The 288,358-nt window shown below is 37.7% G+C and overlaps 1 protein-coding gene across 1 annotated transcript; it reads left to right on the top strand.

Annotated features, from left to right (window-relative positions):
* Window positions 1-48,976: 48,976 nt before the first annotated feature.
* Window positions 48,977-184,723, top strand: Mei4 (meiotic double-stranded break formation protein 4). The gene is made up of 4 exons (XM_052189310.1): window positions 48,977-49,208; window positions 75,555-76,090; window positions 130,260-130,391; window positions 184,428-184,723. Exons 1-4 carry the CDS (start codon window positions 48,977-48,979, stop codon window positions 184,695-184,697), a joined length of 1,170 nt encoding a protein of 389 aa, XP_052045270.1. The 3' UTR covers window positions 184,698-184,723.
* Window positions 184,724-288,358: the final 103,635 nt, after the last annotated feature.

Below are 288,358 nucleotides of genomic sequence, written 5' to 3'. Positions count from 1 at the left end.
GGTTTAAATTTTGATTCATCAATAATATTTATAAAGGTATCAAGAAACAAGTGAGGAAAAGATAACAAACTTTGGCCAAGTAGATTTCTCATTTTCATAATCATGACACTAAGAAATGTGTTTGTGTGAAGTCTTTTAAAAATTTATCAATAGCTTAATGGAGAATTGAAATTGCTGATAATTGCATTAAAGATTCATAAAAGGAAGAAAATAAAAAGTGGCCACACCCAATCTTCTCAACTGCTTATGCTCTGTATTCAAAGAAATCACTAAATTAAAATGAACTTAGACATTTTCAAAATTGCTCTCTAATTGGATTGAAAAACTGCTTAAAATAAAAATCATACCTGGGACTGGAAATCTACCAGCAGTCCAGTCTAATAGCAAAGAGCAAACACTAATCAGTAGCCACAGCTTGATCCAGCAGAAACTGCAAGGTTCCACCAAATTGGCACAAATCAGTCCAAATACCATGAGAATTTCTTTGGTGCATTTTTATCTACAAAGTGACAACTAGCAAAGACCAGCAAAGCATTGCAATTCAAGAGTGTTCTTTCACTGTCTCTGAGATCATCTTATACCTGTTCCAAATACCACATTCCCTTTCAATCATCTGATTCAACAAAACAGCCTTTCAAGTGTCCATTTCAGCAAAACATCCTTTCATAGGACACCTTCCAGAAAAAATATAGCAACGAAATTAGAAATTTCCACTCTACTACACAGTCCTAGTGAATTCGTAATTTTGGAGGACAACACACAGCCACTACTTTATTATATCTGCATAATAGCTAACTACATTTAAAATTTGTATTTATACCCACAGATAAGTAGAATTCTCATTTATCAAATAAACTTCTCTTGGTAACTGATGAAGACCATTACAGAAAACCACAAGCAATCAAAATGTAGAATTATAGACGCCAGTTCCAAAGGATGCATCTACAACACAACTCTTTTACCTAAGTCTCAGGGATCATTGCAGAAGAGTGATCAGTTTCTAAGTTTCTACATAAGCCATAGAATCAGGGGGTTTACTGTTAAAGTCTGTTTATTAGTATTAAATGTCAGAAGCTACACCCTCAAAGTCTCACTAACATGACTGCACAAACATGAACAGAATAAGGACATAAAAAATAGACATTCTAATGAATATGGTGGGTAGGGAAGGCAGGAATCCCAGAAGGCCTCAACACTACACAAAAATCTACTAAGGTAATTAAGTAATATTAAGAGCAAGAGAATTAGTCTACCCTGACAACAATAATATAAGTAACATTCTACAGACTGAGCACATTGTATGTCCTTCAATGGAGGAATGGATAGAGAAAATGTGGTGTATTTATACAATGGAATACTACTCAGCAATTAAAAACAATGAATACATGAAATTCTTAGGCAAATGGCTGGAACTGGAAAATATCGTCCTAAGTGAGGTAACTCAATCACAAAAGAGCACACATGGAATGCAGTCACTGATAAGTGGATATTAGCCCAGAAGCTCAGAATATCCAAGACACAATTCACATATCAATCATTCCCAAGAAGAAGGAAGGAGAGGGCCCTGGTCCTAGAAAGGCTTGATGTAGCAATGCAGGAGATTACCAGGACAGAGAAGTGGGAGGGGATTGATTGGGGAATGAGCAGAGGGAAGAGGGCTTATGGGACTTATGGAGAGAGGGGACTTGGGAAAGGGGAAATCATTTGGAATGTAAACAAAGAATATAGAAAATAAAAAAATAAATGTGTGGTGGATCGTAGGTATGGCACCCATAGATTCATGTGTTTGAATGCTTGGGAATGGGGACTATTAGGAAGTATGTCCTTGTTGGTGTAAGTGTGTCACTGTGTAAGTGAGCTTTGATGTCTCACCTGTAAGCTCAAGCTGCACCCAGTGCAGTATAGAGCCTCTTCTTGGTTGCCTTTGGGTAAAGATGTAGAAGTTTAGGCTCCTCCAGCACCATGTCTTTGTCTGCATGCTTTCATGATAATGAGATAATGGACTGAACCTTTGAAACTGTAAACCAGCCCCAATTAAATGTTTTCCTTTATAAGAGTTGCCTTGGTCACATTGTCTCTTCACATCAATGAAATTCTAATTAAGACATATTCATAAACATATGCATACAACAAGTTAGGATATATGGGATGATTTGGAGGAAAGAAATGAAAGGTTAACATGATATAATTATATTATAATCTTAAAAGTTTAAGAACTACTAAAAAAAGAAAATTTCTCAAATATTAATCATCCAGATTCTAAGTCACAAAACAAAGTTTGTAGTGTTTCTGATCAGCTATGCACACATGTTCTTACACACTTACACTTTAGTAGATTAAATTTGTATTTGATTTCACATGGAAAAATGATTTTCACATTCACTAAATAGCTACTGAGGAAAATAGCTTTTTAGCAAGTATAGACTGAATAATTTTACTATTGTGTATAGGCATGAAGATTTGAAACTTTTAGACACTCTTAACACTTTACCACCTTTGAACCCACAGAATAACATAAAATTGTTGACATAGATAAATGATGTGAATTGTAACAAAATATCCATAGAAAGTGGGGCAGAAAAATTGTAAGACCCAGAGGTGGTGGATGACTACAGCAAGGCAGTTGCACATATGAACTCAGAGCAGTGTGACAGCATTCATCTAACCTATGAAAGCAAAAGTCATACAAAGTCCTCTTGCAGAAAGGGAAGTTTCAAGGAGCTCAGTCACTAGCCAGGAGCCACTGGCAATTTATTGCTGCTCAGAGAAGTAGGTTATATTTTCTTTAAAAGTATAGTTCTTATTAAGTCAACCAAGCTTCAGTGGAAGGCCACATGCTTAGCATATGTAGACAGAATTAATAGCACTTTTTGGGTTAAAAATGCTAAAAGAAGACAGAGTTTGGTGGGTATGGAAGGGAAGGTGGTTCTGGGATGAATTGGGAGATGGAATTTATATAATCAAAATATGTTACATGACGTTCTCCAAGAATTCAGAGAATAAAGCAAGTCCAACTTCATGAGAGTGTGCTTCAGGAAATCAGTTGCAAGTATAGAAGTGCTTACAAGGTTCCACATGAGGAACATGGACTAGTCTTGAGAAACATTTTTCCTCTGCCCAAAGAGTTGTGATTTTTTCATGAAGTAATGAACATGGGTATGAATACATAGGCATAGTTATATATGAGATTAGTGGTAGGAAGAAAAGTCTACACTAGAATTAGATATCTTCTACCTGGAACTTGACCAGAATTTTACTTTAGATAAAACTATTCCCAAAGTGTGTGATGCATTGAGAATTCAGTTGTTTAGTTTTTTGTTTCACTTTGTGACATACAAGCATATAACTATGCTTACAACTACTTTATAAACTGATATACAAAGGGTATCTCAACCTGAGACTTATAAAGTGAGCAGACTTCTAGGGAAGTAGAATTGGCACAAACACTAAATGAAACAAAAACTCAGGAAAGTCTTCGCTTTAGACTCTGACTTGTAGCATGTATTTCAATATTAAGAGCAGCTTACAAGTGTTTCTTTGGTAAACATGCATACATTGATGCTCTAAAAAATAAACCATTTCACTTTTGAGAGACAGAAAGGCAGATCAGTGGAATAGAATCGAAAACCCAGAAATGAACCCATACACCCATGGTCACTTGATCTTTGACAAAGGAGCTAAAACTATCCAGTAGAAAAAAGACAGCATTTTTAACAAATGGTGCTGGTTCAATTGGCAGCCAGCATGTAGAAAAATGCAAATCAACCCATTCTTATCTTCCTGTACAAAGCTCAAGTCCAAGTAGATCAAAGACCTCCATATAAAACAAGATACATTAAAAATAATAGAAGAGAAAGTGGGGGAGATCCTCAAATACATGGGCAAAGGGGAAATTTCCTGAACAGAACACCAATAGCTTATGCTCTAAGACCAACAACAGACAAATGGGACCTCATAAAATTGCAAAGCAAAGGACATGGTCAATAGGACAAAACAGCAACTGAAAGATTGGGAAAGATCTTTATCAATCCTATGTCCAATAGAGGGCTAATATCCAATATTTACAAAGAACTCAAGAAGTTAGACTCCAGAGAATCAAATGGGGTATAGAGCTAAACAAAGAATTTTTACGTGAGAAATATCCAATGTCTGAGAAGCACCTAAAGAAATATTCAACATCCTTATTAATCAGGAAAATGCAAATCAGAACAACCCTAAGATTCTACCTCACACCAGTCAGAATGGCTAAGATCAAATACTCAGATCTATAATAAATCAAATACTAAGATCAAATACTGGGAGCAGATGCTAAAGAGGAAGTGAAGAAAGAACACTCCTCCATTGTTGGTGGGATTGTAAGTTGGTACACCCACTCTGGAAATCAGTCTGGTGGTTCTTCAGAAAATTGGACATATTATTACCTGAGGACCCAGCTATACTACTTCTGGGCATATACCCAAAAGATGCACCACATATAACAAGCACACATTCTCCACTATGTTCATAGCAGCCTTACTTATAATAACCAGTAGCTGGAAAGAACACAGATGTCCAGAGGAATGAATATAGAAAATAAGGTACATTTATACAATGGAGTACTATTCTGCTACAAAAAACAATGAGCTCATGAAATTTTCAGGCAAATGGATGGAATTAGAAAATATCATATTGAGTGATGTAACCCAATCACAAAAGAACACATGGTATATACTCACTGATAAGTGAATATTAACCCAAAAGCTCAGAACACCCAAGATACAATTCACTGACCACATGAAGCTCAAGAAGAAGGAAGACCAAAGTGTGGATACTTCGGTCCTTAGAAGGGAGAACAAAATACTCATGGGAGGAAACAGGAAGACAAAGTGTGAAGCAGAGACTGAAGGAAAGGCCATCTAGAGACTGCCCCACCTGGTTATCTATCCTATATACAGTCACCAAACCCAGACACTATTGTGGATCCTAAGAAGTGCATGCTGACAGGAGCCTGATATAGCTGTCCTCTGAAAGGTTCTGCCACAGCCTGACAAATACAGAGACAGATGCTCATAGCCAACCATTGGATTGAGTGTAGGGTCCCCAATGGAGGAGTTAGAAAAAGGACTGAAGGAGCTGAAGGGATTTGCAAACCTATAGGATCTCCCAACTGCTCATCTATCTCATATAGCCTTGTGATGTGTCATTTTTCTGTTTCCAAGTCCCTTCCTCTTTGTGCTTCGCTCAAAAGTAGTAAGACTCAATAAAAAGTGTGCACTACTATTGGGAACTATTTATGGCCTTGGCTAACTGGATTCTTACTTACCATATTAGGAGCTGAATCAGCAACAATAACATGTTCTGGTCTGCAGAGAAAAAAATCGAGATATATTTGGGTACTTATTATTTATACAATTTACTATTGAAAATTCAGAATGTTAATCTGGCTTGGCATTTTTAAAATTTCTAGAAACTGTGTTTTGAGTTGAATACCTTCTCAATTACTTTTCTCTTGTATCTTTGGCTTCTTTTTCTACATAATAGATACATTTTTGTGTGAGCCTTTTCAATTTTATTCTAAAAAGCAGCAAAGTGGCCAAATAGAATTGTATCACACAGAACTGCACTCGTTTGTGGGTTTTCAAAGGGGATGCTGGGTAAAGAAAGTACATTTTCTGTTAATTCTTTTGATAAGTCAATATGCATGTGTGTTAGGAATGCAAACTCATATAATATAAGGAAAGTATTATGTTTGCATAATTATTAACTTTATTAAAATATTTAAAGTGCCTACAATGTCGGGCTATAAACTGTGCTTTTTACCATTTTGAAAACTATGAATGAAGGCATAATTACAAAGTATGGATGTTTGGGATTGACAGAACTGAAGAATGAGCATAGATTTTTATGTCTTTCATATGTTAATCATTTGAGGAAGCATTATTCATTATTTGATTTTACTCATTTCTCTAAGGGCTAAATAAAAATGCACTATACTATATCACATACTACCTGTTTTTATTCCATTTAAATAACTTTTAAGTCCTTACATATTACAATTTTTCAAAACTGTTTCATTTCTAAATTCTTATCCCAACACATATTGGCTTCATTAATCTGGATTTATGCCTACAAGCAGCTCCCCTGTTTAACCTGTCAGTTATTATATTCTAGAATCTATTGTTTGCTATAGTCTAACCTCCCAGTGTTTTATTGAATGAGCGATGAGGAGAACTCTTATTGAGGCTTTGATAAACCCAACATGTTCAGTGTTTACACCATTACAGGGCACTATTTTTATCATCTTTGTACTCATTAATCATTATGGGAACTGAGAGGTTAAACTGCATGGCTAAAGGCAGCACATTAAATTGTTTAAGAGCTAAAACTGGCTTCTTTGAGGCAGCTACATTTATTTTAAAAGTGAAATTTAACTAAAATTACAATTTTATGAAATTTCTTGGGAAGACAGATGTTGATATGTGTCTAGTTCTTGAAATTTCCTAAGCATATTTTACTATTTATAATGCTGTGTGCAGTACTCTTGCCACGAGGCATTTGTGGACATCAGAGAATAACCTTTGGGAGTCAGTTCTGTTCTTCTATAAGTTATAGGAATTTAACTCAGGCCCTTAAGCTTGTAGCATGGGGTTTTGCCTATCTCTCTCCTTTAAATGAGCCACTCTGTCTTTTGTCTTTTATTCATTTTTCTGTCCATTCTAGTGATATAGCACTTCATTTTCATAGCATAAATCAATTCAACAAATATCTGTTGTCAACAATGAGTTATCTAGAAAATTAAGATGTATACTTATTTCTTTTTATATTTTAACAGAAACATTTTTCTTTGACTCTACTTTGTATTAATTTATTGCTCAAAATAAATGAATTATATCTCATCAAACTTGATATTAAAAATAGATGATGGATCATTTTTCATATTCAATAATTTTATATTTTTGATTTACTTGGTAAATTAATTAGCTATTTAAGCTATATAAAGCTTTCATGTGTTGAGTTATGAATTTTTAATACAGCAAGTTTTCTGTTCAATTTTAATATGCTTCTGGCAATAATTTTGAAGGTGTATTATATATATATATACTTTTATATATTTATTAAATATTATATATACATTTATATGTACTTTTCCCCCCTAGTTGACCTGTTTTAATTTTAGAAATAATACCAGAGATTATAACTTCTAAAATAAGTTTTTCTCATGGACAAAAACAAAGAATTCTACTAGGTGCATTTGTCAGGAAAAGTACAGATAAATAATCACACAGAATCCACAAAAAGAAATGATTCTATGGGCTTTCTCCTTTAATGCTTGTATCCATTCTTCAATCCATGTTCATGCAATGCTGGCAGATTCACTGAATAACTACCACAGCCATTCTACTGAGACTTCTAAGTAGCAAGAGGACACTATGTCTGACTGATCTTTCAGTAACAATGAATATTTTCCCATGTGCCAGATTCTATGTTATGAGCTCTTTGGGACTATCCTTATTTAATTTTCATACCAACCCTATTATATTCTTTATCTTTTATACATGAACCCTAAAACTTGGAGACACTAATTTACTTTCCCAAGGTGACTTGGTCAGGAGTGCACAAAGCTAATACTTGAAGAGAATTCACTGGATTTTAGAATATGCAGTCTTAAACACCATGCTGAACTGACTGTTGAGTATAGGCCACAGCACCTTCCTAAATCTTAAATAATGCATGTACAGAAATGAATAGTTAATCGGGTAGAAGACATGTATGCCTGAAGCTTAAGGGAGTATTGGATTTCAGAAACATTTGCTCTTCTCATAAAGAATTTGTGTCTTATTACTAATGTTCTAAAGACTTCTGGCCAAGAATTAATATAATCAACTCAGGTATAAAACTGTCCTTAACATGGTTAGTATTTTACCAGCCTCTTTAATCTCCAAATCTATGTCTAATAACTCACCACCAACAAAACAAGTAACTTTCTTTAGTTTATTTGAAAAAATAAATTTACATAAACTAAATAGCAGAGATAGATATTACATATTTTAAAAGGGAAAAATATCAACTTGTAGCAATATATTCAAATATTAAAAATTTCACAGATAATTAGAATGGCAGTTTTCCAAATATTCTTAGGCATTTTTTTCTGAAAATACCTGCATAAATTTTGCCATCTCACAGTCAAAACTCTGACCCAGAATTGTTCCTGTCTAAAAGAACTGCAGGGGCAAAAGTAGAGAAGAGACTCAAGGAAAGGAGATCCAGTGACTGGCTCAATTTGGGATCCATCTTTATTGGAGCCTACAAGCCTGACCCTATTACCATTACTATGATTTGCCTTCAGACAGGAGCTTAGAGCATGGCTGCCCTCTGAGAGGCCCAACAAGCACCTGAAAGAACCAGATACTTACATTCAACCAATGGACTGAAATCGGGGACAGGTCAGAAGAAGCTGAGGAGGAGGGTGACCCCAGAGGAAGACCAGGAGTCTCAAGAAATCTGAGATCTCTCAGGTACTGAGCCACCAGGCAGCGTACACTAGCTGGTCTGAGGCCCCTGCCATGTATACAGCAGAGGACTGCCTGACTGGCCTTAGTGAGAGAAGATGTGACTAACCCCAAAGAGACTTGAGGCCCCAGGGAGTGGGGAGGCCTGGTGGGCAGGTGGGGGGATCCTCTTGGAGTCAGGGGAGGAGGAATGGGATGAGGAACTGTGGGAGAGTGTACCAGGAGTGGGGGTAATGACTGGACTATAAAAAATAATCATAATAAAAATATTATAATTTATAGCTTCCTGCTATTTCCTTTGTAGATGTGCCAAAATAAAGTCCTGTGGTAAGGAAAACAGTCCTGGCTGCCACTCATGTTGCTCAGAACTAGTGAAGTTCATTATGGAAATCAGAGGCTTCACTTAGAAGTACACAGAGACACTGCCGGTCCAGTGTTGTAGGACAGACAGTTTATAAAATGAAGCTTTAGTTCATCAAGTATGTTTTTACACTGTTGATACATTTGTTCCATTAATATGCCCTATAAAACCACAAAAGGAACGAAAGAAAGGGATTCAGTGGAGGACAGATTTGAAACAAAAGGAGGAGAAAGATGGAGACAGTATGCTTCTGATGAGTTTACCGCCAAGGCAAGCATGCACCTCCAGCCGCGACTTTAAAGCTTGTTTATCTGGCTCAAGCCTCAGTGTATAAAAAGCAATCCTCAAGAGAGTAGCTTTTCTAAAAGCCGATCCAATGGGGAAATCATGAAGGACAAAGAGCTTTAGTCGTCTGAAGATATAGTTTCCAAGCATTCCATTTTAACTTTTGAAATAGATTACCATTCATTAAAACAAACAAACAAACAAACAAACAAACTAACTAACTAACTAACAAAAACAACCCACTGATTTTTAACCTAACAGGAATAATTTGAAAGGATAGATTAGAACTGCAATTTTAAAATACTGTATTTTCTGTGAGCATATAAAATTCAAAGATCATTTCACATTAGATAATCATAGGTAGTTGTTTCAGGAGTGAGGTGAACTATATAGGTAAGAAGATGAGGACTCAGACATGGCCATTACACAGCACAGCTCAGGCTATTTCTCTCATTCAAAAGGAGAGAAATTCAAAATTACTGCAGGTGCATTTTAGAACACTCAAGTGCATTAGGTGTCATTAGATTTGGGGTCAGAAGCAGACATTTTCTTTTCCAAACACTTCTTATCTTCAGTGCTAACATTTAATCTTTCCCAAACCCCCAAAATTCTCCACAATTAAATCTGGTGTCTACTCCTGTGTTACCAACCAAAGTTGACCATTGTGAAAACCCAAGAGACACTTTAATGCTTGTTATACATCCTCTGCTTCCCAAGACTCTAGATTCCTCAGAAGTAATTTTTCCTTTGTTTCTTCAGTATTCTGAATGATGGCTAAGTTGACCAGTCAACAGTCTTGCATGGGGTCACAGTATTAGTTATGTGTCTGAGTGCGGTGACAATATAACCCAACAAGGCAGTGTTTGAAAGAGTTTCTTATGCCTCATAGTTAGAGCATACAGTGTCATGGGAAGGAAGACGAGTGAAGCAACCCAGTCCCAAAAGGACATGCATGGTATGTACTCACTAATAAGTGGAGTTTAGCTAAAATGTACAGAATACCCATGATACATTCCACAGATCCTAAGAAGTTAAACAAGAAGGAAGGCCTCAGTAAAGATGTTTAAATCCTAGTTAGAAGGGGAAACAAATTAATCACAGGAGGCAGAGGCAAGGAGGGAACTGGGTGGGAGAGGGGACAGGAGGGGAAAGAGGGACAGGATCAGGTATGGAGCGAGGATGGGGAGAAGCACAGATGGTTAGGAGAATGAATGGAAATATGCTGCTGCTGGTGAGGGGGTTGGGGTGGGGGTGCGGAGAACCTCTATAAAGTCCCAGTGACCTGGGATGTGAGAGGCTCCCAGGATTCAATGGGGGTAACCTTAGCTGAAATGTACAGCAGTTGGGAAATGAAGCTTGAAGAGACCACCTCTATTAGTGAAATGGCCTCCAGCAAAGGGATGAGGACATCAACCCATCGTCAAAATTTTGACCCAAAATTGTTCCTGTCTAAAAGGGACCAAAACTGGAGCAGAGACTGAAGGAACAGGCAACTAGTGACTGGTCTAACTTGGAATCCATGCCATGGGCAGGCTCCAAACTCTGAGCCTAAATTACTAATATTATGTTTTGCTTGCAGACAGGAGCCTAGCTTGGCGGTCCTCTGAGAGTTTCTACCAGCAGCTGACTGAGACAAATGCAGACTCAGCCAACCATTGGACTGACGTTGGGACCCCATTGGAAGAGTTAGGGGAAAAATTGAAGGAGCTGAAGGGAATTAAAGAGATGGCACAGACAGCTAGGTGCCTGCATGAAACTGACCTAGGCCATCTGAATATGTTACTCTTGTGTATTCATCTTCTTATAGAACTCCTAATAGTGGGGGTCCCACAGTGTCAACTAACCTGGAGCCCTGAGAGCTCCCATTAAACCAAATTACCAACCAAAGAGCATACATGGCCTGGTCTGAGGACCCTGGTACATATGTAGCAGACAACTGCCCTCTGTATTGTCTCAGTTGGGCAGGATGAGCCCAGTCCTGTAGAAACTTGATGCCCACAGAAGGGGGGGATATCCAGGGGTGGGGCACTTTCTCAGAAGCGTAGTGTAAGGATGGTGGGGTAAAGAACTCTTGGATGTGGAACCAGGAGGGGGCAACATTTGGGATGTAAGTAAATAAAATAATTAAGTACAATAAAAAATCATAGTTTTCTCCATTTGCCTATCATATAGAACTTTTATATTGTAATATCAAGGCACAACTAAGGCAGCTTGAGTTTTGCAGATGATGTATCAACAGAGACAACAATTCATAACATCTTGAATATATTTATACTTACACACAATAATATTACAGTTATTCAGTTCTCCCTTAAATAAACATATACATCATTTAAAAACAAAAAAAAGTGGTTAATGTAGAGGTCATCTGAACTTTGATGCATTCCTTACCCAGGCAGAGCTAGGAGCCCATTGCAAGGCTTTTTGTGTGTGTGTGATTTTGTTAAAAACCTTTGCCCAGTGTAATCCTTCATATATACAGAAAACCATCTGGTGAAGTATAGTATATTTTAGAGGTAATAAAACAATCATTATAACATAAAAGTTTGGAAGGAATTGAAAATTAGTGATGTGATTGGGGGTGTGATTAGAATTTTAGAGCAGAAATTCCTTAGACATCTTGCTGAATTTGTCCATTTTACGCAGAAAGGGACACTTCATAAAGATACAATGCAATAAAGAACACAATCTGGATTAAATCCCAGGTATTCAGAAAACAAATTCACTCTCTTTCCAAGGATACCCAAGCTTCTCTTGGTGCAAGCAGAAATGGCATGTTTCCAGCTCTCAGCAACATGACCAACAGATGTTTATTGCTTTATGTAATGTAAATGCAGAAGAAAATGTCTTGTTAACATTTGTGATGCAAATTTCTTCTACCATTATAAGACAGCACCACTACGATCAAATGAAAAACTCTCTATAAAGTCCTCTGGAAGAACACACACAAATGAATACCGCCTAATGAGAATGCATAAGAAAATGCCTTAAGAATGCAGTTAGTTTCCAGTTTGCCAGGTTATAACATTGAATTTTACTTAGCTCTGAAGGTGGCTCACTAGAAAGTAGAGTCTGAAGACATACTCGCCAACTCAGTATTTGCGAGAAAGATACAGAAGACAATGTTATAGTAATTTGCAAAAATTCAAGATTAAGATGTACTCGAATTAAAATTAGATCTTCTGAGTTAGACTGAAGTCGTGTAATAGTGATGTGAGCATTGTGGGAGGGGGTGGCGGTGTTTCAGTTGGAGAAATTCAACCTGAGTACAGAAAGACATTTTAGGGAAGGTGGTTTTGAAAAGGATTGAAACATTCACTTTGCTAATTTATATTTTCCAGATAAACTCGGTGATTTAATACTATACTGAAAAAAGTAAGCTTTTTCTTTATTTTCTTTCTCCCTCCTCTTCTCTCTCTCTGTCTCCCTTTCTGTCTCTCTCTCTCTGTCTCTCTGTCTCTGTCTCTCTCTCTTTCTCTCTTTCTCTCTGTCTCTCTCTCTCTCTCTCTCTCTCTCTCTCTCTTTCATTTTTTTAGTGTTGATGATTGAAGTCCAGGCTTCATGCAGGATAATAAAAGGAGGCATGCTTATTTCACAAAGTTGAATGTTTACCTCAGGTATTATCTTTAGCAAACCCTGTGGTATGGATGGACAATAGCTCGTTGTCATTTGCTGTTATCTTCACATACTAGGTTTGCCACTCAACACTTTGACTAGAACTAGCATATAAAATAATGTATTCCCTTATATATTTTATATATACTGTGATCTTTTTGATGTTTCTCTTCTACTCCCTCTTATTAATTCTCTTCTCCTTCCGACCTTACGTTTCCTTTTGACTTTCTGTCACAAAAATTCTATTACTTTCTTTTTTTGCTTAAAATTCCTCCTTTCCTTGAAATTATCACCCCCTTATTGGTTGTCCAATGCAGAGTAGTCAGTCTGGAAACTTGATACACACAAATAACAAAATCAGAGTCAGCAAGAAGTTTTTATATATTTGTGCATACATATGTATATATGCATATATTATAGTATGTTATATATTATAGTATGTATAAAATATATGTGTAACAATAATAATTAAGAAAAAGAAACTTGAGATTGGGGGAAGACATAAGAGGGTTTGGAGTAAGGGTATTGGGAGATACTGGAGGGTGGACAGGAAGGGGAAAAGTGATGTAATTCTATTTAAATTAAAAAGTAAGTGTTCCTATCACATAGACTTCTTTCATGTTCATGACTTTCCCTCACCATCATCCCCCCTCTATGCAAATGCACAAAAAATCTCTACCCCACAACAAAACAAAACACAAAACAAGAAACTTCAAATTGAAGAATTTTAACTTCTTGACCGAAGTTCATATGCAAAAAAAAAAAAAAAAAAAACACCAAACAAGCCAAACCAAACCAAAATAAAACAAATAAAAAACCAACAACAACAAAAGAACATTTAATGAGCATAATAAGAACCTGAAAAAATGTAGTAAATTTGTTTTAACGTCAAAACTGTGGTCTTTTTATTTTTATTCTCTCTAGTTGACTTTTACATGTGTATGCATCATGTTATAAAAATCCACAAAATGTATTTAACACACACATATGTATATTTATATAAATAATATCTGTGATTTACTTAAACTCGTTTTATTTTTGAATAGTATATGGTTTTAGATAATTTTGTAACAACTGTGCAAATTTTGTGTTTTGAGGACACAATATCATAAGGAATATATTTTGAATGCCTGTGATTTTTATTTTATAGCCTATATTCTTATTCATTTATTTAGTAAATTTTATTTGGAAATGTTTGGGCTCTAAAGTAATGTATTCCTATGTTATTTTTGATTTGCAATGCATGGGAAATGGTTGGGAAACTATGGAATGGGTTACTATGAAAATGTGTTCTTGTGTTAGATTGCATTCATTTATGAAGTCCTGTTACCTACAGTAAGTGAAATGAGAATTTGCTAATGGAAAAAAGTTGTTAGTGTACATTTACTATATAAAGAGAACTATGTATGACAGTAATCCATTTACCTTTGTATTTGCAGTTACTTAAAACAATCACCATTCATAGAAGATTAAAAACCTCAAGTAAAATAATTGATAACATTTGTTTAAAGCAGTATTACTCACATACTAAGGTACTATATACAAATCGTTTATTATGAGAGTGATTATCACTATCTCCTTGTCATAGATTAGAAAATTAAGATCATAAGACAATCAATTTACCCTGGGTCCTTGTCACTTGATCTTAAGAGTCAAAACTGGTAGTCTGAGTCTGTGCTCATAGTAATTATTCTATATACATCTAGTCAAGTAAAAATTGGTAAGATTCATTTCAACTCAGGGTAAAATAAAATATGGGGTTTTCCTAAATCTCAGTAGTCATAATCGCAGTCATTTGGCTATTTCAAGCAATTATAGCAGTTTCCTCTAATATTAAAACCTGATAGTTTGAAGGAAATTAAGACACAAGAAGTTAAGGGAAAGGTGAAATTTTAAAACAGGCTGATTTACAATGTGTGTGTGTGTGTGTGTGTGTGTGTGTGTGTGTGTGCGTGTGCGCGCGCACGTGTGTGTGTGTGTGTGTGTGTGTGTGTGTGTGTGTTTGCCTATGAAATAACAGAATATTCTAGAATGGGATAACACACTCCATCTTTCCAAGAAGCTCATTAAGTTTACTAAGTAAATAATTCAAAACAGTTCCAGGAAGTACCTGAAACTGACCAGATTCACTAGAGCCCTCCTTTCCTATGTATTACATAGACATTAAGCACTATTGTGAAACATTCTCTGGAAGGACTATATACAGAGAAGACTATCAGACAAGTGAAGCTCCAAGATGACTCTCAACCTAAAACTCCGGAGACAGCAGGTGTTGGCGAGGATGTGGAGAAAGAGGAACACTCCTCCACTGCTGGTGGGGTTGCAAACTGGTACAACCATTCTGGAAATCAGTCTGGCGGTTCCTCAGAAAACTGGACATGTCACTTCCAGAGGATGGCATAGAAACACCTTAAAAAATGCTCAACTTCATTAGTCATGAGGGAAATGCAAATCAAAACAACCCTGAGATTTCACCTTACACCAGTCAGAATGGCTAAGATTAAACATTCAGGAGACAGCAGGTGTTGGTGAGGATGTGGAGAAAGAGGACCACTCCTCCACTGCTGGTGGGGTTGCAAATTGGTACAACCACTCTGGAAATCAGTCTGGCGGTTCCTCCAAAAACTGGGCACCTCACTTCCAGAAGATACCACTCCTGGGCATATACCCAGAGGATTCCCTACCATGTAATAAGGATGCATGCTCTACTATGTTCATAGCAGCCCTATTTATAATTGCCAGATGCTGGAAAGAACCCAGGTATCCCTCAACAGAAGAGTGGATGCATAAAATGTGGTATATCTACACAATGGAGTACTATTCGGCCATTAGAAACAATGAATTCATGAAATTCTTAGGCAAATGGATGGAGCTAGAGAACATTATACTAAGTGAGGTAACCCAGTCTCAAAAGATCAGTCATGGTATGCACTCACTAATAAGTGGATATTAACCTAGAAATTTGGAATACCCAAAACATAATCCATACATCAAATGAGGTACAAGAAGAAAGGAGGAGTGGCCCCTGGTTCTGGAAAGACTCAGTGAAGCAGTATTTGGCAAAACCAGAACGGGGAAGTGGGAAGGGGTGGGTGGGAGGACAGGGGGAGAGAAGGGGGCTTACGGGACTTTTGGGGAGTGGGGGGGCTAGAAAAGGGGAAATCATTTGAAATGTAAATAAAAAATATATCGAATAAAAAAAAAGAAGCTCAGATCAGGCACAATATCTGGAAGAAAGAGAGACTAGGTGATCCATTTACTAAAAGCAGCAACAGGCTACATTGCCTAGAGAGCAGCTAAGCAGTCTGGAACAGTGATTGTCAACCTTCCTAATGCAGCTGAAACCTTGTGATACAGTTTCCTATGCTGTGGTGACACCAGAACATAATACTGTTGTGTTGCTTTTTCATAACTATTATTTGCTAATGTTATGAATCATAATGTAAATATCTAATATGCAGGATGTCTGATATGTGATTCCTGTGAAAGGGTTGTCTGACCTTCGCCTCCCCCAAAGAGATCACAATCCACAGGTTTAGAACCACTTGTCTTGAAGGAATAGAAACCAACCAAACTTCCTAAAAGAAGCTCAGACCAATTGAGTCACCTGGAGAAGATACCCTCCAACCTGTTGAGTGGTTTAGTGTGCAGGTTTCCAGCATTCAAGAATTTTCACTTATTCTGGGATGGAATTGGTGATTTGTCTATCCCTGAATCATTTCTGATCTGGTAAATAATCCCAATTAAACTCATTGGTTGTACCATGTTGGGCTTTGGTAGTATCTGTACTTTGGTCTCTTATCAATTCCTTACTGGGGTGAGTAGATATTTGCCACATTTACCATAGAATAAGATCATAAAATGATCCAGGGTCTGAAAAGGGACTGAGATCTAAGGATGAGTTACGGTTGGGTGGATGCATGGACTTGCTTGTGATTACCAAGGCATAAACTTGTGAGGGTAATCCTGAAATAGATACCTTTTTCCGTGCAGAAAGTGTGGCTTCTTGCTATATCAGCAGTTACATTGCTTCCACAGTGAATGCTGAGACTTGCAACTAAAGCTGAGACTTCTGTCCAAAAGAAAAAAAAAACATTTGGGTCATTAGTCTGTGAAGGAAATCCCAGTAGGACTGTCTTCCTCTAGACTGTCATGCCTGCCTGATGAGTGGAGTCCAAAGAGTATAGAGATGCCCTTAAAAAGTTAAAGGCTTAGCTTTATAGTCTGTTAGAATGAAATATAAGTCAAGGCATCTGGAACATTTAAGAAGAAAGGTACAGATGTGGGAAGAGTATGAAGTCCTGAGTGAATGTATATAATTGATATGAGCACAGCCATGTCAGGGACCCTAATGTCTCAGACACATGGGTAAGGGTCCCAGGAATGGCAAAACCTTCCTCTGCTCCAAGTACAGAACTTATGAATGATTGCTCTTTAGGTAAAAAAAAAAATCAGTGCATGCAGAAACTCTCAGCCACAGCTTCTTCCTTTTGGATGACACCAAGCTGAGACTGTTGCCCTACAGAGTGCCCGCTATAGAGATTACCTAACTTACCTCTGTCTTATTACCATATAAAGTATACCTGCTTCCTCACTCAGCTTTCTAAAATAAATGTCCTGAGTCTCTAGGCTGCTGGTGTGTCTCTATTTGAGTGCACAGCTCACCTAATCCCCGTTTTTCTCTGTGTGTCTGTGCTTTCTTCATTCCTTCATCAACCCAGTTGGTCAAGTCCAAAGTTATATTACGTCATGGCAGGCAGCCCCACTGAGTTCGTCTGGAGTGAGGGAAAGGCCTCTGGCTCTATAAAAGAGCCCTGGATGAAAAATCAAGGTAATTCGTACCAGTGGCTAAAATCTCTTCATGCTGTATTAGATCTTGCAAATAGTTTATTTAGTTTCTTCTTAGTTGTGAACCTCTTCAATTATCTGAATCTTGAGACAGATGACAACAGATTTTCAGAGTGCTTAACTGAGGTTATCTTCATAATCCCTGTATCTATTATGGGATGTTCATTTGGGACTTTTCATTATTGTCCTGCTCATTCTCTGTAAAATGTTATTGTTTTATGTAGTCAACATAATACTAGTCCATATGTGTTTTGTTGATTTAGAAACCCACTTTAGTCTTATGTAAGTACACTTAAAGAATTAAAGATAAGACAATCTGTTCACAAAAAGTAAGCAAGGACACCATTTAGAGTTGAAACAGTTACTAGCCACATGGTTGTCAAAAATCTCAGCTCCAGGGTAGATTATCTCCAAAGAACTTGTTAGCGAGGGTGTCCTAGAGGACCCTAAAACAATAAAAGCTATTTCCATTGATGTTGGTTGCATATTTAAACTGGATAGTAAGAACATATTACTAAAGATATCACATGCTTTCATTATAGGGCTTGGGGAAATAAGGCTAGAACTAAGCTGGAAGTGTCCCCTCCTTTATTCTAGCTCTTACAGTGCTGGAGGGTGTTGCTAACGTTGTTGTAGAGAATTAAGGTTTAAAGTCCCACTCAATTGAGGATTTTACATGTTTCATAATAAAAGTCCACTCACAAGATTATCAACTGGTTCAATACTGGCTCATTGGTTCTGTGCAGAACCAAGTTTTTGACTGAATTTAAACCATACTTCACAGAGGAAGAGCAAATCTTGTAATTGGAACTTAGAAAAGCAAGTGGCTGGAAAATCATTTGAATATTTTTTCTGTGGTTTCTTTTCCTGATTAATTTTCAGTCCTGTTTTATTGCAAAAGAAATAACCATCAAATCCCATTCACACAGGTTCTTTACTCCACTAAAGCCATAATCAAACTTTTATGTTATCCTTTCCGAGACTCATGCGCCACTCCAAAGAGGGACTATAAAGAACGTGAAAGCCATGGAAACAAAGTGAGGGGGAAAAGAAATATTAGGTGGGTATAGGAGCTTATGTGGATGTTTTCCAATCTGTTACATTAGTCCATAACTCTATTTGTATGTCAGTATTCTGGCAGGTGAGAAACTCAAGGCCCTAGACCAAGGTAGATACTGCTGAGAGGTATCATCGCAATAGATCAACAGCGGACAAATCTGAATGTCATTAGAGGGAAAGGTGGCTAAGAGATGGACAAATAGTAATAAGGGTTTGAGGACTTATCTTCCCTCAGTATCATCATTAAGACAATTTCACGAGAATATATTTCTGAAGAGAAAACTTGTAAACAGAAACCCTCAAATGTTTGTTTTTTGTGTTTTGGGTTTTTTTTTTCTTTTTTTTTTTTTTCTTTTTTTTTTTTTTTTTTTTGGATTTTTCAAGACAGGGTTTCTCTGTATAGCCCCGGCTGTCCTGGAACTCGCTCTGTAGACCAGACTGGCCTCGAACTCAGAAACCCACCTGCCTCTGCCTCCCAGAGTGCTGGGATTACAGGTGTGTGCCACCACTACCCGACACAAAACCCTCAAATATTATTGATGATGCTTGATGGAAAATTTGACTCTCACTAGGCTGCAAAATCATTGAGAACAATGCCTCTCTTACTTATAATTAGTACTTATAGAAATGTTTTTGCAACTGTTGAATTAAAAATAGAGCCATTGCTATCTTTTGTTAGCTTCCGTGCAGTATAACATACTACAAACCATTTGCCGATCCTCTCTTTCTCCCATGTGGCTTCTGAAGATGGGACTTAGGTTGTCAGGATTACAGGAAAATACCTTACCTGTTGAGCTCGATGATTATATTTTGAACTCAGTTTACTCTACAGTGGATTGTAATTAACCAACAAGGTAGTAGATTCAGTATCTAAGATTATACATTTTGTGAAAATCTTTTCCCTTCATTTTATCTGAATACTCCAAATTCGTACAAAGATGCTGAGGGACAAGGAGCTAAAGATCCTTGTTAGAAAGATGACAAAAGAGGCTACCAGTCAATAACAGGATGCCAAATTTCCAGCTTCTTTCACACTTGAAAAAGTCTTGTCAGTGATACCCTCTCCCTTCTTGGTTGACATGTTCAAGGTGTTCAGATATGTTCAAGACTGGCCCTGAACATGATTATCTGAAGCTTTGAGTGAATGATCTGTCCTTTCTTTTCCTAAGCTGACCACTATGAAATGAGAGGAGGGGGAACTATCTCACATCATCAAAACCCAGCTCTATAGATGAAAATCAGATCCTGGTACCCAGGTCTTCTTTACAATTTATGGAGTTTCTTTGCTTTCTGTGCTTTGTTTGCTTCTGTGTATGACTGTTTCTTCACTTACCATAAAGTTTGTCATTTCACTTTTAATATAATCTGTATCTATACCTGTATCTATAAAGGATATCTATATATATTCTTAGAAAAACGGGTTAGTCACAGTCCCATTGACAGACAGTGACAGTAAAAACTGGCTCTAAAATCTCTCAGAATTAAATGTGAAGCATAGAGTCCATCACTTTATTCAAAGAGCATGTATAGGATTGATCACTTTGTGTTTCATTAATCATGAGTGAGTCAAAAAACTTGTATAATTTTCTTGAATTTTTTTCTGCTATGTATTCTAAACCATCCTTAACAGTCTGAAGATGTTCAAAGAAAACTATTGAGGTTATTGAAATTATTAGGTCTCTACATTTAGAGGGTAAATAGTTCAAACTGACTCTGAGCTTTCCTAAAGGATTTCAGTGACTGTGCTGTATTTGGTGCCCATTTGTTTTAACTATTAGACTGAGTGCTCTGTCTTGTATAAGGCTGTAATCAGGTCATAACATGAGGCTGTAACAGTTCAATTTTCTCAATAAATGTATGAAGGGAATTGAAATAGAGTATCATATATTTATCAACACAGGATTTTCTACGTCACTTCTACTTGACTGTTCATTACCTCTGAAATGAACTTTGATGCTTTGATGTTAGATTACTCAAAGAGCATGAAGTACAGTGGAGCATTAACACAATGTTCACTACCTTGGCGTTCAAGATAATCCAATTTTAGTTTGCATGAAAATCATTGTTGCAAGATTAACGAAAACTATATTAAGTTATATTATATTTAAAATTATTGACTTTCTTAAACTCATGGATAAAATAATGAAGCTTAACCTTTCAAAGATATTTGCAGTAACTGACTAGACACAAACATTTGTCTTAATAAAGGTTCATTTATGTAAGAGAATGAGCTGTGCAGACCCCCCCAGATATATTTGATAATTTATTCTATACAATTGTTGAAACTTTTAACTATTAGTAAATTAGCACTATATTAGTAAAGACTACAGAAGTGCTTTCAGAATGCTTAGAATCCACATTGCATTTTAATTTCTGAGGGATTTTAGTATGTGAGGCAAAAATAAATTAAAATCTTAGATTAATATATGACAGGTGGACAAATGAGAAACATGGTCTTTCCTCCCGCAGGAAGCAAAAATTTTAAAAACATCTTTGGAAACAAGCCAACAAATGAACCCAAATAATCTGTTTTCCTGACTGTTCCCTTGTAGAACAGGAGTTGGCAAGACAGAAGCTTTCCTGAGACTTTTCCTTTTCTTCAAGGCCCAGGTCTTTCGGGCTAGTAAACACCGTGGCTCTCTTCTTAGAAAAAAACCAGGATATCTGCCTCTCAGGAGAGGAGCTGGAGACTGTCGTAGACAATTTTGAAAGAGAGAAGGTACAGGAAACTCCTGCCTTCTTCCCCCTAAAAGGCTCCAGGTCCCCCTTGCCGAGCCCGCCCGAGCCCTCCCGACCCCCTCCGAGGCGAGTGGCGCAGAGGATTCTGGGACTTGTGGTCACCGCGGGCCTCTCTCTTGATTGGCACTGGAAGAAAGCCGGGAAGAGTGGGGCTCTGGGCTCTGGCGCCTACCTGCGGGCTGAGCTTGCATCCATGTGCCTGGCCTGAAATACTGGCCCCCGAGCTTCCCCCGCCGCCTGAGGGCGTCCTTCTTCCTCAGGAGCCTTAGGTGTGAGTAGCGTCTGCCTGCTCTCTGTTCTCTCGGGTCCTTGGACCCCTCAGGCAGCGCATGCTCTCAGTTGCTGTGGCTTGGGGTTCCTTGTCGCGCCCTTTGTGGAGGTAGGTCTCCTCACGCACGAGGATGGGTGTTCCTTTACCTGATTAAGTAGATGGCATCTGGAGCCTCAGAAACTTTGGCAGGCAAAGCGTGTGTTCTGTGGTGTGTTCTATGCCTTTGAGTCTGTGCAAGCCTGTCTTCACCATGGAGAGGTTTCCTGGGGAAGAGGATTTTTTTTTTTGGGACCTTAGTCACTTGTTGATCAGATCTTTTATCGAGCAAGTACATATCCAGAGGAACTGCAAAAAGTGTTGAGGGCGTCAAAAGTGGGGCGGATGGGTTTTCTTGTCTCAAGGATCTGAAAAGGATGTGGTGGTATGAGATGTAGAGATAAGAATCACCCATTGAAGAACTAGGGTGTGTTGGGATATGCAACATATATTTCAGAGGAGCAGGGCCAGGAGCGGGTCTCCATTACAGAGGGAGGTGCAATTGAGGGCTTGGTGAGTCTGGAATGTCCAAAGTAGAAGAAAGTCAATAATTTGAATTGAATTAAATAAAGCCTAGAATACCTTTATTGTCTGCAATTACATATTTAGAGGATTTGAGTTCCACCAGGAACCATAGAAAATAAATTAGTATGTCGATATTCACAGAATATTCATTGTAAAAATTTCATAACTTGGACTCTTCATCAGCTGAAATTTTTTCCCCCACATCTTTTGGATTTTTGAGACAATTTTTCACATTGTAGGGCAGCCTGGCCTCCTGCTCTCAAGACTGAGGCCAATATGTATGCCTCAGATTTCCAAATGCTGGGATTAAAATGTGAACCACCAAGTCTGAATATATCAAACTGCTTCCAATTAGCAACATTTTTATCAAGTTCATTATATACAATCTGATCATTTTTTGGCTTCTTTTTATTACTTTTTTCCTGCTTAGTATTATGAGATTTTCAGTATATCTTGTGGCTACAGTAATGACATTCATGAAATATCCACTATTTTACTTTCCATTGTTATAGCTTACAGCTTCTGTGAGGGCCTTAGGGCAAACACAATGTCTTTGTATGTGTCAGTATATCACAAAATTTACCATTCAGTCATAAAATTTGGACATGAAGACCAAGAGCACAGATTTGTGATTGAGTAATTTTTATAATTCTTTTTTAATTTTCATGAATGACAACGAAAATAGCAATGTTTGGAATCAGATATGTGAAAACATATAATGGAAGCCTTGTTAAAAACATATAATATAAATTTATTTCATGATTTATTATAACAAAGGAAATTAGAAGTCTAGTGTATTTTAGCTTTCATGGTATATGTGAATGGCATGTATATGTTAAGTTCTGCTGTATGAAAATACTTGAAGGCAAAAGTCACAGCTAAATGAACCCAAATCATTTGAAGCACTAGTGAGAAAAACATACTTAATGACTGTATTGTGGAGAATGTTTTGGAGGAGTTGAGATTTAGAAAGCTAAAGGGTTATAAAGACAAAAGATGTTAATGCATTGAAGAGAAAGTAGGTTAAGTTTTTAGATACTAGGATGTAATCAGGGCAGCATCGCTATGTGTTTTAAGAATACGTTTCTAGTGTCAGCTACTGTTAACGGGAAGCAGTAGCATTGAGAATTTGTCATTTATGTCACTTGTAACAATGGCAAGGACACTCAGGTACTGTGGGAGCATTGAAAACGCCCCTTTAAATAAACTAATACTTTTAAAGATTTTGTAAATATACACTTTATGCTAAGCACACTTCACTTCATACCTCTTTATTCTTCCTTTTCATATCCTGCCCCTCCCACTACTTTGCTCTCTCTCCTAGACAGTTTTATTTCTGCTTCATGTCATATGTATACACACAACTGTATCTCTATAAAATCTAGGAACCACCCTGGATGAGAGAAAACACATACTCATTGTCTTTAAGACGTTGGCTAAATTGCTTTAAAATGGTCATCTCCAGTTGCATTAACTTTCCAAAGAAGACATAATTTTTATTCTTCTTTATGGTTAAAAAATATCCCATTCTATATATGCAACACATTTTCCTTACCCTTTCCTCTGTTGTGAACACTGCATAGGTCCAAAATTTGATCATTGTGAAGAGTGCTTTGATAGTCACTGACGTGCAAGCATTGCTATGATTTGACTTGAGTCAGTTAAGTAAATGCTCAGGAGTGATGTAACTAGGACATAGAGAAGATCAATGTTTACGTTTTGGAGGAACTTCCATTCTGACTTCCATAGAGGCTGGACTAGTTTACATGCGAGCAGAAGTGAATGAGGGTACTATTTTGTCCACACCTTCACTATCACTTCTGTTAGTAGTTGTTTTAGTGACTATCATTCTGACAATGGTTAAACAGAGCCTCACTGTAGCTTTAAAAAATGTTTTAAAACTTTTTGAGATTACTTTGTAATGACACCATTTCCCTGCTTTCTGAACTCTCCTCTCTGCATCACCTACCATGCATACCTTTCCTTTGTTCTCATTCAAATTCATGGCCTGCTTTTCTTTGTTGTTATATATACAGATATGCACACACACAAAAGTTTGTGTAATTGAATGTATATATGTATGTGTGTGTAAATATATCAGTACAACCTGCTCAGCCTGTATAATGTTCTGGTTTGTCATGTTTAGATGCCTAATAAGGTTAAACACTTTGTTTGTTGACTATATTTGCATTTCATCTTTTGAGAATTATTCACTTCATTAACCCATTTATTGATAACATCGTTCAATTTCAGGTTTAGTTTTTTGTGTCTTCTTTGTGTACTTTAGATATTAGTCCTAAAATAGCTACTCAAACTATCTCTGACTCAATAGACTTGCTTCACTCTAGTAACTTTACTCATCTGTGCTGAAACACTAATTTTGTTATGTCCTAATTATCAATGCTGACCTTAGTTCATGAATGACTTGGTTTCTGTCAAATCCTTGCCTATGCACATATCTTAAAGTGGATTCCTTACCTTTTCCTTTAACAGTTACAGAGTTTCAGGTCTGATGGTTGTGTTAGTTAGGGTTTTAATGCTGTGAAGAGTCCCTGTGACCATGGCAACTCCTATAAAGGAAAGCATTTAATTGGGTTACAGTTCACTGCATCCCAACTGCCTGGAATAGAGAGTGTCAGTGGGCCTGGGTTGGGCTTCTGAATCCCACCTTCAATAAGGCCACACCTCCCAATAGTGCCTCTCCCTATGATCTCATGGGAGCCATTTTCTTTCATACCATCACAGATGTTAATTTTCCCCTTGTGTTAACCGTAAGAGCATCCTGAGTGTCATAACAGTTTCAGAAGTAGAATCCAAAGTGTAACAAGAAAACCCCATGAGGCTTCAACCCAAAACAAGGAACTTTAGACAGTTGAGAAAAGCTAGAAATGGGAAAGATCATCTTCCCAAGGGTAGAGCACTCTCAATTGGTTGTTCTATGCTCTATATAGACTGAACTTGCTATTGAGGAACACACATATTACATACTACACACACACACACACAGAAACACACACATATATGTATGTATGTATATACCATACACTTTTATATGTATATCTATACACATAAAGGCAAATAATAATAATGAAACTCTAGGCGATGAATTTGAAGGGGGATGGGGATGGGTACATGGCAGAGATTGGAAGGAGGAAAGGAAGGGAGAAATGTATTATAATTTTAAAATTAAAATAGAGAGATTGTAAAAGGATCCATTAGAGTTTATCCTTATTTTTTGTTTTCTGTGTTGGGGTGGATCTAAATGCCTTGAGCTCATTGGAGAAGAGTCCTATCTCTGAGCTTTGTCCTCAGCTAGAAGATATATAAAGAACTAAAAGAGTCCCCAGCCAGAGGAAGAGACCGAAAGAACTAAAGAGCAGAGATTGTTAATGGAGGAGGAACAAGGATTGGTGAATATTTTTGTGACATTGTTTATGGTATATAAAGACAGAAAGATATTGGCTGTTATTTTTGAGATGCATATCACAGAATAATCAGTTTTCTTATGATCTAGCTGAGTGGCTAAGCATCTAGTTTGTTTTTTCTGTTCATTCTCTTGGTATATCAATCACTTAATACTCTTCAGTACCCATCTTGTGTTAAAGTAGTCAAGTAGATTGTGTTCAGTGGCATTTACTAGCTATAATATATATCAAATAACGAATTCAATAACATGACAAAGGGAAGTTATGATACTTGATAGGAAAGAATGTAGATTAGGTCTACCCACATTAGAATGAAGTAGGTCCTGTAACTATCAAGGGAAGTGATTTCAAGCCTAGGATAAACTTAGATCATCATTAACAGGTCAACCATGCCTCCCCCATAATGATGTTTGTTCATTTACCATCAGCTTCTTTATGGATCCTTTTAAAATGTTGGGCTCAGTCTCTATTCCTGGACATTTAGAATTTATTTTTCCAGTAGGCTGGTGAGGTAGGTTGGGAAGACTTTAAAGAACAAAGGCTTTGTACAGATCTTCTTCAAGCCTAGTATTGCTGCTTCATACTGACTAAATATGAACCAAGTGGCCATTTAATTTTATTCATGGTACAGTTATTCCCATTAAGGGAAAAATAAGGTTTGGGGAATGATAAATCGATGATCAGCCACAGCCTCAACAAACTAAGTCTCTTAACATCCTTTGGAGAAGCCACAACAAGACAGTGCCTGTCACTACTTATTAAAAATTTTTGGTAACAGGTAATGAAAGTATCTTTTTTCCCCTTTCCTGTTTTAAATATTAATGCCTTCTGAGTCAAATGATTGGGGAATAATCATCCACTCTGCAAGCAAGCAGAGTTACTATTGCTGCTGTGTTTTGGCATTATAGCACCGAATGATGGCTAAGTGCTTTTACAATCAATTTTATTGTTCAATTTAAAAGATAGCCTAAAATCACCTCTGTCAAATTTTGTTTGGTGTCATTCAGAAAAAAAGATCTTTCTTAAAGGGGGCTCTTTTTTAATGTGGAAGAAGGTAATTAATGAAGACTAGAGAAAAGATAATAAAAAGATATCATTACTTGAAGAAGAGTAAAGCCTTTAGTTAACAATATTAGCTATGTGACTTTTTTGTTACTGGTTTTCGCAATGGAAATATAAATGAAAATAAAATAACAACAGCTGAAATATTATGCAAAATGCCAGCCACCTTCGTGATATGGTTTTCAAGTAGGGCAGCCAGATGTGTGTGTGTGTGTGTGTGTGTTTAAGCATATCAGTATGTCTTTTAATATAAATAAATCACTTTAAAACACTGGATTTTATTTGGAGCAAATACTGTCAGACATTTTATATACTGCCAGAGAGTCACTATTTAAGGCTTTTAGGCTATACTGTTTATATTGCCTCTACATAGCTCTGGGGTTCTAATGCAAAAGCAGCTGTACATAATCAAATGAATAGGGCCACTTTATTTTCTATTTTTTGGTTTTATGTTTTATAGAGATAGGATGCCTCCATTTGACATGTGAGCCATGGTTTGCTAATGTCTGATTTACAGCACCTCTGAGATTTCCTAGCGAAACACAGTACTACAGATAAGAATGATTGATAGATGAATACTACAGAAAGGCAGAGATGGAATATTTTTATTGACTGTTATATCTTTATTTATAGCATAGTTAGTGTCTGATAAGTAAGGGTTTATTAAGTGTATTTGTTGAACAAAGCGATAACTAGCAAGGTTATCTGGTTGAAGATTAACCTAGGTAGGGCAGGGCCTTATATAGTTGATTTCCAGGTTATGTGATAGGACTCTAAAATACTATCACTTTGACTGAAACAGATATTTCCTTTGAGTACTTAGTTCATGAAACAAGTTTGAGGAAGAAGAGTGAAGAAAAAGAGGTAGTTAAAAAAATGACAGTAAGAAACATTAGGTTTGTGAATATCTACCAGTACAAATGAAAATTGTGGTGTTGGAAGACTACTCAGAAAGTGTCTTTAAGCCTCTCTCTCAGTCTTGGGCTTGCCTAGACTGTCGTCCTCTGTTCTCTATGGCTTTGTTAGCATCTGTGACGTTCGGCTTCCTCTTGTCCCTCTAGATACTGTGCCGGTCTTGGACATTCTTAGAACTTTGCATCCTGCTAGTTCCTGCTTCCTCCCACATGCCTTAAAGTTGATCCAGAACCCCCTATCCGAGTCCTCCTCTTACTCAACTCTCTCATGAAGTTCTCCCAACTGATCTTTCCTCACATGCCTTTAGGCTTTGGTAATGGAAGGGTGCATATTTTGTATTGCTCTGATTACTAGATCCTGGGTCACTGTGTTATCTTCTTGTTAGTTGCTCCACATTTAGAAATGGTTTGTAATAACTGTACTCTCGCATTACTCAGAGTGGGGTACCATCAACTTTTCTATTGACCCTTGGCTTTCTTAAAGGATTAACATTTTACAGAGATACATAGTGTATGTCAAAGCATAATTAGTTTAACCAAAGTCACTGACCCTGTTATCATTAATCTCTCTCTCTCTCTCTCTCTCTCTCTCTCTCTCTCTCTCTCTCTCTCTCTCTCTGTGTGTGTGTGTGTGTGTGTGTGTGTGTGTGAGTGTGTGTGTGTGTGTATGCATGCACATGCTCACATTAGCCATGGGGCATGTGTGGACATCACAACAGTCAGTTCTCTCCTTGTGCCATGTAGGTTCTAAAGATGGAACTCCAACCATGAGGTGGCAACTGCTCTAACCTCTAGCCATCTAGCCACCCATCTGCTATTAGGATCTCAGGGTAGAAATGGTCCTGGAAGGTGACTCATTTAACTTTTGTAGTCACAAATTGAGGTTGCCTACTACAATTCTATCATACCCTCCTATGTGTGAACACCTTCTTCAGTAGGGAACTCGCTCGTGTTTACATTCTCACACATTATCTACCTGACTGATGGGGTGTGCACACACTCCTTCCACACAGTCTCTGACCCCTTTATTAGTGCTTTGTGGAATAAGCCTTGTTTAGATGCCATTCTGTTCTTTTGACAGTATTTGCCACCTCTGTGTGAAACCGTGGTGCCTAGCCAGAATCTCTATTCAAACATGTTGTCTGATCATGCTGGACTGACCTTTGATGGGGAGGATAACTTTACCTGGGAAATAAATATGAAAAGGAGCAGCATCTTCTTCTCTCTTATTTCCATAGGTGTGATAGACTGTGCACCTGTGCAGGTCACTCCTTAGCTGTCCTTATGCAAGCACCACACATGATATCAACATTTGTCTTTAATAATCACTTCAGTTTTTCCTTTAATGGCAGACTTAGCTATAATTAAAGACTTGCAATCAATGAGATAAACTATCTTAAAAATTGCTGTACTAATTAATAAAGTTTTATTTGTACTCAAAATACCAAATGTATACTATTTATAATTTTATTATTTTAGGGGACATTATTTCAAATATTTTACTATATTTTATTTACATTTAATTTTTTTATAATTAACCACGACACATCAGTATTATTGTATATTGTATCTGTTTTGTATGTTCTATCTTCTGTCTGTTTATTTATTTTTTTTGGACTTCACTTTTTTCTGAACCTTAATTCTCTGACCTGTTTAGTATTATATGTTCTGTATCTTGTAAATTTAAGAAAATACAAATGTATCACCTCTTTGTTTGAACATCAAAATGACTTCAAGGAAATGTTTAGAAGTGAATCTTTAAGTAAAACTTTAAATTTAGTTGGTCTTTATAATGAAAGTCCAATTTACTTTTAATAGGCCTCTCAGATATTTCTCAGCTTTTCCAATTCTACCTTCTTATTTATTCAGTGAATTCATTCCTTATTTCATTTCTGATTAGATTGCTTTCACCATGACTGAACTCTGGACAATACACCCTCTTATATTTAACACATGCTTTAGTTTAGCTGTAATGAATAGAATAATAGAACAGCATATTAGAAACTAATTTTGATGGCTGGTGAGAGAGATGTAACATTCTTAATCTTTAGTATGGTAGAAAATGTATTTCAGAGGCTGCTGCTTTTCCTATATCATCCTTTTGCTTACAAGAATACCTGTCATTTCAAGATGAAAAACCCAACAAAACCTTATTTCACACCCCATAGTGATGACTGCTTAATCCTTCTCAGAACAATGGAAGGATAAATGTACTTTTCCTTCTTCACTTATAACATACCTGACCAAAGGCTTATCATCCATTTTCTGTTTGTAATTTATTATTCTACTAATTCTATTGTTTCCTCTTCAGATTAAAAGCCCACAGGGAAGGGACTTCTGTGTCTCCAGTGTCTGGTACAACCAATCATTAATTCTGAATACTTACTGACAATATAAGACTGTTTAATATTCTGCTTTTCTATAACTGCATAGAATATTTAGCATAGTTATGAAAAGATTATTGATTCCTAGAACTGTATTTGCCTGATATCTATATCCTAAATAATCCATTAGTATGCAAGTTTTATCTGTTAAAATATTCATGACATTCATCCTTTAATCTGATGATGAAAGTGTCTATTGTAACTAGATAATACATATATATGTATATATATGCAACTAGATAATACACACACACACACACACACACACACACACACACACTTCTTCAGATACCACTTAGATTGATCACTCATCTGCTCAGAAGTCCAAGCTATCTCCTAGCCTAGTGTAGGAAGTTCAAATTCTGCCAACTGACCTTCAAGGTCCCATTTTCTCAATCTTATTTTCCTTTATTTCCCAAACTATTTCCCAAAACTGACCTGCAGCTTAATATCCTCTTGGATGGAATTGAGAAAAACTTCAGGAGTTATAGCTGATTCTCTTCATCACTAAATTGTAGGTTTGGTCCTGGATGTCACCAGAGAGGATTTTTCCACATCAGAGAATCATCAGAAGAGGCAGGCCTGATGAACAGAGCTGTGTTGCCTGCAGAGATAGGTGTGAAATCTGCAGAGGGAGCGCTTGATTGCTCTTTTCAAATCCTGGGAGAGTGATTTAGGAAAGTGAACTTTATGCTGTTTTACCATCAAGTGCAGACTTGGGAATAATAATTAGAGTAGAGAGAATGGGGATTTCCAAGAGTGGATCCTTAGGTAATCAAAATTTCAATATTGTCCGAATCTCTGTAGCTGGGCTGTATTTCTAATTCTGTCATTAGGTGACAGGCTAGATCATCCTTCTGATGTGAAGCTCTTAGGAGACCATGATCTATAGCGTGATTTTGGTGTTGCTTTTCATTATACCTGAAATATGCTTGAGTGTCACAAATGCTAATTTACAATGTTCACTTGGCAGCAAGTATAGAAAGATTAAAGGTTGTGGACTCAGATTGTGATCCTTATTTCCTGATGTGTGATTCTGGACAGGTTATTTTTTGTGCTTCTTTTACATCTGGGTTATTGGAAGAATCAGTTATGTTGATGGGCATTAGTTTAAGTGCTTTATATCATAAAAACTGTCATTTTGTTAGTAACCTTTGTTTTTCTCCTCTTTTATTTTACAATTTTCTTTTTGTGGTGTTTTCTTTTTGTGGTGTTTAACACAGGGCCTTACATATGCTAAGGGGAGACTACAACTGAGCTATAGGCACCCAGCCCCAAGATTTTTTTCTTTTCCTTTTTTAAATCATGCTGTCCTTTTCTAAAAATGTTATATTTCCCACTGCAGAAGTAAACATCAAGATATATATCAGTGTTTTGTTCTAAGGGCAGATTTTCTCTCATTATTTAAGTATATAGCTATTTTTTTTTTGTCTCTATGGATAACAGGTCGTTTTATTCAGAATAACAACTTGGTAATGGAAAATTAAGTTAGGCACATGCCACTATCTGAAAAGATTGTCAGACTTTCTAGATCCTTTTCTCTTTTGTTTTCTGTTGTTAAAATACATACATAAAATACTTGCCTCTGACTTGTGCTTATTAATAATTCATTTAAGGTCTGGAGAGTTAAGTCAGTGTTTAAGACCACATGCATACTCTTTCAGAGGATCTGAGCCTTTCCCCCAGCACCACAAACACATGATGTATGCCCACCCAGACATACACATGTGCACATAAATAAAAAATTAAAGAAAGTTTTAAAAATGTATTTGTGTTTCTTTTATTTGTATGACTGCACTATAGCTGTCTTCAGACACATCAGAAGAGGGCATCAGATCTCATTACGGATGGTTGTGAGCCACCATGTGTTTGCTGGAATTTGAACTTAGGACCTTTGGAAGAACAGTTAGTGTTCGTAACCACTGAGTCATCTCTGCAGCCCTAAAGAAAATATTTGAAAGTAATAAATGGCTTTGTTATTTAAATTATGAATTTTGTTGAAGAAGGCATTTATCTTCTCAAGCTGAGGGTATATTACCTTTAAGTGGCTGAGTTTGGTCCCGTAGGAGGGTTGCAAGAAGGACTCTGTAGCACATCTCTCTCCTCATTTTTGGTGGTTTTCTGGCAATGTTTTGAGTTTCTAGTGAATAGCATTTTATCCCTATCTTTATACTGCATTTCTCATCCAATATCCAAACATGTTTGCATGTCTGAAATTTGTCCTTTTTTTTTTTTTAAAAAAAAGAGATTTTTAATTGTACATGTGTGCATGTGTATTTACGTAGATGCCCTTGTAGGCAAGAAGGACATTGAATTTCCTGGAGCTGCAGTTGTGGGAGGTTGTGAGCTTCCCAGTTTGAGTTTCGGGAATGGTAACGCTGGGCTTCTGAAAAAGAAGAAAGCTCTCTTTAACTACAGAGCCATCATTCCAACACTGTTTTCTCTCTCTCTTTTTTTTAAGAAAATATTTTATTGTTTTTGAAGATTGCATATATGCATACAATGTCTTTTGATTTAGAATGAATACTATCTAAACAGAGATGTAGTGTTGCAAATTCTGATATTTATTGTAAAACAGATATTTTATTAAGTTCTGTCCAACATCTTTGTTAGGAAATGTAATCCGAGTTTTTGGGATCTCTTGTTTCTTCATGAAAGTAACTTTTAACAGTACAGTTATGCAAGTTCTTCGTCAATCAATTAAGCAATGCTAAATAGAAAAGGATTTACTATATTGCCCATTGAGCAGAACTATGTGATAAATTCAAATGTAATGAGCTTGCTGATTAAGTTGAAAAGATGTACCCCATCAAAGGAAGTCATCGTGCAATAAACCATTGCTTGCTTTAAAATATTGCTTTTAAAAAGAGAAATGGATATTAAGTATTGTATTTGTGTGTAAGTATGTATGTATATATATATATATATCACATATATGTATACACAATATTTGTGTGTATGTGTGTGTGGGGTGGGTGCACATTGGTGAATATGCATGTGTAGACTGGGGATCTTCTTCAGTCACTGTCCAGCTTTTCTTATTTTATGTATGTGTATATGCATGTGTGTATATATCTACTTATGCATGTATTTATTTGTAGATAAGATGATTTAATACATTCTTGACGATTTGGCTAGAATAGCTGGACATCAGGCCCAGGATTCCTCTTATCTCCATTTGCTCAGTGCTAAGAATATAGGCATGTGTCAGGTTCTTAAATTTTAACAGTTGCTCCAATAAGAAAATTCTGGGTGCTGTAAAAATGGTTTGATTGGTTGTGGCTTGACACTGATGACACTGAGATAAAGATAGAAGGAGCAAACTGACTCCATAGTATTTTCCTATGACTTTCACAAGTGTGCTGTGGTATGTGTGCCTGGACTGACACGTATACGTCACAGAGACATATAATAGTAACTAAAGTTTCAAAAGGCTTAAAAAGCTATATTTTTTCAGAAGTTTCAAATCAGTAACTCAAACTTTTAAAATATGATGTAAAAATATCTCACATGGAAGAGAAGTATAACATGACTTCATTTGAAAAAACTATCAATTTTTGTTATTTCTGCTATTTTTAGTATTGTCATGTTATAATTAGGCTATAATAATTCAACTGTGGGCATTCATTGTACTCTTTCTGGTGCTGAGCAAAAAAACTGAAAGCAGAGAGAAATGAATTTATACACACACACACACACACACACACACATAACACAATCGTAGATACACATATCAGTATTATTACAGAATCATTAACATTCCTTCCATGAGCCGAGTGCTGTATTAAATCTTGTATGTGAATTATCTCATTTAATATTCATCATAACTATATGGTAGCTTATATCATTTGCCTTATTTTTCAGATAAGCAAGCAGGCTTGTGGAGACTAAGCAAACAAATATTTGAGGGCTGGCGCCTTCACATTAGGCACACTTTTGGCCTTTATTCATAGCTGGAATTTCCCATTGTCATATAGCACTTTTTGGGTGCTTCTGTAATTACAGAGTCAGAATTGGAAAAGATGGTGGTCCAACTGGACTTTCATATCAGTGCTGAAATCTGTCCTCATCTTAGGCTGATGGCTGCTCAGCTTCTGCTTGAGTAACTCCAGTAATTGGAATTTCATAACGTCACAAGATGGCACATTCTATTATTGGATAGCTCTTATCAGTAGATATCTTATTCGTCTGGTTATTGAAAATTTGTCTCCTTGTAATTTCTAGAACTGTTGGCACTAGTTCTGCTTCTGGAAAAATCTTTAATGTCCGTCTTTCCCCTTTTGCCTGCGGACTTTCCGAGGCTGTGCGCGGACTTCCTGGCAGCTCCATCTGGCTGTTGCATTCTTAGAGGAGGCAAATAAAGCCAAGCTTGGGACGACTGTGTATGGATTTCAACCACTGCCTTTCACTTCTCTCTCTTAGGCATGCATTTCCATATCCTTAAATACCAGCTGAGATTCTCTAGGTATTTTTGCTAGCAAGTCACCTAGTTGAGGTCATTTCTGATTACTCTTGGAAGTTGGAACAATTTTATCTTGCTGTTTATTTTGTGATTTGTTCATAGATGTTTATCACAATCTGAAATAGGTACATTCTGCTTATTTTCCTAGTGACTCCTCCTAAATAAATTAAAACACTAAATCATCTACCTGTTTCCATCACTGCCAGTCTTTAAGGGCTTGAGGTAGTATGTGGCCAACAGATATTTGTTAGAGAAATCAGTGAATTGCCCTCACACGTGCATTTCAGGATGTTTTGCCCACCAAAGAGCTCAGGGGAGAAGCTGATCACATTCTAAGTTTTGAAATTAATAGTAATAACAATGCTACTACTACTACTTATAACAATAATAATAATTATTATTATTTCATGTGTCTGTGTGTGTAGGTCAGAGGACAACTTGGTGTAGTCAGTTCACTCCAGTCACATTTACATATTTTCAGGGACTGAGCTCAGGTTGACAGTCTTGCATGGCAGGTCCCTTTATCCTGCGAAGCCATCTTGCCAGCCTTGCTCCTGGTCTTAGCAGAAAAAAAAAAGAGATGTACAATTGGAAACTATATTAATTTTTCTTTCAATTTTTCAGTTTTATATACTTATTGGTGAGTTAATTTCCTAGGGACCCAGAAATGTTGTCTGCCAAAATAGTTACCTGTACCACATTTTCTCCTGCTGAGAATTAGAATGCTTAAACTCTATAAAACTAGTTATGATAAAAACGAACGTTATCATTATTATCATGTTTTAGTGGGCCAAAGTCATAGTTCAGTGGGTAAATGTATGCCAACATTTTTGTTGTTGTTGTTGTTGTTTAAGTGATCTCTTTGTGACACTTCATCTTGATTTTTTGATTGATAGTGTATCTAACAGGCTTTTTTGTTTTGTTTTGTTTTTTGTTTTGTGTTTGAAAATGACTACAGCCTTAGATAGTTGGATCTCATATGGATTAATCTGCTTTTTGGTACTAGTAGCTGAAGACAAGTGAACAGGTGAGAGACAGACCTGTTGATGTGCAGGGAATACAGAAGGGGGAGGCTCTAGGGCCGTGCCTCTTAGCCTTCCTAATGCAGTAACCCTTTAATACATTGCTGCATGTTGCAGGGACCCCCAACCATACAATTATTTTCATTGCTACTTCATGACTGAAAATTTCCTAGTGCTATAAATTGTAATGCAACTATGTCTGTTTTTTGATGGTCTTAGATGATCCCTGTTCAAAAGGTTAGACCCTCACAAAGGGGTTGTGACCCACAGGTTGAGAAACACTGTACTGGGGACCTGCTTTTCCTCCATGGGCAGATTTTAAGAAACATTCCTTGAGTTGTGAAGCCTGGCAGTGGGTTCACTACCTGCCTCAGTGGTTATATTCCTGAATGAAAGACATTACACACAGCCTTTAGATTTTAATACGCCTTACACAGCATGATGGCTGGGCCATTGGCTAACCTCCACACAGCCATTCCTGAGTTATTACTTACTAATTCTATTTTCTCTCTTGGCTGCTCTGGACCCCAAGGGCTGCCCAGCTGGACTATACTCTCTTAGCTCCTTCACGTGGTGACTTTGACTCTGTCCTGAATTCTCAGGCATGGCATTTCCAGTTTCCTGCACATTCTTCTGGCACGGCAGATCTCCCCTCCTCTTCCTCATGGTCTCTAGCCCTGGAAACCCAAACCCTGCCTGTGTCTCTTGTCCCCAGATATTGACTGCTGGTAGTCAGAATTAACTGGGTGCAGGGTCCCTCAGGGACTCTTGTGCAACCAATTTTGGGGACCCAACATTGCATTAATATACAATCAACATTAGGCCAAACCTACTACAGAAAACTTTGTTTATTTCCATAAGGTTTATGTAAGAAACTGAGGAAGCAAAGTTTCCCAAGAAATTGCAGTTTTGTTGTTAGAGTAATGCACAGCAGATAGCTGACTGCCTGGCTTTAGTGGGAGAAACCAACTGAACTCAGCAGAACGTCTGACTGCAACAGGTGATTGATCAATTGACAGGGTGAACGGCAAAGAATTTCTTCATAGTCAAAAGGTGTCTTTGGATGCAGGGGAGAATGAAAAGACAGATATACTTTCCATATTCAGAGAGTTGACTCTCGACATATGAATTATGGACTTATGCAGTAATTCTTGTTGAGTGTTTGTACATCTAACAAGATCAAATGATGCTGTCCATCATTAGGTCATTAGTGCTGTGTCAGGTGCTTCTGAATTTAAACCTGCAGAATCATAATTGGTCAAGATGCTGGAAAACACTCATGGCTGCTCACTCAAAGTCATTTTTAATGTGTTTGAAAATGTTTTTAATAACAAAGGAGGTTTTAGCACTATGCTATGAATCTATCATCACTAACTACAAAAACTTTGCAAGTATAACTATTAGAGCAGAAGATAACCAATGAATGTGCTGTGTTTTTCATTCCATTTTATATCTGAAGGGGAAGGATATATATTTTAGGATAATATGTATTTATGATAGATATGTGAAAATATCTTGATATTTTTATGAAATATATTAGAATTAAAATGATTTCATCAGTAATATGATTTCAGTATACATCTTAATTATTCACAGCAATGGTGATTGGAGCTTTTGTTTAGATAACAGATACCATTGCTTGGAAATGAACATCTCCCTACTTACACCTTATGAGTGCTAAGGCAGTCTTCATCCCCCAAGGAGGGAATAGATGTGAATAATTGTTCTTCACATTACACAAAGAGCTGTAATTTAGATTTGGGCTCACTGATTGGTATTAAGGGGGTAGGGAGGACTGGTCACTGTAATAGCTAAATGAAAAGAAAAAGTAAGAAAGCAAAAGAAAAAGCAAAAGTAAAGAATTATGTAGTTAAGAAACTTCTCAGAATCTTTTTCCTCAGATTAAAAAGTAGAATCATAGTGTAACTCTGACAGCAGTAGAAAGAATATTGGTGGGTGCTGCAGATGCTGCAGATGTTGTGGATGCTGCTGATGCCAGCTGTCATTGTAACTTAAAGGTTTTAACTCTTATGTGTATTTCTCTGTGTTCATACACACGACACAGCACAGGTGTGGCATCAGATGGCAAACTGAGGAAGTTCTCTCCCACCCTATGGTCCCTGTGATTTAACTGACATCCTTCTGCTTGGCACCAAATACCTTCACCCTTTGAGCCATTTTGATAGCTTCATCATATCATTTAAATAAGGAATTATTGCTGATTTAGACACAATCCTATTAGATTACTGATATACATACATATATATACATATATATAATTTATTATATATATATATTCTCATGTATATATGCAAGAGCTGGATTCAGCATGCAAGACATAGTTTGATGCTTTGAGTTCTGTGGCTCAGGCTCTCTACTAGCTGCTCTAGTTCAGTGTATCTGCCTACTTACACCTTATGAGTGCTAAGACAGTCTTCATCCCCCAAGGAGGTTAATTCTATTGGACAGAAAAGGATGCTGCTGGTGGTACTTGATTAGGGTCTCAGATTGGTGTTGATAGTGTGGCATGCTCTAGCAGCACTTGGAGCAGGGGAAGGTACCCGGACTACCCTGTTGAGAAGGCTGCACGAAGAGGTAGGCTTTGCCTTACGCTTTAGCATATTGTGGGTTTCCGTGCGTAGGTAAACATTTTATTTCTTCTTTTTGTTTAAAAGTTGTTGAGACTACTTTAAAATGGTTCAAACATGCGTACACTTTTGATGTGGTCGTTCACGTGAGAAACAGTATCTTCCTATGTATCATCAGCATATATGTGGAAGGATGAGGTTAAGACAGGTCTTAGGTGGAATTGAAGGGAATATTTTTGTTGTAAAAGACAGAACAATGATTTTCAAAATGATGATTTCTTGTAAAAAGATTTATAGTAAATGCTTCCTTCAGCAGTTGGGTTGAATTTGAATATGTGAACTATATGAATTTGTTAGTCAGAATCCATCTTTGGGCACCTATTTTAAAACACATCAGCATTTAATCAGTCATAAAAGTGGGAATAGATTATAACATTTTCAGACACACAGGAAGTCATTAAAAATGATACAATTATAAACCAATGTAACCAAACTCCTACTGTAAGGTTAAATCTTTACAATGAAGGACAAGAGATACTTCATGCCACTGGTTCTGGAGACCAGTAGCAGAGTGCCACTCTTGGGAGGAAAACACTGTCCCATTGTGATATGCCCTGAATATTTTTTCTTTATTCTGATGTCAGTTCCAACTTCCTTAGTTTGCTGTACAGTCTGCATATTGAGGAGGCTAACGCAGGAAGATCCTGAGTTCAAGTGCCTGGGCCATAACTGAGCTGAGGGTTAGTCTCGGTACTTTAAATTTTGGATTTTGTCACCTACACTTTCCCTCGTGTTCTGCATATGATTGTATCTTAAGACAGTAAAGCTATTATATTAATTTCATAAAGCTGCAATTAATGACATTTTAAAAATAAAAATTCATTTCTCTCAATGTGTAGTTTTACTTGATTTTTCACTACTTAAATGATTTTTTAGCATGTCAATTTGTTTAGACATGAGAATATTAATATTTAGTTATGGATAATTTTATTATATACCATGACGTTGTGATCACTTGAATATTTCATCAGTATGTCTATCTTTTTTGCATTTATATGCTATTTTATGAGCACGTTTTTCACATATTCTGGCCATTTGTCCTAATATGTCTCATTTGACTATTGATTTATATATGTATTTTATATTATGAATATTAATCCCTTATTTAAATATATTTATTGAGAATGTAATTACCTAGACCATGGGTTCCTTTTTCTTGGCTTTATGGTGACTCAATGGACAAAAATTTGACATTTTAATGAGGTAAAATTTGTCATTTTCTCTGCTTTCACTTATGTTCTGTTTTGGTTTTAAAGACTTCCATAACAAGGGAATAAAACTTTCGTTTAAATATTCGACAATGTATTTTAAATACTAAAAATGAAAATATAAATAATCCTTTTTTTTTTAATTGAAGAGTCAAAGAATCTCTCAGTTTATTTTGAACCATGAGAAAGGGAAGGAGACAGATTGTTTTAAAAAGGGAAAAACATATGTGTAGCATAATAGCAGAAAGGTGGGCCGGGTGGGGTGGAGAAGGGAGCGTAGCACGTAGCAGGCGGTGAGTCTGAAGGACCGAGGAAGGAAGACAAGTTTAACAAGATCATGAAGATATACATGTCGTATATATGTTACACATGCATTTCATAATGCACTTACTCTTTTTCATGTTAAGGAGTTGATTTTTAAAGAGGAAAACCTGCTTTGAGCACAGAAAAGAAAGCAGTGAAGCTGTGCACAATCTGTGCTAATCAAATTGGCAACTTAGTATCAAGTAAGTAAATGTCCTGGAAAAAAACATACTAAAACTGACTAAAATAAACAAAACATTTCCGTCACATCTACGAAGGACAATGGCTTTTTATTAAAGACAATGCTCATGGATTCTTTTACTCTTCTTTCTGGACCCGTGATCTTGGCACATATGCCCATATGTGCATACATGTGTCTCAGATGCATATAATTATGTTTTTAAAATCTGATTATTTTTGCTCCTTTACAAAGAACATCATGCTTCATTTTATTTTATATCTAAAAAAATCCATTTTGTGCCTGTGGTGTGCATATTATATTTTCTTTGTTATCTATTGAAATATGGCTTGGCATGTTTCTGAAGTTTCTACTTCCCTAGCTGTTGTAAGTGATATAGCAGTTATCATATGTTGCTTAATATTTATCTTCTCTGTTTCTTAATGTATGATTTATAGTTGTGAAACTCGATTTGTAATCTAGTTTGCTTTAAAACATAAATCCAAGCAGAAAAAGAAGGTATTAGATTGTCTCAGAAGAAATGAACCCCTGAAAGGGGCTATGAAATGCTGCCAGTTGCTAGCAGGGATTTGTATCCTCTACAAATTTGAAGGAAAATGTTTCTGTGGGCTTCTGATTGTTTATTGGGTTCAATTCCTCGGAGTATAAAGAAACAAAGTTCAAGTAGGTGTCACATACCAGAAATCAGGTTTTTTTTTTTTGATTTTGTGTAATGCATTATTTACAAAATAGACATTATTTGGATAGGGCCTTGTGCGTGTGTTCTTGGAGACTTGTTTCTCCATCTTCCCTCTGGTCCTATATCCTTCAAAGGTGAAGACCTGGCTTAGCTGATCCTCAGAAGGCAGCTGCCTCTCTCCCTCAACCCTGGGATTGTGGAAAGTGCTCTGATAATTTTCCTAGCTGTTACTTTATTCTATATTCTGCACAATCTCCTCATTTCATGATGTGTAACTTTTTCATATATAGACTACATGTTTTAAATAATATAAATTTGAGGAGTTTATGTGCTTGAGTCATATAGTTCCTCAGATGTTTTATATGTCTTGCAATTGAGGTATTTTGTGTATACTTTCAGGATTATACCTATTCCATCTGATGAAATAGCAGTGTACCTGAGAGGCACTGATAATTCTTCTAAACTATATATTTTAAAATACACACAAGTAGTAACCATCTGCACCTCTTTTATGAATCTGCAAAGTAGAAACTGATGGTGAGACCCAACACGATTTGTTGTCCAAGCCAGTGCACCTTTTGGAATTTATAAAATGTCCGTGACACATTGTTTTCATGCGTGTTTCTGCAGACATTCAAAGCAGATAACACCCTCTGACAATGGAGAAAAGGGACGGAGAATGTGAGGATGTAAAAAGCAATGCAGTAAAATAGTTGCAGGAGGCCTATAGGTTTAAAGTCTATGATCTGTGATGAGTTAACTCTTTTTTTCAACAATGGAAAAAAAAGATAGTTGGCTGTTTTGATGGGAGTGGAACAGAAATAGAAAGAAAAAAAGAAATCTGAAAAGGCAGTGTTGTTTTATCTTTACCAACCTCTTTCCTGTCACTCAGACTCTGCTAGAAAGGCTTTTAAAGCTGCCTTTTAATAATTAAAGTAGACAGAGCTGAAATCTTGAGTAGCTCCTGATTCTTTTATGTAAAACTTCACGTAATGTTAATCTGCTGAGCACTTCACGCTAAGTACATGCTGAAACTATAACAATAATTAGGGAAATTGTCAGCTGTAACTAATCCAAAAATTAAATGTTAGACATTGTCCAAACTCTAGTGAACTGGTTATATTAAAAGTCTCACAATAGCTTACTGTTCTGATATTTCCAGGGCTCTGCTGACCCAATATTGATGTTTGATACGTGCATATTTTCCTAGCATAGTTCATAGGTATTTCCTTTTTGACTTTTAATTTTTCAGATCACCTTCATCCTGGCTCTTTTGTAAGGCTTTTAATTTGTCAGATCACATTCATCTTATACTCCTTCTAGTGTTTGACTGTGAGTCTCTGCATCTTTTGTCATTGGCTGTTGGGTGGTGTCTCTTAGACGTTCCTGTCTGCAAGCGTAAGAGAATATCATTAATAGTGTTGGGAATTGGTTCTTACCCATGGGATGGATCAGAGTTTGGGGCAGCCATTGTCATTGGTTGGCCATTCCCTCAGACTCTGCTCTGTCTTTGCCCTTGCACATCTAGTAGGCAGGGCACATTTTGGGTCCAAGGCTATATGGGTGAGGTACTGGCCTTACCTTTCCACTGGGAGTTCTGCCTGGCTACTGGAAGGGGCAACTTTAGGATCCATATTCCCCAAATCTAGGGGAATTCTCAGTTAGAATTTCTCCTGTGGGGCCTCTCCCCATCCCAGGTCTCTGGCAAGTCCTAGAGACTGCACCTGTCCCCCAGCCGCTCTGCCCTCTCTCTTCCCTACCCTCCCTACATATGATCTCCCCTTCCTGCCTCACCCCCTCCACATTTCCTCTTCCACCCACGTCCCTCCTTCCATGTCTGATAACTATTTTGTTTGCCCTTTTCAGAAAGACTTGACCATCCTCCTTTGGGCCCTCCATGTTCTTTGGCTTCTGTGGGTCTGTTGATTAGAGCATGGCTATCCTGTACTTTATGGCTAAAATCTCCTTATAAGTGTGTACAGACTATGCATGTCCTTTTGGGTCTTGGCTACTTCACTCAGGCTGATATTTTCCAGTTCTATCCATTTGTCTCTGAAATTTATGATGACCTTGTTTATAATGGCCGAGTAGTATTCCATTGTTTAGATATAAGACATTTTCTATATCCATTTTTCAGTTGAGATAAATCTAGATTGTTTCTAGTTTCTGGCTATTACAAATAAAGCTCCTATCGGCATAGTTTAGCAGACATCCTTGTGGGATGGTGGAGCATCTTTTGGGTTTAGACCCAGGAGTTATGGTATAGCTGGGTCTTGAGATACAATTATTTCCACTCTTCTGAGAAACTGCCAAATCAATTTCCAGAGTGGTTGTTCATGTTTACACTCCCACCAGCAGTGTAGGAGTGTCTCTGCTTGCTCCACAGTCTACCCTGTATGTGTTGTCCTTGTGAAATGTTAATCTTAGCCATTCTGATGGCTAAGAAGGTGGAACCTCAGAATCATTTTAATTTGCGTCTCTCCAATTGCCACAGACATTGTACATTTCTTTTAGTGTTTTAATCTTTAGTATTACCCGTTCAATCTGGTATCAGGATTTTGATAATCAAAATGTCCAGTGACAGTGAGAGTGAATTTCCCTATTTACCTGTGAATGCTTCTTTATAGGTAAAATCAAGTTATATTTTAAAGCCAGGGTCTTGACCTTTTTGTAGATGCTTATGCCATAGTAAGAGTTGATTCCTGTAAATAATTTTCTATTTTAAATTCTCACCAGTATTTAAACCAGAGAGGAGTGAGTTGTGGATTTTTTTATGATAGGATTTTGATCCATGTTCTTGGAAATAAAGCAACTTTAGAATATTGAATTGTACTTCAAAATAGTTTTGATGGTTCAGAGGTTTGGATCATTAATCTCATACAACAATTCATTATGGAGGCAGAAGAGAGAGGGCTAGTAGAACTGCAGAAACCATGTTGACAGAGCACCATTCATTGCCAGATGAATCCAGAGGCCATAAGAATCCACTAGATTAGTATTCCACAGCTCAGTGGAGGACATTTATGGTAAGAGATTCTCCCAAGTGGAAAGAAAAATCCTATTTAAACTAACATGCATATGATGTAAATGTAGAACTTTTTATTTCAGACTACTAAAAAATCAAAGACATTAAAGACTTACTTGGGAAACATTAAATGTTCATTTTAATTATTTACTATAATTATTTGTGTATAAATTGAATTTTAAAAGGCTTTCTGAGTATAGTTAGGAAACTAACGTACTTTCCACTTGTAGCATCAAACACTCTAATTATCCAATGAGATGTCTAACGGTTCAGTTCATTCCAGACCCTTGGGACCCTTGTGTGTTAGATTACACAAGTGAAATGGCCTAGTTACCAAGACTGCCACAAGTTCAGGGGCAGCCTGCAGGGTCTTCAGATTACCCAGGCTCTGTCCATTTTAAGGGATTTTATCTACTAATCAGAGAGGAAATGTGCCTCCTGGAGACTGCCACAAGGGATGCATGCCAGAAGCAACCTCTTTGAAGAGCTTCTGATGGTCCCTGTGTTATGGAGTGCACAAAGCTGAGACGCTCATTTTGTATGCAGCATACTCCCGTCATCTTGATATGTGTGTCTGTTAACCTGTCAGCTCTCTGTCCCCCATTCTTTAAAGTTTTGTTTTTCTTATTTGCTGCTCTAGGTGTCCTGAGGTAGGCACGATCCACTGTTATCTCTGTCTTCTATTGCTGCGTCTTCCCGAGGTTGAAGGAGAGTTAGTAATGAAAATTCCAACAACTGTCTAGTTTTGGTTTGCTATTTCTGGCACCCAGTATTCATTTGGAAACATGATAGAAATCCCCTCAATAGAACAAAAGTATCTAGTGCCACTAAGGAATTTCTAATCTAAAGGATTCAAGATCTTTGCATCAAAAATGGGGACAAAGGCTCTCTCTCTTTCTCTCTCTCTCTCTCTCTCTCTCTCTCTCTCTCTCTCTCTGTGTGTGTGTGTGTGTATATATATATATATAATATTGTATGTATGTGCATATGTATATAATATATATCTATATCTATATATTGTATGTCATAGAAACTTGTATTTTTCCATTAAATTTTAGGGTAAATAGATTTGTATGGCTACTTTAATTTTAAAAATTCTCTATCTCTGTCTCTGTGTCTCTGTCTCTATCTGTCTCTTTCTCTCTCTCTCTCTCTCTCTCTCTCTCTCTCTCTCTCTCTCTCTCACACACACACACACACACACACACACATACAATCCCAGTACCCTAATCTGATCAGTATCATTTTATAGTCTGTATGTGTTCTCTGTTTGATTTTTTCACTCTAAAACTCTGCAACAGGCATCTCTATTAGCAATTATTCTGCTCATTTCTGATTTCATTCTAATTAATGTTCAGACCCTGAGTTAGTAAGAAACCAAAGGATTAATAATTTGATCTTTTTATCCCATGACCAATAGCATGATTTAAAGACAAATCTCATGCAAAGATAAATATCAGAACATGCAATCAATGAAACTGCTTAGATCAATTAAGTATTTGTGCATGATGCTGTGGAGTTGGCTGTACATATGAGACATGGAGCTTTTTACTCTTTCTTTTCTAAATTCTTTGTTTACATTCCAAATGCTTTCCCCTTTCCCAGTTCCCCCCTCCCCATATGTCCCATAAGCCCTTTTCTCTCCACCCATTCTCCAGTCACTTTCCTCCTTTTTCTCTGTCCTGGTGCTCCCCTACAATGTTGGATCAAGCCTTTCCAGGATCAGGGCCCTTTCCTTGCTTCTTTATGGGAGTCATTTGATATGCTAATTGTGTCTTGAGTGTTTTGAGCTTCTGGGCTAATTAATATCCACTTATCAGTGATTGCATTCCTTATGTATTCTTTTGTGATTGGGTTACCTCACTTAGCATGATATTTTCCAGTTCCAACCATTTGCCTAAAAATTTCATGAATGCATTGTTTTTAATTGCTGAGTAGTATTCCATTGTGTAAATATACCACATTTTCTGTATCCATTCCTCCATTGAGGGACATTTGGATTCTTTTCAGCTTCTGGCTATTATAAATAAGGCTGCTATGAACATAATGGAGCATGTATCTTTATTGCGTTCTGGGGAATCCTCTGGGTATATGCCCAGGAGAGGTATAGAAGGGTCCTCTGGAAGTGTCATGTCCAGTTTTCTGTGGAAGCGCCACACTGATTTCCATAGTGCTTGTACCATCTTGCTATCCCACCAGCAGTGAAGGAGTGTTCCTCTTTCTCCACATCCTTGCCAACACCTGCTGTCTCCTGAGTTTTTAACCTTAGCTATTCTAACTGGTATGAGGTGAAATCTCAGGAAATCTGCTTGTTTGGTTTGCATTTTCCTAATGACTAATGATGTTGAGCATTTCTTAAGGTGCTTCTTGGCGCCCCATTTTAATAGGGTTATTTAGTTCCCTGGGGTCTAACTTCTTGAGTTCTTTGCATATATTGGATATTAGCCCTCTATCGGATGTAGGGTTGGTGAAGATCTTTTCCCAAAGAACTCTTTACTCTTGACTTACCAAACTATTTTTCTGTTTTTCCTTTCCAGGCTATATAGCCTCATTGGAAACATTTGCATGTGAGGATTTTATTCTCTAACTAAAACAAATTTAAATTGGTTCTATGTTTTTTTCTTTTGGTGTGTGTGTGTGTGTGTGTGTGTGTGTGTATGTGTATTAATGTTGTTAAATATACAAGTAGGGTTACTTTGTCAGAGAGGATTGTCCACATGTCTGATCTGGGTGCAGGATGCTTCTGTGAAGTTACAAAGTATCAAGTGTCAGCATCCTTAGCTGTATCTCTGACACAACAGATGGAGGATGAGCCAGCAAGTGGGATGGCTGCTGCCAAAATTAAAATAAGTTGGGCTACAGTTCTAATCAGCATTTCCATCTCACTAGTACAGTCCTGGTGTATTTATTCAGCAGCAGTGAAAGGTTCCCAATATGTCATTGTACTCACATTTTGTAAATGAACTTTTTGACAGCTTAATAAAATGTGATACATGTCTATTGATAATTAGGATAACAGAGAAATGAAATTATAAAAATCAATAATTATAAAATTACATAGAAGTGTTAATTTAGCTTTTGTGTTTCTATTTTTTTTATTCAATTGAAGACTTTGGTGTATATTTCACATGTCCCTGTTCTCATTTATCATTGGTATATCATTGATAATTTTCCCTCAAAATAAAATGTCTCCTACTAATACCTAATTTTTGATGGCTAAGTAATAGTTTTATAATCATGACCTTATTTTATTCTTAATGATTCCTTTCAAGCCCAGTTTTCAGTATAAAAGTAGTGCTGTGAGGAGCATATGAAGTTGTGTGTTTATCACAGTTATAGGGAATCATTGGGGGCTGGGGAGATTTCCAGATAGCAAGCATGCAGCCCCAGGTTCAGATCTCCAAGACCCACCTAGTGAGCAGCTGTGATAGTGTGTGTCTGTAATCCTAGTGCAGGGGAGGAAGAGGTAAGTCAAGTCCTGGGCTTTCTATCAGCTTGTTTAACTAATGGGTAAGATGGCAAGGCTCTTAGGTCAGGGAGAGAGACTCTGTCTCTCAAATAACTGGAGAACTGATAAAGAGCAACACAAGAAATATTAATTTCTGAATTTCACATGCATATGCAGAGATGTCCATCCCTAAAGGGAGACACTCAGGAACAACACACACACACACACACACAGACACACACACACACACAAGAGAGGGAGACAGAGACAGAGACAAAGAGACAGACACATGAGAGGGAGAGAGAGACAGAGACAAAGAGACAAACACACATGAGAGAGAGAGACAGAGGCAGAAAAATATAAAAATAGAAGTTGATACTAGGGTTCTTGTTACAGTGTGCCATTTTTTTCTCAATGGCAGGATATCAGAGAAGTCCATGTGATTTTAGGTGGGAGTATATCTCAGGACTTTCATTAATTTTCAAATAATTTTAAATGCCCACGGGACTAGTATAGTGGACTATGAGGTGTCCAGGAAAGATACATAGACAGGCCTTAGCCAACTAAAACAGAATCAGGGCATCATAATTGGTGAAAATTTATTAGTAGAGGTGTAAAAGAGAAAGAACTTGGACACTGCAGCCATACAATAGTGGAAATACAGTTGGTAAAATATGGTTATAAAGGAAAAATGTGTTAGCAGGATCAATGTTGTAACCAGACTCTGCATTTTTGCATGGTCATCTCTGAGTTTTGGGGAAATGGGTTGTAGGAACCTCTCAACTATAAAGACATATAAATGCACAAGTCCTTTATATAAAATGGTTTTCCTATTCACATATAATCTATGCATATCCTCCTGTGTGCTTCTGTTGGTTGTCATTAAGATATCTCAATATGCGAATACAGTGAATAGTTGTTAAATTACATTAAGAAGTATCAAGAAAATCCAATCTGTATATGTTCAGAGGATGTACAAGTTTTTATTCAAATGGCTTTGATCTGCAGATGGCTGAATGTGTCATATGGAAGTGGACATTGCAGGTATGAACAGCTACTGTATTTTAACTACTCAGTAAACATTTTTATTGTATATTTTATGGTTGGAGCCTCTGTGATAATCCAGGAAAATATGGTGGAAGCCATAGCACTTACCCTTCAGTAGACAGGATGAAAATAAATGAAGTCGACTTTACGTCATGTTCTCCCTTTCGATGTATTTATATTTCAAGACTGTGAAACATTAATGGAAAAGTTTTCACATGGCAGCAATTGAAGTAATCGGAAGCACAGTATCAAACAACTTCAAGAATATAAATATTTGAAAGATTTTTTATTATACTATTTTTTGAGATTGTAAATTAATCACATTATTTTCCCCTTCTCTTTTATCCCTCCAAATCTTTCCATATAGCTCTTCTTTCTGTCTTTTAAATTTGGAGGCTCCCTATTCACTAATTGTTGCTGCACATATATGTGTAGGTGTATATATACATGTATTGCTAATAACAACCTCTGCTTAGCCTGGCAATGTTATTAACATGTTTGTTTTCATGGCTGACCACTTGGATTGGATAACCAGTTCTTATGTCCTTCCCTGGGGAAGACTATTTCTCCCACTCTCAGTATTCCTTATTTTCCTAGTTCTTTGTGTCTGGTTGAGGCCTCAGAGATTGTGTTTCCTAGTAACGTCAGAAGCTACACCCATTCACTCCTATGATTATTTGAACATGAGTTGAACAAGGACATCAATAGACATGTTAGAGTGGACTGGGAAAGCCCATAAAGACTCATATTATTTTTTTAGTTAAAAATTGTGTGTCTGTTCCTTGGAATCAATTTATATTATGAACTTTTTAATTAGCCCTACTCTAAAAAATCTACTTTGTTCAAATAAAACAGACTGTTAAAGTTAAAAGGAAATTTTGTAAAATTTTTTTTTTATTATGTGATAGGGACGAAAGCCAAGATGGATACCCAGACATGGTATTTGAAAACTTCAAAGCTGGCACTGGCCTTGGCGATTATCCACTCAAAACCAGCAGACAGAAGCAGCAGAGAGTATGCAGAGCACCTGGCCACCTTGGTGACCCAGCCAGAGTCCAAATGGAAAGCAAAAGTTGAAGCCTTAGAAGCAGAAGTCCTACAGTTACGTCAAAAACTTTTCCTGAGTAACATTTCCTCGGGATTGCTTAAGAATGGTATGTGAACCACTTTTCAGCAATCTATAAAGCTGTTCTACCATAATTAGCTAGAAATTTATTACAAACTTGAGAGGTTTTTTTGGCAAACATAACCTTCTTGCTCCAATAAACTTTTTTCCCTTTAGTTAATTAGTTAATCATTACAAGTTACTGTTCCTGCCTGGTGAAGATCCCACATTAGACTAGGAGATTAACAGAAGTAAATTATGCCTGAGTGAAGAGGATTCTGTATTACTGCAGTTGTGATTGTGGGAATGAAGTTTGAACCCAGGGCCACAGGGTTGTACAGCAAGCCTACTGATGCCCAGTGACAATAACGTCTGTGGCCAACAAAGACTTCATTTTAAAATCTCATTCTTTAATTTTAACTGTTTGATTTTTCTCTTACATAACAACTATAACTTACAAAGTACCAGCTCTGGGGAGGAATTGAGGCCCCCAAACATGCAACATGAGGCACTACTTTCTGTATTGATCACCCACCAATCTAGTAGGAGAAACAGACCTAAAATTAACCCAGTTGTGATGTATTCCAATAGAGGGCAATAGAGGCATTGATAAAATGCAGAAGAAGCCATTCATCCTACCTAATTGTTCGGAAGATTTTGGAGGTCTGCTCCTCCAGGTCTGTATACTTGTGAATGAAATTGTTTCAGAGGATTTATCAAAAGGCAGAGCTATGAGATAAGAGAGGAGTAGAGAGTGCACCCCAATTCAGAATCCCTTCAACATTGCATTTTGGGTAACCAGTGCTCCAGTAAGCAAGATGGCCATGAAAAGAAGAAAGGAGAATTGACCTTAGAAAGCTCAGAAAGGCCCTGACTAGCAACTGAGGAAAGTTGTCATTATTGTTAAGTTCATTATGAAAATAGGGTCCTCACTAGGGCCCTTGTGAAAGTCACAGGGGGATTTTATTAGAGATTATACTGGGACAGTACAGGCAAAACAGGGTTCCCTAGGGCAAACTGGAACATATGTCACAGGACTTATTTCATTCAGGAACATTTTTTAAAGCAGAAGTATGATTAGGAAACAATTCTGGTAACTGAGGGGGAAAAACATGTAAATCAGATCATGATTTAAATTAGATCACGTTATTTCTTTGCATAAAAACTCTTCCTGGCTTTATTTCATTTTAGATGAGACGTTCCTATAGCATCCCATAGGTGAAGTCAGTTCTTGTCTCTCCCTCCTCACCTTGTCCTCTCTCCCATCGTAAGCTAGTTGTGCCTTGGAAGGCTCCTTTTGGGGGTGTGTCTCTACTGTCTTTTATGGCATAGAATATCTCTTCTTTCAGTTTTTATTCTAAATGTCATCTTCTTTGTGAGCTTTCCTCTGACCATCTGCTTATATTTCATCTTCCATGAGCCATTCTGTGGAAGCTTTGCTTGGGTGCTGCTTTACCTCCTGATCCAGAGTCTGAATTTATTGAGGAGGAGAATTGGATGATGAGGAGGAGGAGGAGGAAGAGGAGGGAGAGGAGGAGGGAGAGGAGGGGGAAGACAGGAGGAGAGGGAGGAGGAAGAGGAGGGGAAGGGGAGGAGGAGGCATTTTTTATTGTCTCAGATTAAATCCTTAGCACAGAAGATTATATATATATATATATATATATATATATATATATATATATATATATATATATATATATATATATATTGGTGACTGGATGTGGAACATAGCAGTCACTAGAGATAGGAATACAATTAGTATTCTGTATTCTGTAAGCGTTCACCAAAGCCCATGATCCTTGGTGTGAGCTGTTGAGAGGTATGGCCAGTTGGGTGACATAGAAAGTAAATTTACTAGTTTGTTAATGGATTATTATCAGAGTGGGTCTGTTATTAATGACCAGTTGGACTCTGTTCTGAACTCTTATTCTGTGATTCTCAACTCTCCCATAGATCTATGGACTATGCAGAGAATCCCTAGAAACAAGAAAATTATTACTAGGTACAGCCACTTAGCTGTGACCTTTGAATGTATCAGCTGCGTTTTTCTAACCTATTATAAGTCTGTGGTTTTTAAGTGCAATAACAGAAAACAGACTAAGACATCTTGTGTGAAGGTTAATGAATTGAACTAGGTTTATAAGAATCAGAACTTTAAAAGACAGATTTTTATGAATGTTTTCCAAAATAGACACTTCTGATGTCCGTTGGGCTAAGTTCAGAGACTGGCTATGGGTGAATTTAAGAATTTTGAGGCTCAGGTGATAGCTTTATCTGGCTCTGGACAGCCAGCACTTGTGGGCACTCACAATAGTGTCTGGGTTTTGTAACTGTATATAGGATGCATCCCCGGGTGGGGTAGTCTCCAGATGGTCTTTCCCTCAGACTCTGTTCAACCTTTTGTCTTTGTATCTCCTGTGGGTATTTTTCCCCCTTTCTACAAAGGACCCAAGGATCCATATTTTGTTCTTCCTCATTCTTGGGCATCATTTGATATGTGAATTGTGTCTTGGATATTCCAAGCTTCTAGGTTAACATCCACTTTTCGGAGAGTGCATATCATGAGTGTTCTTTTATGATTGGGTTACCTCATTCAGGATGATATTCTCCATTTCCATCCATTTGTCTAAAAGTTTCATGAATTCATTGTTTTTAATGGCTGAATAATACTCCATTGTATTTGCTATGAACATAGTAGAGCATGTGTCCTTATTACATGCTGGAGAATCCTCTGGGTATATGCCCAGAAGTGGAGTAGCAGGGTCCTCCAGTAGTATTATACCCAGTTTTCTGATTTCCAGAGTGGTTGTATAAGCTTATAATCACACCAGCAGTGGAGGAATGTTCCTTTTTCTCCACAACCTCTCCAGCACCTGCTGCCTCCTGAGTTTTTTATCTTAGCCATTCTGACCTGTGTGAGGTGAAATCTCAGGGTTGTTTTGATTTGCATTTCCCCCAAGGACAAAACCATCAACCAAAAAGCACACAAAAAGACTTGATGCCATAGTGTAGAGGAATACCAGGACAGGGAAGCGGGAGTGGGTTGATTGGGGAAGGGGAGATGGCTTATGGGATTTTCCAGGGAGGGGGAAACCAGGAAAGGGGACAACATTTGAAATGTAAATAAAGAGCATACCTAATAAAATAAATATGTAAATAAATAAATTAATAAGTAAATAAATAAATAATTTTGAGGCTCCCACCCTACCTTATTAAATGGATTGTAATAATTTCTGTGTGAACATAGAAAACTTACAAGAAAACACATTGAGTAGAGAGTAGGGTTGTCTGATAGAGGCTTATCCCAGCAAATGTGGGTGAAAATGTAGAGGGGAGGCAGATATATGATCAGAAAACTCAGAGCAGATGAGTAGGCAGGAACTGAAAACATATTTTCAGGCTGTATTTCTTAGCATTTCAATAGTAGTTGGAATTGTAATTGTGTAAAACTTACAGGAAGACCTGATCTGTGGGGTCAGGAGAGGAGGTTTGTGCTTACCATTGCAAAGGTGAGCAGAGGCAAGGAAGAACTCATATAATGCATCATGAGGTGGGTAGTATAGAGACACTGCCTGGGAGGGATTATGTGTATGACATATACACTTCGTATGTGGAAAACATGATGACTACCCATCTAAATGTTACTGAATCTAATTGTATAAACTAAAAGTTATAATTTTTTATTTTTATTAGATATATTCTTCATTTACATTTCAAATGTTGTCCCCTTTCCTGGTTTCCCCCTCCCTGAAAATGTCATAAGCCATCTCCCCTTCCCCAATCAACCCTCCCCTGCTTCCCTGTCCTGGTATTCCTCTACACTATGGCATCAAGTGTTTCCAGGACGCAGGGCCTCTCCTCCCTTCTAACAAGACCATCCTCTGCTGCTGATGTGTCTGGAGCCATGGCTAGCTCCATGTGAGCTCTTTCATTGATGGTTTTGTCACTGGGAGCTCTGGGACTACTTGGTGATTCATATTGTCGTTCTTCCTGTGGTGCTGCAAACCCCTTCAGAAAAATTATAATTATGTAATATAAATTATATATAATATAATTATAAATTATAAATATATAAACATATATAAATATAATTATAATTAAATTATAATTGTATCTTATAGTTATATTTTCAATTTATAATTCTTAATATATTTTACTATTTTTTCCTTTTGTTTTTTACACTCCAGATTTTATCCCCCTCCTGGTCTACCTTCTGACTGTTCCACATCCCATAACCCCCTCCCCACATCCCTTGACTCCACTCATCTCCACCCCATCCCACCAGACCTCTAAACTCCCTAGGGCCTCCAGTCTCCTGACCTTTTTTGAGTTCCTGTGTACTCTACTTTGGGTATTGTGACTTGTTTTTTTTAAATCAATGTGTCTGTCTCTGTACCAACACCATGCAGATTTTATCACTATTGCTCTGTAGTAAAGCTTGAGGTCAGGGATGGTGATTACCCATACTCTTTTTTATTGTTAAGAACTTTTTTCACTATTCTGTGTTTTTTGCATTTCCAAATGAATTGGAGAATTGCTCTTTCCATGTCTTTGAATAATTGTGTTGGTTTCAATGGGGATTGCATCAAATCAGTATATTGACTTTGGTGGCATGGCCATTTTTACTATGTTCATTCTGCCAATCCATGAGTATGGGCTATCGCTCAATTTTCTGAGATCCTTTTTGATTTCTTCCTTGAGAGACTTGAAGTTATTGTCATACAGTTCTTTCATTTGTTTGGTTAGAGTTACCCCAAGATATTTTATATTATTTGTGAGTATTTTGAAGGGAGTAATTTCCCTAATTTCTTTCTCAGCCTGTTTATCATTTGTATAAAGGAAGGCTACTGATTTATTTGAGCTAATTTTATATCGGCCACTTTGCTGAAGTTGTTTATCATCTGGAGAAGTTCTCTGGTAGAATTTTTGGGGTCACTTATGTATTCTATCATATCATCTGCAAACAGTGATACCTTTATTTCTTCTTTTCCAGCTTATATCCACTTGATCTCTTTTCATTATGTTATTGTTCTAGCTTGAACTTCGCGTGCTACATTCAATAGACATGGGGAGAGAGGGCAATCTTGTTTTATTCCTGATTTTAGTCGGATTGCTTTAAATATCTCTCCATTTAATTTGATATTGAATGTTGGTTTGCAGTAAATTACTTTATTATGCTTAGGTAAAGGCTTTGAATTCCAGATATCTCCGATACTTTTAACCTAAAGGTGTGTTGTATTTTGTCAAATGCCCTTTCTGCATCTAAGGAGATGATCATATAATTTTTTCTATTATGCTTGTTTATATAGTGATTTACATTAATGGATTTTTGTTTGTTTATATAGTGGGTTACATTAATGAATTTTTATATTTTAACCACCCTTGCATCCCTGGCATTCCATCCTACTTGATTGTGGTGAATGATGGCTTTAATATGTTCTTGGATTTGGTTTGCAAGAATTTTATTGTGTATTTTTGCATCTATATTCATAAGCAAGATTAGTCTGAAGTTCTCTTTCTTTGTTGAGTCATTGTATGGTTTAGATATCACAGTAATTGTGGCTTCATAGAATGAGTAGTGTTCCTCTGTTTCTATTTTATAGACTAGTTTGAAGAATATTGGTATCAGGTCTTCTTTGAAGATCTGGTAGAATTCTGTACTAAATCCATCTGGCCCTGGGCTAATTTTGGTTGGGAGGTTTTTAATGACTTCTTCTATTTCCTTATGGGACATAGGCCTGTTTAGATAGTTTTCCTGCTCTTGATTTAACTTTGCTATGTGGTATCGGTCTAGTAAACCATCCATTTCATCTAGATTTTCTAATTTTATTTTGTAGAATCTGGTGATTATTTTGAATTTCCTCTCTTTTTGTTGTTATGTTTCCCCTTTCATTTCTGATTTTGTTAATTTGGATACTGCCTCTCTGCCATTTATAACTATGATTATATTTTACAATTATAGTTATATAAAATTTAATTATAAAATTGTAATTGTAATTATAAAATTATAATACTGAATAATTTATAACCATATTATGTCTCCATAGAGTCTATTTTGACAATGAGTTGTTTGAATATACACAGTGAACAAATAGTAAACAAAATCAAACATTATTTTTATTCTGTGAAATTATAGGATTAATATAATTTTAAAATGTAAAAAAAATAAATCCTGTAATCTTGAACTGTGCCTATCATAAGATCCCATGATATCAGCAATATTGCTTGTGATCCAAATTCTATTTGGACCAAAATAGTGCACAAGATGTTTGTGATAACTATGTGATAACTTGCTTTATATCTTTCACTTACAAGTACCTTTGAGAGGAATTTTCAAAAATTACATAATGATAGTAAGTTTTCCTTACATTGGAGTTTCAGGTTCAGTGTTCCATTGTGGGTGCTTGGAAGTATTCAGTCTCTCCACTTGTCATTTCAAACATAAAATTAGGAATACCTTAGTGTGTACAAAAATTGAGTAACCCTTAATGGGAGATGATAAGTGAAGTGAAGGGATAGTTAAAATGAAAGGAAAGTAAAATAAGAATTTAGTGGTTGTTTAAACATAGGTAATTTGAAAGGATGTAATGACTTGTTCTGTAAAAGCTATTCCAAAGAATCAGAACTAGAGTAAAGATATATTTAAATTTCTTTCTAGAGTTTTCAGTGTTTCACCATCTTTGAAATTATTTCTTAAGCGCTCAGAGACTCATAACGGATACTGAATTGAATGCTTCTGGAAAAATTGAGAAGCTGTGGAACATAATTTACATCAGGTGTCCACTGAAGCAGTGGAACAATCTAGAATTAAATGAAGCAGAGCTGAAGTGGTTTACACAGCGTCTTAGAATCCCAGATGTTTTTGTATTGATTGATTTTCAGTACTTTCTTAATGATTATATTCCTTAGGGAACTGTGCTATAGAAGGGATACATAGAAACTGATTCTAGAATTATACCATTTGTTTATTTTACTGAAATATTCAGTGGTAGTAAAAAAAACAATTGAAGAAAGAAAAATCAGAAGACAGCAAGAGAGGGAAGGGGATGGAAGGAGAGCATCCTGAAGACCAGGCATCCGTCTGCTCAGGCATCTTTAGTGACTTGTATCAGGCACAATTCTTACTCAGTAGGCAACATCTTTCTTTGGAAAATTCTTCATTTTATTTGGAAAATGTGTTGATATCCAGTGTGTTGATCCTTAAAAGACTTAGGGAGGTTTTGAGCGTTCTAACTAAGTTTTATGGGGCCCAGTTTGGGCCAATGAAAGGAAAGAAGCAAGTGGGAGGATTTAGCTAATTGGATGAAGAGATAGAGGCCCTTGAAAATAGGGATTAGAAAATTATTTCTCCAACCTCCTACTTCTTGTGTGCACCCTGCCAAACCAAGAGATGATTTGGGACTGTGGTAGCCATTAAATAGCATGCTAAAGATGGAAAACTATGAGAGTGACATGAGCCAGTATCCAGGTGACATTGCTCTGGGTGCTGAAGCAGATCCTGTTAATGGATGTCTAAATGGTAGAGAATGGTAAATATATTGCTAACAGGTCTTTTATTGCTCATTTCTGAGGATGGGTTGAGGTCAGGAGTGAGTGGAATGATTAATGAACACGGTGTCTCTTACTCCAAGAATCTACTTCATTGTGTAGCAGAGAAAAATGATGTTCTTCCATCTGGAAGAACTTTGTTGAAGATGGCCTCATGATGTTTGCAAGAATTTAATCTATGCCTGAATAAATGGATAATAGAAATTTAAAAGCATACTAGGAAGGGGTTAATGGCTACCCTTAACCTATAAGAGTAAGTGTCAGAGAAGTGATGCCAGTGGCAATTTTTCCATATTAAAAAAACAATCAAGGGGCTTTATTGAATACTGTGAAGATTAGAATCTGAGAGACAGTTGGGGAGGGGCATTTTGACCAGGAATTTGTACCTTCACAGTTGCTTGGCACTCAAATGAGGAAAGCAGATGGGTAGAGCATGGAGTATATGCTGTTTATACTACAGTTTTTATGCTGTTATAAATGACAGCTACATAAATCTAGCAAGCAGTTTGCTAGAGGAAAACAGAAGCAAAAGAAGACCCAATTACATATCTATTTTGTTATATCTATTAGTTTACATATCTATCTGTTCATTGAGCACAGGGTGCAGGTGATGTTCAACGTGCAAGGTATTTTTGCCTCTGTCCAGGATTGCTTTGTGAACCGTCTGGCTGACAGTTTTTGTACTTGTCTCCCTGGCCTCCTTTACTGATCTTCATCCTGAGGATGAAACCCTAAGTGCTTCGTGGCTTCCACAGTTCCTGCTTTTCACCCTGTGTAATGTGGATTCGACGCCATGGTTTTAGCTGCGCTGGTGCGGGCTAAGCAGAAAACAGGCGCTGTAGGTCACCCCAGTCTGGTGTATATTCAGTCAGACTGGAGGCAGAGCTTGCTTTAGAAAGCTCAATGTCGTTCTCCTCATTGTAGTTCACTCAGCCTTAGTCCAGCTCTATGTTCTTATCCTGTGCCAGACCACATACACAGGATCTGTCTTGCAGATAACAGCTGTGACATTCATATTTTGTATTGAGATATGAACTAGTTTATAGATACTGAAATTATATGGATGATGAAGACATAAGCATTGCTTCTCTGTCATTATGTAACACTCATTAGATAAATGATTAAATATTATCATAATTGAAATTTGACTAAAATTATTAATTTAAAACAGTCAGATAATATATGTGCATTAAAAATATGCACTCGATAGAGATTTTGTTGGTTAATTGAATTTAAATAAATGAAATAAAATTTGCAGTTATATATTAATTATATATTATACATTACACAAAATTGAATTCATCTCATAATTAGAAATCCATGAATATATACAATGAAAATTAAAGTTTAACTGATTAGAATATCAAATAGTTTTAGTGGTGGTAATTCCAAAATTAAGAAATATAGGTACCTTAATTATCCTAACACATCCTGAAGAAATGCAGATCCTATAATGTTGCCTCTATAGTAACGATGACCCAAAAGGAACGCAGAAGGACCACAGACATGAGGATGCAGGGACCAGGTCAGATCTTTAGAGGCTGAGCTCATACATGAAGACAACATTTCTGACAGCATCCCATCTTCCTGGTGCAGGTCTCTGGGTCTGACTGCTTATTTAATCATCCTCTTTACAGAAGCTGGCTTCTAGGACATTCCATTCGGTCCTCAGATAACCTGTTGGGCTAGGTGGACTCTGATTTCTATTAATGTACACTCTCTGCATTTCTGGCATTTCCTAATGGAAATAGTTTTAACTTAACTGTCCAAATTAAACTATACAACTTTATCTTGCTTGATCGGTCCTATTTATAGTGCCTTGATTCTTGCAGCATCCACTTTTCGTACCCTAGTTTGTACGCAATCATCTCGGGTTTTCTAATTGCTTTGGGAAGAAGTCTGAGATCCTTACGCGGGACTTCAGTGTCTTCAGTGGCTGGGGCGTGCTTGCTTCTCTATCTCAGCCTCATCACTTCGGTTTCCATCACATTCTGAACTGTGGATACGGAAACTTTCACTTATGTTACTGCCTTCTATTGCTTTGCTCAAAGCTTGTACACACACTCTTTATTTCTGGTGGCATATTCTCCCTCTTCTTTTTGTCTGCCTTAATACTATTCAGTTTTCCTGATAGAATTTTAATATTCTACTTCCTCTGACTACTTCTGTAGACCAGATTAGGTTTTCATGTGGTGGGTCTCAGAGTCTGTATTTTCACAGCAAATATAAGATATATTATATTTGTGTGTATGCAGTCTGCCCCGTGGAATCTGAATCATGCTTTAAGGAATTGTGTCGATAAACATCATCAGTATAATCAGATGTTTAGCAAAGCACCTATCATATTGAAGGTGATTCACAGGATACATGCAGATATGCTGATATTTATAAAAGTCTATTGTGGGTCATTGTGTATTTCTGGAAATCTTCCTAGCCCTTGTAACAATAAATGTAGTGCACGGAGAGCAGCTCTAGCATCTACCTGAGGAACCTGTTAGGTAGGACAGATCTCTGGAGTCCTACCTCTCAGGAGGTGTGTCTTAGGAGAAATAACAAACAGTGGCAGTGGCTGCTTTCCTCCTTTGAAACAGAAGCTAAAAAGGTTTAGAATAAGTTCAGATTCTCAGATGGTCACCTATTTTTTTATTATTTCAACAATTGTTATTATATTATTATAACATTTTAATACTTTATTATATTAAATCTTTGTTACATTATTTATTTATTATAGTATATTATTTTGAGTTCAACTTATTATTATACTATTACTAATTTGGTTCTAGAAAGTGAACTCACGCATATTAAGTATATGCACTATTTTTTGCCTACATCCCTAAGCTTACAGAAAATTTCAGTATTCTTCACATATTAAGGGTTATGTTCAGCATTGGGTATATTGTCTAACTGATTTTTAAATGTCTCAATGTTATTATGTTCTTGAAATTAAGGCTTTATTAGAAATTAAAATGAGTGATGATTCTTAATTTAACTTTGGATCCTAGATTCCAAGATTTATATTTAAAAATATTGGATATTCAATGAACAGAATTCATGCAGATAACTTTGGAAAATGTACAGTGCCATTCTCATTATCAAAGCAAAAATAAAATTAAATAAGTGACTCAAATGGGGTAGTCCTGTGAGTGCATTTCTGACCATTGGCAGGCAGTGTGGGTTCTGCTGGCATGACGGGTAAAGGCTTAGACTTTTTTTTTTTTTTTGGTATAATGGGTTTGTCTATAAAGAACAGGGAGTAAAAAAGGTAGTTGGGAAGTGTGGAGGTGACCAACAGTGACCATTCTGGTACTTCAAGTGGAAGGAATTAGAAGACAGGGAAATGGAAGACAATGAAGAAAAGGATGAAAACGAATTCTAGCTAGCCTTCTGCTTGGATTCAGAGTAAAAAATAAGAGTCAGGAGAAGATGACCTGATCCCTGAGGAAGGGCCCACATCTCTGAGACACTCATGGATGCTTCGGCTGGGCATCAGTTTGGCATCAACCTTTAAGGTTAGCATTCTTTTCCTGCCCTCCACAGAGTCCCCGTTTACACATCTGCCTGTTCTAGTGGTTTATTTTTTTCAACTGCCCTGAATTTGTAGTTTTTTGTAAGTGTTTGTCTGCTACTTTTTGGATGTCATCTAAATCTTTCTTTGTTTCATACATACCTGTTTCATTGTTTTCTCATTGTTAAATGAGGAAATCATGGTAAGGAACTTATATAGAATTAAATAAGCAATACCAAATGCTGTGTGCTCCTCTGGAATCCTCAACAAGTTTTTGTTTGTTTGTTTGTTTTTAACATTAAGGTGTTTTCTTAAATTAGCATCAGTTAGAAAAGTAAACTTCTCAGATCCTAACTGGAAACTGAAGAAAAATCTCGGGACACCCAGCAACTGTAACAACCCTCTTGTAGGTGGCCATCCTGAATACTGAAGTTTCAATGCTACTGCTTTAAAGAAATAAAATTGAAATATGGTTCATGGAGCGTAATAGACAATATACCAGGAATGAACCAATAGAAACCTAATTATTGCCTTGTAAAATCCCTGCATGCAATAAATGAGGAGGGCAGCAAGACTTGGAGCGTGTTGTAATAAATACCAAGTGAAAAGACTGAGCCTGCCGTTCCAGAGGTCAGCATCCCTGTAGAGTCAAAGGAGAGCAGCAGAGCTAAGGGAAAGCTGGTGAGCACCCACAAACTCCGCCTGAGGTCTGCTAAGACGCGCCATCACTTATGGTATGTGGTGTGCAGTTGCTTAAGGCAGACGTTCCTTTCCCCTCAATGGAGTATCTTTTTTATATCATCTTTTGGGTAATCTTCAAAACATTTTATAGGGAAAAACTAATCAGGAAGAAATTCTGTATAACGCAGAATTCTCATACTGCAAATCTATATGAACTTTAAATTGGATGGAACTATCATCATCATTTGAAAAATATACAAAGTAATCAAGATAAAAGTAAATATGTTGCTGTGGGTGAAGGTCAGCAAATTCTTAACAATAAGACAAAGCAATTTCACCATGTAAATAAAGTTTCACATCATAAATGCATAACTATTAAACATGCATTCCCGTTATGTTCCAGGCCATATCGAAACATAAAGTAATCGACCCCAAAATACCTCGGGTGAATTTTTAAGATGCTCATTTCAGTGGGAGTGGCACACAGTCAGCAGAGAATGCTGCAGAAGGATAGGCTGCCTTAGGATACTGGTGTGCTAACGGAGACAGGAAGGTGGTGTGAGCTGCTCTTAGCCAGCGAACAAACAGACGCATTGTTCCAGAGCATCAGCGGTGTTGTAGAAAGTATATATCGTTTTCTTCTTCTCCGGAGCCAGTTTTTCTCAGCGACAACAGAAATACTGCTTACATGTCCGTAATACGTTCAGAGTATCTCTGCCAGTGTTTGTGCTTTAAAATGCATGGGAAAAGACTGTTCAGTGAAACCCACATTTTATACGTTCAGAGTTCTGTTGCTAAAAATACCTCTTTATAGTTAAGTTAAATTTATATGAACAACGAAGTTGCTTTTGTTCTTTCATGTGGTTTCAGTGAAATCTTAAGCGTAGGTTTGCTCTCAAAAGATATTTCAGGATCTAGCTAAAATATGATCTCCAATTAAGCTAAATTTCAGGATCTAGCTAAAATATGATCTCCAATTAAGTTAATAAGTAGCAAATAATAGAAATTACTTTCATGAGATTTGGTGAACTTTTCAATATAAATTAAATTGTAATACACAGGAGCTTGGATTTTATGTTAACAGATGAATTTTGGTGAAAAGTGACTGGTGAAAATGTAAATGCTTCTGCTCCTTCTACATATTTTATAATATTTAAAGTTTTTAATTTTAATTAAAACTGAATATACAGACTTTAGGCATTTTGCTTCTGCCCATTGTTATTCTAATAACAAATACTGTTTGCCATGGAAATTAGTATAATTTTTCATTTCTTTCCATAAAGTAGTATTTTTTTAACCAAATGTCCCCATTCTTTGACCTACTTCAGACACATTTGATTATAGTTTGCATATTTGAATACACAATTTTGTTAGTAATTGACTGTGCTTTCAGTGACTAGTAGCTATTTCTGTGTACTGATGAAGTGTTTAACCTTATCTCATTCGTTCTTATTCAGTAAACCGTGACATATCCTGTCATATCTGTAATTTCTGAGCAGTTGTCAGTCCATGATTGTGTACCTGTGTGGATTTGTGAAAGAACTAGAGAAACCGAGGCAGCTGGAGCAAGAGACATGCATTGCAGTAAATATTATTTGGGGGTTTCTACACCACATTAGATCATTTAGTTCCCCCCTCCCAAAAAAAGACAAACTCCCTCTCTATATATAACAAGCCTTAAAGCACCAGAGCGGGGCAGCTATCAGTCCTGAATGCTGTTTTGTCTCCTTTCCTTTCACTGAGATGTCACTTGCCATGTTCTGACTGGGCCACTCCTGCTAGCTGGCCCTCATCCACCTACCCCATGACATCTTCTTCCTTCTTCTTCTCCCTCTCTAGTGGTCTCTGCCTCAGACTCTTAAGTCCAGGACCAGAAGCCCTGCTTACTTCCTGCCTCTCTTCTACCCAGGAAAAAGCTCTAGGCATCTTTAGTCACCAATAGTTTTAAATTAAGAATCAAGGTTTGCACAAACAAACCTGGCATGTGGGAGAATTCACTTGTCTTAAGGTAACTAGATCTTGGGATGCAGAATTTAGTATTTACAATCCATAGCAACTGACTAAATCTCAAAAGAGGTGCCTGGACAATCTGGGAGGAGGGGAAGTAAAGGGGGGAAGGGGGGAGAGGGAGAGAAGAGAAACAGAGAAAGAGGCTAGAAAGACAGAGGCAGGGGAGACAGAGACAGACACAGAGAGAGACAGAGACAGAGACAGAGACAGAGAGTGAGACAGAGAGTAACGTTTAAGAAGGGATCCCTGACCGTGTTCCTTCAGCTGGGATTGTGAATACAGCAATGGCAATCTGAGGTGTGCTTTTATATTTGATGGCAAATGCTAAAGAAGGGCAGACCTTCCACTCCTGCTAGTCTATGTTGGTAACCAGGAGCTCTCACAATTATCTCCGCACACTCCAAAAATGAAATACCACAGAGAGATTTGTTGTTTTTTACCTTTAAAGTTTATGGGATATGTCTGAAGATCTTGTTGCTTTAGTGTTGGTATATATATATATATATATATATATCGTGTGGAAATCATGATCCTTGAGATAATGCTAATATCACCACCTAATGCCCGGGAGGCCCCCTAGGTTAATAAAATCATAATCTAGATGGGAGGGATTGGACTAGGGAATTCATGTTTTTTGTTTTTCAAGATATTTGGGTTATTTTCAAATATAGCCAAAATTGAAGGCACTGTTACGGAGAACTTGTGTTTTCATTATTAAGCATCACTCTTCTTACTGCTGGCTTATAGTATGAATCCCATCTCATTTAAGTTCTTCTATGTCAATGAAATACACACACATACACACACACACACACACACACACACACACACACACACACACACTCCAGCTCTGTTCTTCTGTTATGTGCTACTCTAAGCTCAGTGTCTTATATTCCACATACAAGTGCAGTCATGAATTGTCTGTTACAAGTACTGGAGGGAGGGAGAAAATAGGTGTTGATCTAATAATTATAAATTTCACATAGACAGGACAAGTAATGTTTGGAGACATCTTCTACAGGATAATGATCAGAATTAGTAATAGTGATTATTAAAAGGATAGAGATTATTAAAAGAATGGATTTTAAATATTCTCACCACAAAAAAAATGTTAGCAATTCTTATTTGTTAAGTATAATTTCAACAAACCAGAGAGAATAACACCCCTGACCTTCCCTTTGAAGGGAAGAAAATGCAGGTGTGATTTTTACAGGTAAGAAAGGACAGTGGACAGTGTCTTTGCATATTAGGTAGGCTGATAGCACAGCTGTGTTTAGAACTGGACGGAGGCTCATTTGTACGAATGGTTAGCAGTTGATATTCCAGCTTTGTTTTACTTTTTTGACAGTACATAGTACTACAAACTAAGAGTGGGGCCTCATGTGCCCCTCTACGCACCATCCTGGAATGTTGACTTGCTTAGTCTCCTGCAGGCAACAACCATAGCTGTTACGGTTCACATGTACAAATGCAGTGTCCAGATGGATCAAAGACTCTATGTATCTCAAGCTGGCAGTAGACTTAAGAATGTGTCGGACTCTCATCTGTGGTACTGGTATTGAAGACATAAAACATGCACGGTCACAGAAATTAGCTGAGGCTTGGAATTATGAGAGCTCAGGAGATGCTACTCTTGGAGGTACATCATCAGCTGTAGCAGAGATCCTGTGATTAAAGGAGAGAAACAGAAACTTGTCATTATAAGAGTCCAGAAGAGGCTACTCATGTAGTATAACCTCAGTCGCAGTGAAGACCCCAGTATAAGGACCACCAGAGGACCTCCCGCAGTGAAGATCACGAAGGACAGTCACAGTGTAGAGTAGAACTGGCTTGACCTTAGCAGACAAGAAACATGAGCTGGGAGGGTCAGCATTGCAGAGTTGGGGGAGGGGAGTGCCCGAGCCCTTTGGAGCCCAAAAGATCATGAGCAAGATCATGATGTTGATGTTTAATTATTCGGAATGTTGATTTTGCTTTTGCTTTGATATGTAACTGTGCTCTACTGTTCTTCACTCTTACTACGGAAGTGCTTGATTTGTTTTGGAATTTGCAGGAACCCACTATTGAGAGATTTTGGATTTTTATGGAGACATTGTACTACTAATATGTTGCAATTTTTAAAAATTGGGGTACTTGAAAAGCTTTACTCTATGTTACCTTGTGATATAACACCAGATCCTGGAGACAAACAAAGGAAAATTTACAGTTCAAGGTGTTGTTTATATGTCAAATTTAACAAGGAATAATTGTGCACATTAGTTTTTTTGTCAACTCAATACAGTTTTAGACAAACCTAAGAAGAAGGAATCTCTAAGGAACTGCTTCCATCAAATTCAGTTGTGGCCAGATTTGTGTCATATTGTCACGATTGAAAATTTATGTAGGAGAGCCAAGCCTCCTTGGTGTGGGGCTATGCCTAGATAGGTGGATCCCAGGTGCACAAGGAAAGATAGTTAAACACCACAGAGGAAGAAAGAAAATAAACAACATCCCTCTTTGGTCTCTTCTTCAGTTCCTACCACCAGATTCCTGCCTATGGACTGTTTGTAACCTATAAGCCAAACCAATACTTTTCTCCTGCAAGGTTCTTTTGGTCTTGCTTTTGTGCTTTTATACAGTCACAGAAAACAAACTAGGATATATGTTGAGGCCAATGAATCAATGAAAATATTCCATATTAGTGCACTTTAAAATTTACTGAATGGCCTACTGGTCATATGAAGAGAAGAAGAGGTCTGCTTAAAGGGGAATTAGAACCAAAACAATTCAACATGGAGATTCCGTGTGTAACTCAGACTGGCCTAGATCACGCTGTATAAAACGACTACCCTTGAACTCAAAAACACCCTGGCTCAGCTTCTCCAGTGCTGGGATTACAAGTACATCATGTTCAACTTGAAATAGAGTTATTTTTCATTCAACAGTGATGGCTGTATATGTGACTTAACTATTAGTACTGAAGTCATTTCAGACTTTAAAAGAGAAAGGGAGGCAATTTAATGAGCCATTTTGTACATTTCTTTCTTTTTTTGGTATCTGGAAGCTACATTGTCAGATTTCTCTAGCAGTGGATGCAGTGGATGATGTATTATGTAAAAGAGAACGAAACTCAATGCACATGGCAATTCTAATCTCTCAGGAGACAGTAGGGGTCTACTGTCAGGAGTTCATGGCTGATTCCTCTCACCTGAGTTAAGAGAATTCACATGGACTCCCAATACTTTGGAGTGATATAGATAAATATACCTGGATCCTGAGAGACACTTAGAGGTCTATATTATGGATTTTATCATGATTGTCAATACTTGGAGGAAACACAATAATGAAGATTATACCACAAAAGTGAAGATTAAAGAATATTTTATAATTATTTTCCATTTCTTAGGACTGCCAGATTATTTCATTGGTCATATCACGTGTTTTAAAGATGTATGCTTAGCAGTTACCTGGAGACAGTCTGAACTATCATTAACTCTAAGTAGGAGCTAAAAGGGCCTTCCAAAGAAGGGGCATAAGGAAATAAAACTGCCTACTATAACCTTATTAAAGGAAATAATATTGGAATAGAGTGTTAGTCAAGAGTGCCTGAATTTTGTGGGATTTCCCCTTTCTTTAGGAAATAATCACCTTAGTACCTATGATTGCCAGTGATGCTTTAGGAAAAGCATATTATTTTATAATAGCACACTGAAATTTTGGATGGTATTTTAACAAGTCCTACATTTCATAGACCTCTTTCAATGTATGTAATATAAAACAATTTGTGAAAGTAGACCAACTTCCAGAGCCTATATATGTGTGTGTGTGTATTATATGTTTGTATATATATATGTACAACATATATAATATATATACACATACATATACACACCATAGGTGGTTAAAAAATGCTCTAGTCAGAATGCGTTTGTATCCAGGCTCACACTTGGCTTATTTTCTGATTAGGATTCCCATCTGTTTCACTGAAGCAAATACACATTAATTAAGTGTGAGTGGCTTGCAAGCAGCAATAAGCATCTACAGAGTCACAACTGCAGATCAACTCTCCATGTTGTCTTCCTAAACTATGGAAATGATTTAAAGAGTGAAATTAAAAGATAGAGGAGTTAGGGTTTGAATTAACATTACAATTGTTGCATGCTATTTTAATTATGATAGAAGTTGACAATCTATTCTGGGTGTTTATGGATTGAAAGTTTATGGAAAAACTCAGTTATAATATTTCCTAGTACGGTTGAATTCAGAAATGAATGCTGAGAATCTCCTGAAATAGAGAAAATAAGCAACAGACACTTGAACATGCCATGCTCTCTGAGTATGGTGCTTGATTTTCAAGACTAGAAAAGGAGAAAAAGTCTGTTTATGCATTAGGCACCTATGTCTGGTTAGAGAGGCAAGAGATATTAAAATGGTTACATTAAGTATTTCTTATTCTGTTTCTAACTTATTTCTGCAGTTCTGTAGTGACAAAATAAAAATAATAGAATTTCTATTCACATTACAGACAATAACATATTGAAATAATAAGCAGAGGAGATTATAGTCTGTTTAAAAAAATGTAGAAGACAATAATGCAGGTTCTGGTGGTGAATTTCCTAGAGTGGAAAAGAACAGAAACGTTAGACTGGACGGGCAGTGAGCCACTGTTCAGAAGGAGGTTGTTGAGCCAGCTTCTTAAAGAGCAGTCCACTCAGTGACCTTGAGAAAGGAATGCTGAGTAAGTAGACACCAGCCAGACTGATTGCGGAACTCTAAGAAAAAGGGCTATTGGTGTTGTGTCGAAAGCCAGGGAAGAGGCCGATTGACAACACATGTGGGACTTTTCTCAGTGGGTACAATTTTTGTGATAATTGAGAGCTCCTTTGCTTAAATTAACTAGGAGTTTTAACCTTCTGTGTGATTCTGTGTCCATTGAAGTTTTGGTGGGAGGGGAATTAGAACCACTGGGCAGGAAGGAGTCTGTGATGTCACCAAGGAAGCAATAAGAACCTGGGCTAAAGTGGAATGGATAACTAGAGTAGTACAGTTTCTACCTAGGTAATCCATGGAAAGAGATTGTAGCCCCCGTTGAGCTTAGAAATATTCAACAACATGATAAACACAATGACAGAAAGGAAGAAGGCACTCTGGAAGGTGTAAAGGTGTTAATTGGAATGGTACAGAACGGGTCAAGCCACTGTTCTCTTAAAAATTAGCATAATGAATATAAATTAATATACAACAAGGATTTTCCCACTGGAGTCATCTGAGAGCTTTAAAAACAGTTGACTTTGGGGCTTGTGCTTAGAGACTCTAGTGTATTTGGCATGGAATATGAGCTGAGTGTACAGGGTTCTAAATGAACTAAAACAATTGTCATGTTCAGGTTAAGACTGAATGTTAGAGAAGTAGAACGTTTCAGAATAAATTCTTGTGTCATAGAGATTGAGAGTCTAGTAAGGAACAGTGAAACATGCTAAATGAATGAATTTTGGAGCAGAGAATAGCAGTGCATTTTTGAGATGTATAGATTTACTTTAATTCTGTGTCTGAGAAATGAAAAAAAAGGATATATGAATGATATAAATAAGAGAAACTCCAGAACTGTTTATTTGAGACACAAGTTTGATATCTTCCACATGGAAACTCTGAGCTCCTGTCTCAAGGTTACTCAATTGAAATATGTCCTCTTTATGATGTAAGTTAGGGAGGTTTTGCAATGATTGAAAGATTTTACTGTGCTAGATTTTTTTTAATAAAGAGTTTGCAGTAGTCACTTCTAGACAGTTTGGTGTATTGAAGTGTTTTAATCAGGAGAATGATTAAATGATATAAAGATAATTATAAGAATCTAGTGGAAAACAGTTTAAGTTAGCATTGGCCAATAGATTAGAAAAGAGTGTTATAAAAGCTAACGAGAAACTAGACTATGTCCTTTTTAAGAAAAATCATGACACCAGGACAATATATGCTCTTTTCAGTTTGTAGGAAAGAGCCTTGGGAAGGTTTTCTAGAATGAAAAGAAGATTAACATAGTATTTACTTGACATATTTTATACATGTCACAAGCAGTGTGTGATCTGTAGTATATTCCTTTATATCATCTGGGTGACAAGTTATTCAGATAGAGCAATTAGACAGGAGGCTGAAACTTTCCTGTGTATCTCTGCTCCTTACATGAACATGGAAATAAAAGAGGCAATGGTCTAAAAAGGGTTTTGTTTGTTTAGTATTACTTAGCTCCTACTCAGAATCACATACTCAGAGACATAGCAATAGGCCAGGAGGTCTGGGTCTTTTAGGGAATACATATTCTTAAGGGTGAAGACAAAAGATGCCAGTGGGAAATAGTCATGAAGTGATAGTGACAGGCTCAGGAGCTGAAATGGGAAGATGGGGAAAAGAGTGATCTGGAAGCGTCCTTAGCTTGGAGTACTTAGAGAAGAAGTTCTGAGGAGATGACATCTAAACAGATTTTGAATGACAGCCAAATGGCAAATAAAGCTTTAAAGCAAGTCACATAAAATGCAACAGCAGGTTCTAAAATGGGAGTAGACTGAAAAGACAGGAACGTAGGCAGGGTTAGTATGTGTTAGTGTCTGGATTTCACAGAGTGGCTTCTCAAGTTTCACACACCAGAGCCTGAAGGATAGCATGGATGTCAGGATAGTGAAGCTAAGGATGAGGGAAATGCTGATTTCTTTTGGGCTTGGCAAGTTTTAGCTGCAGAGGTCAAGTCTTCTTGAGATAATAGCCCAAAAGTGACTTGGATTAAAAAAAAATGTTTGGGTGTCCAAAATCATTGTTTTTCCCATGGGGCTGTAAACCCCTTCAGCTCTTCTGGACCATCCTCCAGCTCCTCCATTGGGGATTCCACACCCAGTCCAATAGTTGGTTGTTAGCATCTGCCTCTGTATTTGTAAGGCTCTGGCAGGGCCCCTCTGGAGACAACCATGGCATGCTCCTTTTGGTATACACTTCTTGTTGTCCATAGTAGTGTCAGGGTATGTTGACTGTTTATAGGATGAATCCTGAACCCTCAACTAAGGAGCACACATGGCTCCAGCCAAAAATGTGGCAGAGGAAGGCCTTGTTGGGCATTAGTGGGAGGAATTGTCCTTGGTCAGGTAAAGGCTCAACAAAGGCCCAAACAAAGGAAACTGAGGGGAGGGGAAGGGAGTGTGTTGGGTGGAGAGGCATATACATGGAGGTAGGGGGAAGGAGGAGGGGGAGGGGTTGGGAGGTCTTTGGGGAGGGGGGATATGGGGAAAGGTTTTTTACCATTGCCAATGTAAAAAAAGATGATATTCAATAAAAAATTAATTAAAAAAATAATCACCCAATGGAATGGTGGCAAAATAAATTCACTCTCTAAAATTAAAAAAAAATGTTACCCTCAGTTCATGTGTTTGAAGTCCTGCTACTTAGGTAATGACATCCTTTTGAGAGACTGTGGATCCTTTAATGACTTGCCCTGTGGGAGTAAGTGAATTATTGCAGGGCCAGAAGGGTAATAAAAATGTACTCATATTTTAAAAATATTTTTAAATATATTTTAATATAATTTAAAATATAAAAATTTAAAAATATTTTAAGATATTTTAATATACTTTAAAATATAAAAATAATTTTAAAATATGAGTATAATTTTATTACCCTTCTACCTAGAACAAGCTAGTTCTTCCATAATACTTTCTGTTCTGAGAAGAGTGTAAGTCATTGCAAAGTGAGCAAAAGCAACTACTTACTTGATTGTTTGCTATTAAATATTTGTTCATGAGATGCGTAACTAAATGAGTTGACTTATAAAGTCTGATTATTTCCTTGTTTCCATATGGATATTTTCACACTTTGGGTAGGCAGCATACTGGGCAATTGTGAAATATTGTTCACTGTACTGTCTTTAATTTTTTTCCAGTAATCCTTCATTTTATACAATATATACTACAAAATATCATAAGTTCAAACCAGGAATAGTTATTTTTAATTAAATATTGGATGAAATGCTAATGATTATTTTGTAAGAAATAATGTATTATAATGTGACCAGCATTTTAAAAAAGCCAGTGGCCAGCAAAGAAGACTAGTAAATTGACAGCAATTGTGATTAGATACATAGATTTGAGAGTCTGTTGCTAAAATAATCCATTGGGACTGTGTGATGGAGATATTCAGGAAGGTGAAATAGATTGGGAAAGTCCCAGGTACAACAGGTGCATCACTGGAGAAAATTCCTATTGAGGAGCTGAGAGATGTCTTAGGAAAGAGACAATAAGGAAATCCCAGAGTATGAACATTGGAAATCATAACAAATTGTGGTGTTACATTGTCTACGATAAAGTTGGCTCACAGATACACGTTTTGTTTATATTCAGAAAAGACACTTCAGTCAAGAGAAATCATTCTGTTTGGTATTATTTCTGTGCATTTGATATTTCTCACTTTTTGGTATATTCGGAGTTTGAATGATGATATATATTGCTATACTTAGGTAAAGTACTTTGAAATCTTTTCTTTGTCAGCATATCTTGCATGTGCTTTGTCATATGCTAAAATATATCTTCCTAAAGGATGGCGCAAACTCTTGCTTTTAAATGAAATATTGCTGTTTAGAGTCCCCAAACTATTGATTATACAAAGTACTTAGCCTTGAGATAATATAAATACAGATAACATTGACTAAAGAGGTTGTATTTAGGAATATGTATATGTATATGATGTATATATACATATTTTTTTAATTTTTTATTTATATATAACATCCAATATATTTAAAAGTATATATTATGTTTGAATAAATTACACATTTAAATAGGTTATATATAAATAAATAATTATAATATGCTATGTAAATAATAAAAATATTTATATGCATATATATTTTTTAAAAGAAGACTTAAATTTGAGAAGGGGGAATAATGGTAAAAGTTAGAGGGAGGAAGGGGAATGTATTTAATTTTCTTATCATTACAAAATGCTATTAAAATAGAATTATGAAATGGCTTTTTAATGACATTTTCTGTTTGACCACCAGGTGGCATAAACATTACTTTTACATTAGTCCATGCATGAGTATATGTTGGAATAATGTTTATTAATGCTTGGAAATGATAATTGGAAGTGGTAAATTATAGATGCTTCTGGTGAGTATATTTGAATGGATGCTACTTAATTTAATCATAATATAGATACATGTATGTGTGCATGTGTACATGTGTACATGTGTGCGTGTGTGTGTGTGTGTGTATGTGTGTGTGTGTGTGTGTGTTTCGAATAATCAAACACATCGGAAGCAGGCATCAAGCAACAGAAAACCCACATAAATAAGCTCTTCCCTCAGAAACTTTTCCTTTCAGTATGAAGTCACTAGTTTATTCAAAACAGGTTAAGATGGATAGTAATGAATTGTGTATAAGGCTTTTCTCAGACTATTGAGAAGTTGGAAAGTTTCACTGAATATATGAAGCTGGACTTGAAGAAAAATCAGTATGCATCTGGGGAACTGTATGTGAAAATTCATAGTTAAAGGGAATAGTGTCTCATGTTTTCATGAAGTATATGACTTATTGTTAAAAGTACAAAATGAAGGTGAAGACGAAGTTAACTAAATAAAGAGGTTTGGATGTGCAAACAGTGGTAGAATTTGTGTATTGAGGGCCTTGGAGGTGTCTGTTTTGTAGCAAAGAACAGAGAATGAGAGAAGTTTCTGGAGCATGGTTTCAAAACAGATGGCGTCCAAAGTGGTGCTTTAGTGAAGGAGCCCAGAGGTGGGCAGAACTGGAGGCTGATTGATCGTGTAGGTGAAGGTATTGCATTAAATTGTTCAACAGATGACACTGATATGAATCAACAGTAGGAAGTGATTGCAGGAGGACCTAGACACAGGCATCTAGATTATTAATTTTAAGTTTCAGTTCAGATATCTAAGCACTCTACGCTTTGTGGTGAGATTATTTATATCAGTTGACTAAACATAGCAGATTGGGTTGGCCTCATCCAATAAGACGCAGGCATGACCAGAAGGGAAAGCTGATTCTGTTCTAGCCAGGAGCATTTCCTCCTTTATTCCTGACCTTTGGGGACCCCTTTACACACACACACACACACACACACACACACACATACACACACACACACACCAAATTGTGTCTGTTTCTGTGGATAAACATGATTAATACATGCTTAGAAGTAGAATCATTGTAGTAAGGTATTTCACATTTGTGTACAGCAGAGAGAATAACTGAGACTTGGTTTGTTTATAATCTCATACGTATGTACAGAAGGATTAGTGAAATCAGCTGTTACAGACATAAATAATGTCTGTGTCTGTGTATAGATACTTTTGCAGTTTGATAATCATAGACTTCATAGGGCTTACAGAGAATCCAGAATATGGTCCTGTTAAACAATTGGATCTCGATGTAATTTTAGGGATTCTGTAAGGACTATAGAAATGAGTGAGATAAGGCATCAAATACTGATTTGACTATGAATATATTTGATGAAAATAAAATATACACCTTTTGAAGCAGCAGTGGCCATTTCTAGGGCAGATATGTTACTGGGAGGTACTTGAATATACTTGGAATCTTTTTTTAAAGTGGTAAATGAATTTAATTTAGAATTTTCTATTAATTATTTTATTCGTCTACATTTTCAATGATATTCCACTTCTTAGTTTCTCCACCATAACCCTCCCATCCCATCCGCCTCCCATTTGCCTCAATGAGGGTGTTTCTTCACTCACTCACCCATTCCTGCCTCACTGCTCTAGGATCCTACTACACTTGGGTATCAAGCCGCCACAGCCTCCACAAGCCTCTCCTGTTGACGCCAGAAAAGGCCATCCTCTGCTACATATGCAGCTGGAGCTGTGGGTCCCTCCATGTGTACTCTTTGGTTGGTAGTTTAGTCCCTGAGAGCTCTGGGTGGTCTGGTTAGTCAATATTGTTCTTCCTATGGGGTTGCAATCCCCATCAGCTCCTTCAGTCCTTCCCCCAGCTCTTCCATTCTGGTGGAGTCCTGGAAAGCTGTCACTTTTGGGTCTACATTTGAATCCCATCCCAAAGAAATAATTTCTAACAACAGTGGGGGAATGGCAATAACAGGAAGGATGGACTTACAGTGAGAGTGAGGCCAAAAGGTAACGTGCAAAAACTTTACTCTTTCACGTCCTTTGATGTGGGCTGCCACAAAAAATATAAGTATGTATGATAGTGGGTCCTGTCACCTCGGGTGATCCAGAATTAAGTGGCTTTCCACCCTAAATAGTTAAACCATGAAAAATTCCACAGCTGTGCCCAGCTGCTTGGGTTTTAGTTAATTCCAGGTGCAGCCAACTTGACAGGTATGGGAAGCTATAACTCTTACTCTGTAGCTTTTGGTAGTTTTATTTTTTTCTTTGTTTATTAATGAATTATTTCTATACATTCCATATTTTATTCCCGACTTCGGCGCTCCTGTTTACTCTCAAACTGTTACACATACCATACCTCCTCCCCTCCCCCCTGTCTCCACCTGGATGTCCCCAACTCCCACCCTACCTGGCCTCTAAATTCCTGGAGGCCTCCAGTGTCTTGGGGGTTAGATGTATCATCTCTGATTGAACACAGACCCAGCAGTCCTCTACTGAATGTGTGTTTGGGGCCTGATATCAGGTGGCATATGCTGCCTGTTTGGTGGTCCAGTGTTTGAGAGCTCTCAAGGGTTCAGATTAATTGAGACTGGTGGCCCTCCTAATTTCAGTCTTCCCTAATTCTACAACAGGGGTCACCAGCTTCTATTCATTTGTTGGGTGCAAATATCTGCATCTGACTCTTTCAGCTGCTTGTTGGTTCTTCCAGAGTACTTTGGTAGTTTTCTTAATCAATTTGAGTTTACATTTCTTTTTAGCAAATGTGGGGGTATCATTGGAATATATATTCTAGTATTGATTTGAAAATATGTTGAATGTAATAAATTTTACTATTCCTTCATTCAATTTGATAACATGACTTTAATATTGTAATATGTACTATGTAAAACATCACCATGCTACTGCAAGGCGTCTTCTATGTGTCTAATTTTTGATATTGTCATCTCCAACATTTGCTCCCGTGACACTTTGCTTAGGGTATTAAAATGAAGCAGCTAGAAAAATTCCTAGTATGAGTACTGTTATCCCCTAGCACACACATGGATGGAGATTACTCCTTTCAAATCCTGTGAGGGATGAGGAGATGCATAGTGGTTAGGAGCACTTGCTGCTCTTGCAAAGTGTCTGGAGACCACATCAGGTGCCCCACAACCCCCCCTGTAATTTCAGCCAGAGGGATCTCTTGTCCATTTGTGGCCTCTGCACTGAGTTCTACAGACACATATACATGCAGATAATTAAAAAGAAAACAAGTCTTTTAAAAAAATCTATTTCTGTTCTGCATGGAGGAGAAAGCCTGGAGAGATTGTGACTTCCTAGAAGCTTGCTTGCAGATGAACGAGGGTCACCATCTGAAAATATAAAAACTATTTCTTTAGCCAAGCTCTTTTTTGCCTCTATGCAGTTTTTATAGTTTGCTAAATGTTTATACATACTTGGATGTTGTATGAAGTACTTTCATTTAGAACATAATCATTTTCTAGATCCTAAGACCTTTAGCTGCAGGAAGATAATCCTTCTGTTGCTTTCAGTTTCAGGACATGATGTGCTCCCCACGTTGTCAGATCAGGAACCTACAAGTTCTGAAAATACATTGACTTTGATGGACGACTCTGGATGTGTTTTATCAAATGAGCAAAGAAGCGAACCTGCAGAATTATCCCAGCATTTTGTGGAGAGCAACAATCCCCCACTCCTCCCACTGCCTATTGAGAAAAAGCCATGCCCTGCCCTGGAAAATCCTCTGTCTTCTCACATGCAGTTCTTACAACATCTCCTGGAACTGAAGAAATGGACAGAATCCAGTAATCTGGAAGTATACTTAACCCACTTTGAAAAAGACTCTTCCACAGTTTCTGATTCAATTTCACAGTTGTTAGATGGCCTGATCATGTTTTACCGGAACCCCAAACTCCCTTTCTCAAGCTTTTGGACAGAGGCTGTTGGTGCGTTAGCCAGATTGGCGAATGATTTTAATGTATCAAATCATATTTTTAAAAGATGTTCTAAGAAGTTGGAAGAATTTGAAAAAACTCTACTCCAGGCTGTTTTACGGAACAACAGTATAAACCGGGTAAGTAATATATTCGTCCTACTTATGACCCAGTGTTTAATTCATTTCTATGAACATTCCTTTCGGCAGAGATGTTGGTGGTTCATTCACATTTGTGGCTGAGTCTGTAACTGGGCCTGATGCATTTGTGTATGTCTCTTCCAGGTTGCATGTTTATAGCTTTCCATTGCTACTGTGTTGTTCTGATTGAGATGCCTCTGCCTCAAGATTCTGCTGCATCTAGTTTGAATTCCTTTAACTCTTGTGATTTTTTTCTTTTTTAATTTTTATCCTTTGACTTTTTACCTTTTTGGTTTTTTCTTGCTTTTGTTTATTTGCTGTTAGTCAAAAAGTTCCAATCCTTTCCAGATAAACACTAATCCTGAAGGTCCCCATATTGGTACTTCTTTGATAAAGTTTCTCATGTTTACTGTCTGGAAAGGGATGGGAGGGAAAAGAAGCTGGAACATTCTTGTCTAAATGTTCAAAGTAAAGTACATTAGAATATCTGGATAGGCTCAAAATTATCTTTTGGCACTGTCTTACTGTTTGTAGCCTGTATGGTTGGTCTCTAGAATGATGAACTCAGGATTTCATGCTTTTTGAGAGTTGTTGAAATGGCTAGAATAAACAAGACATCCCATATGGCTTCTAGATATTTAGCCTTCATTCAAGTTTTAGCTTAAAACAATAATGTATCCATCCTCTGTTGGCTATAAGTAAGTTCCACTCTATGTTAAGATCTTATGTTTTATATCTTTGTATTATTTTTCTTATCAAGAAGAATTAACTAGTAAGGAATAGTTGTCTAAGGAACATCTTATATACATTAGAGCCATTAAAATATCTAGGAGTATGATCCCTGGAACTATTGAATATACACATCATTTCAAGTTTGTTTATATTTTTTTGCCAGTTAGGATTTTGCAAATAGCCAAAATTCATCATGTCTTCCTCCTCATCCTTTGTACCCCTGAGGCCAGTTGATGATCTTGTCTTCAGGGGTCTCTTGGACCTGAGACAAATCCTCTTATAAACAGATATTTAGTGAGCACCTCAAAATGGTAGTCACTGTTCTTCATCCCTTTATCGATATTATCAGTAAAGTCTCCTGAGGATGGATTTAGGAATTTTATATTGATCAGAACACATTAGTGAGGTTCAAGGAAGTTTCTTCTACTCATTGCATCTAAACACTAGCCCTGGTGTCAATCAAAGGAATAGTAATTGACATCATTTTAAAAAAATATATAAATTTAACAGTTATTGGGAAATCATAATTTCACGACATTTTCTATTTCTATAATAGCAATCTAAGAAGGTTTTATATATATATATATATATCTCATTAAATATTATCCATTTAAATTCAGATTAAAAAATATAATGGAAATATAATTACAGAATCCTAATGAAGGGTTATTTTCTTTGTGACTCTTGTGAAGAAGAAATAAAGCCATGTGTTTTGTTGTTGTTGTTGTTGTTGTTGTTGTTGCTGTTTATCTCTTTGTTTCTTTGAGTGTCTAAGCATATCATTCTAATTCTTTCTAGTGTTTCAAAAAGTTGCAGGGTGGTTTATTTATTTATTTATTTATTTATTAGAATCAGTTTGTCACATCTTTAATCAGATAGATAAAGAGAAATGGAGAAATTGTGGGTCAGGCTTGTTTTCCTTCCTTCCTTCCTTTGGAAGCTCATTTCAGTCACGCCCAGTCAGTCAGCGGAGTGTGGTCTAGTCTGTCCCCTGAAGAGGTCAAGCTAAGAATGGTATTTCCACAATTCCCCATAGCTTTGTCCATTACCATCTCCTAGTTTCCTCCTTTCCTGAATCCCACAAGCTCCGAGGGAAACCAGAAGCCCCGTTTACCTATGTGACGGGTTCTGTTCTGCACCAGCCTCACATGATCTAATAGATCAGTCACAGTGCTAAAGACTGAGCCAGATACAGAAAGGAGGCAGATAGGCTGAGGCTCATTAGTCCAGTGATCTACTGGAGGAGCCCAAGAGTTAAGACTGAATTTCCCCATTTTGGGACCTGTCCTCCTACCATTTCAGAAATTTAACTTACTTGCAGAAATCTTGTGATGATTAATTTCAATGCTAAGAGGGAAGAACTAGGGCACAGTTACATCCACAACACAGCATGTAAAATGAAACCACATTGTAAACGGCTCAGTATCCAATATCTAGGTTTCACTCATGATCTTCTTGACTCTACAAACTTGAGCAACTGTTTCTCTAGCTCTACTCTTTACAGCACACACAGCACATCTGGTCATCACAAAATCTTGGCATTTCCTTTGGCTTCTATGCCATCAAAACCAATACCATGTGGAAGATTCTTACTTATTACCAAGTTTGGTTTAAAGAATGAGATGCACCATTGGTCCCTCTGGATAGTAGTCTCTGTTTACTGAGCCTTAAGAAATACTTTCCGGAAGATTCATCTCAACAGTACTGGTCTCATATTAGCCACAGCCAATTCTTCACCCCCAGCAGAGCAGAACTACACAGGGATCATAGGAATGACCCTGAGATAATCTAATGGAATCCAACATCCATCAGAACCTTCAGAAAACAAGGTCTCCTAGGGCATTATTAGCCACAGCTGATGGGCAGGCTTGGTTCTCCCTCTGAAGTTTGCCTCTGGTTCCTATCAAATTCCTATCTAATCTTCAGGTGAACATGCTGTAGGCCTTTCAGGAGATAATTGTGACTTGGCCAAGAGTCTAATGCCACCCAACTAAAACAAGTGACATGCAGGTTATGGGTACTTTTAGGTTTGACCAACAAGGTTTCAGATGTGTTGGGCCTGCATTCAGACCACTGGTATTTGCCAACTATTCTGTCGATTGTTTAACAGAAACTGGCTGTTTATCTCTGCCTATTAGCTCTCACCTTACAACCATAATGACTAGGGTTCAAGGTTGCAACAAGTAACAGCTGTAATATAAAGCAGTACAGAGAATATAGATCTTCAAGAAGAGAGATGTAAAGCTGTCCTTGGTGGAGCCAGGGTATCTAATTGGGAGGAAAAGTGGACAATCTGCAAGGACACTCTTAAGCTACCAGCAGTATCATCTACCTTTTTGGAGAATGCTTGACCCCAGAGACCAGGCCAGTGGCACACTAAGGGCATGGTATCTGAGATGGAAAAGCAGGATAGACACAGTAAAATTAGGTACTACAAACTCCTCCTCAAAGACAAGAAGCCAGTACTAAGGCTAATCCGCCCAGGTACTTAGAACATGGCAGTGTGTCTTCAGGATCTCTGTGTTTAATACTTTCTTGTTTTCCTCGCTCTAACAACCAGTGGTTTCTGCTTTGCCTGGCCTTTCTTTTTTTTTTCTGTCCTTATTATCATATTTTATATTTCTTTTTTTTTATTCGATATAATTTATTTACATTTCAAATGATTTCCTCTTTTCTAGCCCCCCCCCACTCCCCGAAAGTCCCGTAAGCCCCCTTCTCTTCCCCTGTCCTCCCATCCACCCCTTCCCACTTCCCCGTTCTGGTTTTGCCGAATACTGTTTCACTGAGTCTTTCCAGAACCAGGGGCCACTCCTCCTTTCTTCTTGTACCTCATTTGATGTGTGGATTATGTTTTGGGTATTCCAGTTTTCTAGGTTAATAACCACTTATTAGTGAGTGCATACCATGATTCACCTTTTGAGTCTGGGTTACCTCACTTAGTATGATGTCCTCTAGCTCCATCCATTTGCCTAAGAATTTCATAAATTCATTGTTTCGAATGGCTGAATAGTACTCCATTGTGTAGATATACCACATTTTTTGCATCCACTTTTCTGTTGAGGGATACCTGGGTTCTGTCCAGCATCTGGCAATTATAAATAGGGCTGCTATGAACATAGTAGAGCATGTATCCTTATTACATGGTGGTGAATCTTCTGGGTATATGCCCAGGGGTGGTATAGCAGGATCTTCTGGAAGTGAGGTGCCCAGTTTTCGGAGGAACCGCCAGACTGATTTCCAGAGTGGTTGTACCAATTTGCAACCCCACCAGCAGTGGAGGAGTGTTCCTCTTTCTCCACACCCTCTCCAACACCTGCTGTCTCCTGAATTTTTAATCTTAGCCATTCTGACTGGTGTAAGATGAAATCTTACGGTTGTTTTGATTTGCATTTCCCTAATGACTAATGAAGTTGAGCATTTTTTAAGATGCTTCTCCGCCATCCGAAGTTCTTCAGGTGAGAATTCTTTGTTTAACTCTGTACCCCATTTTTTAATAGGGTTGTTCGGTTTTCTGGAGTCTAACTTCTTGAGTTCTTTATATATATTGGATATTAGCCCTCTATCTGATGTAGGATTGGTGAAGATCTTTTCCCAATTTGTTGGTTGCCGATTATGTCCTCTTGATGGTGTCCTTTGCCTTACAGAAACTCTGTAACCTTATGAGGTCCCATTTGTCAATTCTTGCTCTTAGCGCATACGCTATTGGTGTTCTGTTCAGAAACTTTCTCCCTGTACTGATGTCCTCAAGGGTCTTCCCCAGTTTCTTTTCTATTAGCTTCAGAGTGTCTGGCTTTATGTGGAGGTCCTTGATCCATTTGGATTTGAGCTTAGTACAAGGAGACAAGGATGGATCAATTCGCATTCTTCTGCCTGCTGACCTCCAGTTGAACCAGCACCATTTGTTGAAAAGGCTATCTTTTTTCCATTGGAAGTTTTCAGCCTCTTTATCGAGGATCAAGTGGCCATAGGTGTGTGGGTTCATTTCTGGATCTTCAATCCTGTTCCATTGATCCTCCTGCCTGTCACTGTACCAATACCATGCAGTTTTTAACACTATTGCTCTGTAGTATTGCTTGAGGTCAGGGATACTGATTCCCCCAGATTTTCTTTTGTTGCTGAGAATAGTTTTAGCTATCCTGGGTTTTTTGTTGTTCCAGATGAATTTGATAATTGCTCTTTCTAACTCTGTGAAGAATTGAGTTGGGATTTTGATGGGTATTGCATTGAATCTGTATATTGATTTTGGCAAAATGGCCATTTTAACTATATTGATTCTATCGATCCATGAGTATGGGAGGTTTTCCCATTTTTTGAGGTCTTCTTCCATTTCCTTCTTCAGAGTCTTGAAATTCTTGTCATACAGATCTTTCACATGTTTGGTAAGAGTCACCCCAAGATACTTTATACTGTTTGTGGCTATTGTGAAGGGGGTCATTTCCCTAATTTCTTTCTCAGCCTGCTTATCCTTTGAGTATAGGAAGGCCACTGATTTGCTTGGGTTGATTTTATAACCTGCCACTTTGCTGAAGTTGTTTATCAGCTGTAGGAGCTCTCTAGTGGAGTTTTTTGGGTCACTTAGGTAGACTATCATGTCGTCTGCAAATAATGATAGTTTGACTTCTTCCTTTCCAATTTGTATCCCTTTGACCTCCTTATGTTGTCGAATTGCCCGAGCTAGTACCTCAAGTACAATATTGAAAAGATAAGGAGAAAGGGGTCAGCCTTGTCTGGTCCCTGATTTCAGTGGGATTGCTTCAAGTTTCTCTCCATTTAGTTTGATGCTGGCTACCGGTTTGCTGTATATTGCTTTTACTATGTTTAGGTATGGGCCTTGAATTCCTATTCTCTCCAAGACTTTAAGCATGAAAGGATGCTGAATTTTGTCAAATGCTTTTTCAGCATCCAATGAAATGACCATGTGGTTTTGTTCTTTTTGAGTTTGTTTATGTAGTGGATTGTATTGATGGATTTCCGTATATTGAACCAACTCTGCATTCCTGGGATAAAGCCTACTTGATCACGGTGGATGATCGTTTTGATGTGTTCTTGGATTCGGTTGGCAAGAATTTTATTGAGTATTTTTGCATCGATGTTCATAAGGGAAATTGGTCTGAAGTTCTCTTTCTTTGTTGGGTCTTTGTGTGGCTTTGGTATCAGCGTAATTGTGACTTCGTAGAAGGAATTGGGTAGTATTCCTTCTGTTTCTATTTTGTGGAATAGTTTGAAGAGTATTGGTGTTAACTCTTCTTTGAAGGTCTGGTAGAATTCTGCACTGAAACCATCTGGTCCTGTGCTTTTTTTGGTTGGAAGACTTTCTATGACTCCTTCTATTTCTTTAGGCATTATGGGACTGTTTAGATGGTCTAGTTGTTCCTGATTTAATTTTGGTATTTGGTATCTGTCAAGGAAATTGTCCATTTCCTCCAGATTCTCCAGTTGTTATGAGTACAGGCTCTTGTAGTACGATCTGATGATTTTTTTGGATTTCCTCAGTTTCCGTTGTTATATCTCCCTTTTCATTTCTAAGTTTGTTAATTTGGATACTTTCTCTGTGCCCTTTGGTCAGTCTGGCTAAGGGTTTATCTATCTTGTTGATTTTCTCAAAGAACCAGCTCCTGGTTTTGTTGATTTTTTGTATGGTTCTCTTTGTTTCTACTTGATTGATTTCGGCCCTGAGTTTGATGATTTCCTGCCTTCTACTCCTCCTGGGTGAAATAGCTTCTTTTTGTTCTACGGCTTTCAGATGTGTCATTAAGCTGGTAATGTATGCTCTCTCCATTTTCTTTTTGGAGGCACTCAGGGCTATGAGTTTTCCTCTTAGCACTGCTTTCATTGTGTCCCATAGATTTGGGTATGTTGTGTTTTCATTTTCATTGTGTTCTAAAAAGTCTTTAATTTCTTTCTTTATTTCTTCCTTCACCAAGGTATCATTGAGTAGAGTATTGTTCAGTTTCTACGTGTATGTGGGTTTTCTGTTTTTTTCTGTTGCTATTGAAGACCACTTTTACTCCATAGTGATCAGATAGGAGGCATGGGATTAGTTTGATCTTCTTATATTTGTTGAGGTCTGTCTTGTGACCAATTATATGGTCGATTTTGGAGAAGGTACCATGAGGTGCTGAGAAAAAGGTATATTCTTTTGTTTTAGGATAGAATGTTCTATATATATCTGTTAAATCTAATTGGTCCAAAGCTTCAATTAGTTTCATTGTGTCCCTGTTTAGTTTCTGTTTTCCTGATCAGTCCATTGAGGAAAGTGCAGTGTTGAAGTCACCCACAATTATTGTGTTAGGTGCAATGTGTGCTTTGAGTTTTAATAAAGTTTCTTTTACGAAAGAGGGTATCCTTGCATTTGGAGCATAGATGTTCAGGATTGAGAGTTCTTCTTGTTGTATTTTTCCTTTGACCAGCAAGAAGTGTCCCTCAGAGTCTCTTTTGATGACTTTGGGTTGAAAGTCAATTTTATCTGATATTAAAATGGCTACTCCAGCTTGTTTCCTGAGACCATTTGCTTGTAAAATTGTCTTCCAGCCTTTTACTCTAAGGTAGTGTGTGTCTTTGACCCTGAGGTGTGTTTCCTGTAAGCAGCAAAATGTAGGGTTCTGTTTACGTATCCAGTCAGTTAGTCTGTGTCTTTTTATTGAGGCATTAAGTCCATTGATGTTAAGAGATATTAAGGAATAATGATTGTTACTTCCTATCATTTTTGACGTTATTTTTTAAATTTGATTGCTTAACTTCTTTTGGGTTTGATGAAAGGTTATTTTCTTGCTTTTTCCAGGGTGACGTTTCCCTCCTTGTATTGGTGTTTTCCTCCTATTATCCTTTGTAGGGATGGGTTTGTGGATAGATATTGGGTAAACTTGGTTTTGTCATTAAATATCTTAGTTTCTCCATCTATGGTGATTGAGAGTTTTGCTGGATATAGTAGTTTTGGTTGGCATTTGTGTTCTCTTAGAGTCTGCATGAGATCTGCCCAGGACCTTCTAGCCTTCATAGTCTCAGGTGAAAAGTCTGCTGTGATTCTGATAGGTCTTCCTTTATATGCTACTTGGCCTTTTTCTCTTACTCCTTTAATATTCTTTCTTTGTTTAGAACATTTGGTGTTTTGATTATTATGTGACGGGAAGTATTTCTGTTCTGGTCCAGTCTGTTTGGAGTTTTGTAGGCTTCTTGTATATTCATGGGCATCTCTCTCTTTAGGTTAGGGAAGTTTTCTTCCATAATTTTATTGAAGATATTTGCTGGCCCTTTAAGTTGTAAATCTTCACTCTCATCTATGCCTATAATCCTTAGGTTTGGTCTTCTTATTGTGTCCTGGATTTCCTGGATATTTTGGGTTAGAAGCTTTTTGCATTTTGCATTTTCTTTAACTGTTGAGTCCATGGTTTCTATGGAATCTTCAGCATCTGAGATTCTTTCTTCTATCTCTTGAATTCTGTTGTTGATATTTGCATCTCTGTCCCCTGATTTCTTCCCAAGGCTTTCTATCTCCAAAGTTGTCTCCCTTTGAGTTTTCTTAGTTGTTTCTACTTCTGATTTTAGATCCTGGATGGTTTTGCTTAGCTCCTTCACTTGCTTGTTTGTGCTTTCCTGTAATTCTTTAAGAGATTTTTGTGTTTCCTCTTTCATGACCTCAGCCTGTTGACCAAAGTTCTCCTGTATTTCTTTAAGTGTTTTTTCTGTTTCCTCCTTGTTGGCTTTTTTATTCTCCTGGATTTCTTTCAATGATTTTTGTGTTTCCCTTGCAAGGGCTTCTAACTTTTGATCCATTTTCTCCTGAATTTCTTTAAGTATGTCCTTCATGTGTTCCTGTACCAGCATCATGACCAGTGATTTTAAATCCAAATCTTGTTTTACTGGTGTGATGTGGTATCCAGGACCTGCTGGCAGAGGAGAATTGGGTTCAGATGTTGCCATATTGCCTTGATTTCTGTTAGTGACGTTCCTGCGTTTGCCTTTTGCCATCTAGTTCTCACTGGTGTTACTTGGTCTTGTCAGTGCTGGACTCACCAGTGCAAGCTGCCCCTTCCCCGTTGGCCTCTGGTGCACAGCTTACCCCCTGCACTGCCTGTAGACAGGGTGCTGCTGCCCAGGCTGTTCAGATCCCAAAGCAGGCACCCGAAGGCTCCCACTGGGGCCCGCTGGATTCACTGGAGCACACCGACTTCTCCCAGCTGGCCGCCCGGAAGCCCCGCTAGCCTCTTGCAGGACCTGGAGATGAGGTGCGGCTGCCCAGACTGATCTGGATCCGGAAGCGGAGTTTTGCCTGGCCTTTCTGTTCCACTGGAGGATCTCCTGAATATGCTTCCTTCATTGACAGTATTTGGCAGGGATTGTGAAGCACTTAGGAAACACTGAACTCACAACAGTAAGAAACAGCATAACCCTTTATCCATGCCAGGATCCGTTTTGTCTGTAGGAACTTTATACCATGTCTATTACCACGTATTTCGTAGTAGAGGCTACTTAGGCCAGGCCCTTTTGTAGCAAAAAAAATATAAATAAATAAAAATGGTTGCTCCTTTCGTATGGTCCATGGACCAAAGATAACCCAATGGCCAAGGACTCATGGTAGGGAAGAATTTGTACACAGCTACCTATCTGTAGAAAAAACTGATATATTGGAGCATCTTCCAAATTGTCATCTCCTTCAGAACTTCCTAGGGAGATAGTACAGACATGGATATAGGCACCTATATCTACTCATTGGTTAGGAACAACAATAAAAGAAAATGGAACATGCTCAGAGTATTTGAACTATATGTTCCTTTAATACATTGGGACCCTACAGAATTCCTATTGATAAGAGGTCCATGATTTAGGAACAAAATCTCTGAAGTAGATGTTTCTTCAGGTCTACTTTTTCTCAAATCTATAAGCAAAACCAGTCCGTACTTAGAGTGAATTATTGACTACATGTAAATATGAGATGGCCTTTTTCCTCAGCCAGTTTATGGCACAGCCACTGGAAAATAGACACAAAAATAGGGGGCCTAGAGCATGATGGGATACAGATTGAAGCTGACAGGGAGGAGCCTAGCTCCCTCCTCACCTTCCTCACTCCTTGGAAATATTTTGAAGTTTATTTATTGATTATTATTTTAGCTGTAGGTTTTTGCACATATCCTTTATTTCATTAGTATGACACTCTACAATGTCTATTTTGTTTTAGTCTTATGTCAGATGCTTTTCCCATACATGTTGAGATTGTTCTCTCTCTCTCTCTGTCTCCCTCTCCCTCCTTCCCTCCCTCCTCTCTCTCTCTCTCTCTCTCTCTCTCTCTCTCTCTGCTAACATATTGTATCATGTTACTTGGCTCTCATAAATTGAACATTCCTTGAATCCTTGGGATTCATTTTAAGTGAACATGATGTTTGATCATTTAATTATTTTGTTGAATTTGGCTTGCATTCCATTAAAGACTTGCTTAACTAACTTCAAAGAAACTGCCTTAGTAACTTTATTTTTTTCAAAAAGTATCTCTCATGTTTTTGCTGACCATGATAAAAGTCAGATACACTTTGAAATTGTTTCTATGTTTAGAAAGGGCTCAAGAAGAATTAGTTTTGAGTCTTTGATTTTCTTTTGATAAAATTCATCTTTATATTCAATTTAAAAAAATAGGAAGTGGTTGTTGGCAAGAGTTTTCATCATTCTTTTTGCATACCCTGTTTTGTATTAGCCTGTCTATACTTTCTATTTCTGCTTCATCCAGTATTGTTTAAATTTTGCTTTACTAAGAGTTCATCCATTTATTCTCTTGCTCAGTTTGTTAAGAGTGTTCATATAATAGTGTTTAGTATTTATTTTATGCCTGAGGTATCCAGTGTGTCTCCTTGTATTCTTAATTCTACTTAATTTTTCTTTGTGTTTTTAAGATTTGATCATTTCCATCGTATAAAATTTACATCAATTTTATTTTTAAAGTGGTTCCGTTTCCCTTTTTTAAAAAATTATCCTCTTCTTTTTGTTCTGTTCTAATCTTTACTATTGCATTCCCTCGGCTAATTTGGGGCTTTCTTCTCTCTTCTTACTAGACTTTAATGCTTCATTTATGGTAATAGATAGCACATCTGGAGAGAAAGTCAATAACAGAACCGTCTGTTTGAGCAGCAGTGTAGGCCAAATGGTCTTAGCTGGCGTTGACAGAGCTCTCCCCTCAACAGAAGAAGAATGCTTGTTCTTTTTCAAGCACACTTACAGGGTCCTCCAGAATAAATCATAAATGAGTCATAGAACAATCCTTGGTGACTGTAAAGGTTTTAAATCATCAGTGTATCTTTTCTGACAACAGCATATTAAAGCTAGAATTGAATAAAAATGAGTAAAATTGGAGAATTTATAAGAATGTAGATACTAAACCATTTAGCAATCATAATAAGCAAATAGAAAAGCAAGAGAAATTTAACAAGTATCTCATAGTGAATGAAAATTTTCTAATATTCATGGATTTCACCAAAAACTGTTAAAAAAATGTAAGAATGAGTGCCTACCAAAAATAACAATAGCAATGAAACCCAAAAGTAATGTGTTAAACACAGGACTACAGCTTAAATTAGCAGAATTGAAGTCTTCATTACGAGTTGTGGTCGTGAATAAGTTACCTAACTTGCCTGTCTATAAAGTAGAACTAAGAAATGTAACTGTGTCATAGGATTGTTGGAAATTTTTGCTGAGACAATAGCATGGTATTTAACATCATAGAAACACTAAATAAAATTTCATGTTTCTCTTTTTCTTCTTGTAAAGTAAAGCCAACCTGTTTTCTGCCTGAGCTCACACTAGTATCCCAATGAGGACTCTCTCCTTTAAAAATAATAATAAAAAATGTTTATTTATTTTTATTTTTTTCTGTAGGGCTGGCTTTGCCTCTGTATATAGATGTGCACCATGTAGATGTGGAGACTGGACAGGAATGTATGCCTTGAGTCCTCTGGAGAGGAAATTACACAGTGTCAGCCTCCATGTGGATGAGGGAACTGACTGGGTCCCTTGCAGAGAAGCAAGTCTTCTTCACTGCTGGGCTGTGTCTTCAGACCCAAGATGAGGACTTCTTTTAACTGAAAATAGGATAAAAACACAAGGCCACTTATGTCCCCTGTGCCCCTGTATGTTTGAGGAACATGAGTTCCTTCCCAAGTAGCTTGTCTTACTGACTTGATACATATATTCCTGGCATGCTTGCATTTGTCAGATAATTATACGTTGTGCATGAAAACACTCACTAATCTTCCACAGCTGCAGCTTGCAGTGACTAGCTAGAGTTCATCAAATTTCTTTCCTTCTATTTTAATTATGGTACTCTACTATGAATTAACTATTTGAGTGTCCCTTTCACTGACTGTTATTTTCACTTGTCTCTTCCTGGAAATTTCCATCATGTCCTGGCTCTGATCTAAAATTTTGTAGGTCATTATTTCCTCAGAGAGGGCTGTTTTTATCATTTGTTTGTTTGGTGTGTGTGTGTGCGCGCACGCTCATGTACACACCTTTTTTGTTTCTGTGCTGGAATCTGAATGATATTTGATATTTGCTCAGACTAATTTCAAGCAATTTGTGAATAAATTGGAAGTACTATTCATGAACCAGATCTCCTTTTCCCTCTCAGTGTGTGTCTTAGTTATATGGTAAAATTAATTTTTTGTCATAATTGTGTTGAGCAGTGAAGCAAGTACTCTTTAGTTTGACTCTGTACAGACAGTAGCATTGGTTATGTGCGTCTTTACTGCGAGGTAAGGGATCATTGCTGTAATGCCGCAGCTTTTCTTCTTATGCCTTTGTTCCTTCTCAAAGCTTTTGCTATCCTCTATCGTTTTTTGGTTCTGTCATAGGCATTTATCAATGTGTTTAGAGTGTGCCAGAAGAATTAAAAAAATAGATTCAGTTGGCTTTGTTTTAAATTATTCCTCACGGGAAAAAATAAGTGGAATTTGAGATTAAGATTCTGTCTTAGTCACTGTTTGGTTGCTCTGAAGGAACACCATGACCAAGGCAACTCTTATAAAAGAAAACATTGTATTAAGGGCTGCCTTATAGTTTCAGAGGGTCAGTCTACTACTATCATGACAGGGAGCATGGTGGCAGACAGACAGACATTGTTCTGGAGAAGTTGCTGAGAGCTATATCCTGATCTCCCTGGAGCAGGCAGAGAGAGAGATGGGGGCGGGGGGAGGGAGGCAGACAGACATTGGGCCTAGTGTGGGCTTTTGAAGCCTTACAGTTCACTCCTAGAAGCATAGGACTTCCAACAAAGCCATACATATTCTAGGCCTAACCCCTACAAGGCCACAACTAATGTCCAAACACACTACCAATAATGACCAAGCTTTCAAAATATTGGCCTTTGTAGAACATTTTAATTCAAAGAACCACAGGTTCCATGACCCATTTCCACCTATGGATAGAGCCAATTGGTAAATACAGGATTATGTTTTATCATTTTCATTAAAAATCATAATCATTTATTAAAACATCAGTGTCATAATGTAAAATCTATGTGCTCATTTTGTAAACTGCATCAATATATAAACACAGAAGTGTTTGATTTTTTTTTGCAGTAATTTTAGCCTTCAATATTCTGGTTGATGAAGAAGAAACACAGAGAACAGCACTGTTTTCAATTTAATTTCAGAGCATACGGTTCATCTCAGTATCTCTGAGATAATTAATAGCAGTCTGAATTCATAATCTACCTTAGAGCTTCAAAAGCACTCACACTGAGAGTCTATTATCTGTTCTAACCACAACTCAGAACCATGTAATGGCTATTAGTGCTATCTTCAGTTTATAGATGTCCAAACAGAGGTCAAACAAGTTAAAAGTCTCGTTCAAAGTACTCAATTAACTTGTAATGAAAAGACTGGGTCTCAAATCTGAATATACGATGACAAATTCTTCTGTCGACTGTATCATATTTCCATTTTAGTTTTTAAAATTAGCTGTGCAGTCTTCCTAAATGCAGATGAAACGAGCTGGCTCCTATTGAAGGGCCAAAATACATTCCCTGGGAAACAAATACCTTAGTAATTCATCCCTCAATTTCATAATGAGAATCTTTGCAATTTGCTTTGGCAAGTGTTGCAGATATTCATATTTATAGATAGAAGAAAAGGAAATGCCCTGCTATGCTGTCCAGGATAGAGTCACCTGCTTTCTTTATTGTCTCTAAGTAACTGTCGCTTGGAAACTTTATAATTGCATGCCCAGGCTCACGATGTCCTTTCACACTGAACATAAATTATATGGTTATCATCGTATCTAAATTAACACAATCTTCCTTCTGTTTTAACACTTTTGGTGAAATGTATTTTGAATTCTCTTGATGCTTTATAGATGAAATTGTCTCTGTATCACTCATAGCTCTTCAACTCTGGGTCACTAAGTCCATCACTCCTGTAAAGAATTCTCCCTTTTCAGGTAGTATTAATATCACAAATTCTTGGGACAAGTTAATGTGGATATCTTTTTTGGAAGACTTTTTATTTTCTGTCTACTCCACATACTTAGTATTTATTTTCCAGTATAGTTCTTTAGATTTATTAAAATGGGTACACATGTCTACAAATAGCCATTTATCTTTTCCATAGTTCTGTGATCTAGTTAGTCCTAACATCACCCCCACTGTCACGAATAGACATATAGTGCATCCTTGGCTGAGGCCCAGGACGACTTCCTCTAGCTTTCTGGTGCTTTCATCTCATTCTTTGGTGTATACTGAGAAGTCAGTCTTGCCTTCTTCATGTTGCTCTCTCTTGTGGTGATATAAAGCTCAGATCTTAGAGTCATCTTCCTGTGTCTGATGGGTTAAAAAGCCATGTGAAGGAGAATAAAGCCCAGGGAATGAAATACATTTTATCAAGAACTAGGTTAAGCCAACCCTGAGGCCTACAAAATTTACAGATTTCCAGTCATAAGATTCAGTGCATTTTGTTAACATTTAAAGAGATTTGAGTTATTTTTTCCCTTGAAAATTCAAGTACACTATGGCTTAACTGGATAATTTTTGCAAATTATTTTGGAGTTAAGTTGACAGGTGATGGGAATCATTGATTGTTTTGGGATTCAAATCCTCATGTTGAGCAACATCAGTATTATTGATTAGAAGTAGAGAAGCGGTGTAGGGTAGCTACTCACACAGTATGCAGGAATATTTTTCTGGAAAAAAAGAAAAAAAAAGATTGTTCTAAGAGGAAAACAGAGTGTGTTCTACTACAGAGAGTTTGGTAAAGGAGAGAGCTTATATAACATCAGCCTTTATTAAAAACAAGCAAACAAACAAACAAAACACTTAGACTTCCTAATCAACATTTAAATTTTGATCTTAAATATTAGCATATAATTCAGTATTTCAAATTCCTGAAGTAATATTGTAATTGGAAAAAATTGATCTTAAAAACAGCTTGAGGGAACCAGAGAGAAAGCTGGAAAATCCTGAAGCTTAAACTGTACAAATATGTATGTAATTTAATATTCTCAGAAAGAATAAAAACATGCTTTGCAGGTACTAAATAAGAATAAGGTTCTTCATTTTTTTTCAGGAAATGAAAAAGACCTTTTAAAAGTGAAGAACATAGTGATAAAACATTCAAATTAAAAAGTTAGAAGGTCAGATAGGAAAAACTCCCAGGAAGTACAAGAAAAGGAAAGGGTATTCGAATAGATCGAAACAGAAGGAAGAATCAGAGTCTGCCTGTAGAGCAGTGTTTTGATGGTAGCATTTCCAGAGAGAGGGAGCTGAGAAAAATAGGAGGAGGGGGAATAATGATAGAAAATACTTTAAAATATTCCTAGAACTAAACAAAGAAAAATCAAATTCCTATATGCTCCCAGAGAGAAGAGAAAAAACTTAAACTAAAATCCCACCAAGATTTTTTCAACAGAATGCCAGGAATATAAACAAATCAGAATTTTCATATAGTGGAAAAATTTAGAACCATGGAAGCATCCACAGTTCTGGTTGATTTTTTTTTAGTTTGTTTTCATTCTTACTTTGTTTCTTTCCTGTTAGTCTTAATTTGAAAATATTTTCAGAATACTATATCTCGTCTTAAAGGCTACCTCCTAGACTACTACCCGTGGGAGTGGGCGTGTTCCCTACCCTTTTATCTGCTCTTAGACCCTTTTTGACCTGCTGGGTTGACACACCAGCCTTGATATGAGGCTTTGGGCCTAGTCTAATTGACTTTGTTCTACTGTATCTGGTAGATGTTCCTGGGAGGCCTGTTCATTTCTGAGGGCAAACAGGAGGAATGGATGTGGGAGAGAGGAGAGTCAGGGTGGAGGAGAATGGGGAGAATGGAGGGAGGACAAATTGTGGTTGGCATGTATTCAAAACAAACAATTCAAAAGATACCAGCTGGGCAACCTTCTTGGATGCTGCTGCGTGTTAATTTCTGATAAATGAATTAGCAAAGGAAACAAAATGAAACATACTAGATTCCAACGACTGAAAAAAAAAATGATGAGATAGGATGCTGCTGACAGGAGGGAGACTTCAGGGTGGCCACCGGGCAAGAAGCTGAGAGCAACGTCCATCAGAGAGTAGTAGGAGTTAGGAAAGTCCTGTTGGTGGACATGTGAAACTGTGCACGCACATTTTGAAAGTAACTAGGAGGCGTTTTTATGAAGTGCTTACTGAATTAACCTGGTGAATATTAATTAAACAGGAAAACATTATGGAAAATATAATATTTATAAGATGTGGCTATGTATGAGTGGTTATAATGATATGAAAAATACTCAATAGTGATTCAGCCAAAATTTAAAATGAACAACTGTATTAGTCAGGATGGTTCTCTTGTGTCACAGAACTTAGGGAATGCCTCTCTACATCGAGGGAATTTTATTGTTATGATTTACAGTCTGCAGTCCAACTGACCCAACAATGGTCAACTGTGAATGGGAAGTCCAAGACCCTAGTAGTTGCTCAGCCCTACGAGGCTAGTTCAGCTGGTCTTCTGTAGAAGAAGTAGGTTGCCACCGATATGTTGGCTAGTAAGTGCAAGCAGGTAAAAAAGAGCGAATCTTCCTTCTTCTAATGCCTTATGTAGGCCTCCAGCAGAAGATGTGGCCCAGATGTGTTTTGTCCAAGGCTGACCTGGAACTCAGAGATGTTCTTGCCTCAGTCTCCTTGGATTAAAGGCATGTACTACTTTGCCTGGTCCTAAGATTTCATGGTCACTATACCTCAAGATCTCCATGACAAGATCCAGGTCAGTAACATGTGTCTTCCAGACTCAAGAACAGGATCACACATGCACTCTCCAATTCTGGATTGCATTTCATTCCAGATATAGTTAAGTTGACAACCAGGAAAAGTCATTACACACACACACACACACACACACACACACACACACACGATGGAGAGGAAAGGACAGGTGAGCTGATATGACTAAATGCTGACAGCAGTCAAATCTAACCATCCAAAATGGAGAACTAGGTATGCTATTTAAAGTGATGAAGCTAAATACAAAACCAGCCAGCCAAGAACATTTCAGACAGAATGATGGGGGAAGGGGTTCAGCACTTCCTTCCTGGAAATAAGCATAACCCTGGAAGACAGGATATGTGTGAATGTGTTAGATACAATTAAAAATACCAAGAGCATAAATATTAAGGAAGGAGATTCATAACATTTGACTGTGGGTTTGAGGTGGAGGGGACAGAGAAATAAACATGACATTGTTTCAAGGTTCTGATAACTTCTGCATGAAGAGGTGTTGTTGGCTGAGAGGAAGCATAGCCGAAGCCTCCATTCTTACCCAAAGTTTAATAATGTCTGTGACATAACTGTAAGACAGATAGCAAAGCCAGCCATCAATCAGTATTATAATGTGGAGCACAGTGCCTCAGGGCGCTGCCATGAGGGGAATTTTAGAGGTAATAGAGATGAATGCTTTTGTTTGTTTGTTTTTTAATAATTAGAAAACAAATCACAGATAGAAAGAGGGCAGTTTCTGAGGCCTGGGAAAACAACAGTATGTGGTCAGGTACAGAGGGGCAATTACTGAAAATAAATCAATGAATTAGAGGTAAAAGCCTTAGGTGTAAAGTTAGGAAAGTATTGGTATAAAAGGCAACAAAAACTTTTTTGCTAAACAAAAACCTTGTTTGCTAAAACAAGGGAGCATTCAAACCTGCTGTGTGTTACTCAGGTTTCATAAAGGTCAGAACTGAATGATGTTCTAGGTTACAGTTATTTCATATGGATGGATAACTAAGTAATTTCGTGCTATTGTCATAAATTTTCTTTAGCTGCTTTAAATCTTAATGTGTTTCTGACCCTTATTGTACTCATACAAAAACAGGTGAAAAGCCGGCTGGATGGGATGAGCTTGTAGTGAAGAAGCAAGTTCAACACTGGTCACAGAATGAAACAAGAGAACTAACTGACTTCTGGAAGTTATTCTCTGATTCCACACATGAGCCATGGAGCACACATGTCTGCACTCACATACATGCACACACATGCATGCACACAGACACACAGACTTCTATATGTATACACACATAAACACACATACCACAATACATACAGGTGAATTTCACACACACAGATGAAATTTAAAAATGAGTAGGTTCATCTTTGAGTTAATGCTGGGGACCTGTATAGCTAATCAAATTAGTAGCATTGTACATGTTTTGAATATTTCATTATCTAATTTGGTTATATTGTTGATGTGCTTAAGACCAAAAGAAAAGAAAAAGAAGATCAAGGAGAGAAAGAAAGAAAAGGAGTTTTCAAAGGCTGGGATATAACTCAGCAGGAGTGCTTGCCTTAGAAGTCATTAGGTTCTATTACCAGAATGATAAAACAAAATAAAACAAAACAAACAGACAAACAAAAAGTCAAGGAACAAAATTAAAAAAAAACAACACACAAAAGTATGTAAGAGTATGTCAAGATCATGGCAAAATTACCAAATTCAACCCATTAGCCATACCCATGAACATAAACATTTCTGTAATCATTTAAAAAAAAAAAACCAACTAAGTAACTTAGTAAGGAAAAGCATTATTAATGACATGAATGCCAATATCTTAGTAATATACTATATGATAATATAGATGGTCATGACAGCTCTAAACAGAGATTCTACTTCCTTTTTCATCTTTTTTTTTAATTATTGCAGATACATTTTACAAAGGCCTGCTATTCTTCCCCACAGCACATGCATGCTGGTTCTTTTTTTTTAATGTACATTAGACCACGCAACACTCAGACTATGGTTAAGGGATCTGCCATGTGAGCATCCCCTGAAACCCTGTAAAAATCCAGGCTCTTGAGCCCCTATCTCAGAACAATAGAATTTCAATCTGTATTTTAATAAGGTCCCCAGGTATTTCATACAGACATTAAACTTTAGAAACACCTCATTAACGGATTTTGATTCCAACTTCTAATTTGTTAGACCTACATTTACTGAGTTCTTGCTAACTACTTTGAAATGATCAGTAGGTGTAATTTTAGCAACAGTCTGGGAAGATGGTTTTCCTGCATTACAGATATGAAAACTGAGATGCAAAGAGATGATACAATATTCCCACAAGAGCAGCCATGAAAACCCCAGATCTAACTTTAAGTATTTGAGTTATAAGTATTTCTTCTCAACCAAGACAGTTGGTAACTTCCCAAATCTTTACTTGTAACTACATCCCATAGAAGTCCAAGGTATTTTTTAGAGGTTCTACAGTTTGTTTCATTGTGAGTTTTACTCTTGAATTCTAAAAGTGATTTATTATGAAGCACACAGTCTTTTTTTTTTAATCCAAAAGGAGATTTTTTTTAAAAAAAATTAGTATTTCAGGTATAGTCTAAGGTTTGTGTTTTGTTTGATTGGTCTTGGTTTTTATTTTGTTTAGTTTAATTTTGTTTTGTTTTGTTTTCTGAAAAGGAACATCAGGTTCAACAAAATGCCAGGTATTAGATGCTTCCAGTGTGAACTTGTCATACTTTTTTAGTAAAATTAATTTGCAAAATTTAATCACTAATGCATATCAACTAATATTTGAGTATAGCTATGCACAAATACATGGGTTTTGGTACATAGTTTTGCTCTTACTTATATGAAAAAATGTTTAGAGTCAGAGGAGCAGGCCATTGGCTGTGAAATAATGTCTCCTATAAATCTCAAAAATATGATCACCTAAATAAGACCTTCAGTACACCACCATTAGATGGCATACCAGCTTGGATGAGGAAATTTCAAATGGCCCAACACCTAGATGAAGAGCTATAGGCAATAAGAGGCTGCTGAGAGAGAGAAGGGCATCAGTAATCTCCAGGTCTGAGTCCTCTGATAGATCATCTACTGCCATGTGGTCAGCCCTACATGAATACACATGTGGGCAACTCTACGTGGATGCAGTAGACTATATGCAACACACGCATGCTCACACCCATGCACACACACACATGCACAAACAAACATGCATGAATGCACACACATACACATGCACACACAAATATAATTAAAGAAAATTACTTGAGAAGTTTGAGAGGGGTTTGGGGGACACTGGAGAAGGGGAAGGAGGGGGTAATAATGTAAATGCAGTATGCATATGAAAATCTTGATTTTAAATTAAAAGATTTTTTTTAAAATAAATCTGAAACATCTAAAGTTACCTAACAAAGCTAAATTAACAAAAATCAGTTTAGTATGAACTAGCTGATGTGAAATCAATAATGTTCTGATCTTTGACCAATGATACGCCTCACCAGATATACTGCATCTCAAGTCATATGATGATCCAATGGTGTCACAGGTAATTTCAGAGATGAGAGGTGATCTGAGCTGTCATTACTATGCTAAGAAGCACCGTATTTAAACATCAGTACACAAATATGTGTACAAGCACATATCCTGCCTCGGAACTGGCAAAAGAAGATGTCATTCCCTTTTTCATTTAGTGTGTGAACTACTACTTAATATCTCTGTGTTGCATTGCAAACTGGTATCTCAGTATGTTGTTTGCTTACCCTCTGTGTGAAATTGTTCAAGAGCAGCTATCATTTGCTGACTATTCCTTTTCAACAACGATTACACTCACAGCCTGACTCAGCAACTAGGGCATACTTTTTAGATGGCTGTATACCAATTCAATGTAAAAATAGATTAACATATTTCTTAGGTGGACTTCAAATCTAGGAACCTGAGGCTTTGTTTTCCATAAATTAATTAAATGTCAAGGGAATTAACACCGAGGAAACACTCTACATTCCTAGGTGCAAGTGTCAATTAAAGCTTGCAGAACTTCAGCTCAATCACAGAGTTTATTACAAAGCATTTTTAAAAATCTGCAATGTGCTAAGTATCAGCAAGTAACCTGGTGCTGAGCACTGTTAAATGTAAATGCCAAAATTAATTGACTTGCCATACATTGCCTTCTCAGAATGCCATATTGGCTGGCAAATTTTCTATTTTTCTACTCCAACGTTAGTGGAAAAAGTAAAATTGCCCACATGGATATTGTTCAGTTGCTGCCACAGGAATCTCCCATTTCTTTTCCTTTATCTCATGAGTGACTCTGAAGTCATTTATAGAGCATAAAAGCATCCTTAAGGATTGAGGCTGATAGTGATAGACTGGAGAAGCTACTGACAGTGCTTCCTGCCACCCTGCTTGTCTTTGTGACATCAGACACTCATACAACATTTTTTTCCTATCAGTAAATATTTGGAGTAAGAATAGTGTAGAATTCTGGAAATTAATAGGGATTCCTATTAGGAAATGAGAAAGTTTTCACTCACTAGAAAGTTACACAGGCTCCCTCAGTCTATATTTTATCATTTGATGATGAACTAGAAGAGAATAAAATGTTATTCATGGAAGTACTTTGCATTTGGAAACCTTTATGCAAATGGTATTTTTTTATTATTAGAAGTAGCTGTTGGCTGGGCAGTGGTGGCATACGCCTGTAATCCCAGCACTCTGGGAGGCAGAGGCAGAGGCAGAGGCAGGCAGATTTCTGAGTTTGAGGCCAGCCTGGTCTACAGAGTGATTTCCAGGACAGCCAGAGCTACACAGAGAAACCCTGTGTCGAAAAAACCAAAAGAGAGAGAGAGAGAGAGAGAGAGAGAGAGAGAGCTGTCTTTGTGGAGTGAGAGATGATATGTCAATGTCAAACAAATCATTAAAATTATTGTGAAGATGTGATCAAAATAAATCCCCAACTATGCATGCCTGCTTAGAATGAATAATTTAGTAGTCACAGGTATCATTATGTTCCATACTTCTTTTTTAAAGATTTATTTATTTTGTATATAAATACATGGTCTTATATATAAGTACATGGTGTGTCTTCAGACACACAAGAGGAGGGTATCAGGTCCACTACAGACAGTTGTGAGTCACCCTGTGGTTGCTGGGGATTGATCTCAGGATCTCTGGAAAAGCAGCCAGTGCTCTTAAATACTGAGCCATCTCTCCAGCCCATGTTCCACACTTTATAATAATAAAGTTTTAGAAATGAAGACTAGAATCTAAGATAATGGGAGGACAAAACTAGACACATTTATTTTTCCTTCCCTCCATTCTGTTTTGAATTTCATGTGATTATGTAGAGTAGTTATATAAAATACAGTGTAAATAAAGTATGTGGAAGATTGCATACCTATGTGCCACCAGACCTTGATAGAGAGAAATTGTTAGTGTTGACTTTATGGTGAACCAACAAAGTATTCATTTAAGTTTACTCTTCTTCATAAGAGATCCTTGGATCTCAGATCAGAATTATATAACAAACACAGCTTAGACTAAGGAAAAAGGCAGGAAGAACAAATTAGAAAGGAAGTTGACCCAAGAGTGGGCCTTAATTCAATGTAGAAATATTTGGTTACTCCCTCAGGCCCTGTGCCACCACTGTACCAACATAGCTTGCAGGCAAGTCACCATTATACACAGAGGTGTTTGTAGTTGGGGTTGGCATTTACCTTTCTCTTTTGGTAGCTTGCAGAGTAACTACCCGTACTGCAAACTATTCTGTAGAGGTGAAGGTACTTGGAAGACTCAACTTGTGTTTGTCAGAAATTAATTGACCAAAACCTCATGAATTTTTTTCTTGAAATTTCTACTAAAGATAGAGCATCCAGTCTTTCAAAATGAAAAGTACCTAGCTGTATGGCAAATTTCACAAACTGAACCTTGTAATTTAGGAATATACAGGATGGAAAAAAGAAAAAACAAGAAAATAAACAAAAGTAAACAAACAGTTGAACCAATTGTACTTTATCCCCTAAAACTTGCCTTAAAGAAGTTAAAAAAGAAAGACATTTTTAGACAGTATGAAGTCAGGGTACATATCATTATAAAGTTTGTATTCTAGAAATACCAAACTTAAAATTCAGTATTTGGAACATCAAACTGATGGATGTAAGGATCCTGAGTAGGTACGTGTACTAGATATAATTTGCTTTCTGGGAATTTAGAATTAGGACACAAATCTGAGTCAGTTCTTGGTGAACACATTGGTTTTTGGAAGAGCAGTCCAAGCAGTGACAAAAAAAATTGAGTTGTGGGTAAACTTAAAAATCTCATTGTAAGAAAAATACTAATGAAAATACATTAATAGAAACAAAATATTCTACGGTTCCCAATAGAGAAAAGAAAGTTCTGACAGAGCCAAGGCGGTAGCCATCTGTGAAACTCACTCCTCACCTGTCTCAGCCCTTCCTGCATCCCACTCTGTTCCTCACTGCTTTCCTTCCCTGCAAAAGAAATCCCATTTGTAGTTGAGCTGTTGGATAGGTTTATGTTTCTTTAGCTCAAACTCATACTAAGATAGTATGGATAAGCCAGTCTTGGGATACTCTAGCAACTAGTAATACACAGGCTTTACTATGTATTAGGATCATTTAGCTTCAAATAATAATCATGTCCAGGGTTCACTGCAGAAAATCACGATATTCAGGTGACGGAATTCAGGAGTGAATAACTTTTTCAAAACTTCCATTGTAATTGTGAAGTTTACTTGGATTGAGAGGCTTTCATATTTCACAGTATTAAGATAACATCTTCTGACATAATCACTTGTCATTTTTATCTAATATCATTAGATATTAATATCTAATAGTATTAGTTAAACTTAAAATGTCATTATTTTGGTATAATATGTCAATAAAATGAATTTTTAACGCTGGTAATTATAATCATAATCTTAAAATATGTAGTTCCAAGTACCATACCTCTAAAAGTTGAAATCATGAAAGATAAAAATTTCTACCATCTAAATTGCTAAAATAAATTGTTTAAAATATTAAAATCCTAAATGTTGAACATGTATATGCTAACATACCGGTCGTTTTGTCAGGCATATAATATATTATATGTATATAATATATTATATATAATGTATTATATAATGCATTATATATAAATATTTATGACTATACATAGGATACTTGGTTTATCTCACATAGAACAAATATCAATAAACCTCATACAGAACAAATATATCAAGAAACCTGGCATTCTTTGGGGTGTATCTATGAAGGTTCTTTCTAGCAGAATATGAATCTTAATGGACGAGGCTGAAAAAGAAAAATATCTGGGGGGGAGACACCATCTAATTTTCTAAGATCCTAGAAAGAACAAATAATATGAATTCCAGCCTATCCTGTGGCAGGTCAGAATCTAGATCACTGTGTTCATTGGCCTTTTAGTTGTAAAAACATGTGCCAGTGGCCCCTCAGTAATTCAGAAGTTTGACAGTTTGACCTACAACGGAGAGGTACACAACCTATTTCTAGAGTTCTCAGATATGTAAACATGGTTTGAACCATGCCACCTACATCATAGGTAATCTGGTTTGTAGGGGGCGTAGTATAGAATAGGGATCTAAAGTATCTTTTGACCTATCTGTTTCAGATAACTGCAGTTACACTGCTTGCTGCAAAGAATTTCCAGTCATTGTGACATGTTTATTCATTTTCATATTTGAACTATTCTTTATGAATAATTTACCTGATCATTACTTTTAGACTTGTGTGATTATTGTTTATGTGTGTGTGTGTGTGTGTGTGTGTGTGTGTGTGTTTAGGTTTGTAAACATTTGTATTATCATTAATCAGCTTTATTGTGTAAAGTAGCCTATGGAATATCTGTCATGTCTTGTATTTCAATTAATCTTAAGAGAAACAGTGGCAAAAATTCATTAAGATAGAGTTTACTTAGGCTGAGAAGAAAAAAAACAATATCAGGAAAGTTAACATTCTCAAGGGTCTTATAGAACTCAAACTAATGTTTAAAGGTAAAAACTATTAGTTTAGAAGGGGGTTGCATCAGTGTTTTCTCAATAATTGATCTTTGTGCAGACAAACACTGTACTTAGCGCAGTTCTCATAAAAAAGGATGTCGAGAGGGCAGGAATGTAGAAGCCTTGGTAAAGAATGGGGGTTGAAATGTGGTGGTTCTTGCATTTCCAGGATATGTCAGAGTGCTGCAGGCTAAGATGTAGCAGGTTGCACAGCATTGTACGTTTATATAAAAGTAGACATAGCTGAAGCAGACCCAGAATCCTGTGTCCTTTCAGTGTGGTGTCTTGAGGGAATGTCAGTCTACCTTTGAGGTTTAGTTTTAAGTTTTCTTTATTACTTAAATAAATTCTGTCTTGAATGATTATCTGTTAAAGATTTCCCCCCAGAATTAGTGTTTGGACCTTTTGACATTTCAGAACTTTAGCCTCAATGTATCTGAGCCCATTTCAGATATATATTTTTTAATTCTTCTCTCATACAACCCATCTGGACCTCAGTCTTCCCTTTCTTCCCTCCTTCCAGCCCCGTCCCACCTCCTCTCTTACCCAGATCCATTGCTCCTGTATTTCCCCTTCGGGAAAGAGCTGGCCTCCAAGTGATGTTTGGGTTTATGCCTAGTCTTAATGAACCTTGATAAAGCATTTCTGATTTTAACATTTACAATTACATCATTTGGAATTGTGATGTATGGGTTAAATCACTTATGAGATATGAGGTTTTTCTCAGTTTTATATATATTTAATTGTAATTAGTATTTGAAATTTGACTATAAATTTATTCTTTAGATACTGTGAACAATAGTTTGTTTATAACTCTTATTATTATATATCAAAAACACAATAAAATAGCAGCAGGCATTTTTTCTATGATCGAAGATAATAATATGGTGTTACTCAAGAGATGAAACCTTTAATTGGAAAAGTAAAGAGTGAGATTTGATACATCCCAGAAACACCGCAGAACTCTGTCGCTCCACCCTTTGAATTTCTGGGATATTGTTCTTTGAATAAGGATGAAATAGTATTCTTTGGTTCTTTGAGTGATCATCATTCTTTAGTATATGTTTCTTATTCAAGTTGACTCATTAAAATTTCATGAACTTTCCAACCTCCCAGTTTAGATAGTACTCTGTTCATTTATTTTCAGTTATATATTTGATATAAATCTATATGTTTGAAGAATATTCTCTATGGCATACATTAAAAAATATTTTATTTGTGGGGGGAATTTTTGGGAGGCAATGAAAAGAGCATGAGTTAATTTTCAAATTATATTTATTCCATTTAAATACTAATTAGAACATCACATTTTTTTATGAAAAGTAAGGAAATAAGACCAGTAAAACAGTTCTTATTTATTAATAGTTGTTTATACTAGAAACACTAGATATTTTGATTATGGCTTCTCATAACATAGATTTCAAGACCCAGCATCACTCATGTAAGGAATAGATTTATGGAAAGATAAGGGTAGGTATCCTAGGGATCCGTTTCCATAGATTCCAAGTATAAGCCAATCGCAACCTAATAAATACCTTAAATAATGATAATAAATAAATAACAAATAAATTAATAAATAAATAAAAACCCTTTCCATTTATCCTAAGAACAACATAAAATATTTTAACTTAGGCCAAGATTTCTTTTGACAGAAGAGGTTGTGAGAGCATTAGAGAAGATTACCAGAGCAGATTATCAAACATTTTCCTAAGGCCCTGACAGAGAGTCAGTTCCCATGTCTTCAGAGGGTAAGCTTTCTCCAATGAAGCCACAGTGTCCTGGCCTCTCGTTGCCCTTGTAGCTGGCCTGCCTGCAGGTTGCTGTATGTAAGGAGAAAATACAACCCAGCTTTCATTGCTGTACTGGCAAAATAAAGGAATAGTTAATAAATACAGGACAAAATCAATAGCCCACAGGCAAACATGCACATAAAATGTGCATGGGACATGCTGTGGTATATGTATAGTCTTATAGCTTTGTATTTGTTGATCTGGATTTTTTAGACAAGGAAATGCTGTTCCATTTTACTAGTGCTATTCAGATGTCTTTTCACAGAGTATACTATCACTCTAAGATGTTAAATGTTGGGTGCTATATTGTCCCTGCTGTCTGTCCCTATTATTGTCCCTGCCGCTCTGTCAAACAACCAAGACATGCCCAAGGTAGATCTTTCAGCTGTGTAGTAACAGAAGCAGTGCTTGTGGATGTATTCAGTATAGCAGATGTGATGAGAAGTACTTAGGTATGCATACATATATTTAAATATGCAGTGGATGTGTTATTGGCCCTCTGTGACATAAGATAGAAAGGTTTCTTTAGACTCATATTTTGAAATTCTAGTCCATTACTGTTCAACTGTGTTGATTGGGTTTTCAATGTATATCTCTACTGCAACCTTTGACAGAAGCATGAGATCCACCTCATGACAAGGAAATAGAAGAGAGAACAAATAAGAGTACCATAATTCCCTCCAAGGGCATACCCGAGTGACCTCAAGCCTCCCAGTAAATGATCCCTAATAAAAGGCTCTACTGACTCCTAAGAGCATCACTGAGTGCAAAAGATCACTTAACAGATGGGCCCTTAAGGAACATTTAGCATCAACTAGGATTCTACCCTTGGATCCAGGTTGATTATTTCTATCTTGTAGTGCAGAATTGATTTCATGCATATTCCCGAATTCCTGAGTCTTAGCTTCCAAGAGTATTCATAAGTTCAACTCAAGGATTTCCTCTCAGATTCAAGATGAAATCTTAAACCATGAGCTCCTGTACAAAAATCAGCAAAGTTACACACTTACATGACACAGAGTAAACATCTATTTCACATATAGGAACAAGAAAGTATCAAAGATAACCAACCTAAAGTAAATCCAAAGTCTAAGTGGATAAACATGAAATTCAGTAGCTACAGTTTTAGTATCTGGGGTAACTATAATAGGATGAGAACTCTCATTGGCTTTGGCAGCTATAGACCTATGGCCTTGCAGGATGCAACACACAAATCCATTGTCTAGGCTTGCTTGGTCTAAGGCAGTGTGCTGATGTTTGAGTCATGGGCGGATCCTGGACTGTCTCGTGATGACAGAACTTTAGACAAGCTGTATCTAGCAGCTGAGCAGCTAGCTGAAGGATCTGGCAGCTGATGCCTGCCAATAGCAGTTCTGGTAGCTGGGATGACAGTGATTCAGCGCATGGACAACCAGGTGGTATATCAATGTCTTTCAGAGAAGACAAATTATATCATCTTTGTTTATCTTCTTACTCAAGAGATTTATAGAATGCTCATGTGGGGCCTGGCAGTAAACAAAATTCAGGTAGATAAATGTGTAAAGGTACTATCAAATATTGTAAAAGTGCAAAAAATGAATGAACAGTTATATTGCAGTGAGCATGATGGTATTTATTCAGATTATTTAAGGGCCTCGCTGTCAGTATCTTGACACTTCTAGTGAGTAGAGGGCTGTGGGTATAGAAACGCAAATAGCAATGAATGAAGTCATGTCACCATTAAGAGCTAATGGTTTGGTTCTTTGTGAAGAGTAGATAGTTAAGTTCCCTTATTTATAAAAGAAAAGAAAAGAAAAGAAACGAAAACTTCAATAGCTCATACATAGACACAACTTCAGTTCTCATTTCAGCACCATCCCCTTCCACACAGGTAGTTGATTCCCAAGCCAGTACATTCAGAGAGAACATTTACTGGGTTCATTGTAATACATTAATAGACTTTATAGACTAGAGTCTGTGGAATCACAGAGGCTTTGAGAGATATCTGAGCTTCCTATCCTTGAACATATCATCCATAATTTTTTCCATCAAGTAAAACTGACCTTCTAAGTGATTGACATTGAGGAAGGCTTAAATATCAGTTGTAAAATAAAAATGTAACACATGGATTATCAGATCAGATCTTTATTCAAATTACTTAGGTTTCTTGTATTTTAATTCCCTAAGTCTGGCAGCTCTGTTTGTATAATATAATAAGAATTTTCAGGTAGCTTCTCAGACTATACTAAACAAATTTTAAAAAAAAGAATTGGCTAGTAGCATGTGAACTGACAGCAGTGGAAATGTAAGGTCTGCCAAATATATAACTTATGTTGATGGACGCGACTGGATGGGAGTTAAAGTGAGCTAAATCAATGCGTGCTGAGCCAGGCTGGCTGGGAGATGTTGCCCAGTCTCAGATGTGGAATCTCATTACTGTCCACCATGTCTTCCCAGGTGAGAACAGACATGAAAAGATAGTTTTAATGAGGGTAGAGGTGTACCTGGCAGATGGTTCAGCAGTTTTTGGTGCCAAACTGCAAAAAATTTGCAGTTAACACTTGACTAAAACTCCAGATCGTCCTCCAGGCCACCTGCTAGTGACTGTGGAAGACTGGCTCTGGCGTCAGGATGGTAAATGCTGTGGAATAAAGAACTAGGAATAGTTTGTCAAAGTTGCCTATGACTAGACAGATCTCTAGGCTGGCTGTGATCCAGAGAAGACATTGGCAAGAGTTTGATCACGCGAGTAAATATGTCTATTAACCATGCAGAAGATGTTCAGTGCATCTGTCTGCTACTGGACAAGCCCAGGAAAAAAGCAGTCCAGCCCATACAATTCACAAGTATTTGTTGAGACATCAGAGTGAAACTTCCAATTATGTTAGTACTTCATGACATGAGAAATTAGTAGAACTCAGACAGAGGTGACATTTTAGTATTTGTCCTTTGTTCTTTCTTTCAATGGGAAAATGCATGTCATGGTACCTTGAATTCTTCACTATCAAATATAAATACAAAGAGATTAGAAAGTAGAGTAGGAGTTACCCACAAATAAGTTGATATTTTTTCAAGTATCTGGCAGGGATATCTATGGTCATGTCCTATTGTACACTCTCTCTCTTTCTTCTGTAAGTATCTATATGCTCTTTGTCGAAATTAATGGATTGGAATATATTTTCTTGATTAGATCTCTTTCAGTAAGAAGAGAGGGGAAAAACACTTGAAATTCAAACTGCTTGCATTGAAATTGATTTCATTATTGAGTATTCAGGAGTATTTCATTAAAGCTTAGTTGTACTGTAATTTTCTTTTTAAATTGATTAAGGCTGTGTAAATAGACATCACACACATCATTCCATTGTTTACAGATGCATCTCGGTTATGGGAAAACAAATTTACTTAAGAGAACACTTGCATTTCAGAGTTTTAAATTTTTCTTAACAGCACATTCTAGTATCAGGTAGTCAGAATGTCTGAATTTGAATTTTACTTTCACCATTTATTTGCATTAAGATCTTTAGAAGTGCTAACTTAACTGTCATAATCTCTCAGCTTACTGTGACTTTAATTTTAATTACTTTGATAATTAAAATGGTGAATGTTGGTGATATTGGGCATTTTTCACATGTTTTGTAATTGGAATGCCTTTGTTTGAGAAATCTTTATTCTAGTTTTTCCATATTTTAACAATATGTATTTTATCATGTTAACATCGAATGCTCTATATTGTGGTTACTAGTTCACTATCTCATGTGCTACTTATAAATATTTCCTCAATAAGTGAATTGTGTCTTTACTTTCTTATTTATTATATCGCACAGAAGAATTTTAGCTTTTATTTAATTTTATTTGCTTCTTTTTGTTTTCATTGCCCATGTTTTGAGTTCACTTCAAGAAATCTGTACAAGCTAAAGCCATGAATTTTTTTCTGCTATTTACTTCTTTTATAGTTTCAGGTATTTTGTAAGTATTCAATTCATTTCTAATTAATTCTTTTTTCTCTCAGGATTCTTTTTATTACTTAAAGTGTTTTATTTTATTTTATCTTTAATCGTTTTTTACAGTCCAGATGTTTTCCCCATCTTGTTCTGCCCTCCAACAGTTCCCCATACTATTTCTCCTCTCCAGTCTCCAAAAGGATGTCGTCACCACCACCCAGACACACACACACACACACACACACTCACACACACACACACTCACACACACACACACACTCACACACACACAAACAAACACCTCCCCACACTGTGCCCGACCTCCCCAATCTCTGATGCTTTCAGTCAAGGGTTAGGCACTTCTCTCACTGAGGTCAGACCAGGCAGTCATCAGTTATATATGTGTCTGGGTCCTTGGACCAGCTAGTAGGCTGCCTTGTCTGAGAGATCTCAGGGGTCCAGGTTTGTTGAGACTGCTGCTCTTCCTATAAGGTCGTCCTCCTTCTCAACTCCTTCCAGCCATTCCCTAGTTCAACCACAGTGGTTCTCAACTTCAAATCACTGGTTGAGTGTAAGTATCTGCTTCTATCTCAGTGAGCTGCCTGTTGTGCCTCTTGGAGGGCAGCCATGCTAAGCTCCAGTCTGTAAGTGCATCTTAGCATTAGTAAGAGATTAAGGCCTTGGAGCCTCTCCTTGAGATGGGTCCCAATTTGGGCCGGTCATTGGACCTCCTTTCCCTCAGTCTCTTTTCCAATTTTGTCCCTGCAGTTCCTTCAAAGAGGAACAATTCGGGGTCAGAGTATTTGACTATAGCATGCCAACCCCATCCTGCCTCTTGATACCCTGTCTTTCTACTGGAGGTGGATTCTACAAGTTCTCTCTTCCCACTGTTGGGCATTTCATCTAAGGTCTCTCTCCCTTTTAGTCTTGAGATTCTCTCACCTTCCACGTGTCCGGTACATCCTAGAAGGTTCCCTGCCTCCCACCTCCTGGGGATGCATGTTTCTATTCATTGCGCTGGCCCTTGGGGCTTCGCCCCAGATGCCCCCTACAATTATTTGATCATATTCCCTCTTTCCCCTGCCCTACTCCTCCCCTTTCCTACCCAGTTCCCTCCCTCTATCTGCCCTCTGCTTTCTTCTCTCTCCCAAAACAGAAAGAACAAAAGAAAAAGAAATACAGGAGAACTCCTAAACCTGATAAACAGCATCAGCCAAGTGTCTGGATATAAAATTAACTCAAACAAATCAGTAGCCTTCCTATACTCAAAGGAAAAACAGGCAGAGAAAGAAATTAGGGAAGTGACACCCTTCACAATATTCACAAACAATATAAAATAACTTTGTGTGACTCTAACAAACAAGTGAAATATTTATATAACAAGAACTTCACGTCTCTGAAGAAAGAAATCTAAGACTTCAGAAGCTGGAAAGATCTCCCATGCTCATGAATTCGTGTAACTGCCTGCAGTTATATCGAATGGGTCTCCTGGAAAAGAAGCTGGGCATGTATGGGAAGGTGGCAAAAAGAGATGGAGACCAAGATAACACTTGTTATTCAAGGTCTCAAAGTTTAGTGAGAACTCCCAATATATAGGCAGAGGAAAACCCTTCCCCAAAGGCTGGAAGCCTCTCAGCAGAATCACTTCACTTGCTCTGCAAGTGGCTAGTGTTTCTCTGGAAACTTCAGGTCATTGAAGAACAATAGGCTTCACCTTGGTCTGAGCGCTCCACCCTAGGTGGAGAGGATTATGGCTAACACAGGAGTTCCTGCTCAAAGGATGAGAGAGGAACTTCACATTGGTTGATGTCAAGTTCCTGCCAGGTGGCATGGCACCTCAATAAGGCTCTCTACAAATTGGCAGGATTAATATAGTAAAAATGGCCATCTTGCCAAAAGCAATATACAGATTCAATGCAATCCCCATCAAAATTCCAACTCAATTCTTCATAGGGTTAGAAACAACAATTCTCAAATTCATCTGGAATAACAAAAAACCCAGGATATTGAAAACTATTCTCAACAATAAAAGAACTTCTGGGGGAATCACCATCCCTGACCTCAAGCTGTACTACAGAGAAATAGCGATAAAAACTGCATGGTATTGGTTCAGTGACAGGTAGATCAATGGAAAAGAATTGAAGACCCAGAAATGGACCCACACACCTATGGGCTCTTGATCTCTGACAGAGGAGCTAAAACCGTTGAATGGAAAAAAAGACACATTTTCAACAAATGGTGCTGGTTCAACTGGCAGTCATCGTGTTGAAGAATGCAAATCGATCCATTGTTGTCTCCTGAAAGGCTCTGCCAGTGCCTGGTGAATACAGAGGAGGATTCCCTAAGCCAACATTTTGACTGAGTGCAGGGTTCCTGATTGAGGAGTTGGAGAAGGGACTGAAGGAGCTGAGGGTGTTTGCAGCCCCATGGAGGGAGAAACAGTGCCAACCAGCCAGATACCCTGGAACTTCCAGGGACGGGACCACCAAACAAATGACTATCTATCTATCTATCTATCTATCTATCTATCTATCTATCTATCTATCTATCATCTATCTATCTATCTATCTATCTATCTATCTATCTATCATCTATCTATCTATCACCAATTCTTCCTCCCCCTCTTCTGTGGAGTATTATGAGCTTTGTGTACTATTTGGCTGTGGGTCTCTATATCTGCTCCCATCTGCTGCTAGAGAAAGCTTCTCATGGCAAATAGCTTGGCATCAGTCAATGAGTATAGCAGAATATCATTAAGAATCATTTTATTGACTTTTGTGTGTGTGTGTGTGTGTGTGTGTGTGTGTCAGTCATGTTTGTTTCTACTCCAGATCTCTGAGCTATCCAGCTTCGGGATCTTGGCCATCCAGTATCCAGTATCAGACTTTGGCCTTAAGTTAGACAGGTAATTAGTTGGCCACTCAAACAAGCTCTAGGCTACCATTGCCCCAGTGCATCTTGCATGGATGACAGGTTGTGGGTCTTAGGTTTTGTGGCTAGGTTGGTGTGCCAGTCCCATTACTGCAAGACTAGGCTGGTTACAAAAGATTCAGCCAGTTCTACCTCTGTATCTTCTAGGAACTTTTGCACTACATTTTACACTGTCAATAGTGGCTACAGAATAGATTTCACTCTCTGAATAGGTACATGCTCATTCCTAGTGCTCACAGTCTCACAAACAGACTCCTTATATTCTGGAGATTTCATTGCAGATGTCTGTTAACAGCAGAGAACTAACTAATTATAGTTATAATTATATTATAACCTGTATTGTAACGGTGAATTATAACCTGTATTGTAAAGCCACATCTTAGGAGAATTTCACATCATGCCTGTCAAAACTGGTTATGGTCTTTATCTGTTCCACTGTTTACTGTACAGACAATGACATACTATTGAATCATAGTTGAACAGATCACCTTTGAAAACAGACTGGCTAATATAGGTCACATACACTCCTTAGAAGTGACCTAAGGTGACATTTAGCTCAACATTGAGATGTCAGACTAATACTGGCCTATTGGTTCTTTTTGTTAGATATTATTTATCTATCCTTGTGGTGATATCAGTTCTCTAGTTTGTGTACCCTACTTTATGTATTTTGACATGGCTAAGAGAGAGAAAACACTGGTACCAAAGCTCCGCAATCCCTGGTGACTGTCAAGGCAAACAACGCACCATAGAGTCTGGGAGTGCTATACTGTTGTCATGTGGCATATGTGAAGATGCCACAGGGAGTGACAGCTTGAGGCAATCCTGGTGTCTCTGGTTAATACCGTGCTTCTCTGTTTTATGGTCTTAGCTGAAGCTCACATGCTCTGACCATCTGGAGACAAAGCAGGAAGACTGGCACTTGTGAATTGGATGATGTGATTTTATCTTTTATGTAGTCTACCTACAAAAATGATCTTATCTTTTCAATCAGTATGAAGGTTACATGAATTCTTATGAAGCAGAAGTAACTGTATACCTAAAAATTGAATTTTTTTAGAACAGGTACCTGGACAGTCATAAAAAATCATTATGTATCTTATCTCAAAACATTTAATTTTGAGAAAATATCTGTCTTCATAAGCTATTGAGGAGGAGCACCCTGTAATTGTTATCTCTGCTTTACTGAATCAGATGGTTTTTGTGAAAGAATTCAGGATGGTCTTTTTGTGTGCTAAATAATATCTACTCAATTCAGAGTTTGAACTTTAATCTGCCCTCATTTTTCTCTTTATAACATAGTTACGCAGGAGCTGGGGTGTGATAGTATAGGCCTTTAATCCCAGCATCTAGAGGTAGATGCAAGTATATCTCTTAAGTTCCAGGCAGCCCTAGTCTATTGAGGGAGTTCCAGGACTGCCAGGCTTACTCTGTTTCCCAAAAAACTAAATATATACATATGCATTTATATATTATATGCACATATAGATATCCGTATACATATATTGTTTAATATATAATGTAATATATGTATAATATATGACTGTCTTAGTCACGGTTTCTATTCTATCAAAGAAGCAAGTTGGGGAGGAAAGGGTTAATTCCGCTTATACTTCCAAATTTCTGTTGGAGGGATGTTACTTACTGGCTTGCTTCCCCTGGCTTGCTCAGCTTGCTTTCTTATAGAACCATGACTACCAGCCCACGGATGGCACCACCCACAATGGGTCCTCCCTTCTTGATCACCAGTTGAGAAAATGCCTTACAACTGGATCTCATGGAGACATTTCCTTGACTGAAGCTCTTTTCTCTGTGATAGTTCCAGTCTGTGTCAACGTGACACACAAAACTAGCCAATACACTGTTGAATACATACATACATATATTTGACTTTATATGTATATGTATATATGTATATGTATATATGCATATGTAAAACTGAACAATGACTTTTATTGTTTGTACAACTGCCTTTTTATTAAAATAAACTTCTTATAAGAAGGAGGACCTAATTTAATCTCAGATGGATCATAGCACACTTTCAAAATGTTAATTTAGCCAGTCAATATAAATTAAAATGAATAGTAGAATTCATTTATATTTTAAATCACTTGAAATTTTAACCTAATTTCAAACACATGTCAATTTTAATATTACTAATAGTCCTTGGCTGCTTTAGAATAGAATGCCATTCCCTTGATCTTTATATAATAACTGCACGTAAAATCATGGGAGGTGATTTTACCACTTGTCGTTGGGGAGATATTTTGTTTTTCTGTTGTTTTGATGAGATAAAAACCCTGCGTCATTTTTATCAGTAAAGCATGTACATTTAAGACATGCTGGATCTTCTTGAGTGTGTTAAAATTGGAGTTTAAAATTTCATTTCAAATAGGAAAAATCAGAATTAAAGTGGATCTAGCTGGGTGATATCTGACATTGAGTAGGGAGTTGTGATCATTCTTCTTAATGCTGTGGGGTGATTCTTATTCCTTTCACTGTTGCTGAGTAATGAATCACTCTAAAAGTCTGTCCCTTGAGGCAGTATTCTCAACCTGGAAAAGTGGTTACCATCAGAAAAACGAAAACATAAAGAAGAAGGAGCAAAAGGAACCCCCAGACGAAATCCATAGAAAGCAAATTGGGCTAGACACTACGAAAGTCCACATTGGAGGATCCTTAAATTACTAAAGTTACAACTATCACACCATTCACTTAGACAACCTTTAAGCATATATCCAAAGAAATGGAAGTCAGCATAAAACAGAGTTATCTTCATATTCTCCTTTATCACAACAGTACTCAAAACACCATCTCATGGAATCAGAGAAGATATGCATAAACATTTTAGATAGCTTTAAAAGAGAATGAAATCATCCTATTTTCAGGAAAGGAAATGGAGATCAATATGTTAAGCAACATAAGCAAACTTCAGGAAGACAAACACCAGTTTTTCTCTTCTATGAAGAAAGTTAGACTTTTCAAATCTATGGAAAAAATAAAAAGAAAACCAGCTGTGGCTTCAGAGTCCCCTGTGTTCCTAGAGCTCTCTGTTGGATTTGTTACATCACATTGAATCTGTGGATTTCTCCATGGGACTGAAAGATTCGAAGAGGGTGTGCATTTGGGAATGTGTACTGGACCAAGCTTGGATATAGTGTGGGTAATACCTTGATCTATTATCTAGAACTTATTTTCCAAATGTAAGGGTCTGAGAATCACTGGAGAATGATACCCCAAACTCAAGTAGTATGAAAAAGCATAGAGATTTATTCAGTGAAATTTTCTGTGTGCAGGGGTCTCCCCATTCGGGAATCGAGACACCTAGTAGACTACCAGGCCCAAATTGTACTAACAGGGAAACTCCAGGGAGGAACATGTGACTGTTTACCTAGATTAGTTAGCACTCTTTCTAGGGCTCTGACTAGTTCTGTAATTGGTTAGGGGTCTAGGGACTTTCCATGGTGGTTGCTTACCCATTCTAGCTACCTAGTCTTACTTTAGGCCATATCACGAGGTGTCCTCTGATTGGCTGCCCATGGCTGTGGTTGGATAAAGGCAGGCTCCTGAACCCTGATTCTCATTTCTGGGAAAACAGCAACCTTGGCCTAGTTTCCTGAATTACTAAGTTGCAGCCTGTCATAGAGTCACTTTAGCCTGAACTTAGACCCTTCACAAACAAGTTTAAGTTTTAATGAGTCACATATTCCCAAAATGTGATTTATATATGTAATAACTTTGAATTAAGATAATAATATAGAACTACAGTAATGCATTGAGATTTATATTGAATAAAAGTTAATGTTTGGGGTCTGTAATCTCTGATAAAGTAACAAGTGCAGTTTTTATTTATTCGATAAACTTTTTATTTACATTTGAAATAATTTCCCCTTTTCTAGACCCCCACTCCCCGAAAGTCTCATCAGCCCCCTTCCCTCCCCCTGTTTTCCCACCCAACCCTTCCCACTTCCCTGTTCTGGTTGTGCCCTATACTGCTTCACCGAGTCTTTCCAGAACAAGGGGCCACTCCTCTGCTCTTCTTGTACCTCATTTGATGTGTGGATTATGTTTTGGGCATTCCAGCTTTCTAGGTTAATATCCACTTATTAGTGAGTGCATACCATGATTCATCTTTTGAGTCTGGGTTACCTCACTTAGTATGATGTTCTCCAGCTCCATCCATTTGCCTAAGAATTTCATCAATACATTATTTCTAATGGGTGAATAGTACTCCATTGTGTAGATATACCACATTTTTTTGCATCCACTCTTCTGTTGAGGGATACCTGGGTTCTTTCCAGCTTCTGACAATTATAAATAGGGCTGCTATGAACATACTGAAACATGTATCCTTATTACATTCTGGGGAATCTTCCGAGTATATGCGCAGGAGTGGTATAGCAGGATCTTCTGGAAGTGAGGTGCCCAGCTTTCTGAGGAACCGCCAGACTGATTTCCAGAGTGGTTGTACCAATTTGCAACCCCACCAGCAGTGGATGAGTGTTCCTCTTTCTCCACATCCTCGCCAACATCTTCTGTCTCCTGAATTTTTAATCTTAGCCATTCTGACTGGTATAAGGTGAAATCTCAGGGTTGTTTTGATTTGCATTTCCCTAATGACTAATGAAGTTGAGCATTTTTTAAGATGCTTCTCCGCCATCCGAAGTTCTTCAGGTGAAATTTCTTTGTTTAACTCTGTACTCCATTTTTTTAATAGGGTTACTTGGTTTTCTGTAGTCTAACTTCTTGAGTTCTTTATATATATTGGATATTAGCCCTCTATCTGATGTAGGGTTGGTGAAGATCTTTTCCCAATTTGTTGGTTGCCAATTTGTCCTTTTAATGGTGTCCTTTGCCTTACAGAAACTTTGTAATTTTATGAGGTCCCATTTGTCAATTCTTGCTCTTAGAGCATACGCTATTCATGACTTCTGCCTCCTGCATTTCTTTAAGTTTTTTTTTTTTTTGCATTTCTTCTTTATTGGCTTCTATCTCTTGAGCCTTATTCTACTGCATTTCTTTAAGTGATTTTTGTGTTTCCATTATATGGGTTTCTAGCTTATTCATGTTCCCCTGTATTTCTTTAAGAGATTCATTTATGTCCTTTTTGTATTCTTCTAGCAGCATCATGACCAGTGATTTTAAATCCAAATCTTGTTTCTCTGGTGTGTTGGCATAACCAGGACTTGCTGATGTTGGAGAGTTTGGTTCAGATGCTGCCATATTGCCTAGATTTCTTTTAGTAGTGTTCTTGCGTTTGCCCTTTGCCATCTTGTTCTCTGGAGTTAGTTGGTCTTGTCTCTGGCTGGTATTTAAGCTTCTTGAGGTGCTCTGGGGCTATTTCTGCAACACTGGATGGCTGGGTTTCCCCTGTAGCAGATTGCTGATGTGCTGTCCTCCTTTTGGGTGCACTTGCAGCCCTAGTGTGCTTTGCCCCAGATTGTGTCTGTGAACCAGATGGTGCCCGTTTGCTCCTTCAGGGAGTGCTGAAGGATGTATGTTGCAGGGACATTTTCAGCATGTTGATTACTCTGCTGGGCAGCTGATCTCCCAACTGGATTGGTGAACACAAGGCTAGCCTTGCTGCTCAGGCCCTGAGTCTAGGCAAAAGTCTGGGAGGCCAAGGTCCGAGCAAAGTGTGAGCGCACTCCCTGAAAGTGCAGGGAGAGTCTGCTGGGCTAACAACCTCCTGGGCGTGTTGACACACAGATGTCCCACAGAGCAGCCCAGAACTTGGGGGCAGCCCAGGGCCTGTGGGGACCTAGACCCCCACTCTGTTAGCCTCGGGCTATGCCTGTTTGGCGGCTTTGCCTGCTAGAGCTCTCTGGCATCCTGTGGGCAAAATGGCGGTGCGCGCGTGCCGGCCCTGTCAAAAAACCTCCTGGTTGGGTTGGCACCCGATGCTCCCCCCACAACAGCCCAGGGCCTGGGTGCAGGCCAACGCCTGTCAGGCTTAGACCCCAACGATGTTGGCCTCGGGTTATATTTGCGTACCTCAGTCTGTCTGATTTCTCTGGTGCTGAGATCCAAGATGGAGGCGAGTGTCTCGTGACTGGCGGGAGGCAGAGTTCTGAAGTGGCTTCTGTGTGGTGAAAGGTGCTGTAAATCTACCACTGCTTGCAGCCTGGCTGGTCAGCGATGGCCAGTGGTCATGGGCGCAGGGCCTGCCTGGACCCTGTCACCTTGCTTCCACTGCTGATGGTCCTTCAGCTGGACCAGCCACTGCTGCCGCCACAAGTGGAGTTTTTGAAGTTTGTGTAAAAGATAACATATATCCTGAATGTGTGAACAGATATTGTATTGAGACAAGAGGCATGCAAATAAGGCAAAGCTTAGTGAAGACAAGTTGAAATTGAAAGTGAACACATGAATTATGAGTATTTCTCAGTTCCCATTTCTTTGTCATTTATGAACTATTATTAAAGGATTACTTGCAATCAGATTACATAATTTATATTGGCAATATGTGTCTATTTTTATTCATTCCAAATATTTGGCTCTGTATCCTTATCAAAGTCAGAAGAACTGGATTGGATTGGGTATGCATTGAGCCATACTGAAATGGAAACATTTATGCTTATACTGCCAATAACAGTTTACGTATCTACTAATAATTATCATTTAAAACATCTACTCAAGGAGAAAAAATAAAGGAAAATCTGGGTTGACTATGTATGTGTTAGAATATCTAGGAAAATATAGTGTTTAGATTCATTCAGATAGTTCTATTATTATTGAGAAATGTCCTTATAATTATATGTATGTAGTATAGGGAAAAACAAGATTCATTACTGTGTAGCATGAGGAGGTTTAAAAAAAAGTGGAAGTTACAAAGGAAAGGACAAGATTGCTTGCAGACATGTTCAGAACAAGAAGTGATGGATGAAGTGTTACTTTAGAACACAGGCATCAAGGGCAAAACAAAGCAACCTTCTGCAAGTACTGGAAAGAACTGTCTGCTTGCTCCATAAAGTCACTAAGAAGAGGAGTAACCTGTTTGTGTTGATAAAAACGCCTTGGTCATAAAATATTATCCCCATACTTCAAGTGTTCAACAGAAGTGACATGAACGGTATTAGAGAGATGCCCTGAAGGGCTCTCTGCCCATGGTGTGTACAGTGAGGGCACATTCAGAAATTGGATTTAGCCACTGGTGGACAATAAATCTGCCTCAGCTCAATAGAAATCAACTCGGAAAAAAAAAAGAGTGAAGACCCAGATGATGTGAAACAAAATCAAGTAAATCCCTGGGAGTAAGAGGGAGTCAGCACTGGGCACCCTTGTGCTGCCCTACTGATGCGGCATCCCAGGCAGTTCTTCTGCCTGGTACCTTTGCATGTTCTGTAGACTCCTGACTCCAAAGTCTGACTTTGCTGTATCCTTGATAGCTGAGAGCGGCCATTGGTGCTTTAGACAAGAGAACCTCACTTCCCCTTCCTATTATCACTGCCATTTATTTTATTTTAATTTCTTACTTTTAAAAGGACAAGGGACTTGATACGGAGAGTGTTGTATGGATAAGGGATTCCTGAAAACTTCAAGACCTTGAGCCAGCGGGACAAATTGCATTCCTAAGTACTACTTTTCTCTATAATAGAGGGAAAGCATGGTAGAGAATTTAAATGAAATAACACGATTCCCATAAAAATGTGTTATCTCTATAGAAAAGTTTATAAATTCTTTCTGCCCATACATGTCATTTCCATAAATTCTTATCTTATTAGATCCCTAGATAGGATACCTATTTTTAAATCTTTACTTTATCTGTATGTATATTTTTTGCCATGTATGTCACTGCCCCATATGCATGCAGTGCCTTCAGAGGACAGAAGAGGGTGACGCCCTGGGATCAGAATTACAGGTAGTTGTGAGCTCCCATGTCATTGCTGGACATTGAATACAGATCCTCTGGAAGAGCAACCAGTACTCTTAACCACTGAGCTATCTCTATTATTATATTGCTGAATAAGTTAGTATCTCCATGGAAAAGAATCTTATGTTCAACATGCCAAAACTTTCAGTCTTGTGCCATGCTGCATGTGCTAAATCTCACATGTCTAGGTTAAATTTTGTCCTGTATCTTTGCTTTCAAACAAATAACTTATTTTTAGACTTCATAATTACATACTATATATTCATTCATGCATATATATGTGTATGTATGCATGTTCATGTGTGACTCTTTGTGTGTGTGTGTGTGTGTGTGTGTGTAGCCAGCACACTAAATCAAAAAAAGTAAATATGTATGCATATTTTCATTGTTGAATCTGTTTTTGATGGAGCTGTGTCTATGGTTTCAGGGCTGACCATTGTGAATTATATTACCACTAAGGTACCACATGCCTGGGAGACAATAGTTCCTCTCCCATCAGTTATTAATTGCTTGTAGTTCTTTGTCTAGAGGTGGAAACCTTTGTAATTATTTTCGTAAATACTTGTTTTTTGGGGGGGGGTATATTTTTTATTTATTTTCTATATTCTTTGTTTACATTCTAAAAGCTTTCCCCTTTCCCAGTCCCCCCCCCATATAAGCTAGTCTTTTTTCAATACTTTGTGGATTTAAAGAAATCTCAAATAAATGTAAATGTTATAATTTATCCTTCCTGACAGTGACTTGAATCCTTTTGAATTATGTAGCCTTCTCTGAGGATAGGGACAGAAAATATAAGAACATAAACGACATGGTTCCTTCCTTTGACAGACATGCGCAAAAACCTTATGATATGCCTTTATTGTGGTACTATTACTGATAACTAACTCATATTTTACATATATATATTGATGTGTAATATTTAACCTTACTACCTCATTTCATATATGGATTGTATTTGTATTTCTACTTTTTGATGACTAATTCAAAATTATAGGTTAATAAATATTTTGTTAAGGCATCATCATGATGGTGATAGACCATTGAGTTGAATAACTGTGTTGTTTGTCTTAATAATGTTTTCTTTAAACATGCATCACAGTTCCTAGGTCTGTGAGCTTTGTTGTTTAATAAATTGTCCTTTGGCCATTCATGTTTTCTCTACCCCTTGTCCTCCTTTCTTTGTTTATCAGAGAGCAAACCTGAGACTTGTACATTCTAGGCCATGTTGCTATGTACACTATCAGTGAGCAGAGGAGTTTTACCCTCTACCTTCTGATTCTCCTCTGACCCTTAATGTCTCGCCATACTTTCTACGTAGTTTTCCATATATGCCTGATTTCCTTGCCTTTATTTTTCTAGTTTACTACATTTCCCTTTAATCTGATATTTATCTCAGTCATTTAGTTTAAATTTTTAATAATTTATTTCTCGTTTATGGTTGTTTTTTGTTGTTCTAGTACTCTGGGTGATTTTATTCATAATAATTTTTTGTCACATACTTGAGGTCTAACTAATGCCTTTGGAAATCACTCATGTCTTTAGAAATCATATTTGTCATTTTTATTATTGTTTTTTAGATGATAACTTATTTTAAAGTTTATTTTTATGGCTTGTATTATAAGCCCATTTTCATCTAAATTTTAATCTGTAGGAATTGTAAAAACCGAAATTGATATTGCTTTTTCCCAAAAGTTGTTTTGCATTTTCATGTTCCAAATGCCAGAAGTAATTAGTTTTTCTTCTCAATTTGTGATTTCCTGGAATACTTAGTACTATAAATCTAAACCACAAACCATATATAGACATGAATGCTTGGCAAATTCTTAGAAGTAACTATTGCTACACTTTTTTTCTTTTTCTTTTTTATTACATATTTTCTTTATTTACCTTTCAAATGTTATCCTATTTCCTGGTTTCACCTCTGAAACCCCCCCCATCCCATCCCCCTCCCCCTGCTCACCAACACTCCCTCTCCCACTTCCCTGTCCTGGCATTCCCCTACACTGGTGCATAGAGCCTTCATAGGACCAAGGGCATCTCCTCTGATTGATGTCAGACAAGGTCGCCCTCTGCTACATATACTGTTGGAGACATGGGTCCCTCTATATGTACTCTTTGGTTGGTGGTTTAGTCCCTGGGAGCTCTCAGGGTACTGGTTGGTTCAGATTGTTGTTCTTCCAATGGAACTGCAAACTCCCTCAACTGCTTGGCTCCTTTCTCTAGCTCCTCCATTGGGGAACTGGAAAATATCATCTTGAATTAAGTAACCCAATCACAAAAGAATACATTTGTTATGCACTCACTGATAAGTGGATATTAGCCCAAAAGTTCCCAATACTCAAGATACAATTCATAGACCACATGAAGCTCAAGAAGAAGGAAAGCCAAAGTGTGGGTGCTTCAGTCCCTCTTTGAAGGGGGAACAAAATACTAACTGGAGCAAATAAGTAGACAGTGTGGAGCAGAGACTGAAGGAAAGGCCATCCAGAGATTGCCTACATGGGGATCCATCCCATATACAGTGACCAAACACAGACACTATTTTAGATGCCAACAACTGCCTGCTGACAGAAGGCTGATATAGCTCTCTCCTGAGAGGCTCTGCCAGAGCCCACATACACAGAGGGGCATGCTCTCAGCCAACCATTGTACTGATCACTGGGTCTCCAATGGAGGAGTTAGAGAAGGAAGTAAAGGAGCTGAAGGGATTTGCAGCCACATAGGGAGAAGGCCAATATCAACCAGAGCTTCCAGCCATTAAACCACTAACCAAGGAGTACACATGGAGGGACCCATGGCTCCAGCAGTACATGTAGCAGAGGATAGCCTTGTCGGGCATCAGTGGGAGAAGAGGCGCTTGGTCCTGTGAAGGTTCCATGCCCCAGTGTTGGGAAATTTGAGGGTGGGGAGGGAGGAGTGGGTGGTTGGGTGGGGGCATACCCTCATAGAGGCAGGAGGAGGGGGTGATGGGGTTGGAGGTTTCTGGGGGAGAAATTGAGAAAGGGGATAACATTTGAAATGTAAATAAATAGAATATCCAATAAAAAAAAATTGAAAAGGACAGAAGAATAAAAAAGCAGAAAGATGGTTCTGTGGTAAGGAAAAGAGCTCTTAATGTTCTTTACTCCAGAAAACTGAAGTTGAGTACCCAAAGCTCATGTCAAGTGGCTCACAACTTTTCTGTAACTCCAGCTTCAGGAGATCTGATACTGTCTTCTGGCCTCTGCGGGCACTTACGCAAATGTTGTTGCATACATTCACGTAGACATGTACACATGCATATAAATAAATTGGATAAAAATAAATATTAAAATGTTTATAATTTGTCTGAATACAGTAGTTTTGATTTAAATCCAGTACTGTTATCAAGTACTCATTAATTATGCATACAGATCATTCATATATCTTGTAAATTTGTACAATATAATTGTTATTAACATTTAGAAACTATATTTTAATATCAATATGAAAGTGGATTGCATTGTGATAGCTCTTGAAAGCATCTTGCTTCCACATGAAGTGAGACTGTATTCCTGCCCACAGATCACATTTTGTCAATATTTGCCATAAATCAACTTGGAATAACTATATGCCTGTTTAACATTTGCTGTTAACCATTAATTTTCTTTCTCTTACTCTTTAGAAACATGGGGTCTTAATGTAGCATACCCTTAAAAATGTTAATGCATGTAATTATTCCACTTATACTCTAAAATATAAAATTGACTTTTAGCAAACCAAATATTTTATGTATATTCATTTTTATAATTTTATAATTTATATGCCAGATGTAAAAGTAACTTTTATTCACCAGATGTGATTGTCCTCTCAGATCAGAGGCTAACTAATGAATAAGTTTACTCTTTCTAGTTCTTTCAAAACTGTGACTAACTGGTTCATCTCAGTTGTTCTGGCCCAAACTCCTCTGAATGACATTCGCTTCTCTCAGCTTCTGACTAAATTGCCCTGCCTAGCATCAAACTCTTGCAATCTGTTCCAATGATTTGGCTCCTTCTCATTCTCTGGCTCATTCTGTCTTCACCTGCATCCTGTCTCTGTAAAACTGTCCTGGTAAAACTTCCTCCTTTCTCTCTCTTTGTGATGTTCCTTTAAGTTGGCTCTCTTTCCTGTCTTGTTCTCTTGAGAACTGAGATGATCCTATTTCCTAATCACTCTGTCAGATCATCCCCTGACTCATCACTTAGTCTGCTGCTCAGTTAGTTGTCATTTTTAAATGTGGGAACTTCTTCCTACAAACTCCCTTTATCTTCATTGTTTGGGATTAAAGGTGTGCATTAAGGATATGTTTGTATTCCAGCCAGAGGTATTGAAGATGGGTCCTTCCAACCATGTTACACAGATTGAGAAATTCTTTTGGTGTGATCCTTTGCCAGAGCAGTTAGGTTGCTGGAGTAAATTTTTCTAGAAGATAGCGCACAGATCCAAGTATAAGACCTACATTTTTTTCTCACTTGTTACTTGTTTCTCAACCTCTAAAGCCTTGGGTTTTACTCAATATTATAAGTTGTAAACCAAATTTTTATTTTTACCTTTATTACTCAATAAAGACCTTTTAAACATTTCATTTCTAATAATAGGAATGTATACTGAAGCAAACTTGTTTAACACCAAAGGCAAGGAGGGAGTATCACAATCTGAATCAGAACCACACCAGAGAGGTGTTCTCATGCACCCAAATTCTGAGATCTATCTTCCACTTTCTGGAATACTTAACATTTTTCTTTTTTTTTTTTTATTCGATATAATTTATTTACATTTCAAATGATTTCCCCTTTTCTAGCCCCCCCCCACTCCCCGAAAGTCCCGTAAGCCCCCTTCTCTTCCCCTGTCCTCCCTCCCACCCCTTCCCAGTTCCCCGTTCTGGTTTTGCCAAATACTGTTTCACTGAGTCTTTCCAGAACCAGGGACCACTCCTGCTTTCTTCTTGTATCTCATTTGATGTGTGGATTATGTTTTGGGTATTCCAGTTTTCTAGGTTAATAACCACTTATTAGTGAGTGCATACCATGATTCACCTTTTGAGTCTGGGTTACCTCACTTAGTATGATGTTCTCTAGCTCCATCCATTTGCCTAAGAATTTCATGAATTCATTGTTTCTAATGGCTGAATAGTACTCCATTGTGTAGATATACCACATTTTTTGTATCCACTCTTCTGTTGAGGGATACCTGGGTTCTTTCCAGCATCTGGCAATTATAAATAGGGCTGCTATGAACATAGTAGAGCATGTATCCTTATTACATGGTGGGGAATCCTCTGGGTATATGCCCAGGAGTGGTATAGCAGGATCTTCTGGAAGTGAGGTGCCCAGTTTTCGAGGAACCGCCAGACTGCTTTCCAGAGTGGTTGTACCAATTTGCAACCCCACCAGCAGTGGAGGAGTGTTCCTCTTTCTCCGCACCCTCTCCAACACCTGCTGTCTCCTGAATTTTTAATCTTAGCCATTCTGACTGGTGTAAGATGAAATCTTACGGTTGTTTTGATTTGCATTTCCCTAATGACTAATGAAGTTGAGCATTTTTTAAGATGCTTCTCCGCCATCCGAAGTTCTTCAGGTGAGAATTCTTTGTTTAACTCTGTACCCCATTTTTTAATAGGGTTGTTCAGTTTTCTGGAGTCTAACTTCTTGAGTTCTTTATATATATTGGATATTAGACCTCTATCTGATGTAGGATTGGTGAAGATCTTTTCCCAATGTGTTGGTTGCCGATCTGTCCTCTTGATGGTGTCCTTTGCCTTACAGAAACTCTGTAACCTTATGAGGTCCCATTTGTCAATTCTTGCTCTTAGAGCATACGCTATTGGTGTTCTGTTCAGAAACTTTCTCCCTGTACCGATGTCCTCAAGGGTCTTCCCCAGTTTCTTTTCTATTAGCTTCAGAGTGTCTGGCTTTATGTGGAGGTTCTTGATCCATTTGGATTTGAGCTTAGTACAAGGAGACAAGGATGGATCAATTCGCATTCTTCTGCATGCTGACCTCCAGTTGAACCAGCACCATTTGTTGAAAAGGCTATCTTTTTTCCATTGGATGTTTTCAGCCTCTTTGTCGAGGATCAAGTGGCCATAGGTGTGTGGGTTCATTTCTGGATCTTCAATCCTGTTCCATTGATCCTCCTGCCTGTCACTGTACCAATACCATGCAGTTTTTAACACTATTGCTCTGTAGTATTGCTTGAGGTCAGGGATACTGATTCCCCCAGATTTTCTTTTGTTGCTGAGAATAGTTTTAGCTATCCTGGGTTTTTTGTTGTTCCAGATGAATTTGATAATTGCTCTTTCTAACTCTGTGAAGAATTGAGTTGGGATTTTGATGGGTATTGCATTGAATCTGTATAGTGCTTTAGGCAAAATGGCCATTTTAACTATATTGATTCTACTGATCCATGAGCATGGGAGGTTTTCCCATTTTTTGAGGTCTTCTTCCATTTCCTTCTTCAGAGTCTTGAAGTTCTTGTCATACAGATCTTTCGCATGTTTGGTAAGAGTCACCCCAAGATACTTTATACTGTTTGTGGCTATTGTGAAGGGGGTCATTTCCCTAATTTCTTTCTCAGCCTGCTTATCCTTTGAGTATAGGAAGGCCACTGATTTGCTTGAGTTGATTTTGTAACCTGCCACTTTGCTGAAGTTGTTTATCAGCTGTAGGAGCTCTCTAGTGGAGTTCTTTGGGTCACTTAGGTAGACGATCATGTCGTCTGCAAATAATGATAGTTTGACTTCCTCCTTTCCAATTTGTATCCCTTTGACCTCCTTATGTTGTCGAATTGCCCGAGCTAGTACCTCAAGTACAATATTGAAAAGATAAGGAGAAAGGGGGCAGCCTTGTCTGGTCCCTGATTTCAGTGGGATTGCTTCAAGTTTCTCTCTGTTTAGTTTGATGCTGGCTACCGGTTTGCAGTATATTGCTTTTACTATGTTTAGGTATGGGCCTTGAATTCCTGTTCTCTCCAAGACTTTAAGCATGAAAGGATGCTGAATTTTGTCAAATGCTTTTTCAGCATCCAATGAAATGACCATGTGGTTTTGTTCTTTGAGTTTGTTTATGTAGTGGATTGTATTGATGGATTTCCGTATATTGAACCAACCCTGCATTCCTGGGATAAAGCCTACTTGATCATGGTGGATGATCGTTTTGATGTGTTCTTGGATTCGGTTGGCAAGAATTTTATTGAGTATTTTTGCATCGATGTTCATAAGGGAAATTGGTCTGAAGTTCTCTTTCTTTGTTGGATCTTTGTGTGGCTTTGGTATCAGTGTAATTGTGGCTTCATAGAAGGAATTGGGTAGTGTTCCTTCTGTTTCTATTTTGTGGAATAGTTTGAAGAGTATTGGTGTTAACTCTTCTTTGAAGGTCTGGTAGAATTCTGCACTGAAACCATCTGGTCCTGTGCTTTTTTTGGTTGGAAGACTTTCTATGACTCCTTCTATTTCTTTAGGCTTTATGGGACTGTTTAGATGGTCTAGTTGGTCCTGATTTAATTTTGGTATTTGGTATCTGTCAAGGAAATTGTCCATTTCCTCCAGATTCTCCAGTTGTGTTGAGTACAGGCTCTTGTAGTAGGATCTGATGATTTTTTGGATTTCCTCAGTTTCCGTTGTTATGTCTCCCTTTTCATTTCTAAGTTTGTTAATTTGGATACTTTCTCTGTGCCCTTTGGTCAGTCTGGCTAAGGGTTTATCTATCTTGTTGATTTTCTCAAAGAACCAGCTCCTGGTTTTGTTGATTTTTTGTATGGTTCTCTTTGTTTCTACTTGATTGATTTCGGCCCTGAGTTTGATGATTTCCTGCCTTCTACTCCTCCTGGGTGAAATAGCTTCTTTTTGTTCTAGGGCTTTCAGGTGTGTCATTAAGTTGGTAATGTATGCTCTCTCCATTTTCTTTTTGGAGGCACTCAGGGCTATGAGTTTTCCTCTTAGCACTGCTTTCATTGTGTCCCATAGATTTGGGTATGTTGTGTTTTCATTTTCATTGTGTTCTAAAAAGTCTTTAATTTCTTTCTTTATTTCTTCCTTGACCAAGGTGTCATTGAGTAGAGTATTGTTCAATTTCCACGTGTATGTGGGTTTTCTGTTGTTTCTGTTGCTATTGAAGACCACTTTTATTCCATAGTGATCAGATAGGAGGCATGGGATTAGTTCTATCTTCTTATATTTGTTGAGGTCTGTCTTGTGACCAATTATATGGTCGATTTTGGAGAAGGTACCATGAGGTGCTGAAAAAAAGGTATATTCTTTTGTTTTAGGATAGAATGTTCTATGAAAGAAAAAACACAAAAATCTCTTAAAGAATTACAGGAAAGCACAAACAAGCAAGTGAAGGAGCTAAGCAAAACCATCCAGGATCTAAAAACAGAAGTAGAAACAACTAAGAAAACTCAAAAGGAGACAACTTTGGAGATAGAAAGCCTTGGGAAGAAATCAGGGGACAGAGATGCAAATATCAACAACAGAATACAAGAAATAGAAGAAAGAATCTCAGATGCTGAAGATTCCTTAGAAACCATGGACTCAACAGTTAAAGAAAATGCAAAATGCAAAAAGCTTGTAACCCAAAATATCCAGGAAATCCAGGACACAATGAGAAGACCAAACCTAAGGATTATAGGCATAGATGAGAGTGAAGATTTACAACTTAAAGGGCCAGCAAATATCTTCAATAAAATTATGGAAGAAAACTTCCCTAACCTAAAGAGAGAGATGCCCATGAATATACAAGAAGCCTACAGAACTCCAAACAGACTGGACCAGAACAGAAATACTTCCCGTCACATAATAATCAAAACACCAAATGTTCTAAACAAAGAAAGAATATTAAAGGCAGTAAGAGAAAAAGGCCAAGTAACATATAAAGGAAGACCTATCAAAATCACAGCAGACTTTTCACCTGAGACTATGAAGGCTAGAAGATCCTGGGCAGATCTCATGCAGACTCTAAGAGAACACAAATGCCAACCAAAACTACTATATCCAGCAAAACTCTCAATCACCATAGATGGAGAAACTAAGATATTTCATGACAAAACCAAGTTCACCCAATATCTATCCACAAACCCAGCCCTAAAAAGGATAATAGGAGGACAACACCAATACAAGGAGGGAAACTTCACCCTGAAAAAAGCAAGATAGTAACCTTTCATCAAACCCAAAAGAAGTTAAGCAATCAAATTTAAAAAATAACGTCAAAAATGATAGGAAGTAACAATCACTATTCCTTAATATCTCTTAACATCAATGGACTCAATGCCCCAATAAAAAGACACAGACTAAGTGACTGGATACGTAAACAGGACCCTACATTTTGCTGCTTACAGGAAACACACCTCAGGGTCAAAGACAAACACTACCTTAGAGTAAAAGGCTGGAAGACAATTTTACAAGCAAATGGTCTCAGGAAACAAGCTGGAGTAGCCATTTTAATATCAGATAAAATTGACTTTCAACCCAAAGTCATCAAAAGAGACTCTGAGGGACACTTCTTGCTGGTCAAAGGAAAAATACAACAAGAAGAACTCTCAATCCTGAACATCTATGCTCCAAATGCAAGGGCACCCTCTTTCATAAAAGAAACTTTATTAAAACTCAAAGCACACATTGCACCTAACACAATAATTGTGGGTGACTTCAACACTGCACTTTCCTCAATGGACCGATCAGGAAAACAGAAACTAAACAAGGACACAATGAAACTAATTGAAGCTTTGGACCAATTAGATTTAACTGATATATATAGAACATTCTATCCTAAAACATTTTTCTATAGCCTTCAAAATACCTGCTTTTTACTATCATGATAACATCAATATAGTGCATCAACATGTTGTCCTGTAGAATAATTTGAAGATTGAAGTTCTTGTAAACTAATGGCGAAGAGACAACAGAGTGACCCAGATTAAAACAGTAGAGGAAAAAAAATATGCTTTCGTTAACAAACAAATGCAAATTGCTTCTTTTTGCCTGCATAATAGGATCTCCATGCACCTATCAGTGGTAAGCTACTCTTGCTCTTCCAGGAAATGCTACCTCTCCACAATAACAGTGTCATCCTAGCTGCTTAGATCAAATTGACCCTCCTCTGATGTTCTTAGATTTTCTATGTAGCTCATATAGACAATTAATTGAGCATGTGATAGGAATTTTCACTGTGCATATTCCAAGACTGTAATGCAGCAATGTATCCAGCGAATCCTCCAGATGATCTTGCAGAACAAAACACATGGGAATTGTGTTTTAAGGAAAAACTTTCTATTCCATGAGACAACAAATTAAACCGCTGCTTGTGCAGTGATCAGATGATTAAGAACCTGTATAGTAGGTGGATCTAGAATGACTGCTGAGTCAAATCCTTGTCAGCCAAATGTGCACTCAGAACCTACTCCTAGTGTGTCCTTCTGTAATGCACCTTTAACTCAGGGACTCACTGAGCTCATCTTAGCAGTACAGCTCAGCTCAGCCCCCCTACACAGGTATTTGAAAAAAAACTATTTCTAGTTCTTCAGAGACCTGAAATAAAGAAAGATTTGATAGAAAAAAGTTGATTTGATGTTGAGCCAGGCCTTTCATAGTTAGCTAAAATACATTGTTGATAATACCTGCCTTTATGTCAAGTCTCGCCAAAAGGTTCCATTGTTTATCAAAAGAGAAGAAGCTTTGATTTTATATAACGTTATATATAAAACTATATAAACTATATAACTATAACACTTTATATATATACAGATATATAGAGGTCATTTAGAAGTAACATTTACATCATTGTAAACAGCAGTAAGCATTATATAGTTTTTTTCTTATGAAATTTAATTAGACTAGTAGCTCTTTGCTGTACTGACTTTATTTCAAAATGGTCTCTTTTCTCAGCATCATACATAGCAGAATTACATTATTCCATAAAAGTTTACTCATATCACTTAGCTTTTCAGAGGCTAATAATTTAAATTCATATCATATGACCAGCAACACTTTTTATATTATTGTTATGAATTATAGCATTGTGCTACTTCTGGAGAACCTTATTAGGTATCTGACAATATACTAAGCATTTTTGTGGCTTTACTTAATGTACCTAAAATTCCTATCACCGTTGTCTTGCATGTGTGGTAGCTGTGCCACAAAACTTAATGATAAAAGATTTAGTCATTAAAGTGTGGGAAAAGATATGCACACAATTAAAGATTCAGTCGAAATGAAAGAACCATCTAAAATGTCTTAAAGTTCAAATAAGGGTGTATTTTTTAATCTACAAAAATGAAAATTCTGCAAAATATTAAGCTTAAAAGTAGCACTACATTTTTATGAGCTATCTAAATATTAACCAGTTACATTGTTAATAAACAATTACGAGGAGTTATATAAGTGTCCCTATGGTAGTTTATTTCCAGAAATAAGTTAACTTAGGCTACTATGAAGTATAAGTTATACATTCCAGAATTATGTATATGGTTTCATTAGCTCTGTAACCTGATCATTACTATTGTCATTGTAAACATCCTAAAAGAATATATACTATTAAAGTCAACCTGAGATATATCTGTAGATACATGGTCATCCTAAAAGACACAGAACAATATTTTACAGTTTCACCTTGAATATATAGCACTGAAATTGATGTCTCCTCATGCTATGTATGCTTATGGACAGCAGGGAATGTATCTGACCATTGCTTTTTTAAAGCCCTTTTCTCAACAGCTTTAAAGGTCATATTATATGAAATCCTGTTCATGAGTTTTACATATCATACTTTGGATCATATGACTTTATTCCTGATAGCAGAGATATGATGCATAGTATCCTATTGGCATTTGCATTTTTCCTAATGGTGGCTTGGCTGGATGGTTTTGTGGATTTCCAGTAAGACAGATGACATGAGTTTGATCCCTGGGATCTACATGTGCAAAGAGAGAACCAACTCTTTCAAGTCTTCCACTAACCTATGCTTGTACCTTCTTGCACTTTTATACAGACATGCACATAGCCACACAAGCATGTACATGTATGTACACACATAATTAATAAATAGATGGTAGGTAGATAGGTTCATTAATAGATGGATATATAGAAGATCAATAGATATATAGATAGATAGATAATAGGTAGGGATATAATAAATAAGTAGGTGATAGATAGATAGATAGATAGATAATTGAAATAATTAAAAGGATTATCAAAGAGTAACTCAAACTGTTCTGTATTTTCCTCATAACTATAAAGCTTGACTCATGGCAAATAGGAAAGTGCCCTGCCCTCCTCCCCACTGAGGAAGTGAGACCCTAAGTTCCATGGCCTTCAAAGTTCACCCATCATCTTTTAAGTCTACTTGCTTATCTATCTGTCTACTGTCAAGTGAGGTCTTAAAAGTTTGTTTTATTATTTCTTTCTTATTCACTTTGTATGTAGTCTCTCATCTATTCTAAACTCTATGACAGTTCAACTTCCTGCATTTTAGCACTCTGCCATCCATTTAAAACTTTTGACAAATACATAAAATCATAGCACCTATACTAAGTTACTTTTTCACAGCTTTTCTCAGTATTAATCCCAAAGTATTCTAATATCTTGTACTCCTCTTAACAATAAAAACACTAGATGCCGTCCATTAAATACACTGATGTCATGGGAATAGAATCTCACTCCGTTTCCTTTGCAGTTCCAGGTGCAGCATTATGTCTCTCAGAGCCTAGTCACCCTAGGAAGTTGCAGCTTGATGAGGAAGTCTGTTGTATCGCTGCTACTATCAGAAGTAAACAGCTTTGTGGACTACCTGGGAGCCATCAATCAGGTTCAGGTAACTGGAAACTGTAGCTCATTAAATTGTGCTTAATACAGCTATAAGCTGCTGGCTTTGTGCTTTATTGTTTTTTCTTCCCATATTGATTTGATACTATTTCACTAGTTCACCTGTGTTACATTATCTCTAATATATGTGAATATTCCAGCTAGTGAAATTATAGAAAGGTACATCAGCCAGGAGGGTGTCTGCATGGTTGGTTGGTTGTTCTTTCTTTTTTATATAAGTAAACCTACCTTGTCCTACTTGCTGTCACCCCTGTACTAGATTTTCTGTTGTTTTTAGCAAAGGAATGTTTAGTTGAATAGTCTTAAATATCTCTAGTGGTGATATAAAGTCAAATAGTGGAGGGGAGGAGGTGGATACAAGAAGATCTTAAATAGAGAATGGTTCTTCAACACCTTCGCCTAAGAGAGTTTTTCAGTTGAATTTAAAATTTAAATATCCAGTTACCAACGTATACACAACCAATGAAATGGAGGTCTCTGAAATGAGCTCCTAGGCATCAATATGTGGAAACCTGCCTAGTAATTCCGCCATCAGCGTAGGTTTTAGCACCATTGCCCCCAGCCTTTCAGCCAAACAGAGTTTCACATGTCAGCTTGGACAGCATCCCCAGATTTTGATGTTGATAATTAATTGTTAAGTGTGCATATCTTATAGTTCCTTTATTATTCTTACCATCTCTGTTGTTGATTTAAAAGGAAATAGGAGATAAGTTGACATATTTAGGTTCAAGTAAAAGAAATTTAATAATACAAACATGGGGTTTGAAAGTGCTTTTAACTAAGTATTTACCTCTAACGTCTTTACATTTAATAGAATGAACTTAAAACTATTATTCTAGTCTTGTTCCATAGATAACATGGTATATCTTCAAGTCAGCAAATGTTCAAGCGATTCTAAGATATGTTTGTAAAGCCAATGTCACAGATCTAAAGGAGAAATGCATCAAGCTGACTACTGTAAAAGGACAAAATGTTGACGTAAATGCATGGTGGGTTTGTAAGAATTCTAAGGTCAGAGAAGTGGCCATAATAGTATATAAGCCCAAAGTACTTCCTGTCAAAGAAACAAGTTTTATATGTGTGTGTGTGTGTGTGTGTGTGTGTGTGTGTGTGTGTACATAACCATATACTTATATTTATATTTATATTTGGATGAAATCAGGAGAGGCTAGCAGAACGCAGAGGAACTAAGTTGTATAATGAGAGCTGTTCTGAGGAAACAATACAGGTTTGACACTGAACAGGAAACAATGTTGGAAGTAAGTTTAATTGAATTGAATCATTTGCTTAGAACATAAGAACAACTTGAGAAGTCAGAATTTTATCTATGTAGTTTAATTTGATTTTGACACAGCATCATGAAATACATATAGTTCTCATCCAGTTCATAGATAAAGAAACACAGCCTTAACATCAATAAGACACTTGACCATGGGTGCAGAATGACATCTGCAAATGTCACCTTTTAAACGCAGGTGCTCTGTCATGGTGCTTTAAAATAATAAGGGGGTTAGAGAGATTGGGTAGTCATTAAGAGCACTTACTGTTCTAGCAGTGGATCCAGGTTCAAGTACCCATCACAGCTCCCTGTAATTCCAGTTCCAGAGGATTCAATCGCCTCTGCTGGCCTGCAGGGATATCAGCTTGCGCTTGGCACACATAAATACATGCTGTTTAAAACACATATGAAGGCAGGAGAGGAGGCTGGAAGGGAAAAATAGTGCATTTGAACAGTAGAAGAAGAAGAAAAAAAGCACAACTCTAAGGCAGCAAACAACTAATTCTTTGTAGGCATCTGTATAAAAGGCTTCACTTGAGCTCTCCTAATCAATTGTTTTGACAACCCTTCCAAATATTAGTATTGATTAAAGACAGGGAAACTTTAAGTCAGCATTTTCTAGCAGCAAATGGCAGAACGTCGTGCCGCCAATTTAAACAAGTGGATTAATGAGCAGCTGTGGAATTTGGGAGCTGGCTGAAGAATGAGTGTGTGGGCTGTGCGTCCTTGAATTAAGCCATTACCACACAACAGAATTGGGTTACCAATGGCGTATTTGTTGCCATTGTGACCATGAATCTGGGTGCCAGATTGATTGGTGTTTGTTCTTCTTTGGGGTTCTGAGAGTTCGGGCTCAGCACAATGGAACAGACCAGGTGAGCACTGGATAAGGTCTAATTTCCTTTATCACTTACTTTCAACTGAACAGTTTTTTTTTTTTTTAATACAACCAGCAACACATCCAGGACTTATAAGTAAGGAAAAATAAAGATAAAATTATATGCATCCTTAACTTATTTTCAACTCGGAAAAGAGGAGAAAACAATGAGTGATAAACAAACAGTTCACAGTGTCCATGACATCTAAGAACCAGAGAGTCAGTGCCATACTCTTAGACAATGAGCTGTAATATACACAGTTGAAGAGGGTAGGCAAAGGTACACAGGTGAAGATTGGATGCCAAAGCCATTTATTCCCAGCTCTCAGTATATTGGGTATACCAACAGATGCCCAAGAAGAGTTAATGTGAAGAGATTTAATTTAACCAAAAACAAAATATTACCCAATTAAGAGATATGGAAATATCACTGAAAAGAATTAGGCTACCATGGAAAAAATGCTTGTGTGTGGGCAGAAATGGAGTTTGTATATAATGAAGATAAGATGATCTAAAGCACCATAAATGTAGGTAGATGGAAATTTAGGACAATATTTGCAAAGGTCTTCAATGATTCACAATTGGATACTGTCTGCCAGAGCCCACAGTGGAAAAGCAAAGTTGGTAACATATCATTAAAATTTTCTCTCTAGATATGTAAAACAAACAAACAAACAAGGATGTATAATCCATAACCTTTAGGGGAAAATTAGTAGAAATAAAATTAACCTGGGGCTGGAAAGATGGGTAGGTGACAAAAGCACCATATGTTCTCCCAGGGAACCCTGGTTCAATCCCTAGTACCCACAAAGCAGCTGACATCAGGCAGCAAATCCTATATCATTCAACATCCTGTCTGGCTTCAGGGAGCACTGTTCATGTGGTACAAAGACATTCAAACAGAATGCCCATATACATAAAATAAAATGAAAAAAATGGCAGAAAATAATGTCATTGTTATTTAATAACATTTATTATGAATGTGTTATTATAGTTTATAAGTGTAAATCAGACATCTGTTAAATATCTTAAAGATAATGAGAATAGTAATAATAAAATAGATTTCAAAAATAAATTGAAAACAATATAAATAAAGCTGTAAAAATTTTAAGTAAATATAAAGATTAAAGAAATTCTTATCAGGAAGCTTAGAAATGTTGGTTACACATGTGTTCCTTAATTGCCAGTTTCCAAGGTGAACTGAAGAAGTAGAAGGTGAAGTTACCTCCTGCTAACTAGATCAGTTGCAATACAATTATAATCCATTTCACAAGTAAAAGTTCAGGATCAAATGATAATACTCCTACAAAAACTCTAGAAGAGCAGTTCTCAACCTGGGGATTGTGACCTCATGGGAGGTTGCATTTCAGATATCTGCATTATGATGCATAACAGTAGCAAAATTACAGTTATGAAGTAGCCACAAAGTAATTTTATGGTTGGAGGTTACCACAATATGAGGAACTGTATTAAATTGTCACTGCATAAAGAACATTGAGAACACTGCTCTAGAAGATAAGAAGCTTCTAAACTCCATTTAGAGGGCCACTGCTATCTATTAAAGCAAGACACTAACAGCACATAGCTGAGCTTCATACTGACACCTCCTATGAGCATAGAAGAAAAGCTGAACTAAATATTAGAAAATGGAATCAAACAACGTATGATGTAATACCACATATTTAAGTAGAATTTGACCAATGAATAAGACATTGTTTTCACATACAAAAACAACATGATCACCATATTTAAGAAAAGGTATAACTAGTGCAATATTTTTAGAATATGTAGAAAAGGCAGTTGGTAAAATTTTGCATTTATGATTAAAAAGTACTAAAGTAGAAAAATACTTTTGTATATGTTATAATTCATCTGCGAAAAATTAGTTACTATTCCTTATTATAAAAAAGTAAATGCTTACTTCCCAGTGCTTGGTTCATGGAACATTCTTTATTAATTTTTGTTAGATAATATAACTACAACATTAGTCCCATCCATATCCACTTTCCACGCCCTCCTATATACCCTTACCCGGTCCATTCATGGCCTCTTTTTTTCACTAGTTCTTACTTCTTATTGCGTGCATATATATAATCATTTATATTTAGCAAGTCAGGCCGCTGTACTTGGAATAATATGGGCCAACCTATCATTGTTTTAAATCAACGTGACCATGAAGATAGAAAATTCAAACTTGTTTTCTAATGTAACCATCTGTAAATAACTCCTTTTACATATGGCCAATTGATTTCATACTTACTTTAAGGCAATTTCATTGGGAAGGATTGGGACAATGATCAGTATGATGCTGGGGAACATATTTGAACAGCCCCTTTATAAAAGTTGATGTACTACTGATCAGAAAGACATGCATAATTCACAACAACAAGAAGATGGCACTGGATTGAATTGCTAAGTTGGAAAAAAGACTCACATTCCTATATATGTAAAGGTGGGTATCAACCTGAATTCCTACATTTTGAAGGGGACTGTAACAAAGACAAAGAGTTTCCTAGAAAGCTAAGCATTCTCTTAAACCAATTGGACTCACAATTCAATATATGTGTTTACATTTTAAAATATTAATCATGGATGATTTGGATGATAAATATCCCCTATAGGCTCCAGTATTAGAACAAGTTTAGTCCCCTGTAGCCGCCTGTGGCCACATGTGAACTGGATACCTGGAAGAGAATTCTGGGGATAAATGGGAAGGGGACGAAAGAGAAATGAGTCAAGACGACAGTTGCCGATAGAGACTGACTTTACTATTATTTAGCCAATATATATAGTCTTTAGAAAACCACCCTGCCCCCCAAATGGCCGTGAATTCCTTGGATCTTCTTCTCAGCGGGTTGCCTGCTTCCAGTCAGCAGGTTTTCTGCTGGTCTCCAGGTGAGACTGCCCTGAGGCAGCCTTGGTTGTTAAGGTGAAAGCGGCTGTATTGTTCCCAACAGAACAAGGGCCGGAGATAACACCAGGGTAAGGGTGGGGGCTGCCGGCCAGGAATGTCACAGCTTGAATAGGATGGGCTGAGAAGTCGAGCTAAATGCTGTGGGGGAAGGGACAGTCCCCAGTTGGTGGTGGTGTTTTGGGAGGCCTAGGTAGTGTGCCCTTGCTGGAGGAAGTATGTCACTGGGGGTGTGATTGGGAATTTAAAACCTCACCACTTGTAGTTTGTGCTCTGCTTTGTGCATCCATTTGATGATGTGAGTTCTCAGCTACATGATCCTGCCTGTTGCTTATTACCATGCATCCTTGATGGGCTCTTATCCCTTTGTTCATAGATTTTGAAAGAATTATATCAAGTTAAAAGGGAGGTTGAAATATCCAAGGAAGAGAAATACTCAGCTGCAAAATTATAAGTACAAAATCATTGACTCTCTTCCAAAATACACATACTTTAAAATGATCATTTTTCTAAATATAGAATCTGAATTAATACACCAGAAAAATTATAATGTTTTAATTTGCATATTTTATGAGTGAACACCTATGACTTTTTCATTATATTTTATTTTGAAGAGAAAAATCTTCTTGCATATCAGATGTGTGCTGTCTGAAGATGAAACTCCAAGTTTAATTGCATTTTTACACCAATATCTTTCTCTTTAGATGCAGTTCCTACTGCTGTCTAGTCAGTATGTTTGTGGGAACAATAGCCAAACTATTAAAGTGAAAAGTACATTTCGAACATTGATAAGGATGGGTGAGATCTAAATTCTGAGTAGCATATTTGTACTCAAATAGTTCAGAAACCCAGTGTTTATGAAGTTGATGAAATTTCTACATGATGACAGCTTTAAACTTTAGAATAAAAGCATACTATGAAAGAAAGCTAGATTGTTTATACCTTTTAGATACCTGTTTGCTTGTTAATTAAAATAAGAACTAAACAATTCTTAATAAAAGTAGATGTGCAATATTTATTCTAAATGTGGCATGCTTACACATGCATCTTCCTGATATAAAACTAACTTTCTACATCAGGGTAACTTATACCAACAGAATAAGTATTTTTAATATGAGACACCGAGAAAAAGTAATCATAGACATAAATATGAGAAATAGCTTGCCTATTACAGAAAGAGAAACTACTATATTCTTCCAAAATTATTCATCTTTTAATGATATTGCAGGTCTAAGATCCTCGGCTTAAGCAGAAGTCAGTCAATACATCACTGAGAATGGAGTTTTTATAAACATCCTCCAGTAGGAAAACTAAAGACTAGGCTCTTCTGGTTTTTATTATGTTTTATTTAAAAGTAACTTAGAGGACTAATTTCTGATAATGAGTCCTGATTTATCACACGTGTGCATTTCCCACCAGAGCATTTCCTTCTGTAAACAGTCATTACGTGTGGATATAGCAAGGATCGAGATTTCCTAAAAGTCAGAATTAACATAAAAATCTCTGTATTTTCTGAAAGCTTGCTTAAAACTGTTTCTTGACAAAACATTTATGTGTTTAGTGATTGATAGAGTAAAAACTTCTCTGGAGTGTTCATTGCTTGCAGACTAGATTATTTTACTTTTACAGTTTTTACAGTTTTATATGTGAATATTGTATGTATATCATCTCCAACGTACCCCACTCCAACTCCTCTGTGCCCTACTACTTCTCAAATTCATGACCTTCACGTATTTTACTATTATTATTATTATTATTATTATTATTTACATGGAGTGTGTGTATGTGTGTATGTGTGTGTGTGTGTGTGTGTGTCTGTTGAGCAGCTATAGATTCTGGATTTCTCTGATGATATCCATCTGCTGTAGAATGACGCTTTTTTTCAATGGAAGAGATGAAGGAAGAACAAAAGAAGTGTTTGGTATCTGATGACTAAGGTGGGATAGGTTATGGTTTGCTTCTTACAGGTCTTTCAAAAGCCTACAGATGTTAAATATTCTCAACTGGGATAGTATTGAGAAATTGAGCCTTGGAAAGTGATTGACTTTTTAGGGCTCTATTCTGATAAATATATTAATCTGGTTGTAATTTTGTAATTTTTTCTGGTAGTCTTTTATTATCATGACAGAAGCTAGAGGCTTAAGGAAGGATGGAATTTAATCTTGGTCTGCCCATGGAGGCATTTTCTCATCGATGTGGGTAGGCCCACTCCCATATCAACATTGCTACAGTGAGCCACAAAGCAGCACAGCCACCCCTCTATGGTATCTAAAGTTCCAGGAGTTCTTGCCTCCTAGTGCCTGTCTTGATTTCTGTCTGATTCCCCTCCATGATGGTATGTGATCAGGATTTGTAAGCTAAATAAACCCGTTCTTCCCCAAGCTGCCTTTGGCCGTGATTTATCACAGCAATAGAAAGCAAGCTAAGACAGATTCAATGGGCACAAGGCAGGAATTGTGTTAGAAGGATCACCTTGCTTTTTGTTTCCCTAAACCATGAGAAATGCAAGCTTACTCCACTTAGTATTTCCTTCTGTGACTTTCTTCCCTACCACCAAAGTCATTAACAGAAAAGTCTGAAATCATGTGGTAAAATAAATCTAACTCCTTAACATAGAGTTTCTCAGATACTTTTTCCACAGCAACTATTAGAAATCTAATAGATCAAACTGCTTTTCATATGTGTTGTAAAATGTAGAGTACAAAATTATTAGGTTTATGTAGATATAATGTAAATATCAAATAAAATGTAAACAGTTTGGGGTATGTGGGCGCTATGGTTGTAAGGTGCCTAATTGCCAAGAACATATTAAAGCTAACACTGATGCAAACTCTATGCTAATAAGTACAGTGCTTCTCAGGAAACAAAAAGTAGGCCTTCCATAATAACCAGACTTACCTCCTACTAGCCATATAACTGAACGATGTTATATGACACACCAGGAATACATATCCAGGTTTGTCACTGTACTTTTCACAATGGCAGAAAAATGGAACCAGCCAAAATGTCCACCATGAGATGCATAGATTACGAAGATGTGGCATAGGGGTTGAAGTGGTGGCTGAGTGATTAAAAGGACTTGCTGCTTTTCAGATGGTCTTCTTTGGTTCCCAGAACCCTTGTTACAATGTACTTGTACTTGTACTTTCAGTTACATTGGACCCATCACTCTCTACTAAACTTCAATGTCAGTCACACACATGCTGCCTATGCACAATACAGCACAAAAACTTGTTATACTCATAAAATAATATATGTGTGTGAGTGTGTTTTAAAAATGAAAATGTGCTACAAAAATATGGTAGAATTTTATTTAGCAAAAAAGCAGAATGAAATGTATGTATGTACATATGTATGTATGTGAATGTGTGTGTAGATAAAGGTCATGAAGTTATAAAGCAGACAATGACAGGACACAAAACATTTTAAGGGTTGGAGGTTTAGTACACGTGATATGAAAAGTAGAAAGAGGACTTACTGACATTAGACAGGTACAGGGGATAAAGTTATCAGTGAGTGCATACCATGAGTGTTCTTACGTGATTGGGTTACCACACTCAGGATGATATTCTCCAGTTCCACCCATTTGTCTAAGAATTTCATGATGCCGAAGTATAGAGGAATACTAGGACAGGGAAGCAGGGGTGGGTTTATTGGGGAAGAGGAGAGGGTTTATGAGATTTACAGTGGAGGGGGGATCAGGAAAGGGGACAACATTTGAAATGTAAATAAAGAATATACCTAATTTAAAAAAAAAAAGAAAAAAGAAGTGTGTGTGTGTGTAAGACCAAAGCTGGGTATGAGCTGAGAGAAAGAAAGAAAGAAAGAAAGAAAGAAAGAAAGAAAGAAAGAAAGAAAGAAAGAAAGAAAGAAAGAAAGAAAGAAAGAAAGAAAGAAAGAAGAAGAAGGAAGGAAGGAAGGAAGGAAGGAAGGAAGGAAGGAAGGAAGGAAGGAAGGAAGGAAGGAAGGAAGGAAAGAAAGAAAAGAAAGAAAAGAAAGAAAAGGGAGGGAGGAAGGAAGGAAGGAAGGAAGGAAGGAAGGAAGGAAGGAAGGAAGGTATGGGGTAGAGGAAGACAGGTAAGAATAGTGGGAGAGGTTCAGTAGAGTACATCACAGCTGAAGGCGACATAATGAAAATGGATTACTTGCATGTTAAGTAAAAATGACATACATAAAAACAAAACAAAACTGTGTTTTATGTCTTTAGTAGTCTATAGTTTGTTCTAATGGTGGATACACACACATGAGAAATATGAATATATTTTGTACAAATAATATTTCTAATCTCTCTCAGCACCATTTATTAGAACCTTTTTTTCCAGTCCATGCTTTGATACCTTTGTCAACAATTGCAGCACCTTAGCAACGTAGATTTATACTTCAGTTCTCTACTGTGTTTCATTCTTCTGATGTCTGTGACCTTTGTTACTCTCTGTGGTAAACATGAAAGGCAGACATTGTTATGTTTAGGATTTTTTCAATATATGGGGTATTATGTGTTTAGAATGTTTTTCTATTTCTGTTAACAATATTATTGGATTTCGGTTGAGGCTGCTTTGAATCTATAGCTATTTCAATAACAGCATTTCACAATATTGGTTCTGCCAGTCCAGCTGCATGGGTGTAATTTTGATCTTCTGGTGCCTTGTTTGTTTCTTTGCTTCTGCATCTCAGAGATTTCATTATGAAGATCCTTTACTGCCTTAGTTAGGTTTATTCCTGCTTGCTTACTGTTATTGAAACTAGTGGAAAATGGAATATTTTCTTCAATTCCTCTCTCTTGCTGTTCATTATTCCTATGTATAAACCTACTTATGTCTGTGTGTAGCTTCCTGAAAATATTTATTAGTATTAAAAGTCTCTGGTAGTGTGTAGAGTCCTGAAATCCTAGAATAGTCTCATTAGCAAATAGCAATTATATAACTTCTTGGTTTATCTTATCATATCCATTTATAATGTTCTTTAGCAGTTAGACAAAAGAAAGTGTGAGAGTGTTTGTGTGGTGTGTGTGTGTGTGTGTGTGTGTGTGTGTGTGTTTGTAGGCACGTAAGTCCTATAGTGCATGTGTGATGGTCAGAGGACTGAAGTCCACCATGGAAGTCTGCACTCATAGCCTTGAGATTAATTGCAGACAATGGTACAGAAGAGATCATTCACATTCAGGATTGCTGGCCACCCTTCTGGTCATACATTAATCTTTACCCTGGTTAGGTCTGCTGTCCATGTTTGCTTGTCTACAGCCAGGTTCCCTGTGTTGGAAACTGCTGTTGCTACTCCTGGAAGTATTTCCATGGTGACAAGAATTAACATTGCATATTAACTGGTCTATTGGTAGGACTTCACAAATATGCAAGGTTAAGAATGCTTGACAAGTCACCTCCCACTACCTAATTGGTAGCCACTTTTTTCTTGATTATTATGGTTACATAATATATATACACATATATTTGTATGTATATAAGTATATGCTGCTGAGTCTTTGTTGTTTTTGTATACATGACTTCATTGTTTACAACTTTGTATTAAGAATTTTGTTGGCTTTAATGCATTATTAATTTAGCATCCTTAATTTTTTTTCATTTGGGAATATACTTTTAAAATTCCCATCATTTGAATTAAAAAACCTTCATGAATTTGAATGAATTTGAGTACTGATTTTTCAAGGTCCGAAAAGAATGGTGTTGAAATTTGAGTGGGGATTGCATTGAATCTGTAAATTGTTTTTGATAAGATAATTTTATTGTTAATCCTACTGATCCATGAATATGGGAGATCTTTTCATCTTCCAATATCTTTTTCAATTTCTTTCCTTAAAGAGTCACACCATGATATTTTATATTATTTATGGCTATTGTGAAGAGTGTTGCTTTCCTAATTTCTTTTTCAGCCAATTTATCATTTGTATAAAGGAGGTCTATTGATTTATTTTAAAGTTATATTTAAAGTTTTATATCCAGCCACTTTGCTGAAGGTGTTTATCAGCTGTAGGAGTTCTCTGGTAGCATTTTTTGGGGTCACTTAAGTGTGCCATCCTGTCACCTATTAATAGTGATACTTGACTTCTTCCTTTCCAATTTGTATCCCCTTGATCTCCTTTTGTTGGTTAATTGTTCTAGCTAGAACATTAAGTCCTATATTGAATAGATATGGGGAGAGTGGCCAGTCTTCTCTTGTCCCTGATTTTAGTGGAATTGCATTAAATTTCTCTCAATTTAGTTTGATGTTGGCCATTGGCTTGCTGTGTATTGCTTTAATTATGTTTAGGTATGCACCTTGTATTTCTGATTTCTCTAAGACTCCTTTAATGAAGGAGTAGTGAATACTGTCAAAGGCCATTTCAGCATCTCATGAGATGATCATGTGCTTTTTTTGTTTGTTTCAGTTTTTTCTATGGTGGATTACATCGATAGATTTTCACATGTTAAATCATCCCTGTATGCCCGGGATGAAGCTTTATGGCTTATAGCACTTATCATTTACATTTGCGATAGTCCTTCATCACTCTGATTTGTCTTTTTGCAAGGTATCTCTTCATCATTTACTCGATTACTTTAATACTTGGCCTTACGTATTTTTTTTTTTATCATTGGTGTACATTTTTATTTTCCATTTGGAATTTTATGTAGTATTTCCTGATTTCACTACATGCTAATTTTCTTTAATTACACGCATGTCTTTTGCAATTCTCCGTGACTTTTTACATTTTAATCAATTTTTCTGCAGGGTATGTGTTCTTTTACATCACCATCATGAAGATTGAACTCTCGTCTGTGTTTGTCCTTAAGGCTTCTCTCTCATAAGTCACTTTCAGTCTTGTATTTCCCGTAATACTTAAGATACTATTCCTTTTCTTGGCTACTTTATGTTTCTCGGAAGGTCTGTTTATATTTGGTTATTCATTTATGTATATGTAATTTGCTTTTCTTCAATTATACTCTAATGAGTCACCATCATTAGAGTTGACTATGGTTTGTCAGTGGATAGCTATGTAAGTTGTTCCTATTCTTAATGGCTTTCCACTTAGGTATCAGTTAAATGCCATTTCTATTCTTATGTTCAGTCCTTTTTTTACTTACATGCATGTAGAATCATGCACCACAGACTATAGTGCTCTGATGGATTCCTGAAACACTCAAGCCAATATGTTGAGTTTGGCAGTTTCCTGAGTTTTTCTACGTCTTGTGATATATACAGTATCTATGAGCCTAGGTCTCTACCCTAACTGTTTGTAGAATTCAGCAGAGGTTTTAATCTGTGGATTCTAATTCTCCATCAAGTTTAATAGTTTAAGCCCCTGGCTTAGAGCTTCTCTTTGTGCTTCTGCATTGAGAAACTGGAGGACTGACTGTGGCAGAAGCCATTCTTAAGGAAAATCCTTAAGACATGCGTGTAATCATTCATAAGGATGTGTTACTTTTGTTAGGAACTGAAAGGAGTAAGGGAACAAAGGTTTATTATTTATTTTGGTGAGTTAATAAAAAATAGAAAAATGCACTTAAATAAAATAATGAGGAGAGCTCGCTTTGAGCATTCTGAAGTGGAGCATGAATCATTATGTATAGAACACTTGGGGTGGGAAAAGCAGGTGCATAGTCAGTCAGAATAATCCTATACTTTAGATGATAATTAATTCAAGAGATGCTTTCAGTAACTACAGAAAATAATGCTAATTATTTTCCCTGTATTTGGCAACCCTGGCACTAAAATGCAAATTAAATATGATTAATTCTTCCTTTCTCCATAAGTGTGAGGATATATTGCTATAGATTTAATGGCTCTTGTGCTAAGGTTTAGCAGTAACTAAAAAGAAATCATCAGAGTCATTCCAATGTAATAAAAATTTTTAATATATCTCAGCCTACCTTTTTCTGGTTTGTGTTTTGTTGTTGGTAGTGAATAATGTTTGCTCTGAATAATTTTCTGATGAAATTAAAACATAATGCTTTCTGGGAAGCTTTCTCTAAGTTCTATAACCAGGAGCAACTGTCTCCCTGTTAATTCCCACTTTGCAGCACACACATTAACACGTTTTTATTGGACACAAGTACAGTTATCCTCCAATATTGTTTACATTTGCTCTTGAGACTGTACTGTGAATAGCAACAATTTCACTCATTGTTTCCTGCTGCACAAATCAAACAATAATCAGCTTACTAAGAAGAGTTTTCCACCTTATTCAAAAAGTAGCGATTTATATGTGCAATTTCCACTTAGAACTTCCCACTACTTGTTTACTAAGCCATGACTCATAATTAGAAATGAAACGGGAAGGGAATGGTGGCGTTGTTGTGGTGTCCTGTGAACTTCCTGCAGAGAGCTTTTGATGCCTGCAAAGACTGATTTCTGGTACAAGATGAAGTTGAGGGTCTTTCCTTTCTGTGGGATACAGGGAGAGAGCCATGGTATGTATTTGATGCTTTAAAATGTATTTCCTGAAGGAGTTGAAAACAAGCAAAAGATGTGCTCTCAGATGAGGCGAGGGAGGCATGAGTGGTCCTGGGATGTGACATACCAAGTCAATGGATGAAAGATAGAAACAGGAAAAGGGCAAGTTGTGTTCCTAGCATGGAGAGTATATCTGCAATATAAGAGTTAAGAAGGGTAACACTTCCAGTTGTCAGTACAGAGTAGATGTACAGTTCATTGAAATGCACTATCATATCTACACAATAAGCCTTTTCTCTGGGCCCAGTTGGCTACAATGAACTTGACACCTGCTAATTGCTCAGTGGCTGTGACAGGGCACACCCAGATCTTCTGCTGTGCTTCCCTGCTCCCTATCAACTAGTTCTCCATGGAAGCCCTTCTCTCAAGGAAACTAGAGTTGCCAGAGTAAGTGAAGAGGTTGGCTTCATGAGTCCCCAGAGATAAAAGACCATCCCTCTGACCATGACCTGTAGCTAATTAGGATATGATCTCTCTTTTTAACCATGCTACTCTAAATCTGAACTGTAACTTCATTTAAAACGGTATTGTTAAACATCTTATTAATCTAATGATCTTGTTGAGCAAATGTGACCTGCGTATGTTTCGAAGTACTCTGAGATAGTACATGGAATGTCATACTTGGCAATTTATTTCTAGAGAAAGATAGCATAGCATCCAGTCTAAAGTACATCATCAGTAATTATCTTAAGCAAACATACAAATGAGTCCTTCCTCCTCAAGTGTTAATGTCGATCCCAGAATCCTTAGGTCATTAAACAAAAAGCCCAGTGCTAAGTGTGGGGATACATCCCTTCAAGTTCATGAATAGTATTCTGAGAGCCGGCCAAATCAACACAGGTTCTAGCCATTGTTCTTGGTGACTCATCAGAACTGACTGCTAAGATCCTATCCCTGGAGGTACCACACAGTCAGTTCTCACATGGGAACCTGTATGGCACCTCTGGATAATATGAAGCCTTCCCAGTAGGGAGGACATGTGGTCATCAGAACCATTGTGGTTTCTCCATGTCCTATGGCTATAGTGTCTGGTATCCTCAGCTATATTGACTAACCATCAAATCCTGATACACAGCCAAAGGCAGTGGCAGTTGTTCCTGTTGGTTTGCGGTACTCTGGAATATCTCTGAAGGTATTCCATACCTGGCACCTGGCTTTTTAGTTGGCCATTATGGTTTCTGAGAAGAGCATTGTCTTTTCACTCAATCCCCTCCACTTGCCTCACATTCCTCTCTGCATTTAAATTTCCCTTCCTCTTATTGATCTCCACTCCTTAGATGCTGTGTTCTACTCTCCTCCCACCATTGAGATCTGTTTTCCTCTCTTCACACTAGAAGGGTGTGCGAAGGGAGAAAAGTAAGTTTTATGGTTGCTGGTATTCTCTCGACGACGCAGTAAGCCTCAGAGCAAGGGTGGTCCACATGCAAAGCACTTGAGGTTAGCTCTGATGAGCGGCAAGGTTGTCCTGTGTGGGCAGGGCCCATGGTTCCACTCCTTCACTCTGGAAGGATTAAATTCCATAGTTCACTAATGCTCTCTGAAGATTCCAGTTTTAAATATAACCTACACTTTATGATCTCTCGTATAGACATTAGTTTCTTCTTGGTCTATTTTCTTCAAAGGGCTTAGATGGACAAAGAATATGAATAAGAGAAAAATGAGAACTTCAAAGAGATGTGTGGAAAAATGCCTGCTTCTTTGCGCCAGGCATGATGATTACAGAGCTACCGTGCACTGCAAGCTAAAGGAGATATTTAGTGGTGCTTAGAATGTCAAAGCAAGCATTCCAAGCTGTTCTCTGTAGCACTACAAGAAAAGCTCCTCGATGCAGTCAGCAGCGAATGTTTGTTCCTGAAAATATGACACCTTTTGGTGGCACTGGCATTGTACACAGTATTATGTTAACATAGGAGGCCGTGTTTCCATGAACACTCACTCCCTGTGACACATCCATTTTAACGCTGGTTATGAACACATCGATACTAAAGTACAAAAGCAATGGTAGAGCCGGTTAAAAAGTAGTAACAGTTTCACTCCCACTTTCATTGTCGACAGGTAGATGTGTTTAAACAGTCTATTTCCTTTAGCGTGTACAGGGATTTGTTTGTTTAAAAGCACGCAGAGAAGCTGGTGGCAGATATTTGAAAGGTTAGAGCATGGAAGGCTTCTGCACATGGGCCCCACATCCAAACCACAGGGTATCCTGTCCTACAGTGGCCCAGACACATTCCAAACCAGACCTGGCTCATGTGCAAAGCACTCTAGAAAACCATTTTCAAGTGATCTGTGCCTCAGCCTTCTATTCACAAAGTGCTGGGTTAGCGATTCAAGCATGAAATAAAGTTTTATTTAGACTTTGGTTAGATTATCTGCTTTAACTTGAATCTTACAGGTTTGGTTTCTATAGAAATATAATATTCTTTCTGAGAATCACAGCTTTATTCAACAAACTAAATGTTTCTCTGTTAGGAAACAGTGTCAGCTACCCTTTCAAAACACCCTTAGAATCATGAAGCATTGCATAGGAGACCCTATCTCAAAGAAACCATCAGAAACTAACAGGAAAAGAAAAGTTTTAACACTCTAAAGGCAACTTGACTTAAAATATTTATACTATAAAATGAAACATTTAAGATACAACTTCACTTCAGAGAAACTAGCAAAGTGATTTTGCTCTTTCACACTACGCTAGCCTGTTTCAGCACATAGTCAAGACTGAATGTGCTAACTGGTGTATACCTGTGAAGCAACTGGTGTGTTTTAATTACCCTCTACATACAGTGATTCACATTCGACATTTAAATTTCTCAAGCTGAAATATGTTCTATTTTATGTGATCAGAGAATCCACAGTTTACTGCAGTTGGCATTTGTTAAAACGGTCACCTAAGTATGTTTTGAAGATATGTAGTAATTATACAGATTGCATCCATTTTAAAATATACAAATAGAAGAAAAAACCATTATACACTAAGTCCTCTTATTCATAAGAGCTATCACGTATTACATGCATGCATATTTCCTTCCGTTTTATTTTTAAGTAAATGTAAAGGCTTTTACGGACAGATGACAGACATCTAGCTAATGTTAGAATTGCTATGTTTGAACCATAGATAGTAGGAGGGATGATATTTCAGAGTTCCACAACCCTATGGCTATGCCTTCATAAAACTGATCCCCTACTACATGCCATACTAAAAAGAAGTGGGGGGCTTGAGAGGTGACCCAATCATGTAAGGGAATTCCTGAGAAATAACATTGATTTCCTTGTCAAGAAATCCCAACTAAATAATTTGTTCTTTCTACTATGGGAAGACATCAAAAAAGAATGGGCTTTCATAGACAAGGAATGTTCTGGTGCTTTGATCTTGGACTTTCTATCTGAAATTGCAAGAAATACGTGTCTGCTGTTTCTGTCTGCTTAGTTTGTGATATATTCTTACAAAGTCTGAACAGACTAAGATTCTGATCATCAGCTCTGCAGTGTTTTCTTCTTGTAAAGTATTGACATTATAGAGATAATAAATTCAAGCAAGGCCTAGAAAGGTTCTCAAAGAGGTACTCTGTGATGGAGGTTTACGGGTGGATATGGTGCTAGAAGTACTTCTGTGCTGGCATAGACCTCTGATTCCTTAATATTTTATGAGAAATAAATAATATTTTTCTGGTCTTCAATGTGCTGGGATTTTAAAAATTTGGCTTATAACTTCTTCATTTTATAATTTAATCTATATTTGTATTTAGTACCTCCAATGTGTGTCATGTGAAAGACCTTAGAAGTTAATTAGAGGGGATAGGGAGACGTTTCCTGAGAAGAGCTTACTCAGCAAGAATGAGGACCTGAAATCAAATCACCAGCATGCACACAAAAGCCTGGCATTGTCGTGCTTGTCTGTAACCCTAGGAATAAAGCCTCATTGGCCATTGGAGGGAGACAGGTAGAATTCAAAGCTAATTAGCCAGAAAAGCCTTACCAAAAACAATGAACTTCTAGTTATCTGAGAGACTGTGTCCCAAGGCAATAAGGAAGACAGATGCAGAGGACAAAACAGAATATTCTGTTCTGGTCTCTCTGTAAATTCTCTCTCTCTCTCTCTCTCTCTCTCTCTCTCTCTCTCTCTCTCTCTCTCACACACACACACACACACACACACACACACATACACACTTGTCTCTGTCTGCCTGTCTCTCTCTCACATACATACTTGTATGTAGCTGTCTGTCTGTCTGTCTGTCTGTCTCTCTCTCTCTCTCTCTCTCACACACACACACATGCACACACACATACACACACACACACACACACACACACACATGCACACACACATACACACACACACACCTAACAGAATATGGAAATGTGGAAAAGTAGGCAAAAAGTACAGACATGGCAAAAATTTTTAATAAAAATTTGTGAAAAGCAGCATTGTCTCTATCCTTGGGATAAGCTAGCCATCAATCTTTTATTTAAGCAGCCACACTCTGGATTTTACAACACATTGGCTCCTCTTACCTTCCGATGCATCTTTCACCGTGTGCTGCTCATTTGGAGATATTGGGCCTCTGGCACATAAGCTTCTAGCAGCCGACACATTCTGTTACATAATATTTAAAATTTTATATTTGTCAGTATTTCTATTGATCTCACAAAAAAGCCTCTAAATATCAGGAAATCAAATGCCCTGTAATGCTAATAAGATTTTCTAACTTCTAAATTTGTCTGAAATAATGAATTTATCATCAATAACAAATATAATTTTTTTCTTAAGGACATTCTCATGGCTGTCATAGTTGTCTGTTGGCTCTAATTACACCTGTCATTTTTCTGATGAAAAACATAACTGTTCAACATGTATCACAAGTATTTATGTGGACTTTCTGTTTGGTTGCAAAGGATGTTCAAAACTTGTACATGCAAGGAATATTTAATAAACTGCTAATTTTATTGGTCCAGCAAGGATATTTGAGGTAGAACTTCTGTATTCTTTTATTTATTTTAGAATATTTTATAAATTCTTTGAGAATTTTGTATATGCATTTAACATTGGATCATATTCTCCCCTAATTCCCTACATAATTCTCTCATCCTCCCACCAATTCTCAATTTATTGCTCTTTTTCCTGTTTCTTTTTTATTAGATATTTCTTTTATTTACATTTCAAATGTATACCCTTTCCTTATTTCCTCTCTGAAAACTCCTATCCCATTCTGCCTCCCTCTGCTCACAAACCCACCCATTCCTGCTTCCCTGTCCTGGCATTCCCCTACAATGGAGCTGTAAGCCTTCACAGGACCAAGGGCCTCCCCTGTCATTGATGTCTGACCAGGCCATCCTCTGCTACGTATTAGTTTAGAGCCATGGGTCCTCCATGCATACTACTTGGTTGGTGGTTTAGTCCCTGGGAGCTCTGGAGGTACTGGTTGGTTTATATTGTTGTTCCTACTGTGGGACTGTAAACCAACCTCCTTTGGCTCCTTTGGTCCTTTCTCTTAGCTCCTCCATTGGGGACCCTGTGCTTAATTTCAGTGGTTGGCTGAGAGCATCCACCTCTGTATTTGTCAGGCACTAGCAGAGCCTCTCAGGAAACAGCTATATCTGGTCCTGTCTGCAAGCACTTGTTGGCATCCACAGTAGAGTCTGGGTTTGGTAATTGTATATGAGATGGATCCCCAGGAGGGATAGTCTCTGGATGGCCTTTCCTTCAGGCTCTGCTCCACACTTTGTCTCTGTTTCTCCTCCCATGGGTATTTTGTTCCCCCTTCTAAGAAGGACTGAAGATTATTTTTTCATAATCACCCTGTGTATGTATATATGTAGTTCTATCTACCAGTGCCTAAGTGACCTACAAGGAACCATAGCCTTAATATGCAAATACTCATAAATGACAATGTATAGAATGAAATAAATAATCAGTAAGGCAGTAAGAGAGGTTAATGTTAGCAAAACATCAATTTTAGAACCTGGAATGTTTTGTGTACATTATACTTCATAATATCATTAAGACTCAATAGAAAATAAAAATAATGTATCTGATCCTTTTATTTTACTAATGAAAGTTGAAGCACATAGATTCTTTGAATTATACAAGGTAGTGCATTTATCAGTGCAAACTCAAGACTGCTGTTGTGTTTCTGCAGTTTAATCAAGGCTCCATGGTTTTAGGGGAAGAAGAAAAGATTTGACATTTCTAACTTCTAGTTCCTCTGTTATAAGGCAAAGATGACAAATAACTAGTTTCTATAACCTACAGGGCTGTGAAAAAGCCTATGAGAAAACAAGCCATGAGGTGCTTTGAAACTGTGATAGATCAAGTTCTAGAGAACTCTAACTCTCTGTGAAAATTCTCTGTCTTTGTCAGAGGAGTTAAATCTAGAGCATGGTCAGAGCTTTGTGCATATGTTTTATAGTTCTGTATTGAGTCTTAAATTAGGTCCTACTAGAATAGAAAGTAAGATAATAAGAGGCATAGAAAGTACAGTCTAAGTGAGAACTAAGTTGGATACATTTTGCTGGTGTCTTCTTCAAATATTCTCTTGGGAAGCCTGAGTTGTCTAGTTGGTTTCTCTACTGTGATAAACCAGTGACCAAAGTCAACTTGAGGAGAAAGGGGTTTATTTAGCTTACCGGTTCTGATCCATTACCAAGGATAGAAAAGACAAAGACTCAAAGTAAGCTGGATGTAGGAACCGAAGCAGAGACCGTGAGTTATAATCACATTATGAAGAGAATACAGTTGATTTTGTTTACTGGGCTCAGTAGAATAAAATGGCATGTTAAGTACTTGCCTTTTATTTGTGGACAAACTAATTCTTAACAAGAAATGACTTTTTATTTTGACTCCTGGTTAGGATGTAATCCATCATGGTTGGAAAGGTGTGCTCACAGGAGCCCAGGGCAGCTGATCACACCACACCCACACTCAGGAAGCAGAGGGAGATGAATATGGTGATCAGCTCACATTCTCTTTTGTATTCAGTCTGGGGTCTTTACTCCTCAATTAAATCCCAATTAAATGACTCCACTAACATGCCCAGAGGTTTTTCTCCTAAGTGATTCAAAAGTCTATCAAGTTGACAATCAACATTAACCGCCACAGATGGTAATTTAGATAGCTTAATTAGAACTTCAATCAAGGTAATAATAGTAAGTTTCCACATAAAATGTGCAGTGTGCTTTCATGAAACATTTCACTATCTTTTATCCTCATGTGTTTTTCTGCTAATATTTTGACCTAGAAATGAATTGGTGGACTGCCCAGCCGTATGTGGGTCATAATCCTGCCCTCTCCTCAAGGCTCAGGGATATGCCAAGAGGGAGGGGGATTTTAGGAGCCACATGTGGTAGATAACATGGAGGAAGTTATGTTTTCTGAACACACAGAGTGTTCACACATAAAACCTAACAGTGATGTGACAGCATGCACAACATCCATCCCACACAATCTCAGTCCACACAAGACCCTAATATAGAGGGAAGAAGATAGGCAGAGTATCACGCCACTAGCTGATTAACATTCGATATTGATATTGGCCTTAGATAGCAGCCAGGGAAAACAACACACAATAAAGATAATCAGACCCAAAGTGTACACATTTCACTGACCCCTACAGTGAGAATAGCCATTTGAAATGGAAGTTGTGGTGCTTCACATTGTATTTTATAATTTCAGTATAAAATATATTTTATGCACTTATCTACTACCCAAAAAAGAAATCACACAGCAGTTATACCTATCAAAATATTTAAAATTTTTATTTGAAAGGTTTTTTTTTATATAAATAAAGTTTGATTTTTAAGAAAGAATAAACTCCAAGAGTGAAAATGTAGTTTTCTTTCATACTTAGATCCCTTCCTGCACTGCATTAGTTACAGGATAAAACCTAAGTTTCCCAGAATACATAGCGCATAAGCTCTGTGATCATGTTCTCGTCTGCCACCCAGCCTTGCTTTCCACAGTATACCCTTACATATGTTGTTATATTCTCTCTCTGGTTGACCCTGATCTTCTGCCCAACGTTCTGCCTTGCCTCCCAGCCAGCCTTCTTCCTTCCTGACTCCTTCCTATTTCAAGCTCCTTCAGATTTCTGCCTAAATCCTAAACTCCATTGGTTATTTTTGTCCTCTGTTTCCAAGAAACCCTATCTGATTTGCCATTATACTCAGGGAAAGCTGCCTGGATTCATCAGGAACTAAAAGCGTCATGAAATTATTACCAACATTGATTAATGTGTAAATCATTAATGAAGATGGACTATAATGTAGTCTGAATTGAGGAGAGCCCTTTAATCTTCAAGTATAAATCAATGGCCCCTTATGTTGGCTGCCTCAGGACTACAAAGTGTAGAATGCAAGAATTTGACAAAGATCTACGATGTAGCCCTAATCCAGTCATTGATAACTACATAGAAGTTCTGGAGCTATTTCTTAATATAGTAGGTATGCTGGCTAATTTTATGTTAACGTGGCATAAGCTAGAGTCATCTGAGAAAATGGAAACATGATTGTTTAAATGCCTCCATAAGATGGGGTGTGGGAAAATCTCTAGGGCATTTTCTTAATTAGTGATTGGTGGGGAAAGGCCTAGCCTGTGGTAGATGGGGCCACCCTTGGGCTGGTCATCCTAGGCTCTATGAGAAAGCAGGCTAAACATGTAGAAGCATCCAGTAAATAGTCCTCCCTCACCAGCTCCTGCCTCCGGTTCCAGCCCTACTTGAGTTGCTGACCTGACGTTCTTCAATAATGGACTATGATGTGGAAAATTAAGCCAAATAAACCCTTCCCATCCCAACTTGCTTTTGGTCAGTCTTTCATCACAATAGAAAACTTTAGGTAGTACAGGAGGATACAATTGGTATACCTATGTATTGTGAGGGCTAAAATAAAGTATTTAAAATAAATATACTGATCCTGAAGGAGAAAATATCGTGGTTAGTCAGTATGTGAATATATTCATTACTTTAATTATCAGCATATTGGAACTATCTGATAATTTAATGTTTTTAATGTTTTCATTGTAATGCCCAGTCGGTAGACCAGGTCTACCAACTGTTTCAGGGCATGACAGGTAGTTGGCACTTCATCAGAAGTGATGAGGGCCTCTTTGAATTCAGTTTATTTGCAATATATCTGATGGTCATTGAGAGCCCTTATAATCTGTGCTTAATATGAAGATTCTATATTTTGAATACATTACTTGTTTATTGATGATTAATTTTCTCTTCCTAGTCAACTTTTATAGCCAACTTGGGATCTATTAAAATAGATTAGAATTAGAATTTTCAGTGGATGGCAGTGATTCTTTAGTTGGCCATAAGGAAAATTTGCATTTGTGCAATGTCAAGTCTTCCCTTCAGACTACATTTTATGTCTAGGTATTTCCAAGTGCCTTGTCTTTATTGTGAGCATTGTTGCTCTTTGTCATTTTAAATTCAATTTAATTATATTATGCTTATATATGGCCTTTATGATTTATACTTTCTGGTATGGTTTGAAATTTTCTTTGTGATCTAACACATGACTACTGTTTTTGTTTATTTTTTTAATATAACAGGACTTAATAAAGAGTATATTCTGTTAATAATTTCAGTATACATTAACTCTTTTCTTATTATATGTATACTCATAAATTTTTATCTTAGAAACATTAAACTAAGTATGATTGTGGATAATACATACTGGTGTTTTGACATAGTCTGCCTTTTTTTCCCCTCATTTTTGCAGCCATGTTGTTGGTATGCTTGTATATCTTTCTGAAGCCTTATGAGTTTGTTCAGTATCAAATAATGTTTTCTACCTTATTAAAACAAGTCTTATTTTGAATATTGTTCTTATCTCTTGTGCACCTATACTTCATTGTTTACATTATCAACTGACAACTCTGTGTTCCAGCCCTGCAAATTGTATATAAGATGCCACATTTCTTAATATTCGCTTGGCCTAAGACATGAGTTATGCAATACCTCCTGACCCCAGTGTCCTTACCTTCCTTTTGTCATCCACTGGTCCTCTCTCTGAGGGACCTATCACTAAAGAACAGCCTGCTGGTACAGGTTACTTTTTTTTATTAACTTCTTGCTTACCATGGCATTGGCTTCACTGTGTGTATATGAGCATGTGCCTAAATGTGTTGTATAAATTCTCTTTTCATATTCACACATTTTTCTCTAGGATCCATTTTTTATTTGCTCAAGTATACATTTCCTAAACTCTTCCAGAGACAGTGTAAAAGTTTAAATTTCAGATTAAGTAGTTTTGAATGACTATTTTTTTTAATCTAACCTACCTAGAATGTTGTATGTCATTTTATCATATAATTTCCAGTATGTAAATCAATACTATTCATAATTATTTGTTTTGTAAAAGACTTACATAATTAGTACTTTTAAAATGCACAATTCAGCTTAATGCTATTAAGTACATCATTGTAAGAATTAAACTTTACAAAAAAGGGAGTGGGCTGGAGAGATGGCTTAGCGGTTAAGAGCACTGACTGCTCTTCCAGAGGACCTGAGTTCAATTCCCAGCAACCACACAGTGGCTCATAGCCATCTCTAATGGGATATGATGCCCTCTACTGGTGTGTCTGAAGACAGGTACAGTGTACTTATATGCATAAAATAAATAAATCTTTAAAAAATTAAATTTTACTCTTAAACCAGTTGCAGAGTGAGCATCATTAAGCAGCAGAAGAACTCCTTTATCACACTGAATACTCAATCCTGCTTTAATCAAATTACCTAGTCACACAGCTCATAATGTGAAGATATCCCTGATTATTTCATAGAAATGACAGTTACAGTATCTTAAGTGATAAAATTTCACTTGTTCTTTCTTCTAAAGCTATCAGTATGTGATGTGATAGAATACTACCACCATTGGTTCCACGAAGTTCTTGGTCATTAGAGCCATGTTAGTCACATGTGTACTGTACAGTTTGATCCTCTGAAGTACATGAATGTTCTTTTGAACAGCAAGGACTTTCAGTCTTGAGCAATAAAAGTATGTTTCTAAATGCAGTTTGTTTTCCTAATTAATTCTAGAGAATAAAGTTGTTGGATGTATTTGTCCATTCTTGAAATTCTTAATTTCTCATGAGGACCCATGTTTTCAACTTTATGTAAAAGAATTCTTTGTCTTAATGACATTCAAGACATAGCTACTGAGATACAATTTGCCTCAGAGGTACTACTGAGTAAATTACATGAGAAACACAAGCCCATTACTGATTTGTTTGACACAGACACGCCAGATTTTCATGTTAACTAATAATTCCCAGAAGTATCAAGGGAATTGAATTCAAGTATATTTTAATTCTTCTATCTAAAATTATAAAATCACTTCACTTACTGAATAGAAAGCAATTTATTTAAAACCTGCAAAAAAAAGTGCACAAAGAAAGATTGTGCCATTAGCTTTCATTGCTTTACTATCTATCTGTTTTCTTGCTTGCTTTCTTTGCTTTCTTTGCTTTCTTTGCTTTGTTTGCTTTGCTTTCTTCCAACAAGCTCTCATTTATTCCACGTTGTCCTTCACTTTGCTATGTAGTACAGGGTGACGCAGAACTTCTGATCTTTCCTCTTTACCTCCCAAGTGCTAGAATTACAGGTGTGTGCCACCATGCCCAGCTATGCAGTACTGATAATGAAAACCAAGGCTTCCTCCATGCTAAGCTGGTACTTTATGGGCTACACTACATCCTTGAGCCCAGTACATTTAAAACAAACAAACAAAACAAAACAAAACAAAGCAAAACAAAAAACAAGTTTTAAACTTTGCGTTAACCTCTGATGCAAGTTGAGAGTAAATGTGTAATCTATTAAATGAACCCAGTTTCCTTTTAGATACATTGAGTTTTAGCAAAATGTTTGAAAATGAATTATCCCCAAAATGACCCATTAACTTATTTATTTGTAAAGAACATTCAACTTCTTTTGTGTTGTGTAACCATTATAAAGCTGTTTTGCAATACTAAATTATATGCATATTAATTAGAACTCATTTAGTTATTATTTCATCATATGATGAATATTTAATGACATGTTCAGTGGTCAAAATAATTAATTGCAGCTGTAGGCTCCTTTTGGAAGACAAGTCTTCTGTTGGGTCTCAGAAAAAAGTAACATTCTTGCAAATAGTAACACCTAGTCTTAAAATGATTATTTCATATCCCTTCGAAGATTTTCATACCTTTTCTACCCTTCTTTATATTTTCCTGTGGGGCTTCTGTTTTGTTTTTGGTTTAGGTTTTATGTGTCCCATGTTGTTATTTTGGTTGGTTTGGTTTTGCTATGTTAAACAGGATATCACCTTGTAGTCCTGGCTGGCCCGGAATTCACCATGTAGTCTAGGCAGGTCTGGAGTTTTATTATGAATACCTTGTAAGTTAAATAAGGGAACTGCTGTCTTGGTTTTTTTTTTTTTTCTTTTAAGATATAGTCTTTGGTTTGCAAAGTGATGTGAAGAGCAGACTCAGAATTCCCCTTATCTACATACAGAGGGGATGGAGGCTGTGCAGCATATCTAGGTGTTGGGAGCCATATGCTTCTGATCCATGTCAATCCAATTATGGTAAATGCCTCCCATTGATCAAAAGCCAGATGAAAGTCTTACAGACAATCCTAGCTGATCTTATTGATTTTCCCATTTGATTTGAGTGACTTATTAAACTCATTTACTTTCAAGAATTATAAATCACATGGTAACAAAATCTTATAATTTTCAGGATTTTATTCACATAAGTTAATTTGGGTTTTGCAGTACTGCTGTGACAAGCAGGGCAAGCATTGAGTATTCACACTGTGCAGATGAAATTAAGTGGGAGTCAGCCTGCCTGATTAATTTTTACAAGGATTTGAGTCTGCATTGTCTAACTTGGTTTTACTCTTTTTTTTCTACTGTAATGCATGCCTTCCTAAGAAGCCATTCTGCAAAAACTGCAGAATGAAATTTGAATGAAGTCAGGAGAGAACTGATAACGGTTGCCCTGTGTACCTAATTCTATTATTTAGCTGTTTTATGACTCCACAGAAAATGGAGCCATAATCGTATTTAGAAAGATTCAGCAAGTATTCCGGTCAGTGTGCTTTATTAGAAAACCTGTTGTTCACACTGTGATGAATATTAGCAGGGCTCATAGAAGAGCTATGAAATTATCTTTAGTTAAGAAGCATCGTCTTATTTAACAGCAACATTTCTATCAGCCTTCAGACTATCATTAGAATCTTGAGCATGCATTTCCCTTACATATGTAATTTTCTCAAATTTGTTGTCTTTGAATTATGTTTACCCAAGTATCATTATCTCTTAGCTGCTTCTTGCCTCTCATATCTTTATGCAGATTACAATATCACTTTCTCTCACAGGACTCTTTTCTGATGCAGAAAATCTCAACCTCATTACTCAAATAGGACTTTTCTGGAATCATATTTCCTGTTCATTACTGGTCATTCCCTACCTTTCCTCTCCAATAGTCTCCATTCGTGGTTCATTTTCCATGTTGTCCTCTTGACAGGCTTATATGGTAAGTGAATTATTTACCTCTTAAACCTTTGCACAGTTTAACTATACAACTGTGAAGACCTGGAATTTTCATTCAACAGTTGCTGTTGTCTTGTTCAAAATGGGAGATTTTGACTCAGACTACATCTTAGAACAAATGTCATTAATTATTTTTTCATAGAAAAATGAAACAAAATTAACAGTCATTAATAGTTTCAGGAACTGGTGCTTGCCAGTGGGATGGGTCTCAAGTTGGCAGTTATAGGTTGGCCGTTCCCTCAGTCTCTGCTCCATTCCCTGTCCCTGCATTTTTTTGTAGACAGAATACATTTTGGGTTGAAACTTTTGTGAGTGGGTTGGTGTCCCTATCACTCCACTGGAGTTCCTGCCTGGCTACAGGAGGTGGTCTCTTCGGGTTCCATATACCTGATGATGCTGTGAGTCACAGCTAAGGTCACCCTCATTGATTCTTGAACTCCTCTCTTATCCCAGGTCTCTTAGCACTGCTTTCATTGTGTTCCAGAAATGTGGGTATATTGTGCCTTCATTTTTATTGAATTCTATAGTCTTTCATTTCTTTATTTCTTCCTGATACAAAGATCATTGAGTACAGTCATTTAATTTCCATGAGTGTGTAGGCTTTTCAGTGTTTCTGTTTTTGTTGAAGTCCAGCTTTAATCCATGGTATTCTGATAAGATAAAAGGTGATATGTCAATTTTCTTGTATGTGTTGAAGCTTTGTTTATGACTGACTATATGGTCAATTTTGGAGAAGGATCCATGAGGTGCTGAGAAGAAGATATATTCTTTTGTGTTTTGGTAGAATAATCTATAGATGTCTGTTAGGTCCATATAATTCATAATGTATGTTAGTTTCATTATTTCTCTACTTAGTTTTCATCTGAATTACCTGTCAGTTGGTGAGAGTAGAAGTCTCCCATTATTACTCTGTGGAGTTCTATGTGTGATTTAAGTTTTAGCAATCAAAGTTTCTTTTAAAAATGTGGGTGACCTTGTGTTTGAGGCATAGATGTTCAGAATTGAGATATTATCTTAGTAGATTTTTCCTCGGATGAGGATAACATGTATTTCCCTGTCTCTTAATTAATTTTGGTTGAAAGTCTATTTTATTAGATATTAGAATAGCCACTCCAACTTGTTCTTTAGGTTCATTTGCATAGGAAATACTTATTCAGCCCTTTGCTATAAGCTCTTTACTATCTTTATTTAAGGAAAGATGGTTGGGGGAAGGGAAGCTTACCTGTGTGGGTCATGCTCAGCAGCTCTGATGAAAGGGAAGGAAAGGTGATGTGGAGGGGAATAAAGGTCCCCCTGGGATAGGCTGTTCCCACAATGTATTTCTTTATTTTTTCTTTTATTCAATATATTCTTTATTTACATTGCAAGTGATATTCCCTTTCCTGGATCCCCCCCTCCCTGAAAGTCCCATAAATCCTCTTCCCTCCCCCTGTTCCCCAATCCACCCCTTCCCATTTCCCTGTCCTGGTATTTCCCTACACTGCTGCACTGAGCCTTTCCAGGACCAGGGACCACTCCTTCCTTCTTCTTGGGCATCATTTGATATGTGAATTGTGTCTTGGGTATTCCAAGCTTCTAGGTTAATATCCACTTATCAGTTCGTGCATACCATGAGTGTTCTTTTGAGATTGCGTTACCTCACTTAGGATGATATTCTCCAGTTCCATCCATTTGTCTAAGAATTTCATGAATTCATTGTTTCTAATGGCTGAATAGTACTCCATTGCGTATATATACCACATTTTCTGTATCCATTCTTCTGTTGAGGGACATCTGGGCTCTTTCCAGCTTCTGACTGTTATAAATAGGGCTGCTATGAACATAGTGGAGCATGTATCCTCATTACATGTTGGGGAATCCTCTGGGTATATGCCCAGGAATGGTATAGAAGGGTCTTCTGGAACTATCATTCCCAGTTTTCTGAAGAACCGCCAGACTGATTTCCAGAGTGGTAGTACCAGCTTGCAACCCCACCAGCAGTGGAGGAGGGTTCCTCTTTCTCCACATCCTCACCAGCACCTGTTTTTTTCCTGTTTTTTATCTTAGACATTCTGACTGCTGTGAGGTGAAATCTCAGGGTTGTTTTGATTTGCATTTCCATTATGACGAAGGATGTTGAACATTTCTTTAGGTGCTTCTCAGCCATTCAATATTCCTCAGGTGAAAATTCTTTGCTTAGCTCTGAACCCCATTTTAAGGGGGGATATTTGGCTCTCTAGAGTCTACCTTCTTGAGTTCTTTATATATCTTGGATATAAGCCCTCAATCGGATGTAGTGTTGGTAAAGATCTTTTCCCAATTTGCTGGTTCCCTGATTTTAGTGGGATTGTTTCAAATTTCTCTCCATTTAGTTTGATGTTGGCTACTGGTTTGCTGTATATTGCTTTTATTATGTTCATGTATGTGCCTTGAATTCCTGTTCTTTCCAAGACCTTTAACATAAAAAGATGCTGAATTTTGTCAAGTGCTTTTTCAGCATCTAATGAAATGGCCATGTGTTTTTTTTTCCTTTGATTTTGTTTATGTAGTGGATTATATTGATGGATTTCCATATGTTGAACCATCCCTGCAATCCTGGGATGAAACCTTCTTGATCATGGTAAATGATCATTTTGATGTGTTCTTGGATTTGGTTGGCAAGAATTTTATTGAGTATTTTTGTGTAGATATTCATAAGGGAAATTGTCCTTCTTTCTTTGTCGGATATTTGTGTGGTTTTGGTATCAGCAAAATTGTGGCCTCATAGAATGAGTTGTGTAGTGTTGCTTCTGTTTCTATTTTGTGGAATAGTTGGAAAGTATTGGTATTAGGTTTTCGTTGAAGGTCTGATAGAATTCTTCACAAAAACCATGTGATCTTGTGCTTTTTTTGGTTGGGAGACTTTGATTTTTGGATTTACTCAGTTTCTGTTGTTATTTCACCCTTTTCATTTCTGATTTTGTTAATTTTGGTACTCTCTCTGTGCCTTCTGGTTAGTCTGGCTAAAGGTTTATATATCTTGTTGATTTTCTCAAAGAACCAGCTCCTGCTTTTGTTGATTCTTTGTATAGTTCTTTTTGTTTCAAGTTGGTTGATTTCAGCCCTGAGTTTCATGATTTCCTGCCTTCTTCTCCTCTTGAGTTTATTAGCTTCTTTTTGTTCTAAAACTTTCAGGTGTTCTGTTAAACTGCTAGTGTATGCTCTCTCCTGCTTCTTTGTGTAGGCACTCAGAGCTATGTGTTTTCCTCTTAGCACTGCTTTCATTATGACCCATAAATTTGGGTATGTTGTACCTTCATTTTCATTAAATTCTAAAAAGTCTTTGATTTCTTTCCTTATTTCTTCCTTGACCAAGGTATCATTTGGTAGAGAATTGTTAAGCTTCCATATGTATGTGGGCATTTTTTTGTTTTTGTTGTTATTGAAGACCACCCTTATTCCATAGTGATCTGATAGGAGGCATGGAATTAGTTTGATAGTCTTATATCTGTTGAGGTGCTGAGAAGAAGGTATATTCCTTTGATTTAGGATGAAATGTTCTATAGATATCTATTAAATCTATTTGGTCCAAAACTTCTGTTAGTTTCACTGTGACTCCATTTAGTTTTTGTTTCCCTGATCTGTTCATTGAAGAGAATGAGGTGTTTAAGTCCCCCACAATTATTGTGTGGGGTGCAATGTGTACTTTAAGCTTTAGTAAGGTTTGCTTTACGAATGCAGGTGCCCTTGTATTTAGGGCATAGATGTTCAAAATTGAGTTATTCCTGGTAGATTTTTCCTTTGATGAGTATAAAGTGGCCTTCTGTATCTTTTTTGATGACTTTTGGTTGAAAGTCTATTTTATCTGATATTAGAATGGCTACTCCAGCTTGTTTCCTGGGACCATTTGTTGGAGAAATGTTTTCCAGCCTTTTACTCTTAGGTAGTGTTTGTCTTTGACACTGAGATGCATTTCCTGTATGCAACAAAATGTTGGGTTTTGTTTATGAGTCCAGTCTGTTAGTCTATGTCTTTTTATTGGGGAATTGAGTCCATTGATGTTAAGAGATATTAAGGAATAGTGATTGTTGCTTCCTGCTGTTTTTGATGTAATTTTTATGTTTGGTTATCTTCTTTTGGGTTTGTTGAAAGAAGATTACTTTCTTGCATTTTTTGTGTGTAGTTTCCCTTTGTTGTTGTTTTCCATTCATTATCCTTTGAAGGGCTGGGTTTGTGGAAAGATACTGTGTAAATTTGTTTTTGTCATGAAAAACCTTGGTTTCTCCATTTATGGTAATTGAGAAATTTGCTGCATATAGCAGTTTGGGTTGGTATTTGTGTTCCTTAGGGTCTGCATGATGTCTGTCCAGGCTCTTCTGGTTTTCATAGTCTCTAGTGAGACTATGTAATTCTGTGTACCTCCAGTGTAATTCTGATAGGTCTGCCTTTATATGTTACTTGACCTTTTTCCCTTACTGCTTTTAATATTCTTTGTTTAGTACATTTGGTGTTTTAATTATTATGTGACAGGATGAATTTCTTTTCTGGTCAAATCTATTTGGAGTTCTGTGGGCTTCTTGTATGTTCCTGGGCATCTCTTTCTTTAGGTTAGGGAAGTTTTCTTCTATAATTTTTTGAAGACATTTACTGGCCCGTTAAATGGGAAATCTTCACTCTCTTCTATGCCTATAATCCTGAGGTTTGGTCTTCTCATTTTGTCCTGGATTTCCTGTATATTTTGGGTCAGGAGCTTTGTGCATTTTTCATTTTCTTTCACTATTGTATCAATGCTTTCTATGGTATCTTCTGTATCTGAGATTCTCTCTTGTAGCTCTTGTATTCTCTTGTTGATGCTTGGATCCATGACTCCTGACTTCTTTCCTAGATTTTCTATGTCCCTTTGTGACTTCGTTATTTTTTCTACCTCCTTCTTTAGATCCTGGATGGCTTTGTTTAATTCCTTCACCTGTTTTGTTGTGTTTTCCCTTAGTTCTTCAAGGGCTTCTCCCAGTTTACTTGTGTTCTCCTGTATTTCTTTAAGGGAGTTATTTATGTCCTTCTTGAAGCCCTCCATGATGCCCTCTATCAGCATCATGACCTGTGATTTTAAATCCAAATCTTGCTTTCCTAATGTGTTGGGGTGTCCAGGACTTGCTGTTGTGGGAGAATTGGGTTTGGATGGTGCCATAATGCCTTGATTTCTGTTAACAATGTTTCCACGTTTGCCTTTTGCCATTAGGTTATCTCTGGTGTTAGTTGGGCCTGCTGTTACTGGCTGGAGCTTGCCCCTCCTGTGTACCTGCAGGCCTGTCTCAGCAACCCTGGGTGAACTGCTCTCCCTGGCACAAATTGCTGTGCTGCTGCCTAGTTCCTGGGTGTAGGTGGAGTCCTGGTGTGGTGTGTCCCAAGTGATCCTCTATTCCAGTGAAACCTGCCTACCAAAATATTGCACAGTTACAGAAGCAAAGATGGTGGCCAAGACCCACTCTCTTATAGTTCCATTTGGGTATGCACCTCTGTGGCCCCGATCAGCTCTGAATGCAGGCCGTGCTGACTGTCTCCTCCTTGTCTCCTCCTCGCTGGGTGTATAGCTGGCTTCCTGCACTGCTTAGGGATGGGGCACTGTGGCCAAGAATGTTCTGGATCCAGAGGCTGAAACCAGAAACCAGACGGCTCTTGCCAGAGGCCTCCGGACTGCAGGGCCAGTCTCACCTGTGCAGGCTTCCTCCTCCTCACTGGCTGCTGGGTGTATAGCTGGCTTCTTGTGCTGTTTGGAAATGGTGCGCTGTGGCCAAGGGTGTTCCCAATCCGGCAGCAGAAACCTGAAGGCTCTTGCCAGAGGCCTCCGGACTGTCTCCTCTGATCTGCAGGGCTGGTCTCACCTGTGCAGGCTGCCTCTTTCTCACTGCCTGCTGGGTGTATCCACAGTGTATTTCTAAGTAGCAGGAACAAGCACAGATAGGAGGGAAGAGACAAAAAGTACACAGATGTATTTTTCTGCTCCAAAGCAAACCTTTTAGTGATGCTAACATGTAGAATCTTGAAGAGAGTGAAGCCAGTATCTCTCCATTCACTTTGCTCAATACAGTGAACAGTGCTGATGAGTGTCACTTATTAATAAAGATAGATGGCCAAACTGGAAAGTTAAAGAGTATGTCTTTCATTTGACTTTCTCTAATTCTAGAGTGACTTTTTTTTATTTAAGGCATTTGAACAGAGCAGTACAGGGACAATATTAGAAGGGAACAGATAATTACATGCCATTCAAACTGTTGACAAACATGAATGTAATTATGGCCTGCATGAAGCTGTGATATGCTGGATTGGAAGAGGAAGTCACATTATTAGTTCTTTACAGACCATAAATGCAGTTTCTAAGGAAGCTTTTGTTTTGAATTTGTTATGAATATACCCCACCGAACTGTTTCTGGCGATAGATGATTAAAGCTACTTCCTTTTAAAGCAACTTCTACTGTAGAGTTATTTCAGACTAAATACCAATGTAGGTTTGCATTGAAGGACACGCATTTCTGGGAAATGCTCAATGATCAAGGGGCTTTCTGTAGTAACAGTGATTCACCTCCAGATCTTCATGCTTGTAGGCTTAGCACGGAGGGTTGGATTCCTTCACATGTAAACAGGGCATTACTTTTCTGGGGGTGAAAAGAGAATTCAAATACCACACAGTTGATTCTTTATAATGGTAAAAGAGAACGAAAGAAAGAGTTGGAACAACTAGTGGGGAAGCTGGCAGAGTACAGGTTAGATGAGTGGACTTCTCAGTGCTCTGTTGCTGTTTAAAATACACAGTGGAAGATTCCTAAGAAAATATAATTATTATATAATACAGACTCATCTTAAATTCAGTTTTATTTTGTAGGATTAATACATACATGTGAGCATACCATGAAAAATGTTCTAACCTAGAAAAATGCACATATAGGAAGACATTGAAGCAGAACCTTTATAAAGAAAGGCAGATGGGGAGTAACTTCCGTCTTCAGCCTCATTGCTATGAAGCTAAAGAAAGTAGGGGCCTCACCATAAGTAGATTGCCATTTCTTTTCTTATTAGTGTGTGTGTGTTTGTGTGTGTGTACGCTCACGCACATTCCCTATCTACTTTACTAGCATATGTATAGCACCTCTATCTTTTAAGGTCACTATCAAACAGGCTTTTCATTTTGTGATACCCATAACAGACCATGAGAAAAGATTATGTGAACATGTCACTGTGAGAATAAATAATTTTTGGTATGGGCAAAGGAGTTTGTGATTGAAGTGTGGTTAAATGATAGCTTAATTTTTCTGTGTTTGACATGACAAAAGGGCATATGATCCCACAGGCTTGTTTTAAGTCTGGAGAATTGGACCGTCATCAGAAAAGAATATGTAGAGTCTTTAGAAATTAGTGGGCTTTCAAAATCAGATATTTAGAAACTGGGAAAAGAAATTTTTATTGTACCATAAAAAAACTGATTTTTCACCTCAGTTTGTGTATTAAATTTAATTAAAATATTTATTTTGTTTTGTATTAAAATAAATATATTAATAGTTTAGTTCAATAACAACAGAAATTGACATATTTTGAAAATGTCAAAAGCATCAAGAGGCTTGTGATATAACAGTTAATGGTAGAAGCATCTCATAAAGAATGCACCATTTTATATGAGCATTTGTGGTCCTTCAATCAGTATAGAATTTATCAAACCAGTAGTCAAGAAATGGTCTAGTTGAAGTCTTCAAAGAACCTAACCCAGAGTACACAATTCATTACCACCTCTTTAGATCTTTCTTTGGGATGATATAAATCAATGCATAACTGACTTTGGGGTCACACAAACAGACTTTGGATTTAGGATAAAAAATATACAGACCTCTGAGCTGTAGTAACCTAGAAACAATTCTGTCAGTACCGAAGCCTGAATCACTGTTTTTTGGGGTTTTTTTGTTTTGTTTTGTTTTGTTTTTTTAACTTTAGGACAGAGATAATTGTGTTACCTAATCTTTTGAGACCTAAAAGGGAATTTAAATGTTTATTTAAAAGCCCCTGGTTCTCAATAAATCTCATTTTCCCTGCCTTTGCTTGAATGCCACACTCTGCTAATAAAATGTCCAGTAAGGGAAACCCACCATAGTGCTTGCAAATCAGTCTTTAGTCAATTTTGTGATTTAATTTATTTATTGACATCCCAAATGTTACCCTCTTCCCAGTGCCCCCTTCTAGAGTTCTTCCATCCATCCCCTGTCCCCTTCACCTCTGAGAGGGTACCCCAAAGGTAATTTCCCTCTTCCCTGGTGCATCATGTCTCTACAAGATTAGATGCATCCTCTCTCACTGAGACTAGACAAGGCAGTCTTCTGCTACATATGTGTCATATGGCCTTGAACCAATCCCTGTGTGCTCTTTGGTTGTGACTCAGTCTCTGGGAGCGCCCATGGGTCCCGGTTAGTTGATGCTGTTGGGCTTCCTATGGGGTTACCATCCCCTTCAGTTCCTTCAATCCTTCCCCTAACTCTCCATAGACGTCCTCAACCTCAATCCAGTGCTTAGCTGTGAGTATATGTATCTGTTTCAGTCAACTGCTGGTAGAGCCTCTCACAGTACAACCATGCTAGACTCCTGTCTGCAAGCACAACATAGCATTAGTAGTAGTGTCAGGGTTTCGTGCCTGCCTAAGGGATGAATCCCAAGTTGGGCCTGTCCCTGGTTGACCATTTGTTCAGTATCTGTTCCGTTTTGGTCCCTGCATTTATTTTAGGGAAGAACAATTTTGGGTGGAAAAATTGAAGGTGTTGCTCTCATCCCTCCCCTGATGGCCATGTCTGACTACTGGAGGTGGTCTCATTGGGCTCCATACCAGCACTGTGAAAATGGAACACTCCTCCATAGCCAGTGGGATTGCAAACTGGAACAGTCACAATCAATCTGACAGTTCCTCGGAAAACTGCAAGTAGGTCTGCCACAATCCCCAGAGGCAGTATACTCTACAGTATCACAAGGACACATGCTGTACTATGTTCATTGCAGCCTTATTCATAATAGCCAGAAACTGGAAGCAACCCAGATATCCCTCAATCAAGAATGGGTACAAAAAATGTGGTTCATTTATACAGTGGGATACTATTCAGCTACTAAAATCAAGGACGTCATGAATTTTTTCAGGCAAATGGATGGAACTAAAAAAATATCATCCTGAGATAGGTAATCCAGACCCAAAAGGACATGCATGGTATTTTCTCACTGATAGGTGGATATTAGCCAAAAAGTACAGAATATCCACGATATTCCCCCACGTCTGTAATGTAAACAAGAAGGAAGGTCCAAGTAAGGATGCTTCAACACCACAAAATAATCATGGGAGGCAGAGGAAGGAAGAGAACTGGTGGGAGAGGGGAGGGGAGCGAAAAGGGAGCAGGATCGGGTATGGGGGAGACAGGAGAGAGGCCCAGAGAGTCAGGAGAATGAATGGAAATATGCAGCTGCTAGACATAAGGGGAGAGAAACTCTAGAATGTCCCAGAGACCTGGGATGAGGAAGGCTTTTAGGACCCAGTGTGGGTGACCAAACTCAGTCTTTTTACTCATCCACTGACATAGTTAAAATTGAAATCATCATGACTTAATAGTTAGGCAAAACACCTTAATAACTTCAGATGCAAAGGATTCCAGTGAGTCTTAAATTAGAATTAGAAATAGAAACTGTGTAGGAAAGGAAAGAAAAAAGAGGTAAAGAAAAGAGAGGGAGGGAGAGAAAAGGGAAATACAGACTATAATTTAGAAATAGCAAGGTGATAGCCCTTAATACAATTGCTCAATTAATCTCATCTAAATTATTGTGAAAAGCAACTAATTTAAGTCTAAAAATAGAATATCAATCATTTAAGAAAAATTGTGTTCTAAAATTCAATGCTGGTAGAATTACATAAATGTCCATTTTTAATTAAACTATATATTTCATATAAATATATATTCATTTATATGAATTATACGAATCCTTATTGTAAAAATGAATGAAATTTATTTCTGCCAGAAAACGAAGTAGGCTACCCACAGACCTTCTCCTGTCTGTTACAGCAGTCTCTTCTCTAACGATGCAACAGAACAGCAGCAGCAGCCGTCCCTTACATGTCTCCCCAGCTCCAGCAGGCGCTATCTGCTAATGCAAGAGCTGCAGCTCCCACTCCTATGGCAACAAGTATACTGAAAGCAGACCCATAGTTCTGAGAACCAAATCCCCAATGTTATCCCTAGCTCTGTAGCCAGAAACCTGCTGTGGTCTCCCTTCCTTCCAGACCCACCCCAACAGATCACAAAGACCTTCTCCAACCTTCCTCTTACTCATTGAAATTAATCTGCTTTCAACACCAGCAGGCAATTCCTATGAACACCTCTGCTGACCAGGCCAGGAAAACAGGCAACACAGCCATCAGCCATCATACTCTTAAAGATCAGAGAGAAATCATAAATCAAGATACAATATACCAACTCAACAAAGGCAAATCAAGGAATCAGCACATAGACCTTTAATCATCCCAAATCCAAATACCAAAACATCTGCATAAAAACACAATTAACAATTAGCAACAGCAAGGGCAAGATGTTTCCAAGAGAGCCCATCTCTCCTACCACAGCAGGCCCTGAGTATTCCAACACACCTGAAACAGAAGAAAAAGACCTTAAAACAACCTTATGGATATGATAGAGGGTTGTAAATAAAAATTAATAATTCTATCGAAGAAGTACAAGAAAACAGCAACAAACAGTATATGTTTGTTGTTAAGACCTAAAGATTTATTTATGTATTATATATATGTAAGTATACTGACGTTGTCTTCAGACACTACAGAAGAGGGCATCAGATCTCATTACAGATGATTGTGAGCCACCATGTGGTTGTTGGGATTTGAACTCAGGACCTTTGGAAGAGCAGTCGGTGCTTTTAACCACTGAGTTAACCTGTTTAAGACCTAAAGTTGGAAATAGAATCAATTCTTGAGATGATAACTTTAGGAATTTGAACTGTAACTACAGAGGCAAGTTTCACCAACAGAATACAAAAAAAAAAAAAAAAAAAAAGGAAGAAAGTTTCTCAAGTGTTGAAAATGCTAAAGAAAAATGGATACAATAGTCAAAGAAAATGTTAAATCTAAATATTTCCTTACATAAACTATCCAGGGAATCTTTGACACTGTGAAAAATTCAAAAAAAAAAATCCAGCTCAAAGGGCCAGAAAAAGGTATTCAACAAAATCATAAAAGAAAACTAACCTAAAAAAATGAAATAACCATGGGGCGGTGGTGGCGCACGCCTGTAATCCCAACACTTGGGAAGCAGAGGCAGAGGCAGGTGGATTTCTGAGTTCGAGGCCAGCCTGGTCTACAGAGTGAGTTCCAGGACAACCAGGGCTACACAGAGAAACCCTATCTCGAAAAAACAAGAGAGAGAGAGAGAGAGAATGAATGAGAATGAGAATGAAATAGCCAATAAAGGGATAAGAAGCATACAGAACACCAAATATATTGCACCAGAAAGGAAAGCTTCTTTACCACATAATAACGAAAACACTAAGCATACAGAATGAGGAAAGAATAGGAAGCAGTGTATGGAGGAAAGAGCAAGAAACATATAAAGGAAGATTTATTAGAATTGCACCCAGCTTCTCAGTGGAGACTCTAAAACCCAGAGGGCCTAGAGAAATGTGCTGAAGACTCCAAGAGACCACAGATGGCTGAAGTGGAAGTTTCTTAGAGTGTCAGGTGATGCAGACTCGGCTCGCTCACGTTGTGTTTTGCTGAGAGAAGACCCATAGGAGGACGTTTGGTGTTTGGAGAGAGTATAAATAGGACTGAAAGGACAGTGATGGGACCCTTGCCTACCTAACTCTGAAACCCTTCATTGGTCTCCTGTCTTCTGGTGTCTCAGCTGGTTCTGGTTACCACTTACAAAACTTAAATCAAAATCAGATAAATAATTTAAATAGACTTATAATCCCTAATCATAGGGACTATATGAAATAGTCATTAATGCTCTTCCAACAACAACAACAAAAAGGCCAGGCCAGATGCTTTTCATGCAGAATTCTATGAGACTTTCAAAGAAGAATTAATGCCAATACTCCCTAAATTATTACACAAAATCAAAAGAGAAGGAACACGCCCGATTCATTTTATGAAACCACAGTTTGGCTAATACCCAAACTCTATAGGCAACAAAGAAATGGAATTACAGAACAACTTTCTTATTAAACATAAATACAAAAATATTCAGTAAAATACTTGCAAACTGAATCTCAGAAGACATCAAAAATCCACCATGATCAAGTAGGCTTCTTCTCAGAGATGCAGGGATGTTTTAATATAAGAAAATCAGTGCCAGGCAGTGGTGGTGCATGCCTTTAATCCCAGTACTCAGGAGGCAGAGGTAGGTAGATTTCTGAGTTCGAGGCCAGCCTGGTCTACAGAGTGAGTTCCAGGACAGCCAGGGCTATACAGAGAAACCCTGTCTCAGAAAAAAAAAAAGAAAGAAAGAAAGAAAGAAAGAAAGAAAGAAAGAAAGAAAGAAAGAAAGAAAGACAAAAGAGACAAGAAAGAAAGAAAGACAAAAGAGACAAGAAAGAAAGAAAAACAAGAGAGACAAGAAATGAAAGAAAATCAGTAAATAAAATCACCTTATAAACAAACTGAAAGACACAAACCATATGATCATCATATTAGATGCAGAAAAAGTTCCTGACAAAACACATGACTACTTTGTGATAATAGTCCTGGAGAAATTAGGGAAACAGAGACATACATAAACATAATAAAGACAATTTACAGCAAGCCCATAGGCAGCATCAAACTAAATAGAGAGAAACTCAAAACAATTCCACTAAAATCAAGACCAAGACAGGCATAGGTGTTGACTTTCTCTATACCTATTCAGTATAGTACTTGAATTTTTAGATAGAGCAATAAAAGATGTGCATGAAATCAAGGGATCCAAATTGAAAAAGAAGTCAAAGTATCATTAGTTGCAGATAATATGATAGTATACATAAATGACTCGAAAAATTCTATAAGGGAACTCCTACAGCTGATTAACACTTTCAGTGAAGTGTCAGGATACAAGTTTAACTCAAAACACTCAGCAGCCCTCTTGGGTACAAACGACAAATTGACAGAGAAAGGATTCAGAGAAACAACACCTTTCATGATAGCCTCAGATTATATAAAATATTTTAGTCTAATTCTAACCAAGCAAGTGAAAGACTTGTATTATAAAAGCTTCCAATCTTTGAAGAAAGAAATTGAAGAAGATATCAGAAGATGGAAAAAATCTTCATTATACACTGATCAGTAGGAATAACATTATAAATACGGACATCTTACAAAAAACAATCTACAGATTCAATGTAAGCCCCGCCAAAATACAACACAATTCTTCACAGAGCTTTAAAGGACAATTATCAACCTTATGTAGAAAAACAAAAATAAAACCCAACCCCAGATTAGCTAAAACAATCCCAAATGAACTGCTGGAGGTATCACCATCCCTGAATCCAAGTGGTACTACAGAGCTATAGAAGTAAAAGCACATGGTATTGGTATAAATACAGACATGATGATCAATGGAATCAAACTGAAGGTTCAGACATAACTTCAAAAAAACATGTGGAAAGAAGAAAGTCTAAACGGGAAGTCTCCATCAACCCCCCGCCTCCGAGCTCTGGGGATCTTGCAGTAGAGGAGGCAGAAAGAGTGAATGTATGAGTCAGAGGGCATGGAGATCACCAGGATACCAAGGCACTTTGAATCCATTAGGCAAAGCTTATATGAGCTCACAGAACCTGAAGCAACAAGCACAGGGGATTGCACTAGGTCCTCTAAATATTTGTTAAAGCTATTAGCTTAGTATTTTTGTGGGACTCCTGAGTGTGAGAATAAGTGGGTCCCTGACTCTTGTGCCAGCTCTTGCAACTTTTTCCCTCCTGTTAGGTTGTCATGCCCAACTTTGACATGACAAAAAGTATCTTCTCCCTTGTATTTTATTTTGTTGTGTTTAGTTGTCATCTCTTAGAATACTGTTCTTTTCTACTGAGGGACAGAAAGGGAGTACAACCAAAGGGAGGAAAGTGGGAAGGAACCTGGAAGGAGTAGAAGGAGGGGAAACTATCATCAGGATATATCCTTTGAGAAAAGAATGTATTTTCAATGATAATAATAATAATAATAATAGAATAAATGTAGTCCCATAATGCATAGTTACTTACTATAAGTACATGTGCTTATTTTTTTCAATTTTTAGTTGTTTACAGATAGAATTGCTCAAGTTTTTGTAGACAGATATATCTGGAGAAAATATTTTGATAGAATAACTTCCAATTTTCAGAAGACAGGAAAAGGAGACACTTTCCCCTAGACTTCAGTCACTGGTTGCTGGTGGTAGATCTTTCCTTCATTCTGTTTTCCAATCTCTCATAACTCATATGCAATAACTTAGTGATTCAGTCTCAAGTGACCATGATAAATATTGATTCTCAAAGAAGTTGACTCTGGAATTTTCAAAATGAATACCTTATCATTAATGGCAGGTGGAAGCCTTTGTCCCTCAGGGCTTGGTTTTAAAGAGGGTAGAAACAGTGCTACAGAATATAACCATGTTTCTGTAAAACTCACTGAGTGGATAACAGTAGAAATGTGACTGGAATATTTGGGAATGACTCTCTCAAACCAAAGACATTTATTTCTGTTAAGGTTCTATACAAGATCTTTGGGTTGGGGGAACAAGAACATTGCTTGGGAGAAGTCATCCTTATTATAATCATGCTGAAAACATAATACTTGTTTTTGATGATGCAGCTGCAACAGATTAATCATGATAGAAATTAGTGGTGAGGAGCTAACAATGTCCAGCCTTTAATATTTAAAACACAGCACAGCAGATTAGTAGTAAAATGCATCTAGCAATGAATCCACAGTGACTGGCATTTCATAGATTATATTTTTTCGATCCAGACACTGGTTATCAGCAATGGTACTGTCATGTCTCTTGGTAAAATGTGTCCATCTTTGGTTTCTCTATATGTATTGTACTATTTGAGTCAAAAATATAAAAATTAATATAACAGATTAAATAACCTTTTGATCTGAAGATATGATAACAATTAGTTGGTAAATAAAATAAATATATATTACTTATTATTGTCAGTAGTCCATGTGTGAAGAATTAAAAGTGTTCTACTTATAAGACTTTTCCTGATGAAAACTAAAATGATTTAAAGTTGTTTTACATGGTTTTATAATGTTAAACATAATATGTCATTTTCTCCTTTCCCTTTTCTCCCTAATCCCTTCCTTATCTTCTCCTTTGCTTTCATTCTAAATTATGACCTCTTTCTCATTAATTTTGGTTACTATAGGGGTGTGTATGCATGTGTATGCATGTGTGTTAATGTGTCTGTGCTCCTAAATATAAAAAGTTCATTTGGAATAACAAAAAGCCTAGGATAGCAAAAGCTATTCTCAACAATAAATAAACTTCTGGGAAAATCACCATTCCTGATCTCAAGCTGTACAATAGAGCAATAGTGATAAAAACTGCATGGTATTGGTACGATGACCATCAATGGAATAGAATTGAAGACCTAGAAATGAACCTACACACCTATGGCCACTTGATCTTTGACAAAGAAGCTAAAACCATTTAGTGGAGAAAAGACAACATTTTCAACAATGATGCTTGTTCAGCTGGTGGTCTGCATGTAGAATAATGCAAATTGACCTATACCTATCTCCTTCCACAAAGCTCAAGTCCAAGTGGATCAAGGACCTCTATATAAAACCAGATACACTGACTCTAATAGAAAAGAAAGTAGGGAAGAGCCTTGAAAACTTGGACACGGGGAAATTTCCTGAGCAGAATACCAATGGCTTATGCTTTACGAGCAACAATCCACAAATGGAACCTCATAAAATTGAAAAGCTTCTGTAAAGCAAAGGATACTACCAATACGACAAAAAGGCAACCAACAGAAAAGATATTTACCAAACCTGCATCCGATAGAAGGATAATATCCAATATATACAAAGAACTCAAGAAGTTAGACTAAAGAGAACCAAATAACGCTATTAAAAAGTGGAGTACAGAGCTAAATAGAGAATTCTCAATCCAGGACTGTTAAATGACTGAGAAGCACTTAAAGAAATATTCAACATCCTTAGACATCAGGGAAATGCAAATCAAAACAACCCTGAGATTCTACCTCATACCAGTCAGAATGGCTAAGATCAAAAACTCAGGTGACAGCAGATACTGCAAGGATGTGAAGAAAGAGGGAAACTCCTTCATTCTTGGTCAGATCACAAGCTGGTACAACCACTCTGGAAATCTCTCTGGTGGTTCCTCAGAAAATTGAACATAGTATTACTTGAATACCCAGCCATACCACCCTTAGGCATATACCCAAAAGACGCACCACATATAACAAAGACACATGCTCCACTATGTTTATAGCAGCCTTAGACATGAGAGAGGTACAGGGGGTCAGGAAATTGAATAAAAATTGGTAACAGAGATGAGGAACTGGGGATATCCCCTGCAGTGTTCCAGTTTATAATAGCCAGAAGCTGGAAACATCCCAGATGTTCCTCAACAGAAGAATGGATACAGAAAATATGGTACACATACACCATGGAGTTCCTTGCAGTGATTAAAAACAATGACTTCTTGACATTTGCAGGCAAATGCATGGAACAAGGAAATATCATCCCGAGGCAACCCAGACACAAGAGAACAGGCATAGTATGTACTCACTAATAAGTGGATACTTGTCCAAAAGCTCACAATCAGACCAAATGGAGAGGAGTGTAGAAAGAAGGAAGATCAGAGGATGGATGCTTCAGTCCTGCATTGAGGGAGAACAGGACAGTTGTGGGAGATGGAAGGAGTGGGTGACAAAGGATGGGAAGAGAAGGAGGAGGAAATAATGATTGCAGGATCAGAATCTGGAAGAGACATGAGAGAGGTACAGGGGGTCAGGAAATTGAATAAAAATTGGTAACAGAGATGAGGAACTGGGGATATCCCCTGCAGTGTTCCAGATACCAGAGAAAGGTGAGGCTCCCAGGACCCAATGGGAATGACTTTAGCTCAGAGAAGGGGCAGATTGGTGACCATGTCCAGTAAATAAGCACCGTCCCTGGGTGAAAGATGGAGCCACCCACCCATCTCAAAGTGTTTTTTTTTTTTTTAACCCAGAAATGTTTCTATCCAAAGGAAGAACAGAGACAAAAAATGGAACAGAAACTGAAGGAATGGCCAACCTAGGAATGGCCCCACCTGAGGATGCATCATGTCTGCAGACACCAAACCCAACACTATTGACATGTTCAAGAGGTACTTGAGGACAGGATCCAAGTGTAGCAGTTCATGGGAAGTCTGGCCAGCAACTGACCAAGGCAGATGTGGATGCTTGGAGCCAGCCATCAGACTGATCTCAGGGAACCTGGTCGGGGAGCTGACAGAAGGACTGGAGGAGCAGAGGGAGATTGCAACCCCACTGGAAGAACAACATAGGCTGGCTTGACCACCCAGTTCTCCCAGAGACTAGACCACCAACCAAGGAGTGTACCTAAATGGATATTTGTCTCAGATACATATGTAGCTGAGGATGGCCTTGCCTGGATCAAGGAGATTTGATGCCCCAGAGTAGGGGGATTCTGGAGCAGTGGGGCAGGAGAGTATGGGTGGGTGGGGTAGCACTCTCATACAGGCAAAACAGAGGGGGAAGGCAGATGTGGGATGCAGGGGTGGCGGAGGAGTAACCGGGAAGTGGATGTCATGGGATGGGGGGTTGGTGGAAGAGGGGGTAACCAGGACGTGGGATATCATTTGAGATGTAAACAAATGGAATGATTAATAATAAAAGAAAAAAGGAGTTGAATTTGGGTCTGCACATTCAAACAGACAGTACTAACCTGCACCCTGGTGAGGGGCGTATTAAAATATATGCTTTTGGCAATATGATGATATGGCCACATATATTCCTTTGCTGACAGTGGAAAGCATTTGAAACCTTGTGAGAATTTCATGCGAGTAAGATGACAGTTGCTCTCAAACTGCACCTCCTAGGGGTGGGGTGAGGGCCTCCACTTTCCCTCCTCTGAGCCTATATGTGTACCCTTGAGTACCTGGAACATGCTCAGAACAGAGACTGTCAGCTCTACAAAAGGGGCCACCCCACAAAAGCTGTTCTGGTTATGAAGCTGGGCTTTAGAATGAGACAGACATCACTACTGAGGAAAACCAGAAACGCCACTGAAGCAGAGGAACCAGAGTCCTGTCTGAAACTGGATTCTTCCATTGCACCACTTAACACAATTGGAGTAGGGATTACTACACAGCTGTTCACTCACTACAGATGCTACTTGAGAAAAAGTATCTGTCAGTCTTATTGCTTGCATCTGAAAAAAAATCATTTATGTGACTTTTGTATTGGTACTATTTCACGTAAAATTGTGCACAGATTTAATTATATAATTTGGCCGAGAATGAAGGAGAATGTGTTGTGTTTGCCACAGACTTGTGCTAAGTATGTCAGTCATCTTCTTGCTTACCCTGCAAGTCCTTGCAAAAAGCTTAGCAGCACCAAGTCTGGACCTCTTGACTGACAGTAGTTATGAAGGAAGAGACCACGCATCCTCCACAGAACACTCCAGAAAGAGACAGCAAGTGGAGAAATGGGAAGACTACTTATAACTCCGGGAACTTTGGCAAACCTCCTCATAGTAGCTTTAAGCAAAACAATGTCAGAAACTGGGTAAGAGTTTTGCTTTAGAATGTACTCATTTTATTAGTGGTTGAAGCAAAAAAAAAATTCTATTAGGTTTCATATGTACAAATTTGAACATATTGTATATGGGTTTTAATTAAGATTAAATCTGTAGTCACCATAATGTTGTATTCTCTAGAATAAGTATGTTTTGTGATATCAAATAAATGAGATTTTTTAAAAACACTGATTTTTGTCTAACAATGACAGTTGGTGTGTCTTTTAAATCATTTGTTACCCTTGTCTGCTGTTTACTAATCTCAATAGTGTGTGTTGCAGGATACCAAGACCCCATGAATAAACACAAAATCATTCTTTTTCAAAATGTTTTAAACTAATTTGCCGAAAGCAGGTCAAGGTTTCAGTTAGAAGCACGTGCCTTCAAGGGGAGACTTTTATTTTTTTCCTGTTTTCTGCTTTAACCAGACAGAGCTCTTTTTCTGAAAGAAACCCCCAGGTCTACTGCTTATTGAAACTTACTCAGGGTAAAGTGCACTTTCAAAAATTATATAAAATTGTTGCAAAAGGAAGTAGAACTTTTCTTTTAGATGACTTCTAAAGTTGGACTCATTTAGTAGCTTAAAGAACTGCCTGAGTCAAAATTGTAAAGACTACAAATTCAATCTCATAGCTCCTGGCGTTTTCTCAGATGACAGCCTTGCCTCAGCAGAGGTTCCAATGTGCACAGCAGGTTTGACTGACCCTGACCAAGAGTGCCTGACTCTCCCTGCCCTCCTTGCCCTGTCCCTGCCCCTCCCTGCCCTGTCCCTGCCCCTCCCTGCCCTGTCCCTGCCCCTCCCTGCCTCTCCCTGTTTTTGTTACTTGTGTGAGTGAGTGTGCTTTATGCACTGACTATACCAACCTCTCTACTTGGAAGATTTTGAGCTAAAAGAAATGAAAACTTTTCAAATAGAATGAGGTCACCTAATTAAATAGCATATGTTGAGGCCATTAAAATCAGAAATATGAGCAGAAAAGTTTGTGAAATTTTATAGCCTGGAACTTCATTAGGTTATTCACATACCTTCAAATTTTTAACCCAACTTACAGCACATGGGTGTGATAAAATTCAATTAAATTCAGTTTAGTGCTGATGTCAGCCACCTGATATCAGCACACACGCCAGAGGTCAAAGGCAATGCCTAGTGAGACTATTTTCATTCCAGAAGCCAGTCTGAACTTTCAGGGGTCTCCAGGGGCCCTGAATTTCTCACCAAATAGATAGATGTAAATGTGAGGGAGTTCCCACAAGTTCCCTTCAGCATAGTCAATTGCTATGGGGGCCTAGAACTAAATAAAGTTTTGCGTGTTTGTTTTTATTTTGGGGTGTGTGTGTGTGTGTGTGTGTGTGTGTGTTGCTTGTTTGCTTAATTTTTATTAAAAAGAATTTATATCAGGATCAACCATCGCAAGAGATGTATAAGGTGACTTCTGGGAGGTATCAGCTCAGTGTTTATTTAGCTTCTCGCTTAAGCTACAGCCTGTTAGTATATTGGTTTGGAAGTTTCCAGGAAGCCCAGCTATCAGAGTTTTAATGGATTTTTTTATTGGGTAATGATTGATTAACTCATCAGCTACATGACTAAACTCAATCTCTACCACTTACACATTTACTAGAATCACTGCTGTTTTTCAGTTGTGTGCTGTTAGATTTATGTCTGTGGAAGCACATTCAAGGATACCAACATCCATTCTCATTCTGAAACATGCAGAAATGGACCTGTCTGCTTTACAGTGCTTCCCACCTTCTTCTCTGCTACCACTTCTCACTCTGCTATTTTTCTTGGAGCAGCATTTCTTCCACCCTGTTACCCTCAACATGAATTTTTGACATGGTTGAGAGGTAGTACAGACACATAGACCTCCTTTGCAGGGAGCCATAGGACACAGAGGATAAATTTTGCCTAGAAACATTCTGCTATCTCAGTTACCTTCCCAAGAAAGGACCTTTGCCCTCTGCGTTCCCATAGTGAACTTTAGGCATACAGTTTAGTGAACAGTTTTCATACAAACCACTGTCATCCTCTCCCTCTGAACACATTTGTACAAATTGCCTTCTTGAATACTGCCATATGAATTTAGCCTCTAACAACAGACTTAAGAGTTGATACAATTTGTTAATGCAAATATCATTTTAAAGCACATTCTCATAACGAAGAACAGATTTTTAATGTTTTCTATAGAGTATATTCCTTTGATGAGTACTTTGATGTAAATACACCTTTTCATACTTGTTGAACTCTTTCCCACAGAAACAAGGTAAAATACTAAAATACCAAATACCAGTTTTAAAAATACAGAAACAGCTCACAGATCAAACAAAATTCTCTAGAAGGAATCTCCAGGATTCCACATTTCAGACAGGCAGACATACTGCTATAGATAAGAAGTGCAATGAATTTGTACCCCTGTGTCTGCCCTTTGCCTCCTCCACTAGGGCTTTTGATTAAAGAATGATGCCAGAGTCTATACCAGCATTGTGCCGTAGTCCACACCTCAGTATAAAATCTTCCACATTTACCTACTCTCTGTGCTGACCAGAGCTTTGTGTGCCCTCAACATAGGCCTCAAATCTGGGGTGAGGTGAGAGGGAGAGCTGTGGTGCAGGCCCTGAAAGAGGCACAGTGTACGTCAGTGTGTGTTTGACTATAACCACAGCCTATTGACCATGCAGATGGAGAGATCCACCTGCTTCTCTGAGCTTGTGCATGGCTTTGAGTGTGATCCTGAGCAGTCCTCTCAAGGCCTTGATTCTGCCTAGGATTATGCCAGTTCCTTCATTGCTTCTTTGGTGCCTCCGAAGCTGCCACCCCTGAGAAAATGGTTCAGAGTGTTAACTTCTTCCCCAGAAATCTTTGTCTGAAATCTACTTTGCTGTCTTCGCTGTCTACTAAATAAAATGGATAACTCACTAAAGGTCAGGGGCAACTTCCCCACTTAATTATCATGGTGACAACTGACCTTTATCTTAAAATGTTGTGTTGAATTCCTTCTCTTAGGAGAAGACTAATTTTAGTTGTATCTTACTTTTTCTTCTGTCCAACAAAATCTGGCACATGGAATACCAAGCTAATGATATATTATATTCAGTGAACATATAATTTAACATTTGATTATAAGGCCATAGTCTTTGGCTTAATTTTCCTCTCTGTAACATCCTAATTTCCCCCCCCCCCCCACATCTACTTTTGTAGCAGTACGAAAGTGTGGTGTGTCTTACTGCTTTCTCTGGCAGGGTGCTTGTTTCTCAGCAGACCAGGCCGCACCGCTTTGTGCCCATGGTGCCAAACGTGAATGATCACATCGGTCATGAGCTGCTGTGTTTCCATGTTTTGCAGTTTAACACTAACATCTGAGCTACACGCTAAACAGCAAGTTTATATTATCTGTCTTTTTCCTTTCTTTCCTATTTTTTTGTTTTCTTTTTCCAATTACTGTTGCCAAAGACTCTAGCTTTCCTTTTGTTCCTTTGGCTCTCTCTCTTCTACACAGTATAGGATGCTTCAGAAGCATTCCTGTTCTATGCAGTCTACCTTTCAAGGCAATGGAACCTGGAATTCTCCTCCACTGCTGATGTAAACTCAATAAAAGTAAGCTGTAAGAGATGGAAATGGACAAGAGGAAGTCCAACACTGTAGGAAGTTCATGTATCCCTGAGCATTCAAAGTGTCAGGCTCCACAGTGACACTCAAATGCATGGGTGTCATTCATTCTCTGGCTTAGCAGAGGGCAGTTTTACCTTCAAGCCCTGTGTCCATATTTCCCCCATGGGGCAATGCTGAAAGGAGAAGGGCCGAGTGTCTTCCAGTGTAGTCAGTTTACACTCAGCTTCCCAGCCTCTTCATTGTTTACTTATATTGCCATCTTTCACCCCAGAACTGATCTAATGAACACAAACAAAGAAACAAAATCAGAGGTGATATAAGTTTAGTTGTCTCATTTATACATAGCAGAAGAAATCTGGGGTTTTACTGATAAGGACATAGGAAGATCTAGTCTGACTGTCTTAGTTCCTTTTCTAGGGAAGACAATTTCTCCCTTCCTGCATTCCTTAGCTGTCTGTTGTTCTGCGTGTAGGGTTAAGGCCTCATAAGCATTTCCCCTTCCAAGTTAGTGTGCTTATTGGTCTTGTCCTTGTCCTTGTCCGGCCCATGCTTAGATAATCATGGTGGTGATTGCTTCTGAGGTTTCTAGAAGACACAAACTCTCTGTTCCCCTGGCTCTTAGAATATTTTCATTCTCTCTTACACAATGATCCCTGAGCCTTGGATGCGAGAGTTACGTTGTGTGTATGTGTGTATGTGTGTATGTGCGTGTGCATGTGTGTTTGTGCATGCGTGCGTGCATGTGTGTGTGTGTGTGTGTGTGTGTGTGTTGGCACTGTTTTCCACAATTTGAATTTTATGTAACGTTTGTTCCTTTTTTCCCTCTAGAGGTGTGCTTTGATTATATTTTTATGTTTCTAGTATCTATTATATATTCTGACTTTGAAATTTAAAAGTTATGTAGTTAAAATAAGCTATTTTAAGCTGATAATTTTGATCTCATAGAAATATTGACTTTACTTTCCATATTTTGTGTTTCTCGTGTCATAATTTACATATTTTTTTACATTTATAATCGAGTGAAAAAATGAAGCTCTCTTTTTAACCTTCATACTAAATACATAATTCATATATATGCAATGTGTATGCAATGTGAGTACTCAGAATTTAACTGTATATTTTTACCAGTGTGCTTCATTTTTTCGTTGGTTTCATGTTAATCAATTGCTGAGAAATGTGTTTCTCTTTAAGCTTGGAGATTTCCCTTCATCATGTATTTAACTTTTAAAGAAAGTTTTGAGGCTGAGTAACTCATAGAGTTGCTTGTCCATGAAAGTCTTCATCTGTTTCTCGTTTTTGGACTGCGAAACCATGTGAAGTGTGTTTGGTTGGGATGTGTATGTCCATACTCTCGAGCTGTCTAAATATATCAGCATCTGTCTCCTGGATTGGGAACATTCTTCCAACTGGTCTACCACTGAGCTGAATGGTTGTCCCTTATATGTGAAGTGCTTTTCCATGGTGCTTTCATAAGCTCCCTTTGTTTTTCATTTTTGATCATTTGATTAAAATATATGGTGGTGCAGTCTTATCAGGACTGAGACTGTATAGCTTGTCCCTTCTATGGCTAGGCATTTAAATCCACCCATAGATTTGAGAAATGTTCATCTATTATTGACTTAAATCAATACCTTTCCTACTCCTAAAATTAAAACATCTGTTCTTTGTTCTTCCCTATAAATTATCTGTGTTTTATCAGCCATTTACATTATTCTCCACATCCCCCTTTATTTGTGGATAATACATATTTTTTTCCACTATGATAAATGTTGGTGCTGATTTTTTATTTTGTTAATTTTATTGCCAACTAAAAATTACTCTTTACATTTATTTTAATAATTTCAGTTTGTCAGTTTTTATATCTTGATTTTATTAAATTCTATAGTTTCTTAAACATCTCTGAGTTCCCATAAATAATAATTTAAAATTATTTGTCACCCACTTTATCAGTCTTTGGGGTAGATGCTGAAGGATTATTATGTCTGTGGTAAATGTACATCTTGGTTTTTGTTACAGTTCTTGTTATTGTACATGGATGTCTGTGAGTTCCATCGAGCAATTGTTTCTGGTAGCTTTTACAAACTAATCCTGATGTTCTACTATCTTTATTCCAGTGGGGCAGGCAGCCGACAGGGAGACTGCAGCTATGTAGTCTCTGTGTGATCTGTGAAAGGTCAGTGAGTGAGAAGAAGGTAGTAACACTCCAGAGATGCTTAGTGTCCGAGGCTCTGGATGTCTGCTCTGGCAATGGTGTCGAGTGTGATAATTGGAGGGGGGACTGTCACTTTTGGCAGTGGATTTGTCTTTCAGGCCATTTCTCAGTGCTTGCAGCCTCCGCCCAGTGGAGAATCACCTGCAGAACTGATGCCTGAGCACAGAGACCCATGGGTGGGCGGGGCCTTTGGTGGAGGGGCAGTGATGGACCATTTTTTGGTAGTAGCATACAATACTTGGTAACAGTATACACACAGCAGTGCTGCGAATGGGAATCTGAATATGTTAACTAGATCCCAGATCATGGGCACCCTGAAATGTGCAGGCTCTGGGGTCTGAAAGGCCAAGGCAAACTGTGGCATTATGGTAGTGGCCTATTGTGACATGTAGGAATACTTATTGCTGCCATAGGACCCAGGCAGGAATGCAGCAGGCCTGAATCTGGGAAAGGCAGTAACTACAGTGGCTGCATTCTTGAAGCCTCATGGTGTTCAGTCACACACAAGAAAGGCAGGTAGGTCTCCTTACATGACTCTTTTTGACGTACTCACTTATTTTCATTGGGCTGTATCTATATAATTGGGATTGTAGGGCTACCACTTTGAAGAGTAAACACCTCTGACTGGCAAACAGTTTCTTCCATTTAAATTGTCCACAGTGTGTTCCATTGATAAATGTTTCCAACACATTCTTTCTCCCCTAACCCCAATTGCAATACTTTCTTTAATGAACTTCAGCAAAACTTCATAAGAAGTCCCTAGTTAAGATCTGTATTTCTAATTAGTGTACCTCTGTGGCTCCGTCCTGCTTGTAAAATGGTGATAAGCATTCAGTTCACCTCCTAGGACTTCTGACTTACTTCTTAATTAGTAGGGAGATAAGGAAGCAAGCTTGGGCTTCTGCACTGACACCTCTCTCTGTTCTCTTGAGTTTGCCATTGTAACTCTTATACCTTCTTCCTTGCTTGTGTCTAGCCTACAAGGCCACATCTGTACTCCTGTCCTTGTGTGCAATTCCATACAGTCTAGCAGTAGAATTAGAAGATATCTAGTTGCCTAATATCTTCAGTCTACATTCTTTTACCTCCATACATGTCCCTAAACTTCTACCCAGAAAAGTTATTCTGTGTTCCTTGGCAGGAGTGTTACGCATTGAAATTCATAGACACAATATTGAATTTGACACTACGTTGTTATGTGTAAAACTGTTACTGAGCACTTGAGATGTTTGCTAGTAAGTAATGAAAATTACATGCAGATAAGTAGTGACTGGTAATATTCCTAATTCAAATGCTTCAGGCCCAAAGTATTTTGTAATTTAGAAATTTAACTCTTTAGACTTTTACATGTGTTGATTGCTGTTGATTCTCAGGTGAGGGCAGGTGAAATATAAGATGAGAGTCTGTGATTGGGTAGTGAAAAACTGAGGCAGGGCTGAGAGTTTCAGTGAGAGAGGACAAGGGACAGACAGACAAAGCACAGAGAAGATGAAGGAAGAGAATGAACCAGAACCAGGTGGCTTAAATAGCCACAGGTAGCTAGGAATATCATAGAAGGATAGAATAATATAGGATAGTTTGCCCAATCCAAGTGGGCAGCTTGTATCAATGTCAATTGGCTCTGAGTTCATTGTGTGGGGGGGTTTGTAAGTTGATAATTTACTATTATAAATCTGACGGATAAATTACCAGCCTCTAGAGTTTTGATTTTACTGGGTTACTGAGATTTGTGACAGCTAGCTGCAGGTGGTGTATATGACTGCGAATGTGAGAGGCTGCAGCATGGGGACCATGACGTGGGGAGACCACCATGCCCCAAGTGTAGCAGCGTAGCAGGTGATAGTGTGGATTGATTTTTTTTATTTATTACATGCAACATACATGTACCTAATAAGATAATTTGGAAATGGGATACAGTTCTTACCATGAAATTGCTTTGTATTATAAATACTTTATGTACAAATCCTATAAATAATTTGACATAGTATATCCATTGACCACTACTGTGACTATAATATATCATATGAGGTCACTAATGAAAACTTCCATTTATGGTATTATGTTCTGATCCAAGACATACTTGAATTTAAAACATTTGGAATAAAGTTTGAGGAATAATAATGTATCAAACAATGGTAGAAAATTATTTGAAGCTATATAAGCTATTAAGAAAAATATTCATTTTTTAAAATATTAAATATTTGTTTCTTTCTTCCCACTTCACAAATCTAGTTGTCTCCATACTCCACCAATCAAAGAAGCAGGGAGAGAGATGGCATTAGATAAATCAGAAACTTTTCTTTTGTCTGACAATATAACCCTGTATACTCATTTTCTGGTTTGAGCCATATAGTATTATAAGAATCTTGTTGTTTTTTCATAGGAGCAAGGCAATTATGATGTGACACGCTATGAAAATATTTTCTCCCTGTTTTGGATTCTGGAACAACTTCTTCAACCGGAAACTCAGGGAGATCCTACTCCACACATCGATCTCAGCAGCCCGGAAATTCAGACATTTCTTCAGAAGCACGATGAAACCATCTGCCGACTTTCTGATGCATTTCCTTTATTTACGTTTTACATATGGAGACTGGCTGTTCTCTTGAACTCCACAGAGATGGAAACTCTTAAGAATGAATCGTTGCCTTAGCAGTTTCCTGTATAACAGAAAGTGGTGTGCTTCAGTATTTTTCAAAACAAACAAACAAACAAAATGTTTTTAAATGAGTATTTTAAATTGATTGACCACCCTAATCATTAATTCAATTTAGTGATAAATCCTGTGTATAAGATGATGAACCACTGTTCTATATCATAATCAGGAAGTTTCATTTGACAATACCCCTTATGCTCATGCATTATATCTTATTTCACCCAATAGACTAGCTCTATTCTCTACCATGCCCCATCTCATAAAATACAATAAATTGTCAATGATTTCCATCTGATATAAATTTCATTACAAGTTGTAGTGAAATAAAGCATAAACTTCTGTCATTTAACACACTTAAATACAAAGTTTAAGTAAATGATAAAAAATAACATGTATTACATAGCTCTACTCAAGTCATTTTTTTCTTAAAGAATAGTGCTGTGGAAAAAGAGAAGGCTTTGGGAAACTGTTTTTTTTTTTATTATTTTACTTAATCAACATGTTTGTTAAGTATTTTCGAAGTGTTAATTAGTTCTTTAAAAATGTTCCTTTTTAAAACAATTTTTTTGCTGTTGACTAAAAACACTTGTTCCTATGATTGTTAAAATATAGTAAAGTTGTGTATTATTAAGTCATCAGAGATGCTTTTATAATTTTAATATTCTACAATAAATAAACTTTATACTTATTAAAAGTATTGGGTTGATTTTTTTCATTAGACAATTTACTTCGTTTCAGTTATTAAAATTGTAACAGACAAGCTTAATGAGCATACATTTTGTACTTTCCTATTGTGCAGTTTAAAGGAAATATAATGTAATTCTCTTTCCTTTGTTAATTATGTCAGATTCTGCTTGTAAGATAATTATCATTTTCAGATGCCATTAGTACGAAAAAAATTATCCTTGCTAATTCTTTCTACAATATATATAAAATTATACCATTTTCTAGGATTATTTTTGGAGGTTTGTTTGTTTTTTTTAACCAGCAAATCTCTTTTCTCCTAGAAATGGCTGCATGAATAGGACCTGAAAATGGCCAGACCAGTGGACATAGGAACATGGAAGAGAGAACATTTCATGGGGTTGCACTCCTAGATAAAAAACTAAAAGCAACTAAGGACACCTGGGAAAAGGAGAATTAGCCTGCCCCAGGGCGAGCCCCCAAATTTGATACCCAGTGCAGAGCGGTCAGCCCTGAAACCTTACAAACAAATGAGACTCAGCCAGTTATACTTACACATTTGTGAATATATATAAATACATCTATATACATGTGCAACCATAACAAAGAAAAAAAGGCTTTCAACCTGAGGGAGAAGGTTCTGGGGGGTTGGTGTAAAGGTTACTGAGAGAGACTGCTGGGAGCAAAAGGAGGTGATTTGATTATATTTCAAAGATATGTAACTTAGTTAATATCAACCCAGAATATGATGATTTTTTTTTTCTTAGAAGCTCACTCTGAGAAAGGCCACTGCATATACTGGCATTCTGAATACCCAGTGTAGTCAGCTGCTGGCTAATGAACTTTATATTGGATAAAAACTTAAAAATTCTCCATCCTTTACCTTTTATGAGGGGGTGCTGCCTTTTTTGCCCCACATTTCATGGAGGGCCTTGAGCAGCCCTGGGAGGGCTGGGAGGACTGAACACAGACTGGACCCCTCCTACCAAAGTCCATGACCATGAAGGCTTTGCTACAGCTGACTGGGTGTTGTATCTTGCCACTTGATAAACTCTAAGAAGTTCACAAGAGACTGGGCTGGGAAATTTAGACTCTTCTAAGTACAGCTGTGTGACTTAAATATTCTTTCTTTCTTCTTAAGAATAAATGAACTCTAGTGGAGATTTACAGTTGATGATATTTATTTAAATGGCATAGATAAAAATAGACAATATGACAATCATTTCCTGAGGATAAAGCATGCTAATTCTTTAAGCATGCAAAGATCAAGATCAGACATCCATACATGGATTAGAGTTAATTCCCTAGTCTTAGACACGGAAATAAATAAAACATTTGAACATAGCTTATGGTGGCCATCTCCAAAATCAAACTATTTTCTTTTCAGTCAGAAGAAAAATATCTTTATTTCATGACTGGAATTCATAGGATGATTCTATTTTCCAAGTACGATTTGTGGATATATGTGCGGATGCGTGGATATGTAGCTATGTATGCATGTGTCATACATGAAAAGGTCAGAGGATCAGGCCTCCTCCGTTGTTGTTGTTTCCAGTCTTGTTTTGTTTCTTTGGTTTGAGAAAGGGCCTCTCACTGGCACCTAGAGCTTCTTCCTAGGCCTTTCCAGTCTTTGGATTAGAAGCGCAAGTCATCATGGCTTTTTACATGGGGTTAAACTCAGGTTGTCATGCTTGTGAGCCACGCCTTTCACTAACTGAGCTGTCTCCTCTGGCCCCATGTTTGATCTTTCTAAATCATTTCACAAAGTAAGAACATGCCGTTGTAGCAGTGTCACAGGGGAAAAAGTGGGAAAAAGGGGAAAAAGAATTAATTTAAAATGCATAGTGATGTCCGTGTTGTGTTCCCTAAAGTGGCTTTGTTTAGGTAGCTCTTGTGCTCATCTTTTCCTGACATCTGGAAAAGGCACAGAAGACCTTTCCTTGCCCTCTGCTTGTCAAAGGGCACTACACATATTTTCCATTTTGCCATATTGAAACAGCAGTAGCATTCAAATGAGAGTACATTGTGGAAGGTACAGATAGAAGACTAAGGAAGTCAAGAGGAGACAGGGCCATCACTAAGTCATCTTACAACCTATGATGAGTGATTCACACTTTTCTCATAATAGCATCTGCCTTCTAGTTTTAAAGTATAAAGTAAAAAGGTATCTATTACCATGAGGAGAATATGTTTTTGTTGAATGCATGCCTAAATGATAAGGCAAAATTGTGAGTTTAACTACTTATCACTACTTATTAATAAATACTGCCCAGCGTTGGAATGTCTGTGTTGCCTGGCTCGATGAGAGTCTGTCAGTGGAAGAATATAGTACATGGACTTAAAAAAAAAGATACCACCCTGTCTCTTATCATATGAATAAAACGTGATCATTAATATTTTTAAAAGGAGAATCTCATCATAGAACCTCACATGCCCGTGTAAAGTGACATGCAGAAATTACGATGCAAACTCTGAAATGAAAAGGAGAGTAAACAAAGCAAGTGCTCCTGTAATGTTTGGTGTGGACCACAGAGTCATTCCAGACATCTACTTGTATACCTCTGCCGTCTTCCTGCAATCCCAGTCAATAATATGAGGTCAGTAGGTCACACTTTATAGCTGGGGAACAGGGAAGATAAATAACTTTTGCACAGTCATAGAGTGGGAGACTGTTATATTTTAGTTATTCAAATTTTATTCTACTCCATGTCATCTACCAGCCATTAAAATGGACTCATAGATTAGTAATACTGAGATGCCGTCATACTTGAATTAAATTCTATTTAATGGTGACTATGATGAATATAATAATTAATAAATTAACTTTTAATTAGCAATATTTTTGCAGACTTCATAATTTGCAATGTAAGTGGTTTTCATTGAGCTTATTGCCACAGATAAACCATTCTTTAGAATTCTAGAGGAAGACAGGGATGTATCTCTCAGTCAGGGTGCTGTAGAATGGATTCCAGGTACCATCGCATCAGAGAGCTGACTTGCCTGCACTAGTCCCATGGTAGACTTCCGGCATTAGCTTGTCATTACCATGCTGGATCCCTGTTGGATCTGAATTCTAACCTTAGCTTTGGCTGAAAATACAACACAACTGTTGGCTTTTTTTTTTTTTGAGAAAACATTCTAATTTCTGTGAGTTTCCCTCTTCCTTGTGCCATCTTTCAGAATAACATTTGGAGATGCAGCTTTTTCTCATTTAACATGTGATGACATGATATGACCTAAGCCTTGGTAAATGTCTCTCTGGAATTTCAATCCTGTGTAAGATTAGCAAAGGTAGTTGTAATTCATGAAATGGAGACACTAGTTTCGTAAAGTTGTAGAACACATCATTACAGCAGAGTGGGTTTTTGCCCCTTTTTTCAAACCCCAGTCCTCTAATTTTTTCAATTTGAACATGTAAACTATTATATATTTTCTTTATGGATGACATCTATTTTGTACCCCAGAGACTCTAGGATCACTGGTGCCCAAACCATATGCCCATTAAACAGTTTTGTCCCATTTATACCCTATAGAAGACAGATAGAGGAAACAACTGTTTTTTCCCCTAAACTTCTTCCAGACATTCCATGACATGTCAGCTACAAAGTGATAACTCCATCAGCCAAACTACATCTCCTTTGAACCATAACATTGAAAGTCGTCTTGAATAAATACTGTGGGCTTGTTAAGGCACTATCAGATGCTAACCATCTCTGAGCCTGGCCTGTTTGTCCTTGAGTTACATAGTCCTTTAGTCCTGTTAATTTCAATGTCATCACCAATCTGTCCTTCTGTCAGCAGACATCAGACTTACCTGTGGGTGTCATGGGGATCATGTGAGCACAGACAAGGCCAACATGTACAGTTGACTCCATTAATTGACCAGTCAGACACTCCCCTTTGTGTGTTTGACCTGTAGAAAGGTTTGCGTATAAGATGCAAACATGTAAGAAATATTAAGGAATCATATCCAGAAACATTTTTTAAATAAGCTCACCAAAACTACTTTTAAAATGATGTAAATGGGCTCTAATTATATAGTTAAAATGGCCATTTTGCCAAAAGCGATATACAGATTCAATGCAATATCCATCAAAATCCCAACTCAATTCTTCACAGAGTTAGAAAGAGAAATTCTCAAATTCATCTGGAATAACAAAAAACCCAGGATAGCTAAAACTATTCTCAGCAACAAAAGAAATTCTGGGGGAATCAGTATCCCTGACCTCAAGCAATACTACAGAGCAATAGTGTTAAAAACTGCATGGTATTGGTACAGTGACCGGCAGGCAGATCAATGGAACAGGATTGAAGATCCAGAAATGAACCCACACACCTATGGCAACTTGATCCTCGACAAAGGGACTGAAAACATCCAATGGAAAAAAGATAGCCTTTTCAACAAATGGTGCTGGTTCAACTGGAGGTCAACATGCAGAAGAATGCGAATTGATCCATCCTTGTCTTCTTGTACTAAGCTCAAATCCAAATGGATCAAGGACCTCCACATAAAGCCAGACACTCTGAAGCTAATAGAAAAGAAACTGGGGAAGACCCTTGAGGACATCGGTATAGGGAGAAAGTTTCTGAACAGAACACCAATAGCATATTCTCTAAGATCAAGAATTGACAAATGGGACCTCATAAAATTACAAAGTTTCTGTATGGCAAAGGACACCATCAAAAGGACAAATTGGCAACCAACAAATTGGGAAAAGATCTTCACCAATCCTACATCAGATAGAGGGCTAATATCCAATATATATAAAGAACTCAAGAAGTTAGACTCCAGAAAACCAAACAACCCTATTAAAAAATGGGGTACAGAGTTAAACAAAGAATTCTCACCTGAAGAACTTCGGATGGCAGAGAAACACCTTAAAAAATGCTCAACTTCATTAGTCATTAGGGAAATGCAAATCAAAACAACCCTGAGATTTCACCTTACACCAGTCAGAATGGCTAAGATTAAAAATTCAGGAGACAGCAGGTGTTGGTGAGGATGTGGAGAAAGAAGAACTCTCCTCCACTGCTGGTGGGGTTGCAAATTGGTACAACCACTCTGGAAAGCAGTCTCGTGGTTCCTCCGAAAAGTGGGCACCTCACTTCCAGAATATCCTGCTATACCACTCCTGGGCATATACCCAGAGGATCCCCACCATGTAATAAGGATACATGCTCTACTATGTTCATAGCAGCCCTATTTATAATTGCCAGATGCTGGAAAGAACCCAGGTATCCCTCAACAGAAGAGTGGATGCAAAAAAATGTGGTATATCAGCCATTAGAAACAATGAATTCATGAAATTCTTAGGCAAATGGATGGAGCTAGAGAACATCATACTAAGTGAGGTAACCCAGACTCAAAAGGTGAATCATGGTATGCACTCACTAATAAGTGGATATTAACCTAGAAAACTGGAATACCCAAAACATAATCCACACATCAAATGAGGTACAAGAAGAACGGAGGAGTGGCCCCTTGTTCTGAAAAGACTCAGTGAAGCAGTATAGAGTAAAATCAGAACAGGGAAGTGGGAAGGGTTGGGTGGGAAAACAGGGGGAGGGAAGGGGACTGATGGGACTTTCGGGGAGTGGGGGGTCCAGAAAAGGGGAAATCATTTGAAATGTAAATAAATATATCAATAAATTAAAAAAATAAGCTCACCAAAACTACTTTTAAAATGATGTAAATGGGCTCTTAATTCGCCCTTAAATTTTTAAAACTCAAGTAGAGTCCATGGAAGTTTGTAACTAAGCATTCCTTTCTGGTATATAGTAAGTGGTCTCGATAATTGCAGATAACATTACTATGTTGATTTGTAAGTACACTCCTCATTTCCCTGAGCTCATGTGGAAACTGGATGGGAACATTGCAGTTGATGCTGCAGTGGTGATCCATCCCATCATTCATGCAGTGGAACTATATGAACGAGCTCTACAGAGGGAGGGTGGGGAGTACACAACTGAAAAAAACCACTGCCATTCTGATCTAGTGAACTCCTGTTCTCTACTTCATGCACAGTGACTGAAGTGCCTGGATGCACAGGTACTGTGTTCTCTCTTGTAGCTGTCTTCTTTCTAGATCCTGGCTCCTAGGTAGATTGAACTGGAAAATGGGAATTGGTTTTGTTGAGAAAAATACTGAAACTGGAAAACTTATAAATAAGACACCAGTAAAAATCACATCAAGTCCACGATGGATTAAGCTGAGTTTGTGTTCACACAAAAACATTATTTCCATACATAAAATGCTTTTTATTTAACTAAAGCATTCTAATTTCTAGTTGCTCTGTTTACAAATGAGTCATTTTGTCTCAGCAGACTTGATGGAAACTTCAAATCTTTTCCATCTCCACTTGATCTATTTTTTAATAAAGTCACTGAAGAGCAGCTCTGCACCAAGAATCACATAAAGATCAGTGACAGAAATGTCCTACTTATTTCCCTTCCTTCAGTGTCTGAAAGGGAATGATATTTTGTGGAGACAGGACGTAGATTCTGGCATTATTCAGACAATGAAAATAAATAGATACAGGAATTCCACGCTATGTATAGGTGATTTTCATTCACCATTGAGCAATAACAGTTTGCTTCCATAAATCTTTTCCTATAAGACACATTTTAGTGTAACAGAAAAGTACCAAATATCCAATATACAACAGTGCTGGTTCAACACCACACTGACTGCTCCATTATGCTAAAGAGTTGAAGCTACACAAGAACACACCCCTATTTACTACCAACTCAAAAGAATAAAGAAATTAGTTCCTAAATAGGAAGATGGTTGCTATACAAAATTAAGGTAATAGAATAAAAGATACAATATAATTTTGCTTCACTTTCTATACTTTCTGTTTGTAGAGACTTGTTCAAACTTTACCTTGATTGAAAGAGAGATAAACCCTTTTCTGCCCATGGGTAATTCTTTTATTAGTACAGAAGACTGTTAATTGTAAGGAATTAGATGTGATTCTACCATGGCTATATTTTTATCTTCAAATTGGGGCAAAGGAACCATCACAGTAAATGTGATCAATTACGACAGAATGATGCCAGAATGTATTATAGTCTGAAAGACTATCTTCAAGCCAAGATGCTACTCAGAAGGAATTTGGAAAATCCATTAAAATGTCAAAAAGCATATATCCCAGAGGCAATATTTATAAACAGAGCAGACTGCTGAACAGGCAATCACAGAAGAACTAGGCCTGATCCCTCCTGGAAGAAGATACAACATAATCTGACTTTCAGTTTTGGAAATAAAATTATTGGTATCTTAGCAATTGTGTGAATTATCAGACCAGTAGAGAGGGTGTAAAAGCATGGAGCATTGTGATGCAGGGAATACTGAATAATCCAGAATGAAATATTACTAAAGAAAGGCTAATGTAGTTACAAATATGAATATTTTCTTTGAAAGCTGTCCTTTGTAATAGAGTAAACTTTTAAAGATATTTCCAGGTAAAAGTGACTTTAATCATATTGGGTTATAACTATGTCAGGATGACATTTGTTTTATAATTAAAATAATTCACTTCCCTGGGAGCCCAGGAAATGGAGGGTGTAATGACAAAATGATCTTGCAGCATGACCATTCATAAGTCACTTGTTTGCACTCATTATTTATCACTGGACATTTTTCAAGCCAAAATTAGATAATGCTGAGACATCCCTGGAGTAGAAAACATCTTCCTATCCTTTTGCTTTGCTTACTTAAGTTTAGTTTTAAATGTTGACAACCAAAACATGGAAAAGACTCATAGCAAAGCAAAAGTATACTATGATTCAGTCATTGCTTTTCTAAATAAATGCTCAAGAGAAAGCCCTACATATATGTGGAAGTAAATAATTATTAATCCGAAATTGAACACACTGTGCAGTATTCAAAAAATTCAATGTTATCCAATAGTTTGAAGAAGAATTTTGCCATCTGTCTCTCTCTTCCCAATCCCAAATTAAGTTTGAAGGAGTATATCAGGATGATTCGGTGCAGGAGTCAGTGAACACGGACATGGTATAGAATAGAGTTTATTCAGAATAGGGGATGGGAGTTAGTGGTAGAGAGAGAGAGAGAGAGAGAGAGAGAGAGTGTGGAGGCGGCCGGCCATGACCACGTGGAGAGGGGGGAAGAGCCCCAGGGGCAGAGAGGTAAGCGTGTGGGAGAGCGGTGAGCAAAGAGAGAGAGGAGGAGCAAGTAACCCTTCTTATAGTGGGCCAGACCTCCGGGGCGGGGCATACCCGGCCATTGCCAGGTAGGTGTGGGGTGGAGCTTACACAAAACCCCAACAGTCCCCAATGTTTGGTTTATTAATAAAAGAAAAAGAAAAAAGAAAAAAGAAAAGAAGTGACGGCGCATACGGCGAAGCAGGAATAGGGTCGTTGTTGTGATCTGGCTGCTTCATGCTGACATTGGGGCGGCGTGTCTCTGGAGAACCTAGAGAAAGGGGTATGGGGGGTGATTGTCCAGTCTCAGGAGGACTGGCTGCTTCCTTGCTGTCCAGGATTTGTAGAGCCATTTGAAGATAGGTCAGGAGAATAGGTCCAGTAGAAGCTGTCTGCGTCTGGAGAAGCTGAGCGGAGATTGGAGCATCTGAAGGTTGCTTCTCTGGAGCTGTCCTGGATATAGCAAGGGCCTGGACTTGACAAGATGTTGGAACACATTAGTATAGTTAGGGAATAAGACTAAGTACATTTGGGAGAAAGGAAAATTTTTCTTAAAGTGTACAATTGAAACCCAGAGGAATCCCACCCTTTGGAAAGGTAGTAAACTGGGAACTTGGGCAGATGTACTTATCTGGATGGAGCCTACTTAGTCCATGAGCAGTAGATTTGGGTAGGTTTCCTGTAGCTAACAAGTTTATTAAAGAGATAACATGAGTTAACCACATGAACAGTCTTTAAGATGAGCCTTTGTGGATCAGAAGGAATAGAATTGAAGGTTGGGAAAGTGACAGAGCAAGGAGAGGAAATATGAAGCATTTAATGGAAACAGAGTCTAGGTAAGGAGATAACTGTCTAGCTGTCAATGTAGTCAGAAGTCTGAGGAATAAACAATAACTTAGCAGTTATATTATTAAAGAATGACAGATTCCAGTAGCCAGCAGTTCTTTGTGGTCTCTGGTCTCCATGGCGGCTTTGGCTGTCAGTGTGGCTTTCAAGCACAGAAGATGCACGGCTTTTCTCTGTGGAATGGATACCCATGACATGAGAAATGGCTTACCTTTGTTTAGCTAAGTCATTTGACTCAAGGTATCTAGTTTTGTCCACTGCACTTTCAGGCAGCATCCTGTGGCGGTGTCCATCTTTCTTCTGAGACATCCTGTGGCGGTGTCCATCTTTCTTCTGAGACCTCCTGGGAGAAGCTGTCAGGCCTTTGGGAATTCTGTCTGTCTTAAATCTAATAACAAACTTCTGACAAGATTGAGCGCAAGATAGGAGAGTAATAGTTAAAGAGAGACTAGGAATGGAAATCTTAAGTAGCTTTGACAGGTTGTATAGGTAGAGGAAAGTATATTGCCTTGGTTGGTAAAGATGCTAGGATCACAGAAAGAAAGCTGGCAGCAATGGATAAAATTGTGGTGTCTAGGCAGATTTAGGCTTGTTAACATCAACTTGAGCACACAGCCTATAGGAGCAAATGAGCTAAGGGTGTGGGAACACAGATGGGGAGCAGGCAGGGCAAAGAGAAGGCTTAGACCAAAGATAGATAAAAGCTTAAATGTATAGGATTTGGTCCCATTTACCGGATTGCTTATAGTATGTATTAAGATCCCTTAAAACCATTAGATCTAGGGTGCCATTAGGTGGCCATTTGGAATTATTATCTAGTTTATATTGAGTCCAGACCTTATTACAGAGGTTAATTAGTTTTGACCGCCTCACATCGTGAGTTAGTTTTAGAGACTTGAGATTCTCCAGGAGGCAACCGAGGGGACTTCCTGGGGGTACCGGCGAAGATGCTCTGTTTCCCATCAGGTGTGGGGGGCTTTGTATACCACAATCGGCGTCCCGGAGTGTGTGTATAACAAAGAAAAAAGGCAGCTAAGCCAGAGAGTCCGGACCGTCGTGCAGACCCCTGGGAGCTAGGGCAAAAAAGCCGGAAAAAAGCAATCCACCTGGGGCCCAGGGTTTTCAGAACGGCTGGAAGCCAATGAGGGGGAGTCAGGATTACTTCTGGAATGGAAAACACCCGTGGTAGAGCATCATAAAACGAGTGTTAGCTCAGGCAGCATCTAGCTCTAGAAGGAAACTGGCCAGGTCTCTTCTGAACTTAAGAAACCACCCAGCCAACCGAAAGACCTTACCTTATTGGGCCGATGGTGTTTGCTAAGGAAGTGCAATCCGATATCAGGGAACGTGGAAGTCAGTGTGGACTGCTTGGCTGTGGGACCCGGTCCCCCAACCTTGCTTCACCTGCCTGTGCGTGGCTGAAGACCAGTCATGGACTGCCTAGGACATTGGGAGACCACGCAGTGTAGAAGAGGGAAGACAGGGTGGTAGGAAGAAGCTGTATAACTGTGAAAGAATCGGGTCTAGAATTGATGGGGACGTGGGCTGTGGCTAGGCTTTTGCAGGTAAAGGCCCTAGAAATCTGCACTGTAGCCAGCAGAGTGGGACAGTATGGTGGTGGGGGGTGGGGCGCAGCCACTGGAAAGGGTGCAGGCTTGCTGGGGCGAGGAGGCAGCCTCGCTCGGCAGGGATGGAGTGTAGCCGATTCTGAGAGCCTGGAGACCGCGCCATGTGTAACAGTTGCGTTACCAGAACCTGGTTTGGCTCTGATGGTAGACTGTCAGCGAGAAAACTGTAGCAGGGAAAGTTAGTACGGGCTTGCTGCAGCGGTCTCTGAGAGCCGAGGAGGCATCAGTGATCGCGCATGCGCGGGGCGGAACTTCCTGTCAGCAGCGGAAGTAGGAAGTTAGCACAGTGGCTGGAAATAGTTTGTTTCTTATCCTAGCAACGACGCGGGAGGGGCGGAACTGTTGTAGAAGCTGCAGTGGTGGCTTCGGCAGCAGTTCTGGAGCGGGAGGGGGCTCTGGCAGGGGCTGCATGGGCCACAGGGCTCGCAGCGGGGACCGCCCCTAGCCGGCGAACGGCCGCTGCGGGGCTCGCGGCGGGGGTGGTGGTGTGGGGCCAGCGGGGGACCGCCCTGGCCCGCAAACGGCCGCCGGGCGCACTTCCAGGCGGGGAAGGTGGTGGCCGTGGCTCTGGCAGCCAGTGCCATGAGCCCCACAGACCGACCCCACAGCCGCTGAGTTCTAGCGGGAAAGGGAGAGAACGGGAGGGAACAGAACACCAGCGTCCTGGGGACAAACGCGGGAAGTGCCAGACTTACCCATTGGTGGAAGAGGCTTAATATCCCAGGTGTTTCTCGTATTCCCGGCCAACGCACCAATGAAGGAGTATATCAGGATGATTCGGTGCAGGAGTCAGTGAACACGGACATGGTATAGAATAGAGTTTATTCAGAATAGGGGATGGGAGTTAGTGGTAGAGAGAGAGAGAGAGAGAGAGAGAGAGAGTGTGTGGAGGCGGCCGGCCATGACCACGTGGAGAGGGGGGAAGAGCCCCAGGGGCAGAGAGGTAAGCGTGTGGGAGAGCGGTGAGCAAAGAGAGAGAGGAGGAGCAAGTAGCCCTTCTTATAGTGGGCCAGACCTCCGGGGCGGGGCATACCCGGCCATTGCCAGGTAGGTGTGGGGTGGAGCTTACACAAAACCCCAACAAAGTTGACTTTGAGCTAGCAAGGAAAAAAAAAAAAGGAAGAGGAATAGATTAGCAAAGGCAAAACAACTGGTAATTACATGAAAATCTATGACGTTTGGGTTTCTCTCATGTTCACTCATGGCTGAATAGAGGATGAATAGAGGGTTCAAATGTGGTGAATGGGGCCATAAATAAGCTTGTGTGACATGATCCCCAGAATGTTCAGAACAGAAGGGAACATAGCCACAGTGGTAGAGCTCTGGTGAAAAAGTAAGGGCTTTTACTTGTTAATGGTTGCAGGATATCTCACTTGTCCCAAAATAGTGTTAAAAGCTTTGGGGGTTCCGGGAGAGCTGCTAATCCTCAGTCAACAATGGAAGCCCAAAGAAGTTGGTTTCAATAGATGAACTTGCCATAAAGGATCAAAACAAAAGAAAACAAAACAGAAAATCAGTGTTCTTCCTATATGCCCTTTTTCCTGGGCTTCCAAAAGAAGTTCCACCTACGCTAAGGTTGAGTCTCCCCACTTTAAGTAATGTGATTAAGAAAGTGACTCACAGGAGCATCCAGTCACTCAAGTTTCAGTAGATTCCAGATCCAGTGATGATGACAACCCTGCTTAGCCTCCATAGATAAACTAATGTTAGTTTCTTACCAATAGGCTTAGTTATCATGAAAGTGGATCTGAACCTTTCCTGGTTTATATAAACCCATAAAATATTTCTAAAAATCATTTTATCCCTTATTCATCATTTTTGGTTACTTACCTCACATCACAGGATGATTCTGTATCTAGGAATCATACTAGATACAGAAAGCATGTTCCTGCACTCTGCACCCCTCTAACCAAGCCAAATAAACATCCATTCCTTACATATTCTGCAGTCTCCAGGAATCTGTAAAACAAGCAAAAGATGGACTAAGTCAAGTCTCTATTGGACTTGGGGAGTTGTTTCAAATGCAGTGTCTAAAAGTCTTCAAAAGATTAATTTCAAAAGAAAAAAATACCACTTATCATTGTTCTTTTCAATAACATCAACACTCTTGATTTTGAATGTTTTATTTTTGATATGCATATTCTAGTCTTTGAGGCCTCTCAGGAATTGATCTAGGGATTATAGTCATCAGAATAGTCCATGAAGGCAATTTGCATAGTTTGTTAAAATTAGCTTATTTACAAGTTTTAGTAAACTTAACTGAGTAACTAACTAAATCAAACTCTGAGTTTGGTGTCCACTTAATTGCCCCCATTTTGGTTACATGATTGATTGCGCATGTTTCCAGTCAACATGTTGTTACTGAATATTACAAAGATTCGTGTTCAATCTAAGTTGAAATGCTACAGTTCATAACATCAGACGGGTCATCGTATTCCTGGTTACAACAATTATGCTACTGTGACAAATGTACTCTTGACAGTGACATAATAAGATCCAGATTCTCTTATGCTTCAGAGAGCCAAGAATTAAAACCTTCTCAAGCATCATCTTTTGTAATGAAGCTCTCCAGTAAACTACAGCAACTGGCCTTGGCATTCCTTGTAGTGCTTAACCAAGGTGCTTCAAATTGTTTTTTTTGGAAGTCTAAGTTTAGATTTATATACATTAGGAACAGTCCCGGAGGGAGGGGGATAATTCTGAAGGTGAACTACCTACCAGGTGTGTAGCACCATACAAGTGCTACTCAGGAACGTATTATCTTAACCAGCTTAATAATGACTGGAGACTTTATAAATCAAAAGTTCATTGTTTTATGATTATGTTAGTTGTAAAGTCCGGAGGGTAGGATAGTAGCCTCCTAACAAGTGTGCTATAGCTTTGTTAAGGCATGGGAGTGAAGCAGAGGAGGAACCAGCCTCATGCAAAAATAGAACATGTAAGAGGGTTCCATCCACCACCTCACCTACAACATGTTTATAGAAAAAATAATTCCTCCATCATTAAAGAAGTTTCTTCTGCTTCACTTTGGTAATTATTTCTTTGTAGTCTAATTAGTTCTGTGAGAATTTTATACAATATGTTTTAGTCATATTAACCACTCCCCGAACTATTCTTAGATCTAGCTACTTTTCCATAAAACAATGCAACTTTATGTCATTTTGCTTGTTTGTTTTTGTTTTAAACAATTTGTACAGCCCACATTCATGCTGACTCGTGTGACAGGGAAAAGCTATCCTGCTATGTCCTGCTCCCTATATAAACCTTATGTATGTTGTGAACTTTGTATATTTTGTGTTCTTTGTATATTTTGTAAACTCTGTAAACCCTCAAGGCAGAAAAGTGACCACGCCCAGGCCTGAAAAGCTCCCACAGCCAGGCCCTTCCTGCCCTTTAACTGTTATAATGGAGTTTCCAACCTCTGTAATTATCACAAAGATCATATTCAGCCTTTCAATAGGACTCTTCCCAAATTGTGCTAATCTTCAGTGAAAAAGTCTGAACAAAATCCCACCAATTTTTGAGCATGAAAATCCATCAATCCCTGAACAGGAAAAATCCACCAATCCCTGAGTTTCCTACCCCTCTTTTGCCCCCATGCTCAGGATGCGAAATTTTACCAATTTTCACCCTGAAAACCTTGACCCCAAAAGCTCCAAACTCCTTCCATCCCCATAAACCCTCTATCTATAAAGGCTGTATCTGTTCAGTTCCCTGCTGTCATCTCCTGGGAGCAGATAGAGCCATCCCTGAATTTGTCCCTCCACACCCTGAACCTCCCTAATAAATCTCTTTTATGAGATTTGCTGCCTGGTGTGATTCATCAGAAGAAGCCATGAAACCATGAAGTAAAGGGAAGAAGGGCAGTAGCACAGGCTGATTCTCCTGAGCTTGTGGCCCAGTGGGAGATACCCTCCCCTGGGAGGCTTCCTCTCAGAGTTGTTGGGTCTCTGGTGTCTCAGGATAGCCTTGGGACACTGTTGTATCTCGGAGCTCTCCATTTTCTTCACCCTGTGTCTCAGGAAGCCCTTCCATTAGAATACCTTCCCATCTCATGTGCGGTTCCTGGGCTCTGGAATCTCAGGATACCGTCCATTGGGATATCTTCTCCCCTCAGTTCTGTGTGGTTCCTAGGTTTGAGAGTGTCAGGACATCTTTCCATCCAAGTACACGCGCACACACACACACACACACTTCTGGATATGTGGCCATCAACTGGAACATGGTCAGCCTACTATGGACCCCACTGCTAAGGAAAATTGACCCTTTCTCTACCAGCAGCTACCAGGTGCTAATAGCTCTTCAGCTGGGATGGGACTTCATGTCTCTTTTCCCTCTCCATGCTGGGGTATTGACTGGCTCAAGCATGCAAGGGGCTTGTGCATGTTGCCTTGGCTATTACGAATAGCTGTTATATTCCCAAAGCACTGTTTCCTAGTACATCTACTTTTGAAAAGATTTCTACCCAAGATTTCTGCCTGATCCTTGGGAGTAGAGATGTAGCATTAGGACTGGAATTCCATACTTGCTTCCTAACAATAGTACCTTGACTGGTGTGGGTTTCTGTGCTAATTATCATCATCATCTAACAAAAAATAGAAATATTTTGTTCCTGGGAGCATCAGTGGGAGGAGACGCTCTTGGTCCTGTAAAGACTTGATGCCCCAGTATAGGGGAATGCCAGGGTGGGGAAACAGGAATAGGTGGGTGGGTAGGTGGGTGGGGGAGCACCCTCATAGAAGCAGGGGGAAGGAGAATGGGATAGGGAGCTTACAGAGGGGAAGCCAAGAAAGGGAATAATATTTGAAATGTAAATACATAAAATATTCAATAAAATGAATAAAAAGGATAAAAAGAAACATTTCTGATGATGTTTAAGAGATGCGCTAATTTATGGATGTAAGGAAGTCTTCCTATCTTATGTTACTATGAAATAGAATACTGACTTTCTATCTTATTTTGCTATGAAATGGAAAACTGCCTATAGGCTTGGATGCCAGAATTTTCAGAAACAAATTCTTTCTACTTCTGGAAAAAAATGTTTCTCACATTCTGATACCATATTCCAAATAAAAGCAAATTCTATTTAGAATAAAATACTCTATACCATGATCCATGTAATTTTCTAACCTTAACATATTGAAAGCATTTTGGTAAAAACTTAAATATTAAAACATAGTTTTCATATAACACTGTATTGAGCAACATTTAGTACTTAATATGCCAGATAACATCTCAACAACAAACTTTTAGAAACAATAAATTAAAGCAAGGAAAGAGCTACAAAGTAAAGTGATATAATGCCCATTTAAGTGATGTCAGGTTCAAATGTATTTAAAATGCATTCACTGGAAGGATCTAGGAAAGCATGTTGGAAACCCATACAAAGAGTGATTTATAAGCGACCGTTCCTTGACATTAATTTTTATTCAATAAATCGTGAGCTAGTAAGGGCTTTTAGAGAACACTACATCTGGGACTGCTATAGTAGCCATTTGTCAGGTCCCAAATATAATCTTTTAAGCCACATGCTCCATTCATTTTTAACTATTTCCCATAATAGTTTCTTAAAGATTACCAGGGACCTGTCAGAATGCACACTCCTGTGCTGTTAAAAATGAAACAATTGCTATAAGATGCAAATTTGGGGATATTAATAGATTTTCTCTCAAAACAGCATAGGTATCATTGAGACAAATAACAAACATTTGTGGTAAATACAATGGAGAAGGGTTTATCATTTGCTGTATGGTCTTCTAACAAGTTTTCAAAATTGCAGCTTAACTGTAATTAATGGGACTTATGGGGAATGGGGAACCAGTAAAGGGGAAATCATTTGGAATGTAAACAAAGAATATAGAAAATTAAAAAAAATATGATCACAATGAACTTCCCAATAAGAAGAGAACTTTAGAAGGCACATGACATTAATGGGCAAATATATGAGCTAGAAACATAGACATTTTTATTTTGGAAATAAAAAAGTCTTCTTATTATCTGATGTAGAGAAAAGCATATTTGATGAAGGGTGAGAGCTACACTTATCTGTGAGTGGGAGAATAATTATTTAATTTGTATTAAGAAATTAGGTTGAACTTGTTAAGTGGCAGTACTAATTTCTTCTCAAAATACATGAGATCACTAGACACACTATGTTTCTAGTACAAGGAATCACTTTCCCCTTATTGCGTAGGTCTTAAGTCCAATGATAGAGCTGCTGGTTACTTCCAAGGTATGAGTGCCACTATTGCATCTTTAGGGAGTTCTTGCTATGCTGGTCAGTTTGTGACTTACAGGCATCACAGCTTGGTACCACTGTGGATTGTTTCTCTCTGGATCCATGTTTGGATGCTGCATGGTCTAATATTATGAAAGCTGGTTCACAGAAAAGAAGCGTGAAGTTGCATTCTATATAGATATAGCTCTAATGTTCTGCTTCCTGTGCATGGTACCTTCCACTAGACAAAGAACTATAGGGAACTCTGGGGAACTATTAATGTTGAAAGAGTGGAAGTGAGTGAATGGCTATATACCATTTGATCATATATCATGTAAGAGCATATTACAATAAAATATGATAAAAGTCATTTCAAGAAGACAGGAATTCTTGCAAAGTCCCCACAGCAGGAATGTGTTTGAGAACTCTTAAAATAAGATTAATCTGCTACATCCACTGTGATGTTGGGGACATCAGTCAAAGACCAGAGGTAAGTAATGTACAATTGCCTATGTTCAGGCATACTTTGAGGAAGATTTAGGAATTTGAATGTCCTTGGAAGCCATCCAAGGATTTGGACTTGGGAATTACCTGACCTAATCCACATTTGTGCTGCCTCTATTGGTTATATTAAATAAACTATAGGGTTTAGGAGTATAAGCAGGAAGTTGAATTAGCAGAATGTTCTATGGAATGATATTGATGGTTATTTTCCACAGGATTCACATATGGTTTTATTGTTAGTTGTAAGTTACTTAATGAAAGACCTTGAAAAAATTAATTTGTTTCTTACTGTCAGACTCTGGAATTGCTGGACACAATAAATGAATTCATATTCAACAGGTATTTAATGAAAGAAAAAGGGGAGTAACAGAAGGAGAGAGAAGGGGAATGAAGAGGTGCGAAAGGAGTGGGAGTTTTAGTCACATTGCACCTCTATGACACATAGCTGATATCAGCAGGTTAAAAGAATTTATTTTAGCTCATAATCTCAAGTTTTATGATCACCTGACCCTCTTGACTTCAGTTTATGCTGAGGTAGAACATCATGACCAGCAAAAGGACATAAGAGACAAAATCTACTTAGTCTCTATGGCCTTGAAGAAAAAAGAAATAGAAAAGGTTCAGGTAAAATAAGTAGCATTTAAAGATACAATCAGTGACCTTTCAGCATGAACCTAATCAATGCATAGACTACTTTAAAATATGTATGTATGTATGTATATATGTATGTATGTATATATGTATGTATGTATGTATGTATAATGAAGTATCCTTCTGCAGACTGACCAAGAGGCATTGAATATTGAAGGGCATAGAAAGGAAAATTGTGATTGTGCTATGTATGTATGTATGTATGTATGCATGAATGTATTTATTATTGTTAGTATGCTGTATGTATTTGTGTGTGTGTGTGTGTGTGAGTGTGTTTGTACCTATGTCATGACATATACATAGTCAATTTGCTGAGTCATTTTCCGGCTTCCACCTTTACATGGGGTCCAGCAACCAAACTGAAGTTACCTGATATATATAGAGAATGTATTTAGCTTGTAATTCATCTCATCATGGGTAGAAACTTTAATAAAGTTATTGTTTTTGTGGATCCAAATACTTCTCAACAGCCTCACCAACTGGGAGCAAAAATCTTCAAATAAGACCCTTTTGGGAGCATACTTCACATTCAAACTTTAACAAAAGGATTAATGAATGAATGAATGAATGAATGAATGAATGATGATAATTACTTTAAAACTAATACATGAGAAACTCAGATGAAGAAACTATTTCTTCCTAAATAATTGATTATGAAAGAGAAAGATAAGGCTTCAGTCTTAGTCTTTGCAGGGAGAGGTCCATATGTGCTTCTCTACCTAAAAACTGAACATTTTAACCCCATACATGCATCAATGCTAAGGAACAGGCAGCCATAAGCATCCTTCTGCAAACTGACCAAGAGGCTTTGAATGTTGAAGGATACAGAAGGGAACATTTTGGTTGTGGAAAGGGTCCATTGCCTTTGAATGAGAGGGAAGTAATTATTGCTGCCTTTGGACTTACTGGCTGCTGATGACCTCTCAAAGAAAGTCAGGATAGCGAAGCAGATATTTATTATCCACAAGGGCCAAATGGAATTAGCCTCTCATCTGAGCTCTGTTTTATTTGCAAAGAAAAATTTCATGTTCGCAGATGTACTCAGCGTTGGCGCACAAATGAGAGCATGTTGAATTTGAATCAATTGCTTCAAACCTTATGCTTTCTGTTGACTGTTCGTCAACAACCCATCTGCTAATTTTGGCAAAATAGCAATAAATAATACAGTTTAATTTTAAATAAAATGACTAATCATAGAAGAGGCCATCACAACAAGACTGGAAGACTGGGACTTTTTAAACAACCTTAATTCAAACTCTACCATGAGACACTTAACATTTGAATAATACATTTCATTCCTAAATGCTTTAGATATGAAAACTCACTGAAAATATGCAAATATAAGGATGTCTAAGTCACTTGACTATACTGTAAAAAGAAAAAAGAACAAAAGTATGTAACTCTCCTAATGCAAAAATTAAACTAACAAAATAAAGAACAACACATAAGAGAAGTTATTGGCAAACAATTCCATATGACTATGAAGTCTTTCATATTGAGAAACTCCAAACAGAAAATTTGCCTTGAGTGATTATACCTGTGGAGTTTCTAAAAAGAAAAATCTGCATACGTAATGCATCTTCCACCTTCCCCCAGAATCTTCCTCATTTTTTTCTAAAAATGAACATTTTTTTATTTTTTTAATCTTTTTTTTTATTGAGTATCTTCTTCATTTATACTGCCAATAGTCTTAGAGACTGCAAGGAACTGTTGTGCAGATGGAATCTTCCATCTCCATGTTTCCTCTTCCCATCCTGCAAAATTCCCAAGGTCCCTGAGCTGTTAGCATCTGGATATTTCTGTCACCTTCATCAAACTTGATCTCACTAAAATCTCTAAATCACAACCAGGGAGAAAGGCCCATGTCTGGGACAAATATAAAAGAAACTTTTGCTCTAAACACCCTTCCACCTGGGCTGCTTTGTCCTGACTTCATTTGAACTGTGTCCATGGGATATCTTTTAATTCCAGAGTATCTATCAGCACGCAGAAAGTCATTCAGATGGAAGTCATGGGTGATCTTGTCGTTCTCTATTTTATTTTGGTTTCTTATTATTAATAAGAAACCTGTTATTATTAGATTTGATCTAATATTAATAAGAATCCTGCTAGTTCTATTCTTGAAATGTCCAGAATCTTCCTCCTCCTAACCACTCTAGCATTCCTCTATACTAAGTCATCAAGCCTTCACCAGACCAAAGGCCTCCCCTTCAATTGATGCCAGATAAGGCCCTTTCAGTTCCTTCAGTCCTTCCCCTACCTTCTCCATTGGGGTCACTGTGTTCAGTCAGATAGTTGGCTGGGAACATCCCCATCTGTATTGGTCAGGATCAGGCAGATCCTGTCAGGAGACAGCTGTATCAGACTTCTTTCATCAAGGATTTCTTATCTCCTTATACAAAGCTCAATTCCAATTGGATCAAGGACCACCACATAAAACCATATAAACTGAATCTAATAGAAGAGAAAGTGGTGAAGAGCTTCAAACACATGGGCAAACGGGAAATTTTACTGAACAGAACACCAAAATGGCTTATGCTCTAAGATAAAGAATTGACTAAAGGGACCTATAAAATTGCAAAGCTTCTGTAATGCAAAGGACACTGTCAATAGGACAAAATAGCAAACAACAGATTAGGGAAAGATCTTTACCAATCAATCCTATCTCTGATAGAAAGCTAATATCAAATGTATACAAAAACTCAAGAAGTTATACTCCAGAGAACCAAATAACCCTATTAAAAATGGGGTACAGAGCTAAACGAGAATTCTTAAGTGAGAAATATCTAATGGCTGAGAAGCACCTAAAGAAATGTTCAACATCCTTAGTTATCAGGGAAATGCAAATCAAAACAAACCCTGAAATTCCAAATCACACCAGTCAGAATGGCCAACAACTCCCATGATAGAAGATGCTGACAAGGATGTGGAGAAGGAGGAACACTCCTCTATTGTTGGTGGGACTGCAAACTAGTATAACCACTCTGGAAATTAGTTTGGCAGTTTCTCAGAAAATTGGACATAGTACTATCTAAGGACCCAGCTATACCACATCTGGGCACATGCCCAAAAGATGCTCCTCATATAACACGGACACATGCACCTTTATGTTCATAGCACCCTTATTTATACTTTCCAAACCTTAGAAAGAACTCAGATGGCTTTCAACAGAGGAGTGAATACAGAAAATGTGGTAAATTTACACAATGGAATAATACTCAGCTATTAAAAACAATGACTTCAAAGCAATCCCACTAAGATCAGGGACCAGACAAGGCCACCCCCTCTCTCCATATCATTTCAATATAGTACTTGAAGTTCTAGCCAAAGCAATTAGACAACATAAGGAGGTCAAACGGATACACATTGGAAAGAAAGATGTCAAACTATCACTATTTGCAGAAGATATGATAGTATACATAATTGACCCCAAAAAACTCCACCAGAGAACTATTACAGCTGATAAACAACCTCAGCAAAGTGGCTGGTTATAACATCAACTCAAGCAAATCAGTAACCTTCATATACTCAAAGGATAAGCAGGCTGAGAAAGAAATTAGGGAAATGACACCCTTCACAATAGCCACAAACAATATTAAGTATCTTGGTGTGACTCTAACCAACCAAGTAAAAGATCTGTATGAGAAGAACTTCAGGTCTCTGATGAAGGAAATTGAAGAAGACCTCAGAAAATGTAAAAATCTTCCATGCTTGTGGATTGGCAGGATTAATATAGTAAAAATGGCCATCTTGCCAAAAGCAATATACAAGATTCAATGCAATCCCCATAAAAATCCCAACTTAGTTCTTCATAGAGTTAGAAAGGGCAATTTTCAAATTAATCTGGAATAACAAAAAACCCAGGATAGCTAAAACTATTCTCAACAGTAAAAGAACTTCTGGGGGAATCGGTATCCCAGACCTCAAGCAGTACTATAGAGCAATGCTGTTAAAAACTGCTTGATATTGGTACAGTGACAGGCAGTTAGATCAATGGAAGAGAATTGAAGACCCAGAAATGAACCCACACACCTATAGTCACTTGATCTTCCACAAAGGAGATAACACCATCCAGAGGAAAAAAGATAGCCTTTTCAACAAATGGTGCTGGTTCAATTGGAGGTCAACATGCAGAAGAATGCAAATGGATCCATTCTTATCTCCTTGTACTAAGCCCAACTCTAACTGGATCAAGGACCTCCACATAAAACCAGACACACTGAAACTAATAGAAAAGAAACAATGGAAGAGCCTTGAGGACATGGGCACAGGGGAAAAGTTCCTGAACAGAACACCAATAGCTTATGATCTAAGATCAATAATTGACAAATGGAACCTCATAAAATTACAAAGTTTCTGTAAGGCAAAGGACACTGTCAATCAGACAAAATGGCAACCAACAAATTGGGAAAAGATCTTTACCAACCCTACATCCGACAGAGGGCTAATATCCAATATATACAAGGAACTCAAGAAGTTAGACTCCAGAGAGCCAAATAACCCTATTAAAAATGGAGTACAGAGTTAAACAAAGAATTTTCACCTGAAGAATTTGGAATGACTGAGAAGCACCTTAAGAAAGGGTTAACATCATTAATCATTTGGGAAATGCCAACCAAAACAACCCGGACATTTCACCTCACACCAGTCAGAATGGCTAATATCTAAAAACTCAGGAGACAGCAGGTGTTGGCGAGGATGTGGAGAAAAGAGAACACTTCTCCACTGCCGGTGGGATTGCAAGCTGGTACAACCACTCTGGAAATCAGTCTCACGGTTCCTCAGAAAACTGGGCATGACACTTTGGGAGGACCCTGCTATACCTCTCCTGGGCATATACCCATATGATTCCCCGACATGCAATAAAGACACATGCGCCACTATGTTCACAGCAGCCTTATTTATAATATCCAGAAGCTGGAAAGAACCCAGATGTCCCTCAATGGAGGAATGGATATGGAAAATGTGGTATATTTACACAATGGAATACTACTCAGCAATTAAAAAACAATGAATTCATGAAATTCTTAGGCAAATGGTTGGAACTGGAAAATATCATCCTAAGTGAGGTAACCCAGTCACAAAAGAACACACATGGAATGCAGTCACTGATAAGTAGATATTAACCCAGAAGCTCTGAATACCCAAGACACAACTCACATATCAAATGATTCCCAAGAAGAAGGAGGAGAGGGACCTGGTCCTGGAAAAGCTTGATGCAGCATTGTAGGGGATTGACAGGACAGAGAAGTGGGAGGGGTTTGATTTGGGAATGGGTGGAGGGAAGAGGGCTTATGGGACTTATGGGGGGGATGGGAAAGGGGTAATCATTTGGAAAGCAAACAAAGAATATAGAAAAAAACCAATGACTTCATGAAATTCTAAGGCAAATGGATGAAACTAGAAAATATCATGAGTGAGGTAACCTAGTTACAAAAGAACATATATGGTATAAATTCATTGATATGTAGCTATTAACCAAAAAAGCTCAAAATATCCTAGATACAATTCACACACCACATGAAGATCAAGAAGGAAGACCAAAGTGTGGATGTTTCAACCCTTCTTAGAAGGGGCAACAAAATTCTCAAAGGAGAAAATAAGGAGACAAAGTTTGGAGCAGAGACTGTAAGAAAGGCCATCCAGAGACTGTGCCACCTGGGGATCCATCCCATATATAGTCAACAAATCCAGACACTAGTGTGGATGTCAAGAAGTGCTTGCTGACAGGAGCCTGATATAGCTGTCTCCTAAGAGACTGCCAAAGCCTGACAAATACAGAGGCAAATACTCACAGCTAACCATTGGACTGAACACTGGGTCTTCAATGGATGAGTTAGAGAAGGGACTGGAGTAGCTGAAGGGGTTGCAGCCCCATAGAAGAACAACAATGAGACTGCCTAGAAGTCCCAGGGAGTGAGTGGACTACCAACCAAAGAGTACACGTGGAGGGACCCATAGCTCCTGCCACATATGTAGCAGAGGATGGCCTTGTTGGACATCAATGGGAGGAGAGGCCCTTGGTCCTGTGAAGGCTTGATGCTCCAGTGTAGAGGAATGCTAAGTTTGGGAGGTAGGAGTTGCTGGGTGGGTGAGATAGCACCCTCATTGAAGTAGGGGAAGGGAGGAAGGAATTGGGGTTTCTACAGGGGAAACAGGAAATGCATTTGAAATGTAAATAAATAAAATATCCAATAAAAAAGCCTCACAAGCAGGCCAAAGAGCCAGAGAGGTAGTATATGTGCTCAGACTGTAAGGAGAACCAAAAAATAAATAAATAAAAGCCAACAACAAACAACAAACAAGCTAACCACCATAACTTATATGCAGAAGACCTGGTACAGACTTATGCATGCTCTGAACTTGTCATTTTAGTCTCTGTGAACCAATGTGAACCCTGCTTAATTGATTCAGTGGGACATGTTTGCTGGTGTCTACTATCTCCCTCTGACACCTACTTTTTTCCTTACTCCCTTCCCTTGGATTCTCAGATCTCCTTGGGAAGGGACCTGATAGAGACCTGTAGTTAAGACTCTCTCTCTCTCTCTCTCTCTCTCTCTCTCTCTCTCTCTCTCTCTCTCTCTCTCTCTCTCTCTCTTCTCTCTCTCTCTCTCTCTCTCTCTCTGTCTCTCTCTCTCTCTCTGCCTAATGTCTTGTTTTGCATCTCTGCATCCACTCCCACCTGCTGCCAGAAGAAGCCTCTCTGAACAATAAAAGACAAGGCACTATCTATGAGCATAGAAGAATATCATTAGGAATGATTTCATCTAATATTACAAAACCACACCATATATGTGTAGTTCCTTTTCTTGCTACATTCTCATCCTTGTGTATACTTTAATATATATCAAGTATATATTTTACTATATTTCCCTGTTGGAAAGAAATCACCATGAAGTTACCTATCACACTAAGGCCCCAGTAAATATTTGACTAAATGCTCAGCTGATCTGTTTTGAATCATCCCTCTCTAAGTATTTTTATTTATACCTGATAACTGAAGGGAGAAAAATTAGAGACTAGCTATTTTTTATTTATTTTAAACTCCAGATTTTATTCCCCTCCTGGCCCACCCTCTGACTGTTCCACATCCCATACCTCCTCCTGTCTCCACGAGGATGTCTCCATCCCCCACCCCCACTTCACCAGACCTCTAAGATCCCTTGGACCTCCAGTCTCTTGACGGTTAGATGCATCTTCTCTGACTAAACACAGACCTGGCAGTCCTCTTCTGTATATGTGTTGGGGGCCTCAGCTTGTGTATGCTGCCTGGCTGGTGTTCCAGTATCTGAGAAATCTCAGGGGTCCAGATTAATTGAGACTGCAGTGAAAGGTAGTTTAGAATATTGGATATTCTACAGAAAACTTAAAACACTAGGTAAATAACGCTTTATATAGTATGAAACAGGAACTATGAATCTTAGCATCTACAGTTCATATCCCTTCCATTAAAATTGAAATATTAAAATGAATAAGCATTTAGGTCCACACTTCAGGTCTCTCAGATCACACAATTGATTTCTTGTTCATATCATATGATCACCATCCTGCTCCTGCTCCTGCTCCTCCTCCTCCTCCTCCTCCTCCTCCTCCTCATCATCATCATCATCATCAATATGACCACTGACATTTTGAGGTGGGTTTTATCTGTGTTACTTGGTCTGGCCTTGAACTTACAATTCTCCTGTCTTAGACTCAAAACCAGTGCTATACATCTGGCTTCATGTTACCCTAATGAAAGTATATTAAGTGCAAATTTGATGTTGAGCTTATGTCAATCAAATATTACTAGACAACCAAGAGGAAAGAGAGAGAACTATTTTCCAATGTTTGCCAAATTGTAGATGCCAAGAATATTCTCAGAGAAAAAGAGCTAGCAAGATGCCTCCAAAATATCTCCTGGACATCAGTCTGAGCAAGTGTCAACTGAAGTATTTGACATTATGAACAGTTCTGATCCTGTAAAATGGAGATCACTAATCAGATGACACATATTTTATGTTTATATTTATTTATTTATTTATTTATTTATTTATTTATTTATTTATTTATGGTTTTTCGAGACAGGGTTTCTCTGTGTAGCTCCAGCTGTCCTGGAACTCACCTTGTAGACCAGGCTGGCCTCAAACTCAGAAATCTGCCTGCTTTTGCCTCCCAAGTGCTGGGATTAAAGACGTGTACCACCACTGCCTGGCCAGAGGCCAGATTTTGTTTTTTAATAATTAATATTAAGGTTAAAATATCCTATTAAGGTTAAATTTCCTAAGGGGAAATGAGGATAGGGGATAGCATTTGAAATGTAAATAAAGGAAATATCTAATAAAAATGTAAAAATGAAAATAGCCTACCTAAATAAATAATATTGACCACTGTCATGATAACTGACACCACTTATATAACTATCACCACATTGCCTGCTTAATTACCATAGATAAAAGTCACTTTTTCAACATAAATTTAAAAATCATACCTTATGTATGCTTCATCAATTTTTTAAGAGTCTACAGCCCTTGTTAAATGTTAGATAAGCTAGAAACATCTCCTAGCATATCTGATACTCCTGTACCAAACAAGATAAACATTCGTACACATACAAAAGTGTAGCAGTAGACCTCAAGAACAAAGTCAGGCAGGGCTATATAACCATGAAGTAAAGAAGAAGAAATGAAGAAAGTTGGGGTGAAGAAAATGAGAGAAGACAAAGGAAAATATGTTTGCTAAAGATGCATAATAAAATCAAAATTATATAATATTTGCCAAAATAATTAATAGCATGGTGAGTCTATCATGAACAGTATTTCACTTAGTATTATAAAACACTGTGAAGTAGATACTGTGCTCAAGTTACAGATACATCAACTAGCTATCAGGAAGTCTGAACATTTATACCAACCCCAAAATTATTACTATTATACTATACACAGTTAAGTAATATGAAATGCTTTAAGATAATAAACTAAAAGCAAATGCATCCTGGTATTTATTATTTGACTGGAAACAAAGAGAGAGGGGGATTTCTGAGAAATCACCTAGGTTATGAGAAAGATAACTGATGAGAAATGGTCAGGTCTCTGTGTGTACAAAGGTAAGCAGAAAGAAGGTCCAAAGGGATATGAAGAACCAAGCACTAAGATCCTGTGTGAAAAATTACAAGTCTAGACATCTTCGGTAGCAACAGTCTTTATAAGCATCACCGGTCAATAAAATAAGCCAATGGTCAATACTCTGAGACAGCAAATAGGAGGTGAAGACACTGACAGGAAGAGAAAGGATTCTGGGAAATAGGAGAGATATAAATGAGAAATTCAAGAGTGATGTGGAGGGAGTCTTTGAGGAAGATGCTTCAGGAATTAAGGAGATAAACTAACCTAGTGGTAGACACAGAATAGTTTGAGTGGGTTAATATCTAGTCAGGAAATGAACCAAAGCTATGGTCTAGGCAATTAATAATAATTAGTCTCAGTGTCATTGGTGTTGTGAACTAAGTGCCCAGGAGGGGAAAAACATTTTATAGATATTTTATAGATATCTCCAACAGACATGCTTATGGGTCTGGATATGAAGTGTCCTTCAAAAAGACTCATGTGTAGACCAGTTGGTGGTGGTATTTAAAAGTGATTCAATCAACTCACTCACTAACTTTATCAATGGATTAACTGAAAGCTGAAATGTCAGTGAGGAGGTGGAGCCTAGCTGAAGGAAATATGTTGTGGAGGGTGTACATTGGCAGGTACAGACTCTGTCTGTCTTTCTCTTTGCATACTGTTCAGTATGAAGCAAACAGTTCTGCTCCAGTAAGCCATCTCTGCCATGAGGCACAGTGATGTGGACAGCTAACAAGATTAACACCTCTGAAACTGTGCTAAAATGAATCTTCCCTCATTCATGTTGGTTTTCTTAGGCGTTTTGCCGCCATTTGCCTTGGAGACCACAGATGTTAAAGATGCCAGAGCCACGGGATACCTGCTGAGGAATGCTGCTAACAGGGAGTGGAGCCAACTCAAGGGAAAGAAGTTTCTTGTGATCATCAAATATGAGAGTAGTTGGAAATCTGAAGAGCACATTGACAATAGACATGGAAATGCAGAGATTGGAATTTGCACAGCTAGTTTACTGTCCTGCTTTGGTCAAGTATTTCCTCACTATGACATTTTGGAATGACAATGTAAATCCTGTGATGTCAGAAGTATGTGATCTGCTTCTTTTATTTTGATTTTATATGAGATCAGAGTTAAGAGTCTATATGAATCTCAGAAGAGACTTTGAACTTTGGACTTCAACAATGTTGACACTGCTATAGACTATGAGGGTTTTTGAAGTTGGAGTAGATGTAATTTGTATTACACTATAGCAAGGTATGGCCCCATAGATACACAATTTTGAAAAATCCTATGGGGACCAGAGCAGAATGTGGTAGTTTGAATATACTTGGCCCATGGGAGGTGACTCTACTGGGAGGTGGGGCCTTATTGGGGGAATTGCGATTTTTTTTAGAGGAAGTATGTCATGTACAGGTGGATTTTGAGGTCTCCTAGTACTCAAGCACCACACAGTGCAGAAGAGAGACTTCATGGTTACCAGCAGAAGATAATCTCCTTCTGGCTGCCTTTTGATCAAGATGTAGAGCTCTTAGCTTTCAAGCCCCAAGTTTGCTTGATGTTGTCATGCTTCCAACCATGATAATAATGGACTGAGATTCTGAAAGTGTAAGCCAGTGCCAATTAAGACAAAAGAAGAGGAAGAGGAAGAAGAGGAAGAGGAGGAGGAAGAGGAAGAAGAAGAAGAGGAAGAGGAAGAGGAAGAGGAAGAGGAAGAAGAAGAAGAAGAAGAAGAAGAAGAAGAAGAAGAAGAAGAAGAAGAAGAAGAAGAAGAAGAAGAAGAAGAAGAAGAAGAAGAAGAAGAAAAGTTTACTCTCCCTTACTGAAGCTTGGCACATTTCAATATGTTATGCCAGGATATTCCACTGGACATTAGATATTCTATCTCCTGAGCACATCTTGTGACAATAATAAGAAATACTCTGTAAATTTTTCAGTGTTTCTTTGTGTCTACTTTAGTTATGCAAACGGAAATGTTACAGAATGCCAGTCAAGGTACTCTTAGACCCATGAGTCCCATGGTTCTACTGAATCTCCAGTTTCAGGTTTTTGACATTGGTCCCTGACAGACGGAGATAGTGCTTCATGTTTGTCATGTCTAAAAAGTATAAATCGGAGATAACAGGGACACACTACTTTAAAACAAAAGATTTAAAATAAAAAATATTAATTATTTCTTCAATATCCCCATGGATATAGAAATTTATTAAAGAATACCATAGTAAATGAAGGTCATAATTTTTACAAGATTTATTATAGTTATTAAGTTGTATGAATATATATGTCCTTTTGTAAGTATGTGAGTGTATGAATACAGGTGACCTGAAAAGCCCAAAAGAGGATCTTGGATGCTATGGAGCTGGGAGTAAGTTTGGAGCGCTCCCATAAGAGTGGTACATTACATAACCTCTGAGCCATCTTTCTAAACTCTTAAGGGGGTATTAAATTCCCAAGAGATGTACATTTTTTTGTGAAATTCCACATAATTTGTAAATAAAATCAATAGAAAAAATTCCATTGTAAATTTTTGGTTTCTTTGTAAAAGATCAAGTGTCCATAAGTGTGTGGTTTTATTTCTAGGTCTTCAACTCTAGTCCATTGATCAACATACCTGTCTCTGTATCTGTGTCATACCGTTTTTTATCACTTTGGCTCTGTATACAGCTTGAGGTCTGGGACAGTGATTCCCCTGATGTTCTTTTATTGTTAAGAATTGTTTTTGCTATTCTGGACTTTTTGTCTTTCCAGATATGAGAATTGCTATTTCCATGTCTTTGAAGAATTGTGTCGAGATTTTGATGGTGGAATAAAATATGGAGTGTAAAAATAAATAAGTTAACTAATGAAAATATTATAGAAAGCTATTCTTAAGAATATTTCTATCTTGAAATTCCCAAATCAAAAAATTGAGTCTCTAAAGACTAAGGATCCATGTTCATTTCTAAATTTCCTCTACTGGTATTTTCCCCAAGTAACACTGGCAGAAATTAAATGTTTCTTAGCTTCTGGGGAAATTTTAGCCTTACTCAACTGTTTAAATTTAAGGTATTTTTCTTTTTACTTTACCATTACTTCTACCTGACAAGCTTCAGGCAGAATTTAAACCAGGAATCATATACTCCTGTGTTATAGTAATAAAACAGAAATAAGCTTTCTACAGAATCTTTACTTGAAATTTACTGCTCAGTAATGCCCTCTTCCATTCTAGTAATTTAAATAGAAGTTCAGTGTTCTTTTGCTAACAGAAGACTAAAGAAAACTGGAAAACTCTCCAATAAAAAAATTTAGGAAGAATGCAACTCTATATAAATATAAACTAAACAGTAGTCAATCACTTCAAAAAACATCAGTCTTTATGAAAACGGCATATGAAAAACTATTACTTCAGGAGCTTTCTAAAAATAAATATACATAGAAGCACACATACACATACACACACGTTTCTGCTGAGATGGAAGGGTATCCTGGGACTCAAAAGCCCAGGAACAACACAGGTTTGAAGTGGGAGAATGTCTTAAGGGAAAGGCATCCTGAGACACAAGGGCCCAGACATTACACAGCCATGAGGAACTCTCTTTATCAGAGGCTATGCAGCTCTCAGGTGAGTCTATTACCAGCTGAGCTGAAGAGCTTAGGAATCTCAATCCTGTTACTTCTTCACATTTCTTCTTTTCTTCCCAGTTTCTTTCAAGAAGAGGGTAACTTCATGCAGTAAATCTCATTAAGGAGATTTATTGAAGGGAAGAATCCAGAAGGAGGACAGACAAATCCAGGGACTGCTACCTGATTCTCCCAGAACTGGACAGCAGGGAATGGAGCAAAGGGGCAGCAGTATTTATATAGGAATTTGAGGAGGCAGGGCTTCACAGGGCAGAAATTTCCAGAGTGATGATTGGTGGGATTTCAAGTCCTGAGATTGGTGGGGCTCAGAGATCGGTGGGTTATTTTGTTCAGGGATTGGTGTGTTATCCTCTACAGGGATTGGTTAGGTTTTGAGGGAAGGTTAGGGATTGGTGGATTTTACTGATCAGGGAATGGTGTTTTGATTTTTTTGTTTTGTGTTTCCCTCCTACACTTTTCCCTGCATCTGGGCCCATGGGTTAGGGTGGGAAGTCCCTCCTAGATGCAGCTGGCTTTTGCTGAGGTGCCATTTCTGTGGGGCTGCTGGAAAGGCTGGACAAGAGTTGCTGCCACTGTGGATAGCTTCTGAAGAGCAGCTCCTGCAGAAATGGGAAAGGAAATGCTCTATCTTGAACAGTTCCTGTTACTGCTGCAGGCTGAGGAGATGTAGTGGTGTCACCATTTTGACAGGAGCTGCCAATTTGGACAGCTCCTGTAGGATATTTCATTGTGGCAGCCATAAGCTGGGAAAAAAAGAAGGGCCTTCCGGTTTTAAGTTTTTTGTGTCACAGTGGCTTTTTATATATGTATCTTAAGTCCTGTTACTTTGGAAGCATAAGGGACCCACTTATCATCACAGTCTATAAAATAAAAGCTTACTGTCAGAAATGTGTTGCTTCTACTGGAGTTGTTTGTAAATGGACCTAGGCTGTAGGTACTAGTAGGTCTAAAATACTTTAATATATAGTCATAAATCCCAAAGTGTAAATGCAGCATTAATGGGACTCAATGAGTTTAGAAAAAAGAGGACACAGAGTTAGGCAGGTATGGATTTGGGAGGTGGATTCAGAAGAAACAGGTTGGTATATATGATCAAAGCACAATCAATATACATAATTCTCCAACAATTAATTAAAATATTTTTAATATTAAAATGGTAACAACTACAGGAATATTTTTACAAAGGTATGTGGGAGTTGTTGATAAACAGCCTTAATAGTTAAATCTGCTTTTACACAAACATTAATCTTTACCGTTCAAGCAATCTGATTTAAGAATTCTATTCATGAAAACCACAAATATAATGAAAAGCATGTCAAGGCTTCTAAGAACCAATGTAAAAGGTATCAGTTTTAACTCAGATAGAGCCTGAGGGCTGGTTAGGTTTAGGGTTAGGGTTAGGGTTAGGGTTAGCGTTAGGGTTAGGGTTAGCTCATATTTGGCTAGTGGTCTTGTATGCCACTGACCAATTGCTAAGATTCTCACAGAAACCTGGGAACCCATGTCCCTGCTTTCCATGTCCCTTCTTAAGATCCTCCATAAGTGTGTATAGCTCACCTGGGAACATTGATGGAAAACTGTTTCTCACAAAAATCCAGTTACTGTGAGCACTATGATGTTTAATGACCCCTGATTGGTTTCATTGCACATCAGAGGCTTGGAATCACTGGTGGGTGATGTGTGTGAGGCAAAGGTTTTTATAATATGCACTTTATCCAGCCATATTAAGAATTCAATAAATATATTACGTGCATGTCTGCATTTCTCTAGATATGTTGCTGCCAAGCTTGTGTCCTACTGTCAAATTCATATTTGGCCTTGATTTCTGATTCTAAAGAAGTATAAATTTCTGTAGTTTAGATGTGACATTTGAGTAGCTTCCTACTACTCATAAGGGATTATTAATTATAACCAGACCAGCTTCCTAAAATGAATAGAAACAGCAGAATCTTTAGATTACTCTCAGTGCCATTCTCCTGCCCTTTAGACTCTTCTCAGCTTTATTACAATGCTGACCTCCCCTGGATGGCCCCTGGGAACTTATGCATGCCCATTTCCAGTTGTAACTTTGCCCTTTGGAAATGAGAGTTTGTCCTCAGAAATAAAAACAGGAAAGTAAGAGGTATCTAAGAGAGCACGAGGGTTCACAAATAGACAATTAAAATTTCTGTGTGTGCAACTGCCAGCTAATTTCCAAAGCTTTTTCAAGTCCACCCCCTACCTTGAACACTTAGAGTCTGGAACTCTGGTGCAGGCAGGAGTTGGAATTATATAGACAGGCTTTGGGCATTGACTCCACTCAATCTGCCTTTCGGCATCATCTGAAGTGTCTTTACAGCCACATAGATGGCTTGTGCTATCTTGCCTTTTTTATCCTTTAGTTAATTTATAAATAAAATCTTCATTTTATAAAAGAACCAAGGAAAAGTAATAAGAAATAAGAAGACAGAAATGAAAGTAAAGGGGATAGAGAAAAAACTCCTCCTCATTTAGCAGTACCAAAGTCAAGCTTCTAAATAGATGGCATTTTATGTTTCCTATCAATGTGTCCTTCAAAATAAGTCTTTTTTTTTCTTTTGGTGTTTTTCAAGACAGGGTTTTTCTGTGTAGCCCTGGCTGTCCTGGAACTCACTCTGCAGACCAGGTTGGCCTCGAACTCAGAAATCCACATGCCTCTGCCCCCCAAGTGCTGGGATTAAAGGTATGTGCCACCACTGCCCGGATCAAAACAAGTCTTAATCTTGAGTTTTATAGTGCCAGGTGAAGAAACTACAAAGTAGTGACTTCCCCACCCTAAATTTTAAGGATCAGGCTACACATGAATCTAAACTCTGTCACAACTAACACTCACTTCGTTTCCTGCCTTTTTTGAGACTTTAATCAGAGTAAAAAACTCATATCTCTTATACCCTAAATCCTGAAAATGTCAAAAAAGTCAATACAAATAACTTATAATGGCACATGATTCCTTTTTTTAAAAAAAGCCTGCTTTTCTAGATAATTTATTTTTTTATTAGATATAATTTATTTACATTTCAAATGATTTCCCCTTTTCTAGCCCCCCACTCCCCGAAAGTCCCATAAGCCCCCTTCTCTTCCCCTGTCCTCCCTCCCACCTCTTCCCACTTCCCCGTTCTGGTTTTGCCGAATACTGTTTCACTGAGTCTTTCCAGAACCAGGGACCACTCCTCCTTTCTTCTTGTATCTCATTTGATGTGTGGATTATGTTTTGGGTATTCCAGTTTTCTAGGTTAATAACCACTTATTAGTGAGTGCATACCATGATTCACCTTTTGAGTCTGGGTTACCTCACTTAGTATGATGTTCTCTAGCTCCATCCATTTGCCTAAGAATTTCATGAATTCATTGTTTCTAATGGCTGAATAGTACTCCATTGTGTAGATATACCACATTTTTTGCATCCACTCTTCTGTTGAGGGATACCTGGGTTCTTTCCAGCATCTGGCAATTATAAATAGGGCTGCTATGAACATAGTAGAGCATGTATCCTTATTACATGGTGGGGAATCCTCTGGATATATGCCCAGGAGTGGTATAGCAGGATCTTCTGGAAGTGAGGTGCCCAGTTTTCGGAGGAACCGCCAGACTGATTTCCAGAGTGGTTGTACCAATTTGCAACCCCACCAGCAGTGGAGGAGTGTTCCTCTTTCTCCACATCCTCTCCAACACCTGCTGTCTCCTGAATTTTTAATCTTAGCCATTCTGACTGGTGTAAGATGAAATCTTAGGGTTGTTTTGATTTGCATTTCCCTAATGACTAATGAAGTTGAGCATTTTTTAAGATGCTTCTCTGCCATCCGAAGTTCTTCAGGTGAGAATTCTTTGTTTAACTCTGTACCCCATTTTTTTAATAGGGTTGTTCGGTACACAAACATAATCCGAGGCCAACACCGCGGTGGTCTGAGCCCAATGGGCGTTGGCCTGCACCCAGGCCCTGGGCTGGTAGGGGGACCACCGGGGTGCCAACCCAGCCAGGGGGTTTTTTGCCCAGGCCTGCGCGCGCCGCCGCCATTTTGCCTGCAGGACGACAGAGAGCTCTAGATAATTTATATATTTAGGAATCTACACTGCAGGTGAAGACATCTCCAAGCTAGTTATAAGCAGTTTAATACTAAGAGCACTCACAGCTATTGTCCACTGAGGAGTCATAATGAGTGAGGACCTGGTCTAAAACACTCTTGAAAATTAATACAGTTCACCTTTACAATGTTCTCTCACCTAAATGCTATAATTATTCTGCATGATAGTTGAGGATAAAGCCAAGACAACAAAAGTTGCCAAAGGTCACCATCTGATAATTTGCAAAACAGTGATGTTAGGTTAGAAAACAACCATTACAATTAGATAGAGTGATATTAGTATTAGTGTAATAATTAATTATGCCAGTCAAAGTGACTTCCTAACGTGTTAAATGTGCTCCATTTAGAGAAAGATTGATCTGGTTTGGGATTTCAGATAAAATAGGAAGAGATTGTGAGATACAGTTCTAGGTTAAGAAGCCAATGAGCTGACTAACGTCTTCAGTAAACTGCCTATTCGGCTCAGAAAATTGGAAATAGTTCTACCTGAGGACCCAGCTATACCGTTCCTGAGCATGTACCCAAAAGATGCTCCAACATGTAACAAGGACACATGCTCCACTATGTTCATAGAATCATTATTTAATAAGGCTTACTTATAAGCCTTATTTATAAGCCAGAAGCTAGAAAGAATACAGATGTTCCTCCACAGAGGAATGGATAAAGAAAATGTGGTACATTTACACAATGAAGTACTACTCAGTTATTAAAAACAACAATTTCATGAAATACTTAAGTAAATGGGTGGAACTCAAAAATATCATTCTGATTGAGACAACCCAGTCACAAAAGAACACACATGGTAATATCCACTGATAAGTGGATATTGGCCAAAAAGAAGCTCATAATACCCATGATACAACTCACAGACCATATTAAACCTAAGAAGAAAAAGGTTAACACCAAAGTGTGGATGCTACAATACTACTCAGTAGAGGGAAGAAAATAATCTCTGGGAAGTAGAGGGTAAGAGGGATCTGGGAGGGAGAGAGGAGGGAGAGGAAAAAGGGGTCCAGTTCAGATATGGAAGAAGATGGAAAAGTACAGAGGGTGAGGAATTTGAAAGTAGGTGTGTAGCAGTGGGGAGGGGACCACTAGAAAGTCCTAGATGACAGGGACCCAAGAGGTTTCTAGGACCCAACAGGAGGGCTTTAGCCAAAATATTCAACAAAGGGGAGATAGAACCTGTAGAGACCATATTCAGGGGATAGGCATGGCCCCAGTTTAAAGATGGGGCCATCCACTCATCTCAAAAATATTAATCCAGAATTCCTCCTGTCAACAGGAAATGCAGGGACAAAGGATGGAGAAGAAACTGAAGGAAAGGCCATTCAGAGACTGCTCCAACTAGGGATCCATCCCATCTTCTGACACCAAACCCAGACACTATTGCTGGTGCCAAAAAGTGCTTACTGACAGGAGCCCAGTATAACTGTGCCCCGAGAACGTTTGGCAGAGCCACACCAATACAGATATGGGTGTACACAGCCAATTATTGGGCTGAGCACTGAGACCCCAATAGGGAAGTTAGGGCATAGTCTGTAGGAGTTGAAGGGGTTTGCAACGTCATAGGAAGAGGAACAATATCAACCAACTAGACCCCACAAAGCCCTCAGAGACTAAACCACCAACCAGAGTACACAAGGAGTATCCCTGGCCCCAGCTAGATATGTAGAGATTGCCCTATCTTGCATCACTGGAAGGTGAGCTCCTTTGGTCATGTGGAGGCTTTACGACCCAGGATAGGGGAATGCTAGACTGCTGAGGCAGGAGTGGGTGGGCAGTTGGGGGAGCACCCTCATAGAGACAGAGGATGGGAGGAGGGTGATGGGGGCTTGTGAAGGAGAAACTGGGAAGGGGGGATAACATTTGAAATGCAAATAAATAAAATAACGAATAAAAAAATGAAAAAAAGAGAAAGCTTAAGAAACCTATCACCCCAATCTCACCCTGTCTCTCTATAACAATACATTATACCTCTCATTCTTTGGAATGTCCTCCCTGGATCCTTTTTAAGTTGCTATTCTCTGTGGTTATATGGGTTGCAGCATGCACTTCAGTGCTTAAACTATCAAAAAGCTAACATATAAAAGAAAAATGAAATATTTGTCTTTTTGGATTTGGGTTACCTCATATGGGTTGTTTTGCCTAGCTGTATCCATTCTCCTATAAATTTTATAGCTTTGTATTTTTAACAGCTGAATAATATTCCATTGTGCAAGTATTCCTTATAATAATTACTCATTCATCATCTGACAGATGTTAGGCTGTTTTCAATTTCTAGCTATTATGAACAGAGTGGTGAACATGAATGAACAAGTATCTCTGTAGTAAGATGTTGAGTTCTTTGGGCATATGCTCAAGAGTGGTATAGCTATATTTTGAGGTACATCTATTCTCAGCTTCCTGAAAAACTGTCACACTGATATTCTTAGTGTTTTTATAAATTTGCTGATGAATTTGCAATATGAATTCATAGAGACTTTGGCAATGCACACATGGAGGTGCACAGGTTAAAGACAGATGTGGTCTCACTGCTGAGGCAGAAAAGAATATGGGCTTTCACTCCTAACCAAGAACTTATTTGCAATGGATACTTGCTTGTAAAGGCAGAATTAGTCCTCTCTGGGTATTTTAATCTCACTCAGGTTCCATGACCTAGACTAGACAGCCATTATAAAAGAACTCAGTGGTATTTGGAGATGTTTTGTCACATATTGCTTTATTTGGGCATATTTTGTCTTATTGGACTTTTGCTTACATATTTTGGTTTCTGATTTTTTTGTATTTTTTAAGTATGAGAGTTTATTGCTTTATTATTATGTGGAAAGGCAGCAACCTGGCATGCGATTGATAGGAAGATGTGGAGAATCTTGGAAGAGTCAAAAGTGAGGAAGTAAATCAGAGTATATTGTATGAAACAGGTATTTAATAAAATAAGATGAAATTTAATTTTACATAATTACTCCAAGACTGGTTTTGTAACTTTCTGGTTGTATGTAATATGAAGACCTAATTCAGTATTTAATTAATTTATCCAGATTGGGCCAATCTTTACTTCTGACATTGAAAATGGAGTATGTATTTGATTATTGAGAATGCAGACAAGCCCTTCAGATGTTTGCCAAGACCAAGCTGAAGGTTGACATGAAATATACAGAGAAAGACTATAGCTAGAATGCTTCTAGGCTCTTTTGTCTTAAGACAAACGCTTAATATTACATTTGGAATTACCTATTACTCTTCCCATAGATTAATACTTTCTGAAACTTATAGAGGAGACAGTGGGGAAGAGCCTCAAACACATGGGCACAGGGGAAAATTTCCTGAACAGAACCCAAATGGCCTATGCTTTAAGATCAAGAATTGAGAAATGGGACCTCATAAAACTGCAAAACTTCTGAAAGGCAAAGGACACTGTCAATAAGACAAAACAGCAATCAACAGATTTGGAAAAGATCTTTAACAATCCTATATCCAATAGAGGGCTAATATCCAATATATACAAGGAACTTAACAAGTTAGACTCCAGAGAATCAAATAACTCTATTAAAATTGCGGTACAGAGATAAACAACGAATTCTCAAATGAGGAATACGAAATGGCTGAGAAGCACCTGAAAAAATATTCAACATCCTTAGTCATCAGGAAAATGCAAATTAAAACAACCCTAAGATTCCACCTCCCACCAGTCAGAATGGTTAAGATCAAAATCTCAGGTGACAGCAGATGCTGGTGAGGATATGCAGAAAGAGGAACACTCCCCTATTGTTGGTGAGATTGCAAGCTGGCACAACCACTCTGGAAATCAGTTTGACAGTTTCTCAGAAAATTGTACATAGGACCTAGCTATTCCACTCTTGGGCATATACCCAGAAGATGCTCAGACATGTAATAATGACACATGTTCCACTATGTTCATAGCAGCCTTATTTATAATAGCTGGAAGTTGGAAAGGACCCAGATGTACTTCAACAGAAGAATGGATACAGAAAATGTGGTATATTTTCACAATGGAGTACTACTCAACTAATAAAAATGATGAATTTATGAAATTCTTAGGCAAATAGATGGAACTAGAAAATATCATCCTGAGTGAGGTAACCCAATCACAAAAGAACACACATGGCATGCACTTACTGATAAGTGGATATTCGTCCAGAAGTTCAGAATACACAAGATACAATTCACAGACCACATGAAGCTCAAGAAGAAGGAAGTCCAAAGTGTGGGTGCTTTGGTTCTTCTGAGAAGTGAAGTAAAATACCCACAGGAATAATTGTGGAGATAAAGTGTAGAGCAGAGATGGAAGGAAAGGTCATCCAGAAACTGTCCCACTTGAGGATTCATCCCATATGCATTCACCAAACCTTGGCACTATTGTGGATAGTGCTTCAGCAAGAAATGCTTGCTGAAAGGAGCCTGATCTGGCTGTCTCCTGTGAGGCCTTGCCAGAACCTTGCAAATACAGAGGCGGATTCTCACAGCCAACCATTAGACTGAGGATGGGGTCCCCAATGGAGGAGTTGGAGATAGGACTGAAGGAGTTGCAGGGTTTGCAACCCCATAGGAAGAACAACAATATCAATCAAACAGATCCTCCAGAGCTCCCAGGGACTAAGCCATCAACCAAGGAGTACACATGGCTCCAGCTGAATATATAGCAGATGTTTGCCTTATCGGGCATTAATGGGAGGGGAGGACCTTGGTCCTATGAAGGCTACATAGATGTCTCAGAGTAGGGGAATTGAGCGGGGGAGGTGGGAGTGGGGTGGGTGGAAGAATACCCTCATAAAGAAGGGAAAATGGGATGGAATAGGAGGTTTCCAGGAGGGGGGAAATTGGGAAAGGGAATAACATTTGAAGTGTAAATAAAGAAAAGATCCATAAAAAAGAAATATGAAGAAACATAAAAACAGGCTTCTACAAAAATAGACAACAAAGAGAATTACTTCCTTGGCCAGACACAGGGATAAGCAAAGAAAGATCTAACATCTTTGAAGAGAGTATTCCTTATTTGATACCTTGATCAGAGACATCTGACTTTCAGAACTGCAGGGAATAGGATTTTATGTTTTGATCAACTAGATCAGTGGTCATTTACTATGACAAATGTCAGAGCTTCTTAGAGTCTTCTTGAAGTTATTCCATCCAGAAATTGATTTCTTGAAAGATTTTCAGAGAGCTGTGCTATGTTATAATCACGTATTTTAGAAGGCTTTTTAAAAAAGCATCTTTTATTTAAGTAAGTTAGCTCCTAGTCCTGACATTAATTGACTATATAATCCTTAAATATTTTCTGTTTTCATTAGAACAATAATGAAAATGCTCTCATGACTTTCAAAGACTTACATTTGAGAAATCCTTTCTTTTATACTCCCTAGGAAAATGAGTTTTACTGGAGAAAATGGTGAAAAGTTACATAATAACAATGGTTAATACATAAACGTCATTATTACATTAAACAATTCAACTCCAATATTAATACTTCTCACAAAGAAGGTTATTTCTTCTTTTTAGAAAAAGAGAGACAAGCCAACAAGCTGTGTGTGTGTCACAGAGAAGTTTCTCATTCTTTGGAGAAAAACACAACTACTATACAGGAACTATTTTATATGTGTAGAAATTGGACATTGACTGAAACTCTGAATCGAAGATTTAAGCAGGATGATTTTCCCAATATGGCAAAGGCTTGACATACCCTGATTGTTTGGAGAAGCAAATACCTAGTGGTGACCTGAGACCCCTCCTGTGGCCTTGAGAGTTGAGAGCAGAGAACAGCTGTGCCCCTCTTTTCAGATCTATCACTAACATTTTCAAGACCCTGAGATCAGAAAGCAAATGGGAACTTAAAGTCTTTCTATGGAATTATTTTGAAGCTAGGAGTTAAGTCATCAAACTTCATTTTAATTCTCTTGGCAATTTCTCCTCCAAGATACAATGAGCTGCACTGAGCTGTTTTGCAGTCTCAGTGGAACCTAGACAGGTGATCTTCAGTAGACTTTGTTTTCTGCAACTCTCTTCTCATCAAACCAGAGCCTAAACAATCTTTTCCAGATTTTCATCTCTGGTTCATTTCCCTCTAACTCTCTCTGCTTTATTCTAGTCAGTATTTTTAACTTAATAATCTCCTTCTTCAGAAACAAAATCACTGATATCGCATGGATCTGTTCTACTTATATGCTGAAGCTGATGAAGGCCAATTGTTGCTCTATTTTCTGGTATTTTCATCTGTTGCTTGTTCAAGTGATTGCTCTAATTTTAATTGAGAAAGTGATCAGAAAGACTAAGTCCTCATCAATGATTTTCACTTGTCTAAACTAAATGTATCTTAACTGTAGCCTATGGAAAATAATGGTTTCTATCTTACAGAATTAGTAAAAATTATATGTATTTTTTGCATATATATATATATGCAAGTGTGTGTATGTGTATATATAGGTGTGTGTATACACATGCACATGCATACATACATATACAAACATGTAAACATATATGCATATATGTGTATATGTGAATATATCCTTATATATAGTATATGTGTACTCAAAAGTATTTATATTTCTAAATATAAATAAAGTGAGTAGTCAGACATAGACACACACACATGGAACCATTAGATTTTTATTACCCACCTTTCTTCGTCCTTTTCTATTATAATTCTTTTTCCCTGTCAGATGATTATTTCTTCCTTCTGGTGGTTTCATAGCTCCCATTCCAACAACCCATGTAACATCATGTGATGCAAGAGTCTATACTTGTTTCTATTGAGTGAGTTATAGTCTATAAATGCTGGTCCAATTTTCTGTCATTACATTCCAATTTATTCAGAAGTTTCAAGATTATTTTTTATTTATTGTCAAATTGTAAACATATTTTCCTTATGTTTTCAGAACACATAGTGGGTAAAAACGAACAAACTGATATGTGGGAGAGATGCTATTAATCAGAATTACAATTACATCAGAAATATTCTGACAGCCTGCTATTTTGGAGAAGAAAGAACTAAAATGTAGTAGGAACTCTAATACTACCCAGCACAATAATGGTCACTTACATTTCTCCCATGGAAAGTACAGTGTTAGGTAATTGCAAGAAAAGCATTTGAAATATCTTTAAACAAAACTCCAGACATTAACTCCAATAAGAATTACAAAAAAGGATAGCTTATCCATAAAACACGTATTTTAGCAGCATAGTTAACTTGTCATTCTTCTTTAGATTTATTGAGTAGTCATATATGTGAATATATATGTATATGTATATAAATATACTATAAAAAAACCTCTTTAAGATTACCTTGTAGGCTGCCCCCTTTCTCCTTATCTTTTCAATATTGTACTTGAGGTACTAGCTCGGGCAATTCGACAACATAAGGAGGTCAAAGGGATACAAATTGGAAAGGAAGAAGTCAAACTATCATTATTTGCAGACGACATGATCGTCTACCTAAGTGACCCAAAGATCTCCACTAGAGAGCTCCTACAGCTGATAAACAACTTCAGCAAAGTGGCAGGTTATAAAATCAACTCAAGCAAATCAGTGGCCTTCCTATACTCAAAGGATAAGCAGGCTGAGAAAGAAATTAGGGAAATGACCCCCTTCACAATAGCCTCAAACAGTATAAAGTATCTTGGGGTGACTCTTACCAAACATGTGAAAGATCTGTATGACAAGAACTTCAAGACTCTGAAGAAGGAAATGGAAGAAGACCTCAAAAAATGGGAAAACCTCCCATGCTCATGGATCGGTAGAATCAATATAGTTAAAATGGCCATTTTGCCTAAAGCAATATACAGATTCAATGCAATACCCATCAAAATCCCAACTCAATTCTTCACAGAGTTAGAAAGAGCAATTATCAAATTCATCTGGAACAACAAAAAACCCACGATAGCTAAAACTATTCTCAGCAACAAAAGAAAATCTGGGGGAATCAGTATCCCTGACCTCAAGCAATACTACAGAGCAATAGTGTTAAAAACTGCATGGTATTGGTACAGTGACAGACAGGAGGATCAATGGAACAGGATTGAAGATCCAGAAATGAACCCACACACATATGGCCACTTGATCCTCGACAAAGAGGCTGAAAACATCCAATGGAAAAAAGATAGCCTTTTCAACAAATGGTGCTGGTTCAACTGGAGGTCAGCATGCAGAAGAATGCGAATTGATCCATCCTTGTCTCCTTGTACTAAGCTCAAATCCAAATGGATCAAGGACCTCCACATAAAGCCAGACACTCTGAAGCTAATAGAAAAGAAACTGGGGAAGACCCTTGAGGACATCGGTACAGGGAGAAAGTTTCTGAACAGAACACCAATAGCATATGCTCTAAGAGCAAGAATTGACAAATGGGACCTCATAAAATTACAAAGTTTCTGTAAGGCAAAGGACACCATCAAGAGGACAAATCGGCAACCAACAAATTGGGAAAAGATCTTCACCAATCCTACATCAGATAGAGGGCTAATATCCAATATATATAAAGAACTCAAGAAGTTAGACTCCAGAAAACCAAACAACCCTATTAAAAAATGGGGTACAGAGTTAAACAAAGAATTCTCACCTGAAGAACTTCGGATGGCGGAGAAGCATCTTAAAAAATGCTCAACTTCATTAGTCATTAGGGAAATGCAAATCAAAACATCCCTAAGATTTCATCTTACACCAGTCAGAATGGCTAAGATTAAAAATTCAGGAGACAGCAGGTGTTGGAGAGGGTGTGGAGAAAGAGGAACACTCCTCCACTGCTGGTGGGGTTGCAAATTGGTACAACCACTCTGGAAATCAGTCTGGCGGTTCCTCCGAAAACTGGGCACCTCACTTCCAGAAGATCCTGCTATACCACTCCTGGGCATATACCCAGAAGACTCCCCACCATGTAATAAGGATACATGTTCTACTATGTTCATAGCAGCCCTATTTATAATTACCAGATGCTGGAAAGAACCCAGGTATCCCTCAACAGAAGAGTGGATGCAAAAAATGTGGTATATCTACACAATGGAGTACTATTCAGCCATTAGAAACAATGAATTCATGAAATTCTTAGGCAAATGGATGGAGCTAGAGAATATCATACTCAGTGAGGTAACCCAGACTCAAAAGGTGAATCATGGTATGCACTCACTAATAAGTGGATATTAACCTAGAAAACTGGAATACCCAAAACATAATCCACACATCAAATGAGGTACAAGAAGAAAGGAGGAGTGGCCCCTGGTTCTGGAAAGACTCAGTGAAACAGTATTCAGCAAAACCAGAACGGGGAAGTGGGAAGGGGTGGGAGGGAGGACAGGGGAAGAGAAGGGGGCTTACGGGACTTTCGGGGAGTGGGGGGGCTAGAAAAGGGGAAATCATTTGAAATGTAAATAAATTATATCGATAATAAAAAAAAGATTACCTTGTAGTTCAAAGTTATAGAGAAAGACAAATCATATTATTAATCATAGAAGACACCTCTCCCAAAATAGCAAAGAAACTGTAATGCATAGTATTTTTTAATATAACTTCTTAATTTATTATTTTTGTGGATGTTTTATGTCATTTCAGTTATCTAAGAAACATTAGGTAGTTTAGAGGTCATGTTAGACACAATTTAAGAAAACAGAACCGAGCAGCAGTGGCTGGTCCAGCGGAAGGGCCATCAGCAGTGGAACCAAGGTGACAGGGTCCAGGCAGGCCCTGCGCCCATGACCACTGGCCATCGCTGGCCAGCCGGGCTGCAAGCAGCCGTGGATTTACATTGCCTTTCACCGCACAGAAGCCACATCAGAACTCTGCCTCCCACCAGTCAGTTAAGAGAGACAGGCCTCCATCTTGGTTCTCAGATGCCAGAGAGATCAGACAGACTGAGGTATGCAAGCATAACCCGAGGCCAACAGCCCAACGGGCATTGGCCTGCACCCAGACCCAGGGCTGTTCAGGGGCCATTGGGGTGCCAACCCAGCCAGGAGGTCATTTGCCCGGCCTGGAGAGCGCGCTGCAATTTTGCCTGCGGGATGCCAGATAATTCTAGCAGGCAAAGCCAGCTAACAGAGTGGGGGTCTAAGACAGACAGGCCTTAGACTGACTCCAGGCCCTGGGCTGCTCGGTGGGCCATCTGTGTGCCAACCAGACCAGGAGGTTGCTAGCCCAGCAGACTCTCCCGGCACTTTCAGAGAGTGTGCACGCCTCCATCCTGGCCACCTGACAGAACCAATTAACAGTCATAGCCCGAGGGGAACTTTGCTCAGAACTTGGCCTGCCAGGCTTTTGCCTAGACTCAGGACCTGAGCAGCTAGGCTAGCCTTGTGTGCACCAACCCTTAGGCTGCCCAGCAGAGTGATCAGCACTCAGAAAAGGTCCCGCAGCATATACCATCAGCACTCTGTGAAGGAGCAAACGGGCACCATCTGGCTCACAGACACAATCTGGGGCAAAGAACACTAGGGCTGCAAGGGCACCCAAGAGGAGGAAAGCACATCAGCAATCTGCAAAAGGGAAAACCCTGCCCTCCAGTGTTGCAGAAATAGCCCTAGAGCCTCTCAGGAGGCTGTAACACCAGCCGGAGACAAGACCAATTAGCTCCAGAGAACAAGATGGCAAAGGGCAAACGCAGGAACGCTACTAACAGAAATCTAGGCAATATGGCAGCATCTGAACCAAACTCTCCAACATCAGCAAGTCCTGGTTATGCCAACACACCAGAGAAACAAGATTTGGATTTAAAATCACTGTTCATGATGCTGCTAGAAGAACACAAAAAGGACATGAATGAATCTCTTAAAGCAATACAGGGGAACATGAATAAGCTAGAAACCCGTTTAATGGAAACACAAAAAACACTTAAAGAAATGCAGGAGAATAAGGCCCAAGAGATAGAAGACAATAAAGAAGAAAGGCAAAAAAAAAAACTTAAAGAAATGCAGGAGAACTTGAGTCAACAGGCAGAAGTCATGAAAGAGGAAACACAAAAATCTCTTAAAGAATTACAGGAAAACACAGACAAACAAATGATGGAAATGAGCAAAACCATCCTGGACCTAAAAACAGAAGTAGAAACAACTAAGAAATCACAAAGGGAGACAACTTTGGAGATAGAAAACCATGAGAAAAAATCAGGGGCCATAGATGCAAATATAAACAACAGAATACAAGAGATGGAAGAAAGAATCTCAGATGCCGAAGATACTATAGAAACCATTGACTCAACTGTCAAAGAAAATGCAAAATGCAAAAAGCTTGTATCCCAGAACATCCAGGAAATCCAGGATACAATGAGAAGACCAAACCTAAGGATTATAGGTATAGATGAGAGTGAAGATTTACAACAGAAAGGGCCAGCAAATATCTTCAACAAAATTATGGAAGAAAACGTTCCTAACTTAAAGAGAGAGATGCCTATGAATATACAAGAAGCCTACAGAACTCCAAACAGACTGGACCTGAGCAGAAATACCTCCCGTCACATAATAATCAAAACCCCAAATGCTCTAAACAAAGAAAGAATATTAAAGGCAGTAAGAGAGAAAGGCCAAGTAACATATAAAGGAAGACCTATCAGAATCACACCAGACTTCTCACCAGAGACCATGAAAGCTAGAAGATCCTGGGCAGATCTCATGCAGACTCTAAGAGAACACAAATGTCAGCCAAGACTACTATACCCAGCAAAACTCTCATTCACCATAGATGGAGAAACCAAGATATTCCATGACAAAACCAAATTCACACAATATCTTTCCACAAACCCAGCTCTGCAAAGAATAATAGGAGGAAAACTCCAATACAAGGAGGGAAACTACACACTGGAAAAAGCAAGATAGTTACCTTCCTTCATCAAACCCAAAAGAAGATAACCACTCAAATATAAAAAGAACATCAAAAATGACAGGAAGTAATAATCAATATTCCCTAATATCTCTTAACATCAATGGTCTCAATTCCCCAATAAAAAGGCATAGACTAACAGACTGGATAAGGCAACAGGACCCTACAATTTGCTGTATACAGGAGACACACCTCAGTGTCAAAGACAAAAACTACCTCAGAGTAAAAGGCTGGAAGACAATCTTACAAGCCAATGGTCACAGGAAACGAGCAGGAGTAGCCATTCTAATATCAGATAAAATTGACTTTCAACCTAAAGTCATCAAAAGAGACACAGAAGGACATTTCTTGCTGGTCAAAGGAAAAATCCACCAAGAAGAACTTCAAATTCTGAACATCTATGCGCCAAATGCAAGGGCACCCTCATTCGTAAAAGAAACCTTACTAAAGCTCAAAGCACACATTGCACCTAACACAATAATTGTAGGGGACTTCAACACTCCACTTTCCTCAATGGACCGATCGGGAAAACAGAAACTAAACAGGGACACAGTAAAACTAATTGAAGCTTTGGATCAATTGGATTTGACTGATATTTATAGAACATTTCACCCTAAAGCAAAAGAATATACCTTTTTCTCAGCACCTCATGGTACCTTCTCCAAAATCGACCATATAATTGGACACAAGGCAGACCTCAACAAATATAAGAAGATCGAACTAATCCCATGCCTCCTATCAGATCACTGTGGAGTAAAAGTGATCTTCAATAGCAACAAAAACAACAGAAAACCCACATACACGTGGAAACTGAACAATATTCTACTCAATGATACCTTGGTCAAGGAAGAAATAAAGAAAGAAATTAAAGACTTTTTAGAACACAATGAAAATGAAAACACAACATATCCAAATCTATGGGACACAATGAAAGCAGTGCTAAGAGGAAAACTCATAGCCCTGAGTGCCTCCAAAAAGAAAATGGAGAGAGCACACATTCCCAGCTTAATGACACACCTGAAAGCCCTGGAACAAAAAGAAGCTATTTCACCCAGGAGGAGTAGAAGGCAGGAAATCATCAAACTCAGGGCCGAAATCAACCAAGTAGAAACAAAGAGAACCATACAAAAAATCAACAAAACCAGGAGCTGGTTCTTTGAGAAAATCAACAAGATAGATAAACCCTTAGCCAGACTGACCAAAGGGCACAGAGAAAGTATCCAAATTAACAAACTTAGAAATGAAAAGGGAGATATAACAACGGAAACTGAGGAAATCCAAAAAATCATCAGATCCTACTACAAGAGCCTATACTCAACACAACTGGAGAATCTGGAGGAAATGGACAATTTCCTTGACAGATACCAAATACCAAAATTAAATCAGGACCAACTAGACCATCTAAACAGTCCCATAATGCCTAAAGAAATTGAAGGACTCATAGAAAGTCTTCGAACCAAAAAAAGCACAGGACCAGATGGTTTCAGTGCAGAATTCTATCAGACCTTCAAAGAAGAGTTAACACCAATACTCTTCAAACTGTTCCACAAAATAGAATCAGAAGGAACACTACCCAATTCCTTCTACAAAGCCACAATTACGCTGATACCAAAGCCACACAAAGATCCAACAAAGAAAGAGAACTTCAGACCAATTTCCCTTATGAACATCGATGCAAAAATACTCAATAAAAGTCTTGCCAACCGAATCCAAGAACACATCAAAACGATCATCCACCATGATCAAGTAGGCTTTATCCCGGGAATGCAGGGTTGGTTCAATTATACGGAAATCCATCAATGCAATCCACTACATAAACAAACTCAAAGAACAAAACCACATGGTCATTTCATTGGATGCTGAAAAAGCATTTGACAAAATTCAGCATCCTTTCATGCTTAAAGTCTTGGAGAGAACAGGAATTCAAGGCCCATACCTAAACATAGTAAAAGCAATATACAGCAAACCAGTGGCCAGCATCAAACTAAATGGAGAGAAACTTGAAGCAATCCCACTGAAATCAGGGACCAGACAAGGCTGCCCCCTTTCTCCTTATCTTTTCAATATTGTACTTGAGGTATTAGCTCGGGCAATTCGACAACATAAGGAGATCAAAGGGATACAAATTGGAACGGAAGAAATCAAACTCTCATTATTTGCAGACGACATGATCGTCTACCTAAGTGACCCAAAAAACTCCACTAGAGAGCTCCTACAGCTGATAAACAACTTCAGCAAAGTGGCAGGTTATGAAATCAAGAGAAGCAGATCAGTGGCCTTCCTATACTCAAAGGATAAGCAGGCTGAGAAAGAAATTAGGGAAATGACCCCCTTCACAATAGCCACAAACAATATAAAGTATCTTGGGGTGACTCTTACCAAACATGTGAAAGATCTGTATGACAAGAACTTCAAGACTCTGAAGAAGGAAATGGAAGAAGACCTCAAAAAATGGGAAAACCTCCCATGCTCATGGATCGGTAGAATCAATATAGTTAAAATGGCCATTTTGCCAAAAGCAATATACAGATTCAATGCAATACCCATCAAAATCCCAACTCAATTCTTCACAGAGTTAGAAAGAGCAATTATCAAATTCATCTGGAACAACAAAAAATCCACGATAGCTAAAACTATTCTCAGCAACAAAAGAAAATCTGGGGGAATCAGTATCCCTGACCTCAAGCAATACTACAGAGCAATAGTGTTAAAAACTGCATGGTATTGGTACAGTGACAGGCAGGAGGATCAATGGAACAGGATTGAAGATCCAGAAATGAACCCACACACCTATGGCCACTTGATCCTCGACAAAGAGGCTGAAAACATCCAATGGAAAAAAGATAGCCTTTTCAACAAATGGTGCTGGTTCAACTGGAGGTCAGCATGCAGAAGAATGCGAATTGATCCATCCTTGTCTCCTTGTACTAAGCTCAAATCCAAATGGATCAAGGACCTCCACATAAAGCCAGACACTCTGAAGCTAATAGAAAAGAAACTGGGGAAGACCCTTGAGGACATCAGTACAGGGAGAAAGTTTCTGAACAGAACACCAATAGCATATGCTCTAAGAGCAAGAATTGACAAATGGGACCTCATAAAATTACAAAGTTTCTGTAAGGCAAAGGACACCATCAAGAGGACAAATCGGCAACCAACAAAGTGGGAAAAGATCTTCACCAATCCTACATCAGATAGAGGGCTAATATCCAATATATATAAAGAACTCAAGAAGTTAGACTCCAGAAAACTGAACAACCCTATTGAAAAATGGGGTACAGAGTTAAACAAAGAATTCACACCTGAAGAACTTCAGATGGCGGAGAAGCATCTTAAAAAATGCTCAACTTCATTAGTCATTAGGGAAATGCAAATCAAAACAACCCTGAGATTTCATCTTACACCAGTCAGAATGGCTAAGATTAAAAATTCAGGAGACAGCAGGTGTTGGAGAGGGTGTGGAGAAAGAGGAACACTCCTCCACTGCTGGTGGGGCTGCAAATTGGTACATCCACTCTGGAAATCAGTCTGGCGGTTCCTCCGAAAACTGGGCACCTCACTTCCAGAAGATCCTGCTATACCACTCCTGGGCATATACCCAGATGATTCCCCACCATGTAATAAGGATACACGCTCTACTATGTTCATAGCAGTCCTATTTATAATTGCCAGATGCTGGAAAGAACCCAGGTATCCCTCAACAGAAGAGTGGATACAAAAAATGTGGTATATCTACACAATGGAGTACTATTCAGCCATTAGAAACAATGAATTCATGAAATTCTTAGGCAAATGGATGGAGCTAGAGAACATCATACTAAGTGAGGTAACCCAGACTCAAAAGGTGAATCATGGTATGCACTCACTAATAAGTGGTTATTAACCTAGAAAACTGGAATACCCAAAACATAATCCACACATCAAATGAGGTACAAGGAGAAAGGAGGACTGGCCCCTTGTTCTGGAGACACTCAGTGAAACAGTATTCGGCAAAACCAGAACAGGGAAGTGGGAAGGGGTGGGTGGGAGGACAGGGAAAGAGAAGGGGACTTAAGGGACTTTCAGGGAGTGGGGGGCTAGAAAAGGGGAAATCATTTGAAATGTAAATAAATTATATCGAATTAAAAAAAAGGCTCAAGAGATAGAAGCCAATAAAGAAGAAACGCAAGAAAAAAAAAAGACTTAAATAAATGCAGGAGAACTTGAGTCAACAGGCAGAAGTCATGAAAGAGGAAACACAAAAATCTCTTAAAGAATTACAGGAAAACACAAACAAAAAAATGATGGAACTGAGCAAAACCATCCTGGATCTAAATACAGAAGTAGAAACAACTAAGAAATCACAAAGGGAGACAACTTTGGAGATAGAAAACCTTGAGAAGAAATCAGGGGCCATAGATGCAAATATAAACAACAGAATACAAGAGATGGAAGAAAGAATCTCATATCCTGAAGATACCATAGAAACCTTTGGTTCAACTGTCAAAGAAAATGCAAAATACAAAAAGCTTGCATCCCAGAACATCCAGGAAATCCAGGATACAATGAGAAGACCAAACCTAAGGATTATAAGTATAGATGAGAGTGAAAATTTATAACAGAAAGGGCCAGCAAATATCTTCAACAAAATTATGGAAGAAAACTTTCCCAACTTAAAGAGATAGATGCCTATGAATATACAAGAAGCCCACAGAACTCCAAACAGACTGGACCTGAGCAGAAATACCTCCTGTCACATAATAATCAAAACCCCAAATGCACTATACAAAGAAAGAATATTAAAGGCAGTAAGAGAAAAAGGTCAAGTAACATATAAAGGAAGACCTATCAGAATCACACCAGACTTCTCACCAGACACCATGAAAGCTAGAAGATCCTGGGCAGATCTCATGCAGACTCTAAGAGAACACAAATGTCAGCCAAGACTACTATACCCAGCAAAACTCTCATTCACCATAGATGGAGGAACCAAGATATTCCATGACAAAACCAAATTTGCACAATATCTTTCCACAAACCCAGCTCTGCAAAGAATAATAGGAGGAAAACTCCAATACAAGGAGGGAATCTACACCCTGGAAAAAGCAAGGTAGTTACCTTCCTTCATCAAACCCAAAAGAAGATAACCAAATATAAAAATAACATCAAAAATGACAGTAAGTAATAATCACTATTCCTTAATATCTCTTAACATCAATGGACTCAATTCCCGTATAAAAAGACATAGACTAACAGACTGGATAAGGAAACAGGACCTTACATTTTGCTGCATATAGGAGACACACCTCAGTGTCAAAGACAAAAACTACCTTAGAGTAAAAGGCTGGAAGACAATTTTACAAGCCAATGCTCTCGGGAAACGAGCCGGAGTAGCCATTTTAATATCAGATAAAATTGACTTTCCACCTAAAGTCATCAAAAGAGACACAGAAGGAAACTTCTTGCTGGTCAAAGGAAAAAAAAATCCACCAATAAGAACTTTCAATTCTGAACACCTATGCACCAAATGCAAGGGCAACATCATTAGTAAAAGAAACTTTACTAAAGCTCAAAGCACACATTGCACCTAACACAATAATTGTGGGGGACTTCAACACTCCACTCTCCTCAATGGACTGATCTGGAAAACAGAAACTAAACAGGGACACAGTAAAACTAATTGTAGCTTTGGACCAATTGGATTTGACTGATATTTATAGAACATTTCACCCTAAAGCAAAAGAATATACCTTTTTCTCAGCACATCATGGTATCTTCTTCAAAATCAACCGTATAATTGGTCAAAAGACAGACCTCAACAAATATAAGAAGATCGAACTAATCCCATGCCTCCTATCAGATCACTATGAAGTAAGAGTGGTTTTCAATAGCAACAAAAACAACAGAAAGCCCACATACACATGGAGGCTGAACAATACTCTAATCAATGACACCTTGGTCAAAGAAGAAATAAAGAGAAATCAGAGACTTTTTAGAATTTAATGAAAATGTAGGCACAAGATACCCAAATCTTCTGGACACAATGAAAGCAGTGCTAAGAGGAAAAATCATAGCCCTGAGTGCATCCAAAAAGAAAATTGAGAGAGCATACACTAGCACCTTAATTACACACCTGAAAGCCCTGGATCAAAAAGAAGCCAATTCACCCAGGAGGAGTAGAAGACAGGAAATCATCAAACTCAGGGCTGAAATCAATCAAGTAGAAACAAAGAGAACTATACAAAGAATCAACGAGTCCAGGAGCTGGTTCTTTGAGAAAATCAACAAGATAGATAAACCCTTAGCCAGACTGACCAAAGGGCACAGAGAAAGTATCCAAATTAACAAAATTACAAATGCAAAAGGGGAAATAACAACAGAAACTGAGGAAATCAAAAAAATCATCAGATCCTACTACAAAAGCCTATACTCAACACAACTGGAGAATTGGAGGAAATGGACAATTTCCTAGACAGATATCAAATACCAAAACTAAATCGGGACCAAATAGATCATCTAAACAGTCCCATAATCCCTAAAGAAATAGAAGGGGTCATAGAAAGTCTTCCAACCAAAAAAGCACAGGACCAGATGGTTTCAGTGCAGAATTCTATCAGACCTTCAAAGAAGACCTAATACCAATACTCTTCAAACTATTCCACAAAATAGAAACAGAAGGAACACTACCCAATTCCTTCTACAAAGCCACAATTACGCTGATACCAAAACCACACAAAAATCCAACAAAGAATGAGAACTTCAGACCAATTTTCCTTATGAACATCGATGCAAAAATACTCAATAAAATTCTTGCCAACTGAATCCAAGAACCCACAAAAACGATCATCCACCATGATCAAGTAGGCTTTATCCCAGGGATGCAGGGTTGGTTCAAAATATAGAAATCCATCATTGCAATCCACTACATAAACAAACTCAAAGAAAAAAACCACATGGTCATTTCATTGGATGCTGAAAAAGCATTTGACAAAATTCAGCATCCTTTCATGCTTAAAGTCTTGGAAAGAACAGGAATTCAAGGCCCATACCTAAACACAGTAAAAGCAATATACAGCAAACCGGTAGCCAACATCAAACTAAATGGAGAGAAACTTGAAGTAATCCCACTAAAATCAGGGACTAGACAGGGCTGCCCCCTTTCTCCTTATTTTTTCAATATTGTACTTGAGGTACAAGCTCAGGCATTTAGACAACATAAGGAGGTCAAAGGGATACAAATTGGAAAGGAAGAAGTCAAACTATCATTATTTGCAGATGATATTATAGTCTACCTAAGTGACCCAAAAAACTCCAGTAGAGAACTCCTACAGCTGATAAACAACTTCAGCAAAGTGGCAGGTTATAAAATCAACTCATGAAAATCAGTAGCCTTCCTATACTCAAAGGATAAGCAGGCTCAGAAAGAAATTAGGGAAATGACACCCTTCACAATAGCCACAAACAGTATATAATACCTTGGGGTGACACTTACCAAACATGTGAAAGATTTGTATGACAAGAACTTCAAGACTCTGAAGAAGGAAATGGAAGAAGAACTCAAAAAATGGAAAAACCTCCCATGTTCATGGATTGGCAGGATTAATACAGTTAAAATGGCCATTTTGCCAAAAGCAATATAGAGATTCAACGCAATACCCATCAAAATCCCAACTCAATTCTTCACAGAGTTAGAAAGAGCAATTCTCAAATTCATCTGGAATAATAAAAAATCCAGGATAGCTAATACTATTCTCAACAGCAAAAGAAATTCTGGGGGAATCAGTATTCCTGACTTCAAGCAATACTTCAGAGCAATAGTGTTAATAACTGCATGTTATTGGTACAGTGACAGTGAGGCAGATCAATGGAAAAGGATTGAAGATCCACACACCTATGGCCACTTGATCCTCGACAAAGGGGCTGTAAACATTCAATGGAAAAAAGATAGCCTTTTCAACAAATGGTGCTGGGTCAACTGGAGGTCAGCATGCAGAAGAATGCGAATTGATCCATCCTTATCTCCTTGTACTAAGCTCAAGTCCAAATGGATCAAAGACCTACACATAAAGCCAGACACTCTGATGCTAATAGAAAAGAAACTGAGGAAGACCCTTGAGGACATTGGTACAGGGGGAAAGTTTTTGAACAGATCACCAATAGTGTATGTTCTAAGATCAAGAATTGACAAATGGGACCTCATAAAATTGCAAAGGTTATATAAGGCAAAGGACACCATCAAAAGGACAAATCGGCAACCAACAAATTGGGAAAAGATCTTCACCAACCCTACATCAGATAGAGGGCTCATATCCAATATATATAAAAAACTCAAGAAGTTAGACTCCAAAAAACCAAATAACCCTATTAAAAATGGGGTACAGAGTTAAAGAATTTTCACCTGAAGAACTTTGGATGGTGAAGAAGCATCTTAAAAAATGCTCAACTTCATTAGTCATTAGGGAAATGCAAATCAAAACAACCCTGAGATTTCACCTTATACCAGTCTGAATGGCTAAGATTAAAAATTCAGGAGACAGCAGGTGTTGGCAAGGATGTGGAGAAAGAGGAACACTCCTCCACTGCTGGTGGGGTTGCAAATTGGTACAACCACTCTGGAAATCAGTCTGGCGTTTCCTCAGAAAACTGGCCACCTCACTTCCGGAAGATCCTGCTATACCACTCCTGGGCATATACCCAGAGGATTCCCCAGCATGTAATAAGGATACATGCTCCACTATGTTCATAGCAGCCCTATTTATAATATCCAGAAGTTGGAAAGAATCCAGGTATCCCTCAACAGAAGAGTGGATGCAAATATGTGGTATATATACACAATGGAGTACTATTCAGACATTAGAAACAATGAATTCATGAAATTCTTAGACAAATGGATGGAGCTGGAGAACTAAGTGAGGTAACCCAGTCTCAAAAGACCAATCATGGCATGCACTCACTAATAAGTGGATATTAACCTAGAAAACTGGAATACCCAAAACAGAATCTATACATCAAATGAGGTACAAGAAGAACGGAGGAGTGGCCCCTTGTTCTGGAAGGACTCAGTGAAGTAGTATATGGCAAAACCAGAACAGGGAAGTGGGAAGGGGTGGGTGGGAGAACAGGGGGAGGGAAGGGGGCTTATGGTACTTTCGGGCAGTGGGGGGCTAGAAAAAGGGAAATCATTTGAAATGTAAATAAGTAATTTTATATTAAATAAAAAAAGAAAAAAAGAAGAAGCAAACCCATAAAAAAAAAGCAAACCCATTAAAAAAAAAAGAAATCTGAACCAAGAAATTCAGTTAAATTCTATTTTAAAACTTTATTTTCATTCCACAAAACAATATATCAGCATCTGTAACATACCTACAATAATCACTAAGGCTTTTCATCTTTTGGATTTTATTTTTATTTCCTTAGAGAATAAATAACAGAAGGATAGATAATGACAGCTGAATTCTGCTCCTGGTTGAAACAGGGACAATAGAAGTCAGTGTATTGTATTAAAACTGTATGTGAAACTTCCTAGTGTTCAACTCTCTGCCTATCTTGACCTTGAGCTACACATATAGCCTGTGTCCTAGTGTTTCTATGAATCAAAAGTGACTGTGTGACTTAGCTAATGAATGAATTAAGTTAATCTCATGAAACAGGCAGTCATTAATATGAAATTAAGGTTTTTCAAGGATTGGTGACAAAGGGAGTCACTGAACCACGATAGGAAAGAATGGAACACCTGAAAATAGGAATTATAATAGGTATGGAAAGACAAAGCTGTCCAGCTGAAGTCTCCTGGTCCTTGGATTCTTGGCAGCATCAAACATTACTGACAGTTGTGAAGTGCCTGTCTGCTTCTGAGGTCTTATGCAATACTCACTGCTCTCTTAACCTCACATACTCTCAGTCTTCATTACTAGCATTTTGAATTCCTCATCGTTTTCTGTTTTCATTCTGAATTTTATTTTGGTCTTTTAAACTCATTCTCAATATTATGCTTTTAAAAGCTGAAGTTAATGTTTTCAATATATTGACATTCCCATTTCAACCAAGCTCTTTCAGAAACATATTACCATATCAACCTAAAAAAAGGATACACAACAATTTTGATAAATTTTAATACATTTAATGAAGTATTAGCTATCATTGAATGATACATAGGAGAATGAGAAAATAAGCCTCAAAAATGTAGGATTCATGTCCCCAAAATGTACAAGAAATATGAAGGTTCTAATGAACCAATAAGGTACAAAAGGACAAAAGGAAAAAGCAGACATAGAATAGAAAGGAATCGACCTTTCAAAATATGAAATTCCACTGGCTTATATACAAAAAGTTGTCAAATCTCATTTTAATTAGGTAAATTCAAACTACAATGATCTGAAATATGACAGCTTTTTTACCTAACAAATGACCATCAAAATATCTAACAGCAAATGTGGAGAAATGTTGATTATATTACTTCTTTTGGAATGTGCATCATAAGAAAGGCCAACTGCAGGGTAAGAAGTGACAAAAACAGAAGGGCCACTTTCAGCCAGTCATTGAACTGAGCACAGGGTCCCCAATGGGGGAGCTAGAGAAAGGACCCAAGGAGCTGAAGGGGTTTGCAGCACCATAGGAGGAACAACAATAGGAGTCACCAAATACTCTCAGAGCTCCCAGGGACAAAACCATCAACCAAAGAGTACACTTGGCATTACCCATGGCCCTAGGCACATTGGCAGCAGAGGATGATCTTGGCGGAGAGGCCCTTGGTCCTAGAAAGACTTGATGCTGTAGTTTGGAGGAATACCAGGACAGGAAAGCAGGGGTGGATTGACTGGGGAAGGGTAGATGGCTTATGGGATTTTCAGGGAAGGGGGGAACCAGGAAAGAGGACAATATTTGAAGTGTAAATAAAGAATATACCTAATAAAATATATAAAAGAAGTGTTCATTCACTTTGAAATGCAGGTTTTGTCCTCAATGTAAAATTTTCATCATATATACCCACCACCTCAACATCAAAGAACAGAGAGAAAGAGTTGCAAATATGCATAGGAAATAATGTCACAATGTATTCCTACATTGTGTCACAAAGCTTCATCCTATTTGACAGCCTTAAACTGACAACCTAATATCATTCTAAACTAGGACCAATATACGAGTCTTATAGTCACACCAAGGCCTTCACAAAACAAGGTAAGTCAACAAGCGATGTTCTCATAAAAAAATATTGTGCATGAAAACACAATTGCCAAATTGTACAAAAGGCAAAATTAATTTATAAAAATGTTAAAACTGTATAATATTTCCTTAGGTTATATAGAAAAAAAGATAAATCTCTAAGTAAGATAGAAATAACTAAAACTAAAGTCAGGATAACAATTACCTCCAGTGGAAATCTTAGTCACTAAAACTAGGAGGAAGACTTGAAAGGTGGGCGGATGATGGAGGGTGTGTCTATGGCACAGGTTAGTTTGTTTCTTGACCCACGTGGTGTCTTATGAATATATAACTGCACTTCTAAATTAAAATCGATTCTGAGATAAATACCAATGAGGCACATAGCATTCAAATATGGCTTCCCAGTGACATACACTCATGGGTAGCACCTTCCTTTGGAATCTAAGCTTTCATTCACAAAATATAATAAAAATGATGATGTGTGACTTCTCTCTATATCATAAGATATACTCCAGTGCTTTATTTGTTCTTCTGGAATGTTGTTTGTATTTTAGATTTTTATATATGCTGGATACAAATCCTCCATTAGATGTGTTGCCAGGCAGATTCCCTTCTATTTTGTGGGCTTCCTCTTCACCCAGTTGTTTCTGCAGAACCTTCCTTGTACAGGAGCCTTTTAGTTTTAACAGACCCTGCTTGTTAGCTTACATTCTTGGGCAAATGCTATCTCCTTCAAAAATTCCTATCCATTCATTGTCTCCTGTAGGCCACTGCCTATGTTCTCTTCTAACAGTTTCAGTGCCCCAGGATTCATATTTATTTAAGTCTTTGATTCATTTGGAGTTGGTTTCACAAAAGGTGATAGATATTTGTCTAAAGCAGTATTTGTTAAAGCTGGTTCTTTTCTCCAGTTAGCATCTTTACCAAGTATTAGATTACTGTGTTTATACGTATTTATGTGTGGGTCATCAATTCTTTCTAAAGTCGTTGAGCTATTTCTTTGTGTTTAAACTCCTTGAATACTTGATGAAGTTATGATTGTTATGGTAATTTCTGTGTCGGGCTCACATAGATGATTTTCATTAGGTCTATAGGATTAATGGATTTTGGGGAGAGTGTAGATAATGCTTTTATCATTTGTGATGAGATATGGGGATGTGAGACATTTTGTTAGTTTTGTTTCAGATACGTAGAGTACTTGAGGCAGATCACAAGCTGCTTGTGCCTAAAGGGTAAATATGGTGTAGGTGGAATAAAATCAGCTGACACAGGAAGTTCGGTTGGTATGAAGGATGAGCAGTTATACCTAGCCCTGGATTTTTTATGGTAGATGCAGAGATTGGGGACAATGCACGGAGGGCAGAATTAGGCAACCTTATCCAGCCAGGGTCTGACAAAGAATATATATCTACTTTCCAAATTTTAACTTAAGCATAATTGCTTCACCTCCTCTTCCCCTTTTCCCAATCCAGCAGCCCCTCCAACATTTCACCCTCATGAATTCCCTCCCAAGTTTGATAGCCTCCTTTCATTGATTATTCTCTCTCTCATTCTTTCTCATCACCCCGACCACACACACACACAGACACACACACACACACACACACACACAAGCAATATACAGTTGACTGAGTCCATTCAGTAGTGCTTGTGTGCATGTGCTTTCAGGAATGCTTGGTCTCTTAGTATTGTTAAAATTGTAGTAGTCATCAACTACCTGTAGGTCTTTGCTCTATGGGTGAAACTCCTTGCAATTTCTCTCTTCAGTGGCATGTCTATTGGTATTGTCATTGGTGAGGTTTGGCTAGGTAACTACCTACCTACCATTGTTGTAGTAGCATGGGTGTATCTTCCTTGTCATTTCTACAAAGCATAATCTAAAAGCAGACGTCCTCTGTCTCTTCTTCTAAATCAGTCTGAAAAGGGGGAACATATTATCCAGTCCTAAAATACACTATTTTCCTAAATTAATATTTCTGTTCATGCTTGGCAAAACTTGACTCATCTTAGATTCATAATCTCTGCTTCATTAATTTATGAGATAGACACCAGCTTTCATCTGTGTCCTTCCTCCCTTGATTCATGAATTCTTACAGTAGATATCCACAGAGTTATTATTTGATAAGAATGTGAATGGAATACATTAACTCAAGAAAGAACACAACATCAGGGAAAAGCCCAGCATCAATCAAGTTGCCTAGTATAGAAAATGCCACAGTCAAATTCAGGAAACATGTACAGACAAAATATGTGCATGGAACATGAAGGAGTAACCAGGCATTATTTCACAGAGAAGGTGACAAATGGCTCATGATTAGAGGAAGGAACGCCACTAATACTTGATGAACTTTAAATAGACTTTTACAGCTCATTGATTTCAGATTCCTGTTTTCAGGCACGAGCATTCGATTTATGTCAAAGCTTGCCACCACAATGGACTCATCTCTCTGTGGAAATGGAAGCACAAATAAACTCTTCTTTCCATAAGTACCTTTGTCCATGGTGTTTCATCACAGAAACAGAAAAACAGCCCATAGTTTACTATACATGTTTCTAAACACTTTCGTTTCAATTCCTAAAGACAATTGGTTACACCCTATATGTGTGGCCGTAATTAGAAACAGAAACATGTTTAGTACACTTGTCTACAACACATAAGCACAGGAACTCAAGTATTTACTGTCTCTTCTGCCCAGTTTCTTGCCTCTTAATTTTAAACACCTCACTTTATTTCAATGAATGAATGTAGAGTATGGTAGATTTCTGTTGAATGTTTATATGTTCAATATCTTCCATGAATATTTAGTAATTTTTCTGAATTCTTTTGTAACACATGAGGCTGCTTTATATTGATAGCACCAACAAATTCTCTTGATTTCTGACTTTCAGAAAAATCTAGTAACAGACTAGAGAAAATAGAAAAGCTCCTCCTCCTCCTTTTACCCTCCTCCTACCCCCTTTCTACCCCCTTCTCCTCTTCCTTGTCCCCATCTTTCTTCTTTTCTTCCTTTTACCTCTTCTGTTTTTCTTCCCCTCCCTTCTCCTCTCTGTCCTCTTCCCCCTTATTGAATTCTTCCCTCCTTTTCCTGCTCCTCCTTACCTTATCATTTTATTTTTCTCTTAAAATTGCAATTATTTTACTAATTAATTTTTGACAGGTTGTATCTATATAACATAGGCTTACCTATAAGTCAAGAATCTCCTTCAACATACTCACAAGTGATGAATTACAGATGTTTCGGCATGCCTAGCTTATTTTTTGGCTAAGCAGTGACAAATGGTCATCCTATATTACTTGACTAATCCTCTCAGTGTCAGTCAAGGTGACTCCACATTTTCCTCCTAATAACAATTCTGCTTTTATCTTTATGTTGTGATGGCAATGCCTCTCTGTATTATTAGCAGCATTATCAACATATGAGGTTAATATATTTTCAAATAAACCACACAATTTGAGAATGCAGTTTCTGGATAAGGCCAAGGTTGTCACCTGAGCTAGACAGGTTGCAGTCTATCCCTCATCCATACAACCAGGGTAACCTGTCCAGAAATACTCAGGCTAAGCACCCAGTGTCACTACAGATGGAAAGCTGGGTCAGTTCTGGTGTTCTTGTGCCCTTGGGGCCTACTTATCTGTACTCATGCCTCCAGAGACAGTTCCGCTATGCTGCACAGTCAAAGCACAGGGTCCTCTCTCCCAAGTGCTGCATGGGTCAAGAGGCTGGGACAGCTTTGTTCCTTTCACACCCTTGAGGCTGGCTCACAAGTACCTTTGCTATCAGGGCCAGCTCCACTGTGTTGCTCAGTTGAGGTACAGGGCCTGCTGTCTTGAGTGCTACAGTCAGTGAGTGGCATACCTAGCTCTCCTGCACTCATAACCCTGGGACCAGGTCTCTCAACTATTATAAGTGGTGAGGAAAAAAAGGAGTTAGAGAATGCCTACATTTTAAGTATAACACTTCTATGACTCTGATATGTATGTTATCCCTTGGAATATATATATATTACTTCAGATAATTCATTGTCCCACTGATAGCAGATTTTCTCAATTATGTTACTACATTTTCATTGTGATGAAAAAATGCTTGAGCAAATCAAATAAGGTGAACATGTATTTATTTTGGATGATAGTTCTAGAAGTTTTTATATAACATAGATTGTGTTGCTTCTGGGCCCATATGAAGGCAGAAAGTCATGGCGGGGAACATGTGCTGAAGAAAAAAATAGTTGATTGCTTCACAGACAGAAGACAGGACTGGGATGAGAGAGAGAGGAAAAAGAGGAGGCAGTGAGCAGAGAAGGACTGTGTTAAGTGCAAAAGGCATAATTCCAGTGACTTAATTCTTCCAGCCATCATATTTGGAGTTTATCATTTAATTCACAAGTGAAGTCAAATGTCTTATCATCTAATCAGTCCCTATTTATCTCTGAATATTGTATTGGGGACAAATATTGAACACATGAACCATTTTTGGAGGGGCATTTCATATTGAAATTCTAAAACATAACTTTTGCATTAAGGTATTATCCATCTTACTTTATTTTTTGAAAAGTATAATGTAATCAATACATGGATTTCTTTCAATTGACTTAAGAAGTTGTGTCTGTAACATTTAAAAAATAACTTTTTATTATACCAAAAACTCCTTGGCTTTAAATGCATGGGCTGAAATATAATAAAAACTGTATTAGTTAGGGTTCCCATTGCTATGAATAGACACCGTGACAAAGGCAATGCTTATAAGGGAAAACATTTAATTGGAACTGTCTTAGATGTTTTGCCCATTATCATTATAGCAAGAAGCATGTCAGGCAGCATTCATGCAGACATAATGCTGGAGGAGGAGCTGATAGTGCTGCATCTTGATTCTAAGGCAACCAGGAGAGACTGGCACCCTCAGACAACTACAAGGAAGCTCTCTTCCTCAATGAACAAAGCCTGAACATAGGAGAAGACCTCCAAAGCACACTCACAGAGTAACACCCATCTTCTAACAAGGCCTAACAGTACCACTCCCTATGGGCCAAGTGTATTCAAACCACCACATTCCACTCTATGGCCCCCATAGGCTTGTTAAAACACATGAATATATGGGGGCCATATTTAGGCATAGCATAAGGCAAGCTATATTTACTCCTACTTCAAAAATCCTCATAGTCTATCACAGTCTCATAGCTGTTTAAAAGTTCCAAGTTCTGAGATTAATACAATCATTTAACTCTAATACCCTATGAAATCAAAATAAAAAAGCAGATCACATACTTCTAACATATCATGGCACAGGATACACATTACTCTTCCAAAATACTACAGAAAGGAAATACTTGACCAAAGCAAGAACAGAACCTAGCTGGTCAAACTGCAAACTCACTGAGTTCCTGTCTGATGTCAAAGTAGTCTTCAGATCTCTAATTCCTTTGTTATTGTTGACTGCTGCTGAAAAATCTGGCATTTAGCAGCAACAAACTTTGTTCCACTTCCTGTTAGCAGCTATCCTAGCAGACATCTCACAGCTCTGAGATCTCCAACCTTTTGACATATCCAAGACACTTCAACTTCACAGATTCTTGTTCCAATATCTAGGATCCAAACATGATCTTCTGGACTCCTCAAAAGGGCTTGTGTCACTTCTCCAGCTCTGCCCTCTGTAGCACGCTAGGCTCTGGTTGATGTCACTCCACTGCTGTTTGCTGGTGCTGGACCATGCTTCCCTTGTTCTATTATATTATCACCAGCTTTCTGATTTCCAACTCCTTCACTGGCAAGTTTGGCTGTCCTAGAACTTTCTCTGTAGATTGACCTTGAACTCAGAGATCTGCATGGCTTTGCCTTCTGTATGCTGGTACCACCAGGCCTGGACCTAAACTTACCAGGCTGGCCTTGAAATAGGAGATCTTGTCTCTGTCTTCTGGAATTAAAGGTAACTGTGCCTGTGCCTAATATTTTCATAACCACTATTACTCAAAATTCAGATCAAAAACCATTATCATTCCAGATCAAGATCAAAATCAAAAACCTGTGTCTTCCAACCTCAAGATCTGGATGACAGATGTACCCTCTAGTTCTGGATTATTTCATTACAGACATAGTCAAGTTGATAACCATGGATAACCACTGTGATCTATCCCTTGTCAATTTGTTAGACCATCCTGTCTCCTTATGTCCAAATGAAAACAATAACCGGTTCATAATAATGCCTAGATATAGTTATCTCTTGTTTAACTGCAAAAGCATAGACAATAAGCATAGCTGGGGGGAATCTTACCCCACAGTAACCACTCCCATACATTTTCCTTTTTAAGCTTTCCATGCTTGATCTAAATGCATTCAGTGGAATAAACTACATGGTAGTCTTTGCTGGGCTTTTAAGAGACTTCTTTTTTTTCAATTCAATTCATTAAAATCTCTTTAACTTAGCCTCAGGTAGACTCTCCAGACAAAGACAAAAATCATCAACATTTTTCACCAAAATATTACAAGAACAGTTTCTAGGCCACACACTATAAACCTTGAAACCTCTGCAACCTCTTGAGCTAGGGCCCCACAGTTCAAAACACTATCAGAAACACTGTCTTAATTTCTTCTACTACTATGGCCCCACATAACTCATTCTACTGCTTTACTGAGTCCTGAAATCCATATTCCTCAAAACAAATCATGGTTAGACCTATCAAAATACCCCAATCCTAGTACAAATTTCTATCTTAGTAAGGGTTTCCATTGCTTGTTCGGAGATACCATGACCAAAGAAACTCTTATAAAGGATAACATATAATTGCAGCTTACGGGTTCTTTGGTTCAGTCCTTTATCATCATGACAGGCATAGTGCTGGAGGAGTTGAGAGTTCTACATCTTGTTCTAAAGCCAAACAGCAGAAGATTGAATCTTTTTTCCCTACTGGGCAGAGATTGAGTTTAGGAGCCTCAAAGCTCAGCCCCACAGTGACACACTTCCTCTAATAAATCTATACCTCCTCCAATATGGCCACACCTCCTAATAGTAACACTTCCCATGGGAAAAGCATACTTCAACTGCCACAAAAACTAATCACCTTATTTGTAGTTCCTCATTCTTTCCAAACTACTGTCTCGAATATTTTTCGTTAAAGGAAATTTTCAAAAATTCAACCAAATGTAACCTAATCCCACCACTAGAAGCCCTTACTGGCTACAAAAGAGCCAGTAAGAAGGGAACAATGTGAGTGCGATATATTGTCTGAGCGAAGAATCTAATTTTCAATTTTAAAAAAATGGAGGAAAAAATAAAGTAAAATTTCAGATCAAGTCTTAAAAGTGCTCACTTTTGTTCTTCAAACTCATGTTGGCTGTTTCTGCTTCTCTGAATGCTCACATCAATCCTGAAACCTGCATTTCAATTTCCATAAACACCCCTACTGAGATATTGATTGGAACTACACTGACTTTATAGATCTGCCCAAGGAGAATGGCTATCTAAACAGAACCACATCCTCATTAAAATAAAAAGGCATCTCATCGGTCACTGTATCTTTAAACATTTCTCTCAGTCACAAAGATTATTCTTCAAATACTTTTGTTAGGAGTTATTCCCAGATTTATTATTTTATGTGTTATTCTAGTGACATTTTTAATTATTAAGTCTACTATTGATGCCGAAACATACTGTAGTTGGTTGTATACTGGCCTTTTATATTGAAACCAGTGCCTGTTAATGGATTCTGGTGACTGTTTCCTGTACCTTAAGGCTTTGGCTCTTCAAGAAAGTTTAAAGATATGTGTTGGATAATGTTTTGCAGAGGATGCCATGCTTCAAAACAGCTAGAAATAGTTTTCTTAGAATACTTTGTCTTCTCTGGAAGCATCCAGTAGGATTTTGGAAAGAAGACGATGCCTCTATGTCTCTTTCTATCAGATAAACATTGGTCATTTTTGCTACATGTAAATAAAGTGACCAGTAATACTCAAGTGCTAAATATCTGTGTAGTTTGATTTCTACTCCATACCCAACCCCCTCATGTATTTTTCTATTCTTATAGGAACAAGATACTTTAAATTATGCACTATTGTTCTTGCATTACTAGAACATTTTATATAATGAAAGGGAATAAAGAATTCTTTCTAGACATCTAACTTAATTACTGGGAAGACTGAAACCTTGCCCTCTGATTCTATGTATCAGGGAAACAATGTTTCTCCATTCACAGATGTGTGATACTCACGACCATGAGATGGTTCATATCTGAAAAGTGTTAATTTGAGAAACCCTGTATTTCTCCATTAACTGAGAGTCCTCATTTACCTGCATAGTATATATAAGGAAATACTTTATTAAAATACACTTAGTAGTATAAAGTAGATTAGTAAGTGGTACTTACTTTAATCAAAATATAAGTGTTTTTAAGCACAGTTCTGCAGCTTGAAAATTACATATTTAAAATCAAGCAACTGTCAGACTAATTAGAACTTATTCTTGTCTTTTCAGTGAAGCATAAAAAATAACGTGAGTGTGCTTTAGAATCTTTTCACTCATTAATTAATGTATTAACTTTATACCCATGTAGCAGCCTCTCTTCCCACCTCTCCTACCAGTCCTCCCTTCTCCCTCCCTTTCTCATTGGAGAAGGGGAGCTAGCCCATAGACATAAACCCTCCCTGGCCTATCAAGTTGCAGTAGGACTGGAATATCTTATTCTGTTAAAGCTACAAAGGCATCCCAGTTAGGGGAAAGGCATGCAAAGGCAGAGTTAGTGATAGCCCTGCCTTGACAATAGCAATGATATTGTGATATACTAGTAGACAGACACCTAGCATAACTGTCATCTGAGAAGCTTTGCACAGTAACTGATGGAAACAGATGCAGAGACCCACAGACAACCATTAGGAGGAACTTAGGGAATCTTGTGGACAAGGACGAAAAAGAATTAAAGGAACCAGACGGGTTAAAGACACCACAAGAAAATCTAGAGAATCAATCAACCTGAGCCCAGGGGAGCTCACAGAGACTAAACCAATGACCAGCTTTGGAATCTTATCAGCTTGTTTTTGACTTTAGTATTTCACATTTTCAAGATTTTCTCCCGTTAACCTTCATGAGTGTAACTAATACAACAGCATGACATAGTTATTGCTTTGCCTGTCACCTGACTGCCTCAGTCTTGTTCAACTTCATTGTCCCCGTATCTATCATGAAGCCTTAAAGTTGGGAGGTATAATTCAGTAAAATTTGACAGTATATATTTTAATGACTTTTCTTGCACAGGTTTTCTGGTTGATATTTTATTACATTTTCAACGAAATCCAAAGATCCTATTATCTTGAATGTTCTGATAGTATGTAGATAGGAGGTATAAGTTAAATAAAATAAATTATATGCAAAGGCCCAGTGGAAGCTAGGGTAGGATCAGAAATGTGTTCTTCACCACCTTTCTATGCTTTCCATTCTCCCAGCTCCCCAATTCTGCCAGGTTTACAGTTGACACACTGGGCCTGCCATCCTATACTCAGAATCTGGATTTGCTGTTTTGTAATGGAGGCATACCATGCAAACTTAAATTCTTTATATTAAAATTTCAGCTCCTGAAACTCATAGCTTCACGAAGCCTAGTTATCCCTCCTACCTTCTGCTTTATGCTTGCTTGTCTACCTACTTAATTATTTGAGGTGGTATTGATTTTTCTATGTAACCCATGTTGGACATGGCCACATGATACTACTCTGCTGATCCTTTCTCTGGGCTGGAACACAATGATGTCAATTCATAATACAAAGCAAAAAAAAAATTAAAATGTCAGATACATAAATTATGCAAAAGTCTCAAATATTAAATTCAATGAGATAGTATAAGCAAATTTGAGATGATTAATATAACAACTATCATTAGTAGTGACTCATCACGCACCAATCTCTTTTTTAAATGTCATTGCCACAAGTATATGTATATGTGATATGAGAACAAGATAAGATCTAATGAATCTTTTATAAAGCCAGTTATGATGAAGGAATCTCTCTTTTTTATTGTTTTTTTTCTTCTTGTAAACATAAGAATATCTGAATTAGGTCATGGGAAATTTCAGCTGTCCTGAGTGCTTTGATTTATTTTTTATAGTGAATTTGTCTGTATATATAAAGAGTATTATCTTCCCCATTTTTATGTGATGAGCTCTTGTTGAATTCTTAGAAAAGAGTAACATGTTGTCCCGTGGTTAGTCAGAGCCCTGCGATCCAAGGTTGCCAGCAGCTCAGCCAGGTACACAGAGGGCATCAGAGGGAAGGATTGCCAGAACACAGCCTACGTGGGTTCCTTCCCTGCAAGGAGCTGGGCAGCTCTACAGCTGCCTGGGCACATATCCTGTGGGAGAGCATCTGATCTGCAGGGTGTCCAGTGGTTAGACAGAGCCTGTGGTCTGAGGTCACCACCATCTAGGCTCCAGAAGCTTAGCCAGCTCAGCCAGGGGAGTGCCTGACCTGCAGGGAGTCCAATGGTTAGACGGAGCCCTTCTGTCAAAAGTCACCACCACCTTCGTTACTGTGACCAAGCAGCCAACCCAGCCAGATACCTGTGCCACATCTGACACAGGGAAGATCCTACTACCTAATACTCTCTAGAGAACTGGCAGGAGCAGGTTAATCACCACTGCCCCTTTCCATTGGAGGAGCTAGACCTGTTCTACATCTGACACTGGGAAGATCCTACTTCTTGATACTCACTCAAGAATGGACAGGAGCAGGTTATTTGGTAGAAGCAAGAGCATTCAAGAACCAACATCAGCAGAGCATTTGAAACCCAGAAAAAAGTCCTGTTCTGGGCCATTGTCCTTACACAGTGATCAGCGCTTGGAGGGGCTCCACAGGAAATCCACCATCTTTACTACTGGGTGGACCAGACAGGCACCACCAGGTACATAGAGACAACCTGAGTATAGCATTGCTTGGGACAAGGCACCCTAGGGCTCCAACAGCATCTAAGAGTAGTATAGCACATCAGCAATCAGTGCAAGGAGAAACCCAGTCATCCAGTGGTGCGGAAATAGTCTTACAGGCCCACAGGAGGTTCAAGTACCAGCCAGTGACAGCGGGACCAACTAATGCCAGAGAAAACCAGATGGCAAAAGACAAACACAGGAATGTTACTAACCGAAATGAAGCCAATATAGCATCACCTGAACCCAATTTTCCAATAACAGCTAGTCCTGGATTCCCCATCATACCAGAAAAACAAGATTTGAATTTAAAATCACTGGTCATGATGCTGTTAGAGTAACACAAAAAGGACATAAGTAAACCTCTTAAAGAAATACAGGGGAGCATGAATAAGTTAAAAGCCCTTACAATGGAAACACAAAAATCACTTAAAGAAATGCCGGACAATATGGGTCAACAGATAGAAGCTAATAAAGAAGAAATACAAAAATCACTTAAAGAAATGCAGGAGAAATTGAGTCAACAATCAGAAATCATGAAACAGGAAACACAAAAATCTTAAAGAAATACAGGAAAACACAAATAAACATGTGAAGGAACTGAGCAAAACCATTCACGATCTAAAAACAGAAGTAGAAACAACTAAGAAATCACAAAAACAGACAACTTTGGAGATCGAAAACCTTGGGAAGAAATCAGAAGACATAGATGCAAATATCAACAACAGAATACAAGAGATAGAAGAAAGAATCTCAGATGCTGAAGATACCATAGAAACAATTTACTCAACAGTGAAAGAAAATGCAAAAAGCAAAAAACTTGTAACCCAAAACATCGAGGAAATCTAAGACACAATTAGAAGACCAAACCTAAGGATTATAGGCATAGATGAGAGTGAAGATTTACAACTTAAAGGGCCAGCAAACATCTTCAACAAAATTATGGAAGAAAACTTCCCTAACTAAAGAGAGAGTTGTCCATGAATATACAAGAACTCCAAACACACTGGACCAGAACAGAAATACATCCCGTCACATAATAATCAAAACCCCAAAGGTACTAAACAAAGAAAGAATATTAAGAGCAGTAAGAAAAAAAAAGGCCAAGTAACATATAAAGGAAGACCGATGAGAATTACACCAGACTTCTCACCAGAGACCATGAAAGTTAGAAAATCCTGGGCAGATCTCATACAGACTCTAAGAGGACACAAATGCCAGCCAAGATTAATATACCCAGAAAAACTCTCAATCACCACAGATAGAGAAACCAAGATTTTCCATGATAAAAACCAAATTTACACAATCTTTCCACAAACCCAGCCCTACAAAGGATAATAGGAAGAAAACACCAATACAAGGAGGGAAACTACACCCTGGAAAAAACAAGATAGTAAACTTTCATGAAACCCAAAAGAAGATAACCACTCAAATATGAAAATAACATCAAAAAATGACAGGAAATAATAATCACTATTCCTTAATATCTCTTAATATCAATGGACTCAATTCCCCAATAAAAAGACATAGACTAACAGACTGGATATGTAAACAGGACCTCACATTTTGCTGCTTACAGGAAACACACCCCAGTATCAAAGACAAACACTACCTTAGAGTAAAAGGCTGGAAGACAATTCTATAAGCAAATGGTCTCAGGAAACAAGCCAGAGTTGCCATTCTAATATCAGATAAAATTGACTTTCAACCTAAAGTCATCAAAAGAGACACAGAAGGACACTTCTTACTGGTCAAATGAAAAATCCACTGAGAAGAACTCTCCATCCTGAAAATCCATGCTCCAAATGCAAGGGCACCCTCCTTCATAAAAGAAAGTTTATTAAAGCGCAAAGCACACATTGCACTTAACACAATAATTGTGGACGACTTCAACACTCCACTGTCCTCAATGTACAGATCAAAAAAACAGAAACTAAACAGGGACAGAGTGAAACTAATTGAAGCATTGGACCAACTGGATTTAACATATATATGTATATGTATATGTATATGTATATGTATATGTATATGTATATGTATATGTATATGTATAACATTTCATCCTAAAGCAAAAGAATATACCTTTTTCTCAGCAACTCATGGTACCATCTCCAAAATCGACCATAGAATTGGTCACAAGACAGACCTCAACAAATATAAGAAGATCAAAAAAATCCCATGCCTCCTATCAGATCACTATGGAATAAAAGTGGTCTCAATAGCAACAAAAACAACAGAAAGTCCACATACACATGGAGGCTGAACAATACTCAACTCAATGATACCTTGGCAAAAGAAATAAAAAAAAGAAATCAAAGACTTTAGAATTTAATGAAAATGAAGGCACAACATAACCAAATTTATGTGACACAATGAAAGCAGTGTTAAGAGGAAAACTCATAGCCCTGAGTGCCTCCAAAAAGAAAGTGGAGAGAGCATACACTAGTAGCTTAATGGCACACCTGAAGTCCCTGAAACAAAAAGAAGCGAATTCACTCAGGAGGAGTAGAAGACAGGAAATCATTAAACTCAGGACTGAAATCAATCAAGTGGAAATAAAGAGAACCATACAAAGAATCAACAAAACCAGGACCTGGTTCTTTGAGAAAATCAACAAGAGATAAGCCCTTAGCCAGACTAACCAAATGCCACATAGACTATATCCAAATTAACAAAATTAGAAATGAAAAGGGAGATATAACAACAGAAATGGACGAAATTCAAAAAAATCATCAGATCCTACTACAAAAGTCTATATGCAACACAACTGGAAAATCTGGATGAAATGGACAATTTCCTAGACAGATATCAAATACCAGAATTAAATCAGGATCAAATAGATCATTTAAACAATCCCATAACCCCTAAAGAAATAATAGGGGTCATAGAAAGTCTCCCAACCAAAAAAATTAGCACAGAACCAGATGGTTTTAGTGCAGAATTCTATTAGACCTTCAAAGGAGACCTAACACCAATACTCTTCAAATTATTCCACTAAATAGAAACAGAAGGAACACTACTCAACTCGTTTTATGAAGCCACAATTACGTTTATACCAAAACCACACTTGATCCAACAAAGAAGGAGAACTACAGACCAATATCCCTTATGAACATTGACCCAAAAATACTCAATAAAATTCTTGCCAATCAAATTCAAGAACACATCAAAACTATCACTCACCATTATCAAGTAGGCTTCATTCCAGGGATGCAGGGATGGTTCAGTATACAGAAATCCATCAATGCAATCCACTACATAAACACACTCAAAGAAAATAAGCCACATGGTCATTTCATTAGATGCTGAAAAAGCATTTGACAAAATTCAGCATCCTTTCATGCTTAAAGTCTTGGAAAGAACAGGAATTCAAGGCCCATACCTAAACAGTAAAAGCAATATACAGCAAACCGGTAGCCAACATCAAACTAATTGGAAAGAAATTTGAAGCAATCCCACTAAAATCAGGGACTAGACAAGGCTGCCCCTCTCTCCATATCTTTTCAATATAGTACTTGAGGTACTAGCTAGAGCAATTAGACAAAATAAGGAGGTCAAAGGGACACAAATTGGAAAGGAAGAAGTCAAATTTTCACTATTTGCAGATGATATGAAATATCATCAGATAGTATACTTAAGTGATCCAAAAAAACTCCACCAGAGAACTCCTATAGCTGATAAACAACTTCAGCAAAGTGGCTGGTTATAAAATCAACTCAAACAAATCAGTAGCCTTCCTATATCCAAAAGATAAGCAGGCACCACAAACAATATAAAGTATTTTGGTGTGACTCTAACCAAACAACTGAAAGATCTGTATGAGAAGAACTTCAGGTCTATGAAGAAGGAAATCAAAGAAAACCTCAGAAAATGGAATAATCTTCCAGGCTTCTAGATTGGCAGTATTAATATAGTAAAAATGGCCATCTTGCCAAAAGCAATCTATAGATTCAATGCAATCCCCATGAAAATCCCAACTCAGTTCTTCATAGAGTTAGAAAGTACAATTCTCAAATTCATCTGGAATAACAAAAAACCCAGGATAGCTAAAACTATTCTCAATAGTAAAAGAACTTCTGGGGGAATCAGTATTTCAGACCTCAAGAAATACTACAGGGCAATAGTGTTATAAACTGCATGGTATTGGTACAGTGACTGGCAGGTAGATCAATGCAATAGGTTTGAAGACCCATAAATGAACCCCCACCCCTATGACAAAGAAGCTGAAACCAAACAGAGGAAAAAAGATAGCCTTTTGAACAAATGGTGCTGGCTCAACTGGAGGTCAGCATGCAGAAGAAGGTGAATTGATCCATTCTTATCTCCTTGTACTAAGCTTAACTCCAGCTGGATCAAGGACCTCCACATAAAACCGGACACTCTGAAACTAATAGAAAAGAAACTGGTGAGGACCCTTGAGGACAAGGGCACTGGGGAAAAGTTCCTGAACAGAACACCAATAGCTTACGCTCTAAGATCAAAAATTGACAAATGGGACCTCATAAAATTACAAAGTTTCTGTAAGGCAAAGGACACTGTCAAGCAGACAAAATGGCAACCAACAAATTGGGAAAAGATCTTCACCAACCCTACATCTGACAGAGGGCTAATATCCAATATGTACAAAGAATTCAAGAAGTTAAGAGTCCAGAGAGCCAAATTAAAAAGAGTCCAGAGCCAAACAAAGAATTTTCACCTGAAGAACTTCAAATGGCTGAGAAGCACCTTAAAAAAAATGTTCAGCATCACTAGTCATTAGGGAAATGCAAATCAAAACAACCATGAGATTTCACCTTACACCAGGCTAAGATTAAAAACTCAGGAGACAGCAAGCGTTGGCAAGGTTGTAGAGAAAGAGGAACACTCCTCCACTCCTGGTGGGAATGTGAGTTGGTACAACCACTTTGGAAATCAGTCTGGCGGTTCCTCAGAAAACTGAGCATAACACTTCCAGAGGACCCTACAATACCACTCCTGGGCATATACCCAGAGGATTCCCTGGCATACAATAAGGACACATGCTCTACTATGTTCATAGCAGCCCTATTTATTATAAATATAGCCAGAAGCTGGAAAGAACTCAGATGTCCCTCAATGGAGAAATGGATACAGAACATGTAGTATCTTTACACAATGGAATACTACTCAGCAATTAAAAACAATGAATTCATGAAATTTTTAGGCAAATGGTTGGATTTGGAAAATATCATCCTAAGCAAGTTAACCCAGTCACAAAAGAACACACATGGAATGCAGTCACTGATAAGTGGATATTAGCGCAGAGGCTCTGAGTACCCAAGACACAAATCACATATCAAATGACTCCCAAGAAGAAGGAAGGAAAGTTCCCTGGTCCTGGAAAGGCTTGAGCCAGCATTGTATGGGAGTACCAGGACAGAGAAGTAGGAGGGGGTAGATCAGAGAATGGGCAGAGGGAAGAGGGCTTATGGGACTTTTGGGGAGGGGGGAACTGGGAAAGGGAAAATCATTTGGAATGTAAACAAAGAATATAGAAAAGAAAAAAGAAAAAAAGAAAAAAAGAAAAAAAGAAAAAAAGAGTAACATTATTTACATTTGTAAATTGCTTTTGTGGAAGGGACTACAATATTGGAAAATGATATAGAAATTTTCATATTTTTCTTAAAGAGTTTGGTGAGCATCAACCATTGTTACAATAAATGTAATTAATAATACTAAATGTGTGCTAGTCACCATTCTGGCATTGCAGATATGGAATTGTTAGTTAAGAAGTAATCTTGTGGTCAGGTGCGGTGATACAATCCTGTAAATCCAGTATTTATGTGGGTAAAGGATGACAAATTCAAAGCCAATATCACCTATATAGTTAGAAACAAACAAACCTGGGCTGTATGAAACTCTGTATGTGTGTGTGTGTGTGTGTGTGTGTGTGTGTGTGTGTGTATGTGTGTTTATGTGTATGTAGGAGGTGAGAAAATTGGTAAAATGCTTCATGTAGAAGACTTAAGAGCCCCAAATCCTTCATGAATGTTATGTTTACTTGCCTGTTGCAAAACTTCTAGTTGAACAACACCTTGAATTCTCCATGTTCAATCCCATAATTTTGTGGTATCAGCAATACGGTCTTACTATCAGGTTGAAGAGGGTAACCATTAGCACTAGCAATGTAATGTTTTTGATTGTCTAATAGTACCCTCATGGCAGATGACTTAAAAAGATGAACAATAAAACTAGTACCGTGAGTTTCATTTTGTACTTGGGTCACTGCATCTCCCATTATACAGTAACTCCATTTAAATTTCATGTGTATATGCTTTAGGAAGTCTCAACAGTAGGTTTTTGTGACCTTTTGAAAAATGTTAATTGCAGTCTAGGTAAGTTTTGTGGTTCATCCCCAGATGACCTCCATTGCCCTGGCAACACCACCTCTCAGCCCACCTTCATCAAACCTGCTGATCCAGAGCCATACAGGAAAGTTCCCTTCCTGCACCCATCCTTCCTTCTCGCTGAGTCCCCTAGGGCACCCCAAGCTGACCTGAGCAGCCTGCTATCCAAGCTGGACCCCCATTATCCCACCACCTCTCTACATACCATCATTAGACCTGCTGAGTTGGAACCACACAGCCCAAGGATACCCAACAGAGGCCTGTCACAACAGAATTATTGGAATTAGAGCCCCGCCCAATACCTACTACAACAAGAACATCCAGGGACTAAATGTTCTTCATGGCTAAAGGTCCTTGAAACTACATAATCAACAAAAGCTAGGGCAATAGATACTTTCAGAGCATAGTTACCCTACTTCAGCAAGCCCTAGATATCCTAACACAAAGCACAAGAAAATGATCTTAATTCCAAATCTTTTAATGTGTTGTTACTCACACATGTAGATATAAATGGAATTATAAGTGGTGAAAGATCTATTCAAAATGTGCCAAATTTAAGGAGATTTCTAACAAACTCAATCATTAAACTGATTTATTTCAATCTTTCATGAGCTTGAACTGGGATGTGGGGGAATGCTTGAGACCTGTTTTACAAGAGTGCTTACACTTTTGAAAACATCGCCTTTTGTATTCCATTCTACTCAAAACAGTCGTGGAGTCTTGACATTCAGATTACATAGACAACTTAAATTTTGACATGTACTTTGTATTATTCTATGTCATCTGAACCTCATATAATTTATCAAATGGTATAAAATTTTTAGATTATAAAAATGGTAGTTCCTTTAGTCTTTCTTAGCTTGAGCTTTGTTTAGCAGGTACCATCTCTATATCCACATTTCATATTTTTCATTTTTAAATTAGTTATTTCTTTTTTATTAGTTATTTTTAAACCATTATATATTATCACTTGATACCCAAGCAAAGTATAGTATGAGACAACCAATACCTCCTTTATAATGAAGAAAATATGACACTAAAATTCTGATCATTGACCTTTTGAAAAAAAAAACTTGTACATATGCTGATTGTGGAGCAATTTATATCTTTGTATGTAACTAAGTATGGATTTAATTAGGAGAAAGAAAGTGATGTAAAATATTAAATTTTACTTTTTCTTTGTTTACACTTGTTCTATATGAATTTTGTACAATGAGTTTTGAAAATATTATCTCCTCTCCTCAACTCCTTTTAGATTCAACCCTTCTTGTTCCTATCCACTCAACAATATGTCTTTTTTTTTTTATCCTCGAAGTCTATTTTGCACTGCCCATACAATCTTGGATATGTGGGCTGTTATTGGATCATAGATATCAAATTAAACTGATTCCCTTCCCAGAAGTTAAAAACTGCTAAGAGCTCTGAGTCTAAGGATGGCCCTTTGTACTCAATTCCCCTCTTCATTCTTGGACTTGTTCTGGCTTAAACTTGGGCAGATTTGAGTATGCTTTTTACCTTTTGTGAGTTCTTATGTGCAACTGTCCTATTCTGTTTAGATAACAGTATTTTCTTGTAGTCATTTACCATCTCAGGGACTTATAAATTTCACCTGCCCATATTTGAAAATAACCACCGGGCCGCAGATGCCCGGCTGTGTCTGGAGGGTACTGTTTTCTTATATTCATCCACCACCTCTTACATTCTTTCTACCTCATGTTCTGCAATGATCTCTGAGACTTGAAAGTAGGGAGCATAGTATAAATGTTCTATTTAGTGTCGATCATTCTCTTTCTTTTATTATGTGCACTTTGAACAGCTATATTAAGAACAACCTACTGCCAATGGGAACCTCTCTTGAGTTTTTACTTTTAACATTATGTAGCACTCATACAAATGTTAATACATACAACATATAATACAGGTAATTTAGCTATTCAAACATCTAATTATATAAACAATACTTTTGGCTAAGGTGTTTAGAAGTGAAGAATATTTTTATGATAGGATATAATCTGTATTACAGGTAAAACTGTAAATCAGCTTTATACATTGCAAACATTGTCTCACTGTGTAAAATCTTGGGTGTCCACATGGATGTCTAGAACATGCAAGGGAGGAGATAATTAAAATTATTTCTTTGAAAAGTCATCAATTTGTTTCCAGTAAGCATTGCAGACAAATGATTAGTGTGCTACCATGTACCTCATTAATACTAATAAGCACGTATGACCTGAATGTCTACATGCAGTCTCTTAGTTCACAAAGAGAAGAAAGAAAACATTCTATTTTATTCTTTATCATTGATATGGACAGAAAGTATTTTGATGCTAAGGAATATGATATTTTTCCTGGTGATAATGGCAATGTTGTATCTCGTCCAATTAAAACACTGTCCTTTCCCTGTAAGTGTAAGAAGTCAGTGCCCACGCTTCACCACGGTGCTTAGCTTTCAGTTATTAATAGCTCTCTTGACATCTTATTAAATTGGAGAGGATTCCAGGTACACAATCAAATAGAATGTATGAAACTTGTTATATTATTTTAAATGTATTTTTTACTTGCATGAGTAACTATTTTTATTAGCTTTATTTTGAATATTGTCGTGACTTATATGAATTATAATCACAAGCATAACTGGGAGAGCCATTTCCCACAAAGAAATTAGTCTGATAAAACATAATCAAGAGTAAAAATCATTAAAAATATGCATTCCCTTGAAGTAAACATACAAATAAGGCCTTGTCTTTTTTTGTAACAAATCTATAGGGTATGAAGAAATAAATATCCCTCTCCCCCCACTTTTACAAAGTAGACTTATTTGGTCTAAGATTCAGATAAAGCGAGTTAACTCTAAATAAATGTTTGGATTTAAATATTCTGCGTTGTGCAAAACTCCACGGCACTAACTAGAAACTACTTCCAGGAGAATAGGCAGAACAATTTTTAAAAGTTGTCAGTAGAAGTGGTGACTTCATTTGATGTTGACAGGACTCACTCTGCTTTCATAGTGACTGGAAGATTTTTGTTTGTCTCTTCTCTTAACTTTCTATTTTGTAAGCTGTTTTGGAAGAAGATCATACTAGTCTTGGCATGCCCAAAACAAGTTTTGTTTTCTTCAGGAGGAATGTCTACCTATAAATTTTAACATTTCTCTACTGGGAGGTATTCATTCTTTTAATTTATTTATGTAAGTTAGTATGGATTCATGAACATTGTTTCACCCATTTAAGCTATAGCATAATACTATGCTATTCATTTTTCTATGTCAATGAATTTGGTTTTGGTGTCTGGACGATTTTCAGTTGCCTAATCCTTATTCTCCTATAATAAGAGAATTATTGTGTGAGTATGTTTCCTTGTACTTATATTTTACATTTCCTTATTCTCTGCCATTGTAAGATGCTTACATTTATGATGTATGCCTAATGGTGAATGTCTGAGGCAGCCTTAACATTAAGCATTGATTATTTTCATTCAAGAATAATATTAAAAGTCAAGAGATAGATACCCCTGTTCCTACCAGGTTATTGTCACATCATTTATAGGTCTTATGAGTTAGCAGAGCAAGGCTTTTGATATGCACATGTTATTCCATGTAAAAGCATATAGTCACAAAGGTTTCCATCTGTGTGTGAGATATGCATGAGTTTACACTTAAGCATTCATCTCTAATCTACTCTAACATGCACCATCAGTCATCTGTCTTTGATTTTCTGCAGCCATCCACATCAACAGTAGCCTCTTTTCTCCTTCCATCCTGTCCTATTTAAGGTTACCATTGGTGTTATAAAATACCACCAAATAAACTTGGAAGGAAAGTGTTTACTCAGCTTATACGTACGCAGCCCTGCTCATCATGGAAGGAACTCAGGATAGGAACTCAAGCAGGGCAGTGACTTAGAGGCAGGAGGTAAAGCAGAAGGCTTGCAGGAGTGCTGTTTAGTAGCTTGCTTCTCCTGGCTTACTCAGTCACCTTTCTTACAAAACCCAGGACCACCAGCCCAGGGATGAGTCCACCAACAATGCATAGGGTTCTTCCACACAAATCATCAATTAATCACCAATTAAGATGTCCTACATTCTTGCCTACAGCCCGAACTTAAAGAACTACTTTTCTCAGTTGAAGCTCCCTCTTCTCTGATGACTCTAGCTAGTGTCAAGTGACATAAGAGGAGATAGGACATGCACCTTCCCTTTAACTTAATAAATAATTGTGTGTATGTGTTTGTACTTACATATATATTCATGAATTCTGTATATGTAAGTTTTCAATATGATTAGTCTGTTTTCTTGCAGAAAACACATTATCCATCAGAGTGTGAGGAACTCTTCCTTTAGAATTTAGTTTTATAGACTCCATTGTTTTCTTAAGTCAGCCTAGCACTTATCCAAATCATTTTCCACTTCAATGAAGTTGTTTCACACACATTCAAGGCAGTTTCAATCTATATTCTATCCTGGAAATCTTGAACCAATATGGTTTTAAAATGTTATGTATTAAAGTTCACTTTCTTACATAACCCTTGGGCTTGGTAAACACATTCTATCACTACCCTGGCACAAGGAGTACTGTTTAACTGCCTACCATTATCCTCTGTGGTCATTCATATGGTCTCTACTCACTCTAAATCTTTGGCAGTCCTGAATCCGTTTACAGTGATAAAGTTGTCATGTTTCAGAATGCCATTCATAATCATACGCTATGCAACTTTCTCAGTCAAAGCTCCTTCAGGTTTCAGACAAACCTCGCACATTAGAAATACATAGTGAAGATTTATCCATGACTTTCATGACCTCATAGCTCACTCCTTGTTATATATTCCAAGTATGGTACACTTAAACATTCACCTTCTAAAAGTCACTCTGCTTGCTTCCAGTTTTTGTCAGCTATGAATATTGAAGTAATACACGCAATTTAAATTTTTATTCCAGATGTTAATCCAATGTTTAACTAAGAAACAGCAAATATCTTCCCTAAGTGACTGAAACTTTTTCTATCACCAGCATCAAAGCGTGAGGATTCAGCCATCAATGACTTTGTCAGTTTTTTGCTGAATCTACATTTTCAAACAAAGCATATTTAATGTCTTTCCTTTCTTCTCCGTTTCCCTATCCTCTGCCACCTATGAGTTCCCTTCACTTAACCTCCCCCTAATTTTCTTCATTGTTTTCTTACCCTGTATCATTTTCCACCATCTCTTCTCATCCGGAGAAAGAATATTCCTCTCTTAATCTTCTTTCTAGTATTTATAATTTCAATTGTTTATAAATATATGTGTATACATTATAGTCTATGAACCATATATCAGGGAGAACATGTGCTTTTACTTTTCTCAGTTTGAGTTATGTTTGGTTAATATTATAGTTTTGAGAGCTATTGCTATGCAAATATCTAGTCATTTCTCATAAATTCATTTTCTGTACAACAGAATAATGTTCTGTCCTTCACATGTATATTTTTACATGTTCATATGCTGATTGACATCTAGGATACTTCAGTTTCTCTACATTTCTGTATACAGCAGCAACTTCACATCCAAGTATATCTGCGATAGAATATAGTCTTTATGATATATTCCCCAGAGTAGTGAGGTATGTAATATAATGTTCTATTTTTAATTTTTTTCTAGTATGCTTGTAACTGAAAGAGAATTGCATCTCTTTCTTCCCTCGTTTCCTCTCTCTATCCTCTCCCAGCTACTTTTCCCCAAACCTCTCTTATGTCTTCCAACTCCCAAATTGATAGATTTTTTCTTTGTTATTATTACACACATGTGTATGTATGTGTGCACAAATACATATAAACACAATTTGCCAAAATCATTCATTTTACTTTATTTCTTAAGTTTTTAAATTAAAATAATATTACTTTACTTAAATTTTCTATGCATATGGTTTCAAGATTGACCATTCTCACTGGAAAATAAAAAGGCTCACTCCTAGAAGAGACTAAAATAATATGTAAGTCACCAAGGGAAGGAAACAATTAAACAGTTCTATCCAGTTTCAGTGCCTATGAAGTGATATGGTATGATTTGCTTGGAAAAAAATGAAAATCGTATTGATGCACAGAGATTAAATTTTCTGGTTGAAAATTAGCCAATAGTGGCGTGAGAGAAATTAGGAAAATCTATCTCATCTAAGTGTTTGCAGATTATTGGTACTAGTGTAAATAGAATGAAATGTGTGATTTTCCATATCCTCTAGAGGACAATTTGGAAACTTAACAGGAAAAACTAAAACAAAATAGGATGTGCTATGAGCAAAATAGAAAAGAGGCAAAATTGAAAACCAGACAAAAGACATAACATGTTTGATACATGTTTGAATCATTAGTATGGGTGAGGATGTCAATCACTAAAAAGTTCTCAAGAATAAGATAAGCATTTCCCTGACCATGTCACAAATTTGTGTTAAATTTGAGACCTTATTGGGTATCTAGGAAAAATATTTACATTGATAATCACAGATGTTGATTGAATTAAAATAATATACAAATTTTACAGAAAATTTCATTTAAATACATGGTATATCATATAGAAAATGATTTATGTTTAATATTTATTTAAATTTATTTTAAAATATTGTGTATGTTTGTAGAACTTGAATTCACATAAATATATCTGGCATTAAATTTCCCCCACAACCATTTTTTTTCTATTTTTAATGAAGTTAAGCATTAAAGACTTAAACTTTAGTGTATTCGCTCGCATTTAAGAGCAAAGTTCAGAATAGTATGATGAGACACAATTGTCCCTATACTAACAAATACTGTAGGAGAGGGCTATCTGTAATGATTCCTCGACCTTTCCATTTGTGCTAACCTAATAGACAAGGCTAGCTCTGCATTTTGGGGGAAGAGAACAAGAACCTAAAGAGAAACAGAATAAGAAAGGAGCAAGTCACAGGGAACAACGCACACAAATGTGTGTCCTCATAGTTCAAATGTCTACAGACAAGGCTGCAGCAAGTTATATGAGTTCTCTGTGTAATTGGTAACATGCATTCTAATCCATAAGAAGCAAAATGAAACCTTAACAGAAAATTCTTGATGCACATGACACTTCTCATTGCCGCAGTATGTATAGTACATAATTTTCTGCAACACAGGGAATAGGAAGAAAATAATAAGACCTAGGTTATAACTGGCAACCCTTCATTGAAGAGAGCTTTTTACAAATGAGAAACAGTCATAGAGTGTCAATATATTGAACTATAAAGAACTCAGTGCACTATTTATTCTCTGGACACATGACAGCATCCCTCTTCTACGGGGTATCATTAGTCTTTAAATAAATTCAACTGGTATTTATTCTAACAGAATTGGATTCTCTGGCAATGTTAAGCCTCTGTGGCATGGTCTGCACCAATAAGTAGGAACATTTGATTTATTGGTTATTAATAAGCATGTTCCTACTGATATTTTCAGAAAGCATTAAATTTAAAAAAGACACCATAGTGCCTTTTACTTTTTACAACTTTAAGTACTGTATTGTATAATTTAATTTTGTTTCTCATGTTTAAAATTTCAAACTGTATCAGAATGGATCATACCCTCAAAAAATATCAGGTCTAGATTAAGACAGGCAAAAATTAGATCCCTTCTGAAGCCTGTGTATTAGAGCTCAAGTGGTATGTCTCATTGATTTTTGTAATGGTTGTACATATTGATTCTGGGATGATTGGGGCAATCACTCCTTTTCCCAGGAATCATAATTTGTCTACTGCAAGAAAAAGATAGACTTTAAACTTGTCTTTTCCCTCATGCATGGGAAGCTCAGAGATTAAATTTCACAATCTTCAAGCCTACTTTCAAAAAATACTGAAAAAATGAGAAAATCCACAGTTACTTTTTGCTAAGTACATGGATGTAATTTACAAGCACACATATCCCCATATTTTACATATGCAAATGGCTGCTAGGCAGTGTTAATTTGATGGACAGTGAATCTGAATTTGGGGGGCCTGTGATAAACATGACAGTAAATGAGTGATCCAGCATTCTAATTAATGACCACTGTTTTATTATTATTATTATTATTATTATTATTATTCAGAGGAGTGACGGGTGCCCCTGCCCCCAAAAGGGTGGTTTACCAATTAATGGACACAACACAAGGAAACAATTATATGATTATAAATGATCCACTTACAATTTTACATACAAACATTTTCTATATAAATGCATTCATGCCCATTAAAATTGACGTAGTATAATACAGACTGCGAGCATGTAAGAGGACACTCATTACCCAACAAGGGAAATTGCAGCAGTGAAAAGTGTTAATGTTCTTACCACTTAAACACTACTTTGAGCATGAATTTGAGAGAGAGAGAGGGAGAGATAGAGATAGAGATAGAGATAGAGATAGAGATAGAGATAGAGATAGATAGAGAGAGAGAGAGAGAAAGAGAGAGAGAGAGAGTGAGGGAAGTTACTAGAAGGAGAAAAAGGAAAAGGGAAATGACATAATTATATCATAATTTAAAATATATACTATATCGAGTAACAAAACACTATATCTCAGACACATACATTTATATATAATTAACATTTTAAAAGAATTTTAAAGTTAAATGTAATCAATTGTTAGATCAATATTAAATTTTGCTATTTACTGTGATTTTTAATTAAATTCACTTAATAACATGTCCAAAGACATCTGGAATCAGTAATTACAGGCAATTTGCCTCTTTATATTTTTCTGAGGGATTCTGGCCTCCTACGCTCATCCAGTAATATTTTTATAGTCAATGAAACAAACATTTTATTATTAAACCTTTTGCTCACACATTATCTTGTTGGTAATGATTATGCTGTGCTAGTGAGTCTGTCTGCTGAAGGTCCTGGGAGCTGTGGACAAGCCCTGATAATGATTTGTAAATAACCCCAGGAGTTTATGTCTGACTCATAAAACTCTCAGCATCCAGTTCCCTTTGCTCTAACTTATAACTGCAATTGGCCTGGAATTTAACAGCCTCTTTTAATTAATGCTGTTTTCATCCCCACAATATTGTCCTTTTCTGTTCAATCTGAAGCTTCTTCCTGTTGAAACCCTGGGGCAGGATACATTTTGGGCCAGGAGGAGGATTTTTGCATCCCTGCAGCCTTAGGTACTGGCCCGTTCATCACCTGAGAAACCAATCAACTCTGGGCACACTGTCATTCAGACACTCCAGGTTGTATGATGAATGTTGCTTCTGCAGAAACAAGGGCATAGTTAGTCTTCGTTGTAAAAGAAATTAACCCTGACAAAAAAATTAGCTCCGCGAAGGAAAATTCCCAGAAATAACGGGAACAGCCTCTGTGCTGGAGGATGACAAGGTTAATCTGATCCATCTTGTGTAGGATGTTGAGCACTGGGCAGAGTCAAAGCTCAGTAATGGAGTACAGAAAAGAATGGGCGCAAAGTCAAAGGAACTTCCTGTAAGTGGCCGTGCTTTGTAGACCCGAACTTCCTCTATCATAAGTATCCATATGAACAAAAGGCTAATGTATTCTTAATATCTGCCAAGGGTGACATTCATTTTTAGAAATATAAAATATGGATTTGGAAGTTAGATAGGACAAGATACCATCCTTGCCCTTTTACTGTGAACCGATGTCCTGGGAGCTTTCGCATGTTCCATTGTAACAGCAAAACCAAAACCTAGATCATAGAGCTATGATTGGAAAGCAAATGACTTGATGTGGGCAGAAGAGTATCTGAGTTGTGCTAAGGGTGGCTCATTAGATTGTTAGGTTTTTTTGTTTGGTTTGTTTGCTTTTAATAACAAAGCGAATGCATCTTAACACAGATCTCATTTATCGGGATTTAAAATGTTCAAACATAAGACTGAAATGAAGCCACATAAACATTTTTTGTACATTTTGTCTTAACAAAACTATGAACTTTGTCTTAACAAAACTATGAACTTAAAAAACCACCCCTCAAAAACCCAAAATAAATCCTAGTAATATAATGAACTGTGGTTAAACTTGAAATTAAACTCAAAATAAAAATTAGGATTGTTTAAAATGGTCAATTAAGAGAAGCTCACATATTTGTGGATAATAACATTTATCTACATCCATTGTTTAGAATATTTAATGGTAGCTGTGAAAATCAATATTTAAGGCCTACGAGGGTAACTTTGTGATATTTAAACAGCTTAAATTTTAGAATTCCAGATAAATTAATTTTAAAAAAACTAAGCATTTTATATATGAAAAGCTTTGTTTTCAGGTTTTTCCAACTACCAAATAGGTAGGATGTGTTTTAGCAGTGAAATTTTCACCATGTTGTTAGGAGATGTTAGTTTTGTTAGATTAATAAATATCCAGAACAATACTCAAGCAAAGCCTTGAGGGTGCCTTCCCAGGGAGGACTCACTGAGAGGGGAAGGCACTTGCAGAGGGTGGAAAGAACCATTCTATGAGACTAGTGAAAAAACAAAATCAATATATTTTAAATTTAAAAGGAAGTTTTCTGGATACCGAAATTTCATATAGAGAATAATTTCATGTATCACTATTTTCTCCATTACATTATTTATGTATTTATTTTATACCTGATCACTGCTCCCCCTCCTAATGCTCCATCACAGAGTCTCTCTCTGCCAACCACCCCACACCTGCCTCCCAGATATCTCCCCTACCCTGATGTATTAAATTGCTGCAAGATTGGGGACATCCTTTCCCACTGAGACCAGAGAAGGTAGCCCTGTCAACAGCTTTAGGGACAGTCCCAGTTCCAGATGTTTGGAGACCCATATGGTGAATGAGCTATATTTGTGGGCATGCCAATTTTATCTCTGCTTCTTATCTGTAGATGTAAGGTGAATATATCATGGCCATGGCCCACCATGAGGACCTCAAACCCCCCTAAGCTGGTTTTGCCAGCTTTATTTTTGTCACAGCAATAAGAGAATCAACTCACTGATAACAAACCACCCAATAGATGTCATCAGGTTTTACTCTGAAAGGGAACTCTTTCTGTGATATCAATAGCTCTTGTCTTAAGAAACAATACCAACCTTTGAGTATAGGAAGGGTACTGATTTGCTTGAGTTGATTTTATAACCTGCCACCTTGCTGAAGTTGTTTATCAGCTGTAGGAGTTCTCTACTGGAGTTTTTTGGGTCACTTAGATAGACTATCATATCATGTGCAAATAATGATAGTTTGACGTCTTCCTTTCCAATTTGTATCCCTTTGACCTCCTTATGTTGTCTAATTGCCTGAGCTAGTACCTCAAGTACAATATTGAAAAGATAATGAGAAAGGGGGCAGCCCTGTCTAGTCCCTGATTTTAGTGAGATTGCTTCAAGTTTCTCTCCATTTAGTTTGATGCTGGCTACTGGTTTGCTGTATATTGCTTTAACTATGTTTAGGTATGGGCCTTGAATTCCTGTTCTTTCCAAGACTTTAAGCATGCAAAGATGCTAAATTTTGTCAAATGCTTTTTCAGCATCCAATGAAATGACCATGTGGTTTTTTTTTCTTTGAGTTCATTTATGTAGTGGATTGCATTGATGGATTTCCATATATTGAACCAACACTGCATCCGTGGGATAAACCCTGCTTGATCATGGTGGATGATCTTTTTTGTGGGTTCTTGGATTTGGTTGGCAAGAATTTTATTATTTTTGCATCGATGTTCATAAGGAAAATTGGTCTGAAGTACTCTTTCTTTGTTGGATCTCTGTGTGGTTTTGGTATCACTGTAACTGTGGCTTCATAGCAGGAATTAGGTAGTGTTCCTTCTGTTTCTATTTTGTGGAATAGTTTGAAGAGTATTGGTTTTAGTTCTTCTTTGAAGGTATGATAGAATTCTGCACTGAAACCATCTGGTCCTGTGCTTTTTTTGGTTGGAAAACTTTCTATGACCTATTGTATTTCTTTAGGGGTTATGGGACTGTTTAGATTATCTATTTGGTCCTGGTTTAATTTTGGTATTTGGTATTTGTCCATTTTTTCCAGATTCTCCAATTGTGTTGAGTATAGGCTTTTGTAGTAGGATCTGATGATTTTTTTGAATTTCCTCAATTTCTGTTGTTATATCCCCCTTTTCATTTCTAATTTTGTTACTTTGGATACTTTCTCTGTGCCCTTTGGTCAGTCTGGCTAAGGGTTTATCTATCTTGTTGATTTTCTCAAAGAACCAGCTCCTGGATTCGTTGATTCTTTGTATGGTTCTCTTTGTTTCCACTTGATTAACTTCAGCCCTGAGTTTGATGATTTCTTGTCTTCTACTCCTCCTGGGTGAATTGACTTCTTTTTGTTCCAGGGCTTTCAGGTATGTCATTATGCTGCTAGTGTATGCTCTCTCAATTTTCTTTTTGGAGGCACTCAGGGCTATGAGTTTTCCTCTTAGCACTGCTTTCATTGTGTCCCAAAGATTTGGGTATGCTGTGCCTTCATTTTCATTAAATTCTAAAAAGTCTCTGATTTCTTTCTTTATTTCTTCTTTGGCCAAGGTGTCATTGAGTAGAGTATTTTTCAACCTTCATGTGTATGTGGGTTTTTTGTTGTTTTTGTTGCTATTGAAAACCACTCTTACTCCATAGTGATCTGATAGGAGGCATGGGATTAGTTCGAACTTCTTATATTTGTTGAGGTCTGTCTCGTGACAAATTATACGGTCAATTTTGGAGATGGTACCATGAGGTGCTGAGAAAAAGGGAAATGACACCATTCACAATAGCCACAAACAGTATAAAGTACATTGGTGGACTCTTACCAAAGAAGTGAAAGATCTGTATGACAAGAACTTCAAGACTCTGAAGAAGGAAATGGAAGAAGAACTCAAAAAATGGAAAAACCTCCCATGCTCATGGATCAGTAGGAATAATATAGATAAATGACCATTTTGCCAAAAGCAATATACAGATTCAATGCAATACCTATCAAAATCCCAACTCAATTCTTCATAGAGTTAGAAGGAGCAATTCTCAAATTCATCTGGAATAACAAAAAACCCAGGATAGCTAAAATAATTCTCAACAACAAAAGAAATTCTGGGGGAATCAATATCCCTGACCTCAAGCAATACTACAGAGCAATAGTGCTAAAAACTGCATGCTATTGGTACAGTGACAGGAGGAGAGATCAATGGAACAGGATTGAAGATCCAGAAATGAACACACACACCTATGGCCACTTGATCCTTGACAAAGGGGCTGAAAACATCCAATGGAAAAAAGATAGTCTTTTCAACAAATGGTGCTGGTTCAACTGGAGGTCAGCATACAGAAGAATGTGAATTGATCTATCCTTGTCTCCTTGTACTAAGCTCAACTCCAAATGGATCAAGGACCTTCAGACACTCTGAAGCTAATAGAAAAGAAACTGGGGAAGACCCTTGAGGTCATCGGTACAGGGGGAAAGTTCCGGAACAGAACACCAATAGTGTATGCTCTAAGATCAAGAATTGACAAATGGGACCTCATAAAATTACAAAGTTTCTGTAAGGCAAAGGACACCATCAAAAGGACAAATCAGCAACCAACAAATTGGGAAAAGATCTTCACCAACCCTACATCAGATAGAGGGCAAATATCCAATATATACAAAGAACTTAGACCCCAGAAAACCAAATAACCCTATTAAAAATGGGGTACAGAGTTAAACAAAAAATTTCACCTGAAGAACTTTGGATGACTGAGAAGCATCTTAAAAAATGCTCAACTTCATTAGTCATTTGGGAAATGCAAATCAAAACAACCCTGAGATTTCACCTTACACCTGTCAGAATGGCTAAGATTAAAAATTCAGGAGACAGCAGGTGTTGGCAAGGATGTGGAGAAAGAGGAACACTCCTCCACTGCTGGTGGGGTTGCAAATTGGTACAACCACTATGGAAATCAGTCTGGCGGTTCCTCAGAAAAGTGGGCACCTCACTTCTGGAAGATCCTGCTATACCACTCCTGGGCATATACCCAGAGGATTTCCCAGCATCTAATAAGGATAGATGCTTTACTATGTTCATAACAGCCCTATTTATAATAGCCAGAAGCTGGAAAGAACCCAGGTATCCCTCAACAGAAGATTGGATGCAAAAAGTGTTGTATGTATACACAATGGAGTACTATTCAGCCATTAGAAACAATGAATTCATGAAATTCTTAGGCAAATGGATGGAGCTGGAGGACATCATACTAAGTGAGTTAACCCATTTCAAAAGATCAATCATGGAATGCACTCACTAATAAATGGATATTAGCCTAGAAAACTGGAATACCCAAAACATAATCCACACATCAAATTAGGTACAAGAAGAATGGAGGAGTGGCCCCTTGCTCTGGAAAGACTCAGTGTAGCAGTATAGGGCAAAACCAGAACAGGGAAGTGGGAAGGGGTGGGTGGGAGAACAGGGGGAGGGAAGGGGGCTTATGGGACTTTTGGGGAGTGGGAGGCCAGAAAGTGGGAAATCATTTGAAATGTAAATAAAAAATATATCGAAAAATGAGAAAAAAGAATATAGAAAATAATAATAATATAAACAAACAAACAAACAAACAAACAAACAAATAAATAAATAAATAAATAAATAAATAAATAAAAAGAAACAATAGCAACGAAAGCTTTGGAGGCTGAGCTGGGTCAGTTGCTGCTTTGAGGCTTATGTGTAGCATTTGCTTGTGTGATCTGGACAAGGTACTGAGAATCCCTAAGGCTTCATTTCTGCATCTATAAACTACTGATAGAAGAATTTATCTTATAGAGCTGTTATGAAAATGCAATTACGAAGTTCGTAGATATTTGTGGTAGAATGCTAAGATGCATTGAGTGCTCACATTGATTTGCATGAATGTTTTAGTTTCGAGACACATAGTGAATGGAGACATTAGTGGTTGCTTTGCCTGCCAAGTCCCAGGCTTTGTAAAACCTTTGTTCAGCTAGAATTGGTTGTATGAGCATGTGGAAAGGGCCATTTTAGCCATCTGCCTAGTACATACTTGATATTCAGCAAAGAGGTAACTGATATGCTTTTACACTACTCCTGATGGTCTTACATGGCTAATCAGAAGGCACCTGCTCATCTGTATACATACCACATGTCTTTCTTCAAGGTTATGTGTCACCATAGCAATGGAGATGGATATAAATAAAAATAGGACAAATATGAGGACCCTTTTGAAGTATTAGAGGTCAATATTTTGCTATCTATAAAGTTACAGACTACATTGTAAGCTGGACACAGAAGTACCATGAAACTCCAGAATAATCAAATTTCCCTTTGGACTTTTAAGGAATAGACATTCTCATGGGTCCTACTCTATTTCCAATGTCACAGCCCTCAGTGTCACCAACCCTCTCTATAATTAGCATATGTACAGTTTTGGGAATACAAAGCATTCTTAATTAATTATCTATTATGGGAAATGTGAGATATGCATATGGCTTTTGATTGCCACCACTCTCTACAGGGACAATATCTTCAATCTCACTCTACAGAGTGCACCTTAAGCTTCAGATGTATAAGAGACTGGTATAAAGGGAGAATTTAAAAGTTAAAGCAGGTCTTTCAAAAGATGATTGAAATGATCAGTAAAGACTCTTTGAAGGAAGTGTATACATCAGTGACTCAACTGGGATGCCAGCTGTCAACACATCATTATCTGCCTGTAATAATGTCAGAACTGTCAGTTCCTGACACTGTATCTGTTCTCTAAATCATGGCAAATCTGATTGAAAACACTTTAAAACTTTAGGTATCAAAGACCTGCACATATTAAGGAGCCTGCTTTCTTTATAAAAAGATTTCTCTCTTTACAAAATTTTGCAGTGAAGGTATTTTAATGTACTCTGGTGCATTGCAGACAAAGAATAATATCTGGAAATGCACCAGACTAAACTACATAATCTCTAGTGTCCTTAAAATTTTGTAGTTTCTACATATTAATCTTGAGAAGATTTCTCCATATTTTAGACTTGTATTATTTATTTGTTTTCAGACATGACCTGCATGTGTAGCATGGGATTTTTTGTCTGCCGACAAAGATAGACTCAAATTATTGATTCTCTGGCATCCAACTCGCAAACACTGGGATTACAGATTAGTACCAACCCCACACGAATGGCTAAATTATTTTACCTATTTTTTGGAGCTACTATAGTGGTATTGTTTCTATTTATCACTAGCATACGGGAATTCAACTTAGTTTCTATATTAACATAATAAACCACACATTTTTCTTTAATTTCTATTATTTCCAATTTTCTTTTTTAATGTATTTTGTTTTATTAGATATTTGCTTTGTTTACATTTCAAATCCCCTTCAGTTGTTACCCATCTGAAAAACCCCTATCCTATTCCCCCTCCCCCTACTCATCCTGCACCAATTTCCACACTTACATTCCTCTATTCTGTGGAATCAAACCATCACAGGACCAATGGTTTCTCCTCTCATTGATGTCTGAAATGGCCATCTTCTGCTACTTATGTAGCTGGAGCCATGGGTCCCTCCATGTGTATTCTTTGATTGGTTGTTTAGCTCCTGGGGCTACTGGTTGGTACATATTATTGTTGTTCCTCCTTCAGGGCTGCAAAACTCTTCAGATCCTTGCGTCCTTTCCCCAACTGCTCCATTGGGGACCTTATGCTCAGTCTATTGGTTGGTTGTGAGCCATGGGTATTTTGATCCACCTTCTATAAGGATCAAATTATCCATACTTTGGTCTTCCTTCTTGAGCTTCATGTGGTCTGTGAGCTATATCTCGGGTATTCTGATCTGTTGGACTAATATCCACTATCAGTGAATGCATACCATGTGTGTTATTTTGTAATTGGTTTACCTCATGCAGGATGATATTTTCTAGTTCCATCCATTTACTTAGGAATTTCATGAATTTGTTGTTTTTAATAGCTGAGTAGTAGTACTCCATTGTATAAATGCACCACATTTTCTGTATCCATTCCTCTGTTGAGGGACATTTGTGTTCTTTCCAGCTTCTGGCTATTATAAATAAGGCTGCTATGAACATAGTGGAGCATATGTCCTTATTAGATATTTGCTTTGTTTGCATTTCTTTTTTCTATATTCTTTGTTTATATTCCAAATGATTTTCCCTTTCTCCCCTCCCCATAAGTCCCATAAGCCCTCATCCCTCTGCCCGTTCTTCAACCAACTCCCTCTTTCTTCTCTGTCCTGGTATTCCCCTACAATGCTGGATCAAGCCATTCCAGGACCAGGGACCTCTCCTTCCTTCTTGGGAATTATTTGATATGCAAATTGTGTCTTGGGTATTCAGAGCTTCTGGGCAAATATCCACGTATCAGTGACTGCATTCCATGTATGTTCTTTTGTGATTGAGATACCTCACTTAGGATGATATTTTCCAGTTCCAACCATTTGCCTAAGAACTTCATGAATTCATTGTTTTTAATTGCTGAGTAGTATTCCATTGTGTAAATATGCCACATTTTCTGTATCCATTCCTCCATTGAGGGACATCTGGATTCTTTACAGTTTCTGGCTTTTACAAATAAGACTGCTATGAACATAGAGGAGCATGTGTCCTTATTGCATGCTGGGGAATCCTCTGGGTATATATATGCCCAGGAGTAGTATAGCAAGGTCCTCTAGAAGTGTCATGCCCAGTTTTCTGAGGAACCACCAGACTGATTTCCAGAGTGGTTGTACCAACTTGCATTCCCACCAGCAGTGGAGGAGTGTTCCTCTTTCTCCACATCCTTGCCAACACCTGCTGTCTTCTGATGTCTCCTGCTGTCTCCTGAATTCAAATAGTAACCCCTTTCGTTGTTACCCCTCTGAAAACCCTCTATCCTATCCCCTTTCCCTCTGCTCACCATGTCCCAATTTCCTAACTTGCATTCCCCTATTCTGGGGAATCAAGCCATCACAGGACCAATGGCATCTCCATTCATTGATGTTGGAGCATCTTCTGGGTATATGCCCAGGAGTAATATAGCTGGATCCTCAGGTAGTGCTATGTCCAATTTTCTGAGGAACCAACAAACTGATTTCCCGAGTGGTTTTGCCAGCATGCAATCCCACCAGCAAAAGAAGAGTGTTCCTCTTTATCCACATCCTCTCTAGAATTTGCTGTCCCCTAAGTTTTTTGCCATCCTTTCTGGTGTGTGGTAGAATCTCAGCGTTGTTTTGATTTGCATTTTTCTGAAGATTAAGGATGCTGACCATTTCACTAGGTGTTTCTCAGACATCTGGTATTCCTCAGTTGAGAATTCTTTGTTTAGCTCTGTACCCCATTTTTAATAGGGTTATTTGGTTCTCAGGATTCTAACTTCTTGAGTTCTTTCTATCTATTTGATATTAACCCTCTATCGGATGTAGGAGTGTTAAAGATCTTTTTTCTATCTGTTCATTGCCATTTTTCCTATTGACAGTGTCCTTTGCTGTACAGAACTTTGTAATTTTATGAGGTCCCACTTGTCAATTCTTAATCTTAGAGCATGAACAATTGGTGTCCATTCAAGTAAATTTCCCCTGTGTGCATGTGATCCAAGTTCTTCCCCACTTTCTCATTTATTAGATTCAGTGTATCTGGTTTTATGTGGAGGTGCTTGATTCACTTGGACTTGAGCTTTGTACAGGGAGATAAGATTGGATCAATTTGCATCCTTCTACATGTTGACTTGCAGTTTACCCAGCACCATTTGTTGAAAATGCTGTCTTTCTTCCACTGTTTAGCTCCTTTGTCAAAGATCAAGTGACCATAGGTGTGAGGGTTCATGTCTGGGTCTTCAATTCTATTCCATTGATCTAACTTCCTGTCACTATGTCAATACTATGTAGATTTTATCACTATTGCTCTGCAGTAGAGCTTGAGGTCAGGGACGGTGATTCCACCAGAAGTTCTTATACTGTTGAGAATAGCTTTTGATGTACTGGGTTTTTTGTTATACCAGATAAATTTGGAAATTGCTCTTCCTGACTCTATGAAGACTTGAGTTGGAATTTTGATGGGGATTGCATTGAATCTGTAAATTGCTTTAGGCAAGTTGTTTATTTTTATTATATTAACCCTGCCAATCCCTAAGGATGGGAGATCTTTCCATATTCTGAGATCTTCTTCAATTTCTTTCTTCAGAGACTTGAAGTTCTTGTCATACAGATCTTTCACTTGTTTGTTTAGAGTCACACCAAGGTATTTTGTATTATTTGTGACTATTGTGAAGGGTGTCATTTATGTAATTTCTTTCTCAGCTTCTTTATCCTTTCAGTATAGAAAGGCTACTGATTTAAGTTAATATTCTATCTGGTCACTTTTCTGAAGTTGCTTATCTGCTGTAGGATTTCTCTAGTGGAACTTTTGGAGTCACTTAAGTATACTATCATATCTGCAAATAGTGACACTTTGACTTCTCCCTTTCCAATTTGCATCCCTTTGACCTCCTTTTGTTGTCTAATTGCTCTGGCTAAGACTCAGAGTACTATATTGAACAGGAAGTGAAAGAGTGAACAGACTGGTCAAGTCTCTAATTTCAGTGGGATTGCTTCAAGTTTCTCTCCATAGAGTTTGCTGTTGGCTATTGATTTGCTGTGCATTGATTTTACTATGTTTAGTTATGGACTTTGAATTCCTGATCTTTCCAAGACTTTTATCATGAAGAAGTGTTGGATTTTGTCAAATGCTTTCTCAGCATCTAATGAAATGATCATGCGGGTTTTTTTCATTGAGTTTGTTTATATAGTGGATTACATGGATGGATTCCATATATTTAACCATCCCTGCATCTCTGGGATGAAGCCTACTTGATCATGGTAGATAATCACTTTGACGTGTTCTTGAATTTGGTTGGCAAGAATTTTATTGATTATTTTTGCATTGATATTCATAAGGGAAATTGGTCTAAAATTATCTTTCCTTGTTGGGTCTTTGTGTGGTTTATGTATCAGAGTAATTGTGGCTTCATAAAATGAATTGGGTAGTGTTCCTTCTGTTTCTATTTTGTGGAATTGTTTAAGGAGTATTGGTATTATGTCTTCTTTGAAGGTCTGATAGAACTCTGCATTAAATCTATCTAGTCCTGGGCTTTTTTTTTTTGGTTGTTGTTTGGGAGACCATTAATGACTGCTTCTATTTCTTTAAGGGTTATAGAATTGTGTATATCATTTATCTGATCCTGATTTAATTTTGGTACTTGGTATCTGTCTAGAAAATTGTCCATATCTTCTATATTTTCCAATTTTGTTACTTATAGGCTTTTTAAAAAAATTTATTGATATATTTATTTACATTTCAAATAATTTCCCCTTTTCTGGACACCCACTCCCGGAAAGTCCCATCAGCCCCCTTCCCTCCCCCTGTTTTGCCACCCAACCCTTCCCACTTCCCTGTTCTGGTTTTGCCCTATACTGCTTCACTGAGTCTTTCCAGAACAAGGGGCCACTCCTCCAATCTTCTTGTACCTCATTTTATGTGCGGATTATGTTTTGGGTATTTCAGTTTTCTAGGTTAACACCCACTTATTAGTGAGTACATACCATGATTCATCTTTTGAGGCTTGGTTACCTCACTTAGTATGATGTTCTCCAACTCCATCCATTTGCCTAAGAATTTCATGAATTCATTGTTTCAAATGGCTGAATAGTACTCCACTGTGTATATATACCACAGTTTTTGCATCCACTCTTCTGTTGAGGGATATTTGGGTTATTTCCAGCTTCTGGCAATTATAAATAGGGCTGCTATGAACATAGTGGAACATATATCTTTATTACATGCTGGGGAATCTTCTGCATATATGCCCAGGAGTGGTATAGCAGGATCTTCTGGAAGTGAGGTGCCCAGTTTTCAGAGGAACCGCCAGACTGATTTCCAGAGTGGTTGTACCAATTTGCAACCCCACCAGCAGTGGAGGAGTGTTCCTCTTTCTCTACATCCTCGCCAACATCTGCTGTCTCCTGAATTTTTAATCTTAGCCATTCTGACTGGTGTAAGGTGAAATCTTAGGGTTGTTTTGATTTGCATTTCCCTAATGACTAATGAAGTTTAGCATTTTTTAAGATGCTTCTCGGCCATCCGAAGTTCTTCAGGTGAAAATTCTTTGTTTAACTCTGTACTCCATTTTTTCATAGGGTTATTTGGTTTTCTGGAGTCTAACTTCTAGAGTTCTTTATATATATTGGATATTAGCCCTCTATCTGATGTAGGGTTGGTGAAGATCTTTTCCCAATTTGTTGGTTGCCGATTTGCCCTTTTGATGGTGTCCTTTGCTTTATAGAAACTTTGTAATTTTATGAGGTCCCATTTGTCAATTCTTGATCTTAGAGCACAAGCTATTGGTGTTCTGTTCAGGGACTTTCCCCTGTATCGATGTCCTCAAGGGTCTTCCCCAGTTTCTTTTCGATTAGATTCAGAGTGTCTAGCATTATGTGGAGGTCCTTGATCCATTTGGAGTTGAGCTTAGTACAAGGAGACAAGGATAGATCAATTCCCATTCTTCTGCATGCTGACCTCCAGTTGAACCAGCACCATTTTGCTGCATACAAGAAACATACCTAAATGTCAAAGACAAAAACTACCTTAGAGTAAAAGGTTGGAAGACAATTTTACAGGCCAATGGTCTCTGGAAACGAGCCGGAGTAGCCATTCTAATATCAGGTATAATTGACTTTCAACCTAAAGTCATCAAAAGAGACACTGAAGGACACTTCTTGCTGGTCAAAGGAAAAATCCACCAAGAAGAACTTTCAATTCTGAACATCTATGCACCAAATGCAAGGGCACCGTCATTCGTAAAAGAAACTTTACTAAAGCTCAAAACGCACATTGCACCTAACACAATAATTGTGGGGGACTTCAACACTCCACTCTCCTCAATGGACCGATCAGGAAAACAGAAACTAAACAGGGACACAGTAAAACTAATTGAAGCTTTGGACCAATTGGATTTGACTGATATTTATAGAACATTTCACCCTAAAGCAAAAGAATATACCTTTTTCTCAGCATCTCATGGTACCTTCTCCAAAATCGACCATATAATTGGTCACAAGACAGACCTCAACAAATACAAGAAGATTGAACTAATTCCATGCCTCCTATCAGATCACTATGGTGTAAGACTCGTTTTCAATAGCAACAACAACAACAACAAAAAAAAAAAAAAACAAAAAGCACACATACACATGGAGGCTGAACAATACTCTACTCAATGACACCTTGGCCAAAAAAGAAATAAAGAAACAAATCAGAGACTTTTTAGAATTTAATGAAAATGAAGGCACAAAATACCCAAATCTTTGGGACATGATGAAAGCAGTGCTAAGAAGAAAACTCATAGCCCCGAGTGCCTCCAAAAAGAAAATGGAGAGAGCATACACTAGCAGCTTAATGACACACCTGAAAGCCCTGGAACAAAAAGAAGCTATTTCACTCAGGAGGAGTAGAAGACAGGAAATCATCAAACTCATGGCTGAAATCAATCAAGTGGAAACAAAGAGAACCATACAAAGAATCAATGAGTCCAGGTGCTGGATCTTTGAGAAAATCAACAAGATAGATAAACCCTTGGTCAGACTGACCAAAGGGCACAGAGAAAGTATCCAAATTAACAAAATTATAAATGAAAAGGGAGACATTACAAAAGAAACTGAGGAAATCCAAAAAATCACCAGATCCTACTACAAAAGCCTATACTCAACACAGCTGGAGAATCTGGAGGAAATGGACAATTTCCTAGACAGATACCAAATACCAAAATTAAATCAGGACCAAATAGATCATCTAAACAGTCCCATAACTCCTAAAGAAATAGAAGGGGTCATAGAAAGTCTTCCAACCAAAAAAACACAGGACCAGATGGTTTCAGTGCAGAATTCTATCAGACCTTCAAAGAAGACCTAACACCAATACTCTTCAAACTATTCCACAAAATAGAAACAGAAGGAACACTACCCAATTCCTTCTATGAAGCTACAATTACGCTGATACCAAAACCACACAAAGATCCAACAAAGAAAGAAAACTTCAGACCAATTTCCCTTATGAACATCAATGCAAAAATACTCAATAAAATTCTTGCCAACCGAATCCAAGAACACATCAAAACGATCATCCACCATGATCAAGTAGACTTTATCCCAGGGATGCAGGGTTGGTTCAATATACAGAAATCCATCAATGCAATCCACTACATAAACAAATTCAAAAAAAAAACTACATGGTCATTTCATTGGATGCTGAAAAAGCATTTGACAAAATTCAGCATCCTTTCATGCTTAAAGTCTTGGAAAGAACAGGAATTCAAGGCCCATACCTAAACATATTAAAAGCAATATACAGCAAACTGTTAGCCAGCATCAAACTAAATGGAGAGAAACTTGAAGCAACCCCACTAAAATCAGGGACTAGACAGGGCTGCCTACTTTCTCCTTATCTTTTCAATATTGTACTAGAGGTATTAGCTCGAGCAATTAGACAACATAAGGAGGTCAAAGGGATACAAATTGGAAAGGAAGAAGCCAAACTATCATTATTTGCAGATGATATGATAGTCAACCTAAGTGACCCAAAAAACTCCACTAGAGAACTCCTACAGCTGATAAACAACTTCAGCAAAGTGGCAGGTTACAAAATCAACTCAAGCAAATCAGTAGCCTTCCTGTACTCAAAGGACAAGCAGGCTGAGAAAGAAATTAGGGAAATGACCCCCTTCACAATAGCCACAAAAAGTATAAAGTACCTTGGGGTGACTCTTACCAAACATGTGAAAGATCTGTATGACAAGAACTTCAAGACTCTGAAGAAGGAAATGGAAGAAGACTTCAAAAAATGGAAAAACCTCCCATGCTCATGGATCGGCAGGATTAATATAGCTAAAATTGCCATTTTGTCAAAAGCAATATACAGATTCAATGCAATACCCATCAAAATCCCAACTCAATTCTTTAGAGAGTTAGAAAGAGCAATCCTTAAATTCATCTGGAATAACAAAAAACCCAGGATAGCTAAAACTATTCTCAACATTAAAAGAAATTCTGGGGGTATCAGTATCCCTGACCTCAAGCAATACTACAGAGCAATAGTATTAAAAACTGCATGGTATTTGTACAGTGACAGGCAGGCGGTTCAATGGAACAGGATTGAAGTTCCAGAAATGAACCCACACACCTATGGCCACTTGATCCTCGACAAAGGGGCAGAAAACATCCAATGGAAACAAGATAGCCTTTTCAATGTATAGGCTTTTGTAGTAGGATCTGATGATTGTTTTGGATTTCCTCAGCATCTCCCTTTTCATTTCTGGTTTTCCTGATTTGGATACTGTCTCTGTGCCCTTTGGTTAGTTTTGCTAAGGATTTATCTATCTTACTGTCTTTTTCCAAGAATCAGCTCCTTGTTTGGTTGATATAGTTCTTTTTGGTTCTGCTTGGTTGATTTCATCCCTGAGTTTCATGATTTCTGCTGTCTACTCCTCTTGGGTGTACTTCCTTCTTTTGTTCTAGAGCTTTCATCTATGCTATTAAGTTGTTAGTGTATGCTCTTTTCAGTTTCTTTTTGGAGGCACTCAGAGGTATGAGTTTTCCTCTTAGCAGTGCTTTAATTGTGTCTCATAAGTTTGGGTATGTTGTGTCTTTGTTTTCATTAAACTCTAAAAAGTCTTTAATTTCTTTCCTTCTTACTTCCTTGACAAAGTTATCATTGAATAGAGTGTTGTTCAGTTTTCAAGTGTTTCTGGGCTTTCTGCTGTTTTTGTGGTTATTGAAGACCAGCCTTAGTCTGTGGTGATCTGACAGGGTACATGGAATTATTTTAATCTTCTTATATCTGCTTAGGTCTGTTTTGTGACTCAGTATATGGTCAATTTTGGAGAAGGTACCCTGAGGTGCTCAGAAGAAGGTATATTCTTTTGTTTTAGGATAAAATGTTCTATAGATATTTGTTTAATCCATTTGGTTCATAACTTCTGTTAGTTTCACTGTTTTTCTGTCTAGTTTGTGTTTCCCTGATCTGTCCATTGATGAGAGTGGGGTGAAATATCCCACTCTTATTTTGTGGGGTACAATGTGTGCTTTGAGCTTTAGTAAAGTTTCTTTTATGAATGTGGGTGGCCTTTAATTTGGAGCACATATGTTCAGAATTGAGAGTCCATTTTGGTAAATTTTTTCCTTTGATGAGTATGAAGTGTCCTTCCTTATGTTTTATGATTACTTCAGGTTGAAAGTAATTTTTACTCAATATTAGAATGGCTACACAAGCTTGTTTCTTGGTACCATTTGCTTAGAAAATTGTTTTCCAGCCTTTTACTCTGATGTAGTTTCTGTCTTTGTGCCTAAGGTAGGTTTCCTGCATGCAGCAAAATCTTGGGTCCTGTTTATGTATCCAGTCTGTTAGTCTATGCCTTTTTATTGGAGAACTGAGACTATTGATAGTAAGAGATATTAAGGAGAAGTGATTATTGTTTACTGTTATTTTTGTTATTAAAGGCAGAATTATGTTTGTGTGTCTCTCTTCTTTTTGGCTTGTTAAAAGAAGATTAATTTCTTGCTTTTTTCTAGTGTGTAGTTTCCCTCCTTTTGTTGGTGTTTTCCATTCATTATCTTTGGAAGGGCTGGATTTGTAGAAATATATTGTGTAAATTTGTTTTTGTCATGGACTATCTTGGTTTCTCCATCTATGGTAATTGAGAGTTTTGCTGGATATAGTAGCCTGGGTTGGCATTTGTGCTCATTTAGGGTCTATATGACATCTTCCAGGATCTTCTGGCTTTTACAATCTCTGGTGAGAAGTCTGGTGTAATTTTGTTAGGTCTGCCTTTATATGTTACTTGACCTTTTCCCCTTACTGCTTTTAATATTCTTTCTTCGTTTAGTACATTTGGTGTTTTAATTATTATATGATGGGAGGAATTTCTTTTCTGGTCCAATCTATTTGGAGTTTTGTAGGCTTCTTCTATGTTCATGGGCATCTCTTTCTTTAGGTTAGGAGAGTTTTCTTCTATAAGTTTCTGGAGACATTTACTGGCCCTTTAAGTTGGAAATCATTAGTCTCTTCTATCCTCAGGTTTGGTCTTCTCATTTTGTCCTGGATTTCCTGGATGTTTTGGGTTAGGAGCTTTTTGCATTTTGCATTTTATTTGACTGTTGTTTCAATGCTTTCTATGGTATCTTCTACATCTGAGATTCTCTTTTCTATCCCTTATATTCTGTTGGTGATGCTTTCGTCTATGACTCCTGACTTCTTTCTTAGGTTTTCCATGTCCTGAGTTATTTCCCTTTGTGATTTGTTTATTGTTTCTATCTCCTGTTTTAGATCCTGGATGGTTTTGTTCAATTCCTTCACCTGATTGGTTGTTTTTTCCTGTAATTCTTTAAGGGCTTCTACCTATTTACATGTGTTCTCCTGTATTACTTTAAGGGAATTATTTATGTCCTTCCTGAAGCCCTCTGTCAGCATCAAGAACTGTAATTTTAAATCCAAATCTTGTTTTTCTGGTGTTTTGAGGTATCCAGGACTTGCTATTGTGGGAGAATTGGGTTTGGGTGTTGCCATGTTGCCTTGATTTTTGTTGGTAATGTTCTTATGTTTGACTTTTGCTATCTGGCATTCTCTGATGTTAGTTGGTCCTGCTGTCTCTGGCTGGCAGGTATCCCTCCTGCATGCAAGCCTGTCTCAGTGCCCCTAAGTGAACAGATCTCCCCTGGCATAGAGTGCTGTGGCTCAGCTCAGCTCCTGGTTGCAGGTGCAGCTTGGAAGGTTGTACCTGTTTGCTCAGTCACCAGAAAGAAAATGCTTCTTCCAATTTTCTATGTAGGTAGATTATCAGTTCATGTAGTTAAAAGATACTTCTAATTTATCCTTTCCAAGATATCTGCTATTTGTATTCATTTTCTTTCTAGATTTAATAGGACTTTCTGTGTTTTTTGAACAGGACTCTTGGCTCTATTGTTGTTTGTGTATTTATTGTATTCTGTTTCCCAAGAAAAATATCTATTTCTCTCTTACCAGTAAGTATGATGCTATTTGTAGGTGTTTTGTATACATTATTTTGTAAATCAAACAAGTAGAAAGCTACTCCTAGAAGAATTTCCTTTTTCCAAGCTAAGATTGGCTTTGTGAAGCACTTTTCGTGTCTATTGACAGAATCATTGATTTCTTTTCTAATCTTTGATGAGGAAGATTACATTCATTAACTTTCAAATGCTCAGTTCTCTGTACCTGAAATATGTCTCACTTGTTTGTTGTATATGATAGAATTTTCACATAAACTTTCGTGAAAAGTACTTATTTGTAGTTGTGCTTTATTGTGAAATGTTTAGTTGTTTGGGTAAGCTGAACCATGCTCACTTCAACAAATGAGTGAGAACAGTGTAAGTTCTTATTTTGTGAAGGATATTTGGAGAAAATTGTATTAGTTCCTTTTTAGGTGTTTTCTAGAATTTACCAGTTTAATTACTTTGATCAGATACCTTTGATTTAGGAAGAGTTTGAATTAATGACTTGATTACTTAAATGACTATAAACATATTTAAATTATCATTTTATCTACAGGGAGTTCTGGTAGCTATATCTTTAATTTTATCTTAGAGTTCCAAACATTTGTCCATAGAGTTTCTCATTCATCATGCTTCTGTGTTCAAAGGTTCCTCAATGATGATTCAATCTTCACTTCACATACAAGTACTAAAAATTTTCTTCCCTATTCCATTTTTAGCCTGTCTAGATATCCATCAGCTCCATGGATCTTTCTAGTTATTACTGGTTCTTCTCTCATACATCACATACCAACAGCAGCTGCCCCTGCCACTCCTGTCAGTTGCCGCCCACATCTCTACTCTCTTCCAGATCCTCTTTTCCTTAATTTCCCAGCCTCAAATTATTTTTGTTATTTTCCACTTCAATCTCCTTTACTTCTGCTTTAGTTTTCATAATTTCTATTGTCTGCTCATATTAAGATTAAATTTTTATTTTTTGTACTAGTTTCTGGAGGTGGGTATTTGGATTT

The sequence above is a fragment of the Apodemus sylvaticus genome, chromosome 7 (assembly GCF_947179515.1).
Source record: "Apodemus sylvaticus chromosome 7, mApoSyl1.1, whole genome shotgun sequence".
Classification (NCBI taxonomy): domain Eukaryota; kingdom Metazoa; phylum Chordata; class Mammalia; order Rodentia; family Muridae; genus Apodemus; species Apodemus sylvaticus.
The sequence above is the reverse complement of the archived record's forward strand: the minus strand, read 5'-3'. Positions and strand labels throughout refer to the sequence as shown.

Coding starts and splice junctions, on each gene's coding strand:
- Mei4 (XM_052189310.1), top strand. CDS start 48,977: ATGGATACCCAGACATGGTATTTGAAAACTTCAAAGCTGGCACTGGCC. Junction 49,209..75,554: donor CTCGGGATTGCTTAAGAATG/GTATGTGAACCA, acceptor TTTCAGTTTCAG/GACATGATGTGCTCCCCACG. Junction 76,091..130,259: donor GGAACAACAGTATAAACCGG/GTAAGTAATATA, acceptor TTTCCTTTGCAG/TTCCAGGTGCAGCATTATGT.